Source organism: Hippocampus guttulatus, chromosome 15 (genome assembly GCF_054856545.1).
Source record: "Hippocampus guttulatus isolate MCC_2025c chromosome 15, RoL_Hgut_1.0, whole genome shotgun sequence".
In the NCBI taxonomy this organism is placed as follows: domain Eukaryota; kingdom Metazoa; phylum Chordata; class Actinopteri; order Syngnathiformes; family Syngnathidae; genus Hippocampus; species Hippocampus guttulatus.
Genome location: NC_141275.1, coordinates 13,660,234 through 13,933,781, shown reverse-complemented (window position 1 = coordinate 13,933,781; position 273,548 = coordinate 13,660,234). Strand labels below are relative to the sequence as shown.

The 273,548-nt window shown below is 46.0% G+C and overlaps 25 protein-coding genes and 3 non-coding genes across 55 annotated transcripts in view; 16 read left to right on the top strand and 12 right to left on the bottom strand.

The window, feature by feature from the left end:
- dclk1a (doublecortin-like kinase 1a) overlaps nucleotides 1-12,021 on the bottom strand; it is a 21,924-nt gene extending 9,903 nt beyond the window's left edge. The window contains exons 1-5 of the mRNA XM_086130385.1: nucleotides 11,827-12,021; nucleotides 11,140-11,583; nucleotides 9,932-10,308; nucleotides 4,029-4,128; nucleotides 3,246-3,347 (exon numbers count right to left, since the gene is read on the bottom strand). Coding sequence (XP_085986511.1) covers nucleotides 3,246-3,347; nucleotides 4,029-4,128; nucleotides 9,932-10,308; nucleotides 11,140-11,542 — 982 coding nt within the window. The 5' untranslated portion in view covers nucleotides 11,543-11,583; nucleotides 11,827-12,021. The remainder of the gene's footprint in view (nucleotides 1-3,245; nucleotides 3,348-4,028; nucleotides 4,129-9,931; nucleotides 10,309-11,139; nucleotides 11,584-11,826) is intronic.
- A 782-nt stretch (nucleotides 12,022-12,803) lies between these two features.
- Nucleotides 12,804-14,845, bottom strand: ccdc169 (coiled-coil domain containing 169). The gene is made up of 8 exons (XM_086130389.1): nucleotides 14,760-14,845; nucleotides 14,612-14,694; nucleotides 14,407-14,517; nucleotides 13,698-13,738; nucleotides 13,473-13,571; nucleotides 13,333-13,386; nucleotides 13,156-13,229; nucleotides 12,804-13,034 (listed from the first exon to the last, which is right to left on the bottom strand). The coding sequence occupies exons 1-8, from the start codon at nucleotides 14,828-14,830 to the stop codon at nucleotides 12,866-12,868; spliced, it is 702 nt and encodes a 233-aa protein (XP_085986515.1). The 5' UTR covers nucleotides 14,831-14,845; the 3' UTR covers nucleotides 12,804-12,865.
- A 152-nt stretch (nucleotides 14,846-14,997) lies between these two features.
- LOC147194032 (SEC14-like protein 2) lies at nucleotides 14,998-22,737 on the bottom strand. Of its 3 annotated transcripts, XM_086130388.1 has the most exons (14): nucleotides 22,430-22,737; nucleotides 22,099-22,138; nucleotides 21,930-21,992; nucleotides 20,964-21,039; nucleotides 19,759-19,802; nucleotides 19,303-19,365; nucleotides 18,462-18,650; nucleotides 18,284-18,379; nucleotides 18,087-18,147; nucleotides 17,920-18,003; nucleotides 17,715-17,821; nucleotides 15,946-16,085; nucleotides 15,624-15,793; nucleotides 14,998-15,364 (listed from the first exon to the last, which is right to left on the bottom strand). In XM_086130388.1, exons 3-14 carry the CDS (start codon nucleotides 21,981-21,983, stop codon nucleotides 15,213-15,215), a joined length of 1,236 nt encoding a protein of 411 aa, XP_085986514.1. In that variant the 5' UTR covers nucleotides 21,984-21,992; nucleotides 22,099-22,138; nucleotides 22,430-22,737; the 3' UTR covers nucleotides 14,998-15,212. The 3 variants fall into 3 exon arrangements, with proteins under 3 accessions (XP_085986514.1, XP_085986513.1, XP_085986512.1); XM_086130387.1 differs by having other exon boundaries at nucleotides 21,930-22,138; nucleotides 22,430-22,736; XM_086130386.1 differs by lacking the exon at nucleotides 22,430-22,737 and having other exon boundaries at nucleotides 21,930-22,233.
- A 388-nt stretch (nucleotides 22,738-23,125) lies between these two features.
- Nucleotides 23,126-28,912, bottom strand: sparta (spartin a). 2 transcript variants are annotated; one of them, XM_086131467.1, is made up of 8 exons: nucleotides 28,752-28,912; nucleotides 27,506-28,169; nucleotides 26,399-26,593; nucleotides 26,138-26,276; nucleotides 25,328-25,522; nucleotides 25,094-25,252; nucleotides 24,131-24,221; nucleotides 23,126-23,705 (listed from the first exon to the last, which is right to left on the bottom strand). In XM_086131467.1, exons 2-8 carry the CDS (start codon nucleotides 28,166-28,168, stop codon nucleotides 23,423-23,425), a joined length of 1,725 nt encoding a protein of 574 aa, XP_085987593.1. In that variant the 5' UTR covers nucleotide 28,169; nucleotides 28,752-28,912; the 3' UTR covers nucleotides 23,126-23,422. The 2 variants fall into 2 exon arrangements, with proteins under 2 accessions (XP_085987593.1, XP_085987594.1); XM_086131468.1 differs by lacking the exons at nucleotides 23,126-23,705; nucleotides 28,752-28,912 and adding an exon at nucleotides 23,862-24,047.
- A 2,521-nt stretch (nucleotides 28,913-31,433) lies between these two features.
- Nucleotides 31,434-34,255, top strand: sertm1 (serine rich and transmembrane domain containing 1). Its single transcript, XM_086132004.1, has 2 exons — nucleotides 31,434-31,524; nucleotides 33,508-34,255. Exon 2 carries the CDS (start codon nucleotides 33,509-33,511, stop codon nucleotides 33,830-33,832), a length of 324 nt encoding a protein of 107 aa, XP_085988130.1. The 5' UTR covers nucleotides 31,434-31,524; nucleotide 33,508; the 3' UTR covers nucleotides 33,833-34,255.
- On the bottom strand, nucleotides 34,256-80,874 carry nbeaa (neurobeachin a). 5 transcript variants are annotated; one of them, XM_086131992.1, is made up of 60 exons: nucleotides 80,309-80,874; nucleotides 65,068-65,299; nucleotides 62,637-62,737; nucleotides 61,635-61,730; nucleotides 61,430-61,551; nucleotides 60,245-60,371; nucleotides 60,047-60,166; nucleotides 59,522-59,668; nucleotides 58,976-59,173; nucleotides 58,438-58,571; nucleotides 58,258-58,366; nucleotides 57,880-58,032; nucleotides 56,418-56,586; nucleotides 55,745-55,824; nucleotides 55,570-55,632; nucleotides 55,268-55,365; nucleotides 55,091-55,183; nucleotides 54,818-54,926; nucleotides 54,656-54,737; nucleotides 54,207-54,330; nucleotides 53,831-54,023; nucleotides 53,091-53,765; nucleotides 52,191-52,580; nucleotides 51,826-52,043; nucleotides 51,531-51,684; nucleotides 51,175-51,198; nucleotides 50,012-50,192; nucleotides 49,732-49,859; nucleotides 49,402-49,467; nucleotides 49,141-49,309; nucleotides 48,098-48,444; nucleotides 47,623-47,759; nucleotides 47,361-47,515; nucleotides 46,693-46,819; nucleotides 46,247-46,366; nucleotides 45,389-45,522; nucleotides 44,537-44,598; nucleotides 43,351-43,415; nucleotides 43,096-43,204; nucleotides 42,705-42,871; nucleotides 42,345-42,469; nucleotides 41,429-41,578; nucleotides 40,881-41,017; nucleotides 40,670-40,787; nucleotides 39,977-40,079; nucleotides 39,783-39,898; nucleotides 39,333-39,445; nucleotides 38,977-39,117; nucleotides 38,674-38,793; nucleotides 38,448-38,600; nucleotides 38,203-38,367; nucleotides 38,042-38,131; nucleotides 37,597-37,789; nucleotides 37,208-37,279; nucleotides 36,955-37,110; nucleotides 36,721-36,891; nucleotides 36,540-36,641; nucleotides 36,238-36,434; nucleotides 35,665-35,816; nucleotides 34,256-35,444 (listed from the first exon to the last, which is right to left on the bottom strand). In XM_086131992.1, the coding sequence occupies exons 1-60, from the start codon at nucleotides 80,576-80,578 to the stop codon at nucleotides 35,354-35,356; spliced, it is 8,913 nt and encodes a 2,970-aa protein (XP_085988118.1). In that variant the 5' UTR covers nucleotides 80,579-80,874; the 3' UTR covers nucleotides 34,256-35,353. The 5 variants fall into 5 exon arrangements, with proteins under 5 accessions (XP_085988118.1, XP_085988120.1, XP_085988119.1 ...); XM_086131994.1 differs by having other exon boundaries at nucleotides 37,597-37,774; XM_086131993.1 differs by having other exon boundaries at nucleotides 45,395-45,522.
- A 2,633-nt stretch (nucleotides 80,875-83,507) lies between these two features.
- On the bottom strand, nucleotides 83,508-99,532 carry LOC147194025 (stAR-related lipid transfer protein 13-like). 7 transcript variants are annotated; one of them, XM_086131999.1, is made up of 16 exons: nucleotides 99,476-99,532; nucleotides 96,621-96,787; nucleotides 96,364-96,521; nucleotides 90,066-90,137; nucleotides 89,061-89,142; nucleotides 88,920-88,983; nucleotides 87,442-88,658; nucleotides 87,184-87,354; nucleotides 86,697-86,856; nucleotides 86,402-86,600; nucleotides 86,009-86,222; nucleotides 85,743-85,857; nucleotides 84,550-84,819; nucleotides 84,117-84,334; nucleotides 83,829-84,005; nucleotides 83,508-83,755 (listed from the first exon to the last, which is right to left on the bottom strand). In XM_086131999.1, the coding sequence occupies exons 3-16, from the start codon at nucleotides 96,485-96,487 to the stop codon at nucleotides 83,650-83,652; spliced, it is 3,189 nt and encodes a 1,062-aa protein (XP_085988125.1). In that variant the 5' UTR covers nucleotides 96,488-96,521; nucleotides 96,621-96,787; nucleotides 99,476-99,532; the 3' UTR covers nucleotides 83,508-83,649. The 7 variants fall into 7 exon arrangements, with proteins under 7 accessions (XP_085988125.1, XP_085988124.1, XP_085988126.1 ...); XM_086131998.1 differs by lacking the exon at nucleotides 99,476-99,532 and having other exon boundaries at nucleotides 96,621-96,853; XM_086132000.1 differs by lacking the exon at nucleotides 99,476-99,532 and having other exon boundaries at nucleotides 96,364-96,854.
- Nucleotides 85,105-85,177, top strand: trnaf-gaa (transfer RNA phenylalanine (anticodon GAA)). The gene has a single exon. It is a non-coding gene; the product is annotated as a tRNA-Phe (tRNA).
- trnaf-gaa (transfer RNA phenylalanine (anticodon GAA)) lies at nucleotides 85,306-85,378 on the top strand. The gene has a single exon. It is a non-coding gene; the product is annotated as a tRNA-Phe (tRNA).
- On the top strand, nucleotides 85,514-85,586 carry trnaf-gaa (transfer RNA phenylalanine (anticodon GAA)). The gene has a single exon. It is a non-coding gene; the product is annotated as a tRNA-Phe (tRNA).
- A 2,996-nt stretch (nucleotides 99,533-102,528) lies between the features above and the next one.
- rfc3 (replication factor C (activator 1) 3) lies at nucleotides 102,529-105,712 on the top strand. Its single transcript, XM_086130327.1, has 9 exons — nucleotides 102,529-102,665; nucleotides 102,820-102,957; nucleotides 103,061-103,128; nucleotides 103,301-103,398; nucleotides 103,484-103,665; nucleotides 103,821-103,957; nucleotides 104,109-104,207; nucleotides 104,608-104,677; nucleotides 104,906-105,712. The coding sequence occupies exons 1-9, from the start codon at nucleotides 102,579-102,581 to the stop codon at nucleotides 105,095-105,097; spliced, it is 1,071 nt and encodes a 356-aa protein (XP_085986453.1). The 5' UTR covers nucleotides 102,529-102,578; the 3' UTR covers nucleotides 105,098-105,712.
- Nucleotides 105,618-111,877, bottom strand: kl (klotho). Of its 2 annotated transcripts, none has more exons than XM_086130326.1 (13): nucleotides 110,803-111,877; nucleotides 109,641-110,071; nucleotides 109,488-109,567; nucleotides 109,255-109,417; nucleotides 108,923-109,028; nucleotides 108,359-108,505; nucleotides 107,907-108,142; nucleotides 107,693-107,795; nucleotides 107,354-107,532; nucleotides 107,006-107,113; nucleotides 106,826-106,931; nucleotides 106,586-106,712; nucleotides 105,618-106,096 (listed from the first exon to the last, which is right to left on the bottom strand). In XM_086130326.1, the coding sequence occupies exons 1-13, from the start codon at nucleotides 111,643-111,645 to the stop codon at nucleotides 105,762-105,764; spliced, it is 2,964 nt and encodes a 987-aa protein (XP_085986452.1). In that variant the 5' UTR covers nucleotides 111,646-111,877; the 3' UTR covers nucleotides 105,618-105,761. The 2 variants fall into 2 exon arrangements, with proteins under 2 accessions (XP_085986452.1, XP_085986451.1); XM_086130325.1 differs by having other exon boundaries at nucleotides 107,600-107,795; nucleotides 110,803-111,874.
- A 1,441-nt stretch (nucleotides 111,878-113,318) lies between these two features.
- Nucleotides 113,319-127,052, bottom strand: pds5b (PDS5 cohesin associated factor B). Its single transcript, XM_086130324.1, has 35 exons — nucleotides 126,964-127,052; nucleotides 124,287-124,414; nucleotides 124,011-124,214; nucleotides 123,850-123,936; nucleotides 123,667-123,764; nucleotides 123,457-123,583; nucleotides 122,899-122,979; nucleotides 122,685-122,825; nucleotides 122,306-122,421; nucleotides 122,125-122,219; nucleotides 121,392-121,537; nucleotides 121,154-121,305; nucleotides 120,956-121,069; nucleotides 120,767-120,848; nucleotides 120,642-120,690; nucleotides 120,326-120,465; nucleotides 120,081-120,196; nucleotides 119,911-120,016; nucleotides 119,594-119,754; nucleotides 119,302-119,425; nucleotides 119,049-119,207; nucleotides 118,899-118,967; nucleotides 118,452-118,588; nucleotides 118,205-118,328; nucleotides 117,918-118,122; nucleotides 117,722-117,836; nucleotides 117,410-117,542; nucleotides 117,217-117,336; nucleotides 116,966-117,028; nucleotides 116,755-116,900; nucleotides 116,596-116,659; nucleotides 115,934-116,355; nucleotides 115,362-115,442; nucleotides 115,104-115,206; nucleotides 113,319-113,864 (listed from the first exon to the last, which is right to left on the bottom strand). The coding sequence occupies exons 2-35, from the start codon at nucleotides 124,392-124,394 to the stop codon at nucleotides 113,832-113,834; spliced, it is 4,221 nt and encodes a 1,406-aa protein (XP_085986450.1). The 5' UTR covers nucleotides 124,395-124,414; nucleotides 126,964-127,052; the 3' UTR covers nucleotides 113,319-113,831.
- A 1,220-nt stretch (nucleotides 127,053-128,272) lies between these two features.
- Nucleotides 128,273-130,024, top strand: zar1l (zygote arrest 1-like). Its single transcript, XM_086130457.1, has 4 exons — nucleotides 128,273-128,854; nucleotides 129,363-129,455; nucleotides 129,658-129,732; nucleotides 129,881-130,024. The coding sequence occupies exons 1-4, from the start codon at nucleotides 128,288-128,290 to the stop codon at nucleotides 130,022-130,024; spliced, it is 879 nt and encodes a 292-aa protein (XP_085986583.1). The 5' UTR covers nucleotides 128,273-128,287.
- Nucleotides 130,025-130,411: 387 nt separating this feature from the next.
- fryb (furry homolog b (Drosophila)) lies at nucleotides 130,412-161,317 on the bottom strand. Of its 3 annotated transcripts, none has more exons than XM_086130455.1 (64): nucleotides 160,609-161,215; nucleotides 155,242-155,435; nucleotides 154,931-154,984; nucleotides 154,672-154,811; nucleotides 153,738-153,828; nucleotides 153,571-153,650; nucleotides 153,297-153,377; nucleotides 152,521-152,689; nucleotides 152,349-152,441; nucleotides 151,856-151,954; nucleotides 150,959-151,060; nucleotides 150,760-150,863; nucleotides 150,478-150,586; nucleotides 150,306-150,392; nucleotides 149,764-150,068; nucleotides 149,427-149,534; nucleotides 148,988-149,228; nucleotides 148,611-148,775; nucleotides 148,365-148,451; nucleotides 148,027-148,286; nucleotides 147,248-147,437; nucleotides 146,982-147,106; nucleotides 146,776-146,833; nucleotides 146,601-146,692; nucleotides 146,063-146,235; nucleotides 145,784-145,944; nucleotides 145,586-145,696; nucleotides 145,296-145,450; nucleotides 145,062-145,161; nucleotides 144,815-144,986; nucleotides 144,360-144,622; nucleotides 144,024-144,170; nucleotides 143,716-143,884; nucleotides 143,543-143,633; nucleotides 143,391-143,464; nucleotides 143,080-143,230; nucleotides 142,651-142,754; nucleotides 142,132-142,223; nucleotides 141,647-141,740; nucleotides 141,348-141,567; nucleotides 140,922-141,073; nucleotides 140,565-140,752; nucleotides 140,390-140,484; nucleotides 139,859-140,057; nucleotides 139,548-139,769; nucleotides 139,007-139,205; nucleotides 138,842-138,939; nucleotides 138,507-138,677; nucleotides 138,292-138,432; nucleotides 137,777-137,962; nucleotides 137,532-137,696; nucleotides 137,034-137,108; nucleotides 136,760-136,933; nucleotides 135,484-135,678; nucleotides 135,231-135,371; nucleotides 134,928-135,136; nucleotides 134,548-134,752; nucleotides 134,261-134,410; nucleotides 134,094-134,192; nucleotides 133,678-133,761; nucleotides 133,076-133,093; nucleotides 132,817-132,927; nucleotides 132,348-132,586; nucleotides 130,412-132,271 (listed from the first exon to the last, which is right to left on the bottom strand). In XM_086130455.1, the coding sequence occupies exons 1-64, from the start codon at nucleotides 160,874-160,876 to the stop codon at nucleotides 132,013-132,015; spliced, it is 9,354 nt and encodes a 3,117-aa protein (XP_085986581.1). In that variant the 5' UTR covers nucleotides 160,877-161,215; the 3' UTR covers nucleotides 130,412-132,012. The 3 variants fall into 3 exon arrangements, with proteins under 3 accessions (XP_085986581.1, XP_085986582.1, XP_085986580.1); XM_086130456.1 differs by lacking the exon at nucleotides 160,609-161,215 and adding an exon at nucleotides 158,719-158,937 and having other exon boundaries at nucleotides 140,922-141,043; XM_086130454.1 differs by lacking the exons at nucleotides 130,412-132,271; nucleotides 132,348-132,586; nucleotides 132,817-132,927; ... (6 more) ...; nucleotides 135,231-135,371; nucleotides 135,484-135,678 and adding an exon at nucleotides 135,728-136,366 and having other exon boundaries at nucleotides 160,609-161,317.
- A 7,566-nt stretch (nucleotides 161,318-168,883) lies between these two features.
- On the top strand, nucleotides 168,884-171,062 carry medag (mesenteric estrogen dependent adipogenesis). The gene is made up of 5 exons (XM_086131926.1): nucleotides 168,884-169,151; nucleotides 169,609-169,712; nucleotides 169,952-170,070; nucleotides 170,144-170,296; nucleotides 170,828-171,062. Exons 1-5 carry the CDS (start codon nucleotides 168,949-168,951, stop codon nucleotides 170,840-170,842), a joined length of 594 nt encoding a protein of 197 aa, XP_085988052.1. The 5' UTR covers nucleotides 168,884-168,948; the 3' UTR covers nucleotides 170,843-171,062.
- alox5ap (arachidonate 5-lipoxygenase-activating protein) lies at nucleotides 171,007-173,446 on the bottom strand. The gene is made up of 5 exons (XM_086131927.1): nucleotides 173,313-173,446; nucleotides 173,177-173,243; nucleotides 172,067-172,137; nucleotides 171,458-171,539; nucleotides 171,007-171,266 (listed from the first exon to the last, which is right to left on the bottom strand). The coding sequence occupies exons 1-5, from the start codon at nucleotides 173,380-173,382 to the stop codon at nucleotides 171,101-171,103; spliced, it is 456 nt and encodes a 151-aa protein (XP_085988053.1). The 5' UTR covers nucleotides 173,383-173,446; the 3' UTR covers nucleotides 171,007-171,100.
- Nucleotides 173,447-175,237: 1,791 nt separating this feature from the next.
- Nucleotides 175,238-179,390, top strand: LOC147194017 (solute carrier family 22 member 4-like). Its single transcript, XM_086130969.1, has 11 exons — nucleotides 175,238-175,486; nucleotides 176,185-176,367; nucleotides 176,494-176,597; nucleotides 176,689-176,843; nucleotides 177,017-177,188; nucleotides 177,375-177,507; nucleotides 178,050-178,144; nucleotides 178,221-178,435; nucleotides 178,601-178,783; nucleotides 178,867-179,002; nucleotides 179,178-179,390. Exons 1-11 carry the CDS (start codon nucleotides 175,280-175,282, stop codon nucleotides 179,245-179,247), a joined length of 1,653 nt encoding a protein of 550 aa, XP_085987095.1. The 5' UTR covers nucleotides 175,238-175,279; the 3' UTR covers nucleotides 179,248-179,390.
- A 496-nt stretch (nucleotides 179,391-179,886) lies between these two features.
- Nucleotides 179,887-194,764, top strand: LOC147194016 (F-BAR and double SH3 domains protein 2-like). Of its 4 annotated transcripts, none has more exons than XR_015102987.1 (20): nucleotides 179,887-180,125; nucleotides 181,699-181,796; nucleotides 183,189-183,234; nucleotides 185,018-185,091; nucleotides 185,898-186,042; nucleotides 186,589-186,722; nucleotides 187,337-187,391; nucleotides 187,464-187,592; nucleotides 188,048-188,170; nucleotides 188,267-188,362; nucleotides 190,497-190,613; nucleotides 190,897-190,995; nucleotides 191,285-191,659; nucleotides 191,786-191,869; nucleotides 191,939-192,122; nucleotides 192,445-192,674; nucleotides 192,973-193,189; nucleotides 193,270-193,334; nucleotides 193,455-193,830; nucleotides 194,647-194,764. XR_015102987.1 is itself a non-coding variant. In XM_086130441.1 (20 exons), the coding sequence occupies exons 1-20, from the start codon at nucleotides 180,105-180,107 to the stop codon at nucleotides 193,536-193,538; spliced, it is 2,292 nt and encodes a 763-aa protein (XP_085986567.1). In that variant the 5' UTR covers nucleotides 179,887-180,104; the 3' UTR covers nucleotides 193,539-194,764. The 4 variants fall into 4 exon arrangements, 3 of the variants coding, with proteins under 3 accessions (XP_085986567.1, XP_085986565.1, XP_085986568.1); XM_086130441.1 differs by having other exon boundaries at nucleotides 191,285-191,437; nucleotides 191,522-191,659; nucleotides 193,455-194,764; XM_086130439.1 differs by having other exon boundaries at nucleotides 193,455-194,764.
- On the top strand, nucleotides 193,681-205,973 carry rsf1b.1 (remodeling and spacing factor 1b, tandem duplicate 1). Its single transcript, XM_086130438.1, has 16 exons — nucleotides 193,681-193,830; nucleotides 195,656-195,874; nucleotides 196,862-196,953; nucleotides 197,057-197,149; nucleotides 197,362-197,567; nucleotides 197,638-197,735; nucleotides 197,888-201,345; nucleotides 202,082-202,384; nucleotides 202,628-202,732; nucleotides 202,838-202,917; nucleotides 202,996-203,050; nucleotides 203,120-203,297; nucleotides 203,440-203,653; nucleotides 204,129-204,337; nucleotides 204,512-204,691; nucleotides 204,827-205,973. The coding sequence occupies exons 2-16, from the start codon at nucleotides 195,721-195,723 to the stop codon at nucleotides 205,282-205,284; spliced, it is 5,883 nt and encodes a 1,960-aa protein (XP_085986564.1). The 5' UTR covers nucleotides 193,681-193,830; nucleotides 195,656-195,720; the 3' UTR covers nucleotides 205,285-205,973.
- Nucleotides 205,974-206,447: 474 nt separating this feature from the next.
- Nucleotides 206,448-213,819, top strand: LOC147194014 (cullin-5). The gene is made up of 19 exons (XM_086131734.1): nucleotides 206,448-206,488; nucleotides 207,693-207,802; nucleotides 207,873-207,972; nucleotides 208,254-208,430; nucleotides 208,531-208,672; nucleotides 208,810-208,955; nucleotides 209,043-209,123; nucleotides 209,472-209,565; nucleotides 209,666-209,796; nucleotides 210,041-210,148; nucleotides 210,311-210,375; nucleotides 210,447-210,579; nucleotides 210,899-211,030; nucleotides 211,120-211,243; nucleotides 211,328-211,503; nucleotides 211,621-211,782; nucleotides 212,233-212,351; nucleotides 212,602-212,725; nucleotides 212,808-213,819. The coding sequence occupies exons 1-19, from the start codon at nucleotides 206,465-206,467 to the stop codon at nucleotides 213,000-213,002; spliced, it is 2,343 nt and encodes a 780-aa protein (XP_085987860.1). The 5' UTR covers nucleotides 206,448-206,464; the 3' UTR covers nucleotides 213,003-213,819.
- A 1,102-nt stretch (nucleotides 213,820-214,921) lies between these two features.
- Nucleotides 214,922-238,118, top strand: capn5b (calpain 5b). 3 transcript variants are annotated; one of them, XM_086131371.1, is made up of 13 exons: nucleotides 214,922-215,102; nucleotides 220,163-220,336; nucleotides 223,597-223,728; nucleotides 226,856-227,064; nucleotides 227,485-227,677; nucleotides 228,211-228,404; nucleotides 229,897-229,974; nucleotides 230,516-230,711; nucleotides 231,015-231,137; nucleotides 231,320-231,516; nucleotides 231,713-231,834; nucleotides 232,061-232,197; nucleotides 232,539-238,118. In XM_086131371.1, the coding sequence occupies exons 2-13, from the start codon at nucleotides 220,172-220,174 to the stop codon at nucleotides 232,719-232,721; spliced, it is 1,929 nt and encodes a 642-aa protein (XP_085987497.1). In that variant the 5' UTR covers nucleotides 214,922-215,102; nucleotides 220,163-220,171; the 3' UTR covers nucleotides 232,722-238,118. The 3 variants fall into 3 exon arrangements, with proteins under 3 accessions (XP_085987497.1, XP_085987496.1, XP_085987495.1); XM_086131370.1 differs by having other exon boundaries at nucleotides 231,692-231,834; XM_086131369.1 differs by lacking the exon at nucleotides 232,539-238,118 and having other exon boundaries at nucleotides 214,965-215,102; nucleotides 231,289-231,516.
- Nucleotides 225,589-226,086, bottom strand: LOC147194013 (olfactory marker protein-like). The gene has a single exon (XM_086131372.1). It carries the CDS (start codon nucleotides 226,075-226,077, stop codon nucleotides 225,589-225,591), a length of 489 nt encoding a protein of 162 aa, XP_085987498.1. The 5' UTR covers nucleotides 226,078-226,086.
- A 521-nt stretch (nucleotides 238,119-238,639) lies between the features above and the next one.
- On the top strand, nucleotides 238,640-258,056 carry myo7ab (myosin VIIAb). 4 transcript variants are annotated; one of them, XM_086130777.1, is made up of 50 exons: nucleotides 238,640-238,868; nucleotides 240,253-240,327; nucleotides 241,255-241,322; nucleotides 242,326-242,439; nucleotides 242,594-242,746; nucleotides 243,526-243,710; nucleotides 244,035-244,156; nucleotides 244,411-244,553; nucleotides 244,821-244,934; nucleotides 245,005-245,158; nucleotides 245,445-245,521; nucleotides 245,615-245,734; nucleotides 245,900-246,045; nucleotides 246,195-246,405; nucleotides 246,476-246,611; nucleotides 246,891-246,997; nucleotides 247,642-247,683; nucleotides 248,060-248,197; nucleotides 248,316-248,474; nucleotides 248,536-248,628; nucleotides 248,711-248,805; nucleotides 248,897-248,981; nucleotides 249,140-249,358; nucleotides 250,082-250,399; nucleotides 250,571-250,780; nucleotides 250,871-251,047; nucleotides 251,110-251,199; nucleotides 251,306-251,433; nucleotides 251,559-251,685; nucleotides 251,893-252,012; nucleotides 252,099-252,272; nucleotides 252,362-252,589; nucleotides 252,747-252,917; nucleotides 252,982-253,099; nucleotides 253,206-253,332; nucleotides 253,407-253,576; nucleotides 253,650-253,837; nucleotides 253,932-254,053; nucleotides 254,127-254,284; nucleotides 254,503-254,656; nucleotides 254,722-254,877; nucleotides 254,969-255,077; nucleotides 255,224-255,337; nucleotides 255,419-255,506; nucleotides 255,599-255,705; nucleotides 255,837-256,022; nucleotides 256,105-256,221; nucleotides 256,311-256,394; nucleotides 256,622-256,741; nucleotides 257,144-258,056. In XM_086130777.1, the coding sequence occupies exons 3-50, from the start codon at nucleotides 241,305-241,307 to the stop codon at nucleotides 257,234-257,236; spliced, it is 6,585 nt and encodes a 2,194-aa protein (XP_085986903.1). In that variant the 5' UTR covers nucleotides 238,640-238,868; nucleotides 240,253-240,327; nucleotides 241,255-241,304; the 3' UTR covers nucleotides 257,237-258,056. The 4 variants fall into 4 exon arrangements, with proteins under 4 accessions (XP_085986903.1, XP_085986901.1, XP_085986902.1 ...); XM_086130775.1 differs by having other exon boundaries at nucleotides 253,929-254,053; XM_086130776.1 differs by having other exon boundaries at nucleotides 238,641-238,868; nucleotides 253,929-254,053; nucleotides 254,972-255,077.
- On the bottom strand, nucleotides 257,782-263,795 carry gdpd4b (glycerophosphodiester phosphodiesterase domain containing 4b). Its single transcript, XM_086130779.1, has 16 exons — nucleotides 263,720-263,795; nucleotides 262,773-262,966; nucleotides 262,588-262,691; nucleotides 262,419-262,512; nucleotides 262,015-262,074; nucleotides 261,045-261,143; nucleotides 260,874-260,967; nucleotides 260,447-260,592; nucleotides 260,217-260,299; nucleotides 259,743-259,893; nucleotides 259,402-259,626; nucleotides 259,031-259,188; nucleotides 258,798-258,945; nucleotides 258,331-258,413; nucleotides 258,111-258,199; nucleotides 257,782-258,008 (listed from the first exon to the last, which is right to left on the bottom strand). The coding sequence occupies exons 2-16, from the start codon at nucleotides 262,893-262,895 to the stop codon at nucleotides 257,923-257,925; spliced, it is 1,743 nt and encodes a 580-aa protein (XP_085986905.1). The 5' UTR covers nucleotides 262,896-262,966; nucleotides 263,720-263,795; the 3' UTR covers nucleotides 257,782-257,922.
- Nucleotides 263,796-264,828: 1,033 nt separating this feature from the next.
- Nucleotides 264,829-266,934, top strand: aqp11 (aquaporin 11). The gene is made up of 3 exons (XM_086132005.1): nucleotides 264,829-265,525; nucleotides 265,796-265,912; nucleotides 265,996-266,934. Exons 1-3 carry the CDS (start codon nucleotides 264,934-264,936, stop codon nucleotides 266,100-266,102), a joined length of 816 nt encoding a protein of 271 aa, XP_085988131.1. The 5' UTR covers nucleotides 264,829-264,933; the 3' UTR covers nucleotides 266,103-266,934.
- A 1,137-nt stretch (nucleotides 266,935-268,071) lies between these two features.
- slc35f2 (solute carrier family 35 member F2) lies at nucleotides 268,072-272,173 on the top strand. 3 transcript variants are annotated; one of them, XM_086131267.1, is made up of 9 exons: nucleotides 268,078-268,543; nucleotides 269,057-269,157; nucleotides 269,244-269,416; nucleotides 269,505-269,632; nucleotides 270,170-270,329; nucleotides 270,402-270,558; nucleotides 270,929-270,981; nucleotides 271,110-271,264; nucleotides 271,504-272,173. In XM_086131267.1, the coding sequence occupies exons 2-9, from the start codon at nucleotides 269,069-269,071 to the stop codon at nucleotides 271,699-271,701; spliced, it is 1,113 nt and encodes a 370-aa protein (XP_085987393.1). In that variant the 5' UTR covers nucleotides 268,078-268,543; nucleotides 269,057-269,068; the 3' UTR covers nucleotides 271,702-272,173. The 3 variants fall into 3 exon arrangements, with proteins under 3 accessions (XP_085987395.1, XP_085987393.1, XP_085987394.1); XM_086131268.1 differs by lacking the exon at nucleotides 268,078-268,543 and adding an exon at nucleotides 268,635-268,969; XM_086131269.1 differs by lacking the exon at nucleotides 271,110-271,264 and having other exon boundaries at nucleotides 268,072-268,543.
- A 70-nt stretch (nucleotides 272,174-272,243) lies between these two features.
- The window catches only part of elmod1 (ELMO/CED-12 domain containing 1), a 6,513-nt gene continuing 5,208 nt past the window's right edge, over nucleotides 272,244-273,548 (top strand). Inside the window, exons 1-2 of one of the 2 annotated variants that reach the window (XM_086131270.1) lie at nucleotides 272,244-272,476; nucleotides 273,294-273,354. In XM_086131270.1, coding sequence (XP_085987396.1) covers nucleotides 273,338-273,354 — 17 coding nt within the window. In that variant the 5' untranslated portion in view covers nucleotides 272,244-272,476; nucleotides 273,294-273,337. The remainder of the gene's footprint in view (nucleotides 272,477-273,293; nucleotides 273,355-273,548) is intronic. The other variant, XM_086131271.1, reaches the window with a different exon arrangement.

Here is a 273,548-nt window from a genome sequence, read left to right as displayed (position 1 = left end):
AGTGCGCACACACACACACATTTCATCATCATTGTATGACAACCAACACAACAAGCATTGCCATTGAAGAAACCCAGCCACACACACGCACACACACAAAATGTTACACAACACGTCTGACTGACTTCATCGTCCAAAGCGACGCAGAACCGGCACTCACACACGCATACGCGGACACACACGCCACAGCCATCTTCATGTATGGAGGTAGTGTGCCTTACCTTCCTCCCCCGGCATGGTAAAGATGAAGAGCACAGTGCAAGTGGACGAGGAGGAAGAGGAGCAGCTGCCTGGCTACTAAAGTGTTGAATGGGAAGACGCGGCTGGGCTGTACTACACTGACGTGCTCAGAGGAGGGAGGGGAGAGAGAGAGAGAGAGAGAGAGAAAGAGGCTTGCGCATACAGTGACGCGCACCCGGCCCAGAGAGAGCGATGGATGGATGGAGGGAGGGGGGGGAGAGCTCACGGGAGGTTGACAACACACCGCGGCCAAACGTGAATCATGTCCACATTTGTAACAACAAAAGTCGATGGGTCACTAAAGCGAGCGGCGGAGGCGACTCGAGCAGTCCGACGAGAGCGGGAAGCGTGCACGTGATGATGTCATAGCAGAGCGGGGTGGTGACCTTGCGCCTTCCGGACATGAAACGTGAACAATAACGCGATCTTTTGAGATTATCGTGGAAATGAAATCATGGACCATAACATGTATTGGACTTTTGAAGCCTAACTCTGGCTTTGAAAGTCGGATTCAAAACCTTACCCCTTGCCTGAAGAGCTAACATTGGTGTGAAACCCCCTCACCCCCCTCTCAAAAAAAAAAAAAAAAAAAAAAAACGTGTCTTCAAAACCCTATTTGGAAACACTAACCCTCAACTCGAAACCAAAATTTACGTCCCAAACCTAGTTCAGGCTTAGAACCCTAATATGAAAACAAAATTAGGCCTGAAACCCGAATTGAAACTCTCTCTCTTATTTGAACCACAAACATCGGCTCAAAACCCGAAATTGAATCCTTAATTTGAAACCCTGAACTTGAAACCCGATTTAAAACCCAAACATTAAACACTAATTTGAAACCCTGAACCTTGTTTGTAACTCTTATCCAGGCTTGAAATCTTTATAATGACAGCAAATTTTGTCATACTGAACAATAACATCAGCGTCAATGATCACAAAAAATGAAATAAATCAACCAAAAGCAAAATGACAGTATCATATTTGATGCTGCAGACAAACACCAACGCGAGGTCCAATGAAACTTCTCAACAGCGGGGAGGCACGACTGCCCCCTGGAGCGCCGGAGTAGAATGGCATGTAGTCGCTTGATTTTTGTGGAGCATTTTGTTCGGCGAATGTCGCTGTTGCGAGCGCGAATGTGGGAGCCAATGTCCCGAGCGTCAGCGCGAGCAAAACAAAGAACAAAACACAATTTGTCACAACTGAGCAGATGAGTAGCACACTGACGAAAAACTGTCAACAACGGTCCCGAGAACAGCGTGATGAGGACGAGGACGAGGAGGAAGGTTTCCCAGAAATGACTCGGGAAGCTGTTGACATATATGGATGCGCTGCTGTGTTGTGGCGACGTGTTGCTGTGGCGACTGCTGACCAGTCTGACACGTGCGCGCCCGCGCGCACACACACACAAAATTTACTGCATCCAGACCAATAAGGTGCTGAATGCGAAGCCCGCAAATAGAAAAAGAGAACAACTAACACGCACAACATCTTTGTTTACCGCATTAATGAGGGCAGCATTTTGTCCACATTTCGTACTCGCACAAGATTCTACACACACCAAAATCTTGTTTTCGGCCCTTCGAGGGCACCCAAAGTGAACATTCCTTCCTTTCACTCTTTCGCATCCCTTGCAAGCAAAACAAGAATTCACACAATCTTGTTGAACTGCCTCAACGGGGGAAGCTTTTAGAGCACAATTCAGACCCCCACACGCAGTCTTGAAGAGATGCAAATGTACTTGTTTTAATTGCTTCATGGGGACCCACACTGGACATGATGTCATCCTTTACCCCTTAAGCATCCCTTGCGGCCCACTCAATGAAAACCCACAAGTAGGTAAAAACAATACACACACACACACACACACACACACACACACACACACGCACACGTTCTCATGAGCCTCCCTGAGCCGTCAGCCACATCAGATGGTGTCATGACTCACTCCCGTAACCTTTTCGCACTCTCAAAAGCTTCGCGATTCCAGACAGACAACACTACAGCAAAGAAGGTCGGCGATGCTATGGACGGACGGTTTTGGCGCGTTGAGCGCTTGTCGCACAAGCTGCTGCGCCGCCAAGAGAACAATTGCTCCCAAACGCTCGTTGTCGCAGCTGCGTCCACGACTTCCAGGGATGCACTTTTCACGCTTGTGTCTTTCCCGCAGCTGCAGGATTGAGTCAGCAGACAACCTTCATTGCCTGTTTGCCTATTTCGTCCCCTCTGGATATAATTTCAATGCGTATGACGCACGACACACACACATACACAGGCGCACACGCAAGATGCCCCCTACAGAGTAAGAATGTTAATGAGCCACAAAACCCCCAAAAGCAACACAACAGGAAGTTGATCATATAGTCATGTAATCATCATAATCATGCCACACTGACTAACCGTTGTGGATGTCAACAGAACGGCGTCAATTTGACATTTTCCAAAGCGAGCAAATAGCTAACATGCATGTGTAATCATACCCGAGCATTCACTGCAACATGTTTGTTGTTGTTTTGAAACAAATTTATATTAGTGTGTGTCACTGGAAGTATTCATTCATATTTCATAGAAAAAAACTAATATTTGGCCAAATTCCGATGCAAGAAAGAAACGAATGGCCACATTGGGAAATAATACATTTTCAAATGCCATACAAAAAAAATAAAGCTAAAAAAAGGGTAACATTAGAAGTACTCTGGAGAAGTTTTGAGTGTTGGCAAATGACTTTGCAGCAAATAACACGAAAGTCAAATCAGCATTAAATCTTTTTGTTTATCATACTTTAAAATTTAGATTTTTGTATACCTTGACCCACAAATTGTCACATTTTTGCTGGTTAATTTCTGTATAACCGAGGCCAAAACAAATTAAGGCAGCAAAGGATTAATCTAATCCTGACACAAGAAAGTTTTACAAAAAACTTCCATGACCAAGATTACTCAGACCCCAATTTAGAGTTTAGAATTACATTTTAATTTTTTTGCCATTATAGTTTGATTTCTTACCGGACATGGGCGACTTGCTCCGTCGGGTCTGGATCAAAGCTTTGGGGGAACCTCGGATGGAAGACATCTTGCCGTAGTTCATCGGCCGCATGATGCGACACTCTGCCGCGCAACACAACAGAAGAGAAAACATTCGAATGCACGGCGTCTTTTAGGACAGCAGAAAAAAGTAGACCAGGGCACAACAATAACGGCAAAGAAATACCAGACGCACCATGATCAACGTCCATATTTAGCAACTCAAGAAATGAACGCGGCGATACTGTACGTGCAAGTCAGGGGCTAACATGGAGGCGATTGTTTTGTTTTGCCTCTTAAGCGTTGACATTTAACAAAGGAAGGAACGCGTGTGATTAACGAGCCGCGTGACATTCGCTTGACTTTCTTGCGCTCGGTGAGGCGACGGCCTCGTTCCAGCTCATTATCGAGGAGAGCCGAGAAGCACATGAGTGAGCAAGCGATGGAAGAATGCTGAGTGAGACACTTAAAAGTGGAACGGCCGCCATTGAGACGCTAGCTCGAGTGACGAGTTACTCGCCGAAATGTGGCGGGACTGGACCCCTAGTGGTACGCTGGCTCCCTCCAGTGGTACATGCAAGAATCATTCAACGAATTGTTCATGCACACAATGTGAGAGTGGCTTTAACTTTTTTTATACAGTACATTTGATAAATTCAATTCAGTCGTATATAACTTTTTGGTGCAATACATTTGCATGTAATCAAAAAAGGTACTCATCAACATTAATAAGCCACCGCCCAAAAAATAATAATAAAAAATCACCAGTCTCATCCAACATGAGGTCGTCCTGAAAACGCAGCTTCTCGGGTCCACATGCCACAAACACGTCCTCGTCGCCGAAAAAATCCTGCAGACATGTCACCTGCACGGAAAAACACATTTACTCAATACACCGCATCTGAAAATGACTATTTGTGTGATATAATCATTTGAGTAATTTTCAAGATAAAAAAAAATGCAGTACGATAGAAGAAATATACAAAAGGGGGGGGGGGGGATCAAGAAAAAAAGCATTGGTTTGTATTATTTTTAACTTCTCTGGCTCCTCAATAAGCTAAAATCATATTAAGACAAGACCAGCACAAAAATAATGGGTCGCGACTACCATTCAGTGATTATTAAGTGCGTCCATATACATCTGTCGACATATGCTACGATTCCAGACAGCACCAGGGACGTATTCGACTCATTTGATATTAATGTTATACAACACAGAGCAACTGGGTTGGCGCTAGGCAGCCACAAGGGGACAGTGTTGGACAGTAGACGACGCAGCCGTCAGAGAGCAAAGAGAGAAGACGGAGAAGTGCTTTCACTGAGCAGCACCACATTTGGTCAACATGTCAAACGTGAGGAGACCCGCAAAAAAAAAAAAAAGTTTCGAGAAGCCATGCCTGAAAAGACACAGGAAGTCAGCCACCTTTGCTTGACGCGGCCATTATAGGGACAACAAATAGATCAACTTCACAAGCTTGAGCAAACGTCTCGAACTTTCGGCCTCTAAAACCAGTTTAACGTCGTGACATGAAATTTCGTAAACATGTCTACCGTACGTACACCCTCAAAAAGTGTCAAGAAGCCAACCCCCCCCCCCCCCAAAGACACAGGAAGTCGGCCATTTTGGTTCAAAAGCAAACGTTTTTAAAGTTATTTTGGCTCATTTTATTGTTTCATATTATTGCAGAGCTGAGTGGGAGTTGAATGTTTGCGAGCTAAATGTAGTGCCGGGGGTCGTAAGAAGAAAAATAATTGCGTTTTGGAGTGAAGGAGCAAGGGGAAGTCTGTTAAAAGTTCGAGCGAGGATCTGGAAGCGAAAGGAGCTGGCCGCGGTGCTGAATTCAATTGCGCTGACAAATAGAAGCGCACAATGTTTTGCAATTGTTTGACTTTTACAATTTACATGATTGCCACATTGAGGGCCATGACCAATCGAAAGAAAAAGGTAACAAAAGTTTTTTTTTTAAAAATCAAAAATTACAACTATGGAAAGCATAAAGAAAAAGGTACAATAAAGCAAAAACTTAATCACAAGCAGATGGAAAGAGGTTTAAAGAGGACGTTCGGATGACCCTGAACAAACTTCGCGAGGCATACTCCCTATTTGACCTTCATCTTGTTCAGGACACAAAACACCAGCTGGGAACCAACTGACAGTAGCGGTGGCGGCATTCCCGAGGTCACCTGAACGCACCGCTGGCGCCATCATTTTACGCCAGCTCTCCTTTTTCTCCAACTTCACTCGTTTGATGTTTTTTCACGCACATGTGACAAAAGTGAAACAAATAGGACGTTGTATCCCACAATGCATTGTGTTGTCCTCAGGCTGCCCCCCTTCAGCCCCCCCCCGCCCCTCCTTATGCTCTCCTCAGCTTGATGACCCTCTTTTCTCCTTTGTGGTTGGACACAACATTAGGTACACCTAAACTACCTCAATGATGGTGTTCCTAATAAATCGTCCAGAGGGGGTAAGTATGACAAGAAGCAAAGAGAGGCACACTCATGTGTGTGTGTGTGTGTGTGTGTGCGTGTGTGTTTTGCAGTCATTGTAGACATCTAAAATGCCAATTTATGCAGCTGCACGATAACGAGATGCAGATACACTCACACAAAAGTGCTGAGTGACAGTGACTCAGCAAAACAGCAGTACAGCACTACACCGCCAAACATCATCGTCATCATCATCATCCGAATATCAAAGGCGAGGAATACAAGATAGAACGTCCATTTGCATAAAAATGTTCTTGACGTTGCTTACGGTCTTTATCTTGTTGATGAGGCTTACGGTCTGGGTCACTGCAGTGCTGGGTGCAGGAGGAGGAGGAGAAAGATGATGAGGCACAAAGAGAACAAAAGAACCAGCACTGCAGAGAACTGGAAGCTTGGAAAGTCCAATGCCCCTGAAAAGGCTCCGCTAACATAGTACGACACCCAACATGAACCGAGAGCTCAACAAGAAATGAACAGGGCGAACTTAGGAAGAACAAGTCAGCTAATTCTGGACGCTATGCCATCCTAATTCTAAAAAAACAACACGAACCAAGCTCTTAACATTAAACAAACCTAGTTTTAAACCCGACACGAACCGAGTACTGGGCTCTACTTGAACCAACGTGTAGACCTCGCACTGAGCTATTTCGAGAGTATACTCTTAACAAACCTCGTTCAAGACTCAAAACTACCTAGTCCTGACACTGACATAGTCTAGGTGGAAAACAAACCTTGCACTTGACCTTACACTGAGACTCGGAGGTAAACAAACCAGGTCTCGACCCTTCTGTGGTCGTTGAGTGCAAAAACCAACCGAGTTCACCATATTAAACTAATCAAATCTAGCCCTCGTTCTTTGTGCTTTTGTGTGTGTGAGTCAAAACTGACAGCTGGGGTCTCACATAATTGTGTGTGTGTGTGTGAGTGTATATCAGGGCATGTGCATGATTTGAGGCTCAAGGCTCAGTGTGCATGTGTGTGTGCAAACACAGCTTACCACAGTATTATTAGTGGAGCCATGGCTGTGCTCTTTAAGCCACTTAGAGCTTGTCTATCTTCTTGATCGGAACCAGCCTGACACACACACACACACGCACGCACGCACATGCGCGCGCACACACGCACTACAGTACAGTAGAGTAGAAACCAAAGGGTGTTGCTCGGCAACCGTGGCATGAGGAGTGTGAGGTAGAGGAGGAGGACTGGAAACCTTCTTGCTCAGGTTACAAGCTGAAATGTGACACCAGGAGCCACAGAGGGGGCGCTAGTGAGCGGAACCTGCATGTGGAACAGAGAGGTTCTCGTGGAGAGATAGTCAAAAACTCTCGTATGCAGCTCCAACAAGCACCAAATTCAGCCCCCCCCCCAAGCCAATTTCACCAAGAAATGTGAATTTACGACGCATGTCCACCACTAGTAGACCCACAAAAAGCCATGTCTAAAAAGACACAGTAAATCCGCCATTTTGATTTGAAATGACCATTTGAGGATCAACAACTTGGTCAACTCCACAACGTCAGCTCCTTATCATTTTTTTAAATTCAGCTCTCAAAAGCTTTGCAAATATGTCTATCATGAGCAGACCCACAAAAAAAGTCCCAAGCAACCTTGCCCGAAAGGACACAGTAAGTAAGATATTTTGGTTTGACACCACCATTGAATGGTCAACACAAAAGTCAACCCCATAAAGTACCGTAAATTCTTGACCAAATGTTGCAAAAATGCAGGGTAGGCCCACCAAAAAGTCCCAAGAGTGAAAAGACACAGGAAGCCAAATATTTTGGTTTGAAGTAGCCGTTACATTTTCACTAAATCAATTCTAGGTAGCGCTTGACCAAATGGTTGAAAAGTTCAGCCCCTCAAGCCAGTTTCACTGAGCAATATTAAATTTGGTTGACATGTCTATCATGAGCAGACCCACAAAAAGGTCTCAAAAAGCCACACCTTAAAAGACAAAGCTAGTCATCTACTTTGGCTTTGATGCAAGCATCTTATTGTGAATGACAAAGCCAAATTTGACTTAGCGACATGAAATTTGGTTGGCCCGTCTATCTCAAGTAGTCCTACACAAAAAAAAAAACGAGCTTCATTGCACTTGTGTGTGTGTGTGTCTGTGTGTGTCCTCATTAAAAGAGGTTAATGAACGCAAAGAGATGAGCGAGCCGTTTTGGTGTTCGGACGTCATCTCTGTTTCTCTCTTTGGACTCGTCGGTTCTGCCGGGACGACGCGTCACAACCAGCAACCTAGAAACCTACTTCTGACACACACAGACACACATTAAGTAACCCAATCTGGGTGTGCACTTGGGTAATTACTGTACCTTCACACATAGCTTCTATTCAATGAGACGTCATCAATATTTTATCGGGTCATCCTCCGACTGTCAAATATTTGACTGATGCTGACATACAGTAAAAATGTCAAAATGGCGAGCGTTCATGCTGCTATACACCATGAAACAAACTTTTTTTTTTCCTTCGCCATTAGCCAAGGCTGTTTTAGTTGCGATTACAACACGGATTAAGCGCATTTCACTGAGGTTTAGACTAATCTCCTATTTGTGCGTTGTGCTTTCGTGATCTTTAATATTCGTTAAGTTTCAGAGAAAAAAAAAGAAAAGGGCACCCAGCCCGGGTGGTTCGCGTGTTGCCATGCCCGGCGGCCCAATCGATAGAGCGGCTAAAAATAGCGGCGCCATAAGAGCCTTACTTGCAGAAAGAGAAGAGGGCGAGTTTATTGTGTAATCTCCCAGACAACCGTAACCCGTGGCAACCGGAGAGCGAGCAGGCGTTGCGAGCAAAAGTGTGACTTTAAATTTTGCGTGGGAGGATTCTCAAAGAGAATTTACTTCTTTATTTATTTGTTTATTTTTAAGAAGTGCAGATCCGATCAGGAATCTGGAGCGACGCCCTGCTGGGTTAATCATGGCCGATCGTTAAATGGATTGTGCGAGGTCAGACGGGATGCAACGCCCGTCAGCGTTAATGACGAGGCACACCAAATGGCACTAAATGCAAAACGAGAACAACCGTTGCCTGCTCATGATTACATACATATGCTATGACAATAAAGATGGAATCTTCCCACAATTAAAAAAAAAAATCTAAATTTTATAAATGTATAAAGGCCATATTTTGTTCCATTATTAAGTTCAATAAATTCATAATAAAGTAAGAATAGTCTTTTTTGTTGTGGTTGCAATTTCCCAAGAATAAAAGCTATGAATGTCTGATCGTAAATTATCATTTTGTGCATTTTTTTTTTGAGGGGGGTACCGTGGAAAATGAGATTAGCGTCCGATTCGAACAGACAGTAATGTCAGGAAATCAAATCATCATACATACGCATTGAATCATAATCCTCAAATCATCCACATGAACGCAAATTGACAGACTGTCGAGTACATGCCGAAGCAGCAGGTAGCGCTATAGGCCAATACTGACATTGTAACCAATTCGAGTCCGTCGGATTTTTTTTTTTCCCGGGAATGAATGTATGGCACAACTGAGCAGGTGGGCGGACCTTGGAGGGCGCGTGACTCAGACACACGCGATGCCGTCTGATTCGGCGTGGGCGACCACAACAATGAACACACACACAAACACATACACAGCATTCATAAATCTGTCTGGGAAAATGCCTTCATTCACAAAAGTTTCGATTCTCCATTATGATGTAACCAGACCTAAAATAACAATTTGATTACAACTTTTTGGATTTGTGTTTATTTGGACTATGGATTTGACATTTTGAGTCATTCTGTTGAGCTCTATTGTGTGAGGTGAGAACTATCATAAATAACTGGCAAGGACCAACCGTATTAAAATAATTCTATGACGTGACTGTGACCAAGCATACGATGGACTTTTTTGACTGTGGATTATTTCAAATAATTCTGTTCTGATTTCTATTGTGCGGGACAGCAGCTGTCGGGAATCAGTGGCGAGAGGAGGGATCACATTGGCGATAAATGCATTGTAAAAAGGGTGACATGGACTTTTTTTTGTGTGCGTATGGATTATTTAGATCGAGAAGTTAAAACACCTCAGCAGTAATACAGTATTAGAAATTCTTCCCAGAGGATAAAGAATTTATGTCTGCGAGTGTAGTCATAGTATCAATGCACACACCGCCAAAGCTAATTGTTAGCGCCCGTCATTGTTTGCATTTGACTCACCAGCTTCCCCTCCAGCGTATAGATCTTCTTGACCACTCCAGAGTTGAGTTTAATGGCATCGGTGATGTCGGTGAGCACCTGCTCGTATGAATGCGCCGTCTTCTTGTTGAGCAGAATCCTGACGGCCTTGCGGGGCTTCATGCCGCTGCGCACCACCGTCACCAGCTTGGGTCGAACGAAGTCCTTGTTCTCGCGGCTCTCGGGCAGGCCGACGCCACCCATCCCCGGGGGGCTCGTCTTGGCACTGCCCAGGGAGGGGGGCCCACGGGCCGAGGCAACGCCCGACGCCTTAACGTTCACCGACCAGTTGGGGTTGACGTTTTTGGTGTAATCCACTTTTTTGTATGCTTCCACAGAGCTGCATACGTAGCTTTCGCCTGTTGGTGGCGCCAGGAGGATAGTAGTGAGCAACATCAGACAGGAAGGCTATCATGTCATAGATTGGCATGAATTACTCGGCATCAAATAAAACAATTTTACAAGCATATCTGATATTTTTACATTTTATTTTATTCCATAAATGGTCAATTGATTTTGTTTAATTGGATGAAATGATTAAATCAACTAAAAACGAGTTTTTTTAAAGAAAATATTTGCTACAATAAATATTTCAACAAATAAATATTTGCATAAATAAATGGTAAACTACTGGTAATTATAATTCAAATACTAAAACCGGTCAATTATTATTCACCAATGGACAAAATACATGGGCAAAATAAACCATTTTAAATAAATTTTCTTTTGAATAAATGGCTAATTCGGCCTAATGATAATGTAATTCACAATACAAGTGAAGGGGAAGTCAAGTCAAAAATGCTCTTGACAATATGCTCTGAGCGCCCCCAATAGTCTAACCACGAAATTCTGATTAATGTTGCGTTTGTGGAAAATGAATGAAGCAGAAAAATCCAGCCGGTTATCTTCGTTTTAGGGGACGGACATTCTGCCTTGTAATGTCACTTGCTGTCGACTGAAAATGACGTCACGTTGCCCGAGCGCTCATCTTGCAACGTCACATGACCAAAAAAAAAAAGTCACATGACCATAACCTAGGTAACAGGTAAGCCGTCACATAGCTTTTTGAGGGGGGGGGGGGGCGGTCATCTCCGCATGACCTCACCTATCTGTCGGTTGTAAAAATCAAACGTTGCTCTCAAGTACAAAATTTGGCACACCCGTGCTCCGTAACTTCCAGCCAGGTTTACCTTCGACCAGTTGATCAATGCTGCCGACGCGCCCGGATCCGTCCAGCGTGTAGATGGTGCGCACCCCCTGCAGCAGGTTTACGTTGTCCGAGAGGGCGCGGGTCAGGTCGGCCAGCAGCGCGTCGAAAGTGCGGAAGCGGTCGGTCGACACGGCGTAGACAATGCCGTGGAAGAAACGGTCGCCGTTGCGGTAGAAGCGCACCTTCTTGGCGCGCTTCTCGGCGCTCAGGGCCTTGAGGCTGCGCGGCGCACGGAACAGGCTGCAGTGCGCGCTGTGCGTGGGGCTCTGCACGCCGTTGACGCGCGCCCCGCTCCCGGCCCCCGCGGCGACCCCGGCCGCGGATCCCGATCCGGCACGGCTGCCGTGGCGCTGAGCGCGGTCGTCGAAGTGCTCCATGTCCATGACGTGGCCCAGCGGCGCCACCACCACCACCGCGGTACTGTCTGCCGCGCACACGTGCACACGATCGCGCACGCAAACACACACGCACACACAAAAGTTGTGAAAGCAAAGCAAGAAGCGAGCAGGCGCGCGTCCCAGATTAGAGCACTAACCACAGATTAAATCTAATCTGGGTGGACTCGCAACAAGCAAGTGTGCGTGGTTTGATGGAGGGACAATCAATAGCAGGCCACACATCCCGCACGCACGACATCCCAAAATACTCCAACCCGTGAATGACTTACCGACGCGAGAGCTGAGCGCCTCCGTCACCTCCAGTCTTGCCGATTGTCCACAAAAAGGAGGAAGTGAGCAAAAGTTTATTACGGCGGAGCCCTCCTGCTCACACTGTGGGCGCGCGTGTGCGTGTGGTGATGATGGAAAGAAGAATCAGAAGCTGAGCAGCACACGAAACTAAGTAGCAGCTGCAGATTCCTCCTCCTCCTCCTCCTCCTGCTCCCCCCTCCTAGTCCCCCTCCTCCTCCTCAGCACGTCACTCGTGTCGTGATTCTCATTCAACACGCACGCAGAAAGTCACACGCACGCACGCGCGCACGCACACACACACACACGCGCGCGATTTGCCAGATGGTGACCATTAAAAAAAAAAAAAAAAGACACTTAATGCCATTTATTTCCACGCCCAGTTGGAGGTAAACTAAACATAGATCAAACATTCTATGAAAAGAAATGAGGTCAATATTAACCGAATTTAGGTCAAAACTAGGGCGATTCACTCCTTGGGTCAATTTGACCCAACTTTCTGACCTCATTTTGCTCTCCGTGGCCCTCTGTGGCTGCATGGAGGAGTACTGCCTCCTTTTGCGTCGCAGTAAACCACGCAAAGAAGTGAATCATTTCGTACAAAATCATCCTAATAAATTTTAATACTGACAAACAATGCAAAACACCATTGACAGACTAACAAATAGCAACTACATGGCGATGTTATAATCCTTTCAACTACATATATTTAAACACAAACGCTGTAGTAACACAGGTAGACAGACGATATGAAACGATTCGCTGGCACATTAAACAAATATTCCTGCCTCTTACCGTGGAAAAAATAATCGCTTTTTACATCTGAATGACAAGATCGAGTAACAAAAGACCAATGCTCAGCAGGCCGTATCTTACACCGGGTTTCTGTAGACCTGTGTGTGCATACGTGGGTGATGACTTGTGCGTTGGAAGCGGCTTCACTCAAGTAATACGCATGTGGTAGAAAGATTTTATTTTTTGGTTCAAGTGTGATAGTTCCTCAGGAAGATGCTGCGTTAGTCAGTGTTTCACGTGATGCTTGAGGGTGGGCAACCTGCTTCCAATGTGGGATTTCTTCACCTCTCCTTTTCCACCTCCTCCTCCTCCTCTCACACATCCTCCGGCGTCACGCTCTCCAGCTTTTCCCTTCTTAGCATCGGCCTCAGATTTCCTGCTTGGGTGCTTTGCTCTGGGCACACACAACATAAGGAAACAGGTTAGTTTGTTGGGGGCAAAAAATAAATAAATATATCAATAAAAATGGAATGAGGTAAATTTGTTTATCACTGAGCCCAAAGTTTATGTTATACCTCAGTTTGCTTTCTGTGGCCCTCCGTGGCTGCATGGAGTACTGCCTCCTTTGGGCGTCCACCGTGGAGGATAACTGCAGAAGAACATTTTTGAATCGACAGCCGAATAAGCCATCGTTGTCAGGGAAGAGTAGCAGGTTGGTTGTAATGACAACATACATGGAGAAGGACTCTTACCTTGGCAATTTCTGAGAGGTATGCTCGCCTCTCATCGTTGGTTTTATGGAACGCCTGATTGCCCCGCCCCCATGCCCCAAACAAGAGGAGACTTTGTATAGAGCAGACGCATGGGATGCAGTAGGTCAAGTCTGACTGACCTTTGACTCCTGTTCAATGCTGACGCGACAGTCGGCCAGTTGACTCTTGAGACCCGACTTCTCGTCGGTGAGCAGCTTGAGGTGATGCCTCAGCGACTCCTAAGAAGGCAAAATGGCGGACAAAGTCAAAGAACTTCCTCAATTCTGTCTGTTATTGATCGTGTGTGTGTGTGTATGTGTGTGTGGCGCCCTCTGCTGGGGGGATCGATGGAAGTCCACACTCACAGAAGGCATGTCATCGTAGGATCGGATAGAAGCCAGTCGATCTGGGGGAAAAAAAAAAGACACAAATTCTCATTTTTAAAAAGTACATATTTTGACATAGTAAGGAGTAGAAAGGTTCAATAATCAACTGAGTAAACATAAGAAGTCTTCAAAAGATACTCAAGCACAGAGACTTAAAAATGTACATAAGAGGGCTTTCGAATAAAAGTTTTGAACTGACTTTATTAAACGGATTTGGTATTTTTAATAGGTAGCTAATACCATTGAGGCTTAATGGGTTTTGTGGTGAATAATTTAACAGATGAAGCCAGTTGTTTATGTAATATAGTCATGATCATGTACATACTTGATCTATTTTGTTGCTCTATGGTCCTCTCCATTTTAAGTGCCTTGCTGCCATCAATTTCCCTCGGAAACTACCTGTACTGTATTATGAACAAATAGGATGTCATTGGAGAAGCCATAAAGCCAAATTGTTGTCCCAACATCATGTTTTAATGGCCAAATTCAATCAAAGGTCATTGATAAATATTAATTCCAATAAATCTGGCATTGAATGGATGTAAAACTAGCTCCAAGCAGCAGTGAATAGGCACCCATCGCCCCATGTAGCCACATTCAATATGGCGACAACGTTGCTGTATGACTCAGAGCCCAACGTAGGATCTATTTACAGCTAGTCTCTTTAGTAGACCAGGTGAGATCTCACCCACTGGGTTCCCACGCAGGTCTTCCAGTCTCTCGTGAATGACAGTGAGTTGCCTTTGTAGCTGTTCGTTGAGCTCAGTCTGAGTTTCGTATCTGGTCTTCCACTCGTTGTCTGGCCCAAAGTTCCCCAAAAACAAAAGCATACAAAAAAAAAAATCATCACAAAATGCACACAGTTAACCACTCGAAACTTTTCCCCTTGTCACCTTCCCCGTCGACACTATGAAGCCTGTCCTGAAGTTCCCTCATGGTGCACCGGAGGTCCCGTACCGACTCTTCCAACATGTCTCTAAAAAAAACAACACCCAAAAAATGTTGCAAACACATGTGGAAATCAAAATTGTGAAAACTCACTTGATTTCTCGTTCCTGCTCAAGTTCAGTGCGCAGCCGCGCCATGTCATATTTACAATAATCCTTGCTCATTTTAAATGTCGCCAAACCGAGGAAAGAAAGTTTGTATCACCTGGTTTCCAAAGAAACACCCGCTTCCGGTTAATGTGTAGCGCCGGTTTGGCCACCAGGGGGCGATAAAGTAGTTTCGGGGGACTTGGGAGCTAACGTGTCAACGAGTCAAGTGGATAAAACGTGACTATTATTTTGATAATTTATTATACATAATAAGAATAATACAATTTAGATATTATTATTGTTCTTATTGTTATTATCTTATTTTAATACTGTTATTGTAGTAAAGAGAACATCCTTGGAGGGGGTAATAATGAACAGTTCTCATGGTGGGAACACAAACACATTCAGGTCTTTGGTGTGCTTCAAGTAATATTTTTTTTCCCCCAAGTGCTTCTGGCTATGATTGATTGCGTTCCATTGCGTCTTTATTCTGATTGGACACTGCAGTGGCCTGTTGGGTCTTCAGGTGGTCTGGCAGCAAAACCTCGACGGTGAAGCTGATTCTCTTGGCCTGGAAGATGCTGTACGTGTTGTCGAATCGCAGCACGTCTGCACACACAATTTGACGGTGCGTGGGTTTCAGGGCGGGTATTTGGGATTGTGAAATCACTTCAAATAACCTTGTTTTATGATGCAATACAAGTCTGCAATGTTCATAAATGCCCACATCAAGAAAATCAAAAACGTCTCTGAAAGGATCGTTTTTAATTGACGTCTGCTTGAAATGACAACGTCGAAAAGCGTACGTTTGAAAATAAAGAAATGAGACTGTTAAAGTAGACGTGTGTGTGAGGGAGGGAGGACTTACACACGCCGGGGCGCTCGCATGTTAGTGAACCGTCTTCAGGCACCAGGTGAGCGTTGTAGCGCTGACTCGGCACCACCGCCTCCATCTCGGTGGCCTTTTTCCACTCGCCCATTTTGGCTTTCATGAAGACGCCGAAGCCGATGTCGGCACTCTCACTGGAAAACTGCCATCTTAGGTTATGGAAAGACACACGCACAAACCAAATTGAGGCAATTTTAAAAATTCATCTCCGGATACAACTGGATAGTTACAAATTTGGACGAACATTGCAACATAGTCTGCAAATACATCATAAGTGACTGATGTGGTTTGAACATCTGACCTGAGGACGCATCCCGGAAAGAGAATCTCGTAATCCAGTTGTCTTGTGGACCCTCGACTGACGGTCAAACACCGATCGTATTCCACCGATACGTGATCGCGCACATAGTAGGAAGTAGGAACCGGACCCACGTGATTAATCTGCGGGAGGAAAAAAAAAAACCTATTAACATTTTTACCCCAAAAAAACAAACTACGATGTTCAACAAGGAGAAAAAGAAAGATTTACTCACATGACGAAATCGCCATTTGTTTGCATGTTTGGTGGCTTGGTTTGCACAAAATTGTGAGGTGGCATGACAGTTTATAACCAAGTGGGGTCAGCAGAACACAGCGGAGATGATTATGTGCAAATGTAAGCACACGTTTTCACTTCGCTTTCAACAGGGAGTGTACATTTGTGTGTGTGTGTGTGTGTGTGTGTGTAAAGACACAAAACTGGTGCCGGTTCATACAAGTTTTGCTTTGGTGCCATCTGGTGGCGTCTGGGTGCCAAGGAACTACATTGAAATGAGGGAAGGAGCTCTTTTGCTTTAGAAAAAAAAGTGTTTTTTTTATTCAAAACAAAGAGTGTATTATTTATTATTTGATTACTGTATTTTAAGTTCTAAGAGTACGTGCAGCATTTTGTTTAAGATGCAGTCGTTTCTAAAAGCGCTTTTTAAAAAAACGGTATTTGTGGAATACCGTATGTGGAAACGGAAAAAAAATTGGCTCCAGACAATTTTGCTGTCGTGAAAAAGACGACCGGTCATGTGAAGTGGCTTTCAAAAGAGCTTTTATTCTCAAAACGTGACTACGAATGGGTGTTGACGCCACACAGTAACGACGCATCTAGCTAGATTACAAAAGAAAAGGAGAAAAAGTGTTAGCCTTTCAAATGGGGTGACTTCCCTCTGTGCCTCACTTGTCCTGGGCCCAATTAATTATCTACAGAGACAGTAAAAGAGCATCAACGTGAGTGGCGATGACGACGCCCTCCGCCGCAAGCAAGCTACTAGCGGCAGGCGCCTCCAAAACGCTAACTCGAGCAAGCTGCTACGGCGTTGTCGCGTCTAAACCAGCTGGTGCAAATTGCTTGTTTTTTGAGGTGCTTCCCTTCTGCAATTTCCTTGTGTGTCTCTAGAAACGGGAAGATCCATTCTGTTCTCACATTAGAAGAAAAAAAAAAAAAAAGAGTTTGTGACATTGTTTGCAGCCAACTCTGTTGGATTTCTGTTAAAAGTCAAGTGATGCATTTCCCAACAAGTTTAACTCCTTTCACGGTGCCATTAATCCATTCCAGCAATGCAAAAAAATAAAAATAAATTCCTAAAAACAATTTCCACGAATAACTTGTCTCCCGAAGACACCCCCACCCTCCAAAAAAATAACAAAATATTGAAATAACCCCAAGTGTGCGGAGGTCCGCTGTATGTCATTTTCCGCAGAGGATAAAGAATATATGCCTAGGAATTGTCTGCCCCGTCTCCATGTGTTGCAACGGTTTATATTCAAATATAAGTCGTGGCGCTACTTTCATTAGCCACTCGATGGAATTTGCCATTTTGTCTTAGCATTAAGCGATCTCACTTTTATAATGCAAATTAAATGTTAGGTTAGTTTTGATACCAGGCCAATTCAAAAAATAATAATTTTCAGTCAGCAGGCAATTAAAAAACAACATTTGCCTGGCTGCAAGTTGCCACGCCGGTTCTACGTGAAGCAAGCTGGTTGCCATCATCTAGTGATGAAGCTCAAGTCTATCAGGACAAGAGGATCCAAACTCACCCTGGTCCGACAGCGAGGGTCTCCGTCGGGGTCCGTCAGTTTCCCGCCGTAAATGACGGGCAGCTGCTCAGGGTCAATGTGCCTGAGTAGCACTTCCTGCCAGTCAGCTGCGGAATCGAGCACACGCTTCTCCGGTCAGAATCCATCTCAGGGAAAGACGCGTGCGTGCGTGCGTACGTGCGCGCAACGCGTGCATCCGTCTCACCGCCGAGGATGAAGATCTTCTGCCGCGTGATCTCGCTCAGAAAGTGCTTGATGAGGTTGTAGGCCACCGGGAAGAGTTTAGGAGCTAGAGGAGGGTCGTACGTTCCGCAATGATGAGGGGTGAGGAAATGGAAGCTGACGTGGCGACGACTCCTCGTCCCGATTTACCTTTGATGACAAAAAGCTTCTTCAGACCTTCTGGGTAGTTGTCCTCAAACATCTGCAGGATCTGCAGACACCACAAGACGCACCAAAGGGCTTTGAGGACCACTTGCACACAGATGTCACCGTCACCAAGAGTGTCTACGAGTGGCTGTGTGCAAGAGTGTTGAGTGTGAGAGAGTGAGGATGTGTGAGAGCATGACCTCGCCGTAAGTCTCAATGGCAGGCTTCCAGAGGTGTTTGAGTCCCAGGCCCTCCACGTCGTAGATCATGGTGATGGACTCCACGTTCTTGCCCAGCTGGAACACGGCACACGCGCCGTTAGCCATTAGCATTAGCGTCCTCCCTTCCCAGAATGCACGGCGGCCGTGCGGCACTCGCCTTCTGCGACTGGGCGGCGCACTCCTGCTGCAGCATCTCGCAGTCTCGGATCTTGGAGCGGATGAAGTCCTGCTTGGAGGCGGACAGGAAGAGACCTTTGGGGTCCACGGGACCGATCACGTCGTACCACACGGGGCTGCCGTCGCGGTCGTAGCCGCACATGCCGCCCGACAGGTACTTCTCAATCACCTACAAGCCATACACACAATTAGCCTGAGGGTTTTTTTTTGTTGTTTTTTTTGGGCGTTTCGGTTGTCAGTTTGGTCTTGACTCACCGTGGCGATCCCTGTCCGGCAAAAGTCCAAAGTCGCTTTTATTGTTATTTTTGTTGGCTTTACAGCTTTCAGCTAAAACCAACAAAAATACAGCTTTTTTGTGTGTGTTTGGTTGCTATTGGTTTCAGTTGTTGTCAATTTCTGTTAGTGTAATTTTTGTTGTGAAAATCGGTTGTCAGTTTGGTCTTTTTGTCGCCTTTTTGGGTTTGTGTCTTTTTTTTCATTGCCAGTTTTTTTTTTTATAAGACGAGCATTTTGGTTTGCTTCTGTCCTTGTCATTTTTCTGTTGCTTGTTGATGTTGATTTTTTTTTGTTACAGTGGTAATTTTTGTCTTTTTTGGATGTCATTTCTTGTTGGTACAGTAGTTTTGCCTTTATTTAGTTCCTACTATCACTTTTTCTTGTTGGGTTTTGTTCTATTTGTCATTTTCAATGGTACAGCAGTTGTTAATTTGGTCTTTTTTTTGGTTGGTATTGATGTTTCTGAAGTTGTAACATTTGTCTTTTTTTTGCTATTAAAATTGTCATTTTGCTTGTGATCGTTCTACTTGTTGTTATCTTGTCACCTCGGGCGGCCGCCAGTCAGTGATGATGGTGTCCGCCTTCATTTGTTTCCTGAACTCGATGTGCTAGGAGAACAACACACACACAACAATTAATTACCGTGACAACAGTTGTTCATCATACAGTATATAAAATACTTTGTGGCCGGGGGCCGTCAGCGTTAGTTAAAGGTATATACGAGGTAGGAAAATTTGCCCCCTCAAAAGAAAGTGGAGTCGTTACATTATCGGTATGCACACACACACACACACACGGAACTGATTCGAGCAGACTGACAGTTTGTTCTTCGGCCTGACGGTTTGCCGCGGTTGTTAGCACGAAGCTAACGAGTAGCCCAGCTGCCAACTTGAACGCGTGGACTTTAATCGCTCTTCACTTATCAAAGTTTTCCTTGCGATAACATTGCACTTGCGCACAGGGAAATAAAATGGTGACGTGGAGCAGAGGATTCGCGTTACCTTTCGCAACATGGCCTCCGACTTCTGTACATTGAAGTTTCTGGCTAGAAGACAAAAGAAAAGAAAAATCTCTTTACGGAGGAAGAACAACTTTTTTTTTTTTTGCATATTTTATGACAGTGAAGGGGGTTCAAATATGACTTTCATAAAGATTATTGCATGGTTATTTCATCCTTGTTTGGTATGCGTTGGGAAATTTTACAAATAAAGTGACATGAGAAAACAAGAAGCCCAAGTGTCCGTGCCAAAAGTGAGAAATCAACACTACCCACGTTCAGCAATTTTCACAGAACATTTCGAAACATTCTACACACTTATGTAATTCCTCTGAACGAATCGGATCTGACGTGGAACAGAGCGTACAAAGGCCTCTACTGTGGCGCGATGTCACAGCGGCTGATATTGTACGACACGCTACCATGATGGTTCAAAAAATGTTTTATTTTATTTTTTTATTTGAACACAGCCATTGTATGACTCTTTTTGGTGCGTGCGCCTTCACCAGTAGAGAGCAAAGACACAACACTGATGCTGGTTGCATTAGCCTGTCCATGACATTCCGCGTCGGGTGTTAGCATCAAGCTAGTGGACCGGGTGGTTTTCAATCCACAACTTGGAAGTGTCCCCCCAACCTCGATCATTGGGAGAGCATGTGAGACTTGTTGTGGCATCTCCTTGTCAAGTCCCACCAGGCGGGCGAGAGCGCGTCGGCCCCTTCTGTTGTCGGAGTGCACCTTTTAATGCGATTAGCTGCGGATTAGCCCGAAGCGCGCCGAGTCGCTCAAGGGAGGCCTCCATCTGAACTACTAATCGAAACAAGACATACAACTCAACTGCTGCTATTGTGACACATTTAGTGTATTTTTTCTTTTTGTCTAATGCATGACAGTATGCTTTTCTAATATTTTGCTCATTATTGCTTCGGCTCTGCCTGTGATGTTTTATTCTCCCGACGTACGGGCGACGGTTTTTGCTCAGAAAAAGGTAGTTGATTGCTTCACTGCCTTTCGTTTTGTACCCATTTGTACTTGATTTTTTCACAAATCTGCAAATAAAGAGAAGCAAGCGCCTGTCTAAAAAACATCGCCTGTTCATTATGATAACAAATGAAGAATGAGAAGACATTTTTCTTGCTCTGATCATCTGTGATTAGAACATGTTTAGCGCACTTGATGTCCCCAATCTCGATACTTTTGAGCGCTCACCTCTGAGCCAGCGCAGCAGAAAGTGGTCATGCTGGGCAGGAAGTTGAGCAAGAACGTCTTGAATCCTGTCCCTGAACTGAGAAGAGAGTAAAAAGTGCACACGTGGGATAAAGTACATTTAACGTCCACCCCGGAAAAATTCGTCCCATCTCTTTAGCTCTTATTCATCAATGTGAAGCCGCGGGGCAAACTTGTGACCGAGTGACTAATTACTTTTCACACTTGAGTGTGCCAGTTTTAAGCAGCAAAATGATCCTTTTGAAAATGTAGCAAAACATCCAAGGTCGCGCTGTTCACTGACTCACTGGGGACATTTGAGGTGGAACCATCACGAGATTCGGATCAATACAAGGAAAAGCTGCACAGTCACTATAAAGTCTAACAGAGACAAACTATTGCATATCTTTCACATAGATTTGTGTGGCAAAGGTGTGTGTATGTGTGTGTGTGTGTGTGTGTGTGTGTGCGTGCGTGCCTGCGTGCTTGTTTGAAAAAAAAAAAGAGTTGCAGTCAAATATGGTATCATACTATGTTATATTATGAATTATTAACTGTAAAATAATACATATCATTTTCTATATTATTTGCAGTTATTCGTCTTATCGCTTGCAGTAATTTTAGCCCATTTTATTTTTTTAATTAAAAAATAAATATCAATATTTCTGAAGAATAAATATATACCGAATACTGACTCATGTTTTTTTTTATTTAATATTTAAAAATGCGTTTATTATGCAATTAACCAATAGCAAATACTGTATATACCTTAGGTACAAATACTGTAATACTTTAATATACACTTTTTATATTTCGTGGTGCTCCAGGTTGTTCATTTGCGACATTTAAAAAAGTAATGAATACGATAAAAAAATATATAACACAACGTATTCTCTTGCCACTTCAGTCTGTATGTTTATTTACTTCAAAATAATAAAACCATTAACGTCTTATGTGATTCTCTCTTACCTGTCGCAGTGCTTCAGCCTGTTTGGGGCTGAGGTCCGGCAGCCGACCGCTCATGTCTGCGGGCTGACGATAAGCTCGTGTAACGATGCTGAGGACTCCAAAGTGCTGACAGGAACAGGCCGGCTAATCAGGCAGTAGGGGCGGACGCCCGCCCCCACGTCAAACTCACCGACTACCGCAACCTCCACCGAGCCCTCGGCTGCAGGTGTCTTGTTGAAAGAGGAGGAAAAGGAGCAAAAATAGAATATCAACATGATTCCTTGCTCTTCACCTCCTCCTCCGACTGACGCGGCCGAAGAGGACAAACAGACCGAGAGGTTCCCTCCTTGCTAGCTAATTCGTTGCACTAGCTGTGCTCCAAAGAGACGGATTCACCTTCTTTGCACATTCACGTTCAGTTGAATTGGGGTGTAATTTGTATGATAAATTGTACATTCCCAAACAATTAAATTATAACCGGTAGCGTAACACGTGTGAAATCACAACAAAACCAAACTCACCTTGTCAGGTGAACGCTTGTCAGCAACGGCGTTATCAGAAACATTGTAGAAAACGATGAACGTAACAATGCAATTATTTTAAGACCCTGTGTCACCTTTAAACCGGCTCACGAACGACTACGAAGATATTTAAACCTCCGTCCAAGTAAAGTAAATGGACTTCAACTCATTAACATATAACATTCGTCAAAGAACATGGTTTACAGTTACACACTCCACAAGCAGAGTGCTGGACTGAAGCACGCCAATAGTTCCCCTTTTACGCCAGGAAATGTTACCAAAAACAACAGGTTAAGTTTGGGGTAAGGGCGGGAAGTCGGTCCTTGCGTTGGCGGAAATGCGTCACGGCTCCCAAAGCAAAACCGGAAGTGCATGGCCTTTACCCTCTCTCGTTTCTTTGAAACTTTCCTCTTTTTTTCCTTATGTGACGTCAGAGAAAGAAAAAAAACAGTGCCCCCAACGTGACTCAATTAAAAACCGATTGATTGATCTGTTCTTTTAAAATGAAAAGGAAGAAATGAAAGGAGAGTGTTTAAAAAATGAAGAAAAAAAATACATAGAGAAAGTTACATTCAGTGACAGGACACTTGATTAGGTACCATCCATCCATAGGACAGGTCGGAGGCGGGGGAACAACTTGTGATTTGCGGGGCACTGCCAAGATGGCAACCATGCTCAAAAATTAAATACACATCATTGATTTCAACGACAGGAATGCTTTAATCTATTAACACTATAGCAGATACGACCAACAGAAATATACACAATTCAAGACAACTATTTAGGAGAACAATTGTACAACACTGAATTAACCACGTAAACAATGTGATAAAAATGAGCACAACAACAGAAAAACAATACTCATTGTTAGTTATATAATAAAAACTCCTTCAATTTCCCAAAGAATGCAGAATTATGCAACACATGCCCAGCGCAATAAATAAGGAGTGTGAAAAATTATGTGACAAAAGGAACCATCACCTCTGGGCTAAATCAAGTCTTTTTTGTGCCCTCGTCCACCTTGTCTTTCTGCACTTTCTTGTCCTTGTCATCATCGGAGGCAGCCTGCGCACCCTGCGACGTCCCAGGTGTCCCGTCCTCCCCCGCCGCCACCTCTTGTCCCTTGGAGCTCTTCACCATGCCTTTGGCCATCTCCTTGGCCGTGGTCTTCAGGATGGCCTTCAGGCCCAAGTTGTCCACGTTGTACGCCGTCACGCCCACGTTGGTCACCGAGCGCAGCGCCGTGTCGGTGGCCTGGCCCGCATCGTTGCCGTACCTTGGCCGCGGGGAGTTTAAACGTACAAACAGTCAAATGTGCGGTCAGCAAAATGTAAAAGCGGTGGAACGCAACGTGCGGTTGAACTAAATGAAACAATTTTGGAGTCCTCTTTGAGCGCTGCGGTGTATAAAGAAAACGTTAAAATGTACTTACTTATTTCATCTCACTTCCTTTATTAGTTAACAGTACCCAGACACGCCAGAAGGGAACATTTACAGAAAAACCTCCAGTGAATCAACTCTGCGAGCATAAATACATTACCAAAAGCCAAGAGACAAGTGGAAAAAGAAGAGTTAGACGTCAGCGGGCGTGTTTAATAGCTTCCCTAAGCCCCTATATCTGAAAAGATGCAAGGCAGAAAGAGATCAGGAAGTTCCCAAACAGGAAGTGAGCCAGGCAACGGTTCGGTGAGGCCGACTCACTTGTACGTCACCGTGCTCACGGTTTCGGATGACACGCTCTTGCCGATGAGCTTGGCTCCCGTTTCCAGGCTGGTCCACACGGTGGTGAAGCCTGATGTGTGGAGGGGAAGAACACATTACAGGACAGTGCAGTCGATCTTGTTTTATCCCGCTAAACATCTCTCTGACTTTGGCTAACTTTTCCTGAAGATATCGCTTGCTTTAATCGAAAAAAATAAAATTTTAAAAAATCAGCCCAAGAAGCCAGTTGGACTCAGCAGTATGAAAATAGGTCAACGGATTGAACATTACTGGACCCACAAAAAAAAACCTCTCAAGAAGCTATAAACAAAAACACACAGAAAATCTGCCATGTTGGTTTGAAGCGGTCAATTTTGTTCATGTCTATCGGTCCGGTAAAGACAGACTTGTCCCGAATATTTTGTCCGACTGCTACAAAAACATTTGCAGTTACATGAAGCTTGGTACAACCGTCTACCATGACTACGCCCACAAAAAAAGTATCAAAAGAAGACACACCTGAAAAGCACAGGCAGACAGCTATGTTTTTTTTTTCATTATTTCACAGCGATTTTGCCCTATCACCAAATTTGAAAACAATGTCCCCAAAGTCAGTTTTACATAGCAACATGAAATTAGCTAGCTCGTCTATCATGAGTAGACCCACAAAAAAAAAAAAATCCTACGCCACAAAAGACACCAGAGGTCGGCCCTGTTGGTTGACAGAGGCCACATTTTAGCCACAATTTGAAAAAGCCCTCCAAGCCACTTTTGCTGGGCAGCATGAGATTCGTTTTTCAGCAGCCATTTTAGGATCATTTTGCCTATTGTTATTTTGTGACTTTGTTGCAGCTACAGCTGTTGAGAAAGCGCAATATCAATAAATATGTATTGTATTGTATTTCCTAGGGTTCTTTGAGGATAAAAGGACAGAATTTAAAAAAAAATGAAAATAAAGGTCACCTTGCAGGCTTCTGACGGCGACAAATTTGGCTCCCTCGAGATTGGACGGCTCCTCGTCTTTGCTCTTCATGGACTCGGGGATCAGCTTGGCGCCGTGCTTTTTCACTTGGGGGGCTACCTTCTCCGCCAGATGTTCAGCCAATGTGCTCACGCCATCCACTGTCAAGATACATGAAAAATATGGTGAGCTAAAGGACAAGACCATATTTTGATCCTTTCTTTCTGACAGCTCACCCAGGTACTGGCTGACGCGCAAAGCGCCCCCTGTGGCCTGTTTTGCTACCTGCAGGCTTTTGGAGACCTGCGGGCTGACTTCGGAGGGCGTCTCCTCGGGCGTAAGGTGGTCCCGGATCTTTAGAGCACTCTTCTGAATGGCTCTGGTGGTTGCTTCGGCTCCTCTAACCACCTCGTGGCCCAACCGCGTTGCCCCTCGAGAGACATGGACACGAATGAACATCACACTTTCAGCGCATTTTTGAAAATTCAGCTCCTGAAGGGTATTTCACTTTGCAAACATGAAATTTAGTAGCCGTGGGTATTATGACTAGAGCTACAAAAAAAAAAAGCTGTGCTTGAAAAGATACAGCAAGTCAACCATTTTGGAGTCATTTCCAAGCTTCTTGATTGGCGACATTCCGTTTCATAGGTCATGACCTGGGAGTAAGGTTATTATAGTTCATGAAAAACAAAATAAAATAATTAAAAAAAAATTAAGTGCAATTTTTTTTCAGTATTGTTTGACAATTGTAGTGTACTTTTCTTTATGACGCAATACTTTGCGCCCCTTTTTATCATACGCTGGACAAAAACAACATATATTAAAAAACAAACTAAAACTAACACTAAAATGAATAAAAGCTGAACTCGGTTGTCAGCGGAGACATCACTCGTGTTCCTCTTTCTGTACTTAATGTTCAATCTTGTGGCCCAGCTGCGGTTGTTTTTTTATTAAAAGTGCTCGATAAAAGAAGTTGAGAGAGAGAGAGAAAGAGAGAGAAAATTGTTTCACCTTCCTGCACATGCGTCAAAGTTGACTTTACTTACCCGAAATGATTCCCTGGCCCATCTTTTCGCTCCAAGTCGGAAGCGGCGCTTTGGCCCCGTTCTCGGGCAACACCACCTGAGGACCCAGGGGGACCATCTCATTCAGCCTGATGACACCGGGCCCCACACTGTCTGGACTCTGTCGGAAAAAAATTAATCGGCAGCAAAATGCTCGGTATTCAATGTACGCTTGTACATACTTCTGAAGGTTTTAATGTTTTTTTTTTTTTGTCAAACAAGAGGATGCGTGACATCACCAACCTGCACCCTGAAGTCGGTCAGCTGCGTCATGAGGTCTTGGAACATCTCTCGGTCGGTGGCGGGCAGCTGCGACGACAGCACCACGCCGATAAAGGCGCCCGGCATCGGTGCCAACGTATCGGGCAGCATGAAGATGCCGGATGGGGCCAGCAGCACCGGCGTGTTTGGGGTGAGGGAGTGCAGCCAACCGCACACCTGTATGAAACGCACACAAACGTTTCCATGGTGACAAATGGCAAAAATGGTCGCACGTCATGGCAGCAGTCAACACTGAAGCGGCATTGGGAGTTTTGGGTTCCTGCACAATTTTGAATTCGTTATTTTTTTTTTAAATTCAGGTAGTTTAATTAGTTTTAAAAGGAGGTTTGTCAGTTTTTTGTAGTTTATATTTTTTCCAAAATGCTTCATTTTAGATTAGTGGGGTATTTGTCGAGTGTAAGATACAAAAAAAAAAGTCACTAAATATTGTGTAATAAAGTAAACATATAAACTAAGCTGTTCTGACAATACATTCATTCATGAATAAATGTTTGTCCAAAAAAAAAATTAAATCATGTTTTGTCACAGGTCGTCGATCAGTCTGTCAGTCAGGCGACTGAGAGTTTTTTTTTTTTTTGCCGCCTGACACAACGATGTGCTGTGTGAAGACAACAAAAGCGCTGACTCGCGCGTTAATGCCTCCATTGTGTTGCTGCCCAACAATGGGCTGGGTGTCAACATGGCATTCATCAGCTTTGTTTGCTCTCATCCATCATAATGAGGAACGTGAACACGGGCAGCATGAACGACAGCCGGCACAAATTCTAAGGAGCAATTCGTTTTACTTTGCTTTGGGTTGGATTGGATAATTGGATCGGATGAAACTTTATTTTCAAATGTACTCTATGTGTAACATGTAACATACAGCACAGATGAAATTTCTTCCCTCTCAACATAAAACAAGAGCAGCCGCTGCGGGTGTCCGCGCCGCTATCAAAAGAAAAGTTAACAGAAAAAAAAAAGACAAAATAATACAAATTGTGTTAGTATATTTGCCACATCAGAGTGCAATGCAGTAAAATGATCCATAAAATGATCAAAAAAGAATCCAAAGGTAAGTCTACTCACATCTAAGAAGACGGGCCCCCTCCCATCAGGCGGCTGGGTAGCAAAGCTGACAATGCGAAGATATCCGGGATGTGACAGGGCGCTCACTTGCCCGCTGGGGGCCACGAAGAACATCTGCACGCCAGAGGAGATCAGAAGCAGCTCGCTCTGGCTTTCCGGCGCCGCCGGGCTCCACCCGGTCGGCGCGGGCCCGCCGGCCAGGCTGCGGTGGCCGTCGGCAGGTTGGGGCGAGTACACCGGGGGCTGAGCCGGAGTCTGGGACATGACGGGCGGCGAGTTCCTCAACGGGAGCACAGGAGGGATGGAGGGGTACAGATGCTGCACGGGGTGAAGGCTGGGGGTCAGGTCCATGAGCAGTCGCCTCCTCTGGGCGGGAGGGGGCGTTTGCGAGGCATCCAGGGAGGAGAGGTGGCTGCTGACAGTGAACAGGGCGCCCTCCATTCTCCGCTGCAGCTCTCGGGCTCGCTCCCACATGGGCCCCTGGTGACGCGGCCCCCCGGTGGGCACGCCCACGCCCTGCATGAGGTGCTGGTGCCCCTTGCGGTAGTAGTCGGCCGCCTCGGAGCGATTGCCGCCCTCCTCCAGCGTCAGGCCGCGGCTCAGGCAGCGGAAGGCCAGCTCGTACTGGTCCTTGATCAGCAGTAGCTCCGCCGGCTCGGCCATGCTGAGCAAAACAAAATGTCACCACTTGTATTAGGATGAATTACTTCAGAGTATGTTGCTTTTAGAACTTTGAAATTTCAACAAATCTGTGGAAAAAAAGAAGGAAAAAAAAGATAAAAAATACATGGCAACCCACTCCCCAAAATATGAATATATTATCATATAATTCAAATATGAACAATGTAAATATAAAATTTAAAATGTTTCATAAAAATACAATAGAAAGTATATTTAAAAATGGATATCAATGAATATATTGTGAAATATAAAGAAATATTATATATATATAAATAATTCTAAATAAATACAAAATACAAATAAACGATTAATGTAAAGCATAAATACTCGGGGCCCGGCAGGGGAGATGATGTTTGTGTCACGTTCGCCTGGTCCAACCTGTTTGCTCTCTTCTTTTTCTTCTTCTTCTTATTATGAAAGGTTATATTACTTTAAGACACAAAACATATTCTACAGGAAGTCATTAAGGAAAGAATATGAAGCAGCACTAGTATACACAAGTAATTTTAAAGCTTAAACAACCTCGGGGGAGTAGTAAAAAAAATACAGCAATAATTGAACTCACCTTGTGGTTCCTCTTGTGGAGAAAGAAACAAAAAATGTTCTCTTCTAGATCCTTATTTCACACTCAAATACTCACTGACATGATCAGAACGTATGAGAAGTTTTGACCTCACCTGCGGCGCACGCTAAGCATTGCACACGCACGTCACTTCCTGCTTATGCTTTTTCAACTCAAACTTTCCACTCGGCTGAGTCACTTTTTTAAAGGCAAACAGAAATGTCGCTTTGATACTATGGTCGAACAATTTATTGAAAGAGTAGACGCTTAATTTATGATTATTATGATTATTTTGTGTTGGCTCCGAGTTAAAATGTAAGCGGGCTGTGACGTGGGCGTGTCAATCAGGTTTTTCCGCTTGTGTGAGTCACGGGTGAGGCATCTCAGCAAACCTGCATAATGAAGAGGCGCGGCAGAATCTCAATTTTTAAAAAAGTGTCAACAGTAGGAGTACAACAAAGCCAATTAGAATCTGAAAATCGGTTTTGATTTAAATGATATCGAACCGAATCGTTACACCTTAAGAAATCTATCGAATCGTCGTTTATTGGAGAGATGGACACACCGAATAAATACATTTTAAAAAATCATATGGTTGTTGAATGAATCCCCCCCCCAACATAATATATTCCCCCGTTATACGAACATAATGTGGGGCTGTTTTATTTTTTTCATCTTTCTTTTTGACTTGACGCGCTTGGCGACGACTCATCAGGCTCCGCGTTTTGTCTCCCTCTGCTGGTCATTATTTTTTTCTCCCTCTTGGACAGGTAGTAAATGTTCACCGAGTTTCGTTACTCCGTATTCGTGCCAATGACTATACAGTAAATTCAATTCCAATTCCTCGTAAACAGTCCACAATTGAATGATATCGAATTCGAACGTAAGCGTGCTAAGTAAACAGAAAAAAAGCTTGCAAGCAACTCTTAACACTGTCTTGAGAGGACTACTTTGACGATTCAGAAATCAGCAGTATGACGATTTTAAATAACAGTGTCGTTGAGCCCAATATTGTCTGCTCTCCACACTTGAAAAAAGGTTGATGGCAACGCACGCTTCCCTTACTCTGTGAGCGACGGAGCTGCTCGTCCGCTGACAGCTCGCCGCCTCGGAGGCCACCTCACCGCACTCGCTCGTCTCCGGCGTAGCGGTCGACGCTGGTTGTCCATCTTGAGAGACGTGCTAGCGGCGCGTGAAAGGAATTTTTGAAAATTGGACAATTGCATTAGACATTCCGACCATCTGATTCAGAGACGAGCCATTCTTTCTAAAAAAAAAAAAAACGGTTAGAAGGGGGGAATTTACCTAATTGCATGTTTTGAATGGGGTCAAAGTAGCGCCATCAAAATGTTTACATCACAAAGTATGTTGACTTTCTTGAGAGCTACGACTATTGTTCTGGTATTTTTGGTAACTTGCAGTCCAAAAAGACCTCACAGTTTCATTATTTGGCTACATTTCCCTCACATTTTAATGATCATTTATGTTTATTATTTCGGTTAGCTTTGGCTAACTGTGGAAGGAATGAATTACAAATGTCGAGAAACATGTTGTCATCATTTTTGCATTATTAGAGCGCCCCCTCCACCCCATCCCTCCCCACCACCACCAACAGCACCCCAAAAAATCTTTTGTCTTCCTAAATTATTCATGTATTCAAATATTCTGACCGGAGAGGCTGTAAAACTGTAAATGGCTAAAATGGTGGAAGACATTCTCTTGTATTCCACGCAAGAGTGACTTTAGCAGACGGTAAGACGTCTCACTCGGATGCTGTCGCAGGTTTTTTTTGTTTTGGGATGGCGCCAGCGTCTGTTTGCCATTTTGCTCATTGTTATTCTGGACCAGCACACCATGGCTGACACTCACACACTGTGTGTGTGTGTGTGGGTGCGGGTGTGTGGGTGTCACCCACTGTCGACACCCTCACATCATCTCCGCTGACCTAACGCAAGCATCGATACCGGCGAGAAAAACAAACTAGTGGACATTTCTGAGATGTCTATTATGTTTCAACAGTGAAGTCCTTCCATCCATTCATTATCCGAGCCGCAAACAAAAATCCAATAAATATCAAGAAATCGATATTAAAGAGGTGATTAAAACCCTTAGATGCGAATACATACAGCGAGACGCACATAAACGTCGACCTCCAGTCGGCAATGCGCGTGAGACGCATGCCTCGTGAGGGTGAGCGAGGAGCTGCAAGAACAAAATGGCGCAAATATTTGGGATTATCCGGGAAGAACTGGGAATTAGGGAACGCTTCCCGGAGTTTTGAGATTAGCCACAAAATGGGAGCAGAGGTCCAAAAAAACTTATCGTTGTCCTTCAGCCTTCTCACTCACGTACATGCGCATGCACACACACGTTTTGTGTGCGTATGTCAATGTGTGTGTGTGTGTACAGTATTGAACTGTTTTTAATAAGCATGGTCACAGTAGAAAAATGAGGAGACATGATGAGTTGTTGGATGGTTCATGGGAATGATGATGTGAGTGTGCGTGCGTGTGTGTGTGTGTGTGTGTGTCATAGTATACGTTTACATGTTAAAAATCGAATCTTGTGAATGAGATGATATGTGTGTGTCTGTGTGTTTGTGTGGTGCTGATGAGAGAAAGCAAGAGTGAGTGAGTGAGCGAGAGAGAAAGAGAAAGAGAGAGGGGGGGGGGGGGGGGGTGTCGGGGGGAGGGGTTGGCAAGTAAAGTGTGCATCAGAGCGTCCGGGCAGAGTAAAAGGCGACATGGAGCTGGCTTGACGTCCGACATCCAATCAGGTTTGCTGAATGACTTCCTGTTGCTTCATTTCGTTTTTTTCCTTCTGAGACTATTAAATGGACGCCACTTTTACACGAGACGCTTGTGAACTTGCGTGCGCCGCATGCTGGGACATGAGTGTCGTTCATCCAATGCTGAGTGTAGTCAATCAAATAGTGTTAGCGGAGACTTACGTTTGGGGACGAAAACCAAATGTGGGCGCATGAACGACATGCTGAGAGATGGGTGTCGTTGTAGAGTCATTAGTGTGCACAGCATGCTGAGAAACGGGCGTAGTTAATCAAATGCTGAGTGCAGACAGTCAATTAGATGATATGCTGAGACACGAGTGCCATCTGAGGACTGAAATGCTGAGAGACGATTGAGGCCAGCGTATGCGCTCACAGTTGCGCACAGCACGCTGAGACATGAGTGTAGTGGTCCCTCGAATGAACGACATGCTGAGAGATAACAATAGTCACTTAAATGGATGACATGCCGGGAAAATGTGTTTGATCAATACAATGGGTAAAATGCTGAGAGACGGTCAAATGCGCGCCACATGCTGAGACATGAGTGGAGTCAATGAACTAGAAGACATGCTGAGATTATACGTGATTATTGCCAATTGAAATGATTGATATGCTGAGAGATGATTGCAATCACACGTCTGCTGAGATGCGAGTCGAAATGCTGCCGAGTCACTAAACTCTCAGTATTTGGGGCCGAGAGACGAGCGCGGTAAGAGGAAGAGGACAACATACTGACACACACGCGCACACCAAATGTCATGACATTTTGTGACACATCAATCGTCTCCATTATTCATGACGCGAGGAGCCTCTGAGGAGAAAGAGAGACTAAATATTTGTACTTGCAGAATGCCAGATTTTGTGGGCCACTGATAAGCAAAAAAAAAAAAAAAAAAAAGCATCAATCTAACCACACCGAGAGTGCCGAGAGATGATGGTGCGGTCGGCAACCAAATGGATGAAGTGCTGATAGGCAACAGTGCACACAATGCGAGATGAGTGTCGTCACTCCTGTGGATGACATGCTGAGACATTAATATCACTAAGAACCTAATGATAATGATGATCACACTAGTGCACAAAATTCACAGATAATTTGTTGTACTTAAATGGATGTTGCTGAGACACGAGTGTCATCAACGAAATGTTTGAAATGCTCGCCAATCACATGAACGACATGCTGAGACATGAGCGTCGTCAAACAAATGGGTGACATATTGAGAGGTACCGTAAGTGGAGTTAAAGGGAGGACGCTGAGACAGCAAAACTGGTGAAATGCTGGCCGCCGGTCCAGACTGTGCAGTTGCATAAGTGCTGAGAGAGGAGCATAGTCAAACTAACAAACAAAAATTTGTCGGCCATTAGAAAAAAAACAAGCTCGCTAACGCGTGCTAGGTGGCGATCACGAGTCCTTTCAAAAGGCATTGCCAGTCAAACCCGTGACCCCGAAAGCCTGGTTGCCAGGCGACAAAAAGCCTGATTAAGAGCAATTATCAAGCACTCAAGCTCACAACGAACAGGCACAGATCACAGGCAGGCAAACAACACAAGACCCCACATTTGCAACTCGCTGGAGGAGACACAGAAACGCTCAGCTGGGGACGAAAGCGTGATAATAATCAGGAAGTGACATCGTACGGACAAGATTACCTCTAAGATCAAAAGCAAGCCTTCCTGCTCTTTTGGCCTCATGTGAAGGAGGCCAAAAGACCTCCCCCTGTTGTTGCTATTCTAAAAAGCAGGATCAATTTCGCGATAGGTTCATGGACTTCCTATATGTATATTATCTCACTTGTTGACTTCCCTTCTTAAAAGATTGATCTTGTTGTCATTTTTTTTTTAATATCAGGAAAAACCTGACACTGGAACAGGGGTGTGTAGACTTTTTATATGTGCCGTACATCAGTTTGTTTGTTTTTTTTAACACTTATGAGGTTCTTGTCATGTTTTTGCTGCTGCTGGAATACCCAGGATGGACCAAACCGGTACCTCAGCGGTGGAAAACGGAACCTTCCCGCACTTCCCTCCAACATCCGTCCCCGGATCGTCATCAGGATCGGCGGTGGCGTCTCTGAGTCGAGCCGGCGGCGTCTCCGTGTACGTGTGGCTGTTCCTGGGCCTTCTGCTGTTCCTGCTCAGCCTGCTGGTCATCGCTCTCCATAGGCTGAAGAATATCATCTCGTCCTCGTCCTCTTGCTCCTCATCCTGCGGCGAGCCTCGCAGCACCTTCACCAACGTGGAGATCTGCAGCGTCTCGTCTTCGCGGCGGTCCACCGTGTCTTCGCTGTGCGCCTGAGGCTCACACACACACACACACACACACACACACACACACACACACACACACACACACACACACACACACACGGGAAAACAAATGCCAGGCCACTGCAAAGACTTCTGGGAAATGAAGGGGAACTGTCCATTAAAGGGTAATTAAATGTTTGAAAACGTTTTGTTTCACTGGCTTGTGTATACACTGCCGTCACTTTCTGGAGGCATAAAAAGCAGGATGACAGAGGATGACGTTCAATGACACTGGTCAACAGCAAATTTTAATCAGAGATGGTTTACATGAATTGACTTGACTGAGGCGCATTCGTCGGTATCTTTTCCGACCAATCAGACATATATATTTTCTCCCCCGTCAAGAGAAAAAGAGCGAAATGTGTTGCTTGTTCCAGAAGGAATGCATCAATTAAAAAGCGGAGTCAACAAATTCTTTGCATAATTTATTTTTCTTATGATTTTTTTTCCCCAACTCACACATGTCATATTTTACATCTTTGCAATAAAACATGAATACAATAGTTTTTAAGGGTTTCATAGATCCAAAAATATTTCAACTTTTTTTTTTCTTCCTTTGTCGGTTTTTGGATATGTGTGTGTGTGTGTGTGTGTGTGTGTGTAGCTAGAGTTACGTGTATGTGCGTCCAACGCCGGTCGTACGCACGCTCGTTGTCATATTGCTGTAAAGTCTTCACATGTGAGCGTTTAAATACAAACATCGATGCACAAAGAATTCATCCCGCCGGCCCCGGACGAGAAGGAACAGAAAGAATCCGGCCCATCGTAAGAGTCATCGCAATCATAACAATTAAAGCCCCCTGTGAAAAGGCAATAAGAAACAAAGCCTAAACATAAATAATGATGTGTGATTGGTGCAAAGTGCAAATAGAAAACAAACTAATAAGGATTTTTTTTTTAAAATAATGTGAGCACGTGGGCCGGAAAAAAAAAAAAGACTTTTTATGTACATATTTGACATGACGACCACTAAATGTTGAGGGGGGGGGGAGCGAAGTTGAAATCAGAAGTGTTTGTGTGCATGGGAGGGGTGGGGGTCTTCATCGTTGTCAGTAACACAGTAATATCTCCGGCAAAAACAATTACCATCTTTAACTTTCTTACCATTGTCGTCATGGTCGCCGTTCTTGTTATTACATATGTTTCAGATAACAACAAAAATGAAAGGACGCACACACCCAAAAAAAAAAAAAAAAAAAAAGAGGCAGAGTTGTATTTACATTTAAGTAAAAGAATCAAAATCGTAAAAGGAACCGAAAGGCGGATCGTCTCCGCGAAGAGTGTTCGGCTCACTGAAGCGTTAAAGCAGAACCCCCCCAAACCCAGAACCTGACCCGCCAGCACCAGCGACCAATCCGCACTCCGATGGGTGTCGTCGTCTTTGGGCTCGGGTGTGTGTGTGTGTGTCTGTGTGTGTGTGTGTGTGTGAGACAGTAGACAGAGTCCTGTCTACGGAACCAGGACGTCAAGTCTTCTTCTTGTGTACCTGGAGTGTCGCTTTGCCGCGGCCTCAGTAGCGGTTCTGATGCTCGTAGTGCCAGCGGTTGAAGTCGATGTTGAACGCCACAATGCTGCCAGACGCCATCCCGGTGATTAACGTTCTGTGGCAAAAAACACAAAGTCAGGCGACGGTTTCCCTCGTAATAGTTTTCGGATTCGAGTAACCGTTTCCATCGCAACAATTGAATAGTAACAGCAATAACAAAACATTATCCGTAGCAACGGGTATCTCAGCAAGTTTCTTCCCTTAGTTTTGTTTTTTGTTTATCTCTTAACTGGAATGGAACAGCACTAAGGGATGGCGTGGTCGCCCGTGGTTACCTCTGGTCGTGCGACAGGTCCATGGCGCGGATGCCGGCGTCACATCCCGGGTAGATGTAGAGCTGCTTGAAATCGCAAGCCTGCCACACCTCCACCACGCCGTTGTCGCCGCCCGTCACCAGATTTTGCCCGTCGCTGCTCAGCAGGATGGCCTGGCGGGACGGAAGCGGAGGAGTTTGACTGAAGGTTAAAAGCGGTCGCCTCCGGCGATACAATTACATTTCGTGCGATATGTGGCTCATTGCAATGATTCCATATGATTCAAAAACACGATGTGGCTAATCCGAAACGATGTAATAATGACAAAAAAAGAAATAAACAAATTCGCTCATCTAGAACGATACGATTCAATGCAAGAACAATATTTGGCTGATATGCAACCATATGATTCGATTCCAGGATGATATTTGGCTCGTTGAATAAACAACGTGATTTATGAAGTACAGCTGCCTCATCCGGAATAACATTAATTTCTAGGTAATTTTTCCTGGTCTAGAACAACAACAAAAAAGGCTATCTGGCGAATCTGGAACGATACGAGAGCAATAGTTTCAAGCCGGCGTTGAGGCTCACCCGCGTGGAGTCGTTGACTTCCATCTGAGCCAGGAGCTTGCCGTTGATGCTGAAGTTGCAAAAGCGCCCTCGATCGTAGTAGATAATGCAGTGGCCTTCGCTGGACACCGAGATCAGACGAGGCTGCCGGCACAGCTCGGGACCCTCCAGGGCCCTCAGGAGGTCCCCCGTGATGGTGTGGACCAGGCAGGGACCCTCTAAAAAGACGCAAGACGCATATTTAGACGCAAATCACTCAATTAAAAACCAATACATCGAAAATCGGCATCCTCGTGAACCCTCCACGCTACAATTCAATTTACCTTTGGCCCCGCTGATGACCAATCCCAGCTCGGCGCAGACAGACACGCACACCACCTCGTGGTCGTGTCCCGTCAGGACGGCCCGGGGGGCGGGATAGTCACCTGCAGTTAAAATGGGGGGAAAAAAAGGGTTCATTTGGAGTTGAGACTCTCTTAGTAGTGTCTAGAGTCCAGCACTTACTGTTGTTGGGGTTGTCCCCGATAATGTGGTGCCGCCCGCTCCAGTACCACAGAAGAAGAGTGGCGTCCCGGGAACCCGACACGATGTAACAGTCTCCCCCGATGTAGGACTCGGACCGGGCCAGACACGTCACAACGTCCCAGTGGCCAAACACGATCTGAGTCAGTTTCCCTTTGGGGGAGCGTGAAGGGTTTAAAAGGCGGTTCGGAGCCGAAAGCGTCCGATGGGTCGTACCGGTCTCGGTGGAGTAGACGCGGAAGCTCTTGTCCCAGAAGCCGCACACCAGGATGTAACGGTTGTCGGCCGTCACCACGAAGCAGTGCGTGTTGATCTGGATGCTCTGGTCCACCAGGTCCGTGATCTGACGCTTGTTGGTGCCGGAGTTGTTGGCTGGACGCAACCGCACGGACACTTTCATGACATCACTGCCCCTTTGAAGAGAGGCTCTCTTTTGACGGGCTGAATACGAGAAGAGAAGCGGGCTGACCTATGAGAGGGTCCATCTCGATGGGAAGGTGGTGCGCCTGTTCCAGGGAATATCCCGGCGCGCCTCGCAGGCCTGGAAACGGTCCAACACAACACATTTAAACAATTTGGTAAGTTATTTGGCAATCGGCTTCCCTTCAACGATATTCCGGTCATCTCGAATGATACGATTTCATTCAACAACACCAAGCAGCTCATCCGGAACAACCCAGACCAATATTTGGAATATTTAGCTCATCCCAGCCTACCTTGTAGGCTCCAATTTGACACCCCAACAAAATTTGTCTTCTCCTCAAATGAACTACGCAACTCAAGAACGTGCTCGTCTCCTCTCGAACGACAGCTGCACGTAAGCGGCTCAGTAATTCCGGTGCGGACAGACTGACTGACCGACGGTGTTGTGCCAGCGGTTGACGGCAAAGAGGCGGCTGCACGTGACCGTGACGGCGGCGGGGATGCTGAGGTGAGGCAGCGTGTTGGCCGCCACGTGGGTGACGGGAGAGTTGGACGGGAACTTGAGCACCATGATCACGTCTTGCTGCATCTGATCCTTAAACATCAGAGGACTCTGAGGAAGGAAACACTGGTGAGACAGACAGAGAGAGGCAGGAAGAGGAAGAGGAGGATGAAGGGGGGGACGGAAATGGAGGAAGAGACAGACCCAGGCGGGAAAGGGGGGAGAGGAGGAGGGGGGAGGGTGGGAAAAAGGCAAGATTAGTGGGAGATGAGGGTCACAGCGGGTTCACACCAAGGAGCAAGGGATCGGGTCGACATGGAGGAAGAGTAGAGGCTAAACGGCATGTGTGCGTGTGTAGAAATGGTCGCCGAGTCTCACCAGGTGCATGGCAGAGGATCGAGGTGGGTGTGGCTCAATCAACAGCTGCGACGGGATCTGCCCGCACGCCTGAATCTGCGCCTCCATCACCTGCACGGACACAGTAGGGTCAGCCTAGAGCACCGTAGCGCCTCAACGGGTTGCGGCGACTGATTGCCGACCTCCCGTTGCGCTGCGTCCAGGATGTCCAGGTTGACGGCCCCCTCGTAGGACAGGAAGTTGAAGACGTTGAGCGCCCGCACGGCCTCGGGGCCCCGCTGCTTGTATCCGAAGATCAGGTCGATCCATTGGTGGAGCTGGCACGACACGAACTCACTCTCCAGCGCCTAAACGGGTAGGCGGGAAGGAAGTATTTTGGGACCGCGCCGCTGCAAGATGCGCGATGCTACGAGAAAAGCCGTCTCACCATGCGGTTGATGCGCACAAAATCTTCGGGCTTCTTGGCCCAGACGGGCAACTCCACGTCGCAGACGGGCAGCCCGTCGTCGCGCACGCCCAGCTCGTACTCGTTGCTGTTGACGAACATCTCGGGCAGGTAGTAAAACTCGGGTATCAGCTCCTGCGGGACCACCACAGTGCCGTCAGAGGGGGTACCCACCTAAGGGACCGGACGCCTCGACGGGCCGCCTTACGGTCACGTCCGCCGTGTCCCTCTGACAGTTCCTCCACGAACGGCCGATGCCCGAGAAGGTGCGGTCGGCGTGGTCGAACTTGCCGTCGTTGGCGTTGATGAAGAAGGTGGTGAACGGCTCCTGCGGACACAAACGCACGTCAAGTCACATTTTAAAGTCCCTATAAAGAGACAATAATTGTCCTCTGAATTGGATTGAATTGAATCACATTTAAAATCAATCCCGTGTCAAGTTTAAGAGGTAAATGCGTGGATTTCCTCTGAGCAGACTGCGGCCATGGCGTGCGCCAAGACTGTGACTTACTATTCTGAGCATCCACATGAGGGTTGAGTGCGCCGTGGAGTAGAGGGTGGCGTAGTGGTCAGGGGACGAGCTGTCGTCATCCCACGTCTCGTAGCGCTCGGCGTAGAACGCGGCCCGCTTGGGGTTCAGAGCACCGATGGGCTAAAGAAAGAAAACTAGTGTTATTAAAAAAAAAAAAAAAAAAAAAAAAAAAAAACTGTACTATGGATTTTGGCCAGTAGAGGGTGCCCCACCAATGTATTTTTGAGCATAGCTTCAGAATTTCTTCTGTCTCTACACCAGCAGCACTTTTGACTTTTCGCAGCTAACGAGTTGCTGTGACATAACGGTGCGTGGAAGCGTAAGAGCGCTCTAACCTTGGAAAGATCTCGGAAGTTGCCGGGCAACGTGAGATCCAGTTCCTCGGAGTCGTAATTGGTCAGCACCCAGGGGAAGACGGGGTACTGGTTCAGGTCGTTGTACGTCCTCCCTGCGGATGCCAACATCACGCGCGGCTCGTTAGAGTGCGCCTCATTAGCGAGCTTTCAACGGCAGTGAAGGATTACGTAATGTGACATTTCTTTGATCGAAATTGCCTGCCTCGTCCAAAAACAAGTATGCAAAGTTTATTCTAGGCCTTTTAGGAAAGCGTGTATGACTTGAAGACTTGAACTTTACAGAAAAAATGTTTGCGAGGTTTGAAGATTCAAAATAATCTTTGTTTATAAATAATGAGTTTCTGGTTTCTTTGAATACTCCGAACTGTCTTACAACCGTATGAAACAAACAAACAAAAAAAAAATGGTATGCTAGCTTGTTGTGCTAACCTGCAATGGTGTTGAGGAACATGAGGTACTCAAAGTTGGAGATCTCCCTGCGCTGCCAACGCTGCGTCATGTTGGACGACTTGAAGAGCTGACGCGGCGTGGCCAACGAGATCCGCCTACACGCGAACATCACAAACACAGGTCTGTGGTGAAAGACAACAAGATAAGGTCGCCCATTAGCAGCCCGCACCTACCTGGCTTGAGGCAGACCGTAACTAGTTCCGACGCCCACCCGGGGGAGGCTGTAGACTACCCGCTTGACTGTGGCCTGGTCGGGAAAGTTGAACATCACCGATGCTGACGAGGAAGAGGGCGATCATTACTAATCACAAAGATGATATCTTTTTTAACAGACAAATGTACCCTGAACACCAAAACGGTCGACTTCCTGTGTGCTGTTTACAAGCACGGCTACTTGAATGAATTTTTTGTGGTTACACTCATGATAGACAAATTTGGTGCACCCGAAACATGGCCGACTTCCTGTGTCTTGCCAGTTATGGCTTTTTGTGGGTCTACTTATTATAGACATGCTTAACAAATCTCATGTTGCTAAGACTTCAAATATTGATGAATCAAACCATCCTCATGCAAAATGCCCAAACTGACCCTAAAAAGGCCACGTTAAACCAAAATGGCAGGCTTACTAAGTCTTTCTGGATAGGCTCCTTGAGAATTTTTTGCCAATCTGCTCAAAATAAACATGCCTACCAAATTTCAAAGCTTGCTTTGGGGGCTGAATTTTCTCAATGAACGGTGACTCAAACTTGGCCAAAATGCCACTAAAATGAAGACCTTGAAACCAAAATGGCTGACTTCCTGTTTGCTGTTTACAGCATGGGGAATTTTGTGTGGCCTAAATTGGGCGTTCTAAACGACAATCTTACTTCTGTTGGCCATGAAGACCTCCAGACCCGTGTTGTGCAGCAAGTAGCGCCGGGAAAACACGGCTCGGATCTCGCTGAACATCCACTTGCCGTGCAGACCCTCCGAGTAGGCCAGCACCTGCGCACACAAAGAGAACGTGACGACAAAAACATGACAAGGATGCCAGCCAGGTCTGTCCGGGCCACGCGGCTTGCGTCTGCGCATCCTCACCTTGGCGTCAGCCTTCTTGAAGGCGGGGTCGTCCTCGTCCACCTCGAAGTAGATCTCCGTGGTGGTGATGGAAAGCGTTCCGCGGGCCACCACCACCGGCGCCACCAGCTGGGCCGGCGTGCTTAGCACCACTGGGCCTGCAAGGGGGCGACGTCGCAAAAGTTACCTTGAAGTCAAAGTCAAGTTGGCGGGTCGGTGCTGATCAGTATCGCTGACGTTTGTTTTGTGATGTTTGTCCATCTCAGTGGAAAAACAAAGTTGTTAGTTCGGTTGTTTTTTTTTTTTTAATCATTTTTGCAATTTAAAAACATTCTCTAACCAACTTCAATCAAAACGTTGTCATTTGTGTGATTAATCGATCGAAAAAAATGATTGCGTTAATAACCATCATCTGTTCTACGGTTAGTCGGCTAACACTTGAAACCAGCCCAACTTGCCTCTGGAAGTAAAAAGTCGGGGTCGGAAAGGCACTAGAAATAAAAGACGGTCCAGTCACCAGGGGGCGCCGAGAGCCGGCGAGCGCTCGCGGGCCACTGCGTGCGCCTTACCTGCCAGGTTGTCGATCTCTTTCTCCTGCAGTAGGCTGACAGCGTCGTCGTCACCCTCCAGCATCAACTCGGCCTCCGGGTTCTGCGCCACCACCGATTGGCTGCGAAAGGTCTTCTTGGACTTGACGCCATCCTCCTCTTCCTCCGTGCCTGTTTATCGAGAAGACGTGACGCGTGAGGCGCTTGTACGAACAGTAAGAGAGACAAACATCCGGGCTGCTTTGAGCTTCATAATTGTTGAGATTGGTGACACTTTTGAACTAGGTTCTCTTTTGTGATTGTATCGTTATATGAAGAGCTATAGACAAAATAATTACACATCTGGCACACTCTCCAAGACCTCTAATTTGAGGTGTTCGAGGTGTGTGTTTTACTGAAAATAGATTTCTGACACTATGAGTTCCATTTTTCATCTTAGCGATACATTTTGGGGATATGATGTTATTTTATAAGGACGCATTGACACAATAATAACAAATGCGGGAACCCCTGATTAAGACCCTTAAGTTGAGATATGACTCAATGCTGTTTGTTGACAATTGATTTTTGGGGCGCAATTATGAATCATCTTTTTGAGCTTGAAAGACTTCATTTGGATGTCATCATTTGAGGGTTTTATTGAAAAAAAAAAAAAAAAAAAACCTCGAGATCTGGAGAGCCGTCTTTAAGATGTCGAGTTTGAGTCATGGCTTGAGGTGGTTTGTTCCAAATGGGTTTTTGGATCAAATTATAGGTGAACAAAGCCAATCAGCGATTTAACTTCTCCAACCGAGTTTGGAGACGATTGAAAATTGGAAAATTGAGGGATAACAATTTTTTGGGGGAGGGGGGTGTGTGCTTGACATTGTCGCGCCCTTAAAATTTGACCCCGGGGGGGCTTTAAACGTTGCCAAGTAACAAGACCTGTGAAACTGACCGTAGTCATCGAGACATTTGAGCGCCACATCGGCATGCGTGGAACCGAAGGCGTTTCTCACAAATCTCCGCCTCCTGCGCAAGTCATCCTCCCAATAGTCCAGACGCCAGAAGTCGTGCAATTGGCTAAAAATCAAACAAGGGGGAAAGAGACAATCAGGGTCAGGTCAGAAAAGATTTTGAGCCTGTGGTAAAAATGGACTGAAAAGACGTGACATTTGGAGATTAAGGTCACATTTCTCTACACTCATACTAATCATGACAAAGAACAGCGTGAAAAAATAAAAATAAAACCGTGGCTAATGAGTCACATGCTGCTTCACCAGTGCCAGTGCAGCGCGAGGTCTGCCTAAAGACTGACCTCTGCGACATGGCGCCCCAAGCTCCGTGCTTATTGGTCAGGATGTTGAGGATCTTCTGCTTCAGCTGGTTGGCGGTCACGTGGTCTCGGTGTTTAGCGGCGCTGATCAGGTGGTCGCACATCTTCTCCTCCTCGCGACGATCGGCGGCGTACTGGGCACAGTTCGACTGCAAAGACATTTCATGGAAACGTTTGCGTAAGGAGAAAATGTTCGATTATTCAAGGTGAAATGACTTCTCTATTGACAGAAAAGTCAAATTGTGCGAGATTCAAACTCGGCTGGCTGCATACAAGTAGAAGACCCCCCCCCACCCCAAACATATTTGAAAATGTGTATCATAAACATGTACGGTAAATCCTTCGCGCCAGAGGGCGGCGGCGGCGCACGTACCTCAAACTCCGCATGCTTGTGCACGTCTTCTGCTCGCTGGCGGTTCAAGATAAACTCGGCCTCGTTGGCCACGCGCACGATGTGATCCTTCATGGCGTGACATAGAAGTCTGACAACACACAGGCACACTGTTAAAGGCTGCAAGGACACACGCCTCAAGCTGACAGATCGGGACTTCCCAGTTATTGAGAAGCCTGTATTGCAGTTAAGAAAAAAAAAAAAAAAAGCGTCATTTACAAAATGTACTGAATTTACCTTCCTTCATTGATAAGCTCAATGAAAGCCAGTCCTGCGTTCTTCTGGATGGAATTTTGCCATTCCTATAACGCAATAAACATACATTTGCATCTTTTTTTTATGTCAAAGAGGAAGACAATGAACAAGGGCTGCTTTTTGGCCGTCACCGTGGAGGGCGGGAAGTTGCTAAGAGCTGCTATGAGTGCTGCACATTAGCTTGATGCCAATGGAGCTTTTTAGGGTCTCCAAGGACACGCGAGGGAGAGCATCTCACTTTACGTGATCGATATTTGGGATCGGGTTTCCTCTCCTGGGCCTCTAATGGCGGGAAGGCCGGAGCCTGCCCGGGTAACACTACACGAGTGGGGATGAGGAGGAGGAGGAGGAGCAAGCTGAAAGGCAGAAACAGATGGACCCTGGTAGACCACATCGGGATGGAGCTCCAGACAAGAACATGGAAGAAGTCAGTAGGTGGAAAGCTTAAGCGGCATTTTCAGAAGAAAAAGAGCAAAACCAGCATGGGGGGGGGTAAGTTCCTTTTCAAATGAATAAATTACCGGTATTAGCATCATTGTTGTTTCCCGTCACAATACATAGTCTTTCTCGGTGTTGTGTTTGATCACCATATTTCATTTGATAACATTTTTGAGATCGTACATTGTCATTGAGAATTTGGCGATTTCAAATGATTGCAATTGCATTCAATTAAGTTATATGACATCGAGCTGGTTTCAGTCATATTGCGATTCTTTTGCTGATTGGCTGAGAGAAGTCACATGGTTCAGGGCCATTTTAAAATTCTATTTATGTTCCAAATAAAAATGAAAGTAAAAGGTTATATTTGGTTGGATGAAAAACGGCACATTTTTGGCTTGCCCGTTTTAAAAACTATTTTTTGTGGGAAATTTTTCCCTGAAATTTGCATTGACAAGCCATTTATTTCATTACATTTTTTTTAGTTCTTTGTTCCATTTTATTTTAGGAAGAAATTTTAATGGTTGAAGAAGCGATTTTGCATCTGTAGCCCCATCAAGACTGTCTTGGAGGACATACATATTGTATTACATCTGCAATGCGCCGCTTAGACACATGCTGCAGGGCTGATCAATGACCACGAAGGCCTCTCACACTGATTTGAGAGCAGCACTCATCATCATATAAGAACTGACCCGAGAGCAGTCGAGTTCACCTGAAAAAAACTGACCTGAGAGCAGAGCAGCATGACAAGCTCCACCACCGACGTGCTGGACTTCATACACACCAGACCTGCAGTGCGTGGAGACACTTGGTCACAAGCCTTCCGGATCACACACACACGCACACACACACGCACACGCACGCTCTCTGTAGGCAGTGCCCAAAATATCATCTGTAGTTGTCCAAATTGAAGAGTTTATAAAAAGCATGCAACAGAGAAGACAAAACAAACAAGATCAGAGGAGGAGAGGGAGGAGGAAAGAAGCCAGGAAGAAAAGATGAGAAGAGGAAGAAGACGTGAACAGTGGAGGACAAGAACAGGACGCCAAGAAGCGGGTGAACAGCAGGAGAAGTGAAAGAGTCATTTTTTTAAAGTCATGGTAATAATAATAATAATATGGCTAGCATTAGCTGAAGCTACACTTGACAAGAAAGGACGTTATACCTGCTTGGTGAATGAGTGAAACAGCCAGCTCGAAGACGAAACGATACTCATTCTGTCACTCAAACACTCATTCGTCACCTTAGTGACATACACCCATTCACAAACCTATAAACTCACTCACCGAGTTCACCTGTCATTAATTCACCAACCACTCACTCACTCACTCACTCACTCACTCACTCACTCACTCACGCAATAGCCTCACTCGTTCACCTCTCCAGTCATTTGTCAACTTGCCCACTCACAAATATGCACTCGCTCACTCGTTCACTAACCTATCCAGTCATTCATCTATCCACCCACTAACTCACCTATTCAATTATTCACTCACTCACTCACTCACTCAGACTGTGAGTGGAGACGGTGGCCGTGCGAGGGCAGACGCGTAGAGTAGTAAGGTTTGTTGTACAGCACCTGTACCTTCAATGAGCAGCTCCTGCCCATGACTCCCCAGCAGCGTGCGCGACAGGAAGGGCGCAAAGTCCACAAAAATTTCCCTCAAAAGCGGCGCCACCTTCTCCAGGGCTCGTTCCAGCTTGGTGGTGATGCTGTAAGGGGGGGGGGGGGGGGGGGCACAGCGAATCAGCGTTAGCCTGCTGGTGATGTCATAGTCGGTGGGGGGGGGGGGGCATGCGAGGCGGGGTGCGCATGAGGCAAAACAAAAGGCAGGAAAGACGCACACGCACTGGCTGACACGGCTTTCAAAACAAATGACTTTTTTTTTCATAATACCCATTTTATTTTAATTGATTTTATATATCAGCTGGATAGTTTTTTTATTCTTTAATTGGCTGATTGTGAATAAAATATCCAAACATATAAACTAAATTTTATTTATACTTTGAGAAATTATTTAGTTCAATTAAATTAAAAAAAAAAAAAAAACGCAAAAATTGTAAAACAAACAATATCACACATACCGTACGCAACTATTTAAAAATATATATTTTTCTATTTATATTATTAATTTTTATATTATTCTGTTTATTAAAAATTCCACCTGTCCGTTTTAAAAATCAAATCTAGGCCTGAATAAGCACAACACCTGGAGTACCTCTGCTTGGTAATGTACACTACCGCCACCTGCTGGACTGGGGTAGAACTGCAATGATGCTAACTTTAGATTCAGACAATTTGATGGCAATATATCAGTACCTGGATTGAATGGGTTAAAATATATACTTTTGCTTGTGTGAATGCATATGGTGAAGGTTAATGGGGCATGGTAGAGGTACGGGGGTAGGGGGGCACATGGCGGAGCGTATTCCTTGCCTAAAACACTGTCCTGCATCTCGAGGGGCTGCCTGGAAGCCTGCCAGAGAGCTAAAAGACTTGAGCTCAGGGGGCGTCTGACCGCTGCGCAACGCACACTGCGCCACCTCACAATAGGCACTGCAACACAAACACACACACGCATACACGCACGCACATGATTAAGGGACGTGCGCGACAGGCAAACATCACAGAATGCTGACTCATTGCCAACCATGTGACATCACAAAATGTTAACCAATGGGCAAACATTACACAACGTTGTTGTCTGTATACGTTTCCATGAGTTCGTTCGTCTAAAATTTGCATGCGTCCTTTTTGCAAGGGGAGAATGAGGACCGATGAGAGAAGCGAGAGCAGGTTAAGCAGGAAGTAAACAAAACAAACTGAAGCCATATGAGGAAGAGCAAGAAAGGGGTGGAAACAGGGTTAAGGTGCTTTCTGACCTCATGTTCTCCACGGTGTCTTCAGGCATGGGCGCCACCGTCTGGACGGCGGGCAGATTCTTGCTGGTGGCGCCATTCACAAACGACGACGACGAAGACGATGAGGACGACGCAGAGTCTGCGGCGCCTGGGCAAGACGGACAGACGGATGGACAAAAAGGACGGGAAGGAGAAGAACACGTAAGTAACAATGTGGTGAATGTGAGTTGCAGTACATGGGTAAATTCATTTTTTAAATCACAACTAACAATAAAATTGCAGTTGATTAAAAGTAAACAACCAACTGACTACATCATTACAAATGATCAATCGATTAAAAAAAAAAAAAAGAAGCAAATAATTCAAATAACTCACAACAGAAAGTCATGTAAAACCAAAAAAATTGAATGCTGATAGAATTCCAATTTGCTGCTGCTCTCCCTCTTAATGTGGCTTGCTTCCTTCGCGGTTAGTGCAGACAGCGCGGCGATCAATAGAAACAAATCCATGCGAGGGAGCTCGATTACGCGCCTCGGCTGCACACCGCCGCACGTCTGACTAACACCGTGTCCGATGGATCTGCTCATTAGCATTCTGTCAGCTGACGCGCTGACCCGCACTCTATCCGATTCTGAGCGCAAACGCATTTTTAGACGGGTGTATGCATATATTTGGATGTGCCCGTTCACCTGTGGTGTTGATCATGCTCTTGGGCGTCGCCGTGGCGGCGGCGAAGATGTTCGGCGTGCTGCCGGCGCTGGCGGCGCCCCCGGTGGTGGGCGTGCCCACCGTATTGACGGAGAGGCTGCCGGGTGGCGGCTTCTTCACCGGAACCACGACGCTCCTGTGAGACAGACAGAGTGGTTACTATTGATGAGGAGATGAACGCGGCGGTTCCGAAAGAGCATTGATTTGCTGTCGGATGCTAGACCGACCAGGGAGGAAACCAACCTATCAAAGGAGTGGAACTGCATGGGCAGCATGGGGTGGGTCTTCAGGGCGGGATCGGGGTGGTATGGCGTCGGGCCGGACTCTTGGCCCGAATCGCCGCCATCCAACGGAGCGGCCACCAGGCTCTTCAGGATCTCCTGCAACGGAGACAGACATGCTGTGTTGTTACGCATGGAACTTGCGACAACTCCAAGCAACGGGTGCAATTCATTCGGGGGTGCTGCCTAAACGGGCTGCAGTAGAACTCAAAACGGTAGGTAGGGGGTGACATTGTTGCAAAAATGTTAACAGCTGAGTTTCCTCAGGCCGGTGAAGTTAGCCTGCCTCAAAGGGCTGCTGTGGACCTTTCGTGGGTATCTTAACAGTTAATATACTGTATGTCTAACATGCAAGTAGTTTCGGTTAGCGCATCAATACGTGATGCATTGTAACACTCAGCTCTGAGCTTCAGGCTTTTCCCAGCGATGTTTGTCACCTTGACGTTGATGCCTTTATTGGTCTGGCTGATACTGGAAATGGACGAAGGGGGCGCCTGTCCGGCGTTGGGGTTGCGGGGGGAGTCTAGAAGGTTCTCCTGCGACCTCCTGACGTCCGACAGACTACACAGCAGGTCGGCCTGGCCGCCGCCCATGTCGCGGTCCCTGTCCGTCTCCCGCCCCACCAGGCCCAGACCGAGTCCCAGGCCCATCTCGGAGCCGTTGAGGGATCCGCCCACGTGGCCTTCCTCGCCGATGCCAGAGTCCGTGTGGGGCAGGCCGGCGCGCGGGGAGTCGTCCGCGGGGGTGGCCGTCTGCTTGTCGGAGAAGGCCGAGGATGGGTGCTCTGAAGCCGCGAGGAAGAAATAATGAGAACATTCAGGATATTTTTGGGCAGATTTGTCAAAATCGTGCATCAGTCACTACAGTGGAAGGCTACTGAAAAGACAATTTCTTTTGTGACTGATACGCAACTTTGACAGCTCCAGATGTATATGTTTAATGTGTATATGACATTTGATAGTACAGTGGTGCCTTGAGAGTGACCATACCTTTGAGCTTTTCAAGAAATGAGACGTTAATCGGATGATTTTTTTTTGCTTTGGATTACGTGCCAAAATTTGCAATAAGAGCATCGTATGATGGCAGGGAACTCGACTCACTTTACAACACGCAGCAGTTTTCCAGACAGTGAACGCTAATCCTTCAAAAAAGATCCTTCAAACAATTTTTTGTCACTCGCTGTTGAAGTTTAATGTCAAACTAAACATCAAACAAAGAGGAGCAGCGCATTTAATTGAAGCTAAAAGTGAGGGTAAAACTATTTATTTGAATTCTATTCCATTTTGTTATTTATGTATTTTTATAAAGTATCAAGTGCTATTATTTCTATTTAGAAGTAATTATTTTGCGATTTCCGTTGATGTGGTGCAAGAATACTCAAGGGACAAATTCAAATTGTATCTCAAGGCGCCTCTGGATTTTTTATTTCATTTTTTTTAATTGAAAAAGAAGGTAGTTGACCATGAAAAAATAAAGTCACCCGTGCTGGTGGGCGAGTTGATCTCGTGTCGGATGCTGCGTCCGGACAGGCTGGTGGACCTGCTGATCTCCCGCTGAGGCTCCAGGATGTCTCGGTACTTGGACACCATCAGCACCGAGATGAAGTAGACCACAGCCAGAGCCAGGAACTGAGCCTGCTTGCTGTCGTCCTGCAGTGAGGGGGTGGGGGGGGGACATGGATCATGTTAAGCAATTACGTGATGTGACATGTGGTCTGCTTAACGAAACGCAACACACTTACCACGTCTCTAAAAACCACCGCGCGCAGACGGTTGATGTCCACATCCTGTAGGAGACGGTCCGGGTCCTGCTGAGCACAAGCACAACTTAATATGAATTCATCCCTTTGTATTTATGTTGAATATTTTTTTTCTGTTTATATTTCCACTGTAATTATTTTTTGCTTTTGCTTATTTCACTTTATCATTCCCCCCATTTTATTTGCCCCTTTTATTCATGATATATTTCCCCACTCATATGACAAGATGAGAGGCTGCAATGTCGACCTCCATGGCTTTCTTATCAAAGCTTGCGGGCGCCATGTGTGCAATAAAGAGAGCGAGAGTGCCACCTTGCTGGCGGCGGCGGCGGTGGCGTGCAGGCTGTCATGCGACTTGCTGCTCGTTAAAGAGGACTTGCAGTTGCGATCCCGCTGCCTCTGACGACACTCCAAACAGTTCCTCACCGCCATGCAGCACACTGACATACACACAAGTAAGTAGCACAAAATGGCCAACACGGGTGACATTTGATGGAGAGACGGTCAGAAGCGACGTCAGGATGTTTGGAAAATTTGCAGTCAATTCATAAGATCCGCACTCGAATGACGCGCCAAGCAAACGACTCCTCACCCAATCGGAGGCACTGCCTCATGAGGCCGCCGGAGGACATGTTCTTCTCGGCTTCGATCTCGCTGAAGTTGAGCGAGCTGGCGAACACCAGCACGTCCACCATGGCCATCAGCCGCGACAGGAAGGTGACGGCCGTCTCCGACGACATGCCCTGCGTCGCCTCGATGTTCTCCAGCTCCGTCTAAATGTGTGGACACGCAACAAGGGCAAATGGTGAGGATGAGGTCGTTGTTGAGAGCAGGAGTGGGCAAAGGTTTGTTGCTCAAGGGTCACATTTGTTTCTTTGAAGAACAGTGAGCCAGTTCTTTTGTAGTTGAAGTAAAAATAAAAAAAAAATCATTATTATTAATTCACAAGTTAGCATTTTAGTTAAAACATACATCCATAAAATATAAAATAGTTTATTTTAATCATGAAAATAATAGCTAATCCTGTAGCTATTGTTTTCAAAGTAATAACAATTAAACATTTATTTCATTAAATCAAAGAGTAAAAATTGCTTCTATAGACAATTCTACGTTAAAAAGTTTATTGGAAAAAAATACAATAGTTCAGGCTCATTAAAAAAAAAAAGATATATTTTGAAAATAGTTTTTTTTTTTTGCTGCTTTTTTTTTTTTTAACAATGAATCATTTACAAAAAGGAACTGGCTAGGAGATGCACTTCATGCCGGTGGCGTCTTACGTGAAATTACGTGCGCCCTATCAGTGCAAGAATTCACCCGTCAATCACACACGCGTGTCAAAGTAAAAGTGGGTAAAGTGCACACTTACACACAAACACACGCTTAAGTGGGTGAGGACACACTAGTGCTGGGGAGCTCTCCAGGTGGCGACGTCATACAGGAGTCTTTTTTTTTTCAGACATTTTACCCACCTCAACCCCCTCGCATCCTCCCCCCGGGACGGGGGTCACCTCCTCACCCTTCACAGCCGTCCCCGTTCTCCTCTTTAAGGTCCATACAAATGGAGTATAGGAGTAACAAATACAGGATAATAGTGGGACTGGGACCCCGAAGGTCCAACAAAGTGTATTCCACAGAGGAAATCAACCCAAAAAAATTGAATGGCAAAATACATAGCTTGCGAGCACCCCGCCGACCTCAAAAGAAGGAAAAGAGCGTCAAAAGTAAGGAGGGAAGGAAGGAAGGAAGCAAACTTACACTGCTGGCACTACTCTTAGAAGTCTGCACATGCAAAAACACACGACAACAATCAAGACGACAAAAAACATACAGAGAGGAAAAGAAAAGAGGAATTTAAATAAATGAACAACAAATTAAGTCGGTTAAGTCAGAAAGATGTTGAAAAAAGGGTGCCTGTAGCTTTAAGGAAGGAAATTCTAAAAACCTTTTAAAAGGACAAGATCAAATTGTTAGCCTATTGGCCCAACTCATTTTTAACTGTCAATTTTTTTTCTGCACTTTTTTAAAACATGTCAGGTGTCACCACAAGGTGTCAACGTCGCATTCAGAAGCGGCAGCAGTCCCTCCACCCGCCACAGTGTGAAGCCACTTACGGAGGGAGAGGTGGCAGCGGATAAGAGCGGCAGGATGCCCCCGCAGGCGATGATGATATTGTCCACCATCTGGGATATGAGGTGGATGGTGTTGTGTACGAAGATGATGTTCTCGTTGCTGTTGACAAAGTCCATTACCGACTTGGTGGAGTGGCTGCAAGGAGAACATGTGTCTGAAATGGCCACTCCAAAAGCAAAATTGAATTGGATTTAATTAGCATCATTGGCCAAAATGACTTGAAAACCAAAATGGCAGACTTCCTGTTTTGTTTTTTTTCCCCCAGAGGTGCCTCACCTTCTCCACACGTGCACATCTGTCTCCAGGGCAAATAGAAGGTCAGTGAGCAGTCTCTGGTGCATGGGCGACCACTTGAACTCCGGGATGCGGAACATGGTTGTACGTGGCCCGGGGCTGAACTGGCGCCTCTGCTCCTCCGTCATGGGCATCCCCCTGAAGCCCAGATCCACGCGGAGGTCTCGCTCCAGCTGGGAGGCGCTGCGACCATGCAGAGCCTGATATCAAGAGTTAACACATAATTTATACCTTAATACTGCCTTGAAACCCTAATTTGGAAGCCCAACCCAGGTTTGAAACGCTACCTCGAAACCCTAAAACTGGTTTCAAACCCTAACTTGAAACCTTAGCACTTTGGTGCTCACCTGGGTGGTTGCAGTGGTTGATATCTTCTTCTCTTTGCCGTCATCAGACCTCTCGGTATCAGACGTGACGCTGACCGTGTCTCCCCCTGCTCCCGTCTTGAGAGCTGCCGCCTCGCCGTCGGGGCCTGCGGCCCCGTCTGCCTCAGGGAAGTCGGGCCGAGACACCGCCTGGTTCCGGGCCGCTGTGATGGAGCTGATGTCGGCCAGTGGGCTCTGGATCTTGAAGGGCCCGTCCTCCGAGAGATCGCCGGCCGAGCTGCAGCTGGTCATGTGGGCCAGCAGGCTGAGGTCATCACTGGCGCTGGTGCCGCCGGGAGTGGCGGGCTGATCGGGACCGGGTAGGACCAGGGCGTCGGTGGCCGCCAGAGCGGGGAGGAGCTTCTCGTCAACCTTGAAAAAACCAAAAAAATTGAATTCGGATCTTGTATTGGAAAGCATTCAACTTTGTACCTAATAAGTGGCCGTTAATCTTTATCCAGGTGGCATGTACACCTCTGGAGGCGCACAAGGTTTCATTATGGATTGATACTCACCTGGCTGTTCAGTTAGTTCGTTAGTACGTGAGTTATCCGCTAAGACCGTTAATTTGCTGTGAGAAAGCTCGCTGGCTAGTTGGTTCATTATTTATTTGGATGATTAACAAGCAGGTCGGTTAGCTGGTTTGTTGGTTCATACTTTAGCTACCTTGCTAGCGAGAACCTTAAATTGCTACCTGGTTCACTAGTTGGTTTGTCAGCTAACTGTTGAGATCTTTGATTACCCAGTAGTTACATTATTTGTTACTGGCTACATAATTTGTTGTTGTTTTTTTGGCTACTTGGTTGCTGGTCTTGTTAGTTAGCTCTTTTGGACATCAATGCTAGCATGAGCAAATGTTGCACGTAGGTGACCTGTCGGTACCTTGCTGAAGAGGAATCCGTTGTTGCTGGGTACACTGTCTTTTTCGTCAGCCAGCGTGATGAGGGGGCCCATGATGCCGTCGTCCTCCAAGGTGACACCCGAGAGGCCCAAACTGGGCGGTACACGGACCGCCGATGCAATGGCTCCATCGTCTTTGGGTACCAAGGTGCCGTTGAGATTCTGTACCACAGCGCAGTAGGCACTGTCCAGGAGCGAGTCCACCTCCACCAGTGGTCCGTTCTCCATGGACCCACTGCTGCCCGTTCCGCCGCTCCCACCGAGCCCTTCAGGACTCAAGTCCAAGTCATCCAGCTTTACTTCAGTGGCCTCCACCTTCTCGGCTTTGATGTCCACCAGCAGGTCGTGGACCTCGACCCTCACGCCGGGTCCCTGCTCAGCGTCACCGCGCTTGACGGCCCCGTCCGCCAGCAGGTTGCGAGATGAGTCACTCCCAGCCCCACTGCCTCCTCCCTCGCTGTACTCGGCCTCGCTCTCGGGTGTCTGAGAGGTGTCGTCCATCTCCAGGTTGCCATTCACGACGGGTGCCGGCGAGGCGGAGAGGCCTGAGATAGTGGACACAGAGCCTTTCTTGCCTTTCTTCATGTTCTCTTCCTCCTGACGCTGGTACTCCTCGTACATCTTGGCCAGGTACTCCTTGTGGGCCTCATATGTCACCTATAGCCATTGCATTATTAGGCATGATCAATATTAGCCATACGAGGCGGCAGTGCGGCTCGGACCTTGGAGTGCGCTATGGAGAGCGTGTCCACCCAGACCCTCCAGCCGCCCCACTCGTATTTGATGGCGTGGTAGAGCAGGATTCTGAAGATGTTGTAGACCATCTCAGTGATCTTCTGCTCCTCGGGATTCTTGGGGTTGATGTAGCCCAGCGAGAACATCCAGTCCTGCCACACCGAGCACTGCAGCAAGCAGCTGAAATGCAAATGCGCCACCAACGACACCAGTGCATTATCACACCTGTACGCAAACATTAGGCCAACTAACCAGCTAAGCAACTAAGCTAACTAGCTCATGAGCTACCGTAACTGACAAAACAACCAACTTACAGTAACTGCCAGTCTGAAAAAAAGCCCTTAGGAGTTGTGTGACAAGTACCGTCTGTTTTCTCTGCTGTTGCTGAAGAGTTTGATCATGTCAGACAGGAAAAGTCTCCTGACTTCCATCAGCTCGGTGCTGGGAGACGAATTCTTCAGCAGAGTGGCAACAACTTTCAGGATCACTACATGAATACACATGAGCAACATTTGAGGAATTTTAGCAATATTAGTGCAAATAATATGACAGAAGTGTAATGATTTCATTTATAGACCCGATATGAACTATTTTAGCGACATGATTGCTTTTTGTCAAAATAAGATTCTTGGAATTAGCCATTTTTGGTACACATGGGACGTAGCGACATTCGGTAGCAAAACTGATGATGCTGTGAGTGATAAGCGAGACAATAGCACTATTAGTGTTGATGAGATTTTGAGAAGATTCGAGATCCTAGCAAATTACGAACGTCAACGACATTAGCGTAGCCTAACCGAATGATGACTCACTGGGATTCTGAATCTTGATGGTGGAGTCCGGTTCTGGGTGCGGCTTGTGGACCACCTGGGTGCACACCTGCTCCGTCAGGATCTGCAAAGCCCAAATAAGAATGCCATAAGAGGCAAGTTAGTGAGCGCATCGCCACAATAACTGGGCAGTCAATGACGTACCTCATAGAGCGTGTTGTAGGTGGTGACGGACACGGTGTTGGTGTGCATCATCAGACGCTCACCAAGCAGTGTGAAAAGACTGTGAGTGTGCATGATCTCCACTTTCCTCCTAACAAATATATGAGCAATATTAGTAGTTTTAGCAATATTAGCGAAAAACGAGACACGAGCAACATCAGCAGTAGAAGCTATTTACGCGATGTTAGCCAGGTCAGCAATTTTAGTATGATAAGCAACATTTCCGTCATTTTTCACAGCCAAAAAGTTACTGACTTGTGACCAAGGTGCTTCAGAAAGTATCCGAGTACTTTGAGGGCCTGCACTCGAATGCTCTCGCTCTTGGAGGCCAGCAGCTTGCAGATCACCCTGAAACACAACAAACACACATATTCGTGTTATTAACATCTTTTTTTTTCCTGGTGGGAGGTGAGCTGATGACGTCCCCCTCACCTTATCCCATTCCTCTGGTCGAAGGCGGGAATCATAGAGGCCGGATGCTCAGACATGAGCGCCACCAACAGCTGCAACACGTCATGGATATTCTCATCCTGTAGGGGGCGGAAAAGACAACATTACAACTCCTAATGATCCGTTAGCTTTTTATCATTAGCTATTTGTGATAACATCAATATGAGCAATATTACCAATAAAAGCGGTATTAGGTATAATATCAATATTAGCTTTAATGGCAATATTAGCTCCGTACATTAGCAAGAATAGATGCGTTAGCAGGATATTTTAAAATCACCAACCTCGTGCATGGTCAACAAGTAGTTGAGAATACTCTGGAGTTCGTCTTCCTTGACACCCCGATCCTAACAGCAAACAAGCAGACCGTTAGCAATGTTAGCACCATGAGCAAAATCAGCCATTTTAGCAATATCAGCAGGTTTGGCGACATGACCGTAACAAGCTATTTCTGACTACCTTAAGTATGAGCTGTTTGAGGAAGAGGAGCATGAAGGCCCGCAGAGAGATGATCTCCTTTTGGGACGGCCGAGGTCCCTCTGAATACCCACGGACAAACATTCATAAAACACACACAAATAATACGCACACTTTTCATTTCTGGTTCAAGGAAACAATATTATTTGTAGATATCCATCTGCAATATAAGACAGGGGACATGATTTTGCTACAAAAGTACATTTGATCTAACCCCACATGTCAATATTGGCAGAATAGATAAATGATACTCAATCTTCACATATTTGCCATATTAATATGAGGTATGAGCACCATTTGCAACATGATAATAATAGACATATGCGACACTCGCGGTGTTAGGCATGTTAGCACCATAAGTGATAATAGCAATAAGACCGTGATGACTAAGATCAAGGAAATAAGCAACATAAGTGATCTGTAATATTAGAGGTCTCAATCATGTTAGCAACTAGTGATAAGAGCATTATGACCAAGTTACTCATTTTAACCTGCTTGTGAATTTGAAACCAATTCGCCATTCCATCGCTGCACAATTCAAATACGTGAATCAAGCCTAGCCAATCAAGCTTGGTCTGTTGCCACGGCGACACATCTAGCACATCATCGATGATATTGGGGAGTGGGGGGGGGGGGGGGAATAAAACGCGCTTACCGAGGCCTTTGGGTGCGATGGCGCTGCAGTCTAGCGGATTGACGGCCCAGTAGTAGTACTTGAGTGTGTGCATGAGCTGCAGCACGGTGCCCACGCGGCGGATGGTCGAGTAGATGGTCGCCGTGCCGATGAACTCTGATGACAGGTACGTGTACAGAGACAGCTGGACCTGCCAACATCATCACAAATCATTCTGATTGCCCGTGGACGTATTACACGTAACCGTGACAACATTTGACACAGGCGCAAGTAGACACAACACACCTCCACAATATACCACAACACTCTAATAATGTACCCGCACGACATTCACCCACAATCGTGCCATGATGCTGTGGATGCCGCCCCTTAACGTTCCAGGGCACCGTCAGCCCCACCGCTCTACCCACCTATCCCCCCCAATCACCTTTTAGCAAGTCACTGGGAGACAATGTACATTCATAATGTTTACACTTGTCCACCTCATGCCTCGGACCTCAGATTTAAATCTCAGCGGTCGCCTTATTGTGTTATTTTTGTTATTTTGATTTCAAAATGGCGCCGCGTGAGTGGCTGCCTTTCCAGCAGCTCCTATATTTTGTTGTTCTACTTCTTCCTTTCATAACTTTGCTGCTGTGAAATGGAAATTTCTCCATTGCGAGACTAATAAAGGTTTTTCTTATCTTATCTTATCTTATCTTAACGAGCTAGCCCGGTTAGCGCATGTTGTGCTGTGTGCTCGTTTGGCGTAAACATTCCTCATTACGATAATGATTATGATGAGGATGATGAGGAGGAGGAGGATGTCAATGTCTTCAAGTGAAAGCCACCCAGACTGGACGCCTTCAATAAGGCCGACAAAAGCGCTTCAGTCTTGTGTCTTGTTCCGTCTCAGCTCTGGGGTGCCCACGAGCAGTCAATCACATCTCAGGGTTGCAGCTCATCATTTTCACATTCACTTTTACCGCTGCTAAAACTTGTTTAATTTAAAAAAAATGCTTGCAACATGTCTCCATTTTGTCTCTAGAAATGGAAATCTTTGCAGCTCAACTTACCAAAGTGCTGTATAGAATTATGGCTGAACATGAAACATAAAAGACAATGAACAAAAAGGAATGAGCCTCACAATAAATAATCCAATTTTATTTTAAAATGTAACTACACTAAAAATAAACTGCTGCAGTGCCCCTTGTGTCTTGGGAGCACTGTAACATCACAACACAATGCAACCCCACAACCGATGCATCGCTTACACTCGCCCCCCCCCACTCCTCCCTTCGCCCACTCCACATTTTCACCCACAAACCAACACTTCAGAGCCCTACAACGAACCACAGCACCACAAACTGCCAGGTCGACTTCAAACCTCCATTTTACAGGCAGAGTAAAAGTGGTTTTTGTCGCCTTCCTTTTTTTCTTTGTGGCTCTGATATACACACGCACACACACACGCACACACACACGCGCACACACACAAACTAACCTTGGCAGGCGTGTGTATCCAGATGGCAGCGTTGAACAGGACGTGGTCGCACAGCTGCTTGAGGAGCGGCGCCCCGTGGGGCAAACCATCTAGGTACTTGGCGAAGGACAAAAACTGCTCCAGGACCGCACGGGTGATGTGGATCCTGGACGACTTCACACAAGACAAAGGAAACATCAAGTCAGCCACTCTTGAGAAATAAAATTGGTCAAAAATTCTCAATTTTGCATATCCCCGTCAGCTGTCTTGTATATGTACTCGGTTCAAATGCGTTTGTCTCCTTTTTCGGGAATGGGTCACTTTTTGTGGGCCCACTCATGCCAAATGTCATGTTGCTCAACGGCACTGCCTTTGGGATCCGAATTTTCTATCACATACCTTCTCCAGCAGGTATCCGATAACCAGGAAGCCCTTGCCACCCAGCATCTGCTCCTGCATGGCCACCGAGCTCTTGAGCAGCTCCACCAGGAAGGCGAGCAGCGTGGCGCTGTAAACACCACACCGGAATGAGATTCAACTGGGGATCCGCATCAAATATGCCATCTGGCGATTCCTGACCACACAGTGGTGTCCACTGCGGCGTCGTTGAGGTGCTTGTAGTCCAGCTGGGCGAAGAGCGGAAAGAGGACCTGGATGCCACCGATGGAGTGGATGGCGCTGTGGATGGAGTGAGTCACGATGGCCTTTACGTCCTGTAGTTGGGACACAAATGCTTTAAGCCTGCCCGCTTCCAATACATGTACCATTTCCCATACTCTGATGCCAAAAGAAAAATGTGTGTTCACGTTGATGGACTGTCAAGTGCATCCCCAAACTGTAGGTGGCGCTATGTAAATGCATCATATGTAAGGAACCAAATGTTTTTTTTTTTTTCCAATTTGATTATCCATGCATTCAAAATTTGACTCATGTAAGGAGATGACTGTACTCGCTGATAATGTCACGCGAACAAACATCATGACATTAACTACCGGTACAATTACACCCAAGGAGACGAACAGCACAAACAAGATGCTCTTTTCCTGCGCTCTTGAAAATGTCAACTTGGACTCTTGCTGCGACCTTCGCTCAGCATTCGACACACACGCCCACAGACCTGCAGCATGAGGGCGTGCGGCGAGTGCACAAAGATGGAGGCGTTCTCTCGCGGCGAGGACTCCAGGCAGAGCTGCGCGTCGGTGGCTTTGGCGTTGTACGTGAAGGAGATGGAGCTGGCCAGTTTGCCGTCGTACAGGACCTGCTTGTGGTGCTCGGCCAGGTGGATGTCGCTCTCGGACTTGAACTTGAACGTGCTCTGTGGGGAGGGAAAGGTAAAAGGTCAAAATTTGGCTGGGGGCGGGGAATAGAACATCTGGGCAGAACCAAATATAATCGGCTTCCTGTAGCGCTACGCGAGGAAGGATTAGCTTGATGAACAAAGCGCTAACATGGGCGCTAATGCAATTAGTGCCCGAGAGAGAAAAGTCAGGATTAAATACAGTATGACAGGAGCTTTAGCCAGCGAGCTCAAAAAGCCTTCATTAGCCTTAGCAAGGTAACAAGTCCACATTACCGTACATGTTCCATCAAGCCTCAACAATTTGACTTCTATTATTTCCTCATGTCAGCAACACAAATTGCGTCTGATGCCATCATGTCTCACCTTGTATCCGGGTCCGAGCTGGTGTATGGCAAAGATCTGAGCGGGGTTGAGCGCCTCGCTGAAGACGTAGATGGCGCCGAGCTGGCCGCAGAACACTCGGTTGGCGTCGGCCGTCTCCGAGGAGCCTAGGAAGCATTTGTCGTAGCTCTGAGCGGGGACAAACACGAATGATGTCACGTAATTAGCTGAGATGCCTTTTCATCGTGTCATACATAAACATACGACATACATTTTTCATGTCCTCGTATGTGATCATACAAGGTGAATGTGGACACGATGCAAATGAATTCAAATCAAATCCTACGTCACATTGATTGATGACGCCATTTTTTGACGCCGCAGCTTTTTGCTTACACTTTGTTTTTATACTACAAAGTATCCACTTGTCAAGGACGTGCTTCCTGTCCCCCCCGCCCCCCCGTTCCCTTCCTCGGCGGCTTGGTGTGTTTTGCTTCCTGACCGGGTTGGGCAGCCGCCCAGGGGCGACTCGGGTAAAGGACAAAATGTTGGCGGCGTTTCTCTTACGTCGTTGGTGTTGACGTGCCAGGCCATGTCGCCGTAGGAAACCAGCTGCCCGTTAACATAGCAGCGGATCTCGGAGTTCCTCCAGCGGTTGTAGATGTGCACGATGCTGATCATGTACCACTACATGACACACACACAGCGCCACTATGATTTTTTCCTTTCTTTTTTTTTCTTTGCGCACGTGTTTGTTGTTCTCACCTTTCGCGGCTGGAAGTCGTATTTGACGCAGTGTTGGAAGCCTTTTCCTTTGGACTTGAGGGAAGTCACGATCAGACAGTTGCCAACAAAGTGCGCCGAGTAGCCGATTCCTTTACTGGTGCGGAAGCTGCAAAATGGGCACAGTCGTCATTTCTTTGCATGATAAGAGCCAACTTGCACATTACAATAATTAATTCAATTGCTCTTCTTGCAGCCGGTTATTTGCGATCATTCATGTGATTGCTGCCTTTGCCAAGGTAACTGTTACTTTGCATGATGGAAATAAACAAAACTATTAGAAATAATGCATAAAGTCAACAATAGCCCATGAAGTCGACAACACTCCACTGCAGGTTGGGGTGTGCGCAACGAACGATGTCATGCGATGATAATTGCCACCGTGCAGAATAGAAATGAGTACAACAACAAGAAATGACAAGAACAACTTCCCGTCCTAGAAGTAAAATCAAAACAAATGAGGCAAATCGCGCTTCCTCCCCCCCTGTCGCTGTTTGCGGCTATGAGCTGGCAGTGTGTAATCTGCACACACACAAGATGAAAAACAAGATGGACGACAAGAGCAAGCGCCTGCTGGACCATGATAAGAACCAGCAGGGCCGGACGGTAGTGGGGGCACATGAGGGCACCTGCCACTTAACAAACGGTCGCCAAGGATACACACGGAGGTATTTACCATACACACCATCGTCACAGCTTTATGTAATTGCCCAGATATAACTGCCGTCCTACCTCTGTTCCACAAATTAAACTAATAATAATCATAAAAAAATTTAAAAAACATGATTGCCCGCTGGCAACTTTTTATTTTCAGGACAATTCAGATTAATCAACAGAGCAAAAATACATCCGTGCGTGAAGTCTCTTTCGTCTTGCTTCCTCCCTCCTCTCCCGCTTGTAACTGCTCGCCCCTCCCCTCTCTGCGACTGGCCCCAATTCACCACAAAGGTGCGGCTCATTTACTCAACTCTGCGAGCAGCCAATCGTATACACACACACGACAAAAAATGTCATATTATTATGTTTTACACAGAATAGGAGGATTTAAAAGCCTAAAAGGGGCTCCGGTGATGACTTTTTGACTACAGCAAAATGAAACGGTGGGATAGTCTTTCGACCTTCTGAGCTAAACTTACAACCCGTTTTGGTTGACCCCCGCTGACTCACCAGTAAAGGTACGGCTTGTCTTTGTCCACGTTGATGTTGTTGAGCGGATCCTGTCGGAACCACGTGTTGATGGTGAAGCCGTTTTGGTAGGGCCACTTGGCGATGGGCGGCAAAGCGATGGCCTGCAGGAAAACACAGGCGGGAACGTACGTGTTTACAACCGAGTGTTCCCGATCGAGCGAGCGGTGGGTTACAAAGCACGTACTGCCGCGCTGCGTCCGGGGAAATTGAAGAAGGTGTCGGGGCCGTGACGCTGAGGCATCTGATTCAACACCGACAACAACTTGATGGCGTGTCTGGGCTACGAAGAGCAGAGGAGTTCTCAGTGAAAGAGGAGTGAGTGACATTTACAAATGGATACACGCTCCTAAAGGGAGGGAGAACACGGTTTGACATCACATCTCCACCGCAAGACTCTGGATCAATAAGCTGCCCTCATCAATATCATGGCAACTCCACATCGACCTGTCTGTCTTTCTGTCTGTCTGGAAGGAGGGGCTTGCTGATGGAGGTTGAAGGCAGAAATGGGGATGTTTGAAAGAAACGTCAAACACTTCACTTATTTGTGGGGATTCTTGAGAAATTAAAAAAAAAAAAAAGATCGTTTATAATAGTTTTGCAGTTTTCCATTATCGTTAGCTTTTATTTCATTTTCACTTGTGTGTGTGTGTTTTTTTTAATTCAGTTAGTTTTAATGAGATTTTTAGAACGGGGTTGTTAGGTTTTTTTCTATTTTTTTTAAACAATTCTTTCTTTTACTTACATTTGTATTAGTTTTAGTATTAATTACAGCTTTTTAAAATACTGTGTATATCTATCTATCTATTGAAGTGTGTAAACTAAAAAAAAGGTCACTAAGTACTGTAAACTACAATTCCCGAATGCCTGTTCGACCTTCCAAAAATTTAAAATGAACCACAAAAGTCCATTCACATATGATATTAATTGACAAAGGGGTGGTAACTTTGCTCTAGCTATAGTTAGCGTTTTAAACTAAAATGCAAACCATAGTTTCAATTCATTTTAATTTGATTTCTTTCACAAAAAAATATTTTTTTTTTACTTTTAGCTTTTGGCTATCTTGTTAATTGTCGTTAACTATGACTACCTTGGAATCAGCACACACTTTCTTTTGGCTTCGCTACTTTGTGAGGATCGTTCAGGAAAATCCCGAATGGGCCCCGCACACTTTCTTGGCCTTACTTACCCAGATGCCGTTGTCGCCTCTCAGCATGCTGAAGAGCAACTTCAGCTCCTTGACTGTGATGCTATAACTGGCCATGACGCCCAACATGTCCACCAGTAGGTCTGTAAATGACAAACACAGAGCTGTCGTTGCTTATCAGAAACATTCTTCAAATGATAATTATCTTTGTAGAAAGCTGATCATGGACGGCACAAGATCGAGTACAGTGAACATATATATATATATATATATATATATATATATATATATATATATACTGTATATATATTTTTTTTCTCTTTTATCTAAATATTTTAGTAGGATAGCCAAACACTTGACAGCTGCAACCCTACATATTTGACTCACATTACCTTGTCATAGAATTAATAAAAAGTGTGTTTTTGTGTGTCTTTGTGAGAGTGTGAATGCCCGAAACAACCTCGACTTTGTCGTAGCGCGGCGGCAAGCCGATCTGCTTACTCACAGAGACTCTCTTTGTGTGCCAATAAGGCCGTGTGGCTATAAAGTGGATAGAGCTGTGCCGGATTTCATTAGAAAAAAATAAAGCATTACATCGTGTGTGTGTGTGTGTGTGTGTGTGTGTGTGTGTGCGCGCATGTGTGTGTGTGATCAATGCATGTAGGTCATTGAAAGCTGCAGCGTAAGTCAAAGCACTTGTAAAGCACATCATCCTGCAGAGACACGATGGAGGGAGGAGCGAGGGCGGCATGAAAGGAAAAGTCAAGGTCGATGCAATTATGTCAAAGAGACTTCACACTATGGAGGGAACGCCGGAAGCCTGAAAACACACACTTCCCTGGCTTTGTGTGTGTTTTTGTGTGGACGACGGAAGATTTCGCTGCTTCGTGAGGATTGCTCAAAAATGTTTTCTTAGTTTGTCTATTTTGGGAAAACTACTGACAATAAAAGAGCTGAACGCTTTCCTGGCTTTTACGACATTGTGTGGATGATCGAGGAAAATTAAGGTCCTTATACGACGACACACGAGCTTACCAATTATGTGAGGATTGTCGAACTACATGTGCCCTCACGCTTGCTTGGATTTCATTGTTTGTGAGAGAAATTTTGAAGAAAATGACCTGAATGTCCAAACATACATTCTTGGCATCACTATTAAGTGGGGACTGTCGAGGATAAAATTACCTCAATGTCACCAAACATATTCTTGGCTTCAATGTACTGTTGCGTGGGGCCGGCCAAGGAAAAAGACCTGAATGTCCTCACATGCATTTTTTTTTTTTGCTTCACTGTTGTGATTATGATCAATCAAAGAAAGTGACTGTTTGAGGACTGTCAAAAAAAAAAAAAAAAAAAAACTAAAAATGGCCCGACGCCTTCTTGAATTCACTACTCTGAGGATTGCCGAAAAAAACCCCCACACAAATGTCACCTGACACATCCGTGGTTTCACTACTTGCCGATGCCAGTCGAGGAAAAAAATACTTCAATGTTCAAACACTCTTTCTTGCCTTGACTGTTGCCCACATAAAGAAACACACACATTTATTTATTTATTTTAAACGCACACTCCACGCGCTATTCAATGTTTGCACGGCGTTGACGAACCGCGGCTGAACCGAGCGGCTGGTTGAAAAGGCACGACGAGGAAAAACACTCGTTGGGGGAATTGGCTTGCCGAGTGAGTGAACTCGGAGGATAAGCGAGGAAAGCATCAATTACACAAAAAGATCATCTGGAAAGAGGAGATGATTGACTCACTTGGCCTCCACTGAGTGTCGGAAAACACTCAAGTGCCTCGTTATTACAATAAAGCTTTACTCGACATACTTGATGCGCACTCCAAATAATAGGAGAATATATTCCACTTGTATTTTTAGTTATACGCAGCAACATTTTTTTCTCCAATGAAAAGAACACCAAATAATGAAATGTGTATATTTTAAAATGTATTTTTAAAATGAATACAGTAGCTATACAGAACAGACAGGCTCAGATGGATAAAATTTGTCGCATTTGAAAACAATATCTCCCTTTTAAGCGAGGGCGAGTGCCCCTTCAGCGCATCAAATTTCGATTAAAATTTGGAGGATTTCGAAAATTTGTCCATGGACACCAGCTTCACCGGTCAATACGAAATTTTGTGGAGGCGTCGATCATAAGAGTACACAAGAAACTGTCTCAAGGACCTATAAACTACATAAAAAAAATTTTTTAAGTTGTTCATTTTGCTTTGACCTCTTAGAAGCAAACTTCGATCAAATTCAAGTAGAGATGAGACCCAATCTGATCGGGAATCTGAAACAAATGTTTTTTTTTTGCTCAGGCCTTCTATTGTGAAGTGACGATTCCATTTCAGTTGAACCAAGACTCAGCCCGACACCTCTCAGAGCTACTCAAAATTTTTAGGCGTAGTTAGAAAACAAAAAAGACCAGAAACGGATGTCATTAGTCATTGCTCAGAGTCTCTCACCTGCGATCATGTCGTCCACTGTGCTCATCTTCAGCAGCACCTGCTGGATGAGGCCCACCTCCGTGCTGGTCTGCAAGTTGCGCACGCTCTTGCGCAGGATGGCGGTAAACATGCTCCAAATCTCCGCTTGGCACGTCACCTCACAGTGCGACAGCAGCTCCACCATGCAGCCGATGCTCTCCGCCTCCTGGATGATGAAGTTCATCTCCAGGTCGAACTCGCCGCCCACCAGCTGAGCGGTTGATGGCGGAGAAGAACAAGAAATAGAAGAGGGAGAATGTTCGAACTTGGGTGTCTTTAGGAGTGTATTTATCCAATTTACATACGGAACTAATCTGCCAGTACACCTGATTAACATTTTGAACCCCAACCCCCCCCCCCCCAAAAAACAGCCCAATTTCACTTAAAAACATGAAATTTGCCGATGATGTAGATCATGAGCAGACCCACAAAGAAGTCTCAAGAAGCCATACACGAAAATACACAATAAACAATATTCTGCCATTTTGGTTCAAAGCGGCCATTTTGAAGGACATTTTAAAATATTTTCAGCTGTTCTCCGCAATTTTGTCTGTCTGCTGAGAAATAAGAATGTGATATACTAGACAGAGGGACAACGCTAAATTAAAAAGATTTTGAGCTTTGATGACTCGCCATAAAATGGGACACTTTTATGAAATCAACTCCACCAGGTGCAAGTTGGACCCCAAGCTACATCTTGAAAATTCAGCCCACAAACCCAGCATGACTTAGCAACATGTAATTTAGTATCCATGCGTATCACGAGTAGAGATACAAAAAGTTCTCAGGAACCCGCGCCAGAAAAGACAAGCTAAGTTTGCCATTTTTCTTTGAAGCCGCCATTTCATATCCATTCTGTCCATTTTCAGCAATCTTTCATAGGGAAACTTCTGTACCACCAATTTTGAACCGCGCAGACTGAGACGCACCGAAGCATTTGCTTTTTATTCATTGCGTGTGGTTGGAGAAGGGCAGAGAATTTTGATGACTCACCCCTAACAAGGGGAAAAATAATCAAATAAACTGTATAATACAACAAGCAAATGCATTGATTCTGATGTGATGTTTCTTCCACGTGACGCATACTTGTGCTGTGAAGTAAGCAACACTCACTTGGAGAGCAACAATCTTTCAAAATACGCCCGGCTTCAAAAAATGGCCGGCTCCCCCTCCTGCTCACACGCACGCACGCACGCACGCACGCACGCACACACACACACACACACACACACACACACACACACACACACACACACACACACACACACACACACACGCTGACCTGCAGATATTACCTTTCCAACATGAAGTCCAAATGGGTTGCCTCTTAATGGCCGATGTAGCGTAATTAATTGCGAAAAGTATCGCTGTGCTTTACAAACACACACACACACACACACACAATCAGGCAAGCACACACTTCAGCCTCAGCATATTTCATGATCCAGAAAGTGGTCGCTATGGTGACCAACAAGCTAAGAGGACCCACACATGCACAAACACACTACGTGCACGTTATTAAATGACACCAAAAGAAGCACACAATGCATCACGCTGGATAAAAGGAGCTCAGAGAGGGGGAAAAAAAATAAAATAAAATGGCCTGGATATGGAAATACATGTTTATAAAAAAAAATAAATAAATACAATAAGTCGCATTAGTCCAAAATAAGAGCTCTGTGTCTTTGATCCTCAACCATCCAGCACTGAATGTTTTCTGGGATAAATGTAGTTGCCGTTTTGGCCACAGGGTGGAGCAAAGTGGAGGGATGCTTTCATCCATCATTAATCAGCGAAAACCTATTGCACACGACTTTGGCTAACAAAGGGTGGGTAAACCCTGGATTGGTCGCCAGCCAATGTCAAGGTACATACTGTAAAGACGAACGATGCTTGAAATTTGATGACTCCCCTGAAAGTGAATACTTGAATAAGTCAACTCCTCAAGGGCAGAGAGTGACCAAATGTCTTGAAATTCAGCCCCTAAAGCCAGTTTCGTTGAAGTTGCCATTTCAGGGTCAGCTACCACGTTCAATCACATGGTAAAAACTTGCACAGACATCTTGAAAATTCAGCCCCAAAAGCCAATTTCACTTTGCGACATTAAATTTGGTGGACATATCTATCATGAGTAGACCTACAAAAAAGTCTCAAGGAGCCGTGCCGTAAAAGACACAGGAAGTCAGCCGTTTTGGCTTGAAGTGGTTATTTCAGGGTAAACAAGTTCATTCGTCAAAATAATTGCTCACGCATTTGTCTTGGAAATAAGCTGCCAAAGCAATAGAACTTTGCTATAAATGTCAAGAGTAGACCAACAAAAAAACTTGCAAGAAGCCAGGCCGTAAAAGTCACCTGAAGTCGGTCATTTTGGTTTGAAGTGATCATTTTTGGTGTGGTCAAGTTAGCGTCACAAGGTAACAGCTTGTGCAAAGGCCTTGAAAATTCATACCCCAAAGCCTTTTTAACTTGGCAACATGAAATTTGGTCAACACGTTTATCATGCGCAGACCCACAAAAAAAAAAAGAGGCCATTCACTATATTTTCGAAGAATTATTCAAGCACTGTGCACAACTTCCATGACATGCTAAATGTGCTTGTTTGTTGTTTTTCCGCGGGGATCTATGATCTCGCTGAGGCGTAACCCCGGCGGGTGCTTTGAAAGCGATCCGTGCCAATGCGAAGCCAAAGCAAACATCCTCCAGCAGTTGGCCAAGACTACGTTGCTGCCAGTTCAGCCATGCCAAGTGAGGCTTTTGTGCCCCCGAGGTGGGCGGCACAACACATACAAACCTTATTGAGGGCTTTAAAAAAAAAAAAAAAAATTTGGACAGCGAGCAAGCAGCTTCTGGTCGATATGAGAACATTTTCAACGGTGGCGTCAAAAATCCAACGGGTCATATTGATCCGTGAACATTTTTGGTGTGGCGAAAAAAAAATGTTTTTGGGCATTAGGCCTGAATGTGCCTCTCGACGTAGCATCAACTTTGTCCAACTGGGTCTTTTTATTAATTTTTTATTTTTTCTTTGATGGCTGCGTTGGGTTCTGTCTATGCTCTCTCCGGGAGTTAGCCTCATCCTGGCAGGGATTCCGTTCTTCTTCCCTACGGTGAGTTGCGACGGTTTGCATCATGTTGTGTTCCCCTTGGCCGACGGCGATGAGCGTACATTCTCGCCTTGCGTTTTTTTGCGCCCCGAGGAGATTTTCACACACTGGAGCTTCTTCACCGGCGTCTGAAAGTCAGGCCGTTTAACACAAATATCTCTGGGGTGACACCTGAGATTTTGCTTTCCTGTCAAATCGCGGAGCTCTTATTTGGCTGTACAAGTTGCGTTTCTGACAGCCGCTTCGCATCTGCGCAACACGGAGCGCACAAACGTCTGGCACCTATCAACTATTCCGACTCAGTCGTTATTTGATTGTGCGAGTGAACCTGAGCAAGTGTCCTTTGACTTCGTATAATAGCAAGAATATTAGTGACGACTGAAGGAGACTTTTTATTTTAAATCGGAATTCAAAAGGAGTTCCAAAGTCTCTTCATGAAAGCTTCTGGAATGATAATCAACAATGTAGTGACTACATTGAAAAAAATAAAAAGTGAGTTGAATTAACTCACTTTTCTTTCTTCAAGTGGGTCCACAATCATCTGTGTTCAGATCTACTTTTTTAATTAGATGTATAATCTACTTAAAAACATTTTTATCTGGATCCAAATGAGTTTATTTTCTGCAACCACTTGAGAAAATCAAATTGAGTCAATTCAACAACAACTTGTTTTGAGTGGAGAGAGAGATTAAAAAAAAAAAGAAGCAAATAGCAATAAAACGAACGACTATTTTTTAAAAAGGGAACATTTTAGAAGGGCTTTCTGTCAGACACATCGGCTACCTCAAGATTTATTTCTTATTTATTGTAAACGAGGCAATTTTACACAATGAGCCAGATATATTTTCCCGAGGGGGTATCAAATCCCGTGTACGAATATCAGCGCAGAGGACTCCGTCCGTCATTGTCGCGCGGCAATAATGCAAATGGGCGGACATCAGAGGAGCCATTACACCTGACTGCCGGCCACAACACAGACACCTGCTGCTAATTTGTTGGTGGAGTATCATCGACTCGCCGCCATCAAAGGCGGCGAGCGGCGGGCCATTGAGTCGCTTTGCTGTGGCCTGAGAGAGGCTCTTGTGAACGCCACATCACACGTTACGCACTTAGCATTTGGCCAAGTGGGCTCCACGGGCGGCGAATAGGAGGCGCTGGTGAGTACTCGCATCCAAAAGGGAAGCTTTACCGCTGCCATGACAACATATTGCCCTACATTTCCCTCTCCGGACATGACCTATTTTCTCAGTTATTGATCAGCATTGCCCCGTATCTTGTTTACCAAAAACCGACAGCGATGTGGGTTGTTTATTTACGCGAAAATTGGATTTCCGAGGCAGAAAACGCAAACTTTTGCGATCACCCGTCCAACGGTTTACCTCGCGTTCACAGAAAATCACCGTGGCGAGTACGCCACACGCTGCCTCGCCTACTGTAAAGACAAAAGACGAATGATGAATGTGAAATTAATGTATGTTTGAGTACCGGTAGTTTAATGGATGATTAAGTGGATGGCGCCGATGGGGGTTTACAGCGTCAGAGGCAGCAGATGCGTCACGTCTTCGTCCCTCAGTGATGATGATGATGAAGAATGAGACATGCACACACGCACACACACACACACAAACAGAGGGGGAGGGGTAAGAGGCTGAACTGCATTTCCCATGGGTCCTTGTGCCCACAGATGGCGGACGAGATGAAACAATTGACCCCTTATGCCCCCCAGCCGCTTTCGCCGAATCTCATTCGTTTATGTGTGTGTGTGTGCGCGTGCCTGTGTGAGTGGGGGTGGTAGCTGTGAACAGAGACATCATTTGAAAAATGTCAAAACACTTTTCCTTTGTATCGGAAAAGCCTTTTGTTGCCATCACTGTAAATTGACTCTAAAATCATTATTGTGTGAATGCTGAAGAACGTGTTCTGCATCCAACTTGGAATGAAAAGGGACATTTTCCAAATTGAACCCATCCATCCATCCATTTTCCGAACCGCTTGATCCTCACTAGGGTCGCGGGGGGTGCTGGAGCCTATCCCAGCCATCTCCGGGCAGTAGGCGGGGGACACCCTGAATCAGTTGCCAGCCAATCGCAGGGCACACAGAGACGAACAACCATCCACGCCCACACTCACACCTAGGGACAATTTAGAGCGTCCAATCAGCCTGACATGCATGTTTTTGGAATGTGGGAGGAAACCGGAGCACCCGGAGAAAACCCACGCAGGCCCGGGGAGAACATGCAAACTCCACACAGGGAGGCCGGAGCTGGAATCGAACCCGGTACCTCTGCACTGTGAAGCCGACGTGCTAACCACTGGACTACCGGGCCGCCCCAAATTGAACCCTTTTTTTTTTTTTTACACTTCCGCATTTCCCATGCTAACATTCCCAAATCCATGCAGAAGCTATCGCCGGCGAAAAGTGATGGAGCAATCTAGTCTCCAAAAGATGTTGGGGGGGGGGAGCGGGAACTTGGGTGATCAAAATATTATCCAAAAGGGATCTTGTTGGGCGGCACGACTGGTTAGCACGTCCGCTTCACAGTGCAGCAATGCAGGGTTCGATTCCGGGTCCAGCCTTCCTGTGTGGAGTTTGCATGGGTTTTCTGCGGGTACTCCCATTTCCTCCCACATTCCAAAAACATGCATGACAGGTTAATGGCGCACTCTAAAATTTCCTTCGGCGTGATCGTGAGCGCCAATGTTTGTTCATCTATGTGTGCCCTGCGATTGGCTGGTAACCGGTTCAGGGTGTCCCCCGCCTACTGCCCGAAGACAGCTCGGATAGGCTCCAGCACCCCCCGCGACCCTCGTGAGGATAAGCGGATTAGAAAATGGATAGATGGATGGATCTGGGTTGAAAGCCCAAAGAAAGACAATTTTAGTGTAATCAATTAAAAAAAAAAATCATAATAATTTAACATATTGGAAAGCCGTGTTGGGCCTCCGGAGACACACTGATGCATTATGGGAACTCATTCACGCAAGTTTAATTGACAAACAATGCTAGGAGAAAAATGTTCACACGCAACCCACACACGCGCAAAATACACACGCATTACAGTTTGCTTGAAAATGTCCGGCTGCTACCTGATTGGTCCTAGCGGCTTAGTCATCCTGAGCCGCGTCACATGCCGCCCAGAGACAAACAATCAACATTTTACTCAGCCCTGGAGCTGACCTCCAAACCTGGAATATTTGACGCAAACTCTGATTAACAGCAGGGCAGACATTTGGACAAAAGCACTATTGGGCGACCGTTTATAATGGCCGGCCGGGATCGGCTCCAGCACGCTCCGACCCTTGATAGGATAAGTGGTTCGGAGTTTTTTGTGGCAAGTGTACCGACTTGGATTCTAAGTCTACCCGCGAGTTACCGTGAAGAACCGTGCTCTGATATCCCAATAGTCTTGAACGTAGAATTAGGTGGACTGAGTTAAGTCCCTTTCAGGCTTCCTTTTCATCTGTCGGAAAGTAGTTATTTCGCCACACACAAGAGCTACTTCAGTGCATTTCCTCCCGAGGCATGAGAAAATAAAATTGCATTTACTGTGTTGATAGAACAGAATAGGGAAGCGTATGTTTGGAGAAAAAAAAAAAATTCTCATGAATAAATTTACATTTTTTTCCCCCCTCCCATTCAAACTTTGAGAGCCTGTCGGTGTTGTCAGCTGCTTCCCGGAGAAATTAGATGATTGTGAGAGAGTTTAAATTAAAGAGAAATATTTCGGGGTAATAAGAAGGAAGTCAGACTGAGTGTAGATTCTACTTTAATTATCATAATATTATTTGTGCGTATCTCGAAAGGGGCTGGAGGTTGTTGTTTTGCACTATGGAATTTCGCTTTCAAGTGCAATATGGATGCCAGGCCACTAGTTGGCAGTGTGTTCAAAAAATGCTTACGTGACTATTTCCCATGTGCCAGCAGTCTTGAACAAAGCATCTGTCGGATTCATTCAAACCCGCTTCAGATCAGATATGTTTTTTTATCAATTGTCGCTGTGCGGGAAAACAAGCGCACAAACTCCGCAGATGTGACAGCTTGCCACCGACAACTCATGACAACGCGTCATCTCTACAGGTGACTCCGCGTTCGCTTCTTTTCAAGAGCTTCACCTCAAGAAAAAGGAGCCGTAACGAGCCTTCGCGCTTCCACTCATGTTCTCGGATGCGTCCCGACGTGAGCGTTCGGGAATCTGCGGGTTTAGCTGTCAACGAGTCGAAAGGTTGTCCGATAAGCTCGGCGGACCTAATTCGCAGGCTGCTGCCAGTTCACCGGCGTTAATCTGTTTGTTTTGCCCGTGTGTGCTGAAACAATGGCGAGCAGTGTTCCGTTGAGCCGAACGCTGAACGAGGATCAGTAGCGCAGTAATCCAACATCGCGAGACACAGCAGCCCTTTTAGGCAGCAAACTAGTTGTACTTGGGTCTGTATTAATCGGGGAACAAAACAACAAAACAAAACGCCCTGGTCATCAGTATCTTCCGACACAAAACGATGTTATTGCTTACCAAATGATGCCACAGAAACCGTTTAGGCAGCAAACTAGTCGGGCCTGAATGAACCATCTTCTCTACTACTTGCAGCCAAGCGGAGAAAACAGCCCACAAGTCTTAAACGTTATTCAAGGATTATCCTGTATTATTCGTGAGCAATGGATGTAAATTGCTACCACAACCTGTTTAGGCAGAAAAGCAGTTGGGCCTGAAATAACTGTGCCCTATGCTAGTTGCTGCCTTGTAGAGAAAAAAAAAGTCCAGAAGGCCTCATCATCATTCATAATCTCCTCATGGTCTTTGTTTCCCAAAAAATATATTTGTGACAGCAGCCCATCTAGGTAGCAAACTATCACATTTGGACACACTATATACACACAGGAAGACACTCTACCAACAGCGAGAGAGAACCCGAGTGAGAAAAAAAGTCGGTCTGGGATATTTGCAACTGCAGCCTGTTTAGGCAACAAACTAGTCTGGCCTGAATTATTGTAATTGTAATCTTTTCACACAACACTTTGGGCTCTAATTGTTTCCCGACTAGCATACTGTATATTCTAGAACATCTTGTTTAGGCAGCAAACTAGTTGAGTCTGAATTCATTCACGTAACCTATTATCTTCTTCTTAATTGTTTAACATATGTAATACAGCAGCCTATTTAGGCAGCACAATCCTGCAGGCTCAAAGAATGGGTGATTCTTTTAAGAAATGCCTCAATGTAGAAGTGTTGGACACTACTGTATATAAACAAGAGACATGCCTCGGAACTCCAGTATTTATGCAAGGAAAGACGATCCAGTGCAGCAGACCCGTCGCTTCATCGCTGGCCGTTGAGGAGCGATGAACGCGCACACGTGAGCTCGCGTTTGAATGGCGCATTCTCCTGTATTCTCTCGTCAGCTCTTTCGGTTTAGTTACGCCGCGTTGCCTCATTAGCACGCCCTCCGGACATGCCAGACGCTAGCATTTTTGCGGGGGGAACTTTGGACTTGGTGAAGCAGCATGTGGCTCATTAACCAAGCTTACTTTTGCACGACTCGGAGACACCTTCGCACGGGAAATAAATCGCTGGCATCATTCCTCATGCCGAATGAGCAACTTTTTGCTCCAATGTCAACCATAAAAATAAAGGCTAGTATGCACCTCATCGGTTTTAATCACACAGCATCGATATTGACGCAGGGGGGGTAACGACACCGCATCGAGACCATAAAGGATACCGATATTTTGTCTTCCCGCTGCTGTAGAGACACTTCATCCCGTATCAGAGAAAAATAAATAAATAAATATTGATGGACAGCGGCGATGATATTGTCAAAGCCCACTCCGCTTGGACTTCGGAGCCGTCGAATCGAAAAAACAATTTCATAAGATCAAAGATGCAATTGGAAACGCTGCTTCGGAACGTTCAAATCAGATCAAGCGAGAGACCAGGTGACAACCCGGAAGAAGAAATCATCAAAGGCATATTTCATTTGGACAGACGAACAATATCTGTAAACGACCGGGCCAGGCCAGCGATTCTCAATCGGCGGTTTCTACCTGAATGAAATCAGACAGACTGTGCGTTTGAAAACGTCCTAATTTTGTGTCCTCTGATAAAATAGCGCGTTTTTTTTTTTAAGACATACCACACACTTGTTTTGCTCATCATGAGCCGCGACAACTGGTCTCCCAGTGAAACACCTTGTGCGACCACTCATGGAGGACGTAAACATTAGCCTCATTATGTACACTCCAGGGGGTCCGAGGAGGCGGCATGAGAGCGACACGATGAGTCACTGCTGCCACAAAAAAAAAAAAAAAAAAACTCCATCCATCCTCGTTGTTGATGTGGAGGCAGCGTAGCGGATGCCGATTAGCGGCTACCACCACCACCTACTCGTGCGCTAACTATCAATGAAAAGTGATAACAACGTTATTTCCCCGAGGACAAATTCAGCCGTCTATGTTACATTGTAGCATTTTTTTTTTTTTTTGGTGTTCCCGTTCAGAACATGAAATACAAGATAAAACGATGACGTGTGACACCTGCAGTTGTTTTGTTATATTAGTGAATATTTTTTTGTTTTTTTTAAAAAGTGTGTCGTCTAGATTAATAACATCACCATGTTTGAAATTTCCATCGTGACTCATCACAGACGCCACAAAAAAAAAAAGACTCAAATCAGTTACGGCTTGCTATTAGTATTTTGGATACAGGAGTTCAGAACAGTGGTGCCTTAAGATATGAGTTTAACACATTCCATCACCACATGAATACAACGTAAGACAAAATAATAACATTCCCCCACAAAAACTAAAAAAACAACAACAATTTTTCCCTCTGTTGTACTGAAACATATACTCATAAATGTAAATCATGTCTTTATTGTTGTTACCATTAATTGATTAAAAACATTGTTCTACATATTTTTTATTATATACTGATTTTTTGCATAAACGGTTGATTAATCTGTCATCAAAATTTTATTCTGTTAAATATCAGAATCAGTCAAGCCAGCCATAATGTGGTATTATTACCGTTGGCAAAACATCACAATAATATTGAGTTATTCTGCGATTCTCAACACACAACGTCATTGTTACGAACGTTAAATCCAATTTCACATGACGGACATAATTGTCCGAAATCATGTTTTTATCTGACGCATCCCTCACGAATGCTCTGATTGGTGTTGACATCCATTTTTTAAAATTGTATCAAATACCACCGCAGCTTGGTCCTTGTTTAACCTTCCGCAGCGCGCCATCACAACTGTGCGCATGTGCATATGTCCGCGTGGAGGGAATGAGTTGGGTTCATGGCCGCAATCAATGGGAGGAGTCTATTTCCTGAAGAGAAAATACACTCCTGCTGCCAATGCATCGTTCGCACCTCCAACATGTCTGCCAACATGTGCAAGTGTGTGTGTCTTGAAAACACAATTGTCAGTGACCTCACACACACACACACACACACACACTAGTTTGCTTCAACGCTCCACTGCGGTATGCAGTGTGATGAATAACGACACTTCGATATACTTCAAGGAAAAGCAGATGCGTGTGTGCGTTCGTGCGCGTGTGGAGCCGAGGGAGAAAGACGAACTAGGCCAGCATGAATTTAAAATCAGCCCTGCCAGGCAATGATGTGGGCTCCAAGAGGGAAGCGTCGTGTGTGTGTGTGTGTGTGTGTGTGTTACACGAGACAATGTGCAGTGCCGAAGAAGGTGCAGGAGGACAGTAAAGCATCGCTTTGTACTCTCATTAATCAATTGTGTAACACACACACACACATTTAGTTCCACTGCACTACAGGAGTGTAATCACGCACACACAGACGCAATCTAAGGACACACACTACAGAAGCAACACCCCCCCTACACACATTACATATATTGGAACACAATAGTGTCGAAACAATAGCGCCAAAGGAGCTAACAAGAAGCTTAGCGCCGCCGTTAGTTGAGGGATTAGCCCTGAGGTGCATAATTATTTGGTCTATTGTGTCTGTGCATCTCTAATGTAGTATGTTTGTGTCACATGTTTATACATTTCTGATGTACCATATTTGATATTTCATGTCTTTGCACCTCTGATGTAGCAAATCCAAGTAAATTCTCCTCAGTAAGAAAAATGTTCACCAAAGAGGCACTCCCAGTTGGTTTGCAGTCAGACTAAACATAAAAAAAATCTGAGAATCACGCATCGTGTGTTTAAAACAACCAAACAACGTTGCCTCAAGGACGGTCCCCTAGCTTAATGCTAACATAGAGCGGAAAACACCATTGAAATGCTAATAGTTAGTTAGTTTGGCACCCATACAATTCCTTATCCTTGACAAAAAATAATTAATATTACGACGTCTTACTGAGTCACTTCAGTAGTAGTGGTTAAAAAAAAAAAAAAAAAAAAAGATTCTTCTTCATTTGTGCCTGCATGACTGTATTATGCCGCCTCCCGGTGGTCAAGGCGGGCACATCAGAAGGAGCAGCGCAATGAATTGAATGGAAATCATGTTTAATTGTTAGTACGTTTTAATAAAGTACATTATTATAGGGTTCTATTTTGCCTTCTTAAAAAAGAAAAACACCAAAAAAAAACTATATGTTGAATGAAGAGGGGCCCGAAATGAATTAATGGCATTCCCATTCATTTCAATGACGAAAGATGATTTGAGATCCCAGCGTTTGGAATTATGAGCGTGGTCACGGCATCTCGAGGCATCACCGTACCCTGCCTTAAGGCGAGCGCCTATCCATGTCATGCGAACGTGCTGAGGTGTGACCTTGGGGCTTGAGGGGAGAGTGTAAAGGGGATAACGAGACCCAGAGGAGGAGGCCTCCTGCAGGGGCGACGCGGGACGAAAAGAGATGCGGAACAAAGTCACGAACGAAAAGAAAAGTATTTTTTTGTCCCATTTCTAAAAATACACACTGCGACTGTTTGGTGTTTAAAAACACTTCAAGAGTGTGGCGAGGGCAACACTAATCATAACATGCACCACATGGACGATGACATAAGAGGACAGGACTCTACCATTTTAGATTTGAGGATGGAGGGGTGGGGGGGATGCTTCCATCCAGACTCAAATGACAAGTAAGAAATTAATGGATTAGACCTGAGCAAGAAAACAGCACGGCAGCAAAATGCCAACCGTGGCCTATCGGCGTTGTCTTATTTGACAAATTTTATCCAAAAGGAGACGAGGGGCAGTTAGACAACCAAGTGCTGCAGCAAAGTGAAGATGTAGAGCAATGACGATATTCTTGAACGACGGGTGATGGGATCGACTTTATGCTTTGCAGAGGCGACAAACATGTCTCGACTCTCGGGTAGTAACAACACCCAAAACGGCACGTGGATTTATTTTGCCGGTGAAATATTTACTTAACTTTGCAGGTGCAGGAAGTAACACGCGCCGGCGCACTGCAGCAAAATGGAGACTGTGGAGTATAGATAGTGGCGCGTGGAGTACTTTGGCAAGGAGAAATCTACTCGACATCCTGCTTGCCAGAGGTAGCAAACAATTGAGCGATGCAGCAAAGTGGAGACTGTGGAGCCAAGGAGAAGAAGCAAAGGGGGGGAGCTTAAGTGAAGAAGTGCAGAATGGCAGCAGGTGGTCCAGCGTCTGCTAGCGAGCACTCTAAGAGCAGTGTTGCCATGACAACTGGGATGCTGCCGATAATAGCTGAGTGTGTGTGTGTGTGTGTCCGGGGTTTAAAAAAAATAAAATAAAAACACCCTGGTTTTATTCCTTCCTGCTCGGCGGCACATCAGACGGCGAGCGTAGCTGATGCGATCGGACCCGAGCGGCCATCAGTTACACCGCTGTGTCAGAATCAATACGGTCGTCGGTGGTGCGCGGCGGTGCGAGTGCGGTCGCGAGGATAACGGATCTTTCGGCGATCCGCCGAGGTTTTTTCACCCGCCTCTCGTTTGTCTTCGTCTGCTTTAATTGAAATGCAACATTGCCTCAGAGGCTGATTAGCGACTGGACGCAGCACATGACGGTTCCAGCACAGAAAAATGCAGCTCATTTCAGGAATATTACATCATCAACTTGGGTTCTTACAGGTTCCCCCCCCCCTTTCACGCTGTCAATAAAGTATTTTTTCCCCAATATCCCTGCACTGTGTGAAAGGTACAGACAAGGATTGGATTTAGCACTTCTTTTTGACGGTCGGCACACAGGTAATGTTCATATGACGTTTTCCCCTTTCACACTGTCAAAAAAGTCTATCTTCCCAGTGTCCCTGGACAATATAAAAGGTGCACACAAGGAAATGGATACAAAGGCAAATTGCAAATTCCTTGACTTTACTTAGGAACTTGATGTCACCTACATTTCTTTTTCTACGTCGGCCCGTGGTTCACATTCATCAGGGTTTTTCCACTTTCACGCTGCCAATCAATGCCGTCTTTTCTCTGTGTCACTGGTCTGTGTGAAAGGTAGTGAAAAGGAGAAGCTTTGCGCTTCATTATGTGTCGGCGCGTACATAATGTTCAGAGTTGGGTTTTTTTGTCCTTTACTACATCAAAGCTTTTTTTTTTCCCGTGACACTGAATCGTTTGAAAGGTAGAGACAAGAAATTATTGGGGAATGAATTACCAGCTTCAGAGGCAGAACAATGGTTTTAGTTATGAACATTATCGCCTTGAGTTTTTGCAGCGTCAACTATACATTTTGTCTCGTTTATAATGTTCATAAAGGTTTTTCCCCTTTCACAGTGCCCTTCAAAGTGAGCTTTTTACCCTCCGTCGCTGGATTGTGTCAATGGTACCGGCGAATTATCTCAGCTTCCAAGTACTTTCACTCACTATGCTAGCGACTGCTAGCATGAAGCATACAGTGTTTTTAAAGAGAGAAATTTCAACCTGCACATCCAAAAACACTTCAGCTCTACTTTTCATTTTTTTGTCACTTGCAACAAGATGACCCAACAATTTATCAATCATGAAAAGTCACTTTTCAATCATGTGGGACATATGAAGTGACTTAGCATTAGCGTGCCTCTTTCAGCAGCCGTTTTAAAGCACTTGTATGACATCTATCCATAAGCAGCAGCTCTGACCTCGTCCCTGCGCATCCTCTGCATGATTCCCCAGCATACTGCAGCATCCATCCACCTCCCCGTCCTCCCCCACCTCCCTCAGACACCCCTCTTTCTCCCCAGTGCCCCCCTTCCTCCCCCGCCTTTCCTCCTGCTTTTAAATGCATGGCACGGCCCCGGCCGACCGGCGTTTTAGATTAGCGTGTGCTGCGTTTTTTTTGGGGGGGGGGGGTTTCAAGGGGGAACAGCGGGGGGCAATCGGTACACCTGGGAGGAGAGGAGGAAGAGGCTGGCGGCGCGGGGGTTCACAGAATGGTACAGTCCAGCTGTTTGTTGGCTGTCCTTCACTTAAATAGGCTACAGCGGTGAAAGGAGGATGGTAGGGAAAAAAATCACCAAGAAACGTTGCTGCTCTGAGGTCAGCTCTTGAGATAAAAACAACATGGCCGCTCACATGCATGTATGATGCATGTGTGGAGGAAGGGGACTTGCAGAGTCAATCTTAGTATCACCGCCTGTTTCGTAACCCCAAAAAGTGGGATTAAAATCCGCAAGGGTGACGGCTGCGTTAAAACCGACACTCAAACAAAATGCGGGTACGCGTGTCCATATGTGCCACCCTTAACCTCATTACCCTCACTTTTTTTGCATTAACGGGGGCTTGTGCAATCCCCCCCTCCCTATCCAAAAACGACCCTCCTCCTATCATCCACAATGGATGCATAACGATGGATAGCATCATCATGCTAAGTGGGCCTTTGTCCACCTTGGTGCCATGTTGACACCACCTGCACTAGGGACCGAAAAGGGGGGCAATTGGAGGGGGGCTTTTTCTTTTATCGGCGCCATTAAGTCAACAATGGCCGCTCCTGATGAGGATGAGGATGACGAGATTGAGACGGAGCGAGAGGGAGGGAGGGGAAGCACGCGCTCCTTTCATCCATTAAAATTCATATTTAATCGTTTGAGTCCCTGAACTGAAGAAAAAACAAATGACATCATCCCTTCAACAAGAGTCATGAGGCGTCAAATAAAACATGGAGGAGTCAATGTGTGTGATGGAGAGGGGCGGGTGGTCCACTCACCAGGTTGAGAACAGTCTCCACGATGTCCCGGTTGCTCACCTCGCCAACCTGGATGAGGCCCACCAGCACGGCGAATTTCATTTGGATATTCCTGATCGGGACGGCGGGGTTGATGACGCCGGCCGGCAGCACCACGGAGACGGCGGCGGACGACGGCATCCTCTCCCCCGGAAGGGGCAGTGGCGGCGGTGAAGAGGAGGAGGAGGAGTCGGTGGCCGTCAGCGAGCAAGCCGAGCCCGGTGGTGCCGAAAGCGGCTTCTCGCTCGACATTTTCCCACCCCTCTCTTCCGAGGAGAGGACGAGAACGGGTGTCCTGCACCTGCCCTACAAGCTGAGGCTCGGAGGCGGCGGCGGCGAGGACAAACACATCCACCGCGCAGGAGGAACCACACTGAGAGCGCGCGAACGTTCGTTCACAAGCGACGCGGGCGTCCTCGTACCGCGCTCGGCTTCGTACGGCTGGGGAATGGGGGGGCGGGGGAGGGTGTTTAGAGCTCTCTCTCTTCTGGGCCGCGTACGTTTCGCTCGCTCTCTGTCAGTCAGTCCGCGAGGTCGACGTCGACGCCAGCGTCTAACAGCGCCATGTTGACGCCCCCTGGCTGCGGTGGGCCACCGTTGACCGCGCATGCGCACTTGGACACCCTGCTGCTTGGATGGCGTCCTCAGACGCATATTCGTGCACGTAGCTATACCAGTGCGAACGTTTGAACAAGTTAAATACAGCGGAATAAAATTCAAAAATCAATCATTCACAAATATTACATTAAGTAATTACAACACATTAATCAAATGAATAACAACAACAATCAAAATATTATATACGATACAATAAGATGGAATGCATGTATTTAATGAATCGATCAATTTGATACACTTTTTACATGAAACTATTTCTCCATCCACAGAATGAGTACAATATGTACAACGAACTAAAATACAGTCCATCAATTAAAATACGAGCCATACAATGCAAAATAAACGATAAATATGATTTAATATGTGATGCCCGCCTCACAGTGCAGAGATGCAGGGTTCGATTCCAGCTCCGCCCTTCCTGTGTGGAGTTTTGCATGTTCGTGCCTGCGTGGGTTTTCCCTAGGTATTCCGGTTTTCTCCGACATTACAGCAGGTTAATTGAATACTCTAATTTTGTCCCTAGATGTGAGCGTGAATTGTTGTTTATGTGTGCCCTGCAATTGGCTAGCAACCAGTTCAAGGTGTCTCCCGCGTACTGCCGAAGACCGCTGGGATAGGCTCCAGCACGCCCGCGACCCTTGTGAGGAGAAGCGGATTCGAAAATGGATGGACGGTTGGGACAATTTAATAAAATACATTAACAAAATAAATATGATAAACAAGTTGAATAAATGACTGTAAAATCAAAACAAAATAAAAACAATACCATTAATCCAGCCATCCATCCGAGCCGCTTCTCCTCACGAGGAGCCCATCGCAGCTGTCTTCAGCCAGTTGGCAGAACTGACTGCTCATGTAGGCCACAAAGTGCTTTCCAATACATATGCAGAATACATAAGGCTAGTACAAGGACTGCTTTTTGTGTTGTGCACACAGTTCACAGTGCAGGACTTCCTCCAGCAGGTCGCATCTGCTGGCAGGCAGATCCATTTACCAGTGAGTGGTCTGTGTGTGTGTGTGTGAATGGATTTTCATTACATGCAACCACTCTTGATGTTCCACCACTCACTTCTGAGATGCAGTCTCTCGACAGCGGCGACATCAGAATGATATTCTCAGGCCTTGTGTGTGTGCGCGCGTGTCACATTCCTCTTTGTCAAGACACACAAAGGCTTGTAAAGCTTTGTCTTGTGTAACAAAAGGTTCTTCCCGCAGGGCGTCTCTGTACTGGCTCTGGCTCCTGATTGGCTGAAACTCTTGTCGCCCTTCTTCTTCTTCTTCTTCTTGCGTCCATCCGTCAAGAGCTTGGGTCTTCTCAAGCCTTGCAGAGTGTTTGTTTGAAGCGGTGGTGCCAGAGTGCACAGGAAGTAACACAAGTGGACATCATGCATTTGACTGCTGGTTGACGTCTGATTAGTTGTGACAGAGAACAACTGGAACCTGACAGATTGCCTATCAGAGGACTGGATGGATGGATGCATGGATGGATGTCGATAGATACAGACAGGCAGGCAGGCAGACAGACAGACAGACAGACAGATAGATGAAGGTATGGGTTAGTGTAAGGACAGCTGGATGACAGATTATTGGAAAGAATATACAGATGAATGAATCCATAGTTGGATGATGGATGGGGTTTTACACGAATATGGCGATAGATGAGTTTATTGATGCATCAATTGATGGCTTCTCTCCACGGGAGTCGAACTGATTTCTATCAGCAAGGCAACAGCGCCCCTACGTGGACACACACAGAATTACTGTGACCGAGCTACGTTGAATGGGACTTCAAACCAGGAAGTCGACAATTTGAATTCCGATCTGATCCAGATTGGTCACCAATGTAAATGCTGTGTCTACATTGAGATTCACACATCATAACGCTGGCACGTGAAATGTTGTCCTTTAAGCAGGAAACATTATTAAATCAGTCAATATGGTCCTCTTTTGAGCTGTAAAAAGAAATAAATAAAAAGATGAGAAAAAAATACGTTTTTCATTTTATTTCAAAACAACAATTCTGTGTTGTACGTGGCAACTTGTATTGTACCATAGCATTGCCATGGCGATGAAGGCTCCTCAGCAGCACGAAAGACACTAAAGCATTTGTTTCTTATTGCTTATCGTTAGCATATCAATATGATAGCGACACCCTGAAAAGCTCTTATTTACAACATACGAACGCGCACACAAACACACACATATTCTCACACACACTCTCATAAACACTTTTCCGAACACACACTCACGGTCACGGTGACACACAAATTCTCACAAGCACACTCTTTCAAAGACACACTCTCGCTCTCACATAAACACTGACACTCACACTACACACAAAAGTACTCTCGCACACGCTTTCTCAATCACAAACTCAGTCACTCACTCACACTCTCACACAAACATGCATGCACACACACGCACACACTAAAACACACTCATCATGCTTCCCAGAAGCAGTGCAACAATCACATGTCTCAGACATGACAGCAATGAAATTTGGAACCTTCTTCTTCTTTACCTTTTCAGGTCAAGACAAGTCCAAAATGTTCCAATAATGTGTGATGACATCACCACCAAAGAGGTGAATGTGAGAAGCCCACAAATAAAAAAAGTCTGCATACAGTGCGCTTTTCGCAGCGCTACAGTACGTGGATGTGTTCTTGTACCGCAAGGCTCAGCGTGGAGGTCCAACTGGCCTGGTTCTATTGGGAAGGTTCTACCGCCCTGAGGAACGAGGCCCGGATCCTCTGCGCCTCGTTGGCGCAGAGGTGCCCGTACGCCTTGTTGTACCATTCTGGAGCGCGCCCCCTGCAGGCCACAAGAGAAAATGACAATGACATTGAAAAACAAATAGTTTCGGGACAATGTTGTTGACTCATACCTGAGATCCACCCTGGAGACGTGCGTCAGTCTGGTTCTGGTCGGCATGCCAAAGGGCTCCAGCAGGTAGTGGGACTCCAGGACCACGCCCCGCACCGCCGTCCGCGGTCCGTCGTCGCGATCCACCGACACGCACACCAGTGCACACCAGCCTTTAATTGGGTCACAACGCCAGGACCTGACGGGAAGCATCACCGTGACAATTAAAGTTGATTATTTTCTCCAGACGAGTCATGTGACTGACTGGCAACAAGTCAATGTTTTTCGTCCCCGCCTGCGGTGAGTGTACCTGAGAATGACGAAGTCTGTGCGCGGCTGCGGCGCCATGTTGTGACAGCAGTACCGGTACACGTCTGTTTGCTTGTCCAGCGTTTCCACAACCTTCTCCTGCTGTAGCTCCATCTGCCAGAGGGGGCGCTCTCGCAGTAGCCGGTGAAGAACCTCAGCGGGCGTGGCCTCCACCTCCGTGCTGACGCGCCAACGCCGAAGAGGGTTGCCGTCACCCACCTGAAGGCACGAACACAGCCGCTAAGAGCGCACGGGTGTGTTTGAGCAGTCGCATGAGAGCTTTAAAATTCACTGTGCGATTATTTTGTTCAAGGTCCTCTTCCCATATATTTTGAAAGGAATACATTATTTAATGAACAAACGAAAAGGGTGTTTGCATCGCAGCCCTCTTTCAAGTCCAGTGTGTGCACCATGAGTATGAATGAAGTGAGAACCTTTTTGGAGGCCAGTTCCACGTGCTCTCCTGCCGGTCGACATATCCACGCTTTGCTTTTGTCTTTGGTCTCCTTCAGCAGGTTGTGGATCAGCTTCTCCACATAAGCATGGTAGGATCCTTCATCGATCTCCTCATCTTCTTCGTCCACTTCTTCTCCGTCTTCCTCCATGTCACACTGGCGTATCTTACCCAGCTCACCCAGAGGAGGCGCTGCAAGCTCGGCTTCCATGTAAGAGTTACGGGACTGGCTGACCATCTCCTCAGGGATCTGTGAGAGGACCATCGTGTGGACTCGTCACCGTCTCTTTTGACCGACTGTGGACCATCCTTAGCCCGGCCAACAACAGACAGAAATAGCTCAGGGACGAGAGTGTTAGACTGAAGCTGTTAAGGTCCATAGTTCAATCCCGTGTTTTGGCATGTAAGGCACAGAGATTATTTTGTTGTTGTGATGATTGGACTACGATGCGTCCTGTGACTCGCTGCTGTGATTTTGGCCGACAAGATCTCATTGATTGACTGGTGAAACCGGCGTAGTGAACTCCAACAAGCGGCCAAAATAGCTCAGTTGGGAGAGCGTTAGACTGAAGATCTAAAGGTCCCTGGTTCGATTCCGGGTTTCGGCATGTGAGGAACACAAATAGTTTCTTTGTTGCGATTACTGTACTACGATGTGTCCTATAACTCTTTTTTGGCCACGAAGATCCCATTAATTGACTGGTGCAAAGGCCTTAGTTAATTAACTCCACAAGAAGCCGAAATAGCTCAGTTGGGAGAGCGTTAGACTGAAGATCTAAAGGTCCCTGGTTCAAACCCGGGTTTCGGCATGTAAGGGCACAGAAATGGTTTCTTTGTTGCAATTGCTTTAGCTATGATGCGTCCTGTGACTCGCTGCTGTGATTTTGGCCGACAAGATCTCATTGATTGACTGGTGAAACCGGCGTAGTGAACTCCAACAAGCGGCTGAAATAGCTCAGTTGGGAGAGCGTTAGACTGAAGATCTAAAGGTCCCTGGTTCGATCCCGGGTTTCGGCATGCGATGAACAGACGTTGTTACTTTGTTGTAAAATTTTCACAACAAAATTGTGTTTTGAGGGTTAAAGTGGTTCTGACTTTACAGTTATGAATAAAATCAGAAATGCAAAAAAAAAAAAATTACATCATAAATCATAAATTTAAAAAAAAGTAAACCTGAAAAAGGCGCGGACACTCTGTGATCATGTGAGCCAAGCCTTGAGTCGCAGCCAAGTTTTCGTTCAAGTCCTTCTGATCCGGTCGCCCACTGCCATACTTTCTCTGGATGGACCTTCACCATCATCGGAAGGACAACAGTGAACATCAATCAGTTCATGATCAACAATACACCCAGTGTATGCCGAACACGTCCAACACCCAATACTTTTCGTCGCTACGGTATATTTCAATCCTGCGTATCGGACTGCACAGCGACGACGTACCTTGGCGAGAGCGTGTCGCTCTTGGTCAGGCTGAGGTGGAAGAGGGACGGCGCCAGGCAGACGGCGAGGTTGGCGGCCGTCATCTGGTTCTCGTCAACCTGTGCCGCCACATCGCGCAGGAAATAGAGCAGCGTCTGCAACGCTTGGCGGTTTTCGTCCGCCATCAACAAGATGGCTGCCCGCACTGCCTGCAAACGCTGCTCCTTGGGTACGTCTGGGCGAGGCAAAATATCGAGACTTGATGGTAAAACGTAGTTTTGCAGTATTGACACAATAACATTCTGGCAGATTGCATTACTCCCTAAACTATTCCCACTGAATGATCCTTGGACTCTCGGCATGAACCATCTGAAAAACCGCAAAGGTAGCTTAGCAGCTAGCCTGGCTACCTACACTGGTAGATGTGCAAGAAGGTTTCTCCCAGCTTGTTGCTCAGTAGGGGCTCCGGAAGGTCCCGGAAGAACTGCTTGACCATGTCGGCCACGTCGTAAGCCGACTGCTCCTCGTAGTCCACGCTATCGGGAGAGGCGTCGCACCGATGACGCAGTGATTGGATGCGAGACTTCGCACCAGATTTGCGGAACAGGCCCACCTGGAGGGAAATAACTCCATTCTTGGTCAAATGTTGTCTTTTGTGGCAAAATCTTGCGTTTTATTTTTATCGTGAAGATCTGCTTGCCGCAAGTACCTGGTCCAGACAATGGCGCGTGAGGTGGGCAAGAGCCTGCTGAAGGCAAAGGGGCAGCGGGAAGCCGCAACGTCGTACGTGCACGATGAGCGGGACCCCAAACACGCTCTTCTCCTTGGAGTCGGGAGACTTTAGACGCTTCATGAATTTTGGTACAGACCTGCAAGAAAACAGGAGTTGTTTTTTTTTTGTCGTTCATATTTGGTAGCAATCAAAGAATTTGTCTCTGAGGGACCCTTGACAAAATTACCGTCAAATGGCCACTTCAAACCAAAATGGCTGCCTTCCCGTGCTTTTCCAGGCGTGGCTTTCAAGCTTTTTTGAGCCATGTCGACTAAATGGCATGCTGCTAAACGAAACTGGCTTTTAGGGCTGAATTAAAAATGCAAAAACCAGGTTGGGTGGACCTGAAACAATTGAGCCGAAAATGGGCCGCAAAAGGCAAGCAAGTCGCAAGCAGACCCCTAGCAGATGCTCTTGTACCCACCAGGTCCAACCGTGCTTGTTGGACATGGAGTACTTCTCCATGATGGCAGTGAGGCGGAGCAAGGAGAACTTGTGCAGCAGGCTGAGCTGCGCGGCCGACTGGCTGCTGATGTGAAGCGACGAAGACGGCTGGTTGAGATGGTGAGACGTCCTGAAACTGGGCCAGCGCAGCCTGCGGAGGGTAAGCGGCTCAGATAACGGATGGAAAAACGATCTTGATCCTACGACGATGCACCCCGAGTTTCAATGTATTTCCTACCGCGGTCTTGTCAAGGAGGCCCCAACGCCGGAATCCCTTCTGTCCCGACTGGTCCCGACGGAGTCGGTATCGTTCTGGGAGACATCGCCATCTTCCCCATCCTCACTGTCCGCGAGTACGCCGCGGCTCCACTGATCCACGATCTGCTGCAGGCCACTGACGTGCTGGATAATGTCATCCAAGTGCGGGAACAGGTTGTCCTCTTTCTCCAGGTCCTGGATGTCTCCCGTGCTGGCGTATAGGTGGGAACCGGGGACATTGTCGTACACGCTCACACGGCTGCCCCTCGGAGCTTTCGGGCACGAGGGCTTAGACAGTGGACGGCAAGACCAGATGTCGTCCGGGTTCTTGCTTTTGGATGGTCGGGAGACGGCGAGGTCGGCGGAGCTTCTCCCAGGCGTCAGGCTCTCGATGGACAGCGCTTTGGGGAAAGTACCTGGCTTGTGGTCTTTGGGGACATGAATGAGGAGGTTTTCATGCGAGTGGAACTGGTTCCTCTGCGCATCGGGCCTCTTGCCCCGCAAGGGGAGCTCCATGTCCTCCAGATATTTGCTGCTTCGTTTGCTGGCTGTCCGTGCTCGCGGGGGTGTGGGATCACGAATGGGACTCACGGTCATCCTGGAAAGGTCGGCGCAGTCGTCGTCAAAGTCATTGCCGCAGTTGCCGACCTCGCCGGGCGATGTTTCGCCATTGTTCCTGGCCAGGTTTTGCTCTAACTGGTCGATAGGGGTACACCGCAGGACCTGTAGGGCTAGGGGTTCCTCCCCTTGCAGCACGGGTCCGCTAATGACCATCGGCGCTCTGCGTTTGGAGCTCTTGCGCATGGTGGACGGCCCCCAGGTGCGCATCACCTCCATCCGCCGCAGGAACTCCTTGGCTTTGCTGCGCCCTGCCTGTCCTTGGCGGACCCCCTTGATGGGCAGGGAGTTGTAGTGCGAGAGGTCAGGGGGCGGCGGCTGGAAGAAGGCCGATAGGGATGCCACCGACATGGCATCCGCCGAGTCCTCGCTTTGCAGCGAAGAGATCTCGGCCAACTCCTGCTCGCTCAGCTCACTCAGAGCGCTCTCGCTGCTCGCCGCGCTGCATGGGCCGTGGCCTCCGCCCTGAGGACCACCGTCCGACGGGAAGTCTTCCAGGCGGGACCACCGGCGGCTGCTCCACTCAAATGTCCAACGTTTGCTGATGGCCATCGGGTCATCTTCATCCGAGTCTTCCCCCTGAGGATTGAACAATCTTAGCACAGATTTCAGATATGGGAAACCTTCGAAACTATGAATCGTTGAAGTGAGAGGTTTGCTAATAAGTTCTAGAAAATGACAATCATGGCGCTAAACTGTTACTAAAATGTTACAATATGAGGAAAGGTTTTGGTGGACAGAATGGGAAGAAGACAAACAGCAATAAAACGTGTTTGGGAGAGGCGTGGCCTATTTCAATGTGATAAATGAATGAATCAATTTATCAATGAAACATCTTACTTTCTTCCTTAGTTGGGTGATGTCCAGTTTCATTGAGGCAGACTTGTTCAGTGTGTTGAGGCGCCTGTAAAAAAAACAAAAACAAAAAAACCCCACACTCAGTCATTCAAGGACAAGCTCAAAAGCAAGCAAGAAGCTTACCTGGTCAAGGGCTCTACCAGGTCTCTATCCAAGAAGTCATGATCCCTTTTCACCGCGGAAATATTAATGGGAAACTGAGAGTCTGAGAGAGAGAGAGAGAGAGAGAGAGACAGAGACTGCCTATTTATCTTTTATGTGGAGAGTCTTCCTGTCACACATGGACGCACGATCAGGAGTGGAGGATAGTCTCCAAGTGCCCACTTGAACTTCACAGTGCCCAACGTCATTCGCGAGTCAAGATCTTCTTGCAATTCTTTTTAAATGTTCTTGGCGCGCGCCAATCTCCTGCATAGACACCAGCGAGTCCTTCCGCCGTGTAGATTGCGCACCTCTCCTATGGTGGATTTAAAGAGAATGAAGGGAGCCGCTTCCATTGCCGGCTGCACTCACTCCCACAACGGCGCAAACGCCCCTTTCTAGCTGCGACCGTGTACAAAGATCCAAAAGAAGGAACACTCCGCCCATTTGTGGAGTTTTGTAGTTAGACTGCACTTTGTGCTAGACTTGCACTGGGCACGAAAACAGGGCCCCACCTTGGCGAGACAAATAAACAGCTTGCATGCTAGGACCCTCATTTAGAGAATTGGGAGTATTTCTTTTTTCTGTTTACTCAAAACGATGTTGAGCAAATAGCCTTCCATTTCGTGACAGTGAGAGTAAGGACAATTTAAAAGTACATTTGAATACATTTCTACTTTTAACTCCTTGATTAAGGAATCTCATCCTGCACTCATTCAACACAGCCAAAACGTCACAAAATGCCCGCCCCAAGAGTTACAAATGAATGAGGGCACAAATGAAAGTGACAGGAAACCAAAAGGAAGAAGAACACTGGGAGAGTCCCAGTTGTGATTACAAGGCCTTTCCCATGACCCCCCCCCCCACCCATCAACACCCGCCCACCATCCCATCCCCCTCTCTCTCTGGACAGGAAGTGGAAATCGCGGACCAGACGGACAAGTGGGAGGGAGAGTGGAAAAACAAAACAAAAGTCATGACCGTTACCTTCGTACAGCTGCACGTACTGAGGGAAGCCGGCAGCTCTCAGCCAATCGCACGCCTCCTTGGCCTCCAGCTCTGCAAGGCGGGAAAGCGAGCAGCGTTACGCAGATGTACACACGCAAATAACGACGCAGATACAAATAAACCCCAAAAATGACGAGACACGCAAAATGATACGCCGATGAACAACACACACACACACACACACACACACACACACACACACACACACACACACACACACACACACACACACACACACACACACACACACACACACACAGTCTGCTAGTTGCATCCCAGCATTCCAAACGGATGGACGTGGGAGGAAGGTTCCGCAGCGACGCACTGGGAATTTTCAGGAATGATTCCACGAGCGGGAAGGTCGGAAGTCCAGACTTTTATTGACGCCTCAACACTTTAGCGCTGTGGCTGACTAACTACCATCGACAGTTGGCCGTTAATGCAAGTTATACAGTGTCGCCATGGCAACAAGGACTCTTACAACTCGCTTTACTGCTTTTTTTTGCTTGTGTGTTTGATGCTCTTGGTTTGTGTGTGTGTATTGTGTGTGTTTCTGATCATGTAAAAAGGACTCCACACACTGACAACATTGTCACAACGCAGCCAGCAATCATGTTTGACAAACACAATAAATTTCTTCCTTCTTTAGAATAGCTTAAATAAATCAATTAAAAAAATAGACATGCCCGTACATAAAAAGTAATTATATGGGTACTGTATATTTTTATATATATTTAAATAAAAAAATCATGCATAAATGTGTAACTGCAGATTAAACGGAATTGATTATATCCTTCCGTTGTAAAATAATATTTAGATGGCACATTATATTCCATCCATCCATTCAAAAGGTTAAATCAACTATATTAAAAATCATTTATATATATAGGCTAAGAAATTTACAGTATATGTACATGTAAGTCTACAAATGAAATTAAACAAAAAAATGTAATTAAATGTGAGATCCAATTGCTTGAGTATTTTGTTCGATGAAAATATTAAAAATATAATAACATTTAATTCAAGACATGCATACAAATTATGTGAGCAAAATTGCTTGCATATTTAGGTACTTGGTAAATAAGAGTAATAAATTCATAAACAAGCCTGCAAATCAAGTTTAAAGGGATAGACACCCTTGCAAATTAAAATTACAATTTAAAAAATATATATTGAGACACCTACTATGGAAGACAAAATCAAATGCACTCATAGTTAACCCTTGTTAAATGTATTATGAAATAAAAAAAATATACGGATGTAAAATTGCTTGCAAAGATATAACGGACAATAAATGAATGAATAAAATATACCTTCAGGATCCAATGACTATGAATAAACTCTGCCCGGCAACAAAAACAGTTCCCACAATAACATTTTGAAAAACAACTAAAAGCTGACTTGGACCAACAAAGGTCAACACTTTATCTCCATCAAAGCGGCTAATGATGCCGATTTCCTGAGGCCGCCTTCCCACAACTTTTCCAAAGCCGGGAGCCCTCGTCATTAACTCTCCTCATCCTCATCATCGTCATTGGCCAACACGCCTAAAAAAGACAAGCTTGCTTACTTGATGTCTTCATGGCTTGGGCCACGTCTTCATCCCGCCTGTGTCACAAGTTTTCCCTCACACCTCCTCTGAAATCTCAAAGCAGCCTCAAGACACTTCCCTTCGTCCCCCCTTCCTCCTCCTCCTCCTCGCCCCCTTAGCTCGACGCTACGCTCCCACTAGCTCCTCTCCTTCATCACCACGACACAGCCGCCAAGCCCGTGTGGCCTCAGCACAGGAAATGACTCGCTACACTTGGCTTGACTTTGCCTTGGAGGTCAGCTGGACTTCTTCTCTTGTCGTGATTGCACAAGGCGCAGCTCCCTCGGCAATGTAACTTTAAATATCAAATGAGGAGACACAGCTGCATATGGATGCACAACTCTGTTGGGAACATGTCTTTTAAAAAAAAGAGACAAAAGTGCACAATTCCCTTCGTAGCATGTCACATGGGCACAACTATCTTTCTAACTTTGTACACCAGAGGTAGAGACACAGGTACATAACTCCATTCGTAAAAAAAATTTCAGCATCAGGAGACACAGGTGTACAACGCCCGTTTGTGATAAAAGAGTAAAAAATGAAGAGAATGTGACACAGGTGCGTCACGACGCGCAACTACCTTTGTTACCCAACTTTAAACATCAAAGAAAGGGACGTAGGCGAGCGTAGGTACACAAACTCCCATGGCAACATGACGTCAAACATCCAAGAAAGCGACATGGGTGCATAGAGATGCACAACACGTGTACGTGTGTGTGTGTGTGTGTGTGCACGCGTGTGTGTGCACGCGTGTGTGAGGGAACAAAGCTTGGCTTATTCCTCAGCATCGCAAAATTTAATCAAGAGATGAATTAGCACAAAAATATGCCAGCGGACGCACACATGGGGTGGCTAATCCCGGCCGACACCTACCCTGCTGAGTTGTGTGAGTGAGTGTGTGTGTGTGCGTGTGTGAGGTAATTCCTCCCACAATGTCCCGGCAAGCTTTTCATTTCCCGCTTTTTTTGTCAGGCGCCTGCTCAATACCACAGAAGCTCAAAAGTCTGGGAATTTGTATTTTCTCTTCCTGTGCCATCAAAAACAAGTTTAATCAAAGCAACAGGGGGCGCTGTAACGGCCTGTAACACAAGGCCGTTTGGACCTGATCGGTTGCGGGTGTATGTATATGCAAGTGTGTGTGAAAAAAAATGGAAAGGAAAAAAAAAAAAAAACGAAGAAGAAATATTGCTATAGACAATTTCAATCTTTCGAATGGGAAAAGATGGCTCCTGAAATGGTTTCCAGATCTGAACAGATGAAATGAATAAATAATCATTCCCACTTTGGGGACATCGATCTTGTGTCATTATTTCCTGTCCAACCGTTATTCCCAGGCGTTCCTGATGGCGGCACAGTCGGGATAAAAACAGAAACAGGAAGACAACGTGGGACTGAATGCAACACTGAGATAGACCTAAAGACAGATAGCTAGATAGATAGCGAGCTGGATAGCTAGCTAGCAAGAGTCTCCTGTGTGGAGGGAAAATTATGATTTCAGACTGTCAATGAAGGCAACGTCAACCCAAGGAGACAATTTAAGAACATTTGGGAAGGGGTAATGAGGCATTTCCTCCAGCAGGGGGGGCTCCACACACACACTTCATTTCCCCAACTACGTCATCCTAACTTGTATTAATAAAACGGGGACCAAATAACACATCATATATTTACCCGCTGTGCTTTAGCAGAGGCTGCATAATATACTGTACAGTGTAAAGTGTAAATTAGTGTGGGCATTCTACACTAATGACAGGTTCTCCCCCCTCCCCCCTCAAAAAAAAGTTCCAACTCAGATAAAATGAACAAGGCAGCGACTGATTGACAGCTGAGCAGCAGGATAGAACTTGTCGACGCAGGCCACATTTTATTGCTGTCATCTTTTTTTTTTTTTTAATTGACACTTCACACGCGGGCGGGTATGACAAGACCTGGCACGTCGGGATGCTTTGACTTTTGCTCCGTTGCTCTATTGTGTTTACATCTGGAGGAAAACAGGCATCATGTGACAGGAAGTAGAGGAAGTGGGAACCGATGAAAACAATGGCTGCAGCCACTAAAAGAGTCACATGTGCTTAATCAATTGCAAACGATCAATGAGCAGCAGCCCGTTTGGGCAGCATGTGCTCTCGTTTGTTCTATTTGCATTTCAGCTTGCAGCCTTTCTTCTATTCATTTTTCACAGAGCAGCCATTTAGTTTCATATAACTCCCTTTTAATTAGTACAGCAGCCCTTTTAGGCACCAGTGTTCCATCCCTGTTCTAATTTATGCTGCAGCCGTGTAAGCAGCTTTTGTTGCAGTCCTATTCACTTCTCCTTTTGATTTCCACAGCAGCCTATTTAGACATCCTTTGCTCTAATCCCGTTCGTTGTAGTCCCATTTAGTTCATGTTTTGATTTGATTTGATTTTTTACATCATCCTTTCTCGGTGACCTTTATTTTTATGCTGATTATTTATCGTTTCGAACTCTACAGCAGCCTGTTTAGGCAGGCTTTGCTCTATTCCTGTTTCAATTATTCTAGCGGCCCACTTTGGCAGCCTTTGTTCTATTACTGTTTACTTTAGGTTTTGATTTCCATAGATACCCGCTAAGGCGTCAAGTGTTCTCATTTCTCCAGCAGTTTATTTAGGCAGCCTTTGTTTTTTACTTATTTCAATTCCAACAGCAGCCCATCTAGGCAGCCTTTTTTGTCCTTCCTTTCACTTTGTATCAATGTCTGTTTCCAATTTTTAGGCAGATAGATTGGGCAGCATTTGTTTTATCCCCTTTTCCATTCCCACAGCAGCCCATTCAGGCAGTGCATTCCTGTTTTGATCTCTACGACAGCCTGTTTGAACAGCCTTTCTATATATTGTTTAACTAGTTTCATGTTCTACAGCAGCCTGTTTTGGCAACCTTCATTTTTGTCAGGCCTGAATTAGCTGCAGCAAAATAGAATCCGCCGGGACTTCCAAAATCGACAAATTCCCTCGGTGATATACCGATCGTCGAGTACGCATGCCTTATCCTCAAAAAGGTTTTGGGTTTCCCGTGAGGGATCTACCTTGCTCCAACCTCCGAAGCAGTTGCTTTCGGGCAATGATGCGCGAGAGGCGGAGGGCCGAGCGGCGTCGGGGCGTCTGGCCCAGCCTCAGGTAGTGATCCTGGCCGTCGGGCGTCATGGCCTCCAGGCATGTCCCTTCATTGGCACTGTCGCTGTCACTCTCGCCGCTATTGGGCGTCTCCAAAAGGGTCCCACACTCTGTTTCCACCTCGTCTTCCTCCATGGCGGACTCACAAATAGAACAGACTGACTTCTCTGGATGATTCCTGTCCAAACACTCCTCAAGAATTCCTCTGACATGCCCTCACTTGGAACAGAGGCACCCGCCCTCTACTTCCTGACGACCAACCACGTTGCTTAGAGCAACGCTGGTGTCTCACACCTGCAATCGCGAGATTCCCACAAATGCCATTCCTTTTGATCACATGACCGGGAGAGGACGCAAACACAATGGCCAGTTTGTGTGTGTGTGTGTTCCTATGTACAGTCTGTAAAAAAAAAAAAACTAGTTCTAGACTCTACACTAACATGGTTCAAGGCACAAGACCAATTTAGTTTTAGATGGTCAGCAAATTTAGTTCTAGGTTTGTGTGCATGTGTGTCCTAGTGAGGAATGTTGCCATTGTTTCCAAGTGACCAATATTCCACATCCTCGAGTATGACGCTCCACATAGTTCCACACTCACTCACACCTAAGCATGTAATTTGAGGAGATTGCCCTCTAGAGGCATAATTGTGGTACTGTAACACAACAACTCACGTGCAGGAAATATGGGTGATTAATTCTGACATTGATGCAACACACACCCACACACATACGCGCGCATAACATAACATAGGATGTTACTCTGCACACGCTTGTTTGCCATAAGTTACAGCAGGAACCGATAGCGGTCCTAAGCAGCGGCTAGCATTAGCATTAGCACGTAGGCTCCAAATCTGGCAACACATGATTGAAGAGAACACGATACACACAACAAACATTTATAATAGTGGTACTAAACACATCAGCCACAACATTATGAATTAATTACGTCCAAATATTCATACTAGAATCAACTATTGACACACAAAACCAAGAGACATCCACGTGCGCGCAAATTCATAACATATGACATCACTCTGACTCCCGCGTTTAACCGAACGCAATGGCTTCCTCTCGACTAACAATACAACAGGAGCGCCTCAATACTGCAGCCACTTCATTAGGTAAACCTTCGAATTAGAACATTTGGCAATGATGCCGTAACTGATTATTAGAATGATGGTAATATTGAACAAAGGCTACACTGCTTGTGTGGACAATTAATCAACAATCAATTACTGACAGGTTGACCTAAACCTGCCACCCCCTCGACAATGTACCCCGCCTCCCGACAGCCTAAACTTGGTGCATTGGCGCGCGAGAGGAATACTTGACAACGTCGCACGCATGCGCACTCCAGGGACCACGCATGGTGGCATCTGAAACCCGGGATGACCCCAAACACATTCTAAATGTGACATTCACCTTCCCGAAATACACACACACACTAACAACTTGACTGCATTGAGGACACATTGCGTGACGTCACCAGTCAAGATGGCATGCTGTCAATCAAGTGAAAAGCGCCCAAAATGGAGTCAAGCATGCACGGCTGACCTGCCAGCCGCCTCTCGCGCACATTCCTCCATAGCAGATCCCACGCTTTGGCCGTGGACTCCCTCAGCTGCTCGCTGATCGACCGCCGGAGATGGAGCGCGGTCGTCCTCCGCGGGCTCGTCATGGCTCAAGCATCTCGGGCCCGAGATGAGCCGGTCCTTTAAAAAAAAAAAAAAAAAAAAAGAAAAGAAAATTACCCCTCCCCTAAAACCCTCCGTGCAGCAGTGAGTGTCCTCTGTCGCTGCGTCGGTCGTCACCTCCTCCGCAGTCCGACCGTCCGGACGGACGATGACTTCGTGTCTTCGTGTTTTCCCGCCACTGAAATGTCCACTTGGTCGCGGGGTTGGTTGCTTGGGTGTCCCGTCCGACGGCGTGCACGCGTCTTGAGACGCCAACACAAAGTTGTGCGCGTGCGCGAGTGAGGCTGGACGTGTGACAAGGAGAGACAGATGTGAATTGAGACTCTCGTCGGCCGCTCCGACGTATGCACATACACTGGCTCCCTCCCTCGCAGGCACTCTCGCTCTAACACCCTCCCCCTCCACCCCACCCACAGATAACATTTAAAACACTCTCACTCATCCAAAAACACACTCTTTTAAATCCTTCTCTCTCTCTCACGCGCGCACACACAAATTGTGCCACCCACATTCCCGAGCAAGGACGACTTGCAATCCCACGTGTACACGCACACAAACACACGCATTCATCGCCAGGAAGTCATCAACTCCATGCTAACGCAACAGGTGGCGCTAAAAACACGTCGAAATCAGGATTTTTTTTGGTCACTAATCAAAAGAAAGTCATTAGCCAAAAATACACAATAAAAATCAAGAAGCGGTGGGATTAAAATGTCAAATTCAAAAGCGTACGTTTTGTATCACTAGTCTGCCCGCAGAGGGCGCCATGATTCACGTCATCGCATATTTTAGGTCGAACTCGAAGCTTGCATAAAATGATTTATTGGAGTTTCCTGTCTTATGGAGAGGCATCAAACTTGAGCATGGGGGGGGGGGTGAAATTAAATTCAATACACGGTACAAGGACGCCCATTCTTAGAGGACTCTGGATATTTGCATTTTCTAAATTACTCTCCAAAAACTGCTTTAAAAAAAATGGTAGACTTGCTGTGTCTTCGGTTATGACTTTGGGAGATGTTCATGTGGCTCCATTCATGATAGACATGCATACTACCAAATTTAATATTGTTAGGTGGGATTGGCTTTGGGGGCTGAATTTTCAAGACATTTGCCCAAGCTCTGATTTTTATAGTAGCTGTTAACACTAAAATGTCAAATTTAAACCAAAATGATCGAGGGATTGTGTAATTTTGGACATGCCATATCGGGGCTTTTTTTGTGGGTCTACTTAGAATGGACATGTCTGCCAAACTTCATGATGCTCTGTGAAACTGGCTTCAGGGGCTGAATTTTCAAGATGAACGCTTAAGCATTGACCTTGTGCTGTTACTAATTCAAACCGAAACGGCAGACTTCTGGTATAATTTGGTGGCTGTCATGCAAAACTGCCGGGTTATTCCCAGGAATCCATCCTAGGAATGCCGGGACCGCTTCGCAGCTCGTCGGTGCACTGTTGCCGTCACCCTTGGTACCGAGCCGGCATTCCCCAAGTTCTTCACCCAGGATGCACTGCAAAGTTCGTGCCCAGGATCGAGTATCCAAATGAACATATGCCACATTTGCTCTTGCACTCTAAACTACACACGGTGGGGTGTGTCCCAATACTTTTGACCACTCGCTTTCATTCACGCAAACACTGCGCTTGGGATGGTAAGGAAACTTCTCGATTGATTCCTGATTGGCTGAGAAACGTAATCCAATACTTTTGTTTTGAGGCGAGGCAGCAAGCTGCACGTGCGTCCAGGTTAGCGAGTTCATAACCGCCATCCTCATTATTATTATTCATCGACTCATATGACCAAATGCTGGTCCAGACCACACCCCTGTATTGGAAAAATGTCTGCACCCGATCTCAGGGCTCTTCTTCATCTTCCTTCTTCTTCATCTCTGCTGGCCGGCGTCTATTTTGGGCATGGCTCACGCAACGCATTCGTCACACCACACACACGCACGGGCACGCGCACAGGATGGATGTGCCGTGTGCACCGAGTGGAAAACATTCATGTTAAATTGAAGGAGCAGATGGGACTCACCTTGACCTACATTCCAAAAAATTACACACGCGCTTAACTATGACAGTATCTACTTGATACGTCTTTTTTTCCCTTCATACAACACTGCTATTCTTGTTGCTCTTCACTTTCACTTCAATGTACATACAGTATCTATTAATTATGGACTGACTGTAAAGTATGTGTATTTTTTTAGGGGGGGGGCGACATGCATCTCACTATATCGGATTCTAATACAGGCTTATCGTAGTCAACATATCAGATTTAAAATGCATGAAGACAAAAAAAAAAAGCCTTCGACTTTCCGAGGAGGTTGGAAGCTGTTCTCGTTTTCCTCCCCTGTCCGCAAGAGCGTCACGCAGACACATTTTTACTCTTACTGTGCTCATCGTCTGCGCATCTTGGTCCAAGTGAGCAGAAGCATCCCTGACAAGCGGCGTGGAATTCCGGAATTTAAAAAATGGCTTGGAGGAAAAAAGTGGTCAGCAAAACCCCTCAAACTCTCCAGTAACCTTAATAAAAATGACGAGGAGGTGGTCGCGGATGACTTTGGCCCGTTTGGACATCATGGATCCCTGAATCCATTTTCTGGATGGTGAGATGAAGCCAATCTTTGGGTACAAAATGATGAGCCCGAAATGGAACCAATCCATAAATTTCACACCCCCTCTAAAGGCTCTCTCTTGTGATTAAAAATGTGGAGTCTTTGGCTAAAATGCTAATCGGCTGCAATTCTATAGAGTGGAAAAGAAGTAAGATGAAATGCCAAAACGTTGTCTAAAAAGGAAACAAGCTATAAACCTTCAAGGTTAACAAGTTACAATGCTTTAAGCTAAAAAAGTTGAGCGAGAGAGTGTGTTTCTGCGGGCATGTTAGTCGGCCGCCATTCTTGGCTTTTGTTTTCCCACTCCAGAATGTTTCTTTGCGCCTCTCATAGGTGGTATTTTTACACTCACTCACAGGCCCAAGATGGCAGTGTGGCGGCAGCCCGCGCGGTCTCAGAAATGCCGACAAGATCTGCAAATATAGACACACATACCTTGAGTGGAAGATGACAACTGACAGTGACACATTAAGACAATCTATAATATCCAGTAATGCTGTGTTCATGCATATATCCCTCGTTGTGAGAAGTCATGCTAGCTCAAGTGGCTAGGTTTTCCAGCTTTGCATTTGTTGTGATTTTTTTGTTTGTTTGTTTGTTTTTACTTGTGGGTTTTCAGGTTGGTAGACTTGTACCCTGATGGATAATGATGAAGTGGTCTTTATAATCCCTAATTTGTGTGAGAATGTGTCTGTGTGTGTGAGTGTGTGTTTAGTGTGCACGTGTAGCTCATGTTACTGTTTGCGATAGTGCGGGGTGGAGAGGCGCAGAGTGGGTAATGAGGCCCAGAAGGCCAGCCGGAATTCAGAGTTCTTAAATTGAGTGTGTGTGTGTGTCTAGTCGAAACAGTATCATGACTTCAGGGTGGTTGGTGATGCCTGACAGACTGACTGGCTCAGAATCGTTTGAGATACATTCCCAGAAAGACACTTTTATCCTAAAGGAGGAATGCAAACAGTCTAACAAAATCACACACACAGATTTTTTTACCTGTCGAGGTACTGGTAGTCCTGGCTGCTGCCTGTGGTTAAAACAAACACACAAAGCAAGTATAACAACACAAGTGGGAGGCATTTGGCGCTGTCCATCCCCCAAAAAATGACAAAAACGGGGCTTCTTTAAATTAAAATGGGAAATGCAAAAGCACACTTTTTGTGTGCGTGTGTGTGTGAGTCTACTCATGGTGGACACTTCGACAAAAATTTCATGTTGTCAAATGAAACTGCCTTTGGGGGCTGAATTTCGAAGACGTTTACTTACCGTGAGGTGCCAATTTAGTTGTTGATGCTAAAATGGCAGCTTTCTACCAAAATGGCAGACTTGGAGCCATTTTGTGTCTCATTACAAATCAAGTTCTCACCCATCACAACCACGAAGTTCACATTGAACTAAACGAGTATGTGAAACGCGCAGCTAAAATAGCTCCCCCGGCCAACTAGTCGCTGGCCTTGAGCCGAACACAATTAATAGAATTTTATGAGGCTTCCCGGTGTGGCGCGCGGTCAATTTAAGAGCGAGCTGAGGTTCGCACATTGACGAGCTCAGCATAAACGAGTCAAGAAAAATGCGCAACAAACCTTTAAAAGGACGCGGTTTGAGCGGCGCGCCGTGGTTCTTAGCCTTTGCGTGGATAACAGACGTGCACGGTTCAAGAACGAGGAAAACATGCTAACCATGACTTTTAATTAATCACGTTGACAACCACCTTGACAACGCAATCGACTGCACGCCTGACCACAGCGCTCTCTGCTGACACTTACACATCACTGGGAGAAAAATAAATAATTCATGTGACGTGTAGATGATTTCTTACTTTTCTCTTTTCTTTCCATAAATTACTTTCTTCGTGCTTCTGACTGACAAATATGGCCTAATAAGTCCTTTTTTACACAAAACAAGAATAAACCCAACACGTTTAACAAACCAGAAGAGTCCAGTTGTCTCGACCTTTGTGGATTACCGTGTGTGCTGACTGAGAGCAGTCATAGTTATAATTATAATGAATAGCATTAGTGTTATCATAAAACAGAGGATCCATGCTAAAGGGCAACAGTCTGAAGGAACGGAGCGCTATGAATTTGAAGGCGCTCCACCCAAAGGTGGCGCACTGTGAGGCGTTTGTTCAGGAAATGAACACTCTGCTTTGTTTGGTCCAATTGGGGACTCCCAGAGGCTGATAGCGTCACACAGACGCCCTTTGTGGACACACACGCATCGTATAAATATAAACACTCCCCTTTTCTTGTGCCTCCTCATTTCCCAAAGTCATCATGTTGACCACTTTGGGTCACAACAGGACAGATATTTCCTGTGTGCTGCTCACATTCCTGCACACATGCTGCATGTAGCTTCTGGGGGGGCTATTTTTACTCTCAGGGAAGATGCAGGGACATGGCTTTTAGTTGCAGTGCACTCACACACACTCACACCCTAACACACACTTCTTTCAGTGTGAGAGGATGACGTTGAAATATTAACAAGGTTCTCTTGAAGGTCATCTTTTAATCTCAAGTGAACCGATAAGGATAAACCAAACTTTGATTTCTGCTACTGCTGCCTCTTGTATTCGACAACTTAGAAATATAGTATTCTTGCTTGTTCTAGTTTTTACAGCAAACACTGAAAAAATAATTATGAGTATATTGACCAATATTAAAATACAGTAGTGTAGACGGCCCTAGTGTTAATCAAAAAACGAAGCTGCAGTTTCACTCCGAAAAAGTATATTTTCTATTATTGCAAGTCACGTAACATTATACGCAGCTATACTAACCCATGTGCCTTGTCTATTGATTTTCATACATTGTTTCTTAATTACATCAGAGAGAATAATGGAGAATAACCATTCATCACAAATATAGGAGTTTTCATTTGTTTTCCAAACATCCTGGTGACATACTTTCCGTATCTTAGCATCACAGGGAAAACTGTAGCGCTTTACGCTTTGCCACTTTGCACGTGACGCCTGATAGCCATGCATGTGTTCATTTTTGTTCCCCAAGATAGATGAAAGATTCGCCAGAAGAAATCGATTTCCGCGTATGAGCTGCAATCATCGTCCGGAACGGCGAAAAGCGAAGAATTAAGTTGGCCACTCTTTTTAAAATACAGTGCTGACCCCTGCTGTCCACAACTGCATTTAAGTCTCTGCGACCTGGGGCGGGGGCATGATTATATACATCAAGAAAGCCAAAATTGAAACAAATACTTCCTTGTGTGGCACCACAACGGAATTTACTACTGTTCCATAACACCACGCGTATTGTTCTGTATCTTGTACTCATTTATACATTTACCGATATAGCAAAAGTAATTTACGTCTGGCGTGTTGTGATTCCAATTTGACTCTTCTGGATTTCCGTAGCAGAAGCGGAAGTCGCGGCGTGGACAACAAAACATTCCGCGGGAAGACTTTTCAATTTGCTGTCAAAGAAGCGCATCCGCCAACGTCGCACGAAAATGAGCTTGTGGGTGGACAAATACCGACCCGCGTCCCTCGGTAAACTCGACTACCACAAAGAGCAAGCATCTCAACTCAAGAACCTGGTGAGAGTGGCGTATAGATTAACACAAATTAGACGTTTATCGTAATAGCTTAGCTGCTAAGATAATTCCACACAATCGGACGCTTTAGAACAGTGTTATGACTGTTATTTTTCAGCACAAACTGTACGGTACGTGTGTGGGGTTTTTTTTTTAGGTTCAATGTGGCGACTTCCCGCACTTGCTGGTGTATGGTCCTTCGGGCGCGGGCAAGAAAACTCGAATCATGTGTCTGCTCAGGGAGCTCTACGGCGCCGGCGTGGAGAAGCTTCGCATCGAGCACCAGACCATTGTGGTGAGATCAATCAATCCAATTTTTAAAAATTTTAATTATGTCCGTCCCCGAAGAAAACATCCAAGAGTGCGAGCTCACCTTTGCAGGTTGTTCTTGGTTTTAGGCTCCCTCCAAGAAGAAGATTGAGATCAACACCATCGCCAGCAACTACCACTTGGAAGTCAACCCCAGGTAATCGATTACTTTTACAGTAGATCACAAAAGTGAGTGCATCTCTCACATTTTTGTAACAATGTGAGTCTACATTTTCATGCCATCACATTGCTACAATGTAAAATTGAGTATAGCTTGTGTAAGCTTACACTTGTATCACCCTGAGACTTACGTGTTAATGGTCATACAGCGATGCGGGTAACCAGGACCGCGTGGTGATCCAGGAGCTGATCAAGACCATGGCTCAGTCTCAGCAGATCCAAGTCAGCACGCAGCGAGAGTTCAAAGGTGAGACTCTCAGGCATTGCTCGACTCCCGCAATGCATTTGACGTCTTCTTCTGCTGCTTTTTTTTTTTTTTTTTGTTCACCAAGTGGTGCTGCTCACCGAGGTGGACCGCTTGACCAAGGACGCCCAGCACGCTTTGCGGCGCACCATGGAGAAATACATGGCCACCTGCCGCCTGGTGCTCTGCTCAACCTCCACCTCCAAGGTCATCGGGCCAATACGCAGCCGCTGCTTGGCCATTCGCGTTCCGCTGCCCAGTACGGAGGAGGTAACAACACGGAGACAGAGTCTGTGTCATACATGCGCTTTCTGATTCGGGATAGCTTCGCAAATAAGAAACTACGCGAGTAACTGACGCCTTCTCGTACATTGTTACCCCCTCAGAGTTAACAGGCGGGGTTGACTTTGTGTGTTTGCCCTCAGGTGTGTAACGTCCTCACGTCAGTGTGTAAGAAAGAAGGTCTCCTCCTGCCTCCCGAGTTGGCCAAGCGGATCAGCGACAAGTCCGGGCGCAACCTCCGCAAAGCGCTGCTGATGTGCGAGGCCTGCAGGGTGCAGCAGTGAGTCACACAAATGATTGCCCTTCTATTTATTATTTTTTTGACGCCATTTGTCTCATATTTATCCTTTTGTGTCTTACGTGTCTGACTCTGTAAGTCATATATTATTTTACATGATGTGTCTAACATGTCTGCAACATATGATACTCAGGTACCCCTTCTCGCCGGACCAGGACGTCACAGAACCCGATTGGGAGGTGTTTCTCCGGGAAACTGCCAACTGCATTGTTAGCCAGCAGACTCCGCAGAGGTAGGGCGGGCTGCAGGTGGCGGACATTTTTTTAAACTATGAAACATGCTGCCCCTCCGATGGTCTTTAACTCATTCACTCCCAAAGACGTTTTTAAACGTCTTTTCAGACTTGGTCCAGAATTGGCTGGTACTGAATGAGTTAAAAAAAAAACTAGCCGTCTAGCATGACAAACCCCAACATTTTATAGCAAAAGGTGATATGATAAAGCCCGGTTATTTTGTTACCGAATTAAATTTTAATGCACATCTTTTTCCGTAATGAAAGGCTGCCTATTGCTGTCTTGGGCTGCTAAGTCACAGACAACTAGATTTGGCCACTGGAGGGATAGACGAAAGACTAAATGTTGAAGTCATTTCGTAAACAATCCAAAGTTCAACATTCATCCCGTTTGGAGCAGATTGTTGGAGGTGCGGGGTCGTTTGTACGAGCTGCTGACTCACTGCATCCCTGCTGACATCATCATGAAGGTCGGTACCACACGTACACACACAAGAAAAAGCATGTTTTTCTTATGTGCGCCTTTGGAATTTTTGCCTAAATTGGCCAGAAAGCCGAGGGCGCATCGCGGAATTTCAAACTGAAGGCCCACCACATTTATATCCGTCCCCCGCCAGAGCTTCACATGCAAACATTTGTCTTTAAAATGAATAAATAATGAACCCTGACCCTAACAAGCTCTTCCTGGTCCTTCGCAGGGTTTGGTGAGGGAGCTTCTGAACAACTGCGACGGGCACCTGAAGCCGGAGGTGGCGCACATGGCGGCGTACTACGAGCACCGGCTGCAGCTGGGCAACAAAGCCATCTACCACCTGGAGGCCTTCACCGCCAAGTTCATGGCCGTCTACAAGAAGTTCATGGAGGACGGCCTCGACGGCATGATGTTCTGATGGGTGGACGCTGTCAACGTTAAAAGGACTTGTCGTTATTGACCTTCTTTGGACTTTTTATTTACCTTGACACAAATACACAACAGATGACAAACAATCACCATTGCTCATTAGCTAGTTATGCTAATCACGTTTTCCCTCCGAGCACCCGGGACAGTGTACACGCTCCACGTTGTGGTTGTGCAAATTTAACTGGGAGCGATTGACCTTGATGATGAAAGTGAGTTCAAATAAATGGGAAAGGATACAAAAAAAAAGCAGTAACTTATTTGTAACTTTGCATGTCACTGCAAGTCATTGTCACTTCTTTAGTACAACCCCAAAAAATAATGTTTTATTCTTGAAAATTAATTCTGACTTTTTTTTTTCTTGGATTTTGTTTGCCGCTTTTTGGGGTACCGTAAAGTGGTACAAATTGGTCATCAATTATTTCAGTACTCTACGGTATTTTTCAGCTCTTGTTCATGTAACCGGAGGTGAGTGACATTTACCCCCAACTGTAGGCTACCAAAAATTGGTAAAGTGAAGTGCTTGGTGGAAACGGGCTTAATGAAAAGTGCATGAGAACACAAGAACATTACTGCAATAAATTTTTGGTCACAAAAACAAAAAAAAGTGCTTCTAGAAGCTACTAAATGCAAAACACACGTTATACGATCCGTCATCAGTAAGCATCTTTGTGCCTCCTGGAGGCGTAGTAGACAACGAGAGCCAGCGTGATAAGCGTGGCTGAGCCCAGCAGCGTCAGGAAGCCCACCACGGGCCGCTTGGCCAGAGCCTGACAGCCCGGGCAGGGCTGGTCGGCGAGGGGGCACCGCTGGGCGGGCGCCCCCTGCACAGGGAAGCCGTTGTGGCGGATGATGTTACGATAATTGGCCAGCGACGCCTTCACCACCGCCTCCTCGTGCACGTGGCCGTACAGGCCGAAGCCCGGGTCGCGCTGGTCGCTCAGGGCGTACGCGAAGTAGCCCTTCAAATTCACGCCGTCCAGGGTGAACGCTGCCGGCAAAATCAGTCCACATTTATCCTCAAATATTTGTGAGGGATGCACAATTAATGAGCCGAATATCCCACAAATAATCGTCGTCGTACCGCACCCGTGATAGTCAAGTATCATTTAACGTATTTTGACAGCTATGGATGTCAAAGGTCCTTTTTAAAAAAATTTTTTACCTGAGCTGGTTGTGAATGACTTCATGTCAAAGCAGCAATTTATTTTACCACAGTAAGACTGCAATTTCCCAACAAAATGCAAAAAATTTCCATATAACTCAATTTAGCTCCCATGTAATGTAAAGACCTAATTATGCCGGAAAAACTCCCTTTCGTGTCGTCAAACTGGAGAAATGAAGATACCCCCGTGGCTCACTCGCTCAGGTTGAGTGCGGCTGACCAGAGTTCAACGACTCTGACGTCAACGTGTTTATGTTTGCATCTGCGGTCAGCGACCTCAGTCCAGTGTAATCATTAGACGGTCTGCGACGTCACCTTTGAGTGCCTCGTTGATGTAGTTGTACACGTAGAAGACCCTCAGGCTATCCTTGAAGCGGGCCGGGTCCTCCTGCACGCCGTTGGCCATCACGTAGACGGGCACGCGCGGGTAGTGCTCCTTGACCTGCAATTTCATTCAGGATCAGGCAAAAAAGTGGACTCTAAGGCATCAATCATGTAAACGCTCGGCCGGCCCAATTAAAGACCGTGGTGGGGGTCAAAGAGGGGTCGCCTCACCCAGTTCAGCGCCTTCCTCAGGCCCCACGGTACCACGGGGCGGGGCGACTTGATCCACGTGGTGTCGACCATGTGCTGCACTTCCAGCTCGGACATGTACGTGTACCTGCGGACGCGGCAGACGGCCATCACGCGGCGGGCAGCGGCATGCCGGTCAAACGGCGGCACGTTTGCCCTTACGGGTCCTCCTTGGCGTGCGTCACCAGTTCTGTGCTGAAGTGACTGATGGCAAAGAAGTCATACGTGCCCTTCACCAGCTGACGATCGTCTTTGTTGAACACCGGAAGTCTGCAACAGAACCACCAAACTCAAGTCTTTGCATTGCACTGTCCGTCGACATTACAAGATTCAAATTTGGTATCAAAATCTCAAGTTTGTCCTTGAAAATGAGCCTCAAATGGCCTGGCGGACTTCATGTGTCTTTTCAGTCATCGCTTCTCAAAATTCTTTTGGGGTGTCGCCTCATCATAAACGTGCCCATCACACCCTTCTCTTCGCAGTGTAGGCCGATTTGCATTGAACGTTTACTCGAGTGAGTTGAGTTGTCGCAGCCAGCTCCTCATTCCCATGGGATAATCTCCGCTTCCAAAGATCGGCTCGGCAAACCATCCCACCCGGAAGTCTAGAACCCTCTTGGCAGGCTCCACGTCCTCGCGGCTGAAGGAGAAGGCTGGTTCCACCCAGTCCATGTGCAGGGCAAGAGACACCTGACAACGACACGCATGTGAAGACTGGAACGTTACGTGCCTGGACGGGCCTGGCCGAGGCACTGACCTGACCACCCTGAGTGGGCCTGAATTCTCGGTCGTAGGCGCGCCAGGCAAGCGCGTGGGCTCGCAGCATCTGATGAGCTTCCTGGTAGCTCACCATATCATCGTTGGGCTCGTTGAGCGTGATCCACATCTTCACGTGCTCGCCCAGCTCGCGGAAGCACAAGCGCGCGTAGTCGGCAAAAAAGTCCAGAGTCTCCCTGAGCGGAACACGACAATCATCAACTCATATCCTTGATCCGATGTCATGTGAAGCGCAGGACTTTCACATCTCTTCCAACAGTGCTGCATCAGGGGAACTCGTCTGGTACCTATTCAGCCACCTGTTGGGGCTGTCGAGGGGCGCCGGTAGACTGCTGCCTTGGCGTGTGTGGTGCCACAGGGTGACCACGGGCGTGACGTTGGCGCGCAGCAGCTGGTGGCTGAAGCAGCGGTAGTAACCCAGGAGGGTGGCGTTGGGCCGCGCGACATCGCCCGCCGGCACCAGCGCAGACCAGTTGAGGGAGAAGTGGAAGTGGCTCACACCCACTGCCTGGATTTCATCCACCTGATACAACGAGCAGTTAGCAAGCAGTAAATGTGACGTCACACGCGCGCGCTTTTCGTAGATGGCGCCGGCGTGAAACACGGATGCGTATTTGGAACTGAGAGTCGGCGCTTGGAATTGAAGCGGATTTACATGGGACAGGAGAAGTGAACCAATCTCTTTTGTCGTCAATGGGCGCTAAAGCTTCTTGTTATAGAGTACACAGCTGCGCATCACCTGCTGTCTGATGCTAACGTAGTCGGCGCAGTGCGCGTTGCGGTGTGTAGGTGGCGCCACTTGGCCTTCCAGGCGGGTCAGCTCACCATTGTCCATGTTCCACACGTACACATTGGGGTCCGCAAACTGACTGGGAGAGCTTTCCACCTGTCCCATAAATGCAGGAGGAACAGGCATGCACAAATTGCAGGGGATGGGGATGGAGCCCTGTGGCAAATTCTGAAAATCACCCCTTAAAAAGGTGTACCTGTATACCTGCCTATAGATGCTAAAGATGGCGGCCAAGCAATTTCTCTACTAGGCAGTGGTAACGGCTGGACCAAGGTGGTGCCAAAGCACTACTTTCATATTACACGGGCCTTTGACTTGAGCATAAAAACAGCAAATAGGTGTGTTTCTCATAAAACACAGTATAATTGAAGTAAAAACAAAAAGGACTATCAGAAAATGACGTTGTATTTCCCAATAAAAACAAAACACGCCTGCCTTGCCAAATACAACGAACAAAAGTTAATGTTCAACGCTGATTCAGGAAATGATGAACCTTTGAGTGCCCCCACTGACCTGGATGGAATTGGCGGAGACCCCCCAAGCAAAGTCACACGGGAAAACTCCTTGAGCAGGTTGGTTCTCCGGAAGCTCCGGAAACCCGTTTCTCTGGATCACGTTTCTATTGGCAATTGACTAACATCAATGCTAACGAGAACAATACAACAGATGTCACTTAGTAGACAAACGCAACACACATGACACAAAACTGAAGAAGGTCATGAACGAGAATGTGAATGTTTAATGAAATGTAGTGCTGACCAAAAGAAACGATGATGACTCAGCACATCTGCCGTGCCAAGCTCTGACACACACACACACACACACACACACACACACACACTTACTTGTAGAAGGTGGCCGAGGTCTTGGGCTCTCGCTTCATGTCGGGCGTATTGAAGTCGACGTAGTAAAGTCCCCGCCTGATGCTGCACTCACGGTGCCACTCGAAGCCGTCCATCAGCGACCACGCCGTGTAGCCCACCACCTTCACGCCGTCCACGGCGATGGCTGCGGGCCGCCACCAGCCACATGTGTGTGATCATGAGACACGCAAGACGCGGCGCGCGCTGTCACTCACATTTGAGAGCCTCCGCGATGAACCTCTTCAAGTAGTACATGTGCTTGGGGTCCTGAGTCTTGGTGCTGCTTGATACGAACCTGAACACACGTGTGGAACACGTGACGTTAATTTAATTTTTGCCCTTATCTATCGCTCTGTCTTATCTGTTACCATCCGCTCTGCACCACGAAGATGTCGGGCCAGTTGTACTCGGCGCTGACCCAGTAGAGGAGCATTCGCAGGTCTAATTCCTCCTGCTGGCCGAACTTGAGGCTGTCGTTGACGAGCTGGAAGCTGAGGGTGGCGCCGTGAGAAAGCGCGAAGAAGTCTGCCGTGCCCCGGAGGCGTCGGCGCTCATCGTCGCCCAGGGCCGGCAACCTGGCGCCCAGGCGGGCCTTCATGCAGGCCGGGTAGTCGCCGTCGCCGAACAGCGGCCCGGCGAACCAGCCCAGCACGTGCTCCAGTGAGCACTGGCACTCTCGCAGGCTCTCCGCGCGCATCCGCCTTGGACGCACCCAGTGGGACGCCAGCGCTATGGACACGCGGCCACCTTGCCACCGCCGGTAGTTGCGGTCGTACGTGTGCCATGCCGCCGCGTGAGCCTCCACGACACACAACGGTAGGGTTTTAAAGTAAAGCTGTCAGACTGGGTAGGGTCTCAAGTTTGAATAATGGTATCAAGACAGGGTTTTAAGCCTGGACTTGAGTTTCAAACAGGTTTCAGGTTTTAAAATGAGGGTTTCAGGACTAGGTTAGGGTCTCTTATCTGCGTTTAAAAATCGCTCTCCTTTCAAATCACTGTTTGAAGCCTGGATCAGTGTTTCAAGATTGTGGTTTTATTACTCAGGATTCCAAATGATGGTTTTGTGTTAAAATGTCAAGACAATGCTAGGGTTTCAAACAATGGCACGGTTTCATGTTGTTAAAAGAGGGGTAAAAAAAAATGGGTTTGGGTTCAAATGAGTGCTTCAACATAGATTACGGTTTAAAATTAAAGTTGTCAAACAGGGTTGGGGGTTCAAAAGAATGGTAAAGGTTTCAAATTAGGTCTTGATTGGTTTGCGGTTTCAAAACCAGATTACAGTTTCAACTTTCAAACCATGGTACGAGTTTCAAAATTGGAATCAAAGACTGAGTTAAGGCATCAATTCAGGATTTAAACGTAGAGATTCCGCAATGAGGTAGTGTTTCAAATAAAGGTTAGTTTCATACGAGGTCTCCAACTCAAAACAGCAAATGTATATAATTAGGTCAATTTAAACTATTTCGTTCGTCCCATTACAAATTCGTCGATATAAATCATCGTAACAAATTCAAAAGTGTGACGTCTGACCTTGAGAAGCACGTGGGCCACCCTGTAGGGCAGGTCTGGGTCACCCTTGACGCCCGGGGCAACCACCCCGGTGCCGTAGCCGTGTCGAGCCACCACGAACGGGTTGTCGATCGTGATCCACCAGCGGACGTCGTCGCCGAACGCCCGGAAGCAGTAGTCGGCGTAGTCTCGGAACACCTCCACCATGTCCAGGTTGCTCCACCCGCCCAGCCGCTGCTGCAGCGCGTCGGGCAGGTCCCAGTGGTAAAGGGTCACCACCGGCTCCACGCGAGCCTCCTTGAGCCGGGCCAACAGTCCGCGGTAGTAGCGCACGCCCGCTTCGTTGAGGCTACCGCGCGTTCCGTTGGGGAAGATACGCGGCCACGACAGCGAGAAGCGGTAGTGGCTGACGCCCAGCTGGCGAATAGCGCGCACGTCGGCCGCGGCGTTGTGGTAACTGTCGCTGCCCACGTCCCCCGTCGCCATGCGGTTGCCGTCCCGCGTGAACGTGTCCCAGATGGACGGACCCTTGCCGTCCTTGTCGAAGGCGCCTTCCACTTGGTAGGCGGCGGTGCCAACCGCCCACATGAAGCCCGGCGGGAAGGTGCCGTGCAGAAAGGCCTTGTCGCCCGGGTAAGGGAGCTTATTGAAGCGCGCCCACGTCCGAATGCCCGCGCCGGACTTGGCGGAGGCGCACGCCGGGCAAGCGCCGAGCCATGCGGCCAGCAGCACCCAGCGACGGGCGATGACTCTCGGGGCCGAACTGCGGTGCGTCATTCCCGGGGACGCTTTGACGTTTGAGCCCCTCCAGGTGTGGAGGTGGAGGAGGCCGGGTGGAGGGGCCCCGCTCCGTCGGTCAATCATTTGCAGAGCAGCTGACGAGGAGGGAAAATGTCCAGCAGCGCAGGAAGTGCCTGGTGAAGCTTTTGGTCATTATTTATTATTATTACTGCATTATTCTAATGTTTGGTGTGACACAGGTGGCGAGAGAGTCCATGAGCACATTTGCATTGATCAAATTCAGGATGATTGGTGGCCTTTTATGGCCATCAACAAACACGCACTTTAAAAGTATACTTTCAGACAAAACTAAAACAAGAAAAAGAGGCAATGGCAATTTTTAAATAAACATGCAGTACTTCATGTCCATGTTTGGTGTGACACAGGTGGTGCAATAGGCCTCAATGGGGGGGGGGGGGTTGTTGTTGTACACCATAAGCACAATTTACTTAGATGCTATTGGTGGCGAGTGGGGGCAGCTTTGTTACGGTTTTGTGTGTGACCTGAATGGTTGACTAAAAAGAGGCTGCAGACTTCCACCGAGGATCAACAATTCTAATTTAGATCAGCACATGAGCCGATTGGTAGCAAGTGAAGCCTGCGTTTATTACTGCTCAAGACCGGAGTAAAGACCTCTTCCACTCAAAATGAACCTGCACATTTGTACAAACCCGAACCAAAATGGGCTGTGGTTATATGTATGAGGCCATAAACTCTCCATAGAAAAGACATATTTCATGTCCCATGTATGGTGTGACGCAGGTGGTGTAAGGGGAAGGGTGTCATTATGAGCATCAGTCATCCATGAGCAAATTTACAAATTTGCCATTTAGGGATGATTGGTGGCAAGTAGTGGCAAAGAGCTGGGGTGCCATGGTCACACTCCCAACATCGTTTTCGTTGCCAAGTAACGGCAGCCTCTTCCTGGCCATAAAATACACACGCACTAGCGCAGATGAGAGCTATTTGTGCGTGTTTACCCAATGGCAATAAATGACCATTATCAATTTATTACCGCTTAGCACACAGGGCAAATGGCTGACTAAAAAAAGAATTGAAATTGCAGAGCTTCACCAAGGCACGACAAACCTGCATCAAATTTTATATCATGGCATAGGTTAATTGCGTTTTGGGCCTTAACCAAGCTGTTCTTCAAGAATACATTTAAAATAATTCATAAACCAATTAAACTTATACATTAAAAAAATTATAGAGTATATATATATATATCCATCCAACCATCCATTTTCCGAACCGCTTGATCCTCACTAGGGTCGCGGGGGGTGCTGGAGCCTATCCCAGCCGTCTTCGGGCAGTAGGCGGGGGACACCCTGAATCAGTTGCCAGCCAATCGCAGGGCACACAGAGACGAACAACCATCCACGCCCACACTCACACCGAGGGACAATTTAGAGCGCCCAATCAGCCTGCCATACATGTTTTTGGAATGTGGGAGGAAACCGGAGCACCCGGAGAAAACCCACGCAGGCCCGGGGAGAACATGCAAACTCCACACAGGGAGGCCGGAGCTGGAATCGAACCCGGTACCTCTGCACTGTGAAGCCGACGTGCTAACCACTGGAAGGGCGAAAGCATTTGCCAAGAATGTTTTCATTAATCAATATAGGCCGCCCCTATATATATATATATATATTATATATATATGCACACGGATATAGAGCAATAGAAATTATACAATTTCTCAAAAGTGAATCAAAATGTTTTCCATACAACTGTCACAAAATGCAACGATTAAGTCATCTTTTGTACAGTTTTTTAATCCACGGTAAAAAAAGGTCTTATCAATGTACAGGCTGTAAACAAAAATTCATGTTTAAGAGGGGACAGCACAAAAACAGGTGAATAATTTCTTAGGAGGAGGAAGGGCGATGATGGGAGGAACACTTGTTTTTCCTTTTTTAATAACAATAATAATAATTATAACAATAAGGTGAGCGCCCCCCTGCAGTCAGCATCCAACATGACAAACGAACATATGAAATGCACAAAAAAAAAATATTTACAAACACGTTTTTTTTCCTTTCTTTTTCCCCCCTCTGTTAAAAGTGAACGTCTAGCTAACACGCGTGGCCAACATTAACACAGCGGCAGGAACACAGGTATTAGGAAGCGGCACGTAGGACCTAGTAGTGTGCCCATATGGGCCGGTGTAACAGTGGCGGCGAACCGTGTATGAAAAGTGGAAAAAGTTCATGTGGTTTGTCCATACTTCAGATTTCATTACTTGGCTCTCAGTCGCGCACGCCGGCTCATCTTCTTCGTCCTGCCGCCTTCTTGCGACCCTGAATGGAAAAAACAGCCCGTTAGGTCTCGAAAACGTGTCAGAAACCGTGTAAATATGGCGCTAACAAACTAGATATGTCGTAAGAGAACAGTGTGTATACATTTTTGATTTTTCAACGTTCAATTATAAATTCATTAACATGCAAAAAAAACATTCTATCACAACGTACATTTGTTAAATTAATCTAAAAGTCTAGTAAACATTAATTATATTACATAGGTCGCGCTTCTTCAGACAGGAGGCTGACATGTTTTGCCGCCATTTTTCTGCTACGGACACTCAAAGGAGACAAACTTAAGCGAATTTAGTTTCACAACATCATGACAACAGCAAGTGTAACAAATGCAATGCACTTACTTTGTAACGTGAAGGAGTACTAGAAGTCATTTGGGATGACATTTTGCTTGCACCTCAGCCGAAGAAATTGGTGGTAGGCTTGAGAAATTCTCAGAAACTCGTTGAGGCACCGTAGTGAGCGTGTTTCAAAACGCACCTATGAGTTTAGGTCGTTGCATTCTACTAGGTCACCACAGATGGCATTTTAACACACTGTCCCTTTGAAGTGTACCTTGTGCATCGATTCTCCCAAGTGTGGTACGTGGGCTCCCTCCAGTGGTGTGTGTGAAGAAATCACTGAATTGAATCTATAAACCATAATGTCAAAGTGGCCTCAACTTTTTTTTTTTTTTTTAACTAGCGCAGTTTTTTATGGAAGGTTCAGTCGTATTTAACTTTGAAGTAAAAGACATTTACAATTCATCTTTTATTCAGGTAGAGTGTGCATTGATTTTGTTTGTGGAATACATTTTGAAGCATTATTTAGCTACAGTTGTGTTTGTCCTGTAGTCATATTTTAGAGTTTCTGTAATTTCCAAAAAGTAAGAATCCAAATGTATTGGATTCTACTTTTTTTTTTTAATTGCAACTTTTTTACAAGGTTAGTTTTAAAAGATTATTTTTTGGAAGTATTTCATTGTATAATAATAATATAATAATAATACATTTTATTTATAAGCGCCTTTCAATATTGTATATTTAAGAGTCTTTAGCTAACTTTTGGTGATAATTTTTTAAAGAGTATTTTATTCCTTTAAGAAGTATTTTAGCACATCCCAGGAGTGCATAAACTCTTAGGCCTCCTGTGCAACTGTATTTTAATGCTGGTCCTTGATGAGCCAAGTGGTACTGTATCGTTCCTTTCCTAGCAGTGAGGGTGTGGAGTGGTGTTTTTGCAGACCTTAGGTGTAGACTCCTCCTCCTGCTGCTCTTCCTCATCCTCCTCGTCTTCCTCATCTTCAGAGTCGTCTTTGGTGGCCGCTGCCCTCGACCGTCCTCCGCGCCTGAAACAAAAAAAAAATTCCCATAATTATTATTATTATTTTAAAAGTGCACGTGAGCTGAGATTTAGTTTTGCCTTTTTGGCAACGGAATTATTAGATTCATTTTTTCCTCCCCAGCCCTTTAAGATATAAAGATGCCCAAATTATTGGCTTACGTTGGTTTCTTGGCGGGAGGTTGAGCCGACTTGGGCGGCCGTCCTCTCCTTTTTTGCGGCGTCGACTCGGACACATCGGAACTGTTGATAAGCGCATAAACACAGACAAACATAACAGAAATGTCTTACTATCAACGTGTCGCAAACAATCTCATACACAATCACATCACCATGTTGTGACCCAAATGAAAGGTCTACTTCATGTTTCTTGCTGAATGGACTCATTTATTTTCTTACAGAAAAGTGACATTTTCTTCAGGTTTTATTTTTTCATGGGTTTCAATGAGCCCAAAGTGACCATGAAGTTGAAAAAGTAAAATTTGATGTAAACACTTTATTATTGCTATACAGTTGTAGCTGAATTCCTTAGATTCTATTTAATTATGTCATCACTATGTTTTATTATACACAATACTGTCAAGTATTTTTTTTTCCCAATTAAATGAAAAGGTTTGCTGAGGGTCTGGAACAGATTCATGTCATTTCCAATCATTTCAATGGGGCACAATAATTTGAGACACAAATGTTTTGACCAGCGCTAAGTGCTGAAGTGTTTGTTGGCGTTGTGTCACCTTTGCGGCCGTCGGGGCGTCCTGGCCTGTCGCCCCGCTCTGGTCTTGACTTCCACGTTTTCAGCTCCCGCGTCGTCATCTTCCTCGTTGTCCTCCATCTCCTCGTCTGGCCTCTCCTCGTCTTCTTCTTCGTCCTCATCCTCCGGTGGAGGCGCTGCTGCCTTCTTTCGCCCCCTCTTCCCTTTGGCAGGAGCAGCGTCCTGATTAGCCGGTGCGGCCGCCTTGGGGGGCCGCCCCCTGCGTCCCTTTTTGGGCGGACTGTTTTGCTCGTCCTCGGGCCCGTTGTCCTCGTCCCCCCACTGGTCCTCGGACTCCTTTGCGGCGCTGACGGTCGGGGCTTTCTTGCGGCCGCGTTTGGGTTTCATGTCGCTGTCGTCGCTGGCCGTCAAGCCACGCTTGCGACCGCGAGGCTTCTCGCTCTCCTGCGAGCACACCAAAAGTTGGACAAAAACTAACAGGCATCCTTTTGTTATTTCTTTCTGCTCCCATTTTACGAGTCGTTTATCTTCTGTTACCAGACAGGTGTATTTTATGGTTGCTTTTTACACCCCCCCCCTTTTAGTTTGCAGGTTCCAGCCGGTGTTGTTGCAACTGTCGTGGTCATTTTGTTCTCTCTTAGACTGACCCCCACCCCCAAAAAAGGTGTGGTATTATGGTGCCACCTTGTCAGTGCTGTCTGCTCGCTTTCTGCTGAAGTCCTCGTTTTCGCTGTGGTCCATTTCAGTGCTGTCGTGCCCGAGAGGACAAAAAAAATATCACAAATGAGAAAGACAAATTTAATTTCCATGCAGCGAATTAAGTGCGCGAGGCCCGGCTTCTACCTGGTCTTGCCGCGCTGTGGCGAGCTGGGATTGGACGAGGAGTCGTCGTTGCTAGCCGTCTCCATGCGGGAGGCTTTGCTTTGAATCTGCTTGCCGGCCGATGACAGCGGTTTGTTGACGGCGCCCAGGACGTTGGCGGACTTGGGCTGAATGGAATGATACGTAAGAACAACAACAACAACAACAGCACAATAACAAAAGACACACCAACCTTTCCTGGTGTGAAGAACAACTTCATCTCTGCTGGAAGATAATTTTTTGTGTTGCTAAAATTCTGAAACGAGACGTGCGTTTACATAAGGAAAAAAAAAAGAATTCAATCTCCACTGTCATTGTTATGTAAATAAAACACATTTGAATTGGCCCAATTCAGCAGAAATGGTTACATTAATGCAACACATATTACTGGACTCTTGCTAATTGCTTTGTGGATGACAGATGTTTTTTTTTGGCGGAAGCAACCTTATCAGGCTTGGTGAATAAGGTGGTGGGCAGGACGGGGTCTTTGGGTGACTCCAGGCTGTAGGTGGTGCTCTTGGACATGATGATGTGCATGGCCACGTCGCACACCGTGTACAGTTTCTGCCGTGGGAAATTGAGGGGAATCTCGTCAGCTATAGACAGGAAGTGGGGCCGAAGATGCGGCAACGTCTACCTCATTGGTTTTGGAGTCGGCAGGCGACTGAGCGTCCTTCGTCTGCTTAATATTCTCCACCATCTTCCTGATGAAGGCGTGGCTGTTGTTCTCGTTCTTGGCCATAATGATCTCCAGCACAAACCACAGCGCCCTGGCCGGGAAATGCGGAGATAGAATTATCTTCGATGGACATTTTCAAGACTTCTAGGCGCACGCAGGAACTTGGAAAATGTGCGTCTCCCTTAACTCATTCAGTACCAACCAATTCTGGACCAAGTCTGAAAAGACGTTTAAAAACGTCTTTGGGAGTGAGTTAACAATTGGACTCACTCTTTGATGTCTTTGAGCTGCTCAATGTCCTGCACTTTGACGTAGTCCGGGTCATGAGCCAGCAGGTGGATGGCGTACGGCACCACGTACTCCGGCAGCAGCGAGAACAGTTTGTCTGTTTCATCACAAAGCATCCAAACGTTCACATTCAATCCGATGAATAAATACGAATCAACCGGTCGCGCCCGGTGGTTACCGCTGATGGCGGCATGCTGCTTGAGGTACTCGCGCCGTATGTTGACATTCTTGCCCAGGCACTGGCGCGCGTGTGCCCGCCGCTCCTTGACGGGGTCCTTGGCACACAGGGCGAAGACGGCCATGTACTCCAGAGGCAGGCGCAGGCGGCACAGGCCCTGGTGCAGCTTTTGCGAGAAACCCTGACGCACTTGGTAGCACTCGTCCTAAAAGGCGCAAAAAGACTGTCGATAAGGCTAACGGGAAAGAGGAAAGGGACGCCGATTTTGTAAAAACGAGTCGACGTACGTTAATGACGAGCGCACACAGCTGGTACTGCTCCAGCGTGATGATCTCGTGGTAACATGGCTCCTGAGCTAACTTCAGCAGGGCACAGGCGGCGGCCAGGCGGAGCCTCGACATGTCGGGTTTGCTGAGAATGATGCCGACGACACGCATAAAGGAGGATGCAGGGGCAAGGGGCGGTGGATCCGTTTGAATCCAACTCAATGCAGATGTCAGCCTAAAACGTCAAACGCCAACAAGGCGCATGTACCCCATCTTTCCTTGCTCGGTGAGATCTCCGTCGCTGTGCAAGATGGCCGTCAACATCCGCAACGTGGAGTTGCCCGACTTGCTCTGGTTGTTCTTCACGCCCAGCAGCCAGCGGACCATCAGCTTGATGCCCTGGATCTGAAACAGAACACAATTCACATCATCAATAGAGTCATGACGAAAATAACTTTGAAAGCAGGCGTATTAACCGAAAAGTGACTTTTTATTGTTTGTGTATCTGGAGTCATTTCTGACTTCCCCCACTCTAGGTTCCACTTCCAATACCCTAACCCCGCCCCTTGTGGTAATTATGACTAGAGCCACACCCACTATTGGACCAGCACTATATGGGGCGGGTGAAAGCTAATTTCAGCAAGACAAGAAATGTGATGTTCTTTGTTTTTATTTTGTATTTTCATAGCGTCCACGTTTAGGGACTTGCGCTGACCTTGGCCATGGTCTCGGGAGAAACTTCATCATCAGGTACCCAAAGTTTGGTGGTCTTCTTACCCGGAATCTGCACAGAAAACCATGAAAATACTTCAGGTCCATTTCATGATGCTTTTTCATACCTCCCAAAAGGCGCCTTGACTCCTACCCTGTCGTTCATGAGCAAATCCTTTACGATGAAGTTAGCCACCAGTGACTTCAAGGGAGCGGCAAACTGCTCCGGGGCCAGCTGGGCCAGGTGACCGAGTGTGGTCAAAGGGGTGATGAGCTGCTCCAGGTTGGCCGGGTCCAGACCCTTGTGCAGCGGCTATGTACAACAGGCACACACAAACGGTACGTAAAGTCCCGTCCGTCCCCCCTGCCCCCCGTGTGTAACGACCCTAACCAGAACATGTACTGACCTCAAAGATCTGTGCAAAATGTGTGTCTCTGTTGGTGAACATGGCATTGATGCAGAGGATGGCGTACTTGGCCTGGCGAGGCGGGCCCCGCCTGGCTTTGGACTGCAGGACTGGCAACAAGACACTAGAGAAGGCGGCAAGAAACAGAGGAGACAACGATGAGTGAAGGATAACTAAGAATGGGAGCCATTTTAATGGATGAAGAACATTTCCGATGAGAAAAATCCCATTAAAAAAAACTAAACAAAAATAAAACATACATCAGACGCATCAAAACAAGCGTGGCACATACGACTTGATGTGCGGGTAGCTCTCTTCCATCTTGCTTCCCGTGTTCTTGAAGATCTGCAGCGCCGCCTCGGCCACCTTCTCGTCATCCATCTTCAGGCAGCCCAGCAGCGATTCAAAAGTCTCGGCCGAGTGGAAGGACACCGGGTGAGTGAAGGACAACACCTGGGAGCCACCAGAAGGCCATCTCAAATCAGGCTAACGAGGTACATGACAATGGCGTGCTGGGCGTGGCATCTGAAAATGAAAGCCACCCCCGCCAAGCCGCGATATCGTCTGCCATGCTCAGACTCCTAAAACGAGGAAGAACCGCTTTAATACCTTGAGCAGTTCCAGGCCGGCTCTGATGGCGCCGTCTGTGGGAACGCCCTCCTCGTCGTCGTCGGCCGTCCCTTCAATGGATTTGTTGACCTGTTTAATCAGAGCGCTGACGAGAGCACAGAATTAGCCGTTGCGCTAAATTGAGCAAAAAACGTCACTCGGCGGGGTACCTGATGGACTCTGTGTCGATGTGGACGGGAGCGATTCTCTCCAAAAGGAACTTGACCATCTCCAGGAAAGGATTGCTGGGCTGCTTGGGACTGCCCAGCTTCTTTGTGATGTCTCTCTGCATTGAAGAAGGGAAAGGAAAGGAAACAAAACAAAACTGCTTGTAGTATTATGTAAACACTTCAGAGGAGAAAATGTTACAATGTTAGAAAGAGGGACTTCCGAGATAAAGTGAAGAAGTACTCACCACGCACACCTCGGCCTGCTTGCAGGAGCACGAGGGGCTGACCAGCGTCTCCAGCTGGTCTCGGATCCGTTCGTCATCCTCCAGGACCTGAGCCAGCTTCTTGACAAAGTCCTGAGCCTTGCCTGGGTCTGGAAGGTTTTCTGAGAGAGAGAGAGAGACACACACACACACACACACACACACACACACACACACACACACACACACACACACACACACGTTAGAGGCGACATATTATGGAAATTTGTCTTTTGAATTGTTTGGAGCTGTCTAAAACGTTTCCTGGCACAGTGAGGAGGACAAAGCGGTTCCTTACTGGTGATGACCATGACTTTCGCGAAAACAGCCTTGCTGGATGATTCCGACTGTTAACGAGAAAAATAAACACGCTGGAAACATGTTTGACTCAAGCGCCAAATTGCAGGCTTTTGGACAAGCTACCTTGGGTTTCTTAACCAGGTCCAGCAGGTCTTTGACGTTGTGCCTCAACAGATTCTGACACTTCCACATCTCATTCAGGGCTCTGCGAGGAGAGAATCAAGGCAGGGTTCATACACCCTAAAACAAAGGAATTTCCCAGAGGGCGTTCGGGTAGCTTTCCTGACTTGAGGACTACTGAGCATGACTCACTTGACAGCGTTGGTGTCCAAGGTAGCGTAGAGGTAGTAGAGGCACTTCATCCTCTCTGCCGTCTCCAGGTTATGAGGAACCATGTACTGGGCAAAGACGCGCTCCACGAGTAACCTGTACAACACGGCGGCACAGCCAAGAAAGTGAAAGGTCGCTCTGATGCCCGCGATTGATTGACGTCCGCTCGCAAACGCACACCTGTCGTCAATACTGTTCTGGTAGTAGATGTGCAGCAGCTTGTCTTTGATCCACGAGATCTGCTTGGACGCCTCCCGCCCGCCCTCGCCCTGCAGCGAGTACTTCCTGTAGATGGATGCCAGGCCCATCATGGCCTCCTTACGTACGCGCCACTGAGAGGGGGCGAGCGGCAAATGCAATTGGGACGTGCAAGATCTGTTGAAACGGCGCAGTCGGTACTCGGCTAGCGATGCCTTACCCTCTTGTCCAAGGTGCGCTCTTTGACAAAGTTGAGCAAGGCGTCGTTGACCAGAGAAAGGTCCTTCTTGGCTGCGGTGACGATGGAGACAATGACGTCGTGGCGAATGGCCTCCTCCGGGTCGTGCGAACGCACTCTTAAAAATTCTGGCAACAATGAAACCACAGGGAGAAAAACGTGAGCCAAAGCCCCCAATTTTGGCAAGCTAATGAATCGTGGCTAAAGTGTAGGAATTTGAAGGAATCCAAACTCCTGGCAGCGCCAACAAAGACGTTATTTCAAAGTGACAGTGCAGAAAAATAAAATAAAATAAAATGCACAAACACATGATTCAGTTGCTGATTTGGTCCATAAAACATCAGAAAATAGGGAGAAATGTTGTGATCGTCGCTTTCCAAATGAAACGCTGATTCCATAGAGGCCTACAGAAATCTGAGAATATTCATTGTGGATTCTCGCCTTCCAAGGATTTGGTCAATTTTTAATTTTACAAAACGAGAAATCAATTCTCAAAATATTTCTCGATTAACTTGATAATTGAATGATCGTTGCATCTCGGGAATCTGTCCCAAAGAGCCACAAATGGAAGCAGGCAGCCAAGTAAGAGCCATTTTGCTTCTAGCTGGAGCACGGTGTCAAAATGCGAGAACTTCACATTTATTTTTTTTCCTGCTTGTATGTCTGACGTACGGTAGTTACATTCCGCATGGAGCGGAGACTGGACGTCAGGTACCTGTGAGGTCTTTGGCGAGGTCGGGGTGGTTCATGAGGCAATGACTGGCAAACTTGACGCACTCCAGTCTGATGGGCACGTGGATGTCGTTGAACCTTCCCCAAGAGGGCGACACGGTGTTCATGTCAGACCACATCATATTCATCAGGACAGAAATATAGAATTGGCTTGCGGGATCTACCTGCCCAAGTAGCACTGCCACAGCGGTTTATTCTGCGCCGCCAACTCAGAGTCCTTGGCGCCAAACATCTTGGCCAGCAGCTTGACCACCTGCAGCCTCTCGTCATTGTCGTTACTCTGCACAAAAAGACGGAGAAGTCCTTCGTTGTGATGGAAACTAGAGGGAAGCGAAGTGCAATTCGCAAAGGGGGGGGGGGGGGGGTGTTATCGCAGCTCTAATTTTGAGGAGACTAAGACGATTAACGAGATTTCTCCATCTGCCAGATGCCGCCGAGACTCTGCTGGAGACTTGCTGACTGGTAGCTTGCTCGCTAACAGCAATCCCGAAACGCTGCGAACAAGTCAAATGAGCGTATAAAGCCATTTTTGTTTTCTTGTACCTTCAGCTTGAACTCGAGCTGCGGCAGCACCGACAGCAGCAGGTGGCTGTCGATGTTGTAGAGCTCCAGGATCAAGTCGAACACGTGCTCCGACAGGTCGCTCACCGACGTCTTGCCCAGCATCAGCACCTGGTTGAAGAACTGAACCACGCGCAAGAGTTGGCGACGGATCGACATCAGGAAAAAAAACAATCTGAATTTGAATTGGTCTCACGTTGGTGATGTAAGGCTCAATGGCCTGAGCCGTCCTCTTCAGCAGCGCTTTGGCCAGGTCGTATGCTTGCTTGTTCAAATTCTGTGCGCAAATGAACAGTAAAATTGAACATCCCGTTTCGGTAGCTTCCCCATCAAATGTAAGACCTCTAGAAGGCCAATTGATTGAACGTAAGACCTTTGCAAAACCGGTTCAATGTAATTTAAGACATTTTAAAACTAATTTGATCAAATGTAAGACCAGGCCTATTTGATCGAATTTAAGACCTTAAGACTGTTTTGCTCCAATTCAAGATCTCTTTCAGGCAACTTTGATCCAATTTAAAACCCTCTTTCCAGACATGGTTGATCAAATTTGAGATCATTCTGGCCACTTTACTCACATTTGAGACCTTTTAAAGGCCTGTTTGATGAAATTTAAGTCCTCGCTTTTACCATTGTGAAAGTGAAATCATAGTATTGAATGAATTATAAGGGGGCTCTTTGAATGAGAGCGTATGAAAAAAAAAAAAAGTCCCATGGGACACCAGTTTGCTAGAAACGCTACACACACACACACCTTGTGGGCTGGCACCAGGTTGACGAGAACCGTGTCCAGCAGCTCCTGGGACACGGTGTCACCCTCGCAGATGATGGAGCTCATCAGGTCCACCATGTGCATGTGTACCTTCTGGTTGTGGCCGTTGCTATGGAAACAAGGGGGAAGGGGGGTTTATTTATGAAAAGATGCCTGGATGAGAGGGTGGTGGGAATGGGTCTGAGGACTTACTTGATGACCTGGAAGAGCGTGCGGTACAGCTGAGTGAAGATCTCGTTGCTGTCCTCCAGCTCGAAGCAGATGTTGTACGACTTGACCCAGGCGATGTTCTGCGCAGAAAATTGCATTCTAGCAAGGCGGCGCTCATTTTGTCTCCTACAATTGAGAGGTGATGCCAACAAGCTAAACACGTACCTCCAGCAGGTAGAAGTATCTGTTGAACTGGGCGCTCTTTGTGTCCTCCAGACCTTTTAGCTGCCTGGTGATGAACATGAAAATGTCCTGCGGGGAGCGCAACGAGTAAAAATGAAGAGGAGGTAGCAGAACGATAGCGTGCGAAGAGGATGCTCTGGTACCTTAAGCTTGTCAGGGGAGGTGTAGGGCGCCTCTGGGGCGTAGATGCGGAAAATGTCAGCCAGGCAGCACGCCACCAGCAGACGTACATCCTTGTCGGGGTGCTTGAGGAAGAAGTCGGAAGCCAGGTGCAGGGCCAGGTTCAGGTAGAGCTCCTTCTCCTCCTCGGAGTCCTGGTCCATGTCCATGAAGGTCTTTACCACCATCTGGAGGGAGATGACGATCTGAGTCGTAATGGAGTCAAATGAGCGGAAAGAGAAAAAGGCAACAGGGCTCACCTTGAGGCGGCGGACCATCTCCTCTTTGGAGATCTTGTCGGAGATCTCCTTCACCCCCGGGGGGTAGGTGACCTTCCCGTCAGTGGCTCGAGCTTTAGAGTGAGCCATCCTCTGGAGCTCTTCACTGCCTGAACACAAACGCACAACAACAGAGGCAGAGGCAGTTATTTAAAAAAAAAAAAAAAAAAGGAAGGGGTGCACGAACGCCCGACTGAAGACATGGATTCCGTAAACAAACACAGTACAACTAGCGGCTAGTGGACTGTTTTCGGCAGTAACGTTAAAAGTTGTCTAAAGTGGCATCAAGCCAACATAAATATCAAATACCCAACTGGATCACATCTGGATGAAACGTGGATGGATGGATGAACTGTCACATGTCGCAATTACACCATTGGCCAATATGCAACCGGGATCAACTTGCTTTATTTTTACAATTTCGGATCCGGCATACACATTTACTTTGCACGGCCCGTTTACACCAAGTAACTAAAACATAATTTGGATTAAACTTTCTCTCAACACCTTTTGAGCCAGGCAAAACATTTTTTTGAACATGGACGATACATTTCACATTAACATTGACAACTAACACGCAATGTGGATCAACAACTTCTCCACGTTTATATCAGATTAGATTTGAATTGTATTTGGAATGACATCAATATTCTTGCATTGCCAGGCCACTATTGTAACTCCACTAACTCGTATTTACAGCCCTCTCACATTTATAGCACTGTTGTCAGACTGGCTGGTCATAAAACAGAACACTAAAGGGACTGAATTTATGGGACAAACCAAAATATTAAAATGACACTCTTGATAGAAACGCTTCATTTCAAAACAAACTCACTGGATATATGGACTAAAGTATTGGAACACAGCAAGAAAACACAAACCAATAACAGAAAAAACAGCAAAGAGTGACAAGAACAAATATTCATGAAGACAGCACAAGTTTTAATAAGGGATGCTGATTCAAGTTGACAGCCCACTATCAGCCAAACATTTACGAAATAAAACACTACTGGCCCAGCACCACCTTCATGCAGCAACCAGGCGAGTCCAGTTTGGAAGAAGCCGCATAAGAATATATTCCATAGCGTTATCACCAGCGACAACAGCATTTCATCACCAAGCAGGGCGGCTTCATGTGGGCCTGACGGGGCCTTGCATGGCAGCAGGCGGCCAGTCATGTATGAATGTCTGTGTCAAGAAGTGAATCTAAAGCTTTGTAAAGCACTTTGGTCACTTCATGTGGGCCTGACGGGGCCTTGCATGGCAGCAGGCGGCCAGTCATGTATGAATGTCTGTGTCAAGAAGTGAATCTAAAGCTTTGTAAAGCACTTTGGTCACTTTACGGTGTAGCTAAAGCTGTGTAAGTGTATTCCACTTAACAAACCACCAAAATACACTTGACAATTATGTAGCTAGTTAGATACAAAGAATATGAATGAATGAAAACTACTAAAGCTTCAGCAAGCGTTTGTAAAAAGTGGCCACAACAATATGTGTATTTTGAAATCATTGTCTTTGTCATGAATTTAGGATGGGATGCAATACAGGACCTTATATGACTGGTCATCTCATTATTTCTAGAATAATATTTATTTGTTTCTATGCCGCTCAGTCAAACTACGTCTTGACGCTCTGGCCGTGGCAGTCTGTCGTTCAGCCTCTTCTGTTATTCTACGTCTCACTTTGCACGAATTACAGCAGCATCATTAGACTAAAACTGATTTACATGCAACCTCAAACATTTATTTTTTTTTCTGATGTAGATTAAACTGACAGTTGTTTTGTAATTCCTCCTCCATGGTGCCGGTTTTAATTGGGCGAATTCAAGGAGCGTCTTTACACTATAATTGTACTTTCATGCATTTTAAACATCTTAACCTGTTTTGTTCCGATGTAGATTAAATTGACATGAGTTTAGCAAATCCTCCTGAATTGTGTTGGTTTTATTTGCCCTCGCTGATTGGTTTTAGAGTATTCATACACGTGTAAAAATATGTTGCTGTGACAAGTCGATGTTTTAAGAATAAAGTCGCAATCTTTCTAAAAATAAACATCGCCCAATTCTGTACCATAATGGCAGAGGTAGAAAACATTAGCCTCCGTTGAGTCAATTTCACCCGCGGTGAAGTTTATAATTCGAGAGATTCAATATCATATACATGTTAAGTAAATAAATAACCATCGTCATTTTTACGCGAGGATTCGAGTAGCCTTGGGGAGCTAATCCAGCTAGCTTGCCGTCGCTAGCCGAGGAGCTAACGCGGCTAGCGGCGCCAAGCTCCGTGATGACAGAGAGGGCGGACGGACGGCCACTAACAAAAACACCGCCGCGGGTAGCCGCTACCTCCTCGCCAAAACACCACAAGACGGCCGCCGTTTCACCACCCGGGAGACTCGGTGGTACTCGCACACGACCGTCTAACATTTATTCAAGCTGAGGACCACCACGCTCAGACGAGCCACAGGCGCGAAGGTTCGGACACGGCAGCCAAGCCACTCGGGCTGCGCTCCGGCTCACAACCACGGAAAGTGGGGCGTCTCAGCCGAGGTCTCGCCCACCTACCCTGGGTTTTTCTCCTACCTGGCGTCCGGCCACGGTGCCTCCACTGCACTTATTTATTGGAGTGAAATGCGGGCGTTAATGGTGGCGTTTCGCTACCTGTTTGTGTGGAATTGTGCGCGGTCGCCGTCCTCCTCTGCAGCGCTCTTCCCCCCTCCTGGCTCCAAAATGGCGCCAATATGAGAACGTTCACCGCACCGCATCGCCGGCTGGGCGAGCAGCGCCCCCCGCAGGCGCTCCGGCGATGTTCGCTATTAGAGCCGTGCGCGATGGCAGGGGCGTTTCTGCACCATGGAGGGTTCCCCAAATGCGTGACAATCACCTCGATCCATTCATTATCCGAACCGCAATTAAAAGAAAGTAAAAACAAGACGATTGATATATTTCAATGAACAAATGACATACAGTATATTAAATGAACAACAAATAACCAACATTGAAAGCAAACTTGTAATACACTGCAAAACCCTAGTGGCTGTCAGAATTGCATTAGAATTTTGAGGATTGGAGTGAATGGGTTTCAAAGTTCCTGTTAAGTTTGAATGATTAATGTATACTGTATGTGTATAATGAAACTTCAAAATCCATGTAGTAGTACATATTTTGTCCCGCCACACTAACCACTGCGAATAGTAGTTCATTAGGTTTGATTGCGTACTATTAAGATACAATTGTATTTACAGGAGGAATATTGCTTCATTTCCATACTGTTCCGCCAATTTCCGATGGCACCTGAACGCGACACCCAACGTAATTTCAAATGGATGATTCGTTCTCAACTCGGGCCCAATTTGACATCAAATTGCAGTACTGTACCTCTCTCAACTGCACGTAGACAATCGTTCAGGTACATTCATGAATACTGTAGTACATGCAGTGCCTGAATTTTGAATAGCTGTCTTTGTTTCCGGCCAAACGCGGTAACCTGGTAGAGGGCGCTCCAACACAACATTTTGAGGAGTCCATGCTCTGCACTGCAGAGAACACGAAGATATATGACAGAAATATAATTAATAGAATTTTAAATATAACTTAAAAATATTTATATGATGTATTTCCTGTCAGGGATGGTAAATAACAACAAAACACAAACAGTTTATAGCTTTTACATTTTAAATACAACTGAACGGTATTTAACAATATGGTATTGTATAACTGGACTGTAGCCTACTGGATAAAAATAAGACACATAATCTAACATGCACAGTTTGTGCATTTAAATAAGTGAATCTCAACATGGGACTCACTCACTTGCATTAGACTCTCACGGGTTTATAAAAACGAATTGTCATCCATTCAACCGAAAAGAACTTTAGAACCCTGGCCCTGTTGCCAATCAGCTAATTGGCGTCCTCTCCGCCCAATCACGTGGTATAAACCCGAGCGGGCGCGCGTGGCCCCGGTTTCACTCTCTGGCTCCAGGATGGAGGGCTTCCCGTCCACCTTCCCTCCGCCCTACAGCGTGGTGTGCACCCCCGCTGTCAGCCCGGCTCCGGGGGGCGTTTGCTGGGCCAAGCGGGAGGCGCGCTTCGTAACGCCGCACGGCCTCAACTACCTAGAGCTGTGCAAGGCCATCCTTGCTCAGGCGGGGCCGCCCCCCGGCGCCCGAACCCGGGAGTGCGGCGTGCAAGTGAACGCCAAAGTGGACAAAACGGTGCAATGCTCCTTGGGGCCCAAGACGCTGCTCGGCCAGGGGGTGGCCGAGCACCTGCAGCCCGCGGGGGAGGGGGAAAAAGAGGAGGACGTAGAGGACGGAGAGGACGGCGGCTGCGGTAAGGCACCCCGCACGCCTCCGGTGAGCCAGCTGCGCTTCTTCACCCGGCCCGTGTCTATCTACTCGCCCGTGTTCGAGCGCGGCTTTTCGGTCAAGCAAGACGAGGGAGAGCCGGAACTCCGTGACGAGGAAGAAGAGGGGGAGGAGAGGGGAAAACATCCGGATGAAGTCATCAAGGGACTCGTACATCGTCCCGGCAGGGGATCCAATTTACAGGTGGGCTTCATCAACCTTCTCCAAAAATTCAATTTAATATCAGTGTGCCAGTGTAACCCACGAACATGTCGTTATTCAAGACATTCTATCTATCTAAAATAAAGAAACAAAAATAACAAAGAACCAAAACAAGTGTCATACCGTTTGGGTCAATTTGAATGGAATAAACACTCTTCAAACTGCTGGGTTAAAATAATCCAATTTGGTTTGAAAAAATTGAACTAACTTGCCATTTGTTGACTCAGCGGTTTTAAGGATGCATGCAAGTATATATTTTGAAGACCACATACATATTTCTTACAGGACAATTTGACCTGTAATAGAACCCGAGTGTTAAAGAAATATATATGAGTAAAAAATACATTCGAATTCACATGACATACTCAACCCCAATTTGTAGGATTATCATTTTTGTGACAGTTAAATATTCCGCGGGTCACATTGACCCATTGACATTTTAGAAGTTTGTACGGGACTTGATGTGAATGTGTGTCTCTGTATTGTGTAGTTCCTGGAGCAGAGGTATGGCTTCTTCCACTGCAAAAAGTGTAACATCCGGTGGGAGAGTGCTTACGTGTGGTGCATCTCGGGAACCAACAAGGTTAATTCACCTACAGTGACCATTTAAAGTTTACACACCCCTGTTCAAATGCAAGGTTCTTGTGATATACAGTTAAAATAAAATAAAAAAGATCAAGAATAAATCACCCTTGAAACTACTGGCAACCCATACTGGGTTCGAATTTGAATGCGATTGGTTAATTCTACCGTTGATGTATTTATATTGTGACATGTACCCACAGGTATACTACAAGCAGCTCTGCCGGAAGTGTCAGGTGGGCTTCAACCCCTACAGAGTGGAGTCCATCATATGCAAGGTAGGAAGAGCTGCATTTCACTCACTTGCATACTCGCTCCTCCAATTAAATCTCAAAAATCAACTCTGTCTTTCGTTTGACATTTTTTGATTGACAATTGAAAGCGGATAGAAGAAATACCACATGTCTCCTCCATATTGTGTTTCAGGGCTGCTCCGAGACATGCTGCAGCTGCGAGAAGAAGCAGAGGCACATCAACATGACCAGGCCTCACCGCCAGGATCTGTGCTGCCGATGCCGGGGCATGAAGCTCTCCTGCGACGCCACCTACAGCTTCAAATACATTGTCTGATGCTGTGACCGCGATGTCATTGGCACTCCATGCCTCCCTCCCCATGTCATTTTTCTAAGGAATAAACTGTAAGTGCATCACAAGTGTGGACTAAGAATCCTTCCCCACAATTTAAACTTCTGTCTTACTTACTGGGTCAATTTGACCCGTGGCATGTTTTGACTACCCTGCAGAAACTAGTTAATTACATGGCTGACCAACTCGATATCATTGGTTGGTTTCATTAAAGCCACTAACGCAAATACTGTGATAGGTCAATTTGACCCACGACCCAACAGAAATGTTAACGTACCATCCGAAGATGTATTGTTCCTGGGTCAATTTGACCCAGGGCTTGTTAAATTAGCTGAGGCCTGCGACCCGAATGAGGCCAAGCGTTGTTGAAAATGGAAGGTTTGTTTCAACTTTTACTTTAAACACCAAATTGGACAGAACTGAAAAGGACGTCACACAAAGGCTGTAAAAGTATTTACAAGGTGGACAAAAACAACTACAGTTTCAATCTAAAAAGCTTTTTTTCTTTTTTTTTTCTTTTAAAAATGTGCAATTTCTCGTTCATCGGCATGCACGCACCTTCACTCTCTCTCACACACACACCAAGAAAACATACCCAAGTGAGCTTGAAGCTCCTTCAGTAGCGCAGACAAATGTACCATCTTTCAGATTTATCAATAATAAATATTTGAGACACTCCCTATAGTACGCATGCAGGTCACATGACTGATGAGGGGTGGGGAGTGATTAGTAGTCGCATACTTTTTGTCAGTGCTGAATGTCAGCACGCACACACACTTACTTACCTACTCTCTCATACACTCACACACTTACTTTCTTATATATACAGAAACACACAAATTGCTACGGTTTTAACATCCAGGCGAAATGTGGAAGTGTCACTGAGGGGGTGTGACAGTGCCAAGGTGCTACGGAGTCACAAAGGCGGCGGTGACGCGGAAAGACAGCCGACGTGCCCTTGATGTTTCGGTCATCTCGGTTCAAGTTATTCCAGCATTTGGCGTCTCTTACAGTAAGTAACACTTCCTCCTGTAGGTCCGTTTAGTGCAATAGGGACAATCCGGGACGGGGCATTGCAGGAAGTGTCTGTCTTCCTCACACAAATCAGTCGTCGTCATCTTGGCATCCCAGTTAGCGCTCGTGTCAGGTCTGAGTGGAGGGGGTGCCCTACCATGCCCAGGTAGGGAGACAAGGGTGCCGGTGAGTTGAGGTCGGGGATGGACGAAGAGACGGGGACATGGGTAATGAGGGCGTGACCGGGTGGGAGTTATTTGTGCATTTATTTGATTTCCTTGAGATCCAGTTTAAGGTCCATGTACTCATACACTATTTGTCCCCACTCCTAAGAAAATTCAGTGCACTCTTAGAATCACTTTGTCTTACGAGTAACGTTTTTTCCCCCCTTTGTTAGTGCCACTTTTGGCTGACTAGTACAACATTAAGCTGTTGGGAAGTTCAGGTCTGGACGTCGGGAGGCTCGGCGTTCAGGCAGCCCCCAGCTTTCAGGAGGGGGAGGGTGGTATGCCCCACTTTGCCCAGGTAGCGAGACAAGGGTGCGCCAGAGGTCACGAGGGGGCAACAACAAGCCCATGATGCTGCCTCACCCGAACCCTCAGGGAAGGGTGAAGTGAGAGGCCGAGAGGCTGGGATGGGAGGGCGAGTGATGACATGGTGTGGATATGGAGGAGGCGGCCGAGGGAGGTGCTGGCGCTGAGGGGCATCGGGTGGCACGTTGGAGTAAGTCAGCAGATATGGTTGCGCGGCTACAGTTGGCAGGGCGCCTCGTTTGTTGCCGTGGGTACCAGGTGGTGGATGTTCTCCGAAGGCATCCAAATGCCGCCTCGGTCCCGAAAAATGAACAAGGGGAGGAAAGTCAAGAATCGGTTGGGGAAGGTGGTTGGAACCGTCGTTCGGAGGCATATGGGAGGCGGCTTCTCGGTACGCCGCCCCGGGGTCCTCCCGGGGTGCTACTGTCAGAGGCTGGTCCCGGAGGCGCTGGAGTCGGGGAGGTAGGTGGTGACCACGCGGTAGCCCTGAGCGCGGCGGATCATGTCGCGAATCTCGCCGTTGAGCTCCAGCAGTTTGGAGCAGATCAGGCCCAGGTCCTGACGGGAGCCGACCAGGGCGATGGTGCCCGTCTGGCCCAAAGTTTGGTGCCGGAAGTACACGTTGAGAAGAGTCTGGACCTCCTTCTCTGAGCCGCCGCCAAACACGCCGTGAGGCCATCGACGCCTGGAATTAATTCAGATCTCTGATGTGGCTTTTGTACAGTGCCATCCTATTTAATACTCCCTCCCTTTTTTTTTACCTGCACTCTTGAATGTAGCGGACGGCCTTGGTGAACTCGTGGTTCTTCAGACAGTCCAGTATGGCCTTGACTGCCGCCTCTGACGATGGGAAGCTGGGCACCACCATGGCGGCCATGTGGGCGGCGTGGGTGTGGACCGAGTGGGCCGAGTGTTCGTGCTCCAGGTCCCTGGCCACCGCCGCCTCCGCCGCCTGCAGGCTGCCGCGAAGTTCGCTCAGCTCCCGAGACATGTTCAGCAGCTAAAAGAACAACGATGGAAACATAATACAATACATCTTTAATGATATAGCGCTCTCACAACAGCTGCAGTTCTAACAAAACACTTTACAGAACATTTAACATATTGTGGGAATTATTTCTAGTCATATTTATAGTTTTTGGAAACTGACATAGGATTGTGACTTATTTTCACTTCCTCTAGATGTCCGAAAAATTTGCTCTTAGAGTTTCTCGTAGTTGAAATGCTCACCTCGGGTACGGAGCTGATAGCGTGAACCTGACCGATGAGCGAGCAGTAGGACTGGAAGAGCAGCAGGAGCTGGAAGTGCAGCTTGTAAAGCCTCTGGCACAGCTCCAGTTGCTGCCAAAATGTCAAAGAACATCAGTCAGGGCTCGACGGACACCACGACGACGACGGTGGCAGCGGCGGCATCAAGACGTGATTGCGGCGTGCGTGCAGAACTAATTAGCATTTTTATTAGGCGGGAGCAAAGAGAAGAAGAACTTACGGCCAGAGACTCCATTTGCTAGAGTGTGAGGGCGTGTTAGAGGAAGAAAATAGCATCAGTCAGACACATGCCAACTTACACGGTCGGCATCTATGATGCCAACTTTGTTGTTGAGCTCTTAAAAGAGACATATTATGCATTCTTTTGACACTAACATCACAGTAAGGCTTATTTGCATGACTTCGCCCCACACAGAGTTTCTCAAGCAATGACTTGGCAGCGAGGCTGTACGAAATTACGACTATTGACAAAGCCAAAAGGTAACCAGCGCTGCAGCGTTAGCACTGGCTAGCTTAGCTCCTGCCAAATAATAATAATGTTTGGTCGTCAACGAGGAGGTGGGGATTATTTGTGTTTGAATATGTCATGTATCACATCACTACATTTGTGTTGTCATTTGGTGGTCATGTGATAATGCAACTAAAAATATGTTCAGAATTCTTGATCCTTTGATGAACAGACACTATTAAAACGCCTGTGGGAACGCTTCAATTATGACAAATAAAATGCAGAATATGTCTCTTTAAGTCACTGAATAAAGCCAACCGCAAACAGGAAACAGGAAACAGGAAACAGAAAGTACTCAAGTAAGAGTTCCCTACTTTCTCCTCGGAGTCTCCAGGCTGGCAGGTGACCACGCTTTCGCCAGGGCACCTGGGAAATGTGTCCTTACAGCTGCGCAGCCACTGAAGGACACAGCAAACCATAGGGACTTGCATATTTACATCACATTTAACAACCATGTTTTGACTGAGCACTTCTCATTTTCGGTACTTGCAGTTCAGTGAATTTTGAGTTCTTGAAAGCATTCGTGGCACTTTCTGTTCCAGGAACTTTTAGTTCTTGGTACTTTCAGGTCATAGTGCCCAGGACTAAAAGGTTGAAATTAGATATGTTCTGCACCTGCTCAAGGGGTTTCTGGATCTCTCATAGTAAGATGTCGTTTTTAGGACGTTTCAACAACACTTCCCAAGGTCCAAACACAATGCTACTCCCTAAATTTCTTTGCGATTTTTACCGTGACAGCCGCATCCTCCCTCGTGTTGTAGGTGTCCAGGTATTCCTGCAGCTCCAACGCACTGAACTTCATCTTCTCCAGGAGTCCGTAAGACATGATCTAAAAAGCAGAGGTAAGGCCAGAGTCCACAACCGAGCCGATGGGTCATTCGTTTGCGTTGAACTCACGGTGTCGGCATCGATGTATATGGTTGGGCAGTCGGAGCAGGTCGTCAGCATTTGAGAGGACTTGAGGAACTTGGAGCCGATCCCCCTCAGGCCCTCGCCCAGATAGGAGGCCGCATCGGTGGTCAAGGTGCAGAACTTTCCTTGGAGGTTCTGAAAACAAGAGGTGAGGTGAACCTTAAATGGTGGCAAAGATCCGGAAAGCAGATGGGGAACGTATTTTATTTTATTTTTTAAATAGTACCGAATTTGAGCCAGGAAAAACCTTGGGAACATTCCGGAGGCCTCACCCTGAAGAGCGACGAGAAGATCTGGAAGGTGTAGACGGCGCACGAGCCGTCTGAGTCGGTCACCAACTGGTTGACGTGACAACGCCACGCCTCCTCGGCGTCGTCGCACACCGCCGGCTGGAACGCGGCCAAGATGGCGGAGAAAAACGGAGACGGCGGAGGCGGGAATCCCAGGTCCTCCAGGTCATCCACGTCGTCACGTAATCTGTTGCCGTGGTGAGATTTTATCCAATTTGTGTTTTACATATTTTTGTTCCCGTAATTTTTAATAAAGGGGTCAAATGCAATCAAATGCAAAAAAAAAAAACAAAAAAAAAGTGCGGCAAAATAAAGAATGCCAACAAGTTTCGTTTAATCCTGCAACATAACATCATCCTCACCTGGGCAGACTGTTCGGGTCTAGAAAGTCCAGCGGCGGTTGGCAATAGTCGTGACGACGGTCCAGACGTGGCGTTCGGACCTGCGCTTGCCCCGGCAGCTCCAGCGTGAAACTCTCGCCGCAGTCCGAGCCAGCGGCAAGCTCGTTGGTGCTCAGAGACAGCTCGTCGTCCTGAGCCTGAGTGTCCTCGTCGTCGCCACACACCCTCGCCTGCCCATGACACGAACACACCATCGGCGTATACAAAGAAACTTCTTAAAAGTTTGAGAACCCCTGCGGCGCATGTGTTTGCGCGGATTCCTACGTGTAGGTCGCTGAGGTGGTCATGCAGCAGCGCCCCCTGGCCCGGGGTGGTGGCGCCGAAGGACTGCGGGTCGGCAGACGTGTCGTAAGATGTGGAGAGAGAATCCGTGTGATTGGTCTCATCCGATGGGGATGGATTCGTCTGGAAGGGAAAACCGACAGTGTCAGAGGAGAAACACGGCGACGACTTCTATTAATTCTGTAATGTGTCTTAAATGAAAGAGTGGGATATTATGGTAATGAGTCCTACGCACCAGCTGGGAATGTGACAGGCTCTGGCTGGTGGAGGACTCCTCTTCCTCGGAGGACTCCTCAGAATCATGGGGGTCTTCGTGTCCCAAGCTGGGCGTGCTGCCTGAGTGCTGGCTCTCCTCCAGCAGGTCGCCCAGCTCGGTGCTGTCCAGGGATCGGCGCCGCACGCCCCAGTTAAAGTTGTCCACTGTTTCGCCCTGGAGGGAACGCACACAAAAACAACAGCCGGCAGGGAGGGGAGGGGGAAAGAAGGAGCGGTGATGGCGGTGAATTTTCCCAGTAGACGGCAATGTGTCACGTTTAATGTGCGCCGGATGAGAAGCGTTTTTTTCAGATTTGTGTTCACGATGCCGGCACGCTGGTTTGTTCAACCACCAAGCGACAACATTGACGAAGGTGGGAGCAAGTCACAAATGAGCGAGTCATAAGCAAATCTCCACCCTTGGAATCCGAACGAGTCACATGGGACACGGAGATGGAACGTGGACAATTGGGCCCAATTTTGACAGTTTCACTCAGGGGTGTACTCACTTTTGTTTTCAACACTTTCGACAATTATTAAAAGTAGTATGTCATACTTGGAGGTGATGGTACATTTACACTGACATACTAGGTGTCCACTGACTACACTGTAGTCATTTCTCCCGTATTGCCCCATGAAGAGATAGAATCAAAAGTTTCCAAATACATTTAGGGTGTATTCACTCCGGTGAGATTACTGTATTGCAGTTCAAGTCGAGGTTTCAAAAGTTTCAGAATAATGCGACGCACGTCGCACACCTCTGAACAACAACCACACTGGCAAAGGAGACAGAAAGACCACCACAGCTGTGAGATGAAAAGCTAATGCGGATGCTGAATGCAAAGAAAACTTACCTGGAGCTCCTGGTTCAGCACGGGGAAAAAAGAGAGACACTCAGTTAGACAGAGAGAGAGAGACACACATACAAACACACATACACAAACATCTCTAACATTTGCAGGAAAAAAAACTGTATTTATGTTGTAAAGCACTTGAACAAGGGGTGTCCAAATAAAAACATGATAAATAATAGAAAGTATAAATCAGTATCATTACCCAGTTAACACTGAGGTCACGTGATGATGACTAAAAAAAACGTGTTTTTTTTTCTCTAAAACAATTTACTCTTGGAATATTCGACATTTTTGCATGATTATTATTTTTTCTTGAAAAAATACATTACTCTCTTAATAGAGTGAACTTGATGAGAAAATGACAGAGGTTAGCATGGGCCAAAGCTGACAGGCTGGACTCACCTCGCCGTCTTCCAGCTCCACATCCAGGAAGTCAAAGTCTCTGAAAACCCTGAATTGCTGCTCGCTGGCAGTGTCGTCCAGCGTGTCCTCCCTGGTGCCACCCTCCTCAGACGACACGCCGCTCTCGCGCACTTCCATCATCATGTCCAGGTCGCCACAGGATGAGAAGATCACCTGGTGACAACAGCAAAAAGAAAAAAAAAACAGAGGGCTTTCGCTCACAGAAATGTCCATGGTTTCATCTGTTCTTCCAGAGGAATGTGAAGCATCTTACCGATGGGTTCTTTGTTAGTCCAACTTCTTGACCACACAGAGAAAGAACATTTACCAGCTTTTCTCTGGTCCGCTTCTAAAGGAGGGATGAAAACTCACTCACAAAAGGTGCATAAGCAAATACAGAAAGATGGAAAAAGTGACCAATTTAAACAACAAAATCAATCATTACCAAGTTGACACTTCTAAAAATGTTTCTTCCAAGTGTGGCATCACAGTGAGATCAAAACCTGTTTTTTTTTCCTGAAAAATTATGACATCGTCCTCGGAAAAAAAAAAAAAAGATTTATTTCTTGAAAAAATATATGTAGTCTTGAAAAAACCCGACTTTTTAAAAGCACCATACACCATAATACACCACCCTTTTTTTACTTTTGAAAAATTCAATGTAATTTTTGAAAAAAAAATCCCCACTTTTGTGTCGATAAATACAACTATACTCTTGAAAAAAAGACTTTGACTTGTAATTGACTTTCTTCTCTACTACACATTGCACTACCTGAGAAGACTGCGGTTGCCTCCAGCTGACGGGAACCAGGATGGTGTTGGAGTTGGATCCCGATGAGGTGGAGGAGGTACTCCGGGTGACAGCCATGGCTCGGGCCTTGCCCTCCCTGACGGCAGAGCCCTGTAGCGCATCAAAGCGCCGCCCGATCACCGGCGTCTGCGAGAAAAAGAAGCGTGTACTACTCGGGCCAGCGACATGGCTTCAAAATAAAATCTCAGCCGTACTTCCTCTCTCACCTCGGAAATATCAAAGGTGAAGTCCAGGGTTTTCCCGGGCAGTGCCTTGGCTGAGCCATCCCACACTCGGCTCACCTCCAGGTTGGAGATGTCGCCGTGAGCCTGACCGTACACTGGGTGCACGAGGCTGGCCGAGCGCGACACCACCAGCTTCAGGATGTTCAGGGCGTCCTTCCAATGCACCGTCTGCCGAGACACACAGGCTTTGTTTTTCTTCTTTACTTCTTTTTATGATGGTCTAAAATTATTTTTTGTTCTGTAAACCTCCACACACGGTGTAATAATTCTCCTGTTAAGTCGCTGGTTAATCTGACCTATTATAAAATTGAAAAATATAGGAGAAAAAAATTATTTAAAATATAAACATGTTCTGCGAGCCACATTTTTGCTCTTCTTGTCATCTTTAAATGATTGAATGAATGGATATTACTTTTTCTTTATTCTAGTCTATTCTTTGAGGGGTTTTTTTTCCATCATCAATTCAATTTTAAACAAAAACATTTGAGAACACTCACTTGTACAAACTTTTCGATGGTCTTGGTGACATCAGTGTTGAACTGCTTGACGTGGACGGCGCTCAGGTCCATGTGGCTGAGCAGGCAGTAGATGATCTGCAGGAGGGACTGTTGCATGCTGGGAAGGCCTTTATCCAGCAGCTGCCCGACACACGATTGTTACATTACTACTCTGTCATTGGTCGGCAGCATACATTAAAAACAGGAGCCCGCACCTCCGCCATGTAGGTAACCATGTTGAGCGTGATGTCGGAAAAGGCCTCGTGTAGGTAGCGGCACACCACGCTGACCCAGGAGAAAGGGTCCCGCGTGTACGAGCGCGTCTTGTACAGTGTCATCACATGGGCCAGGTGGGACAGCTTGGTGTTCTTCTCCACCAAACACACCTGACAAAAGAAGGAACGACCAGAGATAATGTTCATTCAATGAAAATCAGACTTAAATCTCGACTTAAATCACCTAAGAATCCGTTTATATGGTGACGAAAGGTCAAAATGGGAACAAAAACAATAGAGGACATCAAAAAATACATTTTTATTGTGTACTTCACCTGCGCGATTCTCTCTGCACTCTCCTTACAGAATTGCGTGGGGTGCCCAAAGTGCTGCACCAGGTGTGGTAGCAGACACAGTACGTTGAGAGGGAAACCTGCACAGGGAGCGCTGGTTAGTGCCATCATGAGGAAAGACTGTGCGGTTATGGGACTTAGTCCTACCCAAAGACTGCGAGCTGTCCACCACGGGTACGCGTGACACGGGCGTGAGCTGGCAAAAGAGCTGCAGTGTGAGGTCGGAGGTGGCCTGGGAGGTGAAGCCCTTCAATAGAAGTTGCTGGATGCCAGAGAAGCCGCTCCACCTCAGCTGAGCCTGGAGCTTCTCCAAACGCTCGCGGTTCTCCGCCCGGTCCAAAGGCACCTGGCAAAGTGGGTCAAAATGAACCAAAAAAAAAAGGAGAAAGTCCGAAATCTGTCTGTGTTCAGGTTTTTATCAATTCAGCAGCCATTTGAAGAGCCCTTTTTTTTTATTTAAGTTTCTGAACGGCCCTGTTGATAAGCATCAAAACCAAACAAGCCTTTTTGACCCTCTCTGATGTTCCATTTCAATTTAAAAGAAAAAAAAAAGAAGTGATAAAAAGTCTTCTGCTGACATAATTTTAATATTTCATATTTAATTTTAATTATATTTTAAACCCCGAAATATCCTACAGTGTAATTACTCTCCTGATATGTGACTGATAGACTTAATTAATTGTCGTACCTTGGACAGGAGCTTGTGCACGAGGCGTAGCGACATCTGGTACTCGAATTCAAAGTCCGACTCCATGAGTGAGACGGCCACCCAGAAGACGGTGGCCAGTATGGAGGACGGGTGCGACACGTGGGCGGGGTCCGACAGGACGCTGGGATCGATGCGATTGGTTGACGAAGTGCAGGAGCCTGGGCTCCTCCCCAGCCGTGCCAGGCCATGACTGTTGCAGGCCTATCAAAACACACACACACACACACATGTAGAACTTGATGTTATGTTTCCGAACCTTTCAAGTTTTACAGTTTCACAAAAATTCTTACCTGAATACGGTCCAGCGTGGCACTGCGAGGGGGGTCGCTGGACTGGTAGCCGCACTCGCCAAACTTCTTGGGTACTGAGTAGGAGCGTTGGTGGCGCTGAGACGACAGGCCCGCCAACCCCGGGCCGGGGAAGTTAAGTTGGCCCGTGCTCTTCCGGTTCATCAGCTTGTCACTCAGCACAAAGTCAGGTGATGAGGTTCTGGAAGGATTACAAGTAGCATGACAACTGTTAGCGTGTCAATATATCGAAAAGAACCATTTCAAAATAATAGCAGACTACGTGAGGGAAAATCAGCCTCAGCAATTTCTCTTGTTTGATTGCTATCTGACTTTTCGCATGTTGAAAAACACTGTGTGCGGATACCAGCCATTAGCATGTTAACATTTGGTCAAGTTTCATTGGAAGTAACAACCATAGCACGTTGTATTTGTCAGGTTACAATCTTTTGAGAACTTATCATTCCCACGGTTGGCATGTTATGATTTTATCATTACAATTTTGTCCATAAAGTGTAAAGAGCAGATGCTAACCTGGTTAGCGCCGCCATGAGGTCGCTGTTCTTCAGACACTCTGCCAGGTTAACCACCACCGATTCCAATGTGAGCAGAACCTCCATTACGTAGCCCTGACACAAAACATCTTGTGAAACAAGAAAGGCGATGCAAGTCTTTTTTTTTTTCTTCCTTGGAGTGGAGGTAGCCTCACCTGCACCTCGTCGCCATGCTCGCCCACCACCTCAACGAGGCGAGAGACCAAGTCGGACACGGCGTGGTTGTTGATGGGCTGCTTGAGCGCCCGGAAGATTTGGAAAGAGCGGCCGGCGTAGTGGCGAGATGAGCTGCACAACGCCGTCTGCAACGCCACGTCGCTAAGCTGCTGCTCCAGGTGGAAGTCTGCACAACAAAAACAAGTTCACATGCCTACTCAATGCTTCTACTGTTAGAGTCTCTCAAAGGTTTACATGGACCCACTTTTGTAGTTAAAAGGGGATGACTTATTTAATTTTTACACAACATTATCTTGAATGCAATTCTGTGTTGCACTTGTGACGTCTAGCCTCACCTGACTTTGACTCCTTGAAGACGGAGATGACGTGGCGCAAGAAGTTGGAAAGCTGTTCGGTGCTCTTCGAGTTTGGGTTTTTGGGCGTGATGTCCTCGTGCACCCACAGCGGCCCCAAGGCTCTGAGCAACAACAACACAGTACTCCAGGCACTGCACACCCGCCACCGATAGCACCACACACCACGTTAGGTCAGGGACACTTCATGCACTTTTGAACCCCCCTGTTATGTTATGTGGGAGGTCAAATGGACACCCTCAAAACTTTGTTTTTACTTTGTAAAATAGAAGTTGTACTTTATCATGTTTTGGATTTTTGAAGTTGACATGTTGTTGTTGCAGGTCGTATTACTCTCACTTTCTCTTTCTCTCTCTATTTATTTGAAAATCTATGAGAATATCTTAAAAAGTAGCTTTGTGCACATACCTTGTGGAGAGGAACTCAATGAGTTTGTTGGTCTTCTCGTCCGTCTCGTGGGGCGTGTCCTCCAGGTCCTCCAGGTCGTCTGGCGTAACCAGCGGCAGGTTGCCCACGCTGCCCGCTGTGCTACCGCCGCCCAGGCTAACCGAAGATGAGTTGGACATGGAGCCGAGGCCTGAGTCGACCATGGGTGAAGCCTGGCACTCCCGCAGGAAATCGGGCACGTCTGTCCATCCGCGGGAAACAAGCGTGGGCCATTAGTAGTTTGCAGTCAGGGGAACGAGGATGGACAGGGAGGGTATTACTTGAGTGCTGATGGTCGCTGTGATAGCTGGACTTGATGGTCAGGGTTTTGTTGTCACTGCTCTCTCTGGTCAACATTAACACGGAGGCGATCACCTGCAATGAGATGGCAACATAAGGATGAGGAAGAGGGGGTGGAAGACGGAAGAGGAAGAGGAGGAGGGAGTGGAGGAGGACGGAGATGTGGAGGTGGTGGAGGATGAGGATAAGGAGCAAGAGAAGCGCGTGGATGGGGGGGGGGGGGAGAGGAGGTGGTGAAAAACGAGGAGGAAGATGAGGAGGAAAAAGGTGAATCCCGGAAGACAGGGCAATGGATTAAGTGGAGAAGAAGATGGAAGAGAAGGGGGAGGTGGAGGAGAAGCTGGAGGTCGAACAGTAAGTGGTACTGGAAGAAGAAGAGGAAGAGCAAGTGGAGGAAAAAGAGAAGAGGGGGAGACTTTGGGGAGGTGGAAGGTGGTAGAGGAAGAGGAAGCCTCCGGTCCCTCACCTGGAAGTTGTTGTTACACGACAGCGCTATGAGGAGGTGCAGTAGGAGGCGCTTGCTGTGCTCGTATACCTCCGGCCTATAGTGGTCCAGGCCTAATGATGACACACACAAACATAGAAACACTTAACAATCCGCACCCTCAAAACAAAATGGCTGAGGGCTTCTGTGCTCACATTTGATGGCTGGGCAGACACGCCAAACATGCATAAAACACCATTTCATGAATATTTCTCCTTTAAATAGATGCGTCTTGGGGTCTTGTTGGCAGAAATAATGACGTGGGAGGGTGTGCGTGGGACATCAGAACAGTGAGAAGATGACAAGTGCTTTGTTGGTCCTTGTCTGCAGCCGCACGACAGAATGTGTGCATGGTTTTGATTGTGTGCTTGTGCGTCGGAGCATGAAAGTGCACACTGACGTGACTATTAGACGTCGCTGTCAAATATCAATGCAACGCATCATTTCATGTTTTATCTTATCAGTAAAGTGTTGTGTGTGTGTGTGTGTGTGTGTTCATACCTAAGAAGAGCGCGTGCAGCAGCAGGGGAAGGTGCAAAGCCCAATCTTCCCTCACGCTGTGATCCACCACCATTTCCGTCATGAAAATGACGGCGACATTACACCTAAAAAACATTCGCATTTGAGTTACCAAAGAAACAGTAAATCAAAAATGTCATTCTGGGTAAAAATATTTTATTTTTTTTTTTACATTTTTCCAAAAAGTAAGTACGTGTTAAAACCTTTTTTTTAATACAATACAATACATATACACCACTTTCTTAGCATATTTTGATTACACTCATTTAAGGCATTAGCACTTTCAAAATTGACAGTTTGCATACAGCGAATTTCTTCCCTGAGTAACGCTAACGCCCGGCGACGTTCCTTCCACGCATAGCAAAAACAAATAACTGACCGGGTTTCATTCCAGAGTTTTGTCAGACGCACCTGTGCAGGGGTCCCCTGGGCGTGATGGTCTCGGGCAGGTAATCCACCAGCGGCGCCCAGCAGCCGCCGTTGATGGGCATGGGCAGTGGCTGTGGACGGTTTGTCTCCAGGACGCTCACCAGCCAGGCGGCGTACGGCGGGAGAGGATCGGCTGGGGAAAGACATTAAATACAGGCCAGGAGAAGAATTCAAATTTGAATTAGATTTGATAAAGCTCTAGCATTGGGTGCCTTGAAATTGTACAGGTGTACAAGTAAAAGTGTAAAAGTGGCTGATGGGTGTATATGGTCTGAGATAAGAAGACTACATACTTTTCTCATCCTCGTAGGAACCTCCTGAGCTGTTGCTGTAGCGGGACTCGAGCCTGTTGTGCGCCCTGGCCCTGCTGTAACCCACACGTTATTATCATGCTGACATGTACACGTTAATTCATTTTCAATCAAATCAAATGATTAATACTGACCGCTCTTCACTCTCCCTGACCAGTTTGCTTTCATCTGCGTCTGCCAGGTTGTCCTGTCCCACCACCACCGTGTTGCTGCTGGATGTGGTACCTGTGTGCGCACACGAACAAATGCACACGTGTCATATCCAACCATCACGCAAGAAGGCAAAGAAGGTGGCGCTGGGTCTGACCCGTCTGCGAGGTGGGTGCCTTGTTGCTGGCGGCAAATCGGTAGAAAGGCGGGTTGTCGCAGTGCAGCACCACGGGGTTGACGGGGTCAGTCTGCTGAAGCTCAAACAGGAGCTCCTCCATGGTCTGGATGGTGTTGTTACGGCACAAGTAGATCACCACCTTCTTGATCTGGAAACGCAAACGCTGATCATCGGCAGGCAGGGCAGCAACACACATTTTTTTGTGTCTCTGCTATGTGTCTTTACATCAAACTGCAGCTACCACCGATATGAGCATGATATAGTGATAAAGGAGTGTGTTTACTGACGTAAGGCAAGAGTGTGGTGTCACTGCTGACTCCACACAAGCTGATGAGGAACTGCAGGGTGATCCTCAGGTTGTTGCTCCAGCGTTCATTGGACACCAAAGCGTTCCAAGCGCTCTCCATCTCCGGCCCGGGCACCTCGTCCCCGTACTGCGAGAACAAAAGAGCACAGATGAGCTGTTTAAAAACTGTAAAGTGCAGAACCTTCCATGCCTCTGACAAAATAGTGACTTTTGAACACTCCGAGATACGCAGAACCTTCTGCGACGTGGAGTGTGAGCACAGTATAGCGTGTGTGCATCTAGGGAAACAACAGCGACAGTATTCAGCGTGCCCCACCTTGGCCGTCATGAACATGAGGTTGTTGAGCACCAGCGAGGTGGCCTGCAGGGAGCCCCAGCCGTTACCCCTGAGGAAGAGCGACACGCCCGCCAGACTCGGGGCCGGACCGCGCGATACCTCCTCGTCCGGAGTGCAGGGGCTGGAGGCGGGCGGCAGAAGGGCCGTGTCCACCAGCTCCATGTTGCCCAGCCAAGGCAGAAGATAGGACAGCATGATCTGACGGCCGTTGGAGTGGGTGCTCGGAAAGCGCTGGCTCACCTCTGCGCCCCAAAACACACGTGCACACAGAAGAAATTGTTAGAAAGATGATACTTGACAGAATAATGATGATGACGACGTGTGAAAAGCACACCGCACAGATATCAGGACATTGTCAGCACCGTCAAGCCTGTTCATCAAGTACTTATTTTTCTTTCTACTACATCGTTATGTGCGGCGTGGGTATTACTGACCAGAGAAGAGAGGCAGCGTGAGTTCCGGGTACATGCTGGCCAGCTGATTGGAAAGCTGTGACAGGTTGACGCTGTAGAGAGGCGGCAGAGGCCCGTGTGTCCCGTACAAGATGTTACCGGGCTTTTGCTCCACCATACGCTTGGAGTATGCACACAGCTTGGATTCCAATACCTGATCAAATCATATCATATCATATTATATATGGCTGTTATGTCACGCAGCAGAATAAAATGAATGCAAACGTACCTGCATCAGCTGCATGGAGATCTCATAGATTTCCCTGCTGGTGTCTGACGCCTTGAACAGCACCAGGTTGAGCAGCGTCACCAGGTCACATGGGTAGTTCCTAGCCAGTCGACAAGATTTTGATTTTACGAAATTTGTATTACTTTTATTATCATTATTATTACTATTGAACAATAAAGGGGTCATGAATTAATGACAAGACTTCATTTAGAAGCGGACGCAGGACAGTCATACCTGTTCCCGCACACGGTGGCGATGGCCTTGAAGCATCCGGACGCCAGCTGGTAGGATCCGGTGAAGCAGCGGTCCACGGCCCAGTTGAACAGGTTGCTCTGGTCCGGGTTCAGCTCCAGCAGCAGAATCACCACCTCGCAGCCCAGACGGTGAACCTACGGTGGGACCACGCACACAGTCAGGAACAATCTGGCGTGTGTGTGAGACACTACTAATTTCTTCTACAACGACCACCACTTCTTCTATTATTAGTAGTACTCCACCAACACAACTGTACCACTCGAACATACCCGCTTGTCGTGGCAGGCCAAGATGTTGTCTAGCCATTTGTAGAGGTAGCCGTCAGTGGACAGACCCACATTGTCAAACACGGGACCGCAACACAGGACGGCGGACATAGCCTGGGCGAGAGAACGAAACGTCAGCACCATCAATAGAAGATGAGAAGAAGAAGAAGAAGAATTAAGGGGTTTCTCGTCAAAGCTGACCTTGAGAGCACAGTACTGGTAGCGGGTGATCTGATGGTTGCGGTCGCTGTAGCGGTCCAGGGGCGTGAACATGACGCTGAAGGGCCCGGCCCATTGGCTGAAGAGGATGAAGAGGTGATGGCGGAGAGACTGCTGGGGGAACAGGAGGCGACGGTGCTGGACTACACACACGTATATGCAGAAAGAGCATTATAGAGATATACTTCTACTCATATTAATTCTATTTCCAGGGCAATTTATCTTGTTTATACTACTTCTACTTCCTCCTGTATGACTCACCGGGCACGCACTGGATGAGGTTGGCCACCATGCCACTAAAGTGAGCTCTGATGTCTTTGAGCACGTCCATCTCCTTTTCATTCTCCGCCTCCAGGAGCATCCGCGTCAGGTCCACGTACTCCAGGAACAAGGCTCCCAGCGCCAGGGAGTCGCGCTCCAGTGCGCCGTTGGTGCTGCACACCGGCGGAAAGATGTCACTATTACAGCTACAGCACGTGAACGGTTGGCGTCACAATGGAAGGGTACCCAAGAACGTTGACACGGTAAACAAGGGAGGGCATCTTTCCTTTCAACACATGTCCCACATGTCACTTGACACATGGTCTCTGACATTGTGTCAGGGTCATACAGCATGGCACAGTTTCATCGACATGCTAACTTCTGTTACACTCCACTCAAAGTCACCTGGTATGTGTATTTAAGAGTCGCAGTACCGAAAACAAATCACAAGCTCATTCGACACTTGGACTAATTTAGTAACATATAATTTCATCTCATACAGATATGGTATTGGTCTTTGTTATTGTTTTTACTGCACCTGTCACTGATAACTCCTGCATTGGCCAACAGTTCGAAGATTCTCAGCAGCTGCAGCCTGAGAAGATCCCTCCTCTCACGTCGCTTCTTGTTCTGAAAGTCAGGCGCACGTTTTAAATGTCATTATGTAGTCAGCTTAGCCTGAGAGTAACTAGAGCTTCCTCATCTGCTTATACCTCGGGTCGACGTTCCAGCGCCTCCTTCATGAGCGGATGGAGTTCTTCCATGAGCTCCCTGGAAAAACATACCACAAGATGAGAGAAGGCATGCTAGGGCTGGTCGATATACTTATGGAAGGCAGAAAACAGCGTCCTGACAAACAGCAAGCATCAAAAAGCATCAATAAAATGGATTTATTGCCCAGCCCTACCAGGCATCTTACCTGAAGACGAGTGCGTTTGTGCAGCCGAAGCCCAACACCAGAGACTCTGTAATCTCCAGACTCTCTGCTCTCATCAGTGGAACGAGCTGCTTCAGTAGCCAGGCTACTGACGGTGTGCCTATCACCTACGTCCACGCAAAAGTGAGAAATAGGAGAACTCAGCTATCAGTAAAAACAACATGGAAAGTTAAGTCCAAGAGAAGACATGCGTGCACCTGATTATTGGAAGGAAGGAAGCGAGATTGACATGATGGTCAAGCCTATACCTTATTGTCGTAGGTGATGCTGCCGTCAGGCGTGGTGGCCATAATCTCAGGAGTGGACGCTCTGAGGTGTCCCGGCGACATGATGCTGGGCTTGGCCACCCCGAGACAAAGGATGAGGTAGTTCCGCCACAGAGACATGGAGTTGTCGCTGGAGCTGGCCGTGCTGGTCTTCTTCGCGTTCACTGGGCTGCTGCGTGAACAAGAAAAGAAGAAGAACGAGTGCGTTTTTAAGAAATGTTATTCTCAATTGGTGGGCTGAGGAAAGCTAGAAAAAGATGACAGCTGATGGTAACAACATAGGGCATTTCAAGGTCATGAACTCCTTCCCTTCTCATCTTCTTGTCTACATGTCAACCTCCATATTGGTGTACTTGGCTCCTTGTCTTCTTGCTTCCACACCTACTTGCCCTCCGGCTCTTAGTGTAGTCTCCTTACCTATACACTTGCATAATGTATATTGGTCTTCTTGCCTCCTTGTCTCTCTGTCTACCACACCCCACCTTGTATATTTTCGACATACTTACACTGGTCTCCTTGTCTCCTCACCTGCTTTACGTACACACTTACACAGATCTCCTTGTCTACTTGCCTGCATATCTCCTCTTTGCTCACTTGCCATCCACACCTACTTGTCTATTTGCCTACCCACTTACATCCTAATCCTCCTTGTCTTCTTCCTTCCTTAAATCCTGGTCTCATTTCCTACCCCGCACACTAACTTGGGCTTCCTTGTCTTTTTGTCTCTATGTCCTTGTCTACTGATCTCCAAGTGTACTTACTTGGGGTCGACGAGCGGCAGTAGCAGTTGCACCCGCGTGAAGGCGTAGGGCCAGGCGTACCCCAGGGCCACGGGGCAGTGCTTCGGCAGGTGCTCTTGGCGCAGGAAAATGTGCAGGCACAGGACCCAGGGGTCCTTCAGGCACTGGGCGAAGATCCACACGTGGCTGGGGCTCTTCACATCGTAGGAGCTGCTCACCAGCCGCGCCGTCCACTCCACTAACCACTGTAGGTCCACATGGTGGCTCATGGGTAAAGTAGACTGCAGAGAGAAAAGCATTCAGAGTGAGAGGCTGCGGATGGGACGATGACGAAGTTGCTTGTCCAAAATGTTACGTACTGAGTCGGAGATGGCCACGTGGACAAAGCTGTCCATCACGGCCGGACTCAGCTGGTCCATGACTTCGATCATTGGTTTGTCGTCATCCTGCAGGACAGAAAACAGAATTTTTCAGCTCAGCCAGACTGTCAGGAGTATTGGCGAGAGGAAGGAGTGGTGTCGTTAAAATTAAGGAGAAAACAAGGAGGGAAGATATGAAAGGCAAGGGGACAATATGAAGTGAATAGATTTGTGTAGGTGGTGTACCTCAGCGTGTCCGAGCGCGGTGAACAGGCATCGAATCTCTCTGAGCACGCCCACCGCCAGCTTCCTGGTGCTTATCTGACACGAACAGAGCAGCAGCAAAGCCAGACCTTCCACGGCATGGAGCACTGAGCAGTGTGGGCTACGCTCAGACATTCTGGGGCTTGCCTGAGTCATAAGCGAGGGGACAAAATGGATTGGAAAAAAGGCTTAAAGGAATAATTTTAAAATGTGTTACTGTCTCTCCATATCACTGATTTTTAAGTGTGGGTCTGGAATGTATCCTCCACAATAAATGCAGTTTCGCTGTATAGTGATTATGGAGTAGGGAAGTGAATGATTTTAAACATATACAATCATGACAAGCTTCGGAGACAAACCTCCACACCACCTCGCATCTTGCCCTGCAGCTGTAGAGCAAGCCTCCACTGAGTGAGCAGCTGCAGCAGGAGCTTTACCGACGCATCCTGAAGACCCTGTTGGGTGTCTTGGACTTCACGCAACAAGAAGTGTGTGTAACCGAAGAGCACGTCTTCCCTCCAGTCGGAGAAATCCAACAAGAGACTCTGAAGGGAGTTCTGGGAAATAAGACGCAGCTCATCGTCCATGTGCACTGTGAGTCTGAGGAAAGACGGCACGAGGAAAAAAAATCAAGAAGAGCAGGAGGTTCACATTGCCACAGCTTGGGTGCTTCGTTTTAAATTTATGTGCAAGATGCACAATCGGACATGTTTCATTTTGAATTTTTCATGGAAAGAGATGCTGAAAAAAAAATGGATGTAGACACAAAATACAACCAGACACTGTCACACAGCCCACCGTGAGAGAAGATCGATGAGCTCGGGTTTGGACATTCCGTCAGGGAGGATACGAGGAATGGCGGCGACACACGTCCGGAACAGGTCAATTTTCGGCTTCCTTTCACCCCTATAAAGAGCAATGAAACATACTACAAAAAAACTCCAACCCAAAACAATTACCGGTATTCATTTTTATGTTCAAATAATTGATGTCATTAATGAATACAAATCAACTAAAAGAGACTGAAATGAGCAATACATTTCACAACAGGAAATGTATTGCTCATTTCTTTTACATTCAATCACCACAAACTGTAATTGAAAAAAAATGAACAAACATATTTGACGTCACATACGTGATCATGTCCTCCGGTTCTTTGTTCAGCATCTGCACGCTTGTGAGCATCATGCAGCGTCCCACTTCTTTGTCCAGGTGCCTGAGGATGTTATCCAAGGCCTTGCGCACCTGCGAGTAGTACAAGGACATGCCTATGAGCTTGGCCTCCTCCTCTGTGAGGGTCTTGCTGAGGTAGGTTTTCTTCTTCTTCAGGGAGTTGCCCGAAGGCAGCGTGGCGCCCGTGTTGGGCATGGGAGGCTCGCCGTCTTTCTGCTGGAGGGCATCGGCGATGACCAGGAAAGCTCGCAGGCCGATGTTCATACGCTGAGGTGGAACAGAGAAGAATTTATGACTATTATTGTCAGAATAATAAAAGATATGTCAACCCACAAAATAAATCACGCCCTAAAACACTGTATATACGTTCTTTTGAATACAAAAAAATATAAAGCCAGCAACCTATATGTACCTCTGACATTAAAGAGAACCTATCTCTAGTGATGATGCATGCCTTCTTGGTGGAAAGCAGAGGAATATCTGTCCAATAAAAGCGAATCATACCTCTGGGTTGAGGCTGAAGGCTTTGGCAGGCTTCCCCACACTCAGAAGATCAAATATAATCTCCTTCATAGCAAAGTCCAACCTCTCCTGAGCACAAACAGATGTCCCAGGTGTTGAAACACATACACAGTACGAGTAATATCGTTGTCGGCTTTGAGAATGTCCAACACACCTGCGCGATAAACTGGATGATCTTGACGAAGATATTGAGCGGCATGTCTCTGGGGACGACGCTGCGGCTCCCCTTGGGGAAGAGGGTGGAGGTGATGGACGTCAGGCGACTGTGGGTGATGCACAAAGCAGGGAAAGTGTTACAAATATGCAAAAATGTACCTCTCGTAAAAGGTACAGGTGTATTGTTTTTAAATTATATTATGTGGGGGGGGGGGGGGGGGGGAACACATAGCAAGGTCTCCTTTAAGTAGCTGTATTGTGTGGTTGCATATATGGTCACCTTTGTGTCGCCGTGTTGCTCTCGCACTTGATTCGGATCATGTAAACCCACAGCAGGCGGTAGAGCGACTCCAGAGCCACGCGGGCCATCTTGGGGTCTTTATTCTGCATTCACATGCAATTCAACATTAACCCAAAAAAAAATAAAAATACAAGGCCACAAATCAACATTGTTGTTGAGTTTTTTTTTAATTTTTTACCTTGAGGTTGGACAGGCAGTTGTTGAGGAAAATGTGCCAGCGGCTGAGGAACAACTGCTTCTGGCTCACGCACAGCAGACACGTCACCAGAGGATAAAGCGCCTGGTGCATACAAACGCACACACACAAACGGTGTGATTTGCAACCCGCGAAGTGTCAGGCCATTAAGAGCAGATCTCCAGCTCGGGCTAATACATTTAACCGTTGTATCCATTCATTGTGGATTAACATTAATGATTATACTATTTTAAGGCCATGTCGCGCAGGCTTAGCAGAAATGCGGTTATCTGCGTGTTTCATCTCTTTCAACAAAAACAATTATGGAGCGACGTCATGCAGTTGATGGGCGGGTTGCGCAAAGAAAGTGAAACAAATGTGATGCTGAGTGACAGCACGGAGGCAGTGAGAAGCAGCCATAAAGTATGCCGCAAATGCCACACCCAAGGCCTCATTTTAGGGATTATGTAGCTTTGACAACTGTCATCATCATAGTTGACGGTCAATGGCAGCCAGAGTTTCAAGTTACGGTTTCCAAATCAGGGCTAAGGTGTCAAAGTGGGGTTAGTGTTTCAAATTAGGGTTCCAGGCACGGGTTTGTGTTTTAAATCAAAGTTTCAGACTGCATTTAGGGTTTCAAATGAAGTTTGGAAGCCAGGCTTTGAGTAATATTTGTTCTGCTATTCAAACACACTTGTCCTGTGTGTCAATGAGTGTAAAGCTTGCATGTCAATGTGTGTGTAAACATCTGTTTAAAAGTCTATCATACTGCAGACTACCGGTAATTTGACGGCCCTCCTCCTGCGGCTTCCTCCCCACCGAGAGATAAGCGTCTGCATGTTGCAGTAAGTGGCCGCACAAATTGCGGCTAATGAGCAGGGGGAGGGGAAGGCGTCTCACCAGGGAGTGCTTCTTCCTGGAGGACAGGTCCAACGTGGTGTCGTACAAGCTTTCCACAAAGTTCCGCAGGCACGGCACGTTCACCTCGTTTTTCACCGTCTGCGGGAGATACAGATGATTTATAGAGAGAGAGAAAGAGACTAAAGAGTTAGATCAACTAACCGATGAAGTCAGTGTTTGCTAACCTTCATTGAGTCAAGGCACGCACTTAACGTGAGAAAGTTTCACTGTGACTGAACACGAATTATTATGTCCTCATTAAAAAAAAGACATTAACTTGACGAATGATGTGGCCCATGTGACGGTTTGAAAATCAACTGTGGCCCTTAAGCAAAACTTAATTAAAACATTGAAAAAACATTGACCATTTCTGGGTCAATTGGACTTTGTAACCATTTTGGAGGAGAGCATTTATCTGCCTGTCACTATATGTTGCCGGCATAGAAAGATGAAAAAAGAACCAATAATAATTCATACTAATGTGGTCACTTACAGCAGCAACCGGTACGAGAATCTCCACAAAGAGTCCGGCAAGTGAGTGCTTAACGTCCTTGTCCTTGACTTCCAGGAAATACTGCGCACACTCCTAAGCACACAGCAGCACAGCAGAAGAAATTATTTTGCCCACATCAAGTTCCACGCAGGACGGGGTTTTCGATTGTTACCTGCATGAACTGGAAAGAGGCCTCAAAGTCCTCCACCGGATACATTTTGATACGGAAGAACTTGAGGCCCATGATGAGGCTGATGGTGGACTGCAGGACGTAGGGGCTCTGCTCCTTCTGACGGAGTTCCTTTAACTCGGAGATGAACTTCTTCCTCACGGCCGGGAACCTTGAGGGGTGAAAAAAAAAGCCATCCAAAACCATGTGTGCCCTTTCCTCACTTCATTCATTCTCTTCCCCCAGTCCAACAAGGCTTTAGAATCCACAAATTTACCATTATTTACAGTACCTGTGAAAAAAATAAATACTGTCAAAAAAGTTTGGACCAATACTGACCCACCCTGTATATGTCCTGTTCATTTCTATTTATATATATATATATATATATATATTAGTGTATATAGTATGCTGTCTATACAGTACGTTCTGCACATACTGTACTTGGGTGGTATTGACGCACGCATTCTTCATCCCTACTTTGTTGAGTTTGTGATGTTTGTGACGGACAACACGGGGAGATGTGTATCAACATGGCGCCGCCGGGCTATATTTAGAAAGGCATGCGGAGGATGGGTGAAGGTGGGTGTGGGTGTGTGGAAAAGGGAATGTGCATATGTGGGCACGCACGCGCTCGACTGCGGGGGTTAGCAGTGCAGTAGTCATGAGAGGGGAAAAAATCCCCCCCACACACACAAACAGCAGAGCAGCACAAACGCACAGACGTGTTCCTTGTAAATAATACAGAGCAAAGTATTTCAAAGTTAACAGGACAGTACCTCGACTGGGCCACCACTCCCACCACTTCCGCGTAGAGGTCCGCCACGATGTGCATATTGCCGGTGTTGGGTCCGAGATACCTGGGACACGCAACATCCTCCATTTGGTGTATATACAGGAAATTATGAGGATGGGATTTTAAGTAGGGATGGGTCGAGTATCGGTATGAGGTATTTGTGGAGGCTGCCGATACCAGTCAGGGATACTTAAGGCATAAAAATCAGACATTGAGTAAGTCCTCCTCCGTAGTAGTTGACTCTCCCGCTCCCTTACCCTTCCTTATATTTGAAGTGTTTGAAGGCCAAGTTGATCACTTCCTGAATGAGTCCATCCAACAGGGGATGCAGCGGGATCTGACGGTAGAGGGGGGCGGCGTAGTGAGATGAGCCCGTCAGCCCCGTTCAATGCGGTGTGACAAGGTCGCAGACGCACACACTCACCTGTTTCAAAACTTCGATGAGCACCAGCGAGAAGATGAAGTCGATGGCCAAATCCCTCCGCTCCAGCAAGTAGTCCTTCTGCTGCTCATCGCTGAGACACATACATTAAAAATAAATAGATAAAAATGAAACACAACTTTTATATGAACAAGAGTTGGCTCATATTTGTCATGTTCATTTACACCTAAATTTAGTAGATTAAAATGTATTTATTCAACTACATGATGAAATGACTAGTCTATGTATTTTTTGTATTGATACAGATAAGATAATATATTAATAATGTCAAACAAGATAAAATAATAATATACAAATAATAATGAATAAATGAAAATGAAAAACAATAATGTATATTTGTATTTTTGCCCCTGAAATTGTTTAAATATGTTGATTCATTGTTTTAAAATCAACGAATCTCATAAAATACTTTGGGAGAGATTAATTGTAAATGAAAAATATTAGTAATATTAAAAGTTAAAATAAGGAGCCAAACAATTATAAAATGTATATTATGTCTATGCATACAGTATTATTATTACACTACTTCACATTTTAAAAATTAAGAATGATAGAATCTAAAAAATATATATTTTTTAGATGTTATCATTCTTTATTTTTATAGCACATGCGATGGATTTAACAACTTGCAAACTATTTTAAATACGATGCATCCACATTCACTTTATTCATTTGTTATGCCTTAAATCCATTAACTAATTTAATTGTTGTTTCATTGGCAGCAAAAAAAAGTCAAATCAAGTTTAGTCAATTAATTAGAATTAAATTATAATAGCAATCATGGTTTAATTTCCCCTCGAGGGATTAGAACGAGTTCCAACTTCTTTGGTCTCTAAAAGGGACATGAGCCAAAAAGTGTCACCAGAGGGAAAACAAGCTTTCCAAGCTGCCGCGCAAGCAGCGCGGTTTTGCTCACTTTTTCGACTTGGTGTTGGCCCGCGGCCGATACTCGTGCGACTCGTCCTCCAGGCCATTCTGCCGCTTGTACCAGTCGAAGAGCGTCTTGAGGATGGAGGGCAGGCAATACTCTGCCAGGGAGCTCATGCTGCTGATCAGCTGCAAATACAAACACGGAGTGAGCGGGAAGGGCGGGGGGAGAAGAGAGTCGCGTGATCGACAGGTTCCATGTTTGTTGTTGTCGGTGGTGGTGATGTCATCATCGCGTGTGCCAAAACCTGGTCAAATTGCGGATCCTCTCCTCTTTGCAGAGACTTGTTCAGCGGTTTCTCCTATAAAAAATAACATGAAAAATTTGGGATTCATTGTGTACATTTGTGAAGAATTTCATTTGTTACGCCTGTTGTTCATCAACAGCATCATTGTGCACTATTAAAAAGGTCTGCCAAGTGCATTCTAGGAGGAGACAGGACCTGGCAAGCGGATAGACATGCCGCTTTGTCTGCGTTAACATTAAAGCACATTGATCCACATTTCCTGCTGTAAAAAGGAAGCCACTCTATCTTTCTATACACGCAAACTGGCTTACCAGTGGCTCGGCCATGATGATGCGGATCTTGCGCTCAGACAGCAGTGTGAAGTTGGCAAAGAGGCTCTTGAGGACAAACTCGCCCGGCTTGCTCTCTGGGTCCACGTTGACGGGCGCCATGATCACAGGACCTTTTCTCTCTCCCGGGCTTGCTGTGACGGGCGGGACGGGTGGCTTCAGTCCCACCGGAGAGGCTGCGAATAGGGGGATGTCATGACAAATAGTTAGCGTTTGTTTTCTTGCTCTTGGTTCTTTCCAACCAGATGAGCAACCTCACGGGGTTTGTCTGGATCACTTCCTAAGGCACCTAAGGTCCGCCGCACACCACGCAATGTGGCTGAACCCGACTGGAATGTGGCATAGCAAAAAATGTGACAGCTGACGACTCAAACCCGCTCATTGAGTAATCGGGCCCTGCACATCCACCGACAGTTTGCGATGGAAAACTGCGACGCTGTATCGGGTTTTGAGGCTGGGCATTCAGCATATTGTACTGCAACTCTACACAATGGGCTACGGACATTGATGTCACTACTACTCACAGGGAGAAATCAAAATATAAAGACTGTAAGTATAAATATAAGTACTGTAATGTATGCATACTGCTAAGCATGTATGGCTTGGCAGAAGGGCAGCTGTTGGCTGGGTCTCTTCAGCTTTAAACCTGGAAACATGTTTTTGTAGGTGTGAGCACTCATGAGCTCATCATTTGAGTGGTTGTTTAAATCACCTGAGAAATGGCGTTAATATGACGCAAGGTGGAGCATGAGAATTTAGCAAGACTCAAAGGTAGGGATGCATGTTGACAACTAAAGGTGTTTTTCTTTCTTGGTCACAAATTAATTCCTCTGTGAGTTAGCGATTGCGACCTTTGCCGTCAGCGGTAGCGTAGAGATGAGAGGACACAAATTACTAATCGGGTCAGCCGCCCCAGGCAGGCCCCTGTTTTCATGAAACCCGATCACTCATCCCACCAGGACAACATGCGCTCATATGATCTCCCTCACCCCGAGGACTTACCGAGACCCTTGATGAAGCTAATGACACTAGCACGGCTCCACCTAGCTGGCACTTCCATGGTGCAGGTTGTAAGATGATCCGAGAGAGAAAACTGGAGAAAACCGGGATGGAGGAACACTGGGACAAGTGGAGCCTAAAGTCGGTCAAGTACAGCCTTCATAATGGACCAAAAGTAGAAGATCCTGACTGAAGATGAGTGAATCTGAAATAAGCTTTTACCCAGCTGGTCATGGCTAACCATAGCTAAAGGTGATGAGCTCCATCATCTCACAGGGGAGGCAAAGAAAATCCAGTGAGTCTCATGAGAGCACATTTAATCCCCGAGCCGAGGCGAAGATGAGCTCAGTTTGGATGAAAGTCGACCACAAGGAATGGTCAAACGATCTCCTCGCTGGGTACGCCAGGCCGGATCAGAGGTGGCGTAGCACCAAAGAAACAGGTGAACCTTCAGACCAGAGTTTTGGCTTTATCTCCAACTTGCCACCTCCACGTTGGAATCCGCAGTCGACGCCTGGAAAGTCAACTGGAAACACACTGCTTGGAGTTTTCAAACTGTCAACGAGTCGCGTTAAGAGTCCCCTTGTGGAGATTGACCAGAAGAATTTCAACACTGCCCTAAGAGAACCACTAGGAAGGAGGGGGGGGGGGGGAAATGCTATTTTTAGATCACCACTCCCACCGACAGCCCCCCTTAACCCACACGACTCATACACAAGCGCACACATGCAAATATAGACGTGCAAACTAAGTCATGTGGACCAACTGCAAAGGAAACAGTATCAATAATCAAATGCAGCAGATGAAAATACCCGCTAATAACGGCTATGCTAGCTTAGCCAGACTGGAGGGCCTCCCTCTGCTTTATACAAAGGATTGGCAAAACTTGGCCCCGGGAAGATTTTTTTTTTTTCAAAGGATCCTTTCACAATCATAATGCTAATTACAAAGTCAATGTATTCTGTTCTTGATAAATAAGACTTCATTCATTATGGTTCACGGTACAGTAGAAAGTTTTGGACATATGGACCAGAATTCAGATGTCGTCCTGCATCTCTTTCTCGTTTTCTATCGCAGCCCGTTTAGGCGACCGACCGACAGAAACGATCAACAGGCCCGCTCTGTTGGTTTCTGCCGAGAAAACGAGACGCTTACACCAGGAAGAGGAAAGAGGAAATAAAGGAGGGAAGCTCATGGAGAAGCCACAGATAAGCACGGTGAGGTAACGTTCACGTCACGCAGACGTAATGAATCACCACTTGCAAGACTTGTGAGCTCATGTGACCTATCCCGCAGTCAAATACAAATGTCAGGTATGTCCCCGTGGGTGTATGGCAAGGTGGAAGGCTGGAAAAAAAAAGACGACAAAACACCAATGAGCAACCTGAGCTGCTTTCTTTAAGAAGAGACCAAATCTTTCCATTTGCGATACCATCCAGACTTCACACAAGACACGGAAGCATTTGGATCAACCGCGGCACGGAACGTGAGTCACCATCCTCGGTTTGTGCGCGCACGATGACGTGCGATTGTTACTTCGGCACGGCCGGCATGATGCCGTCAGCTGTTTACACGACGATTGGGCTTGATAAGACATTTGATCTTTCTGTCCATTTGACCTTGGAGCTGAGACTAGTCCCGAAAGATACCTTTGTCAAAGCTGGCAGTGATGTTTTGAATAGGAAACAGAGCCAATCATCCGTTTTCCCCAATTCAAGGCTGCTGGGTTTTTTTTGGGGGGGGGGGGGGGGGGGATGAGGTTGTGGATTACATTTTCATTGACAGATAACCTTGCTGATTCCAACCCTTTGTATGCATGCAGGCTTGAGGCAGGTACAACTGTAACTGAGCATTTTTGTCTTTGGTAAGCTGACGGAACGGGATTCACAGTCGGTATTCCATCTACTGTATGTAATAACCACGGCTGACCCCGTTTGGCTTTCGAGATCAAATGAGATTGGGCTTTCTCAGAGTAGTACGGCCGCCTAGATGATGCAGAGAGCGTACCTGGTTAAAATCACACCAAAAACACAGATCAATATCCCGACGTAAGCCAAAGTTGATGGCAAAGCCAAAAAATATTGCAAACCCACCCAAAAATCTTGAGGATGAAAGATATTGACAAACATTTGGCTCAAGTTTCATTTTGAATGAGTTTCATAGACAGTTTCAGTTATTTTTTTTTAACTCCCCTATTAGTTTCATTTTTTTTCTCCAAGTTTCCACTATTTTGTTCATTTTTCCGAACTACAACAACCGTGGTCCACCGTGATGTCAATGAAGTGCTATGTAATTAACATAGCAAAGTGCTGAGCACCATCCTCGGCTCACTCCTCATCCGCTGTCAGCGCATTTCACAAAGCGGCTCAACGCCGTGACACGCTCCTGTCCAGACTGCCAAACTGAAAATACGCAAGAAGTAGTGCGCCTTCCGAGCTGTCATTTCTGGGTGTTACTCACTGCCGGCGAAGGACTTGAGCAGCGACTTGAGGCTGATGTCGAAGAAGCCGGAATCCTGCTGGCTTGTCGCCATGGCTGCAGGGGCTACGTCGCCACGGTGACAGACGGCAGAGGATGGGATGAGGCGTTGCGGATGGAAAGTGCCGAAATGAGGGATACGCGCGCTCGGTGTTGCTATCTTGCTGGCAAAACAACACCCAGCCCCACTGTGTTTTGCTCTCTCAGGACAGCGATACACAGATGTCATCGGGAGATGAGAGCAGCCAATCCTCTTAGAGGCCAGTTGGAGGGAGGGTGGAAGGGAGGGAGAGCAAAGGATGAAGGGAAAAGGAGGGACGGCTAGAGACTGGAGCTTGTAATTTAACCTTGTGCTCTATTTTGCCATTTCCCGTCGTCTTATTTTTAACTCTGTTTCATTGATTAATTTGAGTTCATTTGTCATGACAGTTTTTTCACCCCCCTCCCGTAGATTTTGGCGGTTTCCGTCGTTCAAAGTGACGATTTTTCATAAAAGCGGCTTAATTCTCACTAAGACTCAGACAAGACGAGTGGAATCAGTTTGACAATGCGCTCCTTACGACAAGAAAGGAGCCGGATGGAAAGCAATCACAGAGTCAATTGTGCTGAACATTGCCAAGGACACGGTGCCCATTTATACTTTGCAAAAGCAGTGAAAACTTTTGACCCGAGGTATGTGCTATGCAGCAAGTATTTTGCCAAGGAGGCCTTGCCTCACCTGTACAAGTCTACACGAGACAGCTGGAAGGAGTGCAAAAACTCCAAGTGGACTGTCATGCGGTGTGCTGGGGTCGGCACCTTAATTTTTATGAGAGGCCTGACTGCCAGCCACTAGTTTTGCTGCAATTCAAGATTTGACTAGCCAGTGAAAGGCGTAGCAATATCACAGATGTAACATTCAATCAAAAGGATGTCCTTTGTTTCATGAATGCAATGTTAATTGAGCTCAGTCTGGGGGCGGGGGGAAGAAAAAACCCAACACAATGTTGATAGGACACGATCAAATTGGCAGTCAGTCGATGATGACAAAACACAGTTGACACACGCATTCCTCATGTCAGTCTGAGCCAGCTGCGTCAAGCAGACACCACCGTGTTAACTGATAACCTCAAATAGTCCTCGTGTGCTATGTGATGGATAAAAACAGCTAATCATGCGTGGGTCGCCTCGTCTCGTGCGAGCTTTTCTTTGCAGCACGGTGGAAAATAATTGATGTTAATCAACTCGGAGTTGATAGAGTGCAGGTTATTTCTTCTAAATAGGCCTGACAACCCCTACCCGCCCCCTAACGTTCCGTCACGGTCCTGCTAGCAACGCACTTGACGGCGAAAAGAAGAACATGAACCTTGTGATGAGAAAGTGAGCACCTATTGACCAAAAAATATATATATATACTGTATATATATCAAGCAGTTTTTGTTGGGACCGCCATAAACCTCGAAAGTGCTTGGCCCTTTGAAACGAGTGGAAACAGAACTGAACAGGAAATGGTGAACCAAAATTGAAATGAAATGAACTGACTGCATCGTTAACACACTGACATGGTGAGATCAGGATGGAGTATAGAGAGAAAGTCCTCACTCACTGAAGTCTGACTTAGTTGAGTGCCAAGAAATGCCAGTGTTCTTGTCTTTTGGGGTTGTCAGAGCGGGTACTCGAGGATATCTCGGCGGACAAAACCCGGCTACATCTTCTGTGGTGTGACGACAGATTGTCTAACAGTGGATGACCTTCGCCTCGTGAGCGCATTTGCATGAGTGCAACCCATTCAAATCGGGCCTCTGGAGAATCCTCAATGACTTTTAGGTGGTCCTTGCCCTGTGTTTGTATCAACACGAAATCTCTGAAGGCAACTAACATGTCATCACCTACCTACGATGATCCGTGTTCGCCTTCTGGACCGGGACTGGAACTTGGAAAATCTCCCGATGAAGTCGATGGGATCGTACATGTCCAGAGGCAGTGGCAATGAGGCAATGCGCTCCATGACAATGCTACCATCCTGGTTCTGGCTTTGATCATCAAGGTCTTGATCCAGACATTGGCTTTGGCTTCTCAGCGAGAGGTTGTCACCGTAGTCCGATATTGCGCTCTCAGCCCCGAGGCTGGCAATGCTTCCAAAGTCCTCCAACGACATCATTGTCGGGCAAATCCTTTTTCCTCAGTAGTTTGCGGTTAAAATCTCAGAACGATACTTTGGAGGAAGAAGACGCATGATTGTCTTGAAAGAGAGCGATGAAAAACTGTGTCTGGAAAACTTGTGCGAATCACTCAAAAGTGCAAAAAGTGATGGTGTTGTGTCTTGAGTGAGTTCCGTCCAACAGAAAGTCACCAGAGTCACGCCAAGGATTCAAGCTTAGTCCTCCCCAAAAAGGTTTGCGCCTTTTCCGAGATCTTCTTTTCTGTTAACGCTCAGCGGTAGTAGACCTGGTCTTTGTTGTCTCTCTCAAACTTCTCACTCGCCGAGGCACAATTGCGCTTTCTCAACTCTCAGGTGGTGAACAAGGGAGGGATCCAATTCCGAGAGCGCGTGATGATTGGTTGCGTGAAAATGTTTGGGTGGATCTCCTTTCCCTTCTTCCACTTGCTGTCTTTTTTTGTTTTCTCTCTGAGGTGATTTTTCAACACTCCCACAGATCATACGTGAAGAACTACTCCCAACACCTGCTTCCTTCTTTTTCGCGCATCCCGGGGCGCTATGGAAGTGCGACAGCACAAACGACATACATGCGCGGGCTTGATCCAGACGGCAGACGTATGCGGCATGTGGGTCTGAGTAAGCGTTCCTGCAGCTCACTGGTCGAGGCTGTTTAGCAAGTTACAGTAACCTCAATGCGTTAATGGTGTTAGGTTACCGGGAGCCGACACACCCCTCAACAAAGAGGGTGGGACTGAGTCAAACACAAACAGGAAAAGCCCTCAACGCCGCGACAGACTTGTAAGTTTGACTGTTAAACTTGATAAGCAAATAGCTTTTGGAAGAGATAAGACGCAAGGCTTTCCAGCCCAGACAATTCCACTCATAGCCAATGTCGAAATCCTTCGTCATGATACAGATCGCCCAGGTGCGGAATACAACGATGTAAGTCTTGAGGAATTTGCTGCTTCCTCGTTCTCTCAAAATAAAAATAAATAAATAAAAACCACACTCGGTCCTAAAAATAAGGAACAGTACTGCTCGCTCCGGCACTTCCCAATTTAGCGCAAAACAAGAAAAGAAACATCAAGAGTTTGCAGGGAGCCTTTTTCGTACTACCTGGCAAAAAAAAAAAAAAAAGTATCTTGTTTGGTTTCTCTGTAGAAAATCTACCCCCTGGGGGTCTTTTAGCTGTTCATGCCACCATTGTCATGACATCACCCCCATTGAGCGTCACACCCAAGAGGCCCACTGTGTGAAAACAAGTCGCTTCACGTTCCAGATGAATTAGATGGAAAACATTACAGGGGAAAAAAAAACCCTTTATGTATGCGTGAATGATGGTTCAATATGTTCTCTTTGAAAGTATTCATAGACAGTAAACGCTGTTTTTTAATGTCCCGTCGACTGGAATCACTGAATGAATTGCTCCTTGAAAGAGACAACACAACTAGCTAGCCTGAAAATTGCCAAAAATAAACCTGAAATTGATTCTCGGGTTACTCATGACAAATCTATCATTTAATGCTGATGGTGAAGGTATATTTTTGTAGAAATATTTGATTTTGAAATAAAGCGTTTATCTCGAACGTCTTTGATTTTAGTAACGGAACAAAGGTTCGGTGCCACGGGGCAGAGATGCTCCAAACTCGCTATTGTTTTCCTCACCTCTGTTTGCCAATTGACAATTGCGGGTGATCAATTAAAGACACGCTCAGCGAGGCCACCCTACTCGGTGATCAGTTTGTGACAGTTTGTCAGGTTGGCTTTGATTGTTTTGTGATGCTCGGTCTTGTGACAAGCTGCTCTACTTGCTTAGCTCGACCTGATTAGTCAGTGTGTCATACTCCAGAAGGTCAACAACTAGACTCGGGATAATCCGATTGTTTCTGATCTCTACGTCCTAAGGTTGGGCGAAAATGGCTTTTAAGAGAAAATCTTGCGAAATAAAAGACGCAAGAAGGTAGAAGAACATATGATTGTACCTCGGGTCCAAAGTTAGCACAATGTGGATTAATCACTGCTTATGGAAAGCAATGTGAAATTGATTCCGCTCAAGTTGAATTCAAGTTGCTATTCTTTCTTTTTTTTTTTTTTAATAGTCACCAGAGGGGTCAGAAGAGTCCCAAACAAGTCTAAATTGAACCAAGCGGGTCGATAGCGCAGGAGAAAGGGAGCGGCTGTCAGTTGCTCCATCAGCAGTTGTTTTTTTTTGTAAGCGGCAACTGTCGTTTTATTTAGCTGACGTAATGGTCCCGTGAAGCGCAAAATGAAGCCAAGTCATGACATCAGGCCGTATCGTGAATGGTCTTGCCCGACAGGTTTCTGATGAGTCTTGCACAAAAGAGTGCTTGTGTCCTTTCCTTGCAAGGGGGACAGGTGCTAAGTGTTTTTCTTTCTTCCTTTTTTTTTTTTGCCCTTCAGGTCACAAAAAGTGCCTGGTTTATGAGTGGAAATTAGCTCACAGAGCTAGCCTGAGACTGAGGTGCAAGAGAGGACAAATTAAAACTTTTTTTTCGTCACCATACAAAACGTGCATGCATGTATGCACAAAAACAAAAAACAAACACAAAAAAACCCCCGATAAAGTTGGCATCATCAAGTCTGCAGTTCAAGAATGGCAACAAATAGTACGGCACGACAAACCTTTTACATTGAACTAAATTGCATCGCAGGTTGAACTGATCTTTTTGATAACATACAATCAGTTTTGTGACATAACCAGGTATTGATCATCGAAACATCAGATGCACTGAAGTTCACTGTTAAGTTTTCACGATGCACTGATGCTACTCAAGGAGACGTCAATTCTGGACACGCCAATGGTGCCCCCTTGAGTCCATTCTATTAGTCACGTTGTTATTCTCAAGGTTGAAGGTCGTCAAGGTAAATAAACACTCGGAGAAGAGCCCTCATGACACTAAAATGGGCACTTGCAACCAAAATAGATGAATTTTCTTAAGAGTGCACATGAATCTTGATGAGCATTAAGAACAACACATTCTCGTATGATGGTCATCTCCTCCACCAATAAACACACGACCCACTTGCGCTCGGTAACATTTGCAGCACCCGAGGCCACGTTACGACAAGGAGTGGATTCCGAGGAATGTGTGTGTGCGTGTGTGTGTGCAGACTCGCCTGGCAGAAAGACCGCGCCGTGCACGGAAGCCAGTGGGAGCACGGTGCCAGATGGTATCCATGGCAACAAAAATGACAATGAATAAAGATGGGCGTGAGTTCACAACATGATGATGGGGGTGTTTCTTTGGGAGGGTGGATTAAATACAAGTCTGCTCAGATTGTCTGGAGTGTCTGACCACCCATTAAGGGGTGAAAATGAATCTTTAAGTCATCTCCCTATTTCTCAACTCAATTTCTGTGCCATGTTTCTGTGCGGCCTTAAGTGCATGAGACAGATTGGCCCCTAAAACGAGCCAATTTCACCATGACACGAAATATGCTTTGTAAATACTGTATGTCTATCATTCTTGATGCTTGGCAGGTTTTGATGAAAGCATGCCACAGACATGCTATTAAGACACCTATCATGTCATGTCAACATATTCTCGGTACATCGATGTCTCGGTTACCTAAAAGGGCGAAGGAGCTTTTGCAAACATCACACACTAAAAAAAGCATCCACCAAAAACATAGTCCTCCACACACTCAGCAACATGAGCACCAGTGGGTGGGAGCAAACAATCCACCCGTGACCCACATCCTCATCATCGCCATCATCAACCGGTGACCCATTTTTACAGGACCTGTCGCGTGGATGGACTGAACATGACGCATATGAAAACAAACAAACAAAGATGTGATACCTCGTCATTGTGTGTGACTGGAGCCTGACTGTGAAGTTTGATGATTTCCCACATATGAAAACCATGAAGTCTCCCATTTTGAGTGGCTGCTTTTCCAGCAGCTCCTATATTTTGTTGTTCTACTTCTTCCTTTCATAACTTTGCTGCTGTGAATTGGGAATTTCTCCATTGCGAGACTAATAAAGGTTTTCTTATCTTATCTTATCTTATTTTGGTTTGAAGCTGCTGTTTTAGGATCATTGCGGCCAGTTCCAGGGAACAAAGACAAATTCCTCCGAGAGATTTACTCTGATTCTTATCAAATTTTACGTATACTACACATGTGGGCAACACTCATTTGTGAGTTTTTGTCTTTGTGTGTGGGTAGGCTGGAGTTTCAGAGTCATTGGACTTTTACCCTGGCTTTTAACGTCAAACCTCCCCAAAATCACTGCACTTGTCACCCAACACAATCTAATTCAGTGACGTCATTATTTAATCAAACACTAATCAACATCACGATCATTTTCTTCCAGTTGAAAGCCTGGCCCATTCACATTAAATTTAATATACTCATCTCAATTTCCACTCACATTAGCAATTAGCATTGCTAATTTAGCTGCCTTATTGTCACGGGCACCATCACATGTACGCTTAGCATATCCCTCTCGCAGCAGGCTGGCATTATGCGCCGTGTAGGTGTCTCAAATCTTACGAAGTGCTCTCGAATTCGAATATGACCAGCCTTGCACGAAGCTAAGTCGTTAGCCACCAAGCTAACCCAAAGCCCCGGTGGTCGTCACCTCTTCCATCAAACCATCGCCCGCCTCTGCCTTTGTGGTCACCGCCAAGGCAGGCAGGCGGGAACACCAGATAGCCCCGACACGACATTAAATTCCAAACGTACCTTCTCTTCCTCGACGTGTGCGCTCACTGGACCATCTCCAGACACCTATTCAGCCTGTTTTGTGCCGTCTGTCTGGCTTGTTTTCATCGGTCCGTCTGTCTCGCCTCCTCGCTCCGGCTGACAGCACAACAGCCCCGAAAAGCAGCACGCAGAAGTGAGATGATCGAGGACACGCCCTTAGCAACCAATCGAGGACTCCCGTTTGAGAAACTGGCACCAAAGACGTCTCCTATTGGCTGGTGTCAGGTGCTCGTCAACCTGTCGCTAGGGGCGCATCTCGGTCCAAGGGCAGGACACCTGCCATGGAGGATGCTGAGCGAGGCAGTGAAATGATGGAATAAAGGCCAAGAAAGACAGGAAAAAGAAGACTGAATGTGTTTTTAGATATAAAGCAAAGCATCTGTGCAAACAAAGAACACTGTTGACTTGTATTCAGGCAGCACGATGGCCGTCAAAATCTCTGTCGGGTGTTTGGCTTTGGAGGACCCCTGGAAATCAACTTGACCTTGAAATGGCAGCTTCAAATCGAAATGGCTGACCTGTGAATATTAGTGTGTTTGTGGCTTTTTTGAGACCTTTTTGTGTGTGGCTCTTCATGCTGAACCTGTTTGCCAAATTTCTTGGTGTCAAGACTTTGTGGAGTTGACTTAATAGTTGTTTTTTTTTTGTTTTAAAGTGAGACATCTGTCTTTGCTCTGCCAAAACAATGCCCAAAAGTTTTTGTTTTTTTTTACAAATTCTTGTCACTCATCTGATTTATATACAAGCTTCGAATTTGGTAGAAGTCAGATAATTTCTCTTTACCCCATAAATGACTTAAATTGACCCTAAAACTGTCACGTTGCGAGGGGGTGGTGGACCCCAAAAAGCGGGCAGGAGGGAGGAGCAGGGTGAACTTGACGAATTATATTTAATAAAACAGAAAACTGAATCCAAAACAAACAAAGTGCTAACAACCAAAACTAATCCAAAGTAGCAAAACAAAACCATGACTGTGGCAAAAAAACTAACAGGAACAGAACCATGACAGAAACAAACATGATAGTTGCAAGCAAACAAAAGAAACACAACGAACAAACATGACAGTAGCCAAGAGCGACAATGAGTGGTCGGGCTGGGAGTCCTTTTAAAGCACTAATTACCTAATGACCAACAGGTGTGCAGCTGCAGGGGGAGCCCTACAGTGCCAACTGTTGGTCCCAAACCGAATCATGACAAAAACGGCAGCTTTAAACCAAAAGGGCAGACTTCCTGTGAAGGTTTTTTTGGAAACTTTTTTGGTGGATCTCATGCTGAACCCCACTGTCATAATGTATGTTTCTGACTTAAAAGTTTTCAGGGGCTGAATTTTTGAAAAAGTTTCAGAGAGCATTATTTTGTACTGCCGCATCATGCTAAAAAAAAAGAATCAATCATCAGCCACTTCCTTAGGTAGCTACACTTGATCTAATGACATACCAAGAACAGCATTCAAAAAGATAGCAGTACTAATTTATTTATCAACACTATCGGAAGCAGCCATTCTTTATATCAATTATAATGAAATCCAATACCAGAACGTTATCAAAAATTGTGCAGGTGTACCTACTTGTAGCGGGTGTGAGGGCTGTGGTTTGGTAGCTAAAAATAGAGAACTGTAATGTTGAAAGAAACCAGGAAGTGGAACAGAGGCTTCAGTTCTCTATCAGCAGCATTCACACAACTTGAATCATAATTTTAGAACAGGACCACATGTGCTACACACTTCTTGTTTCACAAGATTGGAATGAATTTCCTCAGATGAAAAACACAACACAAGACAATCCGACAACAATAATAATACTAGGAGCCGTGACCTACACTTACACATTAAATTCTAATCTTTTAACATGAAAATTTGAACAATATATTCCCAACAGAAATGCTTTGTGGGTTGTTCCCTTTATGACTCCACGGTAATGGGCCACAAAAATAGGTACACTAAGCTCTATCTGTTTGCTAATCAATACGGAATGTGCTCTGTTTGCAACACTCTTTTGTACTCTTCATAAACGTGACATCTTATCACACCTGAGTCACAGCATAGTTTGCAGGGTGCAAAGGCCAAGTGTGTTATTATAGTAAGGGTTTATTTCTGTTTCATTACTTAATCGCAAGCGTGCAGACGCATAAAGAGGTTGTGTAATCCAAACCATTTAATTTTACGACTAACTTTACAGTCATTAAAAAAAGGAACGATTGTATTTTAGGAGAAAAATCTGTATGAGGACCAAAAAACATGATTTTATGAGGACAAATTTGTAATTTTAAAAAAGTGGAATTTGTGAAGAAAATATGTACAAGAAAATGCAGCGATTTCTGAGAAAAAAAGTTGTTTTTTAAAAATATTGAAATATATGAAGAGAAGAAATGTGCCATTTTATGACAAAAAGTGATTTTAGAAGAAAAAAAAACATAAGTTGGGGGGGATATGTAATTTTACGAGGAATACTTGTAATAACTTGCAAAAATGAGGCCCAAAAACGTCTCTCAATGACCGACCTCAAGGCCTTGCAGTAATCTGGAGCACATGAGTCAAGCACTTTGGACCACAGAAACAAAAAAAAAAGTTTTCCTCAATTAGTTAAGGGAAAGGAAAAGTACTCTTAGCAAGTGGGAAAGTACACAGCAGCGAGGGTAAGTTTTTCATTTTCCAATGTTGAGGGCAAGGCGTGCAAATAGATAAAGACGGCAGTAAAACAAGAGCTTCAAGTGACTAGTAGACGTCGGCGCCCCAGCAGAGCCAGTATGAGCAAACAGACGTGGAGCCACAGCAGAGAATGTCGTCACTCTGCAAAATGAAAAACTAAACAAGATCAAGTCACATCTGGTGACTTGCTGGTCGAATGAGTCTATCTGGAAAATTAGTTGCAATACTCATGTATGCTCCGAGGATTTCACTCTGTCTCTGAAATCGACACATGATTAAGGATAGGCCTTGTTTTGATATAGCCTTACTGTATTCAAATCTCGAAGTTATTTTTTAAGACAGATTAATCAAATTAAACACTTTTTGAGGCCACTTTAATCAAATTAAACACTTTTTGGAGCGGAACATTTTCAAAAGGTTAAAATTAACATTTCAAACGACCTCTTTGTTTCAAAACTTTACTGGACAAGACTTTCAAATTTATGGATTTCAAGGGCATTTCCATCAATTTAAAGACTAAATGCCGCGTCAATTTTGAAAGCCGACTGTATTTTTCTTCGATCAACACACGATTCACTTTTTGTTTGTTCTTTTATTTTGTCAAAGGCCCGGAAATGACAGGCTCTCCACACAGCTAACTTTATGATGCTATAAAAGCACGGCGCCGAGCTGGAGGCGTCACAACATTGTCAAGATGAGAAAAGAACAACCAAACGAACGGGAGAGGATCACAGTGACGGAGCTTCACCACTTTCTCCTGCGACCCCCAAACGGCTCTTCGGTGGAAAGCACCCCACTCCACACAGTCATCCGCGGGGACCCCGACAGCAGCCTGCTGCTGGCCGACCCCTGCGACACGTCCGCGGGCCGCGTAGTCTTCCACGGATCGCTGGGCAGGTTTGTTTGGAAGCAGGGTTTGGGGGCTCTTATGTTGTTCGGATAAATCAATTAAGGCGAATGTGTGCATGTAAATACCGGAATTAAAGCCGCGTTTCAACAAAGTGAGAAGTGTTTAAATATTCGGAATTCATGGTGTGTTTCAAGAAAGTGCGAAATGTTTACGTGCAAATATAACCATTAATGTCGCGTTTCAATTCAGTGACAACAAGTTGTAGTTAAATAAGTGTTAGAATAATAACGAGAGTTGTTTTTTTTTCAATAAACGCATACACGATTAAAATAATAATTCCAGTCATGTTTCAATGAAGTGACATTTAAATCAAAATAATTTAGCAGTGTTTCAATAGTGTTAATGTTTATAAGCATGAAAAATGTGTTTCAACAAAGTGAGAAATATTGACTTGAACATATAAGAATAAAAGTTATTTTTTTCCCCCTCCAAACAACTAAACAGGATCATCAAAGTGACAGACTTGTGGCAGTACAGCAACTTCCGGGGGAACCTGCTGTCCAAAAACATTTATATGCTGGTGGCCACGTGTATGCCTGAAAGCGCAGGTATTATCCCGAATGCTAAGAGATGAACATTACATGCATGCAAGTGTCCATTCAGACATCATTTGTTTTCCTATTGGGCAAATGCTTGGAAACAAGCATCTATGCTAAGACTCGTGTGCAACCCACCCGAAACAATTATTTTTTTTTTTTTTGTGCAATGACACAAAGGTGCCAATGTTGAAAGATGAGCGTTACACGCATGCTGTAATACGTTAACAAACATTGTTCAATATCTGCAGAGGTTGTAAAGCACTACGTCGTGTGCCTGCGTGGTGCTGACCCGATGGTCCGATGGCACATGGAGCGGGGTCTGGACTGGGCCATCTCGTCAGTGGCGGGTGAGAGCTACGAAGTGGAAGTGAGTCAAACTCTATGCTGAATGATTGTCCTTGTTTTACAAAGCTAATGTTCGATTCCGCTGCGCCCCTTAGGTGGACCTGACCGACGTATTGAACACGTGGGCAACCCGCAACGTAGCTGGAACCAGACCGCAGTGGCTTGACGCCTCCTTCACGTTAAAGTACCACTCGGATGCACTCTTTGACTTCCCTCACTGGCTGGGTTTCAGCAAGAGGAAGTTTAAGGTTGGACTCACATTTCTGATACTAAATACTGAGAGACACGCATTGCACTCATTCTATTGTGCCCGTAAACATTTAGCTTGAATACGGAGACAAACATTCAGTCATTTTACCATTCTGACCCTGCTTGGAATGACACAGCAGGCCAAAGAAACATCATTTTGTGTAAATCCGGAAAGATGACCAAGATGCTCGTTCCAGTTTTTAGTTTGCGGCTCGCACTATTTACACAATTGTTCTGAGGGACTCTCACCGCCTTCTGCTGTAGATTCTTAACTCATTCACTCCCAAAGAGGTTTTTAAACGTCTTTTCAGACTTGGTCCAAAATTGGCTGGTACTCAATGAGTTAAGCATTACAGATCAATACAGGCATCTCTTGTATGAAATAGTATGTGCATGCTGAGAGATGAGCATTGTATGATTAATGAATGAATGCCATTTTGTGTCGAGAAAGTGTAAAATGCCAAGAGGTTCGCAGACACACAAATGATTCTACTGCTGATTCTAATCCTATTTTGTGTCATCTCTGACAGTTGCAGCTGTCCTGAGTGGCGGCGCCTTGCTCACTCTGGCGGAAAAATGTGATTGGATGCCGCCTCCTGAGAATCCACGAGGAGGGAAACCGATTGACAACTTTGTAGCTTTTTCGATCAGCACCCTGCATTATGCTGTTGTTACTGTTATCATAGTACTGTATAATAGATGTGATGCATTTGTACACTTTTATACTTGTTTTTATTGCATGTTCAAATAAATGCAAAAAAAGGTTTTGTTGGTGGGGTCCATCTTTGTTGGTGCTAATGCCGCTATGGGATGAGCAGCAATGCGGAGGCGGCCTTGGTGAGGGTCTCCAGCATATCTTTATTGTAGTCGCTCCCGCAGTAGCGCGCCACCAGGTAGTTGACAATTCCCAGCACGGACATCAGCATCAAGAAGAACAACATGCGTTTGCCAAACAGGTAGCCCGGAGTACTTCATGAAAATGTAAATAAAACAGGAAGACCACAACCGTTTCTCCAATGAGACCAACAGTTTGAATGAAGTGAAATTTTTGAAGTCTTAAGTTAAATTCAGAAAATGTGTCTTCATTTCGACAGGAATCATTTCTATGGAAAATATGAAACTGTGGTGACAGTGGGAATTTTGGAAAGGTAAAAAATTACCTCTGTGAGCTTTGTCCCATGTAGCCCAAAAAGTATTTGTGTCGCACCAACACGTACACCACGCCAGCGAATGCAGCTGGAGCTTGAAAACACATTATTATTATTATTAATGTTATTTTAATGTTGTCAAAACAATAACATAATCAACAGTAAGGACGGTTGATATTGATTTTACGTCATACCCTGGAGTTGGCTATCTATTCAAATGAGAAATGATGCCAACATAGTTTCATGCTCGATAGAGAAACTGCAAAGGCAGCCGTGTACCATTTTCTTGTTTTCTAATATGTCCCTTCGATGGAGTTGGCCCACCCGGTAGCGAGAGTCATGCATAAATGTTTGCATATATCATATTTTATGCCACCTTTAAACAAATGCAGACACACACAGATGCACACACACTCACAGATGTGGGTACACATTTGGACACACACACACAGACACACATGCACAAACATACACACGCACACACACACACAAATGCACAGATGCAACTACCCACATGTACACCCACACCCACACCCACACCCACACCCACACGTGAATAAAAAGCACAAATAAACACACAGAAACACAAAAGGCTAGTGATATCACGTGATAATGATTAACCTTGGCTGAGGCACAGGCCGGCGCACCACATGAGTGCAAGGAAGGTGGCATAGGCGTCCATACAGTTCCGCCTGTGGTGAAGTCACACAAAGGCAATGGTGGGAATTAGCTTGGCATACAATTGTTTGGACAGCGCTTCACCGTTTCCACATTTTGTCATGTTATGGCTTTATTTCACACAATCTCCGCATGTTGTCATATTGACAAGCGTAGAAGCATCATAAAAAAAAACTGCATACCCTCTTCTGAATCAGGTGTCCTCACATGCCCATCCACGAGTGTGCAAAGTAATAGCATGACAATCGAGACGCTATCAAAGTGATAACGTGTTATGCAACCAACAGGAAATTATTTAACGTGGACTTGAAGTTAGTGTTTCTCAAACTGGGGCCCGCCGGTTGTAGCTTGGGAGTCGGCAAAATAAAACTCACAGTTATTTATAGGGTGACTATAGAAAAGTCTACACACCCTTGGTCAAATGTCAGGTCAAACCTTGGAAAACTCTATTCACCATTAATGTGACCTTTAACCTGTCCGACTCAATAAATCTTTTTGAAAAGGTAGAAATGGAATGAGATAATGTGGTTGCACAAGTATGCACACCCTCTTATATCTGGGACGTGGTTGTGTTCAGAATTAATCCATCACATTCAAATTAATATTAAATGGGAGTCAACACACGCCTTCCACCGTTTAATATGCCCCTGATGAACACAAAATAAACTACTGATGTTTTGATAGGCTTTTCCTGATTTATTTTTGCATTGTGGCTGGGCCACGCTTCCATCAAATTTGAATTAAATTCATACTCAAAATCGGTTTTAGCATAATGCACGTATTATCTACTTAAAATATTCAATAACAAATGAATACATTTCAAAATAAAACTTAAGGGGTTTTACACCTTCACCAAAGTGAGTTTAGCCATCTATTTGGATCACTTGCACCAAAGGAAGTGGCACAAGCTGTTTCCCGCCGAAGAAATAGGAAGTCTTGTTAAGTGTCTGAAATGTTAAATTAGACACAAAGGGTCCAAAAAAGTTGAATCTAAATATAAAGCTTACTTGAATACATGTAGTTGGAGTAAAATGCTAATTTAGCAGGGCTTACTTTGCGCAGGATACTCGTTCGAAAGCAGGTGCGTTGCACTCCTTCTCCACTTTGAGGGCAAAGAAAGCTTGAAAAAGATTTTTTTTAAATGAAATAAATCAGGAAATAATCCGTTTTATTGTCAAGCGGCGCTCACCATTCTGTAGCACGCTGACCAGGGTGACGATCACCAGCAGGTAGATGTTCTCCACTACCTTGTACTCCATCACAATGTGATGATGATAAGGACAAAGAAGGGACGTGCACGACTGTTGAGAGACAAAAGGACACTTGCACTGCGATGAGCTACTCTGATGAGCTTCCCCTTTATACAAATGAGGTCTACATTTGCGTCATAGACGGACGGTGAGTATAAAAAGTGTACGCACACAACTGTTCAATTCATATTTTTTTGTCATTGGAAAAAAAGGACACCAAGATAAATCTTTTAAAACCTTTTTTTTTCACCATGGAATGGTTGTTAATTCTTTCTTCCACTCATGGAGATTAAAAGGGGGAAAACAAAGTCAGCAAATTTGGTGGATCAGTCTTTTAGTATTCAAGGGCCGCACTGGATTATTCAAAGAGACAGATGGGCCATATCATTTCAGGATGAAGTTTAAAAAATAATAATAAAAATGAAGATATGTGTGTCACATGTGTAAAATTGCTTTTTTAATGATAAATTATTAGCGTGTATAGATATTTATATATTTTTTTATCCATGCATTTTCATTTAGTCTATATATTAAATTGTAAATAATACTAAGATTCATTCATTTGATTAGGAAATATTATGGTGAATTACATAAAACATCATAATAAAAACAAGAAATAATGCTATTATTCAAATGTTATTAATTTAGTTAATTAGTTATGATACAGTAATACGTCAACAGCCCAGAGAGGGCCAAAAGAAACCTGGTGTCAAACAGCACCGTCTTGTGTAAGGACAACGCAAGTGCAGGTGGATTCCACCCCCCTCCCGTTTCATGTTTGTCTGTTCATGCTGTACAGAAAGTACAATACATCTTCATGACTGAGATGTTGAAAATATTCCATCTTTGTCAACTCCTGACACAGGCAATCAAATAGACCCAACAGCCCTTTGTTCTGTGGACTTTAAACTTGCATGGTGCCATAACTAAATGAGTCCCCTCACATGAACCAATCAAGGAACACTGTGCGAGGGGAGGGCGGGGTTTGTTATCGATCCTGTAATCATCTCTAGTGTACCCCTGACTGATTAACCCTTTAAACCAAGGGCAACTTTGCCAAAAATGCCTTTGGAAAGGTGCGCCCAAAGTAAATTTGTAGCTATTCTTGAACCATTTGGAGTATCAGCATAGTTTTGGTCTCTTTTTGAACTATTCAAAATGTTACTATTATGAATATTTCTCCCATACAGGAAGAATCTGTGTAAGTGCTCCTGTCACTGAACTATGGATGTTCGAAAACAGACAAAAAAGGCGAATCTTATGTTCGTCTAATTTCTTTTCACAATATCTGCCTTGAAAATGGATTTAGAATGTTGATTAGGACTTGAAAACACTACAGGATCAAAGCTTAAGTCTCCCCAAGCTTCGGTTCAGATTTGACAATTGCACCATGTAGGGTACCATTCAAATCTCCAGAAACTCAACTTTTAAAAGATGTATAACATGTTCACACATGACGACGTGCATCAGCGATTTGTTTTGACAGATGACGGAGAGCCCTTGACGGGGCCCTCCTAACTTTAAGGGGTTTTAACAGTGACAGCGCTAAAAAAAAGTAACTGCCATCGCTCTGCGTTTGTACATTTTTGCTCAAAAAAATTTCAATAGCTGCGCGGAGTTCCTGTGAATGTGGGGTTGCTTCAAGGTGATGGTTTTAAACAGCTGGGAAGCTGTATTTTTTTCGCTGACACCAGTTGACACAAGAATCACAATAGCCTGCGTTCTGTGGACTTTAAACAGAGCTTCCAATAAATGAGTCTCCTCACCTGTACTATGTGACGGGGTGGGGGGGGGGGCATTCTGGAGGTTGGTTGTCTTTCGTAATCATTACCACCTTACATTTTTCGTTGTACGACACGTTCTCGACAAGTTGCTTGGATATTTCCCCCGTAGAAGTTCCACGGACATGCAGCACTATGATAGCAGTGTGGCCTTTCTGGGAACGTGGGGTCGCTTCCAGCTGATTGTTTTTTTCTTGCTCTGCTTCACTATCCTGCCCAACGGGATGGGTTCCTTCTCGTTTGTGTTCCTCACCGATACCCCCCGGCACCGATGCCGGATCCCCGAGGCTAACCTCAGTCTGGAGTGGCAGCAGGCTGCAGTACCTCTGGAGGTACACAACTACTCGGGTTATCTCTCAGCGTTCAAAGAGAGAGAAAAAATATGTATTTCTTGGGGTAAAAATGGAGGATAAGCAGCTCGGATGATGGATGGATGGATGGATGGATCTTCCTCTCAGTGAGTACAGTGTATAGAAAAAGTCTACACACCCCTCCCTGTTTAAATGCCAACCATCCATTATACGAATCACGTATCCTCGTGAGGGTCGGAGTTAAAAATGTGTTGGGATTTTTTTGCGCTAAATGTAACCCATCACCCCGCCGTATCCTGTATAAATCGTGCAATCTTCCTTTCAGGCAGTTATGGCAAGTTTGATGAATGCTTATCTCAGGATTCACACAAAGAATAGGAAGCAATATCCATGTTACGATGCACAATATTAAGATGTAAATGTGTGTTGCTCAGAATTCACATAAAAACTGAATGAATTCAAACAAAATACCACCTTACCTGATGTGAACATGCTTTGGTTACACAAACGAATGTGGATTTCTTAGCATCCGCACTAGAAAGTGAAGCTGCTGGATTGTATGAACTTTTGCATTGCTGTTCATATAAATCCTGACTTCACAATGTTTTTCCCTGATTCTGTTTCGCATACAAAATGAATGCTTAGCCATAACGCATGAATGCCCGTGTCTCAGCATTTACGCGAAACGTATTCAGGTTTTCATGTCCGTATTTTGGGAGGTGGTGGACGGGGAGCTGCAGCCGAGCCGCTGTCGCCGCTACAGGTTGGACGTGCTCCGCAACCTCTCAGCCGGCGGGCTGCTGCCGGGCCGCGACGTCAACCTGAGCAGTGTCCAACAGGAGGACTGTGTCGACGGCTGGGTCTACAGCACCGAGATCTATCAGTCCACCGTGGTCTCCCAGGTCACTTTTTTTTTTTTTTCCACATGTAGATGTGTACATCTTTAAAGTGTGGAGGGTTGGCGGGTGATACTCAGTTGATGTCTTTGAAGGGCATCGGTGGAATGACATTGTCAATTGCATTTCCAGTACGACTTGGTGTGTGGCCACCGTTGGAAACAACCCTTAACCACCACCATTTTCTTCCTGGGGGTCCTGGGAGGGTCCTTCATCTCCGGAGTGATCTCTGACAAGTAGGCATACAGAGCAGGGGATTTAGAATTCAAAGGAACTATGTACAAGGTAACTCTTTGCGACTGAGCGTTTTGGTTCATTTTCCTCCAGGTTTGGCCGTAAACCGGTGTTGTTCACCACCATAATCATTCAGGCCGTGTTCACGCTGGTCCAGATTGCTGCGCCATCTTGGGAGGTGTTCTGCTTTCTTCTCTTCTGCAACGGTCTTGGCAATGTCTCCAACTACATGTCCTGCTATGTGATGGGTATATTATTTTACAGCGTTGGGGGAACAAACTGTTGAAAAGCTTGTTCGCTATATGGGGAAATAAAGAATAATCCAAATGGGGTGCGAGGTGGGCTGTGGGGAGTAATTTCTCCTGTAGGCCCAAAAGATTTGGCCATACAAAATTCTAACAAATTGTTTTTGCTGGCACAGGCACAGAAATCCTCACGGGCAACGCTCGGGTAGTTTACTCATCGACGGGTGTGTGTCTGGGCTTCACCTTGGGCTACATGACGCTACCCCTCTTCGCCTACTTCATTCGAACTTGGGAAATGCTGCTGGTGGCCATCGGCGTGCCGGGTCTCATCTGCATTCCCCTGTGGTGGTAGGCACAAGGACTCGTAATGTAGTACAAATACTGTATGAGTGCTGTTGGACTAAAGTAGAATTGTCATCTCTCTGTTTTTTGATTCATTCATTTGTTTTCATCTTTCATTTGTGTGTTTACATGTGTGTCTGTGTGCGTACTTGTATGGATGTGTGTGTGTGTGTGTTTGTTTGGGTGTGACAGGGTACTCCCAGAGTCTCCCATGTGGCTGCTGTCTCAAGGTCGAGTGACGGAAGCCGAGGCCATCGTGAGAAAAGCCGCCAAGATGAACCGAGTGGTTGCACCGGAGAAGATCTTTGACGATTCCAAGTTGCAAGCAAGTTTGACTTTTGCTGCCACGAAGATACTCAAAGCAGGACAGCGAATAAGAACACTGTACTGTTATTGAAAATGTCCACTCAGAGAGTTGGGTTGAACAGAGGTTCTTTACTGGTCGCTCGGAAACAGCGCAGGCCAGTGTAACAGTAACTAAGACACGTTCTCTTCACATGAACGAGGTCGGTTGCTATAGTAACCCGATAGCCGCTCTTTACGGCATGTCGAACTGACGTCGTAAAGTTCAATGCATATAGTCCTTATCTGACAAACGCCAATGTCAAAACAAAATGAAACAAAACAAACCTTTGGTTAGTCAACGGTAGTGGCAGTTGCCAATAGCTAACTGTCCCAGATATTCCGGGTTGGTGATCATATGAAAACTACGTACAATGACTTAAAAAATAAATAAATAAATAAATAAATGGCAATGACACACAAAAAAAAAAAAAAAAAGCAAGAAAAAATTCACTCGATCAAAAGATGCTAGCGGCAGGTGGTGAGTAGCTAGCGGATAAAATGAAGGCCTTCAATTTGTTTTAGGCGGGCGAGGAGAGGCCAGTGGAGCGCTACACTGTCTCAGACCTGCTGAGGAAAAGAAGCACTATCATGACAACCAGCCTCCTTTGCTGGGTGTGGTGAGTTCACACCCAACAGGAAAGCACCGCAACTACTGTATAGCCAAGCGTTGATGGCGAACTGTCACGTTTGCAGGTTCAGCATGAGCATCTGCTACTACGGCCTGTCCCTGAACACGTCACAGCTCCACTCGGATCCGTACATCAGCTGCTTCCTATCTGCCTTGGTGGAAGTTCCGGCGTACCTGAGCTGCAGTTTGGCCATACGATACCTGCCGCGGCGCATGGCCGTACTCGGCGTCTTCCTCATTGTGGGCCTGGCTCTCTTTTCCATCCAGCTGGTGCCTCAGAGTGAGCAGCACACCAAAGCGAAAGATTTGAGCCCCTTACAAGTTGAGCAAGGGTCCCTATCCCCTGTAGTTCAAAACCAGTCGTGCTCTTTCAGCATCTAGTGTGTGTCATAATTCCACTGGCACAATTCTTTCTTGGGCGGTTGTCATTATATTTCAACCTCAGGCATCTTGAGTGTGGCCGTGGCCTTGGAGATGCTGGGTAAGTTTGGCGCCACGGGAGGAACGTCGCTGCTGTTCGCCTTCACGGCCGAGCTGTACCCAACGAGCCTGAGGAACACGGCATCCGGGCTCTGCCTCATGGTGTCACGAACGGGAAGCTGCATCGCGCCCTTTATCATAGAGCTGAGTGAGGGTGGTTTCTCAACTTTCAGTTTGACTTTGACGTTTCGACTATGACTTTGTCACTACTATTATGTCGGTACCGCACAGACATCTTCTTCAAGTACCTGCCTTATATCACCTTGGGCATTCTGGCCATGCTGTCAATCCTGGCCACACTCTTCCTGCCGGAGAGTTTTGGACATCCGCTCCCAGAGACTCTTCAACATATGCAAAAGAGGCAAAGGTGTGATATTGTATTTCTTTTTAAAATTTTGCATCAGTTGCTTTCTGACACAGTTCAAATCAACACATATTGATTTACCCTGTGACACTTAACCCTTCCTTGTGCTCTTCTTCATCCTTCTCCCCCCCCCCCCCCCCCATCTCCCTCTTACAAAACTACATGTGGATTTCTGCAGAGTGACCTTTCCAAATATCTGCGGACAAAAAACCTCCGAACCAATAAAGGTCTGCGAAAGCCGGCTGTGAAGACTGTTTGCACACTGTAGATTTTATCGACAAATTACGGACTGCATTGTGTAGTGTGTTATCATGATAACTTGGATGTACTCGAGATGGTATTCATCTATTTTGCACTGGATGACAACTTGTCTATTTTATTTCTATATTTATGGAAGAATAATTGTTTCATCTGATTTTTCTACCTATATTATGTCATAAAAACATAATAGAGTAATGTTTATACTGTATTTAAGGTACATCACATTTAACAGTGTTAAAATATATTTTATGAATCAGCTGTTTCATCCCATTGTAAATTACAATAATTTTTTATAATAAGAAATAAATTTGGGGGCCCCAATGTCAGTCTTGATATTTTGCTGCCTTCTGTTGAAATTACATTTGAAAAATACGTTTTCAAATATCGTGCATCAGTTCCACAAACGTGTCTGTTGTGATGCACACACACACACACACACACATTATTATTATTATTATCATTATTCGTAGTAGTCGTAGTAGTGGTAGTGGTGGTGGTGGTGATGATTATGATGATGATAATGATGATTATCCTTTATTTTGACACGCAACGCGGAAGTAGCACGTTCAAGCTCACGTTTTATTTTTGAAGACAAATACGGAAGTAGTTTAAGTCATCACCTTCGCCTGATGCTATATCTGGTGGGTCTGCTCCCCAGGACCGCAAGCAATAGCACTGTTTTCATCAGCGGGACTCTGGCTCACTTTTTAACGGACTGACAACCGTGGCCGCCCGGGAGTATCATTCTTATTTTTCAACCCCAGTCGTCGTCGAAGCACTTGGACCATTTTCGACCAATAAACTTTCTGACTCTTTTGTGTAGTTTTTATGTCCAGAAAGAAGGATGCAACCCCCACCGAGAAAGGTGAGATTTTTCCCGAACAGTTTGTGTGTAGCCTCGGAAGCTAACATCACTCGACGAAGTGGTGCAAACTTAATGGTTGCCAGACCACGACGAAAACGCCACTTTTTCTTTCACATTTTACTGACTTAAATATCTTAGTTTTGCGTATACTAAGAATTTAATTGCCTCCCCAAAAGCGAAGAATACTTATTAAAAGCTTCTGTGCCACAATTGTAGTGGATGCAGGTCCGTTTGATGTGCCGCCGTACCCATTCGAATTAAATGACATTCTGAACTGCACCCAAACGTCACTTTTCCGTTCTTTTTTATCCGTATCTTACTAGGATTTTCACGATTAACGTCACAGAGGTGTTACATCGGCGCACAAGTTGTTCATTAAAGCGGTTTTTAAGATTAAGTAAATATCACTTCTCTCCACTCGACTCCCGCACTAAAAACTAGCGGACGGTTGCGAGATCGAATCGATAGCCGTTAATGTGTGTGTGTGTGCGTGCGCGCGTGCGCGTGTCTGTGCGTGTGTAAAAAACAAGTGACTGTCGCTCTTAATCCAAATAGACATTGTATTTTTGTCCCGGCCGAATTTGAGAGTGGATCCAACTTGAATGCATACGTGTTGCATTAAGCCCTGTTCTTGATTTACGAGTATCTGAAGTTGTGCGTTCGTAAGTAATCTCGTTCTTCTTATGGTAGTTGGGTTCATGTTTTCCCCCTTCACGTCAATAGTAACGAACTCAAAAAACAGATCATCACTTAATAGTGTTGAAAATCCAAACAATACAGTCATTTAAAAAATGTTAAGTCGGTATAAAGGGGGTCCACAGTTAACGACGGGGTGTACGCAAGTCGGAACGCACCTGTATAGACAAGTCAAGGGCGTACATAACAATTTAGGTCGGATTCCCCCCAGCGACCTACCTCTTGGATGAGCTCCAAGAGAAAGTGATAGAAATCAAATAATAATAACATATAAATTATGTCATATATAAATAAATAATCTGACATGGCGATCGACTAGTTAGCATGTCCGCCTCACAGTACAGGGTTTGAGTCCGGGTCCCGGCCTTCCTGTGTGGATTTTGCATGTTCTCCGCCTGCCTGCGTGGGTCTTGTCCGGGTACTCCGGTTTCCTCTAATATTCCAAAAACATGCACGGTAGGTTAATTGAACACTATATTCTCCCTAAGTGTGAGTGTGAATGGTTGTTTGTTTTATGCTCAAACACAGTCGAAAATAATTGTGAGGGAGCATGCATTTTTGAGAATACTATATAAGATAATCTGACATAACTTGAACTCTGTGGCATTGTAAAGTGAAGTCAAGGGTGGCACTGCAGTTTGTCTTTGGCAAAGTTTCAAGGCACTCGAATTCTGTTTTGGGACCTATTGAAGTTGTGAAGGGATTTTATGCAGTGTGTCCCTACAAAACAAGCAAAAGTTCAGTTTTATTGTTAGTGGAGTTTGCATATCTTTGCAATTTTGAAGCAATTTCTTATTGTTCCTATTCTTTTGTTAATAAAGTGTTTTTTAAACAATAATAATAATTTTTAAAAACACGTTGTCATCACCTTCTGCAGGTCCGGGTCACCCAAGAGCTGAAACACACTCACAGCGAGCAGCTAAGCAGACTGCACGTCAAACACCAGGCTGAGTGTGACCTCCTGGAAGACCTGAGGTGAGCGGGCGCGTGTCCAACAGCAGATTTAATGTTTAAAAAAAAAAAAACAGCCAACAACATCAGAAGAAGATGTAAAAAGCAGTAAATGTGCACTTTTGCGTCCTTAACAGAGTGAGGACCTCCTGTGTTTGACTTTTGACAAGCTCACATAAACACGAGACGCGTTGTCCAAGTGTTAGAGCAGCAGACGGTATTGTTCCCCAAAATGTAATACAGAACTTGATAAGTCAGAGGTTGCGGTCGTGTTTTTGCCACTTCCTGTCTGTGGCTGTCGGCACAGCTCTGAACCTTTCAGCAGCTGGCCGTCAAGACATGGGACAGCCGCCAGATGTTCCCATCGCCGACAGAGCGGGGAGGAAGCTCCCAGGAAGTCACGGCAGATCATTTGGAGGCACGGCGGTCGAGTCCGGACATGTTTACTGGCTTTGTGGCGGTTTTTGCTGCACTCCGCTTTTCCCACCTGGGGTGCTGACCTCTTTTCTTAACGTCTAACTATAAATTACACCCGGGGGTCTCCACAGCTTTGTTCCTCGGCTTGTAAATCAGCTCAGATGCGATGGAATGCATTTTTCTTTTTTCTCAGCCGATGCTTTGTTTTTGGAGTCGTCAAATGAAGCGCTTGGAAATTCTACAGTAGCAGGGAGAGAGGCAAGAGAGACCTGAGATCGAGTATACATATTAGGGACCGACCGATTTATGATTTCTTTTTTTTTTTTTAAGCCCATTACTGTATTTTTCCAGAATAACATAGACGATTAAAATAACAAATTAACAAATTTTTTGGTCCCTTACAACAATGAAGACCTGTATTACAAGCAGAACATTTGACTGTTTTGCAATGTTTTTCCTTTAATATTTGTTCAAATTTAAAACAGAGAGAAAAATCAACCATTTTTATTTTCGTTGTGGGTGGGGGATGCTTCAAGGTCATGTTGTAAAACAAAATCTGCAAAAAATAAGCTGATGTTGGGAAATAGTGAAACATTACTTTAATTTCACTCTTTGCTGTCAAACTAAACCTAAAACAAAGAGAATTTACGTGTTGCTTTGCCTTAAGTCCGTTGAGCCGGATGCTAACACTCACTGCAAAATGCTAACAAATAGCATCAGACAGCATATATGTGGTGGGGTTAGAAGGCCATCGATACTTGAACACAAATGATGCAGCAACTAATGAAGGCAGACAATAGAACACTCACATCCGTGATGGGTTTTATTTAATTTTTTTCCCCATTGTGTAAAAACAACTCATAAAACTGCAGCTTACTTTGTCACTGTAGTTGTGAAAAATGTCTATTTGTTATCTTTTTTCTTTCTTTTTTGTTTAAATTATTTATTTTTGTTTAAATTTATTTATTAAATTTTTACGCGTCAACTTGGATTTTGCAGGACTTTTAGCCAAAAAAGGGCATCTGTCGAGCGGGACTACGCCCAGGTAAGGAAACGGCCTTTCACGTTGTAAATCTTTATTGCCCTCTTATCTGTTTCTGATATTGAGGCGTCACAATAGTGCGGTGGTTGCGGAAATTTCTTGTTCTCGTATGTGGTCAGGAAGACGCAATTTCCATCAGCTGTCCATCAGATGTTGTTTTGTAGCCACAGCTTCCAGAAGGACGTCAGTCGGACGTCTGAAAAAAAAAAATCCTTTGGCGGTGTTGTGGCGTTGCAGCCCCGTGAGGAATGTCCCGCACCGCCGTGAAGAGAGGGGCCACGTCTGCAGTCCGCCTAGCAACCCCGAGATGGGTTCTTGCCAATTTGTCCGAGGCACTTCCTCTGCCTTGTCCTCTGTTTGCCCGCCCATCTGAGCCATTACGCAAAAACTGTCCGATTTTCACCGACATGTTTATGGACGGTGAGGATTTTTGAAATAGTTTGTACTCTGTTTTGTTGTAAACCGCAGCACCTCGGGTTGCCGTTGAATGGACTTAGGTTCCAGATCGGGCAGCTGTTGTATGAGTGCATGGATCGGCCATACGTTACTCCATTTTGCTGTTAGCATATGTGGAAAAGGTTTATCGGCTCTGAGCATCAGCTTCCTTTCTGTACCACTGGTCTTGTTAAATTCCTATTTCAGGTTTAAATGTGACAAGAAGTGTTGGGATATCGGGGAATGCCAATTGAAGTAATCTAATTTTGCGATGAAGCTTAGCGCTGAGCCCCAGCTGCCTTTCTTATTCTGTTGCGCTTCATATTAGGTATATCAAAAATGGAACGTTTGAGCGTCCAGATTCCCGAAAATGTAAGCCCATGTTGCCTTTTTGCAAGCTGTCTGTCTGCCTCCTCCGTTCCTCCGTGACTCATTCCATCTTTGGAAGGATGCAGCCTGCACTCTGGGACGCTTGCGGACGTCTCTGGAGAAAAGAACAATGTGCAGAAATGAAGCGTAGCGAGCGCGTTGTTGGCAGGTCTTGCAAAGGGATGTGAAATATAAGTTGTTTGTTTATGGAAGCATCTCAAAATGGAAACATCCAAGTTATGATATTTTCATCCGTTGCCAAAGAGTGGGGGTGTTTATTTGTATTTATTATTATTTTTTTTTCTAAGCATGAAAGATGTACTTGTGCTGTAATCACATGGCTACTCTTATTTTGAGATTGGTATCTGACACCTGCAAGCTTCTTTCGCCAACGCTGGCGATTGCTATTCACGTCATAGCCAGCGTTGAAAATGGCCGTCTCTGTTTGGGCTCTTCCTCCGCCGAGCGCTCCCATTCACGAGTCGCCGCCAGGCCAGTCCAGTTGCGCGTGGCTCCCCACAATGGGCCGGTTTGTCGCCACTCTCCGGCCTTGGCACCGGGACCCCCACGGACCAATCGGGTTCAGGGACATCTCTGCCACCTCGGGACCACGTTAGCCAACATTCTGCGGGATTAAAGTCAGCTAAAAAGTCACAAGTGATGCAAATGAAAGTGGTGGTCGTCCCAGTGACACTGCTTGGACCTCATTCGTACGACGGTGCCTTGCGTCTCTTTGCGTGTTTACTGTGTGAAGCTATTTCTGCCCGGGTTAACCTCACTGTTTGCGGAGGTGCAGCATTTTAATATCTTTTCAGGGCTCTGTTTGGTGTGTTGAGATTTAAGTCTCTCGACGTGAGCCCCTTTCTAATAGGTGAAAGAGTTCAAGTCTGTGGCAATTTGGCACATCCATCTGGAAGGTTGCTAAAAAAAAAGTGCGTTGGTGTTAAAGTGGGACATGTTGTCCACACTTTTTGTCATCCAGGCCCTGCAGAAGTTGGCCAATCAGTACCTCAAAAGAGAATGGCCCGACAGCCTGTCAGAGGAAGCGGATCACAGGTAAGCTAAAAACACCACAAGTGTTTTTTTTGTTTGTTTTTTTAAACAACAAATTTTGCAAGGTTTACTGTCGTCTTGCTTGAACTGGCCCGACTGTTCAAGGATAAGAGATTGGATCATTTTATGGTGCTCAAACTTTGAAGGATTTACAGTAATCTTTTCTCCGCAATTTCTGACACCTTTGTAATAGGTTGTCATTATTTGACCCGGACAACATTCGGAGATTTCGTGATATTTTGTATCACAGCTTTTGGAACGTTTGAGGGATTTGCAATCATCTAGTTTGAAGCTGTGTAATTTCTATGGAATTTACAGCACATTACACATTTTTGGGGTGGGGAGGGAGGGGGTCATTACGGTATGGTTTATTTGTTAATGTTAGGTAAGATTGTTGATATACTGTCCATGAATTATTTTTGCAACTGCTTACATTTACCGCATATGTTTACAAACTCAATTTTCCCATGTTCAGGCTTTAGGAAGGCCTGCTCAGAAGCACTTTGAAGTTGGCAAATAATTGAAGCAATGTTTTTATTCATGCCTCCAGGCTTTAAGACCTTTCCTTAAATTGAACCTCTTTAACTTTTAATTGAAGACCTCCGCTCTGTTGCTTTCCTCTGCGGGTGCGTGATGCAGATCAGGTGTCTACTCTTGCACGTCATGAAACTCTGCACTTTTCCTCTGTTGCTCCATTTAGGCCGCACATTTCAGCCATCCCCGGGTGCGCAAGAACCACTCCACTGTTGCTTCAGCTGTGTAAAACAACCTTGTGTGTGTGTGTCTGTGTGTGTGCGCTCTTGGCGCAGGAACATGTATTGCGTATGGAGGGCGTATCTGGAGGGTACTGTCCAGGTTACCCAATCCAGGATCGGTGCCTGCGACAACTACAAAGTGCAAGTTGCAGAGCCGGCAAAAACGGCCCGGCTGCAGAAGGAGCAGCAGCTGCGTAAGGTAACGCCGAGGGTTCAGAAACTCGCAATCCCCGGCTCGGGTTTCTCTCACTTGTTACACAAGCGCGACCGTTTGGACAGTCCCTCTGCGCCATTTAGGTCAGCCGAGGAGCGCGTCTCTGTCGTATTGTTAAAGCGTCTCCGTAACTGATATACTTAGTCTTTATTAGACTGGGTTTACACTACATGGTTCAAGTGACTCAGTTGAGATTCTGTTTTAGCCGTTGACCCCCCCCGTGCCTCCATCCAGTTCCAGCAAATGCAGCTGCAGAAAAGTTGTTACTGGCCACCGCAGAATTGGAGTCGACCATTCTTTCGTTTTCCATATTTTCTATTGCACATCATTTATGTATTACGTAGATGTTAACTGCACCTTTTGTTATTGCGGCCCGATATGATGAACAGAAAAAAAAAAGCCATAATGTCATCCTGTCATTCAAATTTGTGCCAACCGAGATCGAATCCAGTGTTATTTTGAGAGGCTGCGAGTTTCCGCAATTTGTATAAAAATGTTTTTAAAAATCCCGCCATCTTGTGCGTTTGCCAGTGTATCGAGCGGCTGATGAGCATTCAGGCCGAGTTGCAGGACTCCGTCAAAGACCTGACCAAGAGCAGGAAGAAGTACCAGGAGGCGGAGACCATGGCGCAGGCCGTGCGGGAGAAGGCCGAGCTGGAAGCCAAGTAAGAGTCAATTCTTGGGCTAACCAAAACAGCAGCAAGTAAGCAGTCCGCCACACGTGTGGAATCCCCTGCCACCAAACAAAACAACTCACATAATGACAGCTGATAATAATAAAGGATTTCAATTCCGCTGTCACTTTACATGATTTGCAATATGAAGTTACCATTGTTTTCATATTATTCCAGAAATGCCTCCCGCATTTGCAGCTGAGTAAATAAACACCCTCCAGGGCGGCATTTACATAAATACACTGTTAGCTAATGTTACCGTCAAAAGATTCACAGGGAGGGAATTAACGAGCTGAAACAATAGCCTCTCATATGATTGATAACAAACCGCTGAAAGAGGTTCTTGTCTGAAATGTAATGTTAGCGGTTAGCGTCCTAGCGAGGCACCCGCGGGACCAAACCTGCTCCGACGTCAACATTATGACACCACACATGGAAAACTAACTAATAAACCGTAATGACTCTCTGGCCGCCCCAGCTGACACTGCCTCATAAATTACACTGAGCCGCACCGCTTGATGGCCCGAACCTGTTCAAGATTTACGCTTCTCGTGAGAAAATTGCTCGGTCGTCAGAGGTTTTGTCTTTCTGGCTGGTCTGTCCAGGTCCAAGCTAAGCCTCTTCCAGTCCAGATCGAGTCTGCAAAGGGCAACTGTCAAGGTATGGATGAGCCACTTGCAAAGGATGCGAGAGACGCGCTCGGCGTTTTCTTAACCGATTCCTGCGTTCCAGCTCAAAGCCAAGCGGAGCGAGTGCAACTCCAAAGCCACCCACTGCCGCAACGACTACCTGCTCACGTTAGGGGCCGCCAACGCCCACCAGCAGCGCTACTACGACACCGACCTCAGCGACTGTCTCAAGGTGCAATGCGCATCCTGGGGAATTTTTTTAAATTCTTCTGCGTATTTATTGATAATGGTAATAGAATCAAAAACACCAATGACCATTATTCCAGATCTCAATGTGACGTGTTGTCCTCGGGGTCAATTTCTTAGCATGCCCATGGTGGCAACTTCATTGTCCTTTTGTCGATTACAAAGGGGGGAACGGCGCTGGCAACCGGGTTGGAAACTCTGCTTGACGACAGTTTGCACAGCGAGCATAATTTGCACTTGGCTAAAATTTGTTGGCACCCGTTTACCAGAAAGTATGTCCACACGACATGCGCAAGTAGTGCGCAGTAGAGTCTTGTATTTAACAGTCGTCGTAGTAATATTTTTATGAGTACCGTACAAGTGTACACTATAGGTGTATCGGGAATGAAACTCATGAAATAAAGTGTTGAGTTTTTTAAAAATTTATTTTGGGATGCGCAGGTGCTGGATGGTCGGATTCATGAGCAGGTGAAGGATTATCTGGTGTCGCTGTGTCAGACGGAGCTGGAGAGCTACCAGGCCGTGCACGATGTCTTCACCAAGCTCCTGGACAACTCCAAGGGGGTAAGAAGTCTGCACGCCTCCATGCCTCCTGGCTGTGAATGACTTGGTGAGCGCCGACATCGCAACCGATTGGAATCTTTCAAATATGGCCGGCAGGTTCTGCAGGAGTTCCATCAGCAGATGTTTGTGCAGAAGAATTCCGTTTTCCAGAAAGCCGCTGACTTCTCGTACCAGCCCATCGACACGGATACGGTAAAGACCCACCGCAAAACCACTTTGGAATCAACCACAAATGTCAAATCTAACCCACAAGTGACAGGTAGCCACTTAGCGGCTATCTAGAAGCTACCGTAGCCGTCTGCAACTTCTTTCAGTGTGCTGCAATCCTTAATTTTTGGGGTATTTTGGCAAAAGCATGTCGCAGACATGTTATGAAACAACTGGGGGGAGAAATGCGTTGTATGTCTCCTTGAAACCGATGCAGGTACCGCCGTATTTGTAAAGTGAGTGATGAGGCAATATTTGCTCCTTATTTAATGTGTTATTTTTTTGACATCCTTAAACCGATCGCGTGGCGGCACGAGGATGTTTCACAGGCGGCCCCATAGAGCACTCAATGATCGCATGTGAAAGCAGCGACGCGGACTTTGATCACTCTGCAAACATGCAGTGTTTGCGCTCGTTGCCGGCGCCCCCGCTTTTAATGACGCGGTCTGGTGCTCAGGCGGACGAGGACAAAAATAACAGCTCATTCTTTCGGATGACGCCAACCGATTTCTCCAGTCATCAAACCCAGCAGAGAAGCATGACGAGCTTAAAGCAGTCGTAAGGGACAATTGTGCCCCCCCGCCCCCGTACCCGCTTCTCCTACATAGTAAATACAAATGGACAATTACTTTCAACACAACTGGAACATAGTCAGGTGTTGACGTTTACAACTCTGTCCCAGCATTGCGTGTTTGTTACGCTTGTGTGACTACCTCCGAAGGCGGAATATTGCCGGGAGACGATTTAATAAAAAAAACTTGGCATCAAAGAGAGAGTTGAAATCGAACCTGATGCCTACTTTTGATGAGGTCATATATGCGCACATGAATAGGCAGTTCTCTGCCTTAACTCATTCACTCCCAAAGACGTTTTTAAATGTCTTTTCAGACTTGGTCCAGAATTGGCTGGTACTGAATTAGTTAATCAACTGGCTCCCAGCCCAGCCATTTTCGTCTTGCAACAAGTGATAACACAATATAACAGAGAGAGTGGAGCAATGTCGACTTTTTTATCTTTGATGAAGTTATAATTAACATTGAACACATTATGTAAGTCCCGCTTCTGATAGTCCCGACAAAGGTCAAAAATTGTCCGGACGACTTCCCCTCTGTGGCCTGTGTGCTTTGATGTAATGTATATTAATTGATGTCTCTCACACACGCGCGCACACACACACACACACACACACACACACACACACACACGTACACGTACATCCTCCCTGGTGGCGCTCTGCCCTCAGCAAACACTGCACAATTTGTCCAGGCTGCAAACGGCGGCGTTGTTTTCGTTGGACGTCCCAACAAGTGGCCGCCTGTTCCCTAAAGAAAACATTAATGGTGGACACAAAAATCCCGCCCACCCTTTCCCTCCCCCGGCCACGCCGCCGCTGGCCAGACGGAGGGATCCGGTAAAAAGAGGCGAAAGCGGGAGGGAGGGGCAGGAGGTGGGCCGGGTCCTGTGAACAGCCCATGTGTGAAAAGGAGCCATTGTGAGTGGGCCTCATCAGAGTGCGCTGACACCCCAACATCACCCTGACACACACACACACACACACTAATGCCGTCATGTGGAAATATGTTAATGCAGGTTTTGTGTTGTAGTTGCCCTTAAGCATTTACAAACCTGATCATGTTGATGATCGTGGTGGTCCCTTCCTGTTTAAATGCCAGATAACAGCTGCTTGGCACGTCACTCATTCGCCCGCTATTTCCATCACACTGACGTGTTCTTGGAAGGAATGTGCAGAGTTGCTGCTCCACGGCAGCACTCCTCTTTGTCACGATCCCTCATCTGTTTTGTTTTGGTTTTTTTAGTCCTTCCGTCAGACGTTTGTCATCCCCACAAAGCAAACAATCTCATCTTTTTAGCATAATGACCTGTTCATGTTTCCTAGCACACAGTACTCAGGATTCTTAAATCGCCGTGTGGCGGGCCCCTCAAAATCCGGATTTCCACAATTTGAAAGCGTTTTAGGTTCTGATTTGACGGACTCAATGTAATTGTTACATCCTTGAATCGTTTCATTTTCCCATGTATTGAGAAACATATCTAATCTTCTTTTATGGAAAGATGCCCACCCCTGCCTATAAATATGTTTTGGATCTGTCCCCCCCAGGTGACACATCTGCTAAAAGAGATCGGCACGGCGGAGGATCACAGCCTGGACAAGGAAGCCCGCAAATGGGCCAGTCGAGTGGCCCGAGAGTACAAAACTATCATCCACACACAACGGGTGAGACCCAGCGCTTAAAATAGTACCGTTGAGGTTAGTTTGATATCTCGCAAAGGACAAACGGTGACAATTTGCTCGTGGGAGGAGCACAATGGGATTTTATAGTACTGCTCTCACACTAAAGCTCAGAGCCAAGTGATCACTGACGTCATCTGGGAATTTTTTTTTTTTTTCGCAACACGTAATCAAACAGTAATCAGGAAATGAGTCACACTCTTGTAAGCGTACACGATGGAGCCATTGCTGGTTTCAGCTCTTATTTTGAGTTTGTGTTTGTGTTCAGGTCTTGGACGAATTTGGTGCTCAGGGGAACTCTGAGCAGAACGCAGGAGAGCTGGAGGCCAAGATGGAAGTGGCGAGGCAGAGTCTGCGGAGGGCAGAGGTAACCGAGTGAAGAGCGCGTGTGTGGGTCAGTGCGCCTGTCAACACGACACCAAAGCGCCACCTGCTGGTTGAAGTGTACAATCACACACTGAAAAGGATTAAAAAAAACAAAACATTGATTTTGTTAAAATATTAGCTTGAGGCAGTGCCAATCAATTATTTTCTATTACAACTCCTTAGGAAGAAGAAAACATTGAGCGTCCTCTCACCCCCCAGCCCCCAATCATTATAAATAGTATCATGAAGTGAAAGAGATGTTATCAAATTTTTGTGTGCCGCTCTGCTAGACGGTAAAGGCGAAGGCGGAGGCCCGTCTGGATCTGCTGAGGCAAGCGGGCGTCGGGGTGGAAATGTGGCTGAAGAGCGCCATGAACCAGGTGATGGAGGATCTGGAGAACGAGCGCTGGAACAACCTCAGTGCCCACGATCCCTCGCTCTCCGTAAGACTTGCCCACTCCCACCTTTCACACTTTCCACTTTTGAATGGTGAGCGGTGGCTCAACGTGTCGGTCTCATTCCGGAAGGGAACGGCCGACTTGGAGCGCGAGGAGGACGAGGAGGAGACGGAGGACAGCGGCGAAGTATTGGACGACAGCAGCTCCAGCCCCTCCAGCACGTTGAAAAATTACCCCCTCACCTGCAAAGTGCTCTACTCCTACAAGGTTGGGAGCCCCCGCCTTAACTTGGGGTCGCCAACCTTTGTTATGGGACAATTAGACATGTACAACCTCAAAGAAACAGTATCAATCATCCAGGCCTCCCGTTTATCCGAGCAATGTTGTCTTCAGGCCTCTCAGCCAGATGAACTGACCATCGAGGAGCAGGAAATCTTGGAGGTCATCGACGACGGCGACATGGAGGACTGGGTGAAGGTAAGGTTTGGTAGTTATTCGAGCTTTCAAGGCCTGTTTCATCATCTTTGACCCCATTTTTCTCCCCAGGCCAGAAACCGTAGCGGCCAGGTCGGCTACGTCCCGGAGAAGTACCTGCAGCTGCCGTCCTCCAACAGCCTGCTGAGCATGCTGCAGTCCCTGGCCGCGCTGGACGCTCGCTCGCACTCCTCCAGCAACTCCACCGAACCCGAAACCGAGCTTCCCACCGGCTCTGTCAACGGAGACTCCAGCGGTAGGGTGTCCTCAAAGACCCTTTTGTCCTGCCTGTACAGACCAGAACCCCTCGCCTAATAGACATAAAAATAACCACTGTGATGTATGTAATAGTTGTGGGGTTCTGTTGAGAAATTACAGCCACTATCAATCAATGTAATTTAGAACACAAACCAAAATTCACAAAGAGTAGCTATCATAATACGATTCCAAGCTGCATTTTGAGCTGACAATATCCTTCAGCTCTTAAACCCATAATGCTACTTACGGTGGTAACGATAACATCTGAAACGGCACCGCTAACCATTTTTTTTAACGTGGCTGTATGATATATTCCACAGTGTCGTTCGCCAAGGCGCTGTACGACTACGCCGGCCAGACGGACGATGAGCTCTCCTTCCCCGAGGGCGCCATCATCCGCATCTTGAGCCGGGAAACCCACGAGGATGACGGCTTCTGGGAGGGCGAATTCAACGGCGTCGTGGGCGTATTCCCCGCCGTCCTGGTAGAGGACCTGGCCGTCAGCGCAGGCGAAAGCGGTGCCGGGCAGAGAGACGGCGGAAGCATTCAGGTAGAAAGGAAACGCTTGGATTTGATTTTCCCTCATTCAGGTGGTTGTAATTGGGGATAGGTGTCACAAGATGGCGGCAAAGCACATAAAACGGAGAGGATCATCAATCCAAAGAAAAAGGAATTTGCCTTGGCCACAGCATAAAAACAGCAAATAGATGAGATTTTCAGAATCCCCCAGCCCCACCGCCCCCTCCAAGCAAATCAACAAATTAACAAATGCCGAATGGGAAGTCGCCTTTTAGTTTCATGCCCAACTTTTGCTGACAACTTTTTTTTTTCCCTCCTTCATATCTCAGTCTTCCCCCTGCACGCCTGCCCACTGTGAGCGCTCCCCTTGCAGCCCCTTCCATGTGGGGCCGCTCCACAGCAGCCCCCTGCAGACGCCCACCACCTCGTCCTCACCGCAGTCCAGCCCCTGCAGCGTCGCCGCCTCGCCCATCGGACAGCCGCCCGCCTACCACAACGGGCACCACCGGCCACCGCCCTCAACGCCACACAAGAGCCCCTTCCACAGTACGTCTTATCATATAGCTAAGTCGCCGAACCAAAATGCTCAAACGCACTCTACTAAATGTGGATTTGTGTCACTCGAGGTCCGGCGCAAGGCTCCCCGCAGCCTCCCAAATACCCAGAGAGCGCATCTGGCAACATTCGACCTGTGAGTAATTTCAGCACCTTTTCCATTTGACTTAGTTTGATTCCATCCACTCATATCATGTGTCTCATTTATTATTTGCGAGACAAACAGGACATTTTTCCTCTCCCCCCCGTCCCCCAGGTCCGAGCTGCTCCGCCTCCCCCCAAGCAGCACCCCAGGGGGCAGGTGAAGCGGAGAGAGGAGGTGGAGATCACGCTGGTGTGAAGTGGACATGGGACGCCCCCTAAAGGACGCCTTTCACGGCCAGTGCTTTTGCCGGAATGAAAAACAAACGTGCCTTTCTCGCCTTTGAAACCAACACCTCACCATTTTCATTTGAACACTCTTTCGTTTCATGTGAGAAAATGGCCGACGACCTGTCCGAGTCTGCAGTTGTCTGCACTGTAATGTCACATTGGTTTAAGGAGGGGCGGGGTGCGAGGCTGGTCCTGAATCCCCCCCCCCCCCCACTCCCACCTCCACCCCAACACTAAAAGAAGGGAAAAGTGGCAATGATGTGAGTAGGAATTTTTTTTTCTTTAAAGAATGGCACTCTCCCTGTTTACATTGTGCTTTGTTTAAAACAAATGGAAAGTTTCTAAACCCCCTTTAATCTTCACATCTGACCTTTCTTGTAAAAATAGCCCCCCACTCCACCCAAAGCGTCCAAGTTTCAGTTAGTGTTATTGAGAAAGTGTTCAAATCCCAGGTCACCAAGAAAGCGGAAAATGCCGATTCTTCTGTTGAGACCTCTGAGGAGGAAATTTAGCAGGTGTGAAAGATGCCTTTTTGTTCATGAATGGTTGGGAGCGATCCTGTTGTAAAATGTATAGCGCGTCACACAATGAAGCACTTTTTCATGTCTTCGTCGTCGTTCAGTATTTTGACTGTCAACATTTCTCCTGTTTGTTTACCAGCTGTATTTGGTATGAATACTTTTGTCATATTGCGTTATTTAGCCTTAAATAGCCGCTTTAAATGTCTTATAGAGAAGCTATCGTTGTTTAAAATAGTTTACACAGAGCTTGGATATGGATATCCGTACAAATTATTAGTACAATTTGTATTCTTTTATTTCCGTTTTTAGACTTTAGGATTAAAACAAAATGATTTAGTTCCACTCGATCTGCGTGGTGAGTAAAAAAAAAAAAAGGATATCCGTCAGCCGCGTTGCTGTTTTCTTGTTGATCTCCTTGAGATCTGAATGACATCAAACTTATTTTTGAAGTTTGCGTTTACCCTCTTGTATTGAAATAAGGAAAAAAAAGAGAAAAGTGTCTTTTCCCTGTTTAGAGAAGTTAACACGCTACTTTTTCCACGTTTGGTTCCGCAGTGTTCACCAAGTTAGAGCTGCAGTGACTGCCAAGCGTCATATTTACACACACAAGTGGATGTTTTACAGTATTTATTGTGTACAAATAAATGTGAAATAAAGAATAGCTTCAATAGTGGATCGGTGGTTTTTACTTCTTCTGTTTGTCTGTCAGCAGGATTCACATTAACCTCATGATTCGTGTTTTCATTCATTGTAATACAAGACATCATCATTTATGTAGCGCTTTCACAACAGCTGCAGCTGTAACAAAGCGCTTGAGTGAACATTTGACATAAAAGAATACAACAGAACAAAACGTAAAACATTGACAATACTGTTAGACTATTCCTACACGTGCCTAATTGTTTGAAGCAGTTATATATTTAAAATATCGATGTTCAAATGGTTCATTATTTATTATTTTATCAATATACTTCAATGTTCAAATATGTTTTTTAAACTAGGTGAGAACGCTCATGCGAAACATTGATACCTATAGGCGAGAAAGCAAAATTGCGGTCTTTTCAGGTGGAACGCAACGCTGACTTTAGCAGCGCGATCGTGGACACTTGTTTGTGCAGGAACTGCATCGTCAAACAGAGCAAGCCATTCTGCACTTCAGATTGATCAACTGATTTGTAAATAAGAAATAACACATCCAACTGACCAATTACTGTACTTCAATTTGTGAAAAAAAATGGATAGCAGGTTTTGGCCCAATGCCAGCAGTAAAATAAATGAGTACTAGTTATTATTATTACAGTATATTATTAAGTAACTGATGGCGTAGTGGTACACACACTCGGTTCCTACTCAGTGAGGATGTGGATGTGGGTACCATTTGAGGGGGTAGTCTGCCTTTCCCCCGAGGTCAACTGGTATAGGCTCCAGGAACTCCCGGAAACCCTCTTCGAGACAACCGTTGTTGAAAATGGATGCAATGGAAAGTGATTATTATTAGTATTGTGTAGATTCTGTCAAGGACTTGCTTTGTCTTCCATCTTCCTGTGCTTTATTTTGTCACCAGCGGAAGTCCCGTTGGGCGTCCCCCGGACGCTGACGCTCTTGACAGGTTGGTGTGGAGGGAAAAAGATGGCTGCTTCGGCGGCGACGGCGACTTGCCCCCCTGCCCTGTGTCCCAATTACGCCGTCATTTGCTCCTTTCTGGAGCGCTACGGAGCGCAGCTGGACCTGCCAGAGCTCACCTTCCCGCAGCTGGAGCGATACCTGCGGGACACATCCTCAGGTAGGGCTCGGGAAAGGAACCGGGGAGGGGGAGCAGGCAAGAGGAGAGACTTCATCGCTGCTACAAAGCTAACTGGGCGAGCTCCGTTAGCATCGCTGTGTTATTGTGCGCTTCTCTCACCTTTACCTCCCCACGAATGCATATTTAACGAAAGCGAGGTCTTACAATAGAGATTACATGTGTGTTCATATGCAAGGACGTGGTTATTTTCATGTTGATTTACCGAATTGACCGCGTGTTTGTTTGACTTTTTACGCTTTTGATTACCCCCTCCGCTTTGCAAGCCTTTATTCGCCGCTCCTGAACACAACACACTGCTAACTCGCCCGTTTAATTCCTTTTCCGGGTTGCTGCGGTGATGCACATTGACGGACAGTGTCGTGGGCGTTGAAACGTTCTCCCGGAGTGTTTAAATGTCAGCGAAGGAAGCAGAAAGGCGTACTTTAATCACTGTTGAAAGACTAATTAAGTGCTGCTTTAACCCTTTGCCTGCGTGAGTTCCGGTGCGTTCTGTCAAATTAAAGGCAGTCGTTGGCGTTTGGCAAGAACGCATTAAAAGTGCTTCCGGTGTCGGAGCTCATTGTGGTGTATTGTCGTGTTTTGCGACGGAAGGCGAGGTTTTATGTTTAGCTTTCAATACTTCGTAATTTTAATATTTTTTAAAATAAACGTTCTTTTGGGGGGAGTCACAAATATCGGAGTATAGTTTGTGAAGCTAATCAATTTATTATTTTAACTTTGTCAATAACAGTGTGACATCAATATAGCTTAATAAAATATGCTCATCTTTTAAACATTTAAAATTGTCGTTCTTTTTTTTGGCCTTTTAGTTCTGAATTAATAAACACACTATCACATTTCACATTCACAAATCATCAGTGGATATTCCTTATTGTTTTTTTTTAACCTTACTGTATTGTCCTTTAGAATTTAGATCTGTGTAGCAATCTGAAATCTGAATTGTTTTTCAAAATGTTTATTGTTTAGTTCCTAAGTTGCTAGTTGACCTTCATGTCAAGTTGCTGAGAAAGATTGGGAAGTCGGTGTCAGCAGACAGATGGGAAAAGAATCTTGTCAAGGTAAAATAAATAAAAATAAGCCATTCTTACAATGATGTGAAAACAAGTTTAAAAAAAATTAACTACGAATAGAATCTAATTTTTGTTGTTGTTGTTGCTGTAGATATGTCAAGAGTTCAACACGGCATGGGCGTGGGAGCTGGAAGAAAAGGGCTACAAGAGCATGACAGTGGACAGCAAGACAGCCATCCTTAAAGTAAACAAACACACAAGTTGTTCTAATTCCACCCGAAACACGTCCTCAGTATAAAATGTCAAGTGATACATTCCACCGTTTTATTGCCACCATTGTATTGATGCATCAGATCACATTTTAATTCATATTTTCGTTATTTTTTGATTGTAGTGCCAAAAGGAAACAAAACTGCAATGATACAAAGTCCAACATGTCTTCCTTTGCCTGTGTAGTATCTGTGCGAGTGTCAGTTTGACGACAACCTGAAGTTCAAGAATGCCATCAATGAGGAGGACCCGGACAAGATGCGTCTGCAGCCCATCGGCCGCGACAAGGACGGCCAGATGTACTGGTTCCAGCTGGACCAGGACGACAACGTCCGCCTCTATGTGGAGGAGCAGGACGACCTGGACGGCGCCTCGTGGACGTGCATCGCCAGGTACGAAGAAGAGGAGGAGGAAGAGGCGATGTTTAATGGATGCTGATGCTCCTTTGGTTCCTTCTCGTAGAGATCGCAGCGACTTGGCGCAAGTGGTGGCTCTGCTCAAGACACACATTGATCCCGAGCTCTTGAAGAGAGAGACCAAAAGTGAAAAGGATCAAGGAGGTATATATTTTAAGATTATGATCGATGATGGAAAAATCCGAATCGGAAAATATTAAAATGTAGATCAAGCATTGGCCATTTTGTTTGAACACGAATCTTCTTCTCGCTGCTATCAACTTGACAACAAACTAACCTAAGCTTTCTTTTTTCAGATGGCGTAAAGAAAGATGAGAGCTCATCAGACGAGGACATCAAAGACCCCACCCAGGCGGCCTTCCAGGTGTCACCAAAGACGGAGAGCAACGGAAAATTGGATCAGACCGATGAGCTCAAATCGGAGACGTCCGAGATCAAATTGGCAGTGAACGGCATAGCGGAAGCGATGTCAGAGAAGCCGGCCAATCACGGTTTAGTCAACGAAACCCAGACGATCAAAGAAGAGCCCAAGGAGACGGTCGAAGCCAGGACGGAGATGCAGGGCGGGGAGCCCGCTCCCAAGCACAACAGCGTCGACGAGATCCAGCAGATGAAGAACGAGCAGCAAGCCAAGATCCCTCTGAAGAAAAGAGGGATGAAGTTCGCGCCGGCGTCGCAGCTAAAGGACAACGTCAAACCCAAGCCCGTCTGCGGGGAGAAACACGGCGGGAAAGAGCACATCAACGGTGAAGTTCGGCCCACGTCGGAGGCGTGCCTCCACCCTCGTTTGAGTGAACATGAATCGGCATCCACAAAGGGGCAGAAAGAACCTTGCCATGCGGAGAAGGTCACGGCTTCGCCCGTCGACGAGGAAAAAGCCGAAGGAACAGAGAAGGCGACGAAGGAAGCCAACGATAAATTGTCCGAACTCGAACGAGACGGGAATTTAAAAGAGCTCAAGCGAGGAGACAAAAAAGCGGGGTTGTCTTTGGAGGACAACGTGAACGCGTCGGAAAAAATGGACGGCACTGTCAAGAACGAGGAGAAATCAAATCACGAGGTCACAGCCGCAGACTGTACCTCAAAAGATACAGAAACGGCGAAAGGAAAACCACTCTGCGTGGACGCCTCAACCGAAGGAACGAGGAAAGACGGAAATAACACGAGCGAGAGCGAAACGGAGAAGTTGCAACCCGCTGAGGAGGAGACGCGCAAGAACAACGCCGTGAGCCGAAAGGAAGAGTCGCAAAAGGAGGCGGCGCAAAACTTGACCGTCATTCAAAAGGCAGACAAGCCCGCAAGCCAGAAAGCTCCAGAATCGCCCGAGTCGTCGGTCATCAAAAAGGCCAGCGCGGTAGACGTGCATCAAGAGATGGCCTCCAGCCAAGGCGTGAAAGCCAACGGCGCTTCGGTAACTAACTCTGAAAAGCCAATCGAGTCGGAAGACACGAAAGACGAGCTCCTTCGTGACGCCGTCCAGACGGACGACTCGCCGTCCAAACCTGCAGAAGAAGCCGCGAACGCTGCCAAACCCGACCAGGACAAATCAAAACGAGACGACCGGCCTGAAACGCTCCAGCCGAAAACGTCTGAAAACGCAGCTGCCGTGGAACCGGCGTGGCCGTCGGCAGAAAACAACAAGAAGGACGACACCAAGGAGAGGCTTGACTGTCAAGTGGACGAAAGCCCGCGGGAGTTCACAAAAAATACATTCTCCCAAAATGATAAAGTGACAGAAAAAGAGCCCCCTGATGAATCCAAAACGATAAAACGCATGACGGAAGAGCGTATCATCAAGACCGTCCTGGTTTTAAGCAAAAATGAGGACGACCAGCCCAAGCAAGAGGTCGAAAACGGCAACCGAGCTCTGCCGGACGCCAATCTTAAATGTCAAGAAAGCCAAAAGGAATCGACGATGGATAAATGTTCCAAAGCCGATACGGCGTCGGCGAAAGATGCTTCCGAAGGATCCGAAACGGCGAAACCAGACGCTGAAGTGACGCCCCAAGAGCATCATGTCAAGGCGCCGTCGGAAACCAGCAAGCAGGCAGTCGTTGGTGAGGTCACGCCAAGCAAAAACGAGGTCACCGAGAACCAGAATGAGTCACGACGCGGCGACCTGAAATGTCAAAAGGATTCCGCGAGGGATCAACTCTGCGAAAGTGATCAAACGACGGAGAACGATGCCGCTGGCGGATTGAAAATGGCAAAACACGCTGATCACAAGGCGACAGAAGGATTCGACCGCGACGTCGTTCGCAAAGCGCAACGTGATGACAAACTTCAATGTCAGTATTCCATCACGGAAGAAGAACTCTCCAAAACGGCGGCGAACGAGACTCCCGATGAACTAAAATCGGTGAAAACGATTGACCAAAACGTGACCGAAGAACTTGATGACAAAGCGCTGGCGAAAAAACAGCGAATAGAAGACACGAGTAAGAGCAGAAAACCTGTCGCCGGCGAGGCGGCCGAAAACAAAAATGAGGAAGAACCGAATGAGGGGGCGGAAATGGAAAAACTCAAAACGATCGACTCTGCCGATGGCACCAAAATTATAAAACCCGCCGATGAAAAAACGACAGAAGAGCTTGCCGGCAAGTCACCAGCGGAAGTCGAGAGTGACGCATCGAAAGGCAAAAACGAGGAAGACGAGCCCAATGAGAAGCTCAAATGTCAGAAGGATTCCAAAATGGAAAAACCTTTCCAAAGCAACGTCGCGCCAGAGAAAACCCCCCCTCATGAATCGGAAACATCCCAACCCGATGACCTAAAGGTGAGTGGCGGCAAAACTCCAGCAAAAGGCGAACCACCGGAAGACGACGAGGCAAAAACCGTCCGCCGAGCTTTGCCAGAAACGAAGCTTAAATGTCAAGAAAGTGAAAAGGATCCAACGATGGACAAAGCGTGTCCGGAAGACGTTCCCGAAAACAGTGAAACGATCGATCCGAAATCCACTGACCAAAAGGCGGTCCAAGGATGCGACCCCGAGCTTCTGGCGGCAACGGAGCGATCGGAAGACAAAAGCGAGGCATCGAAAAGCAAAAACGAAGAAAGTGAGTCCAAGGAAGAGTTGGAAACCAGCAGCGCCAAGCGGGACTGTCACGAAATTAAAACCGACTCCATCGTGGAAAAACTCGCCACAAGCAATCACGCAAAGGAGAGCGACGAGACGGCTCAAAGCAGAAATGAGCAAAACAAGTCGGAGACTTCGCCGGACGCACCGTGTCAAAACGAAAAAGGTTCCACGCCGCCTCAACCCGGTCCCAAGGACGCTTCTAAAGATGCCGAATCCAAAACGCCGAAGCCCGACCGCCGAGCGGCGACCGGAGAACGCGACGGCCAAGAAGCGGCCGGCGAGAGCAAAAGCGAGCGAGACGGGTCCAAGAAAGAAACGGGAAACGGCGGCCGAGCTCAGTCGGAGAAAAGCGCCGTCCGCGGGGGAGTCAAAAGCGCGGCCCGCCGGCGCTGGGTGAAACTTCAGCGGCAGGCGAAGCAGGGCGACTCCGAGTCGGACACCAACGCGGGTGGCGGCGTGTCCTTGAGACGATCGCCCAGGATATCCAGACCCACGCAGAAGGTGGCGGAGGTCCAAGACAACAAGGTCGAGAAGCCTCTGGAGGGGGAGGGGGAGGAGGAGGAGGAGGAGGAAGAGAAGGCAGAGGAAGAAGAGGAGGAGGAGGGAAAGGTGAAAGTCATTGTGAGGAAGCCCAGAGAGAAGAAAGTGGATCAAGATGGTCAGGCCAAACCAAAGGTGAGTTTTCCTCCGCGCTTCCTTCGACCTTGCCTTCCATCTGCCTTCTTTCTTACCATACGGTTTGAAAACGAATCTGCTCACGTAGTCCGATTTCTTAGCAGGAATTTAATTTGGCACCCGTCACTCCTCGTATGAAGTCGCGCCTCTCTGTCGGAATCCGTGTTGTTAGTGTAAGCCAGTGGTTCTTAACCTGAGTTCCATCGAACCCCCCCAGGGGGGTTGATCACATGACATTGCTTGTCCAATCAGAGCTGCGGGAAATTTAGTTTGCTTCGTAGTCAACGTGTGACTGTCGTGATGGTACGTCGACCAATTAAAAAAAATAAAAATAAAAGTATACTTATCTCTTGAAATTTTATTTACTTTTTTCTGTTTTCAGTAAATGCATTTTTTTTTGTAATATCTTGAATTTATAAAAAAAAAATAAATTCATTTTTCACTCATAAAGGGTTCGGTGAATGTGCATATTAACTGGTTGGGTTCGGTACCTCTAAAAAGGTTAAGGACCACTGGCGGAAGCAGTGAAGCAGAAACGCGCGCTGAATTGGCAAGTGGTTCTCACTTTCTCTTTAAAAAAAAAACCTCATTCACTCCCAAAGACGTTTTTAAACGTCTTTTCAGACTTGGTCCAGAATTGGTTGGTACTGAATGAGTTAATGGCTGGGGGCGGGGGGGAACTCAATCACCCAGCCCTGACATTTCTCCCCTTGACCGATTTGATCTTGTTCTTCAGTGTCAAAAGGGGCGAAAGCGGCGAAAGGCGCGCTGGTCCAACATGCGCACCCGCCACAAAAGGAAAGGCTCCGAGGGCGACGACGGCGGCGACGACGACGACAGCGATGGGGAGGCCAGCGAGGACGAGGAGAGCGAGGAAGAGGAGGACGACAGCGACGAGGACTACAAGGTGGAGCGAGGAGCCAAGAGGCGCCGACACAACCGGGAGCGCCGCGATTCCGACTCGTCCGCGTCCTCCGATGACCTGCCGCCCAACGACGACCCCTGCAAACACTGCGGGCTTCCCAACCACCCGGAACTGGCGAGTTCAAAACAAAACAAAACAAACAAACAAAACAGCAGCCGCTTTGTGACAGTGTCGCCCTTCTTTCGAAACCATAGCAACCAATTGCTAAATCGTCTCACTGACGTATTTTTTTTTCATATTACAAAAAAAATACATCACATTATAAGGAATGATTTAGACTTTACAAAATAACACATTTGACAAGTCATATCTCAAGATTAATTTTAATTTAATATTTTTTTTGGGGGGGGCGCGCAGATCTTACTGTGCGATTCGTGCGACAGCGGCTACCACACGGCTTGCCTCAGGCCGCCCCTCATGATCATCCCCGACGGCGAATGGTTCTGCCCGCCCTGCCAACACGTATGTGTTCCAAGACACAGAACACTGTGCGAGGAGCTTTCCCCCCCCCTTTTTTTTTTCCCGTCTTGTTTCTTTCCACTAAAAACCGCTTGCCTGCCTCTGTAGAAAAACTTGTGCGACAAACTGGAAGAGCAGCTGCTAAACCTCGACGCCGCCTTGAAGAAGAAACAGCGGGCGGAGAGAAGGTGACGCCCCGCCACGCGTTTGCCAAAACTGATTCTTGGAAGCGTCGCTGATGCTCTCTTTTCTTTCGCCTTTCCCAGGAAAGAGCGTCTCATTTATGTCGGAATCAGCGTGGAAAACATCATCGCGCCCTCGGTGAGCGCGCGATAAGGACACCGAGCTCGTGGCTGTGACCGCGGCTCGAATTCTTTCTTTTTGTCTCAGGTGGTGTTGGAAGAGGAGAAGCAGGAGGTGATTGTGAAGGAGAAGGAGGCCAAGCGGCGTAAGAGCTGGGGGCGACGCTCCACCAGGGCCAAGAAGAACATCAGCTACAGGTTCGATGAGTTTGACGAGGCCATCGAGGAGGCCATCGAAGAGGACGTCAAAGAAGCCGGGGGAGGAGGTGAGCTTCCCCGCGTCGTACGCGGCGAGCGCCGAAACTTATTTGGACACGGAGAGTTTTTATGAATGACATTATCGGGAGTCCCCAAACGCGCTCGGAGAATGTGGTACCTCGGAAAACGTGTCGTGTGAACGGCGAACAGGAGCGGGACGCGGCAAAGACATGGCCAACATCACGGGGAGCAGGGGGAAGGATATGACCACCATCATCCAGTCGGAGGACGGCAAGGAGAACGGTAGACCGCCTCGGCCCAACGCCGGCCAGCGCAAGAAGAAGCGGCGGCGCCTCAACGACCTGGACAGCGAAAGCACCGCGGACGACGACGAGAGCGAGGACGAGTTCTGCCTCAGTGAAAGGTAAAGTGGGCTAAGCACGCAAAACCATTTTTATAATGGGAGGGGAAACAAACATGGGGAGGGGGGGGAGTGCACCCGAGGGGTGGGGGTGCGCCCCTGTGAACACAACAACACAACAACTCGTCTTTCCCGACAATTGTCTTCTAACCGGATGTCTGCTGCAGTACCAAGACTGACCTGCGAGAGGCAGCATGGTGACATCAGAAAATACAATGACTTGGCCAGGAAAAATCGCTTGACTTTGATTGCAAGAAATGAAAATGATCAGTATCCGTGTACCACATTTAAGTAATATTGAACAGGTTTATAAGTTCGGTGGCGAACATTTTCAGAGCAGATCAGGGAGGTTAAAAAAAAAATCCCTCTTAACACACCACAGGATGATCACTCAGGACAATCTTTGACTGCACCTTTTATTGAAAGCAGGGGAAAATTCTCACATTTGTCCCGCTTTTCATGATGCGTTTCCTTGCAGCTCCGAGGAAGACTTTGTGGTGTCGGACAACGGAACGGCAGTCGAGACGGACTCCAACGGCAGCGACGACGGCAAGCGGCGCTCGTCCGAGCCGCGCGGCAAGAACTCGCCGAAGCGACGATGCAGCTCCCGAAAGCGGCGGAGACCGAAAGGCTACTCGGACGACGAGGAAGTGGAGACGGACGAGGACGACGAAGAAGAGGAAATCGGTACGAGCCGCTCTCCGTTCGATACAGTGCATCATTGTTTATATCGTGCTTTCGCGAGTCACACAGTCCATTGTGCCGCGTTTGAAACCGAGCGCATGTCATAAATGGAAAAGCCCCTTTTTGTAGATCGTCACCGGATAAGGATGCCGTTTGAACCCTTGTCTGCCTCCGCAGCGAGCCAAGGTTCCAGCGAGTACAGCGACAGCGACCTGGATGTAAGCAGGCGGCGCTCGCGGCGAAGTCACAAGGCTCAGGTCAACTACTGCGAGACGTCCGAGTCGGAAGGATCCCAGGCCGGAACCAATCGGGAGAAAACCAAACTCAGACGATGCCTGGACACCTCAGAAAGCGAAGGTAATACGGCGGTGAAAATGTCAAACAATTTATTTACTCACCGGAGACGACCGGTGACGAATAAAACAAAAGGTCTCAAAAAATAGCAGACACAGGGCGAATATGAATTTTTTATTTATTTTTTGGTCTCCCCAGCGAGCTTCTCCAGAGATTCCGAGGATGGCTCCAGGGACCGCCCGCCCAAACGGCGAGTTGACTCATCGGAAGAAGACGGGGAAAAGGGGTCGTCAAAGCAGCATCACCGTCGTCTGGCCCTGAAACGCCGGAGAGCGTCGGAAGAGGAAGAAGACTCTGACGATGACTCGGACGAATCCTCCTCTGAGGAGGAGGACCGGCCCGTGCGGAAAAGGGTCAACCGCATTGACTCGGATGACGATGACGAGGAGGAGGAGGTGAAGCCAAAGGAGAAGAAGGCCGCCGAAGGCAAGACAGTTGAGGAGAAGGTTTCCGAGGAGAAGCCCAGAGAGGAGGCCAAGGGGAGCAACCAATTGGACTGCAACAACGGACAGCCCGCCAAGGAGGACGAAGACGAAGACGACCTGCTGGGTGTCATGGACCTCGTGGACTACGTCTGCAATAATGAACAATTGTAAAAAAAAAAAACAAAAGTGTACGATTTCATTTTTTGTGCTCTTGTATTTTTATATTCCTGTTATTATTCTTATTATTGTACCCTCTTCATGTCAATGTGTAAAAACCAAAAAGGTTCCGCTCACCTGTTCTCCACGTGGTTCCGCGCCTCCCGTTTCCAGTTCTCATTCCACGAGGAAATGGTGAAAAAACACAACGCTATTCCCTAGTTTTTATACGCTAATATTAAAAAGGTGTCATACATATATGTGAAGGTGTGAATGTAAACATGCTGATATGAATTGATAGATGACTAGGGTTTTTTTGTATATTGTACACAAAATATTTTAACTGCCGTCTGCATCTGTTTGTGTTTTTTTTTTTTTTTTACATTTTTGAGTAAAACAGTCGCAATTATGCTATCGAGTCTTATCATGTTCATATATCTATATATATATATTTCTTCCAGTCAACTATTCCAATTCAAGCCCAATTGTTATCCCAGGTGCCCTCCTGTCGTGGCACCATGCCCGAAAATTCCAAAACAAAAGCAGAGATTTTTAGTTTAGGGTTCGAATTGTAATGCCTTTGTCGGGGGTGGATACGCATGTACTCTATGTACATGATTTTGCTTGTGGCCTGGCAAAAAAAAAAAAAAAAATGTTGAGGATTATTTTCTTTGTACAAACTTTTTAAAAACATAAATAACCAACTTCGTTTTGTTTTCTATTGTCCTCTTGTTTAATGTTTTTTTTTAATATGTATAAATATAAGAGTACCTCGTTTTCAAATTGCATGGTGGGGCCGGGTGAAAATGCTTTCTTACGGGTCTGTATGCGGCCCATGATCTTCGCTACCACTATTTATCATCACTACAAGCTGAGTAAAAGAAAAAGAAAGGTGGTTTTGACTGTTGTACGATTTAGTGTAAGCAGAAACTGCATGGGAGCACAGATGACAAAAAAGACTTTCCAATGAGTGGAGTGGAACCCTTTCAGCTAAAAACGCCTGACTATACATTGTCGTTTTTTGGGGGCTAAAAACGCCTTACGATAGACGGTCGTTTTTTGGGCTAAAAACGCCTTACTTTCCATGGTCGTTTTATTATTATTCATTACAATGCTGTATGTAGAAATGAGATACGATATGACGATGAGCCGCCCAGCTGTCGCGAGATTCGGCGAGACTATAAGTTAAGGGAACATGGCGACGTCTAATTTGCTAAAGGTAGGAGCCCACTCCAATTTAATTAATTCTCATGTATGGGCCGCCGAAGTGCGTGTCACCCTTGAACCGTCCCGTCGCCGTGAGTGTTTCCCGCTCCCGGAAGACCCCAGTCTGCAGACCACCGCAAGTGTTATGCTCTTTGACGCCGGCGCGGGAAGAATTTTAACTTGACTAGCATTAGCTCCCTGCCAGAGATTTAGCTCAATGGCAAAGCTACAACATTAGCTTTCTTAAATGAGGGCAGTGGGGACAGCGGAAACATGCGAAGGGTAGAAGCAAGGTAGGAAGGCCTGGCTGTGAGAGGTCCGCGTCATCCGGCGGGACGTGTTTTTGTCCGCGCGACCCCACGCAGGAGCCGCGATATCATCTGTCAAATCAGTCAGGCACACACAGGAATCTGCAGCTGACTGACTGGCCCCTTTCAAACCCACACTCAGGTTCTGCCAAAAGGCAACTGGCTGGGGTATTTTCTGCACACTGAGCCGCCACTAAACCCACCCGCTGGCGTCAAACGCAGCCTAACAGTCACCTATTTGGCTTGGTTCTCAAATTAGTAATTATGCATATCGACAGGGTGCACAAGTACATGATGGAGAGTTGCAGAGTACTCAAGGGACAAGCATACATACATGCATGCTTTTCTTAAGAATATCCACTCGATATGATATATTTGATGTAGGCTTACCACAGCCTTGAAACCAGGGGTTCTCAAATTTACATTGCAACTATTTGTGCCCTGCGATGTGTGAGCCCCACTTCTCACCCGAAACTCGGCTACGATAGGCTCCGGGTCCAAATGAATGAGGACCACTCCTATGGATGGAACTGATGTTGATATATTTGTGTTGGGTTTGTTGAGTGATAGTCAGTCGGACAGAGGTTGCAGTGGAGTTCCTCAGAGAATTGTTTTAGGTCCTGTCATTTTGTTTTCTGTATGATCAAAGTGTTTTGTATAAAGCAAGAGTGGTTAGTGCGTCTGCCTCACAGTCCTGTGGTTAGGTGGACAAGTTTTGGCTATGGTCTTCCTGTGTGACCTTAGGCACATTCTCTCCATTTTTCATGAATAACTCTCAATCATCCATGAGTAGGAATGCTGCTTTGTCCACGTGGTCCCTGCAATAGGTGGTAAAGGACCCACAGTTTAATATTTACTCTATTATCACTCATATAACTGATGTTCTTCTTGTCTTTTCTTCCCTCGCAGAACAAAGGCTCCCTTCAATTTGAGGATAAATGGGACCTGATGCGTCCCATCGTACTAAAGCTGTTAAGGCAAGAGTCGGTCACAAAGCAGCAGTGGTTCGACCTTTTCTCGTGAGTTTGGGCTGTTAAAAAAAGTTAATACCGCAGGGAAGCTTTAGGTGATGTCTTAATCCTTCTGCAGAGACGTCCATGCTGTCTGCCTGTGGGATGATAAAGGTCCCGCCAAGATCCACCAGGCCCTTAAAGAGGACATCCTAGAGTTCATCAAACAAGCACAAGCAGTAAGGCTGAAACTACAATGGGGGATTTATCACTTTACATCTTCACACTTGTAATATACAAGCCAAATTTATTTTTATTACCATATTTTTACGACCATACGGCGGACTGTATTAAAAGACGTAGTGTCAGTTATGTGTGCCATTACTGTGCACGCTACATGCACGCTAGCATATGTTTTCAAAAAGGCAGTGAGAGCAAAACAGTTGTACTTAGAAGTATTTAACAATGGCGCCTATTTTTAAGGAAAACGCATCCAATGTTTGCTGCTGTTTTCTCAAAGCGGGTGCTGAGTCACCAGGATGACACGGCCCTGCTGAAGGCCTACATCGTGGAGTGGCGCAAGTTCTTCACGCAATGCGACATCTTGCCCAAGCCATTCTGCCAGTTGGAGATCACACTGATGGGCAAGCAGGGCAGCAACAAGAAGTCCAACATGGAGGACAGCATCGTCCGGAAAGTGAGTGACCGAATGTCAGGCGAAAGATTGACGCAGGGTATTTTAATGACTGCCGCTTGTCTTGACCCCCCCCCCCCCCCCCCCCCCCCCCCCCCCGCAGCTGATGTTGGACACGTGGAACGAGTCAATCTTCTCCAACATTAAGAACAGGTTACAAGACAGCGCAATGAAGCTGGTCCATGCCGAGCGGCTGGGGGAGGCCTTCGATTCGCAGTTGGTCATCGGAGTGCGAGAGTCCTACGGTGAGCAGCCATCTACTGCAGTGGAGCCATGTAGCAACCCGAGACTAGTAGCAAACACCAAGTGATATCAATCGAAGCGCACATTGCTAAATAGTGTCATTTCCTCATGCAATATGTCGCTCTCTTCGTTCCCGCAGTGAACCTGTGCTCAAACCCCGAGGACAAGCTTCAGATCTACCGGGATAACTTTGAAAAAGCCTACATGGATTCCACTGAGCGCTTCTACAGAACGCAGGCGCCCGCCTACCTCCAACAAAACGGCGTCCAGAACTACATGAAATATGTGAGCTCAAGTCATGATTGCATCGAGAGCATTTAATAAATACACAGAAATAACGTTTGAACGTGAATACTGTCTGTGCTCTATTAGGCTGATTCCAAGCTGAGGGAAGAGGAGAAACGTGCACTACGATATCTGGAGACAAGGCGTGACTGCAACTCTGTACAAGCGGTGAGTGTGAAAGACTAATGTACAAACAAGTATACTTTTTCGAGTTGATATTTTCTGTTTAACTCATTGAGTACCAGACAATTCTGGACCAAGTCTGAAAAGACGTTTAAAAACGTCTTTGGGAGTGAATGAGTTAATGTATAAGGGCTTATGGCAATCCCTCCCTGGAAAATAAAAGAACAATTAGTTCATTACAAAAAAACGTTTGAAGCAAAGTCATTGCCTCAAAGCTCTGCAGGGATCTTTTTTTTTCCACATGGACTAATGTTACGACAGTCACTCCACATTTAGAAGGAAGTTGCCGCTTCTTCGTATTTTGTGGAAAACTGATTCTGTTCCGCTTCCCAGTTAATGGAGTGTTGCGTCAACGCTCTGGTAACGTCCTTCAAGGAGACCATCTTAGCCGAGTGTCCGGGCATGATCAAGAGGAATGAAACAGAAAGTGAGTACTACCTTCACTTTGGAGCCCGGAATCAACCATGACCAAAACCTTTGCGCACAGAGAATCCCTTTACTGTTTTTGCCTCTTTCCGATGCAAAAGAGCTGCACCTGATGTTCTCGCTGATGGACAAAGTGCCGAGCGGCATCGAGCCCATGCTTAAGGACCTGGAGGAACACATCATGAGCGCCGGCCTTGCAGACATGGTGGCCTCCGCCGAGACCATCACCTCTGTGAGTGCTGCAAAGGACCTTCTTCTGTGCTTTCTATTTTCCTCTCCTAGGTTTATTTTTAAACCTCCCCCAATAAAAAATAAAAAAAAACTGCCTGCAGGGAAACCTTCCCCACAGGCATCAGGAGCCCCAGTGGGACCCCATAACAGAAATAAAAGGCACTTTTTGGAGCCATCGATTTTTCTACTTGTTATCATGGTCGTTCCTTTCCAGACGTACAGTATATTTGCTTTTTTCGTCGCAGGACTCTGAGAAGTACGTGGAGCAACTGCTCACGTTGTTCAATCGCTTCAGTCGGCTGGTGAAAGAAGCCTTCCAGGACGACCCCCGTTTCCTCACCGCCAGAGACAAAGTGAGTCCCGCTTTGGCCGGTGAATCTTTTCCACCACACCGGCCGGCATGTCAGCGTTTCCGGTGGCACGGTTTTTCGGTTTTCTCAGTGTCTGCGGTGCCGTGCAGTGCAAAGGCGACAAATGAATTTGTTTGTTCTCAATTTCTCCTCACGTCTTCGCAGGCCTATAAAGCCGTCGTCAACGATGCCACTATATTTAAACTAGAACTTCCCATGAAACAGAAAGGGTAAGACATTATGCCATCCCTCCCTCAAATAACAAACAATACTATATCATGTGACCGTACTTTATTTGCAGTGTGGGCTTGAAAACACAACCTGAGTCAAAGTGTCCAGAGCTGCTGGCCAACTACTGCGACATGCTGCTCAGGAAGACTCCACTTAGCAAGAAGCTCACGTCGGAGGAGATTGAGGCCAAGCTCAAGGAAGTGGTGTGTTTATTGTTTAGTTTTTTGTTTTTTTTTGCTTGTCTGTTGGTGCACATAAATGTATCCAATGTTGCAAATGACACGTGCCAAACCGTGGCCCAATTAGTCTCTGAGTTCTGGAAAAGGACTATCACAACACAATTGGCAGTTATGAAGTGCATTCGGCGGGATGCATTCTGCATTTGAATTATGTTTGTATAGGCAAATTTTATTAATACAGCTCTTGGATTGGAGCTCATATAACTCATGTACCTAATGAAGTGCCCCTCTGACTATATATTCCCCTTCGTGTCTTGCTTCTCTTCCACATGTTGTTTTGCAGTTGTTGGTTCTGAAGTACGTCCAGAACAAAGATGTGTTCATGCGCTACCACAAGGCCCACCTGACCCGCCGCCTCATCCTGGACATCTCGGCAGACAGCGAAATTGAGGAGAACATGGTCGAGTGGCTCAGGGTAAGATCAAGTCTAAAAAGTGGCCGCAAATATTCTCAAATCTTCTATCCGTCGCCAACGTTTTTCTGTCACATCCTTGATCCAAACAGGAAGTGGGAATGCCGGCGGACTACGTCAACAAGCTGGCCAGGATGTTTCAGGACATTAAAGTGTCTGAGGACCTCAATCAGTCTTTCAAAGAAATGCATAAACACAACAAGCTGGCTCTACCAGGTGAAAGACAAGAGAGCGAAGCTCAGTTTGTCGCAGGGGATCTGCGGTCATCTGAGTAACTTAAAAGCCTCAATGTTCCTTTAGCTGACTCGGTCAACATCAAGATCCTGAATGCTGGCGCTTGGTCACGGAGCAGCGAGAAAGTCTTTGTCTCGCTGCCCACGGAGCTGGAGGACTTGATCCCGGAGGTGGAAGACTTCTACAAGAAGAACCACAGCGGACGCAAATTACATTGGCATCACCTCATGTCCAACGGCATTGTGGGTGTCACCTGCGCACAGAGCTTATTTGACTGTGTGGCTGTACATAAAGTGTCTGACACTTAAACTATGACTTGACTTGTTGGGTCCCCCCCCCCCCCCTCCCCTCCGCCACAGATCACCTTCAAGAACGAAGTGGGCCAGTATGACCTGGAGGTGACGACCTTCCAGCTGGCTGTGCTCTTTGCCTGGAACCAGAGACCCCGGGAGAGGATCAGCTTCGAGAACCTCAAACTCGCCACCGAGCTGCCCGACGCAGAGCTGCGACGCACACTCTGGGTAAAAAACCCCCCCCCCCAAAAAAACCGCCGTTTGAAATTGAAAACATTCTCCATGTTGTGACACTGGTTGACTTCCAAGTAGTTTTCATTGGATAACAGTTTTTCCCCATATGAATTAATGTGCCTTGAACTAATTCATTTTGAAGTTCTTAGTCTACAAGTCAGAGAAGTTACCAGGTGTGTAGTAAACCTAAAATAAAGTAAAACGACTCACCGACATTTAAGACGCCCGATTGACACGCAACGCTAACTAATTGCACAGTAAAAGAAGCTCCTCTTTCCGTTAGCTTTTCAGCTACGTGCTCGTGAGCATTTACTAGTTCAAATAAATGAGGCTCTCGAAATGGTATAGAAAATGGATGGATGGATGGATTTGTCGGGTGAACTTCACGTCTCTTTATTCTCCAGAATTCTCAACCATCTTACCTCTCCCCTCCTTTTGTTCCAGTCCCTGGTGGCGTTTCCCAAGCTCAAGCGGCAGGTGCTGTCCTATGACCCCGCGGTGTCGTCGCCCAAAGACTTTGCCGAAGGAACGTTATTCTATGTCAATCAAGAGTTTTCTCTTATGTAAGCAAATGTCTTAAGTCACTCACTGTATTTCCTCAAGTAGTGGTCCCTCCTCCGAGGCGCACCGTCCGCAGTTATTCGCCCGGTGCGCCCTCCTCCTCCTTTTCCCATCGGGGGAGTGCTGATGCATATTCTATATCGGAAAATAATTACCATAAATGAAAATGAAATGATCAAACTAACTGTCAGAAGAACCTGCAGGTGGACGTGGATTTAATTATTGGTTATGTTTGCATACGTATACTTCCAGAAAAAACTCAAAAGTTCAGAAACGGGGAAAGATCAACCTGATCGGCCGACTGCAGCTCACCACAGAGAGAATGCGAGAGGAGGAGAACGAGGGCATCGTCCAGCTCAGGATACTCCGGACACAGGTACGCCCACCAGCATTATCATGCAAAGAGAGCTTCCTACTGTGCACCATCTTGATGCCGTCCACTTTTTTTTGTCATACAGGAGGCCATCATCCAGATCATGAAAATGAGGAAACGCATCAACAATGCGCAGCTACAAACCGAGCTGGTAGAGATCTTAAAGAACATGTTTTTACCACAGAAGAAGATGATCAAGGAGCAGATTGAGTGGCTAATCGACCACAAATACATCAAGCGGGACGAGGCCGACATAAACACCTTCATCTACATGGCATAGCACAACGGTTTGGACTTATGGCTTCTTTTTTTTTTTCCGCCCCTCCTCAATCGGGCCTGATGGACGCTAGAAGAATACTTCCAGGCCCCCATGACCACAGCCACATCATCAGCCCCCACCGCGCCGCCCCCGTCCTCTATTTAAAATCAAATCCTGTGCAGGGAGGCATGAATCAACTGACTATTTAAAAACACTTCCTGCCTTAAACTTGTATGAAGAGGAAAAGCAAAGTCTGCACCTAGTGGTTGTAACTGTTTTTATTTGGAAGGCTGTATTTCATTCTTTGTTTTACTCCTTTCGGAATGCTACTACAGTGTGCTGGCTTGCTGGCTCCCACCCGACGCTTGTGGAATTCTACAGACAAACGCTGGAGGATCTTGTTGGGGGGGGGGGGGGGGCGATAAACACCCATGCTCCACTTTTTGTGTGTTTTCCAGTGCGAGCGAAGCCTCCACAGCGCTTCGAATACAACTCGTCGCTTCAAGGCACTGTGGGGGTTTGGGGTTTGTTTGTGTTGTTGTTGTGAGAGTAAGTATCACTTAATCAGGACTTCTTTTTTTTTTCGTACAGTGCCAGATCGACACATCAGCCTCTTTTACCCCCTCAGGATTCAAATCTCTGTTTTCTGAAGGGTGATAAAGAAAGCTGTAGGACGGACGTTTTGGATTTCGAAATGTCCTATGGGTCAACGAAGGTCAGTGTCGGAGGTTCAAAGCGGGTGAGGAGAAGCCCAAGTCAGTATTAAGTTTCAAGAGCTTTTCAGCGGTGTGTACCGTGAGATGTGAATAAATAAAATAAACAGCACCTTAACATGAAAGTGTTTGCTGAGGCGCCTTTTTGTACCTGCCTTTGTCACAAATGTTCCTGGACGAGTGTCCTGGAATGAATGAATCCTGCAGTAGGTGGCGTAGTAGAGCAGAACTTTGTAAGAATATGACAATTGTATGTTTTTTATTAGCCAATGAAAATGAGAACTTTGGTGTTCCTTACAATCAGTATCTATTGAGTTCATTTCTTTGTATTTTTTGTTTTTGTTTTTGTTTTAATCTATTACTTGAAAAATCCATTTTTAGTCTGTGTTGTCACATGAATACAGGATGTGCCAAAAGTATGTGTTCGGAAAAAAGAAGGCGGTCAAGCAGAAACAAATGTAGGTTGGAGCGAAGGAATGAATGATTTAAAGGTGCATGGAACAAACAGGTGTGAAAGAAGGAAGGCAATTTTGACGTAGGATATAGAGCTGTCATCATGCGTCAATAAAGTGTGTCTGAAGGCAGGAAGGATGGAATGAAGGCAGAGATGAAGAGTGAAGTATATTTTATTTTTTTTACATGTATACAGGAGACATAAAGGGAATCGATTTTAATTAGGCGGCTTGTTTTCTTAATCACAGCATATTGCATCCTCTTATTTGTGACAAAGAGCTGGGGGATTACAACAGGCCGCTCGGCTCTGCGCATGTCCAGTCTGTCTCAGTTTTTCCCACTTCAAAACACGACTTCCTGTAGGTTGCTCGCAAAAATAAATTAACAAATATAAGGAGCCGGTCTACTGCTAATTTTGATTGAATTATGACTCCTAAGAGTGCTGGTAAATATAAGTGGGACTTATGATGAACTGTTTTTCATTAAATAGGACAAAGCGTCGAGTTTTGTCCATCTTTTAATGGTGATGCAAGTGAAGCAAGCTAGTTCTGTGATGAAGTTTGCCACGACAGGATGTGTTTGACTTTCTGAAATATTATTTAGATGATATTGTTCATTCCCACTTCCATAAAATTCATTTAAACTTCCAAAATACTTCAATATTCTAAAAAATGTTTTATTTGTTTGAAAACGCATTTCCGCTGTTGCCGCGGAGTGATACAGGCCGGCTTGACTCTCGCTTTTCGGCGGAGGAGGAGGAGAGCGGTGCTCCGGCGGAGGAGAGCGGTGCTCCGGCGGAGGAGAGGACCAGGCAGGCAGGGAGCGAGCGAGGCGAGGAACCCCGGCCATCCCCCTCCCCCGCCCCCGGAGAGAGCGAGAGTCGGACCCCACCATCCCCGTAACCCCCGAGAGAAAGAGAGGGAACCGGGTTGCCACGGGAGAGGCCTCGGTGCAGGTAACCGAGCGCTCGGCGTCGCGCGCCCCCGGGGGCGCAGGTGCTCGCTAGGGAGGGATAAGACGATGGAGCAGCTCAGTAAATCTCAGGAGAACCGCGATGCTATTACTTACTTAATGCCTCATTTTGTTGTCCTTATCATAAAAACGTAAAATAGCGTAGAAAAACAAAAAGATAAAAGAACCCTTTATATATACGTTGCTCTTAATATTGCGGAATATATGTAATATGAACACTACGCTATTATTTCTATGCATCTTATGCTATTCTTTCCGATCAAAAAAATGAAGAAAAAAATCACTAATCATAACAAATGGCGCAAGATAAATTTTAACAGATATCCACTGTTTCCAGTCTTTCGTAGGCCAAGGCGCATATTGTATATTATTGAGAAAACCTCACCGCACCCCACAAAACAAAAATGTCACAAAAAGTACAGCGCCTTTAAACTAGCCTTCAGTCAGTGCTGAGATTCTTACCCATTCGCTAATTTTGTGCACCATCTTGTGACATGTGCCATGGAACTGCGTTGAAGTGAGTAAAAGAGCTTCATTTCGACAAATGTTGTGTTTCGACCATCTTGTGACATCACGGTGGCAAGGAACTATGCTGAAATGTGTTGGGCACCATTATGTAGACAGAAGTAGTGCTCTGGCGTCATCTTGTGGTATCATGGTGCTAAGGATGTTGAGGTGAATTGAGGGGTTTCATTTAGACCAAAGTAGTGCCTTGTCACCATCTTCTGGCATTACGGCGGCAATAAATTTGGTCAAAGTAAGTTGAGATGTTTCTTTCAGACAAAAGTAGTGTTTGGTGCCTTCGTATGACACGATAGTGCCAAGGAAAAATGCCAAAGTGAGTTGAGGATACAAAACTAGTGCATTGGTGGCATCTTTGAACAATTATAGACCAATTTTGACGTCCACATTTTGTAATGTAAATTTTTTTTTACTTCCCAATAACTGTTAGTCTAAGGAGGAAAAGCCATAATATTGCCAAAGAATAATTTTGGACACATAACATGCAGCAGTCTTGTCATGCTCAAGCTTTAAGGCAGCAGAAAATTATGTCTTTAATATATAGACTGTCAATGTTATTATTGGCCAGGCCCTGATTGTAAATGAAAAATGGTTCCCAACTTGGTTAAATAATTAAAAACAAATTATATTTATTCCTTCCTTCATTTTCTTCTTTCACTAAAAAGATTTGATCGTTTGCAGTCATCTTGCTCTGTGGTCTACAAGTAATGAATTAGTTATTTCATAGTTAATGTATTGTTGTGCAAAGCTCCGAGAGAGCGGGGAGGACAGAAAATACACTTTAAGAGCATGTATAGACACACACGAGCAACACACGGCGAACAAGTCAACATTTATTGGATAGATGACATAAAAAGACATAATTGTAGTTTTACTGGGAGAAATAAAGCTAAAATGATTAGTGGCACAAGTAGAACAGACAAAAGGTTGCAAGATAGGGCTACACTCAGAATGTAAAAATGTATGAAAAAAAAAGAAATAAAACATGTAATGAAAATAAAGTGCTCGGGTTACTTGCAGCAAAAAAAAAATGGCTGAGGAAAAAATGACAGTGTTGCAACACTGGATTTATATATTTTTTGGTTTGGTTGTTTTGTCTCTACCCTGTTTAACGTGCCAATTCTATAAATGTTGTCATTGACACATTGAGATGATCAATTTATTCATGTCAAATATCATGTTGCGATAGAAAAATCTGAATAAATGCGAACAGAATTTACCCACAACTTTTTTCCTCCCCATTCAATGTTTCTTGGGAATGAGTGATACCCTGCTTCCGGCGCTGCCTCCGTTTTCTACAGCCGAGGTCTCTTATTGCCATGTAATCCCATTCATTATGAAAATATTAATATTAAATGCCACCAAATTTCATGGCTACCCCTTTGGCCTACGTTTCATTGGCTGGCTGATTTCAGTGACTATTGACCAGTTTGTTTTTGTGTCTCAGGACAAAGATTTTATTGTGTTTTAATTTTTATTTTTTTTAAATTAATGATTGGTTTTACAGACTGCTGCGTCTCGTCTCTTGTTTTTTAAAGAATTGCTCGACCATTAGCCTCTTTTACACAGGAATCTGAGGAGAATCCAGTCGTAAAGTTCGATCTTTATTTTTGGAATTTAAGTTTTTTCTCAAACAGATGTTGATATTAGGATTTACCAAGGCAATTTATATTCGCAAAAAATTCTGCAATACTGCAACATCAGCAGGGGTGGACGCGACACGGCTCAATAATGTGAGGATTTGAAGGCCTCCTCTGATAATCAACCAGATCGGTTTTGACGTTGGAATGTACGGGAGATCACGAGCACGCAGGCAGTGTCAGGGCCAAGCCTGTAGTTGAGCCGGCAGCGGGAGACCGTGATGCTGCAGAGGGTGGGAGAACTCAGCACAGTGGGAGGATGTGAAGCCTGGGAGAGTCCACCTCCTTCTCCTCCTCCTCTTGCTCCTCCCTCAGTTGTGGGGTAGATGAGGTCTGATGTGCTAGAACCTGCCTTCACTCTGTGTGTGTGTGTGTGTGTGTGTGTGTGTGTGTGTGTGTGTGTGTGCGTGCGTGTGTGTGTGCATTACTGCTCCCTCTTCACTTCTGCGGGTTTAATCAGTCTGTCAGCGGAAGCAGACTCAATCAGACACCACTGCGTCCCACCCCCTCTTAAACAGCAGTCACCGGTCTCTGACCAGCCAGAATGTGACGTTGCCTGTCCTGCCTGCTGTGCCCAGTCTTGATTTCATGTTCCCTATAATCACTCTTCCCAGCGGGGAAAATTGCTGTTACATTGAGGGCTTTTTTTTTTGTTTGTTTGTCACGACTCCTCTCCAAAGTATCAGTCGTGAGTGTAAGACTCCTACACTAGTTGCACCGCAACATGACATTGCACCCGTTGGAATATCTTTCAAAAATGGTTTGTCACTTCATATCAATGGAAATTAAATATTTGTCTTTGAAGTTGTGTTATGTACAATTAATTGACCATTGATTTTGTGGATCCAATTAATAAAATGATTAGTTCATGCAAAAAAAAAAAAAAAAGGTCGGACACTTGATCTCTGTGGGACTCCACATGTAGACGCATTTGTTGACTGCTTAACCGTCGTCTTCACAACCGCCTCATTCACAGAAAATCTACCGGATAGTTCTACTCGGCTTCTAATATAGTTCACTATTCAATGTGATATGCAGACAGTCCAAAAACAAGAGCCGCAGGAGCTTTACAAATGATCTGATAAACTCCACCCGCACTTTGTCCGAGTTGCATGCGCAGCTCTTCAATTAATGTCCATCATCTGCCTCTCTGATTGCCCTACACTATTAAGTCCACTGTGCTGAAACATCTGTGCTGAGGAGCACTATGTTTCCTTCTACTGACTTCCTAGATTATTGATTATTAATGGAAAGGGTCATACTTCCAGTGTGATATCACTGCATTGCAGCTGCTGTCGTTTTTTTTACCTAAATCACACACCAAGAGGTCGTTTTTTGTAAGATGGACATTTAGAGGTGAAAATAAATCAAATAATGCAACAAATAGATTCTTGTAGTTCAGTCGTTTGAAAGGCAGTGGCTTTTGAGAATTTACTTTTCGCAGGTGATGCTATTGAGCGTATGGGATGGCCAAAGGACAGTATGCTCTCCCCGTGGTGGTCACGAGCCAAGGCACCGAGCCATCTGTCAGATGGAGCCTCTGACTACAATCTCAGTAATCTTGGAGGAAATACTTTATTTGTGTGAGTGTGAAGGGGTCTCAAGAATTATTTTTCCTCCCCGGGGTTCAGGAGTCAGTCACCAGTGGTAAATCCGAACTTGTTCAATATTTACAATTGCAGATCCAGATTCGTATGGTCTCAGTGGTCAGTCTTGGTATTACGACGTATATCTAGTTTGGTAGTGGAGACTCCCAATTATCATTGGAAATATTATTATGGGTATGATTTGCTGTGCTGGTCATCTTGCCACGAGTGCCAATTTGTTGGGGTCCGGCCCATTTTATAAATCAATCCAAAACAATTTTCTTGATTGAGTTTATGGGGAAAAAATGCACTGATAGATCATTTGATAGAGTAACTCAAACTTAGCCGTTTGTCCAACAAATAAAGCTTATACAGATAAAAGTATCCAATGAATGGTCCATTTGTCTGATTTGACAGATCGCGGTGTTTATGAAGCAGGTGTTTGCATGGTTGGCCATCCAGCCTCGTTAGTATCAAATCGATACGCCAACGCCAGCTCAGTCATCCAGGTAGGACATCAATATTGAAATTCATGATATTGATCAATCGCGTTTGCCGGAGACGAATTAGGTTAAATGAGCGAGAGGTTTGTCCCATGGCACAGTTATTGATCAGGACGGCTCAATTTTAGAGGAGCCCGGCCGGCCCTGGTTCCACCTCGTGTGTGTGTGGGGGGCTGATCAATGCGGACATGGCTGCATCTCTGTATAGCTGTGATAATTAGGCCCTGGGGGACGTCAAGAGACAGAGTAATCATTGGAGACCTAGAAAATTCAGGTACTCGCGCACCAGGACTTTTAGTTCCCGCTGAGGCGGCTCACTGTGAAGCTGTCAGTCAAGCGAGGAGGGAAAAGGAAAAATGGTTCCTACCAATGGTGGGAAGTAACAACGTACAGATACTTTGTGCCCGTTTTTTAAAATGACCCCTCTATGTGTGCTTGTGGACTTGGAGAAGGCATTTCACTGTGTCCTTTGGGGATTGCTGTGGAGGGTGCTCTTGGACCAAGGTCGAACCGCCCACCCTTAAATGGACTGTTTGATCCTTGTACGACCCGTGTCAGATTTTGGCCCACGTTGTAAGTCGGATTCACAACCCACCTGAATGAAGAAAACCATCAACATACTGGAGAAACTACTGTATCTGGTCTGGCTTGGAAGAGTTGGACAAAATGGAAAGGGAAGTCTGGACTTTCTGACCCTGGATAAGCGGAAGATGATGGTTGGATGGATGGCGGGATTGAAGTCATCTGTGCCAGCTGATGATGCAATTTTTTTCTATTTTCCCTTTTGCGCAGGGCTGCAGCATGTTCGCGTCGGTGAAGGCCTTCGAGGGGCAGCAGTACTCCACCCTGAAGAGGCAGTGCCTGCAGAGCGGCCTGCTCTTCGAGGACCCCCGCTTTCCCGTTGCCGACGACTCGCTCTTCTACCAGGGCAACAGGATCGGACGCGTGGTGTGGAAGAGGCCGCGGGTAAGTCGCTCAAAAAAAATCGCTAATAGACACAAAACAATGTTTAGTAACTTAAGTGAATATTGAATACGTAGCCAACGACTCTTGTCCATCTTTTCTATTCTGCTACTTTGATGTAGCGCTCCTCTTGGCTAAAATCTGTCACCTTACCTTGGCTAACAGTCAATGCAGAGACCTAAGATGCCCTTAAGCTCTCCCTCAGCAAAGATTGGCTTATGCTGGATGCTGTAGCATGATACTTCACAGTCTCCACTTTACAGCCGGCCTGCCCGCAGTTTCCTCTTGGATAAACTGTGTAAAAGCGAGCACACGTGCCACTGTTGGCTTTTCCCGGACACTTTGGTGTTATGATATTTGACGGAATACAGCTAAAATTGGCACAAATAAGCACACGCGCTAACGTGATCTTATCCTGCGTCTTAGCTGTAGATGCTGCAGTATTATCTGCCAGTTCCTGATTCCCATTAAGTCAGTAATCGTCAAAACAAGGTCCTGTGGAAGTCCGATTTTTTTTTTTTTCAATAATGCTGACAGTGTAGTTGTGGATGGAGTAACCTCCTGCAGGCGGCGTACATTGCCATGGAAACTGGGTCACACAGATTATATGTTTTGGTCTGCGTGGATGTCAGTCATGCGGACTGAACACTGTGAGATGAGTGAAAGGAAGGGGAGAAAAAAAAGCAGGAGGAGCCTAACCGGGCACACTGTAGCATTTTCACATGATAAAATAACACACAGTTGATTTAGACTAGGTATTTACATCCGTAGATAAACGTGATTCCCACTATTCATTCCTTAGATTAACTCTCGCACGAGTACATAAAGACTACAGTCTAGCAAGAAGGTTAGACTAATGCACCTTTTAATAACAAAAACCCAAATGATCATAATGACAAGAACAATAATGGACATTTACCACATGATTTCACTCTGGTGTGCATTTGTTCCATGGGAACAATTAAGCACGTTTCCTCGTCCTCCTCCTAATGGCCACTGAAAGCTCACCGCCACTGCGGGAGGGTGCGGGGAAAGTGCAGAATAATCAAGTTTAAGAGAAACCCAGGGAGAAGCAAGGGTTACGAACAATTGGAATTGAAAGTGTACTTATTTTCTTGGGTTTCAGAATTTAGTACTTACTACAAGAGCGGTTCTGTCGTCCACGGGGGTTTTGCCGTAACACACATCATCTGGAATTTGGTGCAAAAAAAAATTTTTTTTTTTTTCATGAAAGGTAAGTTTTGTGTCGGTTGAAAAGAATCATATTCTTTGCTGTAAATCTGTGAAAAAGACATTGGTCTGTTTGCACTCTGCTGCGGATGCTCCAGTATTATGCACCGCAGTCTCCACTTTGCTGCAGCATCCCATTTGCTTGCTGCCCTCAGTCTCCTCTTGCAACCCCCCCCCCCTGCTAAAATGACCCCCGTTGCAATGCCGTAACTCTGGATTCTCCAGCCTTTCTACATTTTGTTGATGTATCCCATTTGCTTCTGTTTTAACATCCCAGGGTTTTTTTTTTTTTTCAACAAAAATGCTGCAACACTCAGACTTTTCTCCACTCTTGGTCTCCTCTCGGATAACTTTGTTCTCCTGACCGTGGCCACCTTTCTCCAACCTTGCAAAGTTCCAAATGAATCAATACTGTCCGTCTTGGTCATTTAGGCAGATGGATGTCCCATAAAGTCATCGTCCGTTCCAAGCATATCATCCTTTATCTGCTTGGTGCCCTTTACAAATGTTTAATGAGGACACGACCATGCACAGTTGTTCCCGCAGGAAAAAAAATGCCACACCCGAGTGGGAATATTTGGCTAGTTTTTGGGGGTTTGGTAATGTGGTAGGCACTTCTTCTCCGTTGGGCTGGCGCGCGAACTGCGGAGCCGCTCGACAGCTTCTCACCCGGCAGGTAAATGATTAGACGGCGCTTGGCCGCAGTGTTCGCATTACTTCACTGTCTGCGGAGGCCGCGTACCGATCGATACTCTATTACTCTTCCACCTGAGTCGCACTTCGCCTCCCCCCCAACCGGATGACGGGTCGCCGGCCGTGGGGAGCCCCTCGTCTTGCCTCGCCTGGCTTCCGTCGCACCAGGACAATCAATGCCGGTGCACACAGAAACCTTAGCTGTTCTACAAACATGTCATTGTTGGCCCGGGAGGGTTCAGCGGGGTGGGGTGGGGGCCTCAGTATTGCAGAGTCAGCGATTGACCGACCTTGGCCGCGTCGTTTTGTTTAGTTTGCTTTGCATCCAAGCGCATTCACATGCTCTTTGAAGGCCGGCGTCGATACAGGGATGCCTCCATGTCACGCTCACCTTGAACCCGTTGCTCTACGCCATCCAATGCGTTTGACTTTTGATACCCCAAGTTGTTCCATTTCTGGGATGTTTTACTTTAGATGTTTCAAGACAAAAATATATCTTTTGTAGGCTACCTTGGGCCCCCCCCTCCTCCCACCCCACATCTGACTGCCACGCATCCCACCTCCATTTTGATGTCATGAACGCATTCTGTACAATCTTTTTTGCTGCAACTGCTGAGTCATCCTTGTTTTTAATGCATTCCAACAACAACAACAACAAAAAAACAACGCCGCATGGAATGTTGTGGACAAAAAAAAAAAAAAAATGGAGGACATGTCTCCATGTAAATGGCAAGGTTCCGACCCCAGCCGGCACATTATACGTGTGCGTGTGCATGTGTGTGTATGAGAGCAAGGAAAAACAGGGAGAGTAGGAAAACGCTGCAGCAGCTTATTGAACACCACGTTGTTAGTTGTAATGAAAGACGGCGTGCCCGCACAGAAGCTGAAAATGGACCCGGACACACTCTGTTAATGTGATTTCACAAATGCATTTAAAGTCTGCTACACGTCAGCATAAGACGCGGTGGTTTAGCTCTCCTTCGTTAACAACCCCCCCCCTCCCATCGCTCCTCCCTTTTCGTCTCGATGTACAGCAGGACCTCAAAAATGGAACGGTCAAAAAGTGGTACAATGATTTCCCATATATTTGCCGTTCACTATTCACAAACTTACATTTGCGGTGCTCTATCTGCAACTGCAATCTTAAGATTTCACAAGACGACTCTCAAGTCTAATCGGAAAATAGTACAATAATCGATTCAAGGAAGTATGCTTAAGTGATACATCTTGACCAGGAAACAAGCTTTGTATGTCGGGGAGGAGCTTAGTTTAGCCTGGGTTGTTATGGAGAGTCAAAAGTACATTAACAACAACAAAAAAACCTTTTTGCTCACGTGTAGGAGCTGTGCGAGGACCCTCACCTGTTCGTGGACGGCATCAGCGCACACGACCTCCACCAGGGCCAGCTAGGGAATTGTTGGTTCGTGGCAGCCTGCTCCAGTCTGGCCTCCAGAGAGTCACTATGGCAAAAAGTAAGCTTTTGCCTTCCTTTCTTTGCAAGTGTAAAACCTTTACAAAAGTTATACAAATACTAAAGGTTAAAGTATTGTAAAACAATCAAATGTTCTGCCTGTAATTCATATCTTTATTGTTGTAAGCATAAAGGGACCAAAAAACAAGTTCATTTTATTCAGAATATATATATTTTTTTAATGAATCAGCCGAGTCATCGGATTGATTAGAAATTTTGCTCTGCCACTTAAACATCTGATGGTTACTTTTCATCCAAACACTGGGAAGAAATCCAAATGGATGGTGTGGGGAATCATTTGTCGAGCAGATTAAAACATAAATTCTAGCCAGACCAGTTGCTTTGTTATTCATTTGGAGTTTGAAACCAGATAACAAAAAAAAGCAGAGTAATTCAAAGCGCTAGATTCTGTTTTTGAATACACTTCTGCTAACCCAACTCTCTCAGGAGAAGATTTTTTTCCCTCTCCCCAGTGAAACCAGGTCTTCGAAAACACAATTTTTGTTTCATACTGTTTGGACGTTAATCACCCGCCAATATCTGTGAGTGCTTTTTTCATTTACGGCTCCCGCTTCCCACCCTCTCAGATCTTATTAATTAGCCTCTGTGCAGTGTGTGGTAGGCTGGAGTTGTAAAGTATTAGCATGCAGCCTGCGACAAACCATCCGCCAGGCATCTTCCTGCTTAATAATAACGCACACTCATTTTGCAAAAAAACACGGCACCATTTGTTTGGCTGCTGCTCGTAAAACGCACACACACACACACACACACACACACACACACATTCCCCAGATTAAGTTCTGTTGTTCTAGTAGGCGTTTCCTGTATGTTTGTTCACCAAAGACTTAAGGAAAGAGGAATTTTAGAGGACTTGTAACGACACGTCACATTTTCAAAAGAGCTGCCCACAGAGGTTGTTTTTTATTTTTATTTTAAATTGGATATTTATCACAGTCCAAGGTCACCCTCCCGCGAGATGAAAGATAGTTTAGAATTTTTTATTTTTTTTTTCATTTTTCCAAGCAAAGTAATTCTGGTGAAATCCACAGTGGTTAAGATAAAGCTACTCCGTGTTTCCGCCCATGTTCCACTCCAAGCACTTTAGGGTATACCCTGCCTACTGCCAAAAGACAGCTGGGATCGGCTCCAGCGCACCCGTGGCCCTCGTGAGGATGAGCCGAATAGAAAATGGATGGATGGATGAAATTGCACAAACAAACAAACAGATGACAATATCGAGCTTTTTTCCCCCCCTCACATATACATGAACACCTTTGTATTGTCCTGAGCAGGTATTTACATACATTTCAACTTGTAAGCTTTTAAGTGGTACCCCTGGGCTGCGTGGCTCTCTCCGCTGGTGTTCCCCCGCCCCCCCCCCCCCGGGGGGGGGGGTAGAATGAGGTAGTGACTCCTGATGTTGGTAGTGAGGGTGGAGTATACCCGAGGGGATGTGGTACATGAAGATAAATACACAACAATTACATCACAAGGAAATCCAGTGATCGCCTAATCGAGTGGTTCTGAAACTGTTGACACCAGGTACCGCGTCAAATGTGTTCATTGAAACACGGGTGGGATTCCGAATAAGTACATTTAATGAACAAGCCACTGTAACATTATGTAAGGTTTGAACATTAACCAAATGTACTTGAAAACGACTTAAATAGTAATTCAATGCAAATGCATTGCACAAAAATGTTGAATAAAAATGGTACCTAATAAAAGCACGCAGTACTCGTGGGTAGCCTATACTACACTTTGAGAATCGGTGGTCTAACCAACCAGTCAGGAACGAAACATACACATTGAAAGGTTCCATTACTTTTGTTCCTTATAGTTACTCACTTAGTTAGTTTCAGCAGTCCCCTGAGCCTGTGAAGGAGATGGAACAGTCCACTGTATTGGGGCTGCATCCCTCCCCGAAGGCAAACAGGAAGTACATGACCTTCCTCACCTTGGCCAGCTCGGCAATGCGCTCGCCGAACTCATGCGCGTCGGCCTCATAGCACTTGGTCTCCGCCTCGCGGGCATCGCTCGCCGCCCTCCAGAAGACCCCAGAGGGCTCCAGGAGCTGGCGGGTCATCAGGTGGGTGAGGTCCGGCGTCCACAGCTGCGACGTGGCCGTGACGGTGAGGCAGCCCGACTGGGGCAGACGCACGGTCCAATGGGAGAAGCGCAGCGACTGCTTGGTGAAGTCCAGGCGGTACACGGCCTCGTTGGGCTGCAGCAGGCGCTCGCCGTCCTGACGTTTCTGGCCGCGCTGCTGCAGGGATTGGACCCGCAGGCGCATCACCTCGGTCAGCTGAGGGTCCGGGCGGAAGGGCAGCTCCAGGGTACTCGCCATGACTGCTAAAATAGATTATCGGCTGAATAACAATCTCCACTTGAGAAAGCTCTTGTGTGTGTGGTGGATGATGAATGGGGCGCGTCTTAACTCTCAGAGATGCCTGGCAACAAGATCTAATGACATTTGGGTTTTGTCCTCAGAGGGGTGGTGCTTACCTTTTGTTTGCGCACTCATTGGAATACGTGACACGTACACGAGAATCCAATCAGGAAAGTCACCAGGAAATGTTTCAAGAATTGATTCTTCTATCGATTACTCCATCAATTAATAATACTACATATAATAATACATAATTACTGAGTTCATTATTCAACCAACCGAATTATTGCTAAACAGTCCTCCTCCACAAAACACAAAATCATCTTACATGCTCCAAAGGATAATTATTGACCACCCGTGGTAAGACTCCACACTCGGAATTGGATCTGTGAGACTGTTCAATGCTTCTGTTTTTTTGCTATTTTGCTGCAAATTTCAGAAATAAACTCGAGGCATTTATTTCTCTCTGCCGGCAATCTAATTGGGGGACATCTATTAGAGCAAGTTTGGAGTTTTAATTCATTTTGGATAGGCTATTTGTTTCAAGAGAAAATCAACAGATTAATGGAGGCTCAGTTGTAGTTACCGGTACTTTACGGCGCACACAGAAAAGTTCTTACCTTTCACCCTGTTTCAGCTGGATTTATGAGTGATGGCAGCGAGGCGATAAAGCTTTGACATGCTTCACGATCGGCATTTGTCTGTTTGGCTCAGCGACTCCCCGCTTCCTTTTCAGGTGATTCCCGATTGGAAGGAGCAGGAGTGGGACACGGAGAAGCCCGACTCGTACGGCGGCATCTTCCACTTCCGCTTCTGGCGCTTCGGCGAGTGGGTGGATGTGGTGATTGACGACCGGCTGCCCACCGTGGACAACCAATTGGTCTACTGCCACTCTAATGACAGCAACGAGTTCTGGAGCGCCCTGGTGGAGAAGGCCTACGCCAAGTTAGTTTCCTCCTGATATGCTCATTTCATCAATTAAAAGTGGAGAAAATAAACCCCTCCCTTCGATAGATGCCTCCTTTTAATTGTTCACGAAAAAAAAAATCTGTTCCTTATGCCGTTCACACCCAGACATTAAAGTGTCATCTGCTGAGTACTGTTGCTAGGGTTGGTAGGGCTGGGTTTGTCTGGTGCTAAGTTAGTAGCTTAGTTACTTTATTCATTAGATAGGTAGTTAGCGGTTTAGATTGAATATTTTGTCAGTTTGTCAATAATTGTATTTGTTTGTTAGTCCGTTTGCTTGTTTGTCAGTAAGTTCATTTGTTAGCTCATTTGTTTGTCGGTAAGCTGAAGTGTTAGCTAGTCAGCTAGTTAGTTTATTAGTTAGCGAACAACAAACAGCTTGACTTGTTCTTGTTTCAGGGTGTATGGCTGCTACGAGGCTTTGGACGGTGGCAACACGGCGGACGCGCTGGTGGACTTCACGGGTGGGGTCTCAGAGCCCGTGGACCTGCTGGAGTGTCAGATGGCCACGGACGAAGCAGCCCGCAACCAGTTGTTTGAACGAGTCCTCAAAGTGCACAACCGAGACGGCCTCATCAGCTGCTCCATTAGGGTAAACGTTCAAAGAATATTTTCTCTGCTTTTTTTGTGACTTCTGAAATCTGAGAAATTGCTCCTTTTTTCCCCAAACTTTTATTCTTGTCGGATGCCAAACGTCTCAGTACTCCGCAAAAGAAATGTCATGTTATTGTGCTACTGACTCAAATTTGGTTGAATCGTAAAATGATCTTTTATATGCATGAGGTTTCATGACGCATCTTATTATTCTACAGCAAGTGAAAAGAGAACTGTCTAGAAATTTGCATTTTTCTCATTTCTTTTGTGCACCACATTTCCTCGAAGTGGAGTTTCAAAAAACTTTCCCAATTAGGATCAGGATGATCAAACACACAAGAACACCGCATAAATAAAGAAAAAATGATGGGTCCAAGAGGTCATCCTTGAGGCACCTCTCGCTACTGAAAAGAGCACCGATCACTTATTTTGGACAACCCTGGCTATGTGTTATTGTCTTTTAAAGGAGTATCTTGTTACTTCTTATTGAAGCTAACAATCACTCATTTGCAATTTTGGGTGGTTTCCTAGGCAACCACGGTGGAAGACATGGAGACGCGGCTGGACTGCGGCCTGGTGAAAGGCCACGCTTACGCCGTGACAGATGTCCGAAAAGTGCGGTTGGGTCACGGGCTGCTGGCGTATTTCAAGTCGGAGAAGCTACACATGATTCGAATGAGAAACCCGTGGGGGGAGAAGGAGTGGAGCGGCCCGTGGAGCGACAGGTAATTAGCTGGAAATTCACCTTAACGGAAATGTTTTATGTTCTGTCTATTACTGAAGAGTTTGCCAAATTGTGATGTATGACGTGCTGCCTTTGCGAGTAAAAATGCTGTCCTCATCTCTATGGATTATTGTTTTTTTTCTACATTCTGGGCTGCGCTTCCACAAGTAGAAGCCGTTCGCCTAATCGCACCACCCGAGTTCCACGGCTGCAATGTGTTAAAATTGTTGATCCTTGTGGTATTTTGACAAAGATTTGTCCATAACCTTTAGAAATTGTGAAAAAAATTGATGCTACATATCCTTTTCAAACGTTTTGCGGCAGAAGAGGAGTCGTGTTTCAAATTTCCATCTGCGGTAAACAAAACATTGATGAATGGGCCTGCATTTGAGCCATCCATCCTTATCGTGCTGCCGTCGAGGTGGGTCTGACCAGATGCATGTCTCCAGCAGCACAAACAAGCTCCTAATCCTTTTAAACTCAACCTCGTTTGGACCTGATCCAATGCTACCAATTCCACTGATTCCATTTTCCAAAATGTCAACAGCACCTCGCTCCCTCAAGTTCGACTCCCCCGTTCGCCATGAATCGACGTGCAAACGAAAGCCGTCCGATCCATACATAAGCCACGCAATACCGGGAAGCAAATGCTGTACAGACCATGAAAAACGGCAAATCAATCAAGCTAATGGGTCAGAACCACACTAGACCGCACACTCCAGCTCAGATGCCATTTGTCCCTTCATACCACTCCCAAAACCATTTGGACAAACAGATGATTGAGCTTTGAAAGCAGTGGTAAACAACCTGTGGGCGGTGGGCCATATACGGCCCTACATGCTATTCCAACAAGGGACTGTTAAAAAAAAAAAATTGCCCCCAAATGCGCATTGTATAGAGTTCTAAACAGAAATTGACACTCAGCACTGTTTAAAAGGGTCATTACAAAATGTTATTTGTGAAGAAAAAAACCCCCAAATACATCTCCTCTAAAGCAACCACACAAGTCATATCATTGCCTCCACTCTGGAAACCAGTTTTCCCTTGAGAGGAACTTCTCATTCCGGCTATTATTTTCAACATTTCTCCTCCGCTGCCAATCTTGAGGGAAAGAAGTAATCCTCAGGATGGAAGTTGCTCCCTGGACAGTGTTCTGTCTCAGAGTTGTTAGTTACCAACCTCTCGCGAAACAAAACAGGGCGTCTGGTAAAGCAGGATAATGGAGTCTGAATAATTGAAGAGGTCTCCAGACAAGAGGCTTATTAAAGTCGGTCGGCACTCCTCCTGCTCCGTCGCGCTCTCGCGGATTAATCTATGCGTGCTTTGATGAAAAACCTGTTACTTAAGGTCTGTGAATCATCACCGTCGAGCTTCCACACAATCGCCTTTGAGAGTTAGCGACGGCCCTGGTAAAACTCACCCCGTCTGCGATGAAAACGTTCACAAGATGCAATGAGATGCCACCAAACGTCTTTTTTGCATTACTGTTGCAGTTCAGAGGAGTGGAACAAGGTGAGCAAGAGCGAGAGGGAGAAGCTGGGTGTCACCGTGCAGGACGACGGCGAGTTCTGGTGAGGAAAACAAACGCACATGCTACTTGTGTTGCCCATTATGAATCCTCCCAAAAAATAAATCAAATAAAATCAGCATGCCACTTGTGCTACTATTTTTCTCAGTCCAAACACTGAATATATCGGACCATTTCTGCAGGATGATGAAAGGCAAGCTCAACAGTTGTGCAGTGGATATAAAAAGTCTACACACGTTCACGCGCCTCGTTTTTGAAAAATGAGAGCAAGATAAAACATTTCAAATCTTTTTACTGTGTGAATTTTTTTTTCTGAAATCATAAAAAAAAAAAGCATTTGAACAGAGGTGTGTAGACTTTTTAGATTGACAGATTTGCATGGTTTCTGGGAATTGCTGTGACATGCTCTGATGTGTTAGCAAGAATAACCATTTAACCATTTTAAGTATAATACTTATTCATGTTTGATTTGAATTTCTTGCTTTGCAAAATCTTATCGGAAATGTAATTGGAAGCAAATTCGAATCCTTCGTTGGTGCACTTTTACTGGATCCCTTTGACTTCTCCTTTGCTGCCGGTTGTAGGATGACATTCGACGACTTCTGCCAGTACTTCACCGACCTGATCCTTTGCCGCCTCATCAACACATCATACCTCAGCATCCACAAGACTTGGGAGGAGGAGGTGATGCGGGGCTCCTGGCGCCACCGCCAGGACCCCCTGCGCAACCGCTCCGGCGGCTGCATCAATCACAAGGCCACCTTCCTCCAGAACCCTCAGGTGCAGTGCAGGCGCTCTTTTACATTTCAATGTCAATTTCCATCCATTTGCATTTCATTTAATTAACATGTCACGTCATTGGATCTCATTTGGAATCTGATTCAATTAATTTATTGTTTGTGTTTGTTAAAAAATTAATGGAAAAAGGAGCTAGAAAAAAAAATCATCAATTAAATCTGCAACTCAATTATCAAGGATGAAAAAAAATCTAATTTGATGGGGGGGTTTTTCATAAGCGTTCAACCCTAATTAATAATCACTGCACTCGAGTAAATCACTTTTTTACCTCCTTTCTCCTTCCAGTACGTCTTTGATGTGAAGAAGGTGGAGGATGAAGTGCTGATCTGCTTGCAGCAGAAGGAGAAGAGAGCCACACCCAAAGAAGGGAAAGGGGAGAACCTCGCCATAGGCTTCGATATCCACCAGGTCAAAAACAAATAACAGACAAAGAAAAGAGATCTTCTAAAAGCTTCTTCTTGATTTAACGGAAACGTCCTTTCATTAGTTCATATTTAAAACAAATATATTTGGCACTAAAAGACAAACACTGAACATGTCATGATCATCCTTGGCGTAGGTAACCCCCAGCATGCACTTTGGTCCGTCAGGTGGAGCTGAACCGCAAGTACCGCATGCACTCGGCCCAGCAGAAGGTGGCGGGCTCCATCTACATCAACTCGCGCTGCGTCTTCCTCAGGAAGGAGCTGAAGGAGGGCCGCTACGTCATCATCCCCACCACCTTCGACCCGGGCCAGCAGGGAGACTTTCTGCTCCGCGTCTTCACCGACGTGCCTTCGGACTGCAAGTAAAGCCCACATGCTGAAGTTTCTTGAGCAAAAGCCATCCAACGACATTAAAAATTTTTTTTATTAGAAATTCAAATCAAATCACTGAAACAAAATAATATATAAACACGCACACTCACACACTAAGCGTAGCTTAGAGTGACCTCTGCTGGCCGGCTGCACAATGACACACAGATTCCGGGTTGATCGCTTCAGAGAGCTGACCCTGGACGAGCCTCCTCAGACGTGCTGGACGGGCATGTGTGGCTACCCTCAGCTGGTCACCCAGGTCCACGTTCTCAACGCTGAGGGTCTGCAGGGACAGGATTCCAATGGAGGTACACACATGGTTCAGGAGATCAGGGATTCCATGAAGTGTGCTAAAAAGTTAAATACAACTGCGCGGAGTCATTGAGAACCATGGTCATTTCGCAGGAGAGTACTTTCAAGTTTCTTGAACGCATAACATTTCTGCCTCTGTGATTTATAAGGCCGTGAGGACATTTTGTTTTTTAATGCTGGTGATAGAATATCGAATCTAGTCACTCTGTATTGTTTCCAAAGCGGTGGACCCGTACGTCATCATCACTTGCGAAGGCGAGAGGGTGCGCTCGCAGGTTCACAAGGACACCCGCTGCCCCAACTTTGACATCAAGGGTCTGTTTTACCGCAAGAAGCCCAAAGAGGGAGTCCACATCGAGGTAAGGGCTTACCACTTGCGTACCATGTTTTTTTTTTTTTTTTTTTTGGTTGAGTCTGAGCCCTTTAGTGGCTTGATATCGCGATAGCTAGCAGGACAGGCTCACATAGAAGTCAATCCTCACTCAGTGCTCCTTTGCGTCAGATGGGAACAAAAACCGCAAGGAGAAAACTTCCAAACTTAAAAACATTGATTTCTATATTTCCAATCAGTGCTTCTTCTTCGAGCTGCGATTCCTCTCCTCGACTTAGTCTTTCTTCTTTTCTTTCCTTCCTTTTCTATTCACTTCCTGGCTCTCTCCCTCTCTCTCTCTCGCTCTGGCTCTCCGAACCTCCGCGTCAGATCTACAACAAGAACATCATCATGGACACGTTCCTGGGTCAGGTGGTGATGTTCAGCGACCCCAACGAGCGTCAGGAGCAGCACACGCTGCACCTCCGCGACAAGGGCAGTCGCCAGGACAGCGACCTGCCCGGCACGCTCACTGTGCGCCTCATCACCTCCACCACACTCACCAACATTTAACCGACCCTTTGCATGCTCTTTCCCCTGGTTTCACACACCATCTTTTTTCCTCTCGCAGCAGCTTTTTTTCCTTCTCCATTTCTCTTGCCGTTTTTCCTTCCGACGTTTCTCACCTTTTTTGTAGTCTCACAATAGTTTTTGGTGACGAAGGAACAGTTTTGTTTTTCTTACCCGTTTACTTTGTTCCCCCCCCCCCCCATTTCTAACACAAATGTCTTCTTTCCCATCACATTTTTCTTTCCTCATTACTTTCAGCATTTCTTTTTTATTTTGCTGTTGCCCGTCATTTTTTCTCTCCATTTCTCTCACCATTTTCTCTTCACCCTTTTTCTCACCAATTTCTTCAACCTTTCAACTGACATTACAAAGGCCTTTATTTACTTCAATCATTTTTCTTCACCCTCGCCGCTTCTGTTGCGCCGTACGTTTTGCAGCTGAAAAAAAAAAGCCAACTTGAGGCGCTTTATCCCTCCTTTTCGTTTCTTTTTCTTTTTCATTCTTATTGTGTGAACTTAAACCCACGTGAGATGCACATCTGCAGACATTTCTGCACTCGCATGCATGTGCCAACGTTTCCAAGGGCTCGGCATTGCCTTAAGGCTGCGTTTGTCTGTCTTTCACATGGATGGGGGCAAGGGTGGTGTTCACGTGGCCGCTGTGTCTGTTTAGATCAGGGTTTCCCAAACCTTGGCACAGACCCCCCCTCCACCCCCCGAATCTGCCCCCCCCCTCCCTTTTTTTTGGGAGAGCGTTAGCTTCTCTAATTTTTCACCGTTGAGAAGACGAGATAAAACCTCTTCAGCCTCGCACTCCTTTGGATGGCTCTTGCGCACCCCATGTGGGGAACCTTGGACTCCTCGACTGGTTTTGGGCTCCCCTCCCTTCTGTTTGGGGAAACCCTGGTTTCTATCCACAAAGCTTCTTGTGTTCCTTCTTCAACCTGTATATGCTGACAACGCATTTTGTATACGTGGTTCCCGTCCAGTCCAGTCTTTGGCGAGCACGCGTCCCTCCCTCCACAATATGGACGCAAACAAACTGCTGCAATGGTGAAACCTCGCTTTTCCCCTGTCTTCCTTCACTTTTAAACCAAGACGCCCCTCCCGCCGAATGCTATGGACGACCTTCGAACCGCATGGCCTGCAAAGACTTTTTTTTTTTTTTCTTCCACACGTGCTGCACATCTCTATGGTCGTAGCTTAGCAGACGGCGTCAATCCTCAAAGTTGTCACCCGCCTCGAAACAAGTGCTTTATGGGACCAAAGAGTAGGCAGTCAGTCCCCGCTCCTTTGTAACCCTTTCCAACTGGCACCTGGGCCCGAACCTTGCGACAAACCGCCACCCCCTGTGCCACATCATCTTAATGGCAACAACACTGCCTGACACCGTGTGTGTGTGTGTGCGCGTGTGTGTGTGTGCGTGCATATCTGCGGGTGGGTGGGTGTGCGTGTGCGCGCGCTTCTCAATCTTGTGTATTTGGGTGAATGTATATCTGTTTATATAAGGAAAAGTGTGAAACAGTCAAGTACCTTTTATTGCGAGTACACACCTTGCACTTTTGTTGTTTTTCGCTGAGGGAAACATAAAGAATCAACATAGAAGGAGAAAATCTGCTAAACAAACAGTGCCATGATGGTTTGCCTCCTTCAAAAAAAAAAATGCAACTTTGGACTCCTTTTCATCGATTAGGCATTTGCCGAGTTGCTGATATGTTCTCTTTTGATGAGTTACACTTCTTTCTAGGGATGGGCACTAAATTTAGCAATCGATTAATCTACTGTAAATGATTTCAAGGGGATCTGAGGAATCTGTATGCCCTACAATTCTGTAATGGTCGTCTTACTGTGAAAAAACATCTACATAATTCCATAACTGGCCCTTTTCTGTTTACAGTAAGCCCGGTTTTGCAAAATTTGTTGGAAAGAGGTTTCTGTCAAATGTTTAGTCTCCTCAAGATAATTAACAATAGCCTCACAATGGACAGACATCTCAACAACCAATCAATCGATTGCGTCTCTTATGCCTAATTCTCTACAAATACAAAATTAATGTGTTTATTTTATGTTGAATGTAAGACAAACATGTCCATTTCGCTCCTTACCAATTTTGAGTTTTGTTTTTGCTCGCCCGCCATTACTTGAACTGTTATACACATACGTGGCATTTACTGGATGTGAGCGCATTCACACACACTTTTGCTGTACAGCATCTTTAAAAATGCATGACTCATTTTTCAACTATGTCCACAGCCTTGTACTGTACCATCTAAACTGTATTATGCTTTTTTTTTTGTCTTGTTTGTTTTCTACTTGGTAATGCTAGTTGTCGAGCATCCAGCATGGCCGCCTCCGCCGGCACGTGATCATATCAGTGGGCTGGATTGATGTCGTGTGGCTAATGATGCCGGTTAGGTGCTAATCATCGCTGTTGTGTTAAAAGAAAAAAAAAATGGACGGAAAATGAGGGTTCCGGTGGCCAACATTCTGAGACTGAAGTGTCCTTGAGGTGGGGCGCGGGGATTATTGGTGCCAAAAAAAAAACAAAACAATTGGTTATGAGAGTTGACTTAGTTTTAGCCAAATAATTGCCAGACTACCAATATTATGAAAAATTCTGACCTCGATTTATTTCGTGGTTTACATTACGGCATGGCAAAGGCAGAATCTGAACAGTTATTGCAAACTGCAACTATGGCAGACTCAACTGCAGATGGGGTGAGGCTTTTATTTTTTGGAATAATGTTAAAGAATGTTACTGCTGTCGTAGAAGACATCAAACTGGAATTTAAAAGGAAATCGGAGCCACACAACATTGTGGAGCTATCGCCTTTCAAACCGCTGAAAGCTTGGTCGTCTTTAACGTGCCATCTTATTGTTCGTTCTTTGATTTTACGGATCACCTTCCTGAGACTGATGCATGTGCATTTTAAAATTTTATTATCGTGTGGAATTCATGCATATTTTACATTTATTTGTAGAGGGTGTTTTGTATGTCCTTTTATTGATTTGTATGGATGCAATATGCCAATTTTACAGCTAATGCAAAGCGTTGGTGAGCACGACGAAAAATCATAATCTTATGATAATAAAGTTGCAATTTGTATATTTTATATCATAACGATGGCAAAATAGCTAAACTCAAATCAAGTCGCAATTTTACGAAATAAATTAGAGTGTTACGGGGGAAAATTAAAAACAAAGCCATAGTAAGAGATCGTTGTTACATTTCAAGTTGTACTTTAACAAATATTACTTTATCATATCAGCTTTTAATCATAGAATTACAACTTTATTCACTATACTTTTTTCCTTGCAATGTTATGACTTAATTCTCCTGAAATCGTGTTTTCTCTTACATATTTTCCTCTAACTTTTTTCGCTGACACTCTTTCTCATAACTTTTCTTCTTGTACTCCTGCGTATGATATTTTGGGCACGCGGGTAAAAGTAGGCCTATTCATCCCGATCCGGAAAAAAAAACTGAAAATGTGAATTCTATTGATCTTTTTCATTTTGAAAAGATGTTTACGACAATTTCTTAATTTCCACCCGTCGGCCGCATTGTGCGTGGTCAGGATTTCGCCGTCATGTATTTAGCGCACAGTCGGAACTTTGACGTATGTATAATTGTTGACGCCGAGTTGCCGCCGTGACTTTTTATACGAGAATGCCACTGCATGTAGCAAAAATGGCTTTGAACCCATTGCAAAATATCTATATTTATATTTTGGAGCGGTTGGGGAGGGGAAAAAGCTACATGGCAGTGCGCTATTGCTACTTTGGTGAACACAGCAAGCCCGTGTCGCATTCTCGAATGCATCCGGACGACATTCTGTTTTTGTAATTTTTAAAAAAAAAATTCGATTCAATAACCGGTGGTGTGTGTATCAACGTAGCAACGATTATCCACGTTTTTGATGGACGCTACGCAGACTAGCGCTGATGCTGTTTTTCACTACCTCTGCTGGTCATTCAGAGGAATTGCGGACATTGCTTGCAAGAGTGAAGTTTGTCTGTTTTACCCCCACCGTGTTGTTACATCTTGTCTGCATCCTCCTGATCCATGACGACCACACAAAACTGACTTGAAACATCGTAATTTTACAAGAAACATTTTTTTGTAAGGTGAATAAAGTCATAATATTAAAGGAAAACATTTGAAATATTACCTAAATATTGTACTATTGCAATAGTATGACTACTTAAAGTTTGGGAGACAAACATAAAGAATAAAGTTGTATTATAATGAGGGCATTCCGATGTTTTATTTAGATAAAATGACTACTCTTCGTATAAATTTGCAATTTAATTCTCTGTAAAGTCACCATTATTCTTGTAAAATTACGACTTTGTTCTCGGAAAATCAGGACTTTCTTCTCATGAAAGTACAACATTGCTTTTGTGACATTACTTTTTTTTTTAAATTCTCATAAAGTTACGACAGCGCCCTTGTTAAATGATGACTTTGCACTCTTGAAATTGTCCCTTTATTCTCATCAAATGGCAACTTTTTTTTTCTTGTCTAATTGCTATTCCATTCTTTGAAAATTATGACTTAATTCACCTGAAAATTACGACCACTCATAAGACTTTATTCTCATACAATTAAAACATTATTCTCTTGAAGTTGCAACTTTTCTTTTGTTGTTGTAAAATTACAATGTAATTCTCTCAATGTTGACTTTGTTATTGCACTCTGACTTCATTAGAGGACATGCATTGCTAGCTGACGAGAGTGCTGCAAGTGGGATTTTTGCAGCTTATTGTCGCTCCCTGTTGTTACGTCTTGAAAACAATGGCCATCTTGCAACCCGCTGCACGAAAACCACACACCCAAAATACAAATAAATCAGTTTGACGTTCTACATCGACAGCGACATCATCGCGTTAGCTTTTTCCGCCGCAGCCGATGCGGCCTACCGTGACGGGAATGAGCTTGTGACTGTTCTTGTACTTTTTTGCTCTGAGACTGGAAAATCTTACTGCATGGTGACACTTCTAGAAAACCTTTTATCAGTATTTTATAGCCTTGTTGATTTTATATATCTATATACAGTAAACATATAAATATATATACAGTATATCGCTATAACTAATGCCCCTTTTACCTTGCGTTAAAGTCGGTACGATTAGCTTATCTAGCTTTCGGAGAGGTTTACTTGTCCGATATGTACTGTGTGTTTCTTTATGTCTTCTCTGGTCATTTACTCAATTATTTATTGTTTTGCCTTTGAATCGATGCCTGTGCTTTGGATTCTCGGTAACACTGTGCTTATTTTATAGCTACGAGCTGCAGGAAGAAAAAAACGTGGTTTGTCTTTTTTTTCCTTTTTTTTTTTTTGCATTTGTATTTAATGTCAACTTGTGGCATGACTTTGAAATAAAATTGAAAATCATTCTTTTGTGTTTTTATTTCATAATTTTATTTTAGCTGAATTAATACAAAGAAAAATGTCAAGAGTAAGTATTTGTTCGGTTTCTCTGCCTGCAGGGGAAAAGGTTTTACAGCATTCACATATCAGTCCAATGTTATTTGTTGACCAGACATTAGATACCGGTACATTTTTTTCTTGTAACTACTTCATTCTCTAAAATAGCACTTTTTCCAAAGGATTTTTTCCCTTCATAAAATGATCATTTTAATGTTATGAAATTCCTCAGGAATTTTTTTTGCAAATATTGACATTGTTTTTGTATAAAATATTTTCATAAAATGTCCATCTTTATTCTCAAAATTTGCACTTTTTGCAATCTGTGTCTACTTAGGACTCCAGGCACACAGGTATTTGTACGCAAACCTTCAAAAGTCATTTTTCCAAAGTATGTCAAAGTCTGGTTACCAAAGTTGTACCCGAGTGACCAGCTCCTCCCGTTCCACCTTGTCCTACAGGCTCCACCCACCACCCTCCTAATCAGGATCAGCAGCCATGAATCAGATTCAACGAGAGTCTGGAGGACTCCTTCACTGACCCATACCACAAAACCCCTCAAAGAACCCCTTGTCTGACCCACCGCAGAGGATTTAACACAAGGTCCCGAAAGGCGGAAACCATCCAGCTTCCTCCACCATCTTCTCAGCTGGTGCTGTCCTTGTGGATAAAGCAGAGACCACCGGAAGAGACAACAAGAGGGGTCTTCATATTGAGAGGTTCGTAGGGGGGGAAATTTGATGATGATGGTTTGGCGGGTAACGACTGAAGGCTTTCGCTCACCACCCGGCCACATTGCTTGCAGTTCTCGCCGGCCTCGGTGGCCCCAGCTTTAGGCCAAAGCCTCTTACATTGGCTCTGTGCTTATTGGCCAGCCCTTAAAGGAGACCTCAGTAAACTGCACGGATGCCTCCGGTAGAACTTAAAAGAACTGCTTTTATAACATACAAAATGCTTTGCAATTCAATCATAAATGTTTTGTCGTCTCCAATGGATAGACTGAACCTTATACAGATGCGAACAAGCCGAACTGATGCGAACAACTGCAGTTTGCAAAAGTGTCTGTTGATGTACTTCGCATGCACCCACTCACTTCAGCTCGCAAAAAAAAAGAAGCTGACTGGTGAGTGGCTGAGTTAGATTGCACGTGATCTGTCTACGCGTTTCCTGCGCACATTCTTTAACTACCGGGAACAACCAACCAAAAGTCACCCCCCCACATTCATATATATAATTTTTTTTTGTTCTTATGTATCTTTCATCTATAACTGCTTCAAACAACGTGTATGCAGAAAAAGTGGTTAGGATTGCATGACTGTCTGTGTCTTATATGTTGTGTTGTATTATTTTGTAATTTTATGTTAACTTTTGTGTCGATGGCGGCAAGGGCACCCGCAGCGGCTCCTCTCTCTCTCCTGAGGTTGCACTGTGGTTGAGAGGAAAGAAATGTCATCTGTGCTGTATGTTGCACATTTGACAAGAAAGTTGACTTGAACTTGAATAAACGACATTGAACACGGATGGAAGGATATTTTAACTTCTCAAATGTCTGATTAAACATCCCGTGAGCAATGATTCTGACAGAAACAAATAAAAAATAAATATTAACATACACATAGTTTGCCCCTTAATATCCATCCATCCATTTTCCGAACCGCTTGATCCTCACTAGGGTCGCGGGGGGTGCTGGAGCCTATCCCAGCCGTCTTCGGGCAGTAGGCGGGGGACACCCTGAATCAGTTGCCAGCCAATCACAGGGCACACAGAGACGAACAACCATCCACGCCCACACTCACACCTAGGGACAATTTAGAGCGTCCAATCAGCCTGCCATGCATGTTTTTGGAATGTGGGAGGAAACCGGAGCACCCGGAGAAAACCCACGCAGGCCCGGGGAGAACATGCAAACTCCACACAGGGAGGCCGAAGCTGGAATCGAACCCGGTACCTCTGCACTGTGAAGCCGACGTGCTAACCACTGGACTACCGGGCCGCCCCCCTTAATATTAATAGATTTGTTGACTTTGCTTTTACATTTTCTCAGAGCTAAGCTCACTGTAACAGATGTACCGGTATGTCTTTTTTTTTTTTTTTTTCCTGCAGAGTTCTTCATGGACGACAATGGGGGGTCTTAAACTTGATCGGTGGACGATGAAAGTCGCTCGTGTTTTCTCCCATGTGAGTTGCAACTCTTCCACATATGTGCTAGCATAGCATGAACACGCACTCACCCAGGCACTCGCGCACATATTCGCCCCTCACATTGCATCCTAATTGACTTCCTGTATTTTTTACAGCGTCATTCTGCATGCTGTGTTTGACAATGTACAAACCCCACATTGTATTCTACGTCCTGATTGGCTAAGGAACCAGCCAGCAAACTTAAGTTTAATCCTTTTCTTCCCGAGATTTAACTTTTTGATCCACAACATAACAGGACGGTTAAAACAGAATTTTATTTCATCATAAAATAATAATAATAATAATAGGTATCTTAGCTTTACAAAGTGCATTTTAAAGAAGCCAACCACATGTAACAATAACACACAGGGGTAAATAAAACATATATGATGCTCGCAGTGCCATTGGAGTTCAGAAGTAAATAGCATTAACTTGACAAAGTAAAATTACGAAAAGAAATACAGCAATTGGTAATTTTACAGTGACATACCTTCGTCCGTCTTGCATTCCCTGTGCATTTTTGCGGACGTGTTGTAATTTTGGTCTTGGAAAAAGTCTGATATTTGACAAAACTAAGATCTTTATTGTGTTGAACTCTTTCACCCGTGAGTTAATAAGGATCAACATCAAACTTAAAAGAAACATCACCTGTGTTGTATTTAACTGTTTGCTGTAAGGCTTGAATGGGGGGAGCAAATGATTGAGCAGTCATACTAATGACTGTACAGTAAACTATGCTTGCTGCTTAAGTGGTAGGATTAGCTCCAGGAATCCAATAAGCCCGTGGTGGCAGCCCCCACCCGGCCTCCCTTTAACCCCCCCACCCCCACCCCCCACACTTCTTCCTCCACTGTCCAGTCATGTTTAAAATGTCATGTTTCTAATATTAAAAATCATCAATATTAATAGAAGTGCACTTTGCAGGCTCCACTCATGTGACGTCTGATGCCCTGGAGTCAAGCCGACACTGAACCATGGTCATTCTGCAGCAGGTATGTCAGCAAGGAAATATGAAAATGTGGCCGATGATAGCGCGAGCATTTTTTTTTCTCCAGTCGGCTACCAATGCGGAAGCCGTTTCTAAAAATGTGTTTCTAGAAAATTTGCAAAATCGCAAAAGTAACTGTGCTGAAGTGATTCAAAAAGTTTTAAGGAAAATAGTGCTTTGCCGCCATCTTGTGGTATCTATAGGCAATTTCCCTTATGTTCAGACTATAAATTTGAGTATAAATCACACCAACCAAGAAATGCTGCATGACGAAGAAAAAAAAATAAAACCCTTGGACCGCATTTATTTCTGCACTAAAAATAACCGAATGTTCTTTATGGTTCACTGAGTGGCAACCAATCCAGTGAGCGCCCCACTTCATAAATTAAATGGAATTGTCATTTGGAATTTACGTTATCTTTGACGTTGTATTTTGAATCGAAACAGACCCGACTCACCGATGTGTTTGACTTTGAAAACGCTTCCATTACTTCGAGGATCGACTGCGATCCTAATCTTGAGTCCAACTGCAGCTGTCACTCATCGTTTTAGTCACCGTCGCATACACCTCCTGCCCACCGCGAACCCCCAAAGCCAAATTGGCTAAAACTCTGATAAGCACAAGCCAATTAACCTATCGGCAAATGATAAGATAAAAATGGGATAAAGTCGGATGAAATTGTGCGTTGCAAAGAACGCCAGAACAAACGGAAATTGAATTAAAGGCCTCATTTCATCCAAGTCACGCTTGTGTGCTCTTTACAAGGATTACATCAGAAATTCAAAGAGCGAGAGAGAGACTCGTGTATTTCAACAAACCAAATAGTTTTGCCTTAAAAAGGTCATTTAGCGAAATGCTATCCGGATGGACACATTTACAATTGTGCAAAGTTTCCTATGAATGATCCATTCCCATTGGTTTTCATACCTTTCAATGGGGCTTTGAATGTTTCTGAAGTTGGTTGTGACATTTCGAGTGGAACCTGACCGCATCTTTCCCCTTCCAGGGCGACTATGTGTGGCTGGACCTCAAAACGGGCCGGGAGTTTGACGTGCCTGTGGGGGCGGTGGTCAAACTATGTGACTCGGGCGAGATCCAAGTACTGGACGATGAAGGCCGGGTAAGTTAGAGCACCCCCCCCCCCTCCTCCCGCCTCCCAAAAAAGGTTTCTATTTTTGAAAATAATGCTGTTGTCATATAAAGTACCAGAGACAGCATTGCCACAACATGGTAGTACAGTAACTCACTGTTGCCCCCCACCCCCGTCCTTCCAGGAACACTGGATCTCCCCTCAAAACGCCACCCACATCAAGCCCATGCACCCCACCTCCATCCAAGGGGTGGAGGACATGATCCGATTGGGTGACCTCAACGAAGCCGGCATCCTGCGCAACCTCCTGATCCGCTACAACGAACGCGTCATCTACGTCAGTCGCAACCCCCGCATGCAAACCTTACTCCGCTTCATAGATGTCATGTCAAAATGACGCTTTTTGAACTTCTTTATCTATTATCCGCCCGAAGACATTCACTTCATCCGGTAGCCTGACCATTAAGCTCCTACTCGGGTTAAGCTGTTTACTTGTGTCGGCGATGCCCTGCGGTTAAGTGTACTCGTTACTATAAATAATTGACATTAGGTAACCCCGCACGATCTATTGACGGGTAATTATGAATTTTTTATTTTTATTGTCATCATTCGGTGTAATGATTTTTCCAAGTAGAGAAGTTATTTGTGTAATGTGTCTCTTGGTTGTTGTGTTCTCTCATCGTGTAGACAAATTGTGGTGGGAGGGTGAGTATGATTGGTCACACCGTGCATATGCTACTATTCCTTCTTTCTTTTTTTTTTTTTGCCGGCTTTGCACCCCCCCCCCCCCCCCCCCATGCTAACATCTCATTAGCTCAAGCGGATGACAAAGAGAATTTTGATTTCCCAAAGAAAGCTCACTAAATTGACAGCTTTGCAAATTATTTATCGTCACCGCTAATGCCGCTTTAAAGAACTTTTAGGGCATAGACGTGACTAGCTGCTGGAAATGATTCACGTAATGCTGCCATGACTTACTGTACTTATTAAATCTATACAGTGGTGCCTTGAAATATAAATCTTGGGGTTTTGGGGCTTTTGACATATTCCTCCCCTGAAATGGGGGGGAAAAAAAATATAAGTATTAGATATCCCATTCTGTGTTTACTTTGACAGACGTACACTGGTTCCATCCTGGTGGCCGTCAATCCCTACCAGCTGCTGCCCATCTACACGCCCGACCAGATCCGCTTGTACACCAACAAGAAGATCGGCGAGATGCCGCCACACATCTTCGCCATCGCCGACAACTGTTACTTCAACATGCAGCGCAACAACAAGGACCAGTGCTGCATCATCAGGTGCGTCTCTCCATTCACGCCACACTCCCGCTGCTGATTTCAGCCTCCGCGTGTTGCCATGTCGGTCTTATCCGCCCAGCATCGTCAGAATCGGCAATAATATAATTGATTGTTTCTATCACGATGACATGATAATGGTGACATTTATAGACGGTGTTAGTTATGTCCCGGCAGCCGTGGTACCAGAAGTCATTTCCAGAGAAGGCCATTTGAGTTCATGCTAAAATTTTTAAAGTTAAAATGTGGACAAAGGTATGTGGTAAGAATTTGGCCTGATTTTTTATTTTTTATTTTTTATTTTTTATTTTTTTCTCATGGTGGCAGCGGTGAGTCCGGAGCCGGGAAGACCGAGAGCACCAAGTTGATTCTTCAGTTCTTGGCGGCCATCAGCGGTCAGCACTCCTGGATCGAGCAGCAGGTCCTGGAGGCCACGCCCATCCTTGAAGGTAAGCTCGGCTCATCTTAAAAGTCAAGGAAATATAATAAAAGAGAGATTATTTGGTGGTTTTACTAACCCCTCTTTTGAGGGGGCGGTCTTGTGTCATGCGAATGAGCCACTTCTCGTCACGCCCCCTCATTTGCGGAGGCCGGGGGGGTGGGGGGCGGGGCTCAGATCAGTCTGACCAAGTGTCTTTGAGTCTGGACAGGAAATACCTCATGATGAAGACTTTCATGTGGTTTTGCGATTGTTTGCATTAAGCCTTCGGGAACGCCAAGACCATCCGCAACGACAACTCCAGCCGCTTCGGGAAATACATTGACATCCACTTCAACAAGCGAGGGGCCATCGAAGGAGCCAAGATAGAACAATACCTGCTGGAAAAGTCCCGTGTGTGTCGGCAGGTAATTAAAAAAAAATAAATAAAATTGATGTAAATCATTATTGTCATTTCGACTGAGGGACAAGATTTATATTGTCTGGGAGGAGCTAAGTTTAGTTTAGCAGCGACCTAGCTGAAGGTCACTCGTACCAGCACAAAGCGCCATTCTACTGCAGCATTTTGGGGACAGCGTTCATTCCAAACGCTTTTGCGTAAGTTTATTGTACACTTACAGAATCGGCTCATGAGTGTTTATCTTTTTTTTGGGGTGGGGGGGGGGGGTCTGTAGGCACCAGATGAGAGAAACTACCACATTTTCTACTGCATGTTGAAGGGCATGCTCCCAGAGATGAAGGCCAAACTGGGCCTGGGTCTGGCCACGGACTACTGCTACCTCACCATGGTCGGTCTTCATTACATTCCTCAATCAATAGTTCCGTACATTGATGAAAAAAATCATCAATCCCGTATAGGGTCACTGCACCGAGTGCGACGGTCGTGATGACCTGACCGACTACTCCAGCATCTTGGCAGCGATGAAAGTGCTCATGTTCACCGAGACGGAGACCTGGGAGATCTCCAAGCTGCTGGCCGCCATCTTGCACATGGGCAACCTGAGATTTGAGGGCAAGTTTGTTTCTAAGCGGTTGTTGTCGTCAATGCGAATCGACATTGGGGGTCGTAAGAAAAATGAGACCATGTAAATGCTCGGAAGGGGTTGAGACCTAGTAAAGACTCGGACTCTGAGGAGTTCAAAGTCATGACGGATATTTTGGGTGGCTGAGACCAAGTTATGACTTTTAGGTCGGAGTCGACATTGTCATAAGTGAGATTTTGAGGTAAGTGAAGTGGAAGGCTTTGAGGAGTTTTTGAGTTCGATTTTAGACGATATATTTTCTCCCGTTTCCATCAGCTCGTACATACGACAACTTGGACGCCTGCGTTGTCGTCAGATCGCCTGATCTGGTCACAGCTGCTTCCCTCATGGAGGTGAGTAATTCACCGGCATAATCAGATGCAACGTTCCGATGATGAGGATCTCGGTTTTTTGATTTTTTTTCGCTTCCTGGCGATGCTCCCCAGGTGGAGCCCAAGGATGTCATGGTATGTTTGACCACTCGAACCCTGATCACACGCGGCGAAAGTGTGGCTACGCCTCTCAGCGTGGAACAAGGCCTGGATGTACGGGACGCCTTTGTCAAGGTTTGGACTTTCCACTTTTCACCGTTCAAGTGATGTCAATTTTACATCTTGTCGTCATCCATAAAATCCCACCAATGAGAACACCACGGCGCTGCTTTGGATGGGCTGAATTCTGTTGAATGTGTTGTATTTCTTTTTTTTTTTTTTTTTTTTTTGGGCCGATAGGGTATTTACGGTCGATTGTTTGTGTGGATTGTGGACAAGATCAACGCCGCCATATACAGACCCCCGTCCTGCGATGACAATCACATCATGCGTCGTTCCATTGGCTTGCTGGACATCTTTGGATTTGAGAACTTTAGCGTGAACAGGTTGGTTTGACTGGTGAAAGTGTTTTTTGAGTTGTTAAATCCAAGTTAGGACTGAGACTGTGGAGACCAAGTGCAACCAAGACCAATTCGAGATCAGTTTCAGGCTTGCTTGACTTTGCGGGGGTTGAAGTTGGCTTCTCTGCTCACAGTTTCGAGCAGCTCTGCATCAACTTTGCCAACGAGAACTTGCAGCAGTTCTTCGTGCGCCACGTCTTCAAGCTGGAGCAAGAAGAGTACAACCTGGAGGACATCAGCTGGCAGCACATCGAGTTCACCGACAACCAGGACGCACTGGATATGATCGCCAACAAACCCATGAATATCATCTCCCTCATTGACGAGGAGAGCAAGTTCCCCAAGGCACGTTGCTCAAATTTTTTTTACTCGGATATAAAGCAGATTTAATCGACGAGTCTTTGTCCTCTGCCAGGGAACCGATGCCACGATGTTGTACAAGCTCAATTCACAGCACAAACTGAACTCCAACTACATCCCCCCGAAGAACAGCTACGAGAGCCAGTTTGGTATCCAACACTTTGCCGGTGTGGTGCATTACGAGACCAGAGGTCAGTTCGGTCTTGTCCAAGTCACTCTTTTGTTTTAAGATCTCAAAAAGGACACATCTTTCTTCAAGTTTTGGGAAAAAAAAAAAAAAAAAAAAGCATGTGGGACTTTTTGGGTTGACCAAAACCCATCTTTTTCTTAAAAAATCAAATTGCTCCACTGTAGCATGTAAATAACAGTGAAAATTCGTTTTTTTTTTTCCTCCCGGGCATATCTCTTACAGTAGCTGTAGTTCTATAGCTCAGATACTGTCATTGGACAACTAACTGTCTGCCTTGAAGGCTTTCTGGAGAAAAACCGTGACAGCCTCCACACAGACATCATCCAGCTCGTCCACTCGTCCAAGAACAAGTTCATCAAGCAGATCTTCCAGGCGGACGTGGCCATGGTGAGAACAAAAGCCCCGTCACTAGCGAGATTTCTTACTACCTGCTTTTCCCCCCCACCAGTTTTCAGTTTTACGCTGTCGCTATGAAGCATGGTTCACCAGTTACGAGTCAGAGAGTTCCCAAAAATCATGCAGGTCAAACCAAGACTTCCGTGAAGCCCCCAAAAGTTATTCATCCATCCATTTCCCGAACCGTTTAATCCTCACTAAGGTTGCGGGGGGGGGGGGGGTGCTGGAGCCTATCCCAGTTGTCTTCGGGCAGTAGGCGGGGCAGGGCACCCCCCAAAAGTTATTCACGTTCAAATAAACTGATCATAAATTCATTCAAGCAAGCCCATAAATCTCCCAAAAGAATCAAATTGCTAGAAAAGCCCAAAAGTCGGCTCGGGGCAGGTTAAAAATAAAATTAATGTAAAACTTTTGAATTTTCTCGATGCTAACTTGAAACTTTTAGTCCAAAATAATACTGTATAAGAATATTACGCTTCTGTATAGAAAGGATCGAGGATTCCTGCTGTATTATCCCTCGTGACTTTTGCTTCCCTTCGCCTTTTCTCTTTTTTTTATTTTTTATTTTTTTTTGATACTAATGCCACCAATCCCTTCCTCCATCAATCTGCTGTCTCTTCACTCTTTGCCATCAGTTTCTGTGTGGCTATCAACAGCCCAGCACGCCTGCTCCCAAGGTAACCTCAGCTCTCTAGTGCCCGTTTGCCCCCCCACCTCCCACCTTCACCCCTTTAATAAACACCAATGATCTATACTGAAGTCGCCCGCAGAGTAGCGCCCCCTTTCTTTATTTCACTGCCACGCGCCGGAAGTCGATGTTGATTTAGTTCCAAGAATTGTGCAAACTCTCTGACAGACCATTATTTGACCTGAACTCGACATTTTCATTCTCAATGACGTGAGCTGTCAGAGATTTTGTTGTATTTCCTGTGTTCCGGGTTGCAGTGTTTTTCTCCTGTCCACGTGCGTTCTCGTATTGCGCGGCCAGCGCATGACAACGCGTGGATTAACCGGAATTCCGCTCAAGCTCGTTATACGTGTGTTCCTATCCAGGGTGTGGAGACCAGGAAGCGCTCGCCGACGCTGAGCAGCCAGTTCAAGCGTTCGCTGGAGATGCTGATGCGCACGCTCAGCGTATGTCAGCCCTTCTTCGTACGCTGCATCAAACCCAACGAGCTCAAGAAACCCATGGTGAGTTGCGCAAGTCCTCAATTTACAGTATTGTGCATCAAAAATCAAAAAAGATTGGGTTGGCTTTTGCTTTTGATCAGACTTTTGACATTTGATCTGGATCCGGCGTCTCTTTCAGTTGTTCGACCGAGAGCTGTGCATCCGTCAGCTGCGCTACTCTGGCATGATGGAGACCATCCGGATCAGACGGGCGGGCTATCCCATCCGATATTCCTTTGCAGAGTTTGTGGATCGTTACCGCGTCCTTGTGCCCGGCGTCAAACCTGCCCACGTGCAGGTGAATACTGTTAAGACGTTGAACTGTTGACACAAATAAACCTTTGTGTTTTCCCATCCAGGAGGACCTGCGAGGAACTTGCCAGCAGATAGTCTTGGCCAGATTGGGAAGACATGGAGACTGGCAGATCGGTAAAACCAAGATTTTCCTCAAGGTACGAACCTGAAGGACAGAATTGAAAATTTTTTTTTTTTTTTTTTTTTTTTTTAATTGTCTGACATCCTCTTCCCAATCAGGATCACCACGACATGCAGCTGGAGATCGAGCGGGACAAGGGCATCACCGACAAGGTCATCCTCATCCAGAAGGCGGTGCGTGGACTCAAGCAGAGGTCAGGAATATTCCGGAAAGGCCTTCTCTTTTGAATTCCACGTCAACATTCCCTTCTTTTTTTTTTTGCACTCCTTCCGGCATTCTACCAGGACCAACTTCCTCCGCCTGCGGAGCGCTGTGACCATCATCCAGAAGCTCTGGAGAGCTTATCTCTGTAGGAAGAATTACAAAATTGTAAGTCGGATGAACAACGAATCTGTACTTTTTTTGCGGGGGGGGGGGGGGGGGGGGAGACTCTCGGAACATGAACGCGGGACGTTGTTAGATCTGGTCAGATTCGGAACGAAAATGAAATGTGAAAGTGACATCGCTTCCTTCCTCACCGCATCCAGATGCGCCGCGGCTTCCTGCGTCTGCAGGCCGTCTACCGGGCCAGAAAGTACTACACGAGCTACCGCGCCACTCGGCGCTGCGTGGCCCTCATCCAGGCCCGCTGCAGGGGGTTCCTCGTCCGCCAGACGGTCTGGCGGCGTCTCCGCGCCGTGTTGACCATCCAGGCCTACACCAGGGGCATGATAGCCAGACGCCTCGGCCAGAGGCTCAGGGCGGAGGTAACAACACATTATTACGTTTACTACTGCTTTTTGTGTTACGTTAGCGTGCCGCAAAGACCCGCTTATTTCTGCTGACGGGACGTTATGTGCTAAAGCCTTACTGGACTGCCAGACATTTATATACTTGGTGCTCATTTCTTCATGTTTGTGATTAAAATATCCCAAAATAGGTTTTTCGTTTTTATGTCTAAATGATGCCATTCTATTTATTTATTTATTTTTTAAAAATGTTGCTTTTTATTTTTGTCATTTGCTGTCATGTGATAACCAGCGTGACACTTGATTTAATTCTTTGGCTTTTCAGTTGAGTGACATTTTATCGTAAAATCAGCATATATTTTTTTCCCCAGTGCCCTTCTTCCCCGTAATTCCTGCATGAATCTTGTTGTGCCATCGCATAACCTTATTTTATACTTTTTGATTTGATTAGATTTTTTTGTATTTCAAAATTTTGTGTGTGAGCCATAATGTTTATTTTATCCATGGAAAAAATGCCTCTTTGTTTCATGTTGTGACATTAAAGTTTGAATAAATACCGTTCACTTTTTCAAACGTGCTTTAAATGTCAGTTTATTATTGAGTTGATCACGGGTAGCTCTTAGAATAGCTATCCGAGCGGAGGCGGCGTCAGTTTTCCAGTTCCGAGGCGACTCGTAAGTCACAGGGTGCGAGTTTGGCGAGTTCCTCACATTGAAACTAGTTTCAACACTTGCCATACAGCTGCAGCGTCGCCTGGAGGCCGAGCGCCAGCGACTGGCTGAGGAGGAACGGCTCCGCAACCAGATGACGGCGAGGCGTGCCAAGGCTGAGGCGGACCGGAATCACCAGGAGCGCCTGATCCAGCTGGACCGGCAGCAGGAGGAGCGTGAGCGGGAGGAGCGGGAAGAGGCGCGGCGGAAAAAGGAGCTGCTGGAGCAGATGGAGAGGGAGAGGGAGCAGCCGGTGGACCACTCGGACATGGTGGACCGCATGTTTGGATTCCTGGGCAATCCCGGACCGCTACCCAACCAGGACGGACAAGCCCCTGCTGGCTTTGAGGTAGTCCGGGCTCGGTAGATGTGTTGTTTTGGGGACGAACGGAAGAATTTATTTGAAGTGAGGTGTACGGTATATACACATGATGAGGACATGATTAATTCAAGTGAAAGCCACTGTTTGTAAAGGGAACAAAAAAAAATATATAGACCTTTTTTGTGCGATTCTGCTCAGGACTTGGTGAACGTGCCCCGTGGCGAAGAAGCCGAAGTGGAGGTGGTGAATGAAGCTCTGCCGCTGCCCGACGAGGAAGATGAGGATCTGTCCGAGTACAAGTTTTCAAAGTTCGCGGCCACGTATTTCCAAGGTGTCTCCACCTACACGTACATCAGGCGGGCGCTGAAGCAGCCGCTGCTTTTTCACGAGGACGAAGGAGACCAGCTGGTGAGACCGGATTTATTTGCGTGCGACCCGAAAGCCTTACCTGCCAAAATATCACTTCCCCTTGATGTCCCGTTGCCGTCTATGCGCTAGGCCGCATTAGCCGTGTGGATCACCGTGCTACGTTTCATGGGCGATCTGCCCGAGCCCAAATGCCAGCTGGTCCTCAACGACGGCAGCGAAAAGATTCCCGTCATGACCAAGATCTATGAAACCCTCGGCAAGAGGACCTACAAGAGGGAGCTGCAGGAGCTGCAGTTTGACGCGGAGGTGAGGGAGTGACGTGTAGTCCAAAAAGTCAGCATACCCGCTGATACGCTTTTTATCTACAGAACAGCTCCATTGAAAGCCAGAAGAGGAACAGTGTCCGACATAAACTTGTCTCTCTCACCCTGAAGAGGAAGTCCAAGATCACCGAAGAGGTACGGACAGCAGACAGGATTCAATCATCCCAAAAAAAGTACAATTACAGCCAGAGATGCTTGCGAGCAAATTTGACTTCTGTTGTTGATTATTCAAATACGGCAGGTGACCAGGCGGCTGACCGACGGCGATTACAGCCTCCAGGGGAACAGCATGCTGGAGGACCGACCCACCTCCAACCTGGAAAAACTTCACTTTATCATCGGAAATGGCATCCTGAGGCCTGCCCTCAGGTGAGCGCTCTCCTCGGATGTACCTCTGCAAAATAGACTTGACACTTAACACTTCACTCAGGTGCCACAAACAATTTCGAAGGTTCGGCTTTAATCTATTTCGATCTGGATTTGTCCCCCTCTAGAGATGAGATCTACTGTCAGATCTGCAAGCAGCTCTCTCAGAATCCGTCCAAAAGCAGCCATGCCCGCGGTTGGATCCTCTTGTCTCTCTGTGTGGGCTGCTTCGCGCCCTCGGAAAAGTTTGTCAAGGTAAGACAAGAGAATTAAAAAAAAAAAAAATGGTTGAGCAAAACAGGTGCTTTAAAACGCATTTAGTTATGAACCTTTTTTAATCATCATCATCATCAGTCTACACTCATTTATTTAGATAGCGCTTCTTATGGACTAAGCTATTTATATCCCGATAAATTTTAACCGTTAAAGGCAACAACAAACTTTCTCTTTGGGCATGGTCAGTATTTGCGGACATTCCTGGTCAACGGCCCGCCCGGTTATGCTCCGTATTGTGAGGAAAGACTGCGAAGGACGTTTGTCAACCGTACGCGGACGCAGCCGCCGTCTTGGTTGGAGTTACAGGTACGTGAAAAAAAAGCAGATTGGAGCCTGCCGAATCGAGAAAAAAAAAAATTGTTCAAATATCGAAATATTTCTTCATCCCGCAGGCTACAAAATCCAAGAAGCCAATCATGCTGCCAGTCACGTTCATGGATGGAACCACCAAGACTCTCCTGGCGGACTCGGCCACCACAGCCAGCGAGCTTTGCAACGCTCTGGCAGACAAAATCGACCTCGCAGATCGTTTCGGGTTCTCCTTGTACATCGCTCTCTTCGACAAGGTACACAAAAGTCCTCAAAGTCAGACGGTAAAGACCACGAAGGCTGAAGATCAGTTGGAAAAGAACGTCACCAATCTCTCTTGCGTCAGGTGTCGTCGTTGGGCAGCAGCAGCGACCACGTCATGGACGCCGTCTCCCAGTGCGAGCAGTACGCCAAGGAGCAGGGCGCCCAGGAGCGCAACGCCCCTTGGAGGCTGTTCTTCAGGAAGGAGATCTTCACCCCGTGGCACGACCCCGCCAACGACTACGTGGCCACCAATCTCATTTATCAACAGATCGTGCGAGGGGTGAAGTTCGGAGAGTACCGCTGCGAGAGGGTGAGCCACCGGATGCCTCATCCACATCCGGCTTTTGTCGAAATCACATTTCTGGATGTTTCTTTCTCACTGGATCCGTCTGGGTGCTTGTTTGAGTCTTGTCTCGTCAAGATCGCCTGTGTGTGTGTGTGTGTGTGTGTGTGTTTTCCCCCTTAAGGAGGAGGATCTAGCTGAGCTGGCTTCTCAACAGTATTACGTGGATTACGGCATAGACATCCTGCACGATCGCCTCCTCAGCCTCATCCCCTCCTACATCCCCGACAGGGAGATCACCTCGGCCAAGACCACTGAAAAGTGGGCTCAGCTCATCGTCGCCGCCCACAAGAAGGTAGCGCTCGACAAACGTGATGGCTTCTGTCGTTCCGATGTCATAACTGCCAATGTCCGTCCAGGGGCTCTACAGTAAGAGAAGGCCCAACACGCAGAAGGTGAAGGAGGACGTGGTGTCTTTTGCTCGACTTAAGTGGCCTTTGCTGTTTTCACGCTTCTACGAGGCCTTCAAATTCTCCGGTCAGTCACACAAAAGCGCTAATAGGTCGCACGGCGATTCTCTCTGCAGTGAATTTCTCACTGTACATTTTTTTTTTTTTTTGCTTTTTCATGTTTGTGCTCACAGGGCCGAGTCTGCCCAAGAACGACGTGATTGTTGCAGTCAACTGGACCGGCGTTTACTTTGTCGACGAGCAGGAGCAGGTCCTCCTGGAGCTTTCCTTCCCGGAAATAATTGCCGTCTCCAGTAGCAGGTATGATGCGAGTCATCTCACGCTTACGGACGTCTCGTTCTGTTGAAGTTGATTTTGTGCGAAACTTTCGCAAGGGGAGGAAAACTCCAAGGCCAGAGTTTTACGTTGGCCACCGTCAAAGGAGATGAGTACACGTTCACGTCCAATAACGCGGAGGACATCAGGGACCTCGTTGTGGCATTCTTGGAAGGTCTGAGGAAGCGGTCCAAGTTTGTGGTCGGACTCGTGGACTGTCCCAACCCCGGTGAGCCTCTCCGAGTCCCGATCATCGAAGAAATGTTAGCTGACTGCCGCGTGCGTCTCGGATCTCCCGGCAGGTGCGGAGTCCACATTCCTGAGTTTCTCCAAAGGGGATCTCATCATACTGGATGAACACGATGGGGAGCACGTGATGAACTCCGGCTGGGCTCACGGGATCAACGACAAGACCAAACGACGAGGAGATTTCCCGGCCGACTGCGTCTACGTTCTGCCCACCGTCGGCAGACCTCAATACGACATCGTGGTGAGTGAGGCCGAACGGGGCGATACCGAGGAAGGTCCCGTTGTTTGTTGGCTTCCTTATTTTCAAGCCTGCTAATGTCCATTCATCAAAGGAGCTGGTGACGATGACTCCGGATCAGCGGCGCGAATCTGTCACCTTGTCCCAGATGAGCCTTGCCAACAGCGAAGATAAAAGCAAAGCGTACACGTTGGAGGAGTTCTCCTACGATTACTTTAGGTTCCTAACTCTTCGCCTACGCAGAGCGTTTCCCAAGATAGAGTTGTAACAAATCATCGTTCGATGTCTTCAGGCCTCCTCCAAAGAGCACTCTGGGCAGGGTGATGATCTCCAAGACTCGAGGGAAGGAACGTCTGTGGAGCTGCAGCCGGGAGCCTCTCAAGCAGCCTCTCCTGAAGAAAGTCTTAGCCCATGAGGAGCTTTCCCAGGAGGCCTGCCAGGCGTTCATGGATATCCTTTAACGGAGGATTGCATCAATAACACCAAAACGATTTTGGTGCTAGCGCTAGCCAAGAGCTCGAGCCTTTTCTGTGCTAGTTGCATTGCCAATTTACTCAAATCTGGTTTCGTTTCATCTCGACGGCATCGCATTTGCCGATACTGTCCTACTTGATGACCAACGATCGCCCGCCCGAAAAAGTCGTTTAGCGCCTTGACTGCGGCCATACCCGCCATGAAGTACACGGGCGATTACCCGTCCAAACGAGCGCGCTCGGTCAACGAACTCACCGATCAGATCTTCGAGGGAGCACTGAAGGCCGAGCCGCTCAAAGATGAGATCTTCTGTCAGATCGTCAAACAGCTCACCGACAATCACATCAAGTAAAGTTCAACCGACCGACGGACGCTCGTATGGGCTCAACAAAACGTTTGGTTTGTCTTCTCAGGTACAGCGAGGAGAAGGGATGGGAGCTGCTGTGGCTTTGCACGGGATTGTTTCCTCCCAGCAACATCCTGCTGCCTCACATCCAGAAGTTCCTCCAAGCCAAGAAGCACCACCCTCTGGCCCCGGATTGCATGCAACGGTTGCAGAAAGCCTTACGGTGAAACACCCGCTCACGTACTCAGCCTTAGTTCTTTAGTTCTCACCATCTACTCCGCTCCAGTGGATCTCACTCGGCTTGTGATTGGTAGTAGAAATGGGTCGAGGAAATACCCTCCTCACTTGGTGGAGGTGGAAGCCATCCAGCACAAAACCACACAGATCTTCCACAAAGTTTATTTCCCGGATGACTCGGATGAGGTGAGCGGTAATATTAGCAAACAACCGACATCAGCTTTGATCGAACGCTTGATATGTAACGCTCGCGTTGTATGTTTGATCGCAAACAATTTTCGCTTTGACGCTCGCCGTGTTCAAGGTCGGTCCGGTCCGTTTTGCATTCGCAGGTGTTCGAAGTGGAGTCGAGCACCAAGGCCAAAGACTTCTGCCACAACATTTCGGGACGTCTGATGCTTAAATCGTCGGAGGGTTTCAGCCTTTTTGTTAAGATCACAGATAAGGTACGAGAGATTGTTTCTCTGGAGTGTTGTAGAAAAATTTCTTCTTTCAAGGTGTGATTATGTGATTTTTTTTTTTTCCAGGTCATCAGCGTGCCAGACGGCGACTTCTTCTTTGACTTTGTGCGCCACTTGACCGACTGGATCAAGAAAGCCAGACACGTGAAAGACGGTAAAGAAAAAAAAAAAAAAGACGCCTTCCAAACTTTGCTACCACAAATAATAATTTAAAAAACCCACACGATATCCCACCCGTGTGTGCAGGCGTGGCACCTTCACTGACCTACCAGGTGTTCTTCATGAAAAAGCTGTGGACCAACACCATACCAGGGAGAGACTCCATGGCGGACTCCATCTTCCACTACTACCAAGTCATTAGACGCTCTCCTATCTTAATCCAGGATGAACTATTATTTAATAGTTTGAAAAATGCAGTTTTAGCCGTCCTGCCTTAACCAAGTCAATAATTCTCCCATGTAAAGTTTTTGGTCTTCTGTGTTAGGAGCTGCCAAAGTACCTGCGAGGCTACCACAAGTGTTCCAAGCAGGAAGTGCAGCAGCTGGCGGCGCTGATCTACAGGGTGAAGTTCGAGGAGGACAAATCTCACTTCCAGAACACGGCCAAGATCCTCAAAGACCTTGTTCCTCAGGACCAGAGCCGACATCTGTCCACCGACGACTGGAAGAGGGTAAGCGTGGAGCGCCGTGTTTGGTTTCCATGCTGAACTGCTGATTGATCCAGGTTTTCTTTTTTTTTTGTTCCTCAATCAGTCAATCATGTCAGTGTTCAACAAACATGCTGGAAAGACGAGAGAAGAAGCCAAATTGTCCTTCCTCAAAATCATCTACAAGTGGTCCACTTTTGGTTCAGCCTTCTTTGAGGTCAAGGTACAAATATCCCAATCGCGCAAACGTCACGGTTGAATGGAATCCCCCCCCCCCCCCCCCCCGCGTTTAAAACATTTGTTTTGATGCAGCAAACCACTGATCCGAATTATCCAGAAACTCTCCTGATCGCCATAAACAAACATGGAGTGAGTCTGATTGACCCAAAGTCAAAGGTAGGCGCTGTTTTTTTTTTAGATTAAGGGGTGAAAACCTATTTCCATTTTTTATTGGGGGAGGGGGGGCATACCAAATTTTGGTTTGGGCATTTTGTTTTATAAAAGTTCCTCTGAGCTTTTGTTTTTAGATTTGAATGCTGTGTCACCCATGTTTGAATCTCACTTAAAACTTACTGGTAGGAAGCAGAAGGTTTTATCTTTTTTAACAGTTTTGCTTCCCGCAGGACATTCTGACCACTCACCCCTTCACCAAGATCTCCAACTGGAGCAGCGGCAACACCTATTTCCACATCACCATTGGCAACCTGGTGCGAGGAAGCAAGCTGCTGTGTGAAACTGCGCTGGTGAGTGCCCATATGAGCTCCACCAAGGCTCAACTGGTAGCAAAAGTGAGCCAAAAATGATCTTTCATCCATGTCCCGGTTCAGCGAGGATCACGTGAAAGCAACGGTCAGGCGGGTACATTTTTTTTGGGGGGGGGGGGCAGTTGCAACTGTTTCCTTTGTGATTGAAACGGAGAAAAGAATTTCTCTAACAAAAGTGAAGGAAAAAAATCAAGTCTTTTTTTTTTTAATGTTTAGCCAGTTTTCTGGGGTTAGCGTTAGATCACAGCGTAAGTTTTTGGAATTTGTGTCCATACACACAAATATCTCCTTTCACCGTGGCAAGAAATTTGGTTGTAAAAAGACGTCTATAATTTCAGCCGTTCATAACGCACAACTATTTTAAATTGTAATCACCCCCAGGGCTACAAAATGGATGACCTGCTGACATCATACATCAGTCAGATGCTAACCACCATGACCAAACAGCGAAGCTCTCGAGGCACCAGCAAGTGAACGACCGGCATCGCCATCTTGGGTTTCATGAAACCCAATCGTCATTTTGGCCCTTAACACTCACTAGTTGCCTTTCAGTTAGCTTTCTCTCCCCCCCCCCCCCCCCCCACCCAAAGGTGGTGCTTGTTACAATGTTATTTATGTATTTCTGTTTTTTGACACAGTTCAAGAAATGATCAATTTTGTTCGCGTTTTTTTTTTTTAAGCAGCTTTACCTTCAAGATGTTTCAGGAAGCAAAATGGCTAGCTCAAATCCGTGTCGTTTCAGGAAGCTAACTAGATAATCCATTTGAGAGGTAAGCAGATTCATATTTCAAGCTGTTGGTCAACAAGCAAACAACGCATGCCAGAGACTTCACCTCCCTTCATCACGATATAGAATCTGTTTTGTATATATTTACCAATTTGCCGCATCATATTGAGACTTGGAAATATTTCTGCACTCTTTGTGTCGCTAATTAAACGAGCACAATATACTACGAAACAAATACTTTGATTTACAAAAAAAAATGCAGTATTTATAAATACGGTATTCTGATATAATCCACAGTGGAATGGCCCTTATAATTTGTATTTTGCTACAAACATTATAAAGTCTATTCTGTATTAAATAATGAAATACCACTCGACAAAGCGAAATGAAAAGTACGATTTTAGGCCGAGTGGTTGCCATCTTAAGTAACCGGTCAAAGTTGGGCCGGGGTTGCCAGATTGTGCTTTTGTCCCGCTGGTGGAGTCGTGGCGTGGGACACGGACCAAATGTCACTCCGCTCTGTAACATGAACACCAGTTGTACGTCAATTAAAAGTTTTGACATCAAGTTGTTGATTTGGTTTTCATTCTGGAGAGACGCGGGGCGGAAAATATAACTGACCTGATTCAAACTGAATGTACTTGTCTCCTTCCAGCGTGCTTTTGAGTCCCGAGAGGCCACTCGGGTCCACCGGTTTTCTTGCCCGACACCTTTCAGCAAATGCAACATGAGCCGTGGAAATATTTTAAAATAAGTTGCACTTAACTCATTCAGTACCAGCCAAGTCTGAAAAGACGTTTAAAAACGTCTTTGGGGGTGAATGAGTTAATGACCATTTTACCTGTGCAAGGTGAAGATGGTTACGACCAGCAGCAGCGACAGCACGTCTGTGACGAGCCACATGGTCTTGTATTCATCGGGAGTCTAACGAACCCGCAGTAAAGTGAGTAAATATATCAATTACAAGTCCATCAGTTGTGATTTCCATGTATTTCTTATCATTTATTGATTTAGCCCTGTCCACTCTGCCTCGCCATTTTTATCATTGGTAGGCCTTCCTATTTGGTTATATATGCCACTTCCTCTTGAATTTTTTTTTTGGGGGAAACTGGAGGGGACGGATAGTGGTGTTTATGAAACTGAGGAGGACGTGTCTCCCTCATCTCCGGTGTGATCTGCACCCATTGTCAATCCTTGTGTCGTTCTCCTCCAAACTTTGAAAATAAAGACCTCCCCTCTAGCTGACTAAATGAACACCCTTGGACGTGATTTGCTGGAATAAAGTGAGATGAGTGAGGAAAGAATCACCATGAGGAAGAGGGGCTGCTTCATGGCCTTTAGAATATGCGGAGCGTTGGTGGTGACCGAGTGGGCTCCCGTGCACCAGGCCACCGAGTAGATCCACGCCTCACTGATCACATACAGGTTGGTGGTAATGTTTGCTGCGGCGTAGTGACTGCGTGCAAAAAAATCAAATAAAATATAGATGTATTCATTCAGATCATTACCTTTTTAAAAAAAAAAAATCACCATACGCACACCTGATAAGCTGGACCGACATGGAGGTGTAGTGCAGGTTGAGCCTGTTGATATGTTGGCTCTGCAGACACTCAATGGAGTCCACCGTACCTGATGTCTGCTGAAAATCCCCTTCCTGTTCCTGTACGAGCTCGCGAAACTCGGGGTTCAACCACAGCACCTGGTGAGTGGACAAAATTCACACAGGTGGAGGAAAAATACACATACGTAATATATATATTCATGCCACTGGGTGGCAGTGTCGCTCCGCTAACATCTCCCTGTTTACTTGATGCAAGATTCATTCATTTGGCGATTACCTTCTATCGCGACACTTAGAAGACCAGAAGGTTAAAATGTTGCTGTGGCAACAAGTTTTATAATGAAGTGTCACCTGTGAGGGCTTAATAGTAGACTCATTCCGGATGACGTCCAGCGTACGCTGGATCCACGAGTTACTGTACGGGTGTTCCTGCGGGGGCCGGTAGAGGTCAAAGATGACCAGTTTGTCGTAGCGGGCCGCCACCTCCAGGAATTCCAGCAGGGTGCAAACGGGCTGCTCCCCCGCCCGCTGACGATCCTCCGCTCCCAGCGAGCCCGCCGTGCCATACGGGTCCGTCTGTTTTGGGCCCGTAAAGTCAACGAAAAACATTTTCCAACGGGTAGATCTGGGGCAGGGTTTGACACTGCTCCATTGGAAAAGAAAATATTTATAATTTTTTGATGGCAACTCACAGAAAGGAACCAAGCGCCCGCGTTGAGTCTCCTCAGTTCCGGCCACGTGTACATGTCGGACAGCTTGTCGCCATGATTGGGAAACACCTCGTCAACGTTGGTGGTGCGCCGCAACGAGCGGTCGTGCATTAGGAAGGGAACGCCATCATAACTGACACACCCCAAAACAGTGCAATGGTGTTTGGATTAATATTGTACAGCGAACGCCTCTGTGGGGGAGACGGAAACCGAGCCCCACCACAAACACCCAAAATCTGCGAGAAACTGATGACTGGATCTTAGCTGGCCTTTCAATGCCACAATATGAGCATCATTCTACTGACATAATAAATACACTAAAGGAAGCCAGTCTCTTCAAAGATCAGTATCCATAAGATGCTGTCTGATTATTGTTGCCATTTTTTTTTCTTATTTTCAAAAAAATGTCATTTACCAACATGTATTTTCCCTTCAAAACCGCAGTCACAAACTGACCTGATGATGACGTCCGTCTCCAGACCGTCACAACCCGCCTCCGCCGCCTTCTCGAAAGCCATCGCTGTGTTTTCCGGAGCCATCTGAACGTGAGAATATATATATATATATATATATACTCAAACCTACAGATCAATGGTGGTGAAACTACGAGCCGGGAGGGGGGGGGGGGGGGGCGAAGACAGCACGCCATGCATCCATCAGATTTGACTAGCAAGGCCCGCGCTCACCATGGGGGCTCCTCTGTGGCCGAAAAGCTTCGGCGGAGGGCCCAGGGTCCCGCGATTTCTGATACATGGCGAATACATCCCGAGAGGCACCAAGTAGAGGGCCAACAGGATACTCAGATACACCACCAAAATGAGGTACCGCCTTACTGTCAATTACACACACACAAATCTCCTTCACACGTGCCGTCATGCGGTGTGAAAAATGAAAAGATAATTTGATTCCCAGAACTCTGTCTCAATCTGAACACCCGTCCAATAAAGAAGCAGCTTCGCGGTGAGGGTGGTTACCAATCATGCCACATTTTCTTGGATTATTATTACTATAATCTGGATTGGGATAAAACTCAGTTTAATGCTTCAGCTTCACACTGTATATACATAAAGCTCTTTTTTTTTTCCCCCTGATATTTTTCCAGTCACAACTCACTTATCTTGAGCATGCTGAAGAAGTGCAACGCCACCGGCCAAGCCAGCGCCGTCATCAGCGAGACGGCGCCAACGTGAAGGTACGGCGCAGTCACCTGGTGGAAGAAAGCGATGAAAGAAGAACAACGCGGGGGACATGGCACGAGGACCGCCACGTACGACGAGGGCTCACCTGGAAGGAAAGCCGCACCGTGATCCATTCTAGAGCCCACAGCTCAGACATGACGGCGATGGCGGCGATGGCAAACATCAAGCTCAGCATCACGACAATCTGACCGCAGAGGACACAACATTAGGTACGGTCAAGAACACACACACACACACACACGCCAAATGTTGTCCACTGTGCATGTATATTATTCAATATATTTATTTCTGACATGCACATCAAGTTGGACACAAGTCTATTTTCATGACATTTTGCGCTGTCCGATGCAACTCGTCGGCAAATGAGGTCACGCGCCATCCGAAAATGTTTTGCAACATGCCTGCGCAAACTGATGTGACCTCACACACAGGAAAACGATGTGCACTATCGCACTTTACACAAATGGTCATTGAACTCACCTTTGGGCATTTACACGTGATAATCAATGTAAAGGCTCGCAGGCAAACTAACAGCAAAGTCGAGCGCACACGCTATTAATAGTCGAGACGGCAGAAGCAAACTTTTGGTTTCACTTTTGATGATGCATGAGGTGCATTCAAAGACAGCCGACTAAACAGAAAAAAAATCAGACGGGGGGTGGGCTTTCTATCAAGGCAAAATCAACCTTTGTCTCAAAGGTAGACCAAAAAAAAAAAAAAAAAACGCCGAATGAAATAAACCTGACGGGGTTGCATGGAACAACGCCAAGATTTCACGAGATTAGAGGGTGTCAAAGTCCCACTTGAATTGCTTTGAAAACACAACACTTGTTATCTTGACATACAGTACAAAACGTTGTTTATTACTCGGATCGTTTTTCTCATACTTCGGGGGGGGGGAGAAATCAGTCGAACTTTGAATGAGAAATGTAGTATGAAAGTTGAAAATGCTCAAAGAATGTGAGGGAGTCCTTCCTCACATTTACTGAGAAATGGCGCAATCTCACATTACACCGTCCTGATCTGAGGTCAGCGGCGGTGTGTCGGAGACGTACCTTGTGACTCCAGTGTAAAGACGGTCTTTGGCCCTGCGACAGCAAGCACACAGCCAGCAGCTGCAAAGAAAGACAGCAACCGCTCGTCACCAAGATAGGCTTATAAATTTGGCTTTTCAAACTCGGGTGAGTTAGTGTTTCAAAGTCGGTTTTAAACTATAGTCGGGGTAGCAACGCAGGGTTTAGGATTTTAGGCTCAGGATTTTTAATTCCTTTTTTAAACTTGGGTTAGAGATTCTCAAAGAAGGCTTTTAAACTAGGATTGGGGTTTTAGACCAGGGTTGGGCTTTCGAAGTCGGGTTTTCAAATTAGGCTTAGGGTTTTAAACTAGGGCATTTATTCGGGCAAATATCAGAATCTGCATCCCCCTCAAAAAGCCCACCTAAAACGTGTCAGCATCTCACCATGAGCCCGGCCACGTAGGAGAAGAACAGGGCGGCGATGACCAGCAGCACCAGCGACCACGCCCACCAGAAGCCCAAGTTGCCATAGTTGAACCTAAGCAAGCGCGCACGCCTTCGTCATTCGCCAACAAGTCGTAGACAACGCGCGTGTCATTCGGCGCCAACCCACCAGTCAAAGTCATTGTAGTCGTTCTTGGCTTGCGTCCAGAAGTAAAGGAAAAGCAGCGTGAGGCAGAAGGCCGCCGCCAGCGCGCCGAAGCTGGCGCCTTCCGACTGCACGGGCGGGAAGCAGGAAGTTCACATTGACGGGCTAATCAAGGCACGGGTTTGGAAGCGCGGCGGTGGTCCGCTGACCTTGCCGCAGCAGGAGTCGCCGGGCCGCGCCGGGCTCCCGTGCAGCCGTCGCCACCGGCAACTGTACAGGCCCAGCAGACACGATGTCAAAGGTCGGTGCTTGCCCTGCAACGTGGGCGCCATGGGGATCAGCGACCTTCTGACGCCGTGGCCATCTTGATCATAAAATAGTAATACGGCTTCTCACCAAAAATCTGTAATTGGACATGGGATGGAAAGAAAGAATTATTCGTCTTATTTTCAGCATATTACAACATAAGACAAGGATACCGACATTGAACCCAAAAAAGTGAGCCAATTTCACCATGGCAAGAAATACACTGTAAAAGTCTCAAATTCTCCATCCTTTAGTATTTTAAATAAAGGCACGCGGCAGACAAAGACATCTTGGAACATTTTAAAATTGTGTGTTTGTGGAAATGCATCTTAAAAAAAAAAAAGAAATGACAATACTGTACCAGTATGTCTCCTTTCCTATCTAAACAGTCTCTGCAGTGCAAACACTTTTTATAGCAGATGTGAAACGTCAAAGATAAGATAAGATTAGTCTCATGGGGCGTGTACAATGTACAGTATGATGACAGTATAATTTTTAGTTTTTGTAAGACCAAGTAGCCAAATTCCGTTCAAATGTCAATCACTTTAATGTTCCACTAAAGCGGGGCCCGATGGGGAGATTAGTCGTCAAATGTTTCCATTTGTAAAGCCCGTCTACTTTCCCCTATTAATTTGTTCATTATGTCTCAGCCGAATTAAATTCACAAATCTTATAAATACATATTTTATTTGGTTGCCCTCGGACGCTTGTTAGTTTGAAGCAGGGAGACCTTTCTTTTCAAAACGACGAGCTTTGACAGCGAAGTTTGGTGACAGTGACTGGAGAATGGAGAAAATAAGCCCCAAAGCGCAGTTGCATGAAAAATAGAAAAAAATTCGCGTGCACCCACCTTCCAGTCGGTTGTCGCAGCTTGTTGCACCCGGTCGATAGGATCCGCTTCCTCGGTTCGGACAATTCCAATGAAGTGTCGCCAGGCGATGTTGAGTCAAGCTCACGGAGGTAACACAAAACCGGACGTAGAAATAGCTCCGTCGGCGACTCGGTCCTGCGTTTCAGTATAAAAGTCATTTAATAATAAAAGTTAATATTGTATACTCCAAACTATGTACTTTACTTGTTTCAAAAAATGATCAAGTTTCAAAGTATTGTACGACAAATGATGCAATTTCCTTTCGACCTTTTACAAGCAAATCTTTCTTCACCCGGTGCTTTTGTCCATTCCTGCCATACGGCAATGTTTCCCAACTGTTGGGTCATGGGGCAAAAGTGTCCATCGTTCCACCCCATGAGACTACTTTTGAGCCATTTCACATTGGGAAATGTTCATGTAACCGTGACCACACCAACCAAAAGTGTCACAAAATGTATGAAAGCCAGAATAGCGATGATCAGTATTTTTATCCACAGTGTTGAAGTTCAAACTGCATTATATTACATCAACAGGAATAAAATCTCTATTTAGATTTTGAAATTTGGGCTGAGTATGCTGCATTTTATTTTTTTCATCATGGTAGTTTTTTTTTGGGGGGGGGGGGGTACTTAATGTAAAAAAAAAAAAAAAAAGAACCTCTATTAACATTTGCACTTGATTTCAAAAGGACAATTGGCGTTGCCCCACTGGCAGGAAAGTGCACCCCTTCTATTTGCAGGTGATGGGGACTGGGCAGGCCCACAAATACAGAAAATCTCCATACAATTGATGCTCATTATAAATTCATTTCAAACAATATAATATAGGTACTGTAAATTTATATCTTTTTTAACCCTTTAACACTATAAATGATTGAATAAGCAGAGCTAATCAGCAGTAGGCATTTTCCACAAACAACTTGGTTTTGACAGACTCCCTCATAAAACAAATAAATAAATCAAACATCTGCAAATGGGTGAATTAGTGGGTGCCAAACCCAGCATACTGTAGTCCACTGCAGTAGAAGCCTTTATTTTGAAAGCCTGCGCCTCTTACTTCCCGTCACTCGTAAAAGTACTGTGGCGGGACGTAAGTTTGTCCTGCTGTAGGAGGGAGCGACGGAGGAGTCGAAATTGTCTCTCCTGCCGATCCAATTTTCGAAGTAGCCGATGAGCTGACCACAGTCGGCAGGGATGGACGACGTGTGGGTCTCCGTGGCGGCGTCGGCAACCGCGGTGCTCCTCAGCGAGATGGTCCGCCGCGCAAGCGCTCGCTACCTCCGGGGAGCCGCCGCAACTCTGGCGCTGGAAGCGGCGTCCACCTTCCAGCTCTGTTGCTGCACACACGAACTCAAACTGCTGGCGCTCTCGGCGCTGCTGGAGCCAGCGTACGGCCTGATGCTGGGCTACGCCGTCACGGTCGTCCACTTGCTTTCCTTCCGCGGAGCTTCGTGCAATCCCTGCGGCGTCGTAGAGCGCGTTTGCCGGGGGACCTGCCGAATCGGTGCGGCCTCGGCGTTCGTCGCCGGACAATTCGGCGCAGCGTGTGTGGCGCGCTACGCCGCCGCCTCCATGTGGTCGCTGGGGCTGGCGGAGCACCACGTTCGCCACCGGCGCTTCGGGTTCAGGTGCTTCGACCCGCTCGGGGGCACCGTGCTGGAAGCCGCCGCCGTGGAGCTCGGTTGCGCTTTCGTCGTCCAGACGGCGGCCCTTCATATTCACAAGGTGGACGAGAAACTGCGCGTTCACGTCGTTGCCGCGATCATCACTGCGCTGGTGTACGCAGGTGAGTTCTGGTGACAAGTAACATTTCGTTTTCCTTGAAACACCTTTAAAAGGTAACACAACCGGCAGCATAATCTCATGAACAAGTTACAGGTAATGTTCAAACGAGCTACGTTGACTTGTTTTAAAAACTCTTACCAAGACAAATGATCCTGCGGTTACGGCATGTATTTGCTTCATTTAAATAACATAACCCTCATTTCATGAAGTGTTTTTTTTTTATCCCAGTTTTTGAAGTGTATTCATAACAATCACCTGATTTCGTTTTCAGGTGGAAACATTTCGGGAGCCGTGTTTAACCCCGTTCTGGCCTTCTCCATCAACTTCCCCTGCAGTGGCCACACGTACCTGGAGTACTGCTTCATTTACTGGCTGGGACCTGCCTTGGGTATGCTATGCTAAAAGCTCATTTTGTTTTTTTACATTCATTCACTGGTACGCTACTTATACTTCTGTGGTCACCCCCCCCAGGGACCGCCAGCTGCATTCTGTTCTTTGAGAAGATCCTTCCATTCCTCTCCGGGGCAAAGCCGACAGGCCGAGGTGTCATCAGCGCTCACAAGCACAAATCGCACTAGTAAAATGTTTGCACTTTCCCGTAAGACAGGTTTGAACAGCACATTCAAATACACAACCGTGTTCCGGTACTTGGGAGTAGTTTGCACAAAATGGAGGACGACAAGCTCCGTTGTCATTGTCGGAAAATGCAGGTTGGCTTCCCCTTATGCACTAACAAAATGTCATTTTCATCTCACACTATTTTTTTTTAAAGAAATTTATGCGGCTGTGAATATATCTAATGATTTTCTGTCGCCTGCACATTCAGAATATTCGAGTTCAAATCTTTCTTTTTATTTATTTATTTTTCTTCTCATGTCTTAAATTCTCATGGTGAGTTGGGGGAGCCGACTTCATCTTGTAATACCGCTTTTGTTCTCAAGAGGTGCAAGTGAGCCAAAGTAGGGAAACAACTGAAATCGAAATTGATTTGTGACACAGTTTCAGTCTAAATTGATTTATCGGACTGATAATTTACCGTCCCCCCCTCACTTTCCCCACTCACTCAGGATCAACACGATTGTAATCATTTTTATTGAAAAAGTTGTCTGATGATTCATCAAAACATGTCATTAGCTACTTAAAGTCCGATGTCTTCCATTGCAGTAACGCGCTGCCCACCGGTGAATTTCCAAAGCGGTTAGTTTGAGTTCTTTTATTATTTTTCACTGTAGCAAAACTGTTAAGTGTTTGTTCAGTTGGCCGCCCTGGCGAAGTGACTCGATGATTGTGAATGTTTGTCTCTGGAAAATGCTGAAACAATTCACTGAGTCTTACAGTTAGCATTGTGCTAAGTTGTAACGTTGGCTGCACACTGAATGATGGATAAAAGTACAAATCATGACAAACTTGCACTTGTTTTTGTTTCTGTTTCAATCTTACTAAGTCAAATAAAACCAGCAGGCGGTGGAAGATGTGGTCAAGCGAAACATTAAGGGAGTTTCCAGAGTTTCATAGCCGTCCACTTTTGTACGTTTTTTTGCGTGTTCTGTGAAAGGAAAAGGCCGTAAAATGTCATCTGCCTCCGCAGCATCTGACGCTGTTACACAACCCGACCTTTGTACCAGAGAACTGTCGTCGCCACTCGGAACATTTAACACGTTAACGACGACGCAGATTGGAGCACAGACATCCACCAAGCGAGCCTTACTTTAAACTTTGGACTCAAAATGTCGCAAAAAACTATAAAATGTGTTGCTGAGGATAAACTATAAGTATGATTGCCGCAAGCAGCTGTCAAAGAAAAAAAAATCCTCTTTCGAGAAACTTGTCATGGACTGCGTTGCTCCTCAAACTAACTTTGAACTGCAGTCTTGCACCCAACTGCCAAACCTTGAATATAGTAGTTTAGGTGAGTGTTATCATTCTTTCGCTGTATGACAACCTTGGTCCGGTGTTTTCCCACGTAAGCCAGTGCAGAATTTATCCTTCAGTTCAGGATAAGAGTAGTTTACAGAGGAAACGAAGAGGAGGATTATTCTTGCTATTTTGTGGCAGCCAGGAGTCCTATTTGAAAGGCTTATGATGCAGTTTTGTAATGAAGAATAGCTCTGCTAGAACTATCCCTTTCCTAAATGTATTATAGTCCTCTCCAAATATAATGTAACTGCAGGACAATTTATCTATTCATTCAGTGGCACTCTTTAATGTCACATTGATGTACTCATTGCATTTGTGTCACATCTTATCCCCCCCCCCCCCACACCTGGTGACAGTAAACATAAGTTATTTACTTATGTAAATCGTGACAATGGGCTAATCAAATCAACTCCCTCTCAAAAGAGAACCTTGCTAATTACTGTAGTAGTCTGAAAAGCTACGTTTACAACGAACAATTAACCGGGAAGCCGTTAAATAGATTAAGGAGGATCCCTCCTGAAATATTGCATATACTGTATGTCATGGCGTATTTTTACCAACGCGTATTAATTTTTTTTGCTTATCAATTTACCAAATTTATTATTTGTATTTATTTTTTTATCCTTTATTTTTGTACGAGTTTGGCAGGTATATCGCGAATGAGACGCTGAAATTTGACGTAAAAGATCCATGTGGTCCGAATGGGCGAGGTTAAATGACGTTGTTTCCACGCGTCACCCATTTTAAAAAAGCAGAGACAGGCGACTCCAATGAACTGTCGACCCTTCATATTAAACTGCGCAGCGGTGATAAAGCGTCAAATAATATTAAAGTAGCAACTATTCCGGCACTGAACACGCCAGCTGTCATTTTCGCTCCCATGGAAGAGGTAGGAGGAGAAAGACGAGGGAACGCGGCCCCTTCCGGTGCGGCAGCATGATAAGGCTTGGAACCGACACGCTTGCCGGAGGAGGCAGTAATGTGGACCGGCTTCTTCTAATATTACCGGGCTGAATATTATCGTGCGAGTTAATGGACTGCAGTGAAACTTTGGCGTTTTATACTTAAGAGTGTCAAAGCGAAGTCTGCTGATTAGTCCGAGGTAAGCTTCGTTCATGTCTGCCATGTCATTGAAACCTATCGGTGAATCTTTCTACTTTTTAATTTATAGCCTCAAAACACGTTCATTTTAATGTAAACCTATCATTTTATAGTGGTAATTTTAGTGAGGTAAACCACGATGTCTGCGGAGGGGAAAAATATATATCTATTTATATACATATAGATATTTAGATAGATAGATAGATATAGATAACCTGGCTTAGGCACAAAACTTTATTTATTTTAACTTTTTGCATGTGCGTTGCTGTACTTGAGCGATCAGGAATATTTGTGTCAATAAAAGATAAGTACCCACGCAAGCACGCGGAAGGAAAACAAAATAGCAAGTTGTGCTTCCAATAGTAGAGTCATTTTTACACGATCCAGCAAGGCAACCTCGGACAGTACCGGTAATTGGAAACACGAGGTATTCCAGTGTGACTTATACCATGTGCCCTTTAATAAATTAGCCAGGACGCTAATTCCTTTCCTTGTTTCTTTTCTAATCTTATAGTGCTGACAAGCGATGGAGGCCCAAGCGGACGAGAAGATGTGTGGGAAACTGAGGCTGGCGTGCGGTTTGTACAATTACAAGCTGAGGGATGTCTTCACGTGGTGAGTGCTTGGAATGCGGACTTGTTTTTGTTGGATCGTCATCCGAGGTAGTGGGTATTGATCCTCTCGTGCTCTCCCCTTTCCAGGGATCTGCTGAAAACCCTGGTCATGGGCCAAGTCTTGTCCCTTATGATCTGCGGCACGGCGGTAAGCTGCCAGTACCTGGCTGATGCCGGTGTGGAGACGCCCATGTTGCAGAGCTTCCTTAACTACGCCCTGCTGCTGCTTTCCTACTCCACAATACTCTGCACCCACACAGGTATAGCTCCAGTTCAGATGACACTTTTCAATTTGTTTGTCCCGTCATAAAACTAGCGCCACAGTATGCCTCTTATGTGCGTCTACAGGGGATCAAAATTTCCTGCAGGTGCTGAAGACCAAATGGTGGAAGTACCTGCTGATGGGTCTGGCTGATGTGGAGGCCAACTACACGGTCGTCATGGCCTACCGCTACACCACGCTGACTAGCATCCAGGTCAGACAACAGAAAGTAGACCGTTGTTTTTTTATCGATCACAACCACTTGAAATAATGACTTGCATTTGTCTCGAATGTGATACCGGTAAGTTTATTCCCAACACAACCACATCCCGAGTCACGAAAGGGTGTGAATCACTGTGCCGCAATGTTATCTCACTTGTTTAGTCTTAGTTCCCCCTCCATGATTTTATTTTATTTTCGGTTCAGTTGTACAGGTTAAAAGTCAGGTTCATGATTTGACTCCAGAAAACCTTGCATTTGAACGGTGGTGTGTAGATGTGTCACAGCCACTTTATTTTGGTAACCTTTTTTTATTTTACAATTGTGAAGATGTATTTTTAAAAATAAAGGCCTCCACTGCCTAACCTCAAGTAAATACCTGGTCAGTCTTCCCTTCCACTGGGTACTCCGTGAAATTGAGTCAACACAAGCCTCCGGCCATTATTCAAAGAAACGCAATACTTTGATAATAAACGTGTTGCTTCATATCCAATCACAGTATATCGTATCAGTACCAGTGTGTTTTTTGCAGTTGCTGGACTGCTTCGTGGTACCGGCACTGATGCTCATGTCCTGGTTCCTGCTGAAGACTCGCTACAGGCCACTACACTACATCGCCGTGACTGTTTGCCTGCTTGGCGTGGGCGCCATGGTGGGCGCCGACATCCTGGCCGGAAGAGACCCGGGATCCAGTAAGGATGCCGCCTTCTTTCTATCCTCTCCGCATTCAGCCGCCACCCTCTCGTAATGGATTGACTCCACAGCCAGCGATGTGATGTTGGGCGACAGCTTGGTGCTAATTAGCGCCGTTCTCTACGCCGTGTCCAACATGTGCCAGGAGTTCACCGTGAAGAACCGCAGCCGAGTGGAGTTCTTGGGAATGATGGGATTCTTCGGGACGATCATCAGTGGGATTCAACTGTGAGCTTTCCAACCCAAAACCTAAATTTTCCACCCCCAAATACTCACTTTGGCTTTTTTAAAATGTTTTTTTATAAATTTCCTGGCATAGTGTGTGTTTGTAGAAGCACATTTTCAACTTTCAGCTTCACTTTGGACATCTCAAACACAAATTGAAAGAGTACACTGTCAATGAAATAAATCTAACAACACAAATATTACGGGTACAACTTGGTGGGGCCAAAGTCATACATTTTTTGATTGAGCAGGAAGACTAAAAAAGAAACCGAATTTTATTCGACAAAGAAAAATACCAAAATAATATTTGAGAAATTATTTTACACAGCATAATGAAATTATTTCCTCATTTTGAATCTGTTCTCCTTCGCAGAGCCGCACTGGAAGTTAGCGCACTCAAGAAAATCAAGTGGACATTTCACATTGGTGAGTTAACTCTCCGTCTTTAAGTGTATAAAAAAAAAATATATATATATATATATATTTTTTAACTCTGTGTATAAGGTTTGAGTAGAGCTCCTCTAACCCATCTCCGTTATTTTTGTGTGGCGCAGCCATGCTGTTTATCCTCTACACGCTGTGCATGTTTGCACTGTACAGCTTCATGCCGGTGGTGGTGAAGAGGACAAGCGCCACCGCCGTCAACCTGTCGCTGCTCACTGCTGACCTCTTCAGCCTCTTCTGTGGCCTCTTCCTCTTCCACTACACGGTCGGCTTAGCAAATGTCTATTTCTTTGTCCATTTTTGTTTGTAGTGACTGAACTGGAACCTATCCTAACTCCCAACAGATGTATTCATGATTAGCCAACAGGGGTCCCTACCCTCGTATCAAGAGTTGGCTTCTGCATAAAAGGGCTTTGTAATTGTGTGTAGATGCCACAAGATGGCAGCAAAGCACTTAAATTGCCCCCTCCCTATTTCTCAACAATGCATCATTTTCGTTTGCAGTTCTCACCACTGTACATGATGGCCTTCGTCCTCATCATGATAGGCTTCGTCACTTTCAACGCCGTGCCCACATACTCTGCGCAGCCCGAGCCCGACTCCGGCGACTCTTCGGACCAGGAGGCCCGGAGCGCCTCGGACCTCCTGCTGCCAGCTGATAGAAACGGTCAAAGTCACCTGACGGTGGTCTCTGCGCTCTGACCCCAGAAAAGGAGGAAGAAAGTCTTTCTGTTCTAAGAAAGGCATCTCAAATGTTGTCTTCCGTCATGCTGTTACAAAAACAAGAACAATCGGTTGTTTACATTCATTTCGGAAAAGTTACTGATCATTCGTTTTGATGTTAGTGCTACTAACATGGTGCTTGTTACTTGTTGGGACACGCTTCAACAACTATTTATGATCGAGAATAGTTCTTTTCTGCTGCTAGATATTTTATAGCTCTTGATTTTCTATTTTCTGTTTTGTTGCAATTCTGCAGTTCATCATCACTGTGCCATCTTTTTCTTTTTAATATTTCCCTTTCAAAGTAGGCTCGTCAAGTGCTTTTTTATAAATTTAAAAACGTGACTTTTCCACAGTTTTTTCCCCCCCATTTTTGTCATTTTATTTGCATTCGTGTCAATCATTTTTAATGTTGGAATATTGATAAAAGGCATAATTTCAGAGATCTTAATGTGTTTTGTTATTGTATTTTCTGCTGTTTGTAATATTTTGACCCTCTCAAGCACTAGAAACAGCTTTCTGTGTGCAGATTGTATTTTTTTATTTTGGGTTTGCAGTCTAATCAGAGACCAGCTCTCTTCCAACCGAGTGACGTCATCTGCTCCCCTGCACTTTGGCTCCCCCTTTCGGCCAGGCGTCCTCGCACACAGCGGCATCATCATGGAGGAAAAGCGGACGTCTGGAGCCGATTGACGTGGGGAGAGACACGAAGCCGCACGTCGCCTGCTTTTAATGCCTTTGAAAGATTAAAACGGTAAAATCTGCTTTTTAAGACGCATTTTGTGACGTGCCGATTTTGCAAGGTGGAGGGCACTGCTACACATGCGGTTGCGGATTATGCAAATGTGGCGCGTTGCTTTTTCTAATCGTCCAGTAGATTATTACTGACAAAGCAAATGATTTTCTTTTATTTTTTTCAACCACGGTTTGATTGTGTCACGTTTTTGAAACGGTGGCGCGTTACAAGGGTGGAATTTGGTTGGAAAGGTGGCATATGAGATGGCTTGCGCGTTCATGGCTTCGCACCGTGGACAGTTCCTCAGATGCAGGCCTGGAGCGGCGGTGGACAACCTGGGGCTCGCGGCCCCGATGCGAACCACTAGTATGGAGGAGTACTGGACCCAGACTGAAAAGGAAAAACTGTCGTATTTTTTATTTTAGTTGAGAAGTTTATATTATTTAAAGCTACTTGAGAAAAAATACATATATTTTCAAAGTAAAACGTTTTCCGACCAAAAAAAAAAATACAATCATAAGGATAAAATATATATATAAAATATATTTTTCAAATCTTACTTTCTCTCAAAAGAGTAGCATTTTTAATTCTCGAAATTAGAAATTTCTGCTTTGTGCATGCGACTTCACTTTTGGAAGATTTATTTTTCTTTAAGAAAAAAAAAAGGGTTTCTCTCCATGCAACACATTGAATACAACTTCTAAGTGTAGAAAAAAAAATATATTCATATAATATAAGTTCAGCCCCAAATGTTCATCATGCACAATCATTAACTTTTGTTTGGTTATAGTGTTTCATGCATTACATCTGGTTCACTGTCATTTCCTCTTTGCAGGTCATCCCCCAGCAGCAGGTCCATTGAAGAAGACACCAGGCATCATGAAGCACTTCCTGAGGTAAGACGAGCCTGCATGTTGTGTGGTGACGGAATAAATTCATTTGTCATGCTGTTGAGAGAAAGTAAGTAAGAATCTGCTATGTGCAGTATATAAACAAACGCTTGGTCGTCTCTTCTATTTATAGCCCCTTCGCTGCTCTTGCTCCATATACCATGGCGACGTTAATAATCGCGCCGAGGTTATGGACAATG

Bases quoted from the DNA above. Each gene is read 5' to 3' on its own strand.
- ccdc169 (XM_086130389.1), bottom strand. From the start codon at position 14,830: ATGAGCAAGGATTATTGTAAATATGACATGGCGCGGCTGCGCACTGAA. The intron at 14,695-14,759 runs GTGAGTTTTCAC...TGTTTTTTTTAG, and splicing joins GAGCAGGAACGAGAAATCAA to AGACATGTTGGAAGAGTCGG. The intron at 13,387-13,472 runs GTCAGTCAGACT...CGGGGCAATCAG, and splicing joins GCATTGAACAGGAGTCAAAG to GCGTTCCATAAAACCAACGA.
- LOC147194032 (XM_086130388.1), bottom strand. From the start codon at position 21,983: ATGAGCGGTCGGCTGCCGGACCTCAGCCCCAAACAGGCTGAAGCACTG. The intron at 19,366-19,758 runs GTAACGCGAATC...TTGTTCTCCTAG, and splicing joins CGGAGGCCATGTTGCGAAAG to CACATCGAGTTCAGGAAACA. The intron at 15,365-15,623 runs GTAAGTCCTCCC...TTGTGTGTGCAG, and splicing joins ATGCGAGCGCCCCGGCGTGT to ACGTGCTGCGATTCGACAAC.
- sparta (XM_086131467.1), bottom strand. From the start codon at position 28,168: ATGGCCGAGCCGGCGGAGCTACTGCTGATCAAGGACCAGTACGAGCTG. The intron at 25,523-26,137 runs GTAAGTAAAGTC...ATGTCTCTCGAG, and splicing joins GGGCCAGGGAATCATTTCGG to GGGCAACGCGGTTGGGCCAC. The intron at 24,222-25,093 runs GTGACCTTTATT...TCCACACATCAG, and splicing joins CGCCGTCAGAAGCCTGCAAG to GCTTCACCACCGTGTGGACC.
- sertm1 (XM_086132004.1), top strand. From the start codon at position 33,509: ATGGACCAAACCGGTACCTCAGCGGTGGAAAACGGAACCTTCCCGCAC.
- nbeaa (XM_086131992.1), bottom strand. From the start codon at position 80,578: ATGTCGAGCGAGAAGCCGCTTTCGGCACCACCGGGCTCGGCTTGCTCG. The intron at 47,760-48,097 runs GTGACAAACATC...TCTCCGTTGCAG, and splicing joins ATAAAGGCATCAACGTCAAG to GAGATCCTGAAGAGCCTGGT. The intron at 37,280-37,596 runs GTCAGTCAGTCT...GACCGTTTCCAG, and splicing joins CCGCTGGCACAACACCGTCG to GCCTGCGAGGCGCGCCGGGA.
- LOC147194025 (XM_086131997.1), bottom strand. From the start codon at position 94,944: ATGGAGGAAGACGAGGTGGAAACAGAGTGTGGGACCCTTTTGGAGACG. The intron at 90,138-94,721 runs GTAGATCCCTCA...CCCGCCTTGCAG, and splicing joins GCTTCGGAGGTTGGAGCAAG to AGCTGGAGGCCAAGGAGGCG. The intron at 88,659-88,919 runs GTAAGATGTTTC...TTCAATCCTCAG, and splicing joins TCACCCAACTAAGGAAGAAA to GGGGAAGACTCGGATGAAGA.
- rfc3 (XM_086130327.1), top strand. From the start codon at position 102,579: ATGAGCTTGTGGGTGGACAAATACCGACCCGCGTCCCTCGGTAAACTC. The intron at 103,958-104,108 runs GTGAGTCACACA...TATGATACTCAG, and splicing joins GAGGCCTGCAGGGTGCAGCA to GTACCCCTTCTCGCCGGACC. The intron at 104,208-104,607 runs GTAGGGCGGGCT...CGTTTGGAGCAG, and splicing joins AGCCAGCAGACTCCGCAGAG to ATTGTTGGAGGTGCGGGGTC.
- kl (XM_086130325.1), bottom strand. From the start codon at position 111,645: ATGATTGACCGACGGAGCGGGGCCCCTCCACCCGGCCTCCTCCACCTC. The intron at 108,506-108,922 runs GTCAGTGGGGGC...TTTATGGGACAG, and splicing joins TCTCCGCCAATTCCATCCAG to GTGGAAAGCTCTCCCAGTCA. The intron at 108,143-108,358 runs GTGATGCGCAGC...TCGTTGTATCAG, and splicing joins ACGTTAGCATCAGACAGCAG to GTGGATGAAATCCAGGCAGT.
- pds5b (XM_086130324.1), bottom strand. From the start codon at position 124,394: ATGGCTCACTCTAAAGCTCGAGCCACTGACGGGAAGGTCACCTACCCC. The intron at 123,765-123,849 runs GTACGTGTTTAG...TTTTCTGCGCAG, and splicing joins GATACTTCTACCTGCTGGAG to AACATCGCCTGGGTCAAGTC. The intron at 117,337-117,409 runs GTAGACGTTGCC...TTCCCACGGCAG, and splicing joins CCGACTCCAAAACCAATGAG to AAACTGTACACGGTGTGCGA.
- zar1l (XM_086130457.1), top strand. From the start codon at position 128,288: ATGGAGGGCTTCCCGTCCACCTTCCCTCCGCCCTACAGCGTGGTGTGC. The intron at 128,855-129,362 runs GTGGGCTTCATC...TGTATTGTGTAG, and splicing joins GCAGGGGATCCAATTTACAG to TTCCTGGAGCAGAGGTATGG. The intron at 129,733-129,880 runs GTAGGAAGAGCT...ATTGTGTTTCAG, and splicing joins TGGAGTCCATCATATGCAAG to GGCTGCTCCGAGACATGCTG.
- fryb (XM_086130455.1), bottom strand. From the start codon at position 160,876: ATGATGTCGTTGGAGGACTTTGGAAGCATTGCCAGCCTCGGGGCTGAG. The intron at 150,587-150,759 runs GTGACCATATAT...CATCACCCACAG, and splicing joins AGCAACACGGCGACACAAAG to TCGCCTGACGTCCATCACCT. The intron at 133,762-134,093 runs GTAAAAATCGCA...TGTGTCCTTCAG, and splicing joins GGGAGGATGCGGCTGTCACG to TGGCTGCGCAGCTGTAAGGA.
- medag (XM_086131926.1), top strand. From the start codon at position 168,949: ATGAGAAAAGAACAACCAAACGAACGGGAGAGGATCACAGTGACGGAG. The intron at 169,152-169,608 runs GTTTGTTTGGAA...ACAACTAAACAG, and splicing joins TTCCACGGATCGCTGGGCAG to GATCATCAAAGTGACAGACT. The intron at 169,713-169,951 runs GTATTATCCCGA...CAATATCTGCAG, and splicing joins GTGTATGCCTGAAAGCGCAG to AGGTTGTAAAGCACTACGTC.
- alox5ap (XM_086131927.1), bottom strand. From the start codon at position 173,382: ATGGAGTACAAGGTAGTGGAGAACATCTACCTGCTGGTGATCGTCACC. The intron at 172,138-173,176 runs GTAAGCCCTGCT...ACTTCACCACAG, and splicing joins GAACGAGTATCCTGCGCAAA to GCGGAACTGTATGGACGCCT. The intron at 171,540-172,066 runs GTTAATCATTAT...TGTGTTTTCAAG, and splicing joins CGGCCTGTGCCTCAGCCAAG to CTCCAGCTGCATTCGCTGGC.
- LOC147194017 (XM_086130969.1), top strand. From the start codon at position 175,280: ATGCAGCACTATGATAGCAGTGTGGCCTTTCTGGGAACGTGGGGTCGC. The intron at 177,189-177,374 runs GTAGGCACAAGG...TGGGTGTGACAG, and splicing joins ATCTGCATTCCCCTGTGGTG to GGTACTCCCAGAGTCTCCCA. The intron at 179,003-179,177 runs GTGTGATATTGT...GGATTTCTGCAG, and splicing joins CATATGCAAAAGAGGCAAAG to AGTGACCTTTCCAAATATCT.
- LOC147194016 (XM_086130439.1), top strand. From the start codon at position 180,105: ATGCAACCCCCACCGAGAAAG. The intron at 180,126-181,698 runs GTGAGATTTTTC...CACCTTCTGCAG, and splicing joins TGCAACCCCCACCGAGAAAG to GTCCGGGTCACCCAAGAGCT. The intron at 186,723-187,336 runs GTAAGAGTCAAT...TGGTCTGTCCAG, and splicing joins AAGGCCGAGCTGGAAGCCAA to GTCCAAGCTAAGCCTCTTCC.
- rsf1b.1 (XM_086130438.1), top strand. From the start codon at position 195,721: ATGGCTGCTTCGGCGGCGACGGCGACTTGCCCCCCTGCCCTGTGTCCC. The intron at 197,150-197,361 runs GTAAACAAACAC...TTGCCTGTGTAG, and splicing joins GCAAGACAGCCATCCTTAAA to TATCTGTGCGAGTGTCAGTT. The intron at 197,568-197,637 runs GTACGAAGAAGA...TCCTTCTCGTAG, and splicing joins TCGTGGACGTGCATCGCCAG to AGATCGCAGCGACTTGGCGC.
- LOC147194014 (XM_086131734.1), top strand. From the start codon at position 206,465: ATGGCGACGTCTAATTTGCTAAAG. The intron at 206,489-207,692 runs GTAGGAGCCCAC...CTTCCCTCGCAG, and splicing joins CGACGTCTAATTTGCTAAAG to AACAAAGGCTCCCTTCAATT. The intron at 209,566-209,665 runs GTGAGTACTACC...CCGATGCAAAAG, and splicing joins CAAGAGGAATGAAACAGAAA to AGCTGCACCTGATGTTCTCG.
- capn5b (XM_086131370.1), top strand. From the start codon at position 220,172: ATGTTCGCGTCGGTGAAGGCCTTCGAGGGGCAGCAGTACTCCACCCTG. The intron at 229,975-230,515 runs GTGAGGAAAACA...TGCCGGTTGTAG, and splicing joins CAGGACGACGGCGAGTTCTG to GATGACATTCGACGACTTCT. The intron at 231,138-231,319 runs GTCAAAAACAAA...TTGGTCCGTCAG, and splicing joins TAGGCTTCGATATCCACCAG to GTGGAGCTGAACCGCAAGTA.
- LOC147194013 (XM_086131372.1), bottom strand. From the start codon at position 226,077: ATGGCGAGTACCCTGGAGCTGCCCTTCCGCCCGGACCCTCAGCTGACC.
- myo7ab (XM_086130775.1), top strand. The intron at 248,475-248,535 runs GTGAATACTGTT...TTTCCCATCCAG, and splicing joins TCAAACCTGCCCACGTGCAG to GAGGACCTGCGAGGAACTTG. The intron at 253,100-253,205 runs GTCAGTCACACA...TTGTGCTCACAG, and splicing joins CGAGGCCTTCAAATTCTCCG to GGCCGAGTCTGCCCAAGAAC.
- gdpd4b (XM_086130779.1), bottom strand. From the start codon at position 262,895: ATGGCGCCCACGTTGCAGGGCAAGCACCGACCTTTGACATCGTGTCTG. The intron at 259,627-259,742 runs GTGAGTTGCCAT...GGCCCAAAACAG, and splicing joins CGGGCGCTTGGTTCCTTTCT to ACGGACCCGTATGGCACGGC. The intron at 258,009-258,110 runs GTCAGTTATATT...TTCATGTTACAG, and splicing joins GTACATTCAGTTTGAATCAG to AGCGGAGTGACATTTGGTCC.
- aqp11 (XM_086132005.1), top strand. From the start codon at position 264,934: ATGGACGACGTGTGGGTCTCCGTGGCGGCGTCGGCAACCGCGGTGCTC. The intron at 265,526-265,795 runs GTGAGTTCTGGT...TTTCGTTTTCAG, and splicing joins CACTGCGCTGGTGTACGCAG to GTGGAAACATTTCGGGAGCC. The intron at 265,913-265,995 runs GTATGCTATGCT...CACCCCCCCCAG, and splicing joins CTGGCTGGGACCTGCCTTGG to GGACCGCCAGCTGCATTCTG.
- slc35f2 (XM_086131267.1), top strand. From the start codon at position 269,069: ATGGAGGCCCAAGCGGACGAGAAGATGTGTGGGAAACTGAGGCTGGCG. The intron at 270,330-270,401 runs GTAAGGATGCCG...TTGACTCCACAG, and splicing joins CGGAAGAGACCCGGGATCCA to CCAGCGATGTGATGTTGGGC. The intron at 270,559-270,928 runs GTGAGCTTTCCA...TCTCCTTCGCAG, and splicing joins ATCATCAGTGGGATTCAACT to AGCCGCACTGGAAGTTAGCG.